At 46.3% G+C, this 287418-nt stretch overlaps 1 protein-coding gene across 1 annotated transcript; it reads left to right on the forward strand.

The window, feature by feature from the left end:
* Nucleotides 1–17162: 17162 nt before the first annotated feature.
* Nucleotides 17163–185926, forward strand: CRNKL1 (crooked neck pre-mRNA splicing factor 1). The gene is made up of 14 exons (XM_086927520.1): nucleotides 17163–17309; nucleotides 57949–58101; nucleotides 59538–59629; nucleotides 59805–59963; nucleotides 80120–80286; nucleotides 110342–110520; nucleotides 117505–117675; nucleotides 119034–119225; nucleotides 127441–127500; nucleotides 145121–145201; nucleotides 160248–160487; nucleotides 161552–161653; nucleotides 161834–162082; nucleotides 185646–185926. Exons 1-14 carry the CDS (start codon nucleotides 17262–17264, stop codon nucleotides 185814–185816), a joined length of 2064 nt encoding a protein of 687 aa, XP_086783646.1. The 5' UTR covers nucleotides 17163–17261; the 3' UTR covers nucleotides 185817–185926.
* The last annotated feature ends 101492 nt before the right edge of the window (nucleotides 185927–287418 follow it).

The following is a 287418-nucleotide window of genomic DNA, read 5'->3' on the forward strand; positions in this document are numbered from 1 at the left end:
ATAAAATGCTTGGGCTGATCAGCTAATACCATTCAATGATATGCTGAATATAAACTGAATTTCAAAAAGCACTTTCTTCCCCCAAACACAGCTCTCAGATTTGAGCATGGGATGTCTATCCACACTAATAACACAATTAAGACGGCGCAGATAAATACAAGACAAAGGTCTTCTTAAGCACCTCGATTACTGGCAACAAAGTGATTAATCTGTTGTTATGATGATATCATCCTTACACTTCATCTCCAAAACTTCAGAGTGTTTCTTTCATGTACTTAAGAGACAACCCCTCAATTTGTGTTTTGCCAGATTCATGTTATCCTTAAGTTTTATCTGATGTTGGAAACCCTCAAGGTCCCCTTTAACGTCAGCAAACACTTAAATTTGTTTCTTCAAAGGTTTATCCTCTCAGCAGAAGGCCTCGAATCCACCACACTTACACAAATCACTTTTAGTACTGACCGGTATCAATTTGCCTGGCCTCAAAACCATGTCTGACATCCCTTGATGAAACCACCCTAAAATATCCTGCCCCTTATCAGCAATATAAACCTTTTTTTGAAACATTTTTTTATTGCAATTGGTACAAAGTCAATGTACAAAAAGACTGTATAGTTGATAGTTAAGAGAACAGAGCTGTATCTGTGTCCACTGGAAAATCAAAGCATCAACGTTAATGATTGTATAATTACCTGAAATAAAAATGGTAAAATAAAGCAACTGAAACAGTAAAATAGTATACATAAGTAAGCAGCAGTAGAAAGTGACTAGTGCAGTACTTTAGTAGAGGCGGAGACTCTCTCATCTTCTATCCCTAAAGGGGAGGACGGGGAAAGACAGAACATAAAAGGGCGGCAAAGAGAACTATGAGGGATGGAAGGGCGAAGGAACGGTCGTAGCAACCCCCAACACGCTCTCACCACCACACCTAAACACACACAGACATAAACACTCCTCCATGTCCGGCTTCCAAACTAATTCTCAAACCCTCTACAGGGGATGTCTCCAGTTCTGGACCTTAAGAGGTAGCAGGTGAGCCATCCGCGGGCAGATCCACCTCTGACAAACTGTCTAATATGATCTCGATCAGTATGATTGTCAATGCGTAACGCTCGGAGCCACCGCTCCTCTGCCTTGCCCCATTCATGCATGTCCACTAATCATTTCCTAATTGTTGGAGCAGTGGGTTACATCCGATGGATGGCCACCCTTTGTTTAGCCATTACCAGTCCCAGAGGTGGGAAACAATGGTCCATCTTGGCCCAGCGCTTAGGCGTTGGAAGTACCCAGAGTAGGCTGTGACAGACAGAAGCTTCTACAAGCACTCACATGACCTCCTATTGAAATCATAGATCTCTTCCCACAGCCCTTTTAATTTGCTACAGTCCCATGTCCATGTGGAGAAGTGTGGCTCACCGATTAGAGCGGCAGACCCTGAGGCAGAGGTCTGGCCTGGGACCAGGGTTCAATTTCCGACGCAGCAGGGTCTTGGGCTCAATGTCCACGGACTCGATAATTCTCGCCTAGGTGCCTACTCTAATCATGGGTCCCACTCTGCAACTCTGGGCAATAGCTTGCTTAATCTCCACAATGGCCCGAAAGCGCTAGGATGCCTGGCCTCACCTTGGAGGTGCCCAGTAAGGGGCATCTCACGGGGAAAGCCAGGAAGGGTTTCACAACGGTATACAGGGGTAAGATACCTTCTAGGTGATAGTGCGCTTTACAAGTATACACACATTTACATTTACATTCACATGTCATATGGAGAATGGACGCCGGAGCAGACTTGCACCTTGGGAGGTTTCCAATGAAGCTCTGTTGGTTCTTTGCAAATGTTGCAGGGTCATATAGGCTTGGGGCAAATAATAAAACTGTAAGCTTGAACCTCACGTTACTAGCTACCTTCTTCACCTGGGTAATTGCTTTTTTCCCGGCACACTCAGAAAGTGGCACGGGCAGATCATCATCCCATCTGTTCTAGACCCCATCTGTATCAATTTGTCAATCTCCCTTAAAAGTCTTGCAAATACGAGAAATTAAACCCTGAGTTGACCCCGGGTCTAATATTACCTGCATCGTCTGCGATTCCAAAAGAAAGTCTGTCCAGATCTCACGAATCGTATGGGACACCTAGCAAAATAAACTTGCCTTGAAATTGAATTTTCCCAAAATTCTATGCTTTTTTCAAAAAACCCTTGAGTGAGTGATTTACCCATGTGTGCCTTAATGGTTTGCGTTTATTATGAAAATTAGGATACCTGTTTATGTCTTAACATTCTTGAAATACGTTGTTAGATCTTATTAATCGAATGCGATGTTGTTTTTGTACCAGGCTGAAGACCACTAAAGCCTTAATATTATTGCAGTTATACTCACATCAAATTTTTAAATAATTGTAGTTCAAAGGCTCCATGTTTAACATTGCATATTTCTATTGTATCACGCTAGCAAAGTCTAGTATCATGCTGAAGTTGGCCCAAAGGGGTGAGTATTGCAGAAAGGAGTAGAGTGAGCTCTAGATAGTGTTAAAATTATCTTTCTCCCAGGGAGTTCCTGCATTCCTTTTCGTGAAAGGTTCTTGGTACCTTCTGATTGGTAGCTATATGCAAGTTTCTATTTTAGCATGTGTTTCTGCTTCTATTGACCGAAATTGTATAAAAATTAACAGAAAATATATGAATTTTAACATGGCATGCTTCAACTGATCAATGCCAAAAATCTGGTCTGTTTAAACTGCAAATGCCTTGGTTTTTTTTTTTTAATGCTTACTGGCTATTTTGCATTAAACGCATGTTAGACATTTATGTTCTATCCCTGGTGATGTACTTTCTTTTACACCCTATAACACAGCTTTCCAAACTTTTCATGGTGGTGACACACTTTTTGTACATGCATCATTTTTGTGGCATGGTAAGGCAGTGTAGCAAGTGAGCATAGCAAACCACCTAAGGGGGGTTCGGGGGCGTTCTTTTGAAAAATAAAGTGGGCAAATGGTGCATTTTCAAGCAAATTTGAGAAAACAGGAAGGTTAAAAAAGCAATTGTGAATCTGTTCTAACAAAGACAGTGACTGGCAAAACTGGGAGTAAGGTTAGGTTTGTGCCTTAAACAAGAATATAATCATGCACACATTGACACATGCCCTAGTGAACATCTTTCCAAACTTTTCATGTTGGTGACACACCTTTTTATGAAAAAAATGTCAGGGACAAGGTAACGCGAGCGCGTGCAGTGCGCGAGCTCAAACCCCACTTGCCCACTACTTGAAAAAGTAGTGGGCAAATGGTGCATTTCCTAGCAAATTTGAGAAAGCAGGAAGGTTAATAAAGCAATTGTTAATCTGGTCTAACAAAGCCAGTGACTGGCAAAACCGAGTGTAAGCAAGGTTAGGTTTGTGCATGAAACAAGAATATAATCTCTCACACAGACACACACACCCCCCCACCCCCACACACACCCACCCCCACACCCCCCCACACACACACACAACCCCGCACACACACACAACCCACACACACACACACACACACCACACACCCCACACACATACAACCTCCCCACACACCCCACACAACCCCCCCCACACACCCCAAGTTTAAAAAGAGGGGTTAAGTTTCAATTATCACAATATTTTGTGTGTTTAATACAGTGGGTGTCCTGCATCACACGATTCATACACAGGCTATCATGTATCATTAACTGGTGGCATTAACCTTTTTTTGGCACTTAACTGTTTGATTTTGAACTAAACTCTGGAAATGTATTCACTGCCACGTCAAGAGAAGTCCAACTGGGAAGATGGCCCTAAGAATGGGATGTGGCAGAAGGCACATTGGAGGCGTCGAGGTCAGCTGTGACTGCCCACAACACTTCTACTTTCTTAGAAATTTGTACCAAATGATACCGTTCTGACTGTATAGACATAATTGCGTAACAAACAAACAAACAATAGAGGATTTTTCTTTTACATTGCCAATGAAAAAATGCTAAAACGAGGTTAGACAAACCTCATTATTCAAAGGCTCTCTATACATAGATATGTTTAAATCCGTTTGTATTAATCAACAAAGGTCAATATAGAAAGGAAGAATGTAATAAACACCTCAAAAACATCATCTACATAAAAGAATCATGGGCCTAAATAATGAAATGACGTTTCAGTTCAGAAATCACCTAACGCCAACATGCACGTAATTCTACCCCAAACGACTGCACGATCATTAAAATCTATCACTACCTGGGATACACGCTAATTAGTCATCTCAGTGCAGAGGCAGGAAGTAAACAACGCACCCACTGTAGGATCCGGATCTCGCTGCAACACCACCACATCCACTGAGTCTCGGGATACCGGGATCGAGCTCCTGACCACGAGGTTTTGCTCCGCCTTCCGCCTTGCACGTCTCGTGCATGTCGCGATCACTGAGTGAGGGGGCTCGAGTCGCATTCCCCTAATATCAGCCGGCCAGCAGACGTCATCGCGTCGCATCGCAAACACACCTACATGTGGGTCGCAACACAGTAACATGTTGCGCCACACAGTTTGGAAAGCTGTGCAGTAGCTCATGCCCTACTTATCCGGTGGATATCAAATGTGGGTATTGATGGCCAAGCACTAAAATGGCTTTCCTCCTTCCTGGACAATAGAACCTTTCAGGTGTTAGATCAATCCTGCTACTCTGACAGTCTTCCTTTAAGCTGTGGGGTGCCTTTGAGGTCTTCCCTGAATCCCACCTTTTTTTTTTGTTTTTAACATAAAAGTTTATTGAAAAGAAAACAGAGTCATTAAATCAGTCACATGTAGAATGGTACAATAGAATCAAGGTACAAAATGAATATACTGGTACATCAGCGCGCAATTCTAGATAAGGGTCCAGCTCTGTCCATGACTAATTCTACCGTCGGAGAGTCACATAATTCGCCACGGTATTTATTCCAATGTCCCCACTTCTTATCCCACTATGCAGGGCAACCTCTGAGTTTGTACACTCTTTTTTCGGCGAGCTTACAGCGGTCCATCTCTGCCATCCAACCCACCACCAGTGGCTTTTCAACACAGCCCCATTTCATAGCTATTCAGCGTTTAGTAAGCAGGAAACCCAGCGCCGCCCATTGTAATTCAAGTTCGTTCAAGTCCGTGGCTCCCCATATATTAAGGACACATTCCCTCGGAGACAGCGGGACTGGCTTCCCCAGGGAGCTTCGCATCTTTCGAACAGTCCCCCCCCCCAGAATTGTTGTATTACCGGAGAGTCCCACAGGACATGATAGAAGGTACAAGACAGGCCGCAGCCTCTCAAACGCAGGTCGTCAGGACGACTGCCGATTCTAGCCAATAATGCAGCAGACATGTAGGCCCTATGTAGCACCTTTAATTGAATCAATCAGATCCTATGATTGATTGCAGACTCTCTAGGGGACATTAGGGCCGCCCGCCAGTCCTCGTCTTCCAGAGGACCTAAATCTGCCTGCCATTTGTTTTGCAGGGACTAAAAAGTATCAGGGAGATTGTTACACAGTTTACAGTAGGTGTAGCAGATGGCCTTGGAGGGGAGAGGTTCCGAAAGCAGTCTGTCCTCTAAGGGGGCTGTCTCAGGTATGGGGGAGAGGTTGGGGATAGCAGTGAGGACAGCATGTCTGATTTGGATGTAACGGAACAATTCTGTTCGTGCGTGGGAGTACTTAGATCTGAGTTCCTCAAATGTCAGTAGCTTGCCTTTGTGTATTAGGTCTCCCACCGTTGAGATTCCTATCGTGTCCCACCGGTCGAATCCCAAGTGGAAGCAAAGGGAGCCGAGCTGTTGCGACGACCACAGAAGCGTCGGTTTGGTAATTTTGTCTGACCAGCCCAGACATCTGTTGGCCCTATGCCAGATTGCGACTGTTTGCGCCATGGGTCCCACGTATCTGTTTCTGACTGGTTTGCTGTAGAGGGCCCCTAGGTAACCCTCCCGCCCCATCTGGCATCTGTCTAGGTGGAAGGCCGAATTCAAGGGGGACCCATGGATACAGAGGTTGGTGGCCACCAGCTGTGATGACCAATAGTAAAGACGCAGGTTAGGCAAGGCAATGCCCCCATCATACCAACTCTGGGTGAGCTTTTGGAGGGCGATGCGGGCCGCCCCGCCATCCCACAGCAAAAGTCGTAAATCACTTTCCACAGCGTTAAAGTAGGAGTAAGGAATCAGGAAAGGACAGTTCTGCGGGGCATACAAGAAGCGCGGGAGCACCAACATTTTAAATAAGGGCGCCCTGCCAGGGAGAGAGAGAGAGTGGTAGGGAGCGCCAGTGGGCTACGTCACTGTGCAGTCGACGCAGGGGACCCATTAAGTTCCGTTCATGGAATAGTGTGGAGTCTGGGGTAACAAAGATACCGAAGTATTTAAAGCCATCCTGGGCTATCGTTATGGTGAAGCCTCGGGGTAGTCGGGGTGGGGGGCAATGTAGCATACAGAGTGTCGATTTAGACCAGTTGATGGAATAGCTCGAGGATTTCCCGAAGTTGGTGACGACATGGAATAGGCTGTTAATCGAGGATCGAGGGGAGGTGACATATACCAGTATGTCATCGGCATAGAGGGAGATTTTGTCAGTTGTCTCGGCATTCCACTTGAGGCCTCGGATGGAAACATCTGTACGGATCCAGTGGGGCAGGGGTTCCAGGATGAGGGCAAAGAGTAGCGGCGACAGAGGGCAGCCTTGCCGGGTCCCCCTGTGGAGTCTAAACCGGCGAGACGTGTGATTGTTTACCCGCACTTGGCCCAAAAGGTCTGTATAGAGGAGCCGACCCCATTGGATGAATTTGGGTCCAAAGCCAAATCTGAGCAGGACCTCAAAAAGGTAGGACCACTCAATCGAGTCGAACGCCATTGTGGCGTCGAGGGACAGAATGGCGGCGTCTTGTTGTAGAATAGGCTGTCTACTTAGAACGTTATTAACTCTCCTCAGATTTAGGGCTGTATTTCGTCCCGGAAGGAAGCCCGACTGGTTGTCATGAATGAGGGAGGGAAGCACAACAAGGAGTCGGTTGGCTAGAAGCTTGGCGAGGATCTTGGCCTCCGCGCTAATCAAAGAGATCGGTCTATAGGAACTGCAGTCGTTAGGTGGTTTATTCGGTTTGAGGATAACCGCTATGGAGGCCAATCGTTGATCAAGTAGGAGGATAACGTTGTCCAAGCTGTCCTCAAACATATTCTTAAGATGTGGGACGATGCTGGGGGACATGCTCTTCAGGAATTCAATGGGGACTCCATTGGGGCCCATCGCTTTGCCAGAATTGACAGCAAAGAGCGCCGTCATGAGCTCATCCGCTGTGATGTCGGCGTCCAGCGTCTCCTGGTCAGCCTCCGAGAGGGTAGGTAGACGCATTTCCTCGAGGAGTTGCCTGGACTCCTCCGAGGTGTAGTGCGCCCCAGCTGTATAGATGTGCGCCAGGTGGTCGGCGAAAGCGTCCGCTATTTCCTGCGGATCCACGGTTGTTGACCCGTCCGGTCTCACAATAGACGACACCCATCTAGCTCCCTGTTCTCGCCATTCCAGCCATGCGAGCATCTTCCCTGCGCGGTCACCAAATTCATAGACGCAATGGTGTGTGTGGAGCAATCGGGCCTGTGTCTGTTCCCGCGCTAGAGCTTTATAGTCAAGTTGTTGGGCTCGGAGACGGCGGGCCATATCGTCCGAGGGGGCAGTGTTGTGGGACATTTCCAGGCGTGACAAGTTAGATTCGGCCTGAAGGATCTGGTCGGTATGCTTCCGTAGGTAACCCATTTTGAGCGCCAGTGCCTTACCTTTGATGACCGCCAGGTATGCCTCCCAAATCGTGACTGCAGAACACACAGAACCGAAGTTTTCTGTGAAATAGAAGTCGCTATGTTCTATCAGGCAGACCTTAATGTCTAGGATCTGCAGGAGCCAAGGATTGATAATTATGGGGCCTCGGGTGTACTGGTGGTGGTAAGTTAAGTCCACAGTAAGAGAAGAGTGATCAGAAATGCCCCGGGGAAGGCCCTTTGGACGCATGAAATTTCCAACGTCCGTTGTGGGGTAGAAGAAATAGTCAATTCGGGACATGCTGCTGTGTGCGTTAGAATAGTGTGTGAAATAGGGTGTGTGGGGGTAATGGGTTCTCCAGACATCCTCAAGTCCCATGGCTTGTACAAACTCCGACAGATCAGAGCTCTGTCTGTGTGAGGGGCGTCTGGGATGTTGGTCGAGACCGTCATTCATCGTTGTGTTAAAGTCACCCCCAGTGAGAATTGTACCGGTAGGAAGGCCTGTCAGTCGGGTGCCTAAGTCTCTGAGTTAATCAAGACCCAGAGTCGTTGGGAGATACACAGATATGATGTTCAAGGGACGCCCCTCCCAGGAGGCCTCAACGAGTGCGAAACGGCCCAGGGGGTCAGCCCATGTCTTAGTGTAGGCGAGTGCTAGGTTCTTTTTAACCAGGATCCCTGTGCCCCGTGACCCAGAGGTGAACCCCGCGTGTACCAACAGTTTGTAGCCGCCTCTCTGGAGTGCCTGACAAGTGTTGCCCACCAAGTTGGTCTCCTGTAGCAATACTATGTCGGGGGAGTGGGGACGTAAGTATTGGAGGACTATGCCGCATTTGATTTTATGCCCTAATCACATTCCACAACATAATCGTGACGGTTCTAGGAAGGGGCTGCGCCATAATGGTGGATGCCGTGAGATCTATAGAGGAGTGGCAAGAGGAGAGCCGACCTGCGGGACTAAATGGCCGTGACAAGAAGGCGCGTGGAATCAGGTGGACTTAGGACCTCCTGAGGAGTCAATAACACCAGACGGGCACAATATGCCATGGTCGGACCCTGCGAAAGATGTGGAGTGTGACGAGAAAGGACCCTGCTGTAAACAAAGAATGTAATAACCAACAATAACAATACAAAACACCCTGTAACCCCCCTCCCTCTCCGCCCAACCCCCCACCCAGCCCCCCTGTCCGTGGACTTGAAACTATCCACTCCCCAACTAGGCAGAGTGCCTGTCACCCTCCCAAACATAGACGGGGTGTGTGACGAGCGATGAGTGCCCTCGCCTAAAGTCTACAAGGTGATGGTGCCTAGTGCAACTTAAGTCAATAATCACAGCAATAGCATTACATATTACAAAAACAAAGAAAGGACTGGATGGACACAGAGTCGGGATCCTGAAGGGAAATGCATGGAACACAGGAGTAAGTACAAACCAGTCAATACATGATCGGTCAACCGTAAAGGAGCCCTACGTTATGTGGCAGGTCTAGGAGCAAAAGCCTGACCGACCAGTGAAGGGGATCCAGACCTTTGAGGGCTTCATTGGCCGCCGTGAGCCGTATAAGTGAATAAATCCTGGCTCTCCAGAAGTGTGTCCGGGCCGGAGTGGTCGGCCGACCGTCGGCGGCGATTCTGAGTGGTACGGGACTGACGCCACCCCTCGAGCCAGTCCCAAACCTCAGCAGGGGACTCAAAGAACCAAGTCTTGCCTTCCGATTCAACGCACAGCTTGGCGGGAAACAGCATAGCGTATTTTATGGATTTGGAGCGAAGTGCCCTTTTGACTTCAAGAAAACTGCGTTGGCGAGCCTGAACTTTCACCGTGAAGTCGGGGAAAATCGTGATCTGAGCATTGTCCAGACGCAGGGGTGGTCCCGTTCGTGCCGTCTGAAGGATGACACTGCGGTCTTGGAAGTTAAAAACCCAAGCAATGATGGGGCGGGGGGGAGCACCCGGCTTCGGCCTACTCACCGGGACCCTATGTGCCCGCTTATTGGAGAAGTAAATAGATAGCTGCATTGGCCGGAGATGTTGTAGCACCAATTTCTCCACAAAGAGATCAGCAGCCGGCTCTTCCATTCGCTCCGGGAACCCCTAAAATGCAGAGGTTGTTGCGCCTTGAGCGCCCTTCATAGTCATCAAGAAGTTCCCCCATTTGCAACTGTTGCTTTTGGAGTTGGGCCACCTGCTGTTGGAGGGTGGAGGTGTCGTCTATAAGCGCCGTGGTTTTTAACTTCTATGTCCTTCACTTTGGTGTCCTTTTTGCGGAGGTCCGCCCGTGTAACTCAATGTTCACAGAGTCTATGCGGGTCTCCAGCGACGAGCAGACCCCAGCGATTGCCTCCATCACGTCCTCTAGAGTGGGGGACCGTGCTGCAGGAGGAGGAGTCGCGGTTTTAGGCGCAGTCTCGGGGCTAGCATCTTTATTCTCCCCTTTAGAGCCCCACGAGAGCTTGTTGATCTGTCTCTGAGTGGAGGACTTACTCCCTTCATTAGAGGCCATCGTGGAATCTATGGCATACAGTATGTCCCAGTGATGCAGGGTCAAAGCGCGTGCAGTCAAGAGGGGGCCTCCACCACTCTCGTATGGGTAAGTAGGCACCACACCTATCAGGATGGCACCAGTGAAGAGTCGTGGCACCAGGTGTGGGCAGGGAAAAATTAACCAATGGGACAGTTGGGCACAGGGGGGTGCGAGCGCTCTACTCACGATAATGCAGGTCACAGATCACGCACTGTGGCTCCCAGCACAGGAGGGAGCTCCTCTTGTCCGTCCAGTGAGGGGGATGCCCTGGGACCAGTCCACGCCGCGGAGGTCCGAGATCTGTGGAAAAGGGCGCCTGTTCACTGCGCCGGGTCGCGAAGAATCAGGGCGAGCCTCCCGTGGGCTCCAGGGCCAGGCCCAAGACAGTGTCCAGCCGGCGCCCAGCTACAACCTCCAGCCGGCACCCCCAATGCAGGAAATGCAGGGCCCCCCTCAGCGTGGGACTCCCCAGCCCCAGCAGGCTCCAGAAGCCAGGGCGAGCACAGGTGTCCCACGTCAGTCTGTGGATACGGGGTGGCGAGTAATGTCTCCCGCGTCACAGAGCCGAGCTCCAGTCTGCTCCGGTCCCCCACAGGCAATGGAGCCCCACAGAGCCAGGGTGCAGTTCGTGGCTCCAGCGGCAGGCCACCTGGGCAAGGGGCAGTCCACCCTGGCTGCACAATAGGCTGTGACTGAGGCAGGCAGGTCAGAGCGAATCTAGAGCAGCGTGGAAGCGGTCCCCGGCAGTAGGCCCAAAGCCGGGGACTCGCGTAGGCAGCGTCCCGGGCACCAGGGAGGGCTCAATTCCGGCTGCAGTGTTCGTCCCCCGTGTGGCCCAGCAGGACGCGACCACCAGGAAACGAGAGGCGCTCGCCCTCCAAAGCTCTGTCGATGCCGGACCTTCTGAACAGCGGCACCCAGGGCCCCGGAGTCAGGCCAGACATCGGCCGGTGGTCCCGGCCACCATTTTGTGGCCGAATGTTAGCAGAGCCGCAGGAGCCAGCCACGGCAAACGGGGGTCCGGGGGCAAACAGGGAACAGATGGGGTCGTCCAGGCAGTCAGCGGTGCCTTACCCCCCAAGCACAGGGGTAAGAAAAAAGCACTGGCGCAGGATCAGTGCTAGGAATAGCGGCGAGGGCCGAGGCGCCGCCTTAGAGTGCGGCCATTCCTCTCAGCTGCAGACCACGTCCCGAATCCCACCCTTTTTAATCTTTATATGTATCCCCTGGCTGAAATGTTGCACTCCTATGGGTTGTCGTTGGTTTCTTATGCAGATGACGCTCAGCTGGTGATATCAATCTCCACAGACCCCAGCTCAAGCCACCTCAGTCTGGTCTTTTGTATTCAGAAAGTGGCCAGATGGATGTCTAACTGTAAATTGAAGTTCAATGAAGACAAGATTGAGGTCATGTTACGGGGCAACAGTTTTAGCAATTGGTTCCTGACCTTTGTGCTGGACTGCCTAGAAAGGCTTCCCAGCCCCAAATGTGCGATAAAGAGTCTTGGAATGTGGCTGGAATCCCACCTTACAATGGATCACCAAGTCAAAAAACGTACTGCTAATTGCTTTGGTGTCTTAAGACTGTTGGGAAAGGTTCTCAATCTTCTCCCTTTTTTAGCCAGAAGATTGATCGTCCAGGCACTCATAATCTCATGCTTGAATTATGGTAATATATTATACCTTGGTTTGCCTCAATATGTGGTCAAAAGGATGCAGGTCATCCAGAATCCATCTTTATCCCTTCCCTATGTATATAGAGATAACTCTAATCACTAGTATATGCAGTAGACCTTTGTACTCTCTACCATTCCTATGTGACTCTTAGAGTATATCCATTTGTATCCCTTCCCTATGTATATAGATATAACTCTAATCACTAGTCCGAAATCGCTTGCCTCCATTTCTCTCCAAGCCCACAGGCCACGGCTACGGCCGTGAGGCCACGCCCCCTCCGGGACCTCTACTTAAGGCGCGCTGCTGTGCCGAGCCCGCATTAGAAGTTTACCAACTCCTGAGGCGGATGCCGGGAGTACGCTCGTCTTTTTTAAAAAAATTGAAACACTGAAACTCACTGTTTTTAATCTGTGTGCACTTCGCCCTGAGCACTTACCCGCCCTCATTGGCATCAGGAATCCCCGCGCAGCTGATGTAAACGCTGCCGCGGGTCCGAAATCTCTTGCCGCCATTTCTCTCCAAGCCCACAGGCCATGCCCACGGCCGTGAGGCCACGCCCCCTCCGGGACCTCTACTTAAGGCGCGTTGCTGTGCCGAGCCCGCATTAGAGGTTTACCAACTCCTGAGGCAGAAGCCGGGAGTACGCTCGTCTTTTTTTAAAAAAATTGAAACACTGAAACTCACTGTTTTTAATCTGTGTGCACTTCGCCCTGAGCACTTACCCGCCCTCATTGGCATCAGGAATCCCCGCGCAGCCGATGTAAAAGCTGCCGCGGGTCCGAAATCGCTCAGATACTCCCCCTAGAAACCCTCTCGAACAACTCATTGACCTTCACCCACTTCCCCACCCTCAACTCCAACTCACTAGCTGAACTTGCGACCCGGGTAAAACCAGGCTCTCCGAATGACTGCTGCCCTCTCTCGGTCCTACGGAACGTTTGTCTCAAATTGCCCGACTGCATCCTACCCCAGCTGAATGGATCCCTCAGCACCGGTATTGTCCCCAGCACCTTCAAAGAGGCCATCTTAGTACCTCTCCTGAAGAAACCTGGTGCGGACCCAGCAGAACTCTCCAACTACAGTCCCATATCGCTCTTGACATATTTTTCCAAGCTAATGGAGGCCCACGTCACCCGGTGTCTCTCCAACTTCATAGAGACCTCCTGCCACCTGGAGCCTAACCAGGCCGGCTTTAGGCCAGCCCATTCCACCGAGGCCGTCATCCTAGCAGTCCTGGATACGCTGAGGAGGAACGCTGACACAGGGATCCCCCAGGCCCTCATACTCCTGGATCTGTCGGCCGCTTTCAACACGGTTGACTACAACATCCTCCTTCACCGTGTTGAGCGGGCAGGCATCCAGGGTCCTGCCCTCAAATGGACCCAGCCCTTTCTGACCGACAGAACACAAGCCGTCCGCCTGGGCCCCTACACAGCGCCAAAAACCCCCACGTCCTGTGGAGTTCCTCAGGGTTCATCCCTGTCACCCCTATTATTTAACCTCTACCTTTGGCCCCTGATCCACTCGCTTCAAAACTGGGACATCACAGTGTACAACTACGCTGATGATCTGCAGATCATCTTTCCACTCAACTCCTCGGACGCTGTGGACAATTTCCATTCCGCCATGATACACATCCAGGAGTGGATGAACTACAATCAATTAAAATTAAAGCCTGGGAAAACTGAGCTCCTCCTCCCCGGCTCCAGCCCCTCCCACTGGGGTCCGCAGTTCTGGCCTAACAAACTAGCCCCCCCCCCCCGGTACCTGCGAAATCAGTAAAAAGTCTTGGTGTGACCATCAATGCCGAACTTTCCCTCAGATCTCAAGTGAGCGCCGTGATCTCCTCATGCACGTTCCAACTTCGCAAAATCCGCAAAGTCAGTCATCTACTACCACCCGCCGCTCTGGTCCAGGCTATCATTTCCCTGGTATTATCCCGCCTGGACTTCTCCAACTCCCTGTATTACGGACTCCCAAAATCACTACTGCATCGCCTCCAGGTCGTGCAGAACCAAGCAGCCCGTCTCATCTATAAAACTCCCAAATGGCAGTCGGCCCAAATTTTGGAACCCTCTCCCCCTAACCATCAAATCCAGTGGCTGCCTCCTTCATTTCAGAAAACTGCTCAAAACTTTCCTTTTTCCCCCACCCAGCAAAACTCCGCTGCCTCCGACCTCAGCCCCACCTCTGTCTTACAGCGCCAGGAAACCCATGGTGTCAGCGCGCTTTACAAATCCCACTTAACATAACATATATGCAGCAGTAGACCTTCGTACTCTCTACCATTCCTATGTGACTCTTAGAGTATATCCATTCATATCCCTGCCCTATGTATATAGAGATAGCTCTAATCACTAATATATGCAGTAGACCTTTGTACTCTCTACCATTCCTATGTGACTTAGAGTATATCCATTTGTATCTCTTCCTTGAGTGACATTACCATTTGTACATTTGCAAATGTTCTTTCTGTTTGTATCTCTTCCTTGTGTGACTTTACATCTTGTACATTTGCAATTTGTTCTGTTTGTATCTTTTATGTAACGCATGTAATCCTAAGTCCTTATGTTTTGCAACGGGTTCTTATGTAAATCGCTCTGACACCTTCGGGTAATGTTCGCGCTATATAAAATCGCACTAAATAAAAAAATAAAAATGTTAAATGCCGCTGCGCAGCTTCTTTTAGTATTCCCAAGGCACCAGTCTGCAAAAAGGCTCTGAAAGACAGACACCAGCTCCCGGTCGAACAGCGAGGGCAAATCAAAGACATGTATTTTGCACAGAGCACTTCATAAGAACGACCCCCTTTTGTTAAGACCTTTAGCCACCTCATATATTCCTGGGATGACTCTTTGATCCTCTTCTGCACATTTGGCTAAGGTTCCTAAGATCTGCAGATCTCGTTGGGGAGGCCGTTTAATGTCCCATTTGGCACCCAAAATTTTGAATACTCTTCTATTTGAATTACGTCACTGGCCAACAAAATTTCTTTTCATTAGGCCCTGAAAACTTGGCTGCATAGTAATTAATTTACTCTTCTGCAGTGATCTGGTTAAACCATGAGGAATGTTCTAGGGCTGGAAGGCCTTTGCGCTTTATAAGAATCTCAGAATAGAATATCTGTGTTCTGTCAAAGCAATTTCCTGCGTTCTAATGCCCACTGTTATTTTCAGCATACTGTCAATTGTACTTATTCTACGCAGGGTCGCTAATGGGACCTACTGTCTTTCGTTGGCCTTTATTAAATAATGAAGGTGGCCCTCACTCAGAAGGCTGAGTGGGATAGACTTTTCCCAAGGCAGGTTAATGAGATGGGGCCCACCCTCGTCTGGACTCAGACGGGCGCGCATGGGCCTGTTTGCACAGGCATGTCCTGCACTGCGGGACTGAAGAGAACATTATAAGCGCTGGTGCTGCTACCCCTCCCTGCAGTCTGCAGCTTCAACACCCAAGGACTTCTGGAGGATGGAGTCCCCTGGACCAGGACTCGAGCGTCCAATTTGTTTCCAAAGCACTATTTGGTAATCGCCATTATTAATGTTTGAAATATTTCTTTTTAAATTAGTGATTCCTTTCGGGTTACAAATTGACCATCCTCTTGAATATTAATGTGAAGGATTGCATCTTGCGACCTGTTAGGAATGACTGCTATCATAGAGATGGTGGCCTTCAGAGGTCAGCAGACAACCATGTCTGTGACTGCCTTTAAATAAAGCAGTCTTTCTTTTTTAAATACAACTTGTTTTCTTTAAAGGAAAACACGATGCATTTTAAAAAAACAAGTTTAAGTTTCGTTTTTAAGAGTAGGCAGTAGTCCTGTCCACTGCCTACTCTTAAATAAAGTTGTTGTCAACATTCACAACGGAGAAGGGACCCCTTCCCAGTTGCAAATGGCTTACCACCTTCTTTAAGAACTTGGTAAAAGGTTATTGTTTTGCAAACAGATTTTGGTCGCAATACATATCAATCTGATTCAGTATTTGAAAGGGTCGACCTAAACTCACCCTTCCAAATACAGAAATGCAAACCCAAATTGTCATTCTACAGAATCGCAGATTGGAGTTTGTAGATACAAAAACATTTTATGGTTGTACAGAATAAGGACATTTGCGACCTCAAAATTGCTTCGGAGCTCAGGCCTTCAGTGCCGCCCTCAGTATCTGTTTTCTATGATGGTGAGAGCTGTCTTAAGTCATTTCGTGCCCTTTAGTCAATGTTAAATTGTAGCCTTACGTCTATGTTTTCGAAATGCGCCGGGTTTTAGTTTTCAAACTCTGGTCACCATAAGCAATGTGTGCTTTTTAAGACCAAAAAAATATTTTTCTTTAAGCATTTAAAAATATATATATATATATATATTAGCGAAAGCTCAGAATCTTTCTCAACAATATAATTTTACAAAAATAGACTAGCAGCATTAGCAACGCTAAAAAAAAAGGGCAACCAATGCCATTCTCATTGGCTGTGCCATTGCTTGTCATAACTGCCGCGGGGGTGCACAAATCTCCAAAGAGTTGTCAAACACAGCGGTTACTGAGAACTGTACACGCGAGAGGTGAGCAACAGAACTGTTCTACGGTAACCATACCATTCATTGCAACGCACCACCATATAACAAGTATTGCTTCTTCAATGCCCGTTACTCGGTACCAACCACCCCTTATGCTCCGGTACCTGCCTGGTTCTGCTTCTCTATGTATTCAATCTTCACGACTCACGCCGTTCTACTTCAATTGGCAACAGGTGGGACGACGCTGTGTCTGGTAACCACAGCAACGACCCTTACGTATGACGTTGAAGCTAAAAGGCGTCAGTTGAAAAATAAGACTGGCAGTAAGCAGAATGGGGCTACGAAATGTTGGCCACGAACTGTTTATCCTATGGCCAATGGGGAATAGTTTTATACTGCACTATTACAGATATAATTAACATTGTTTTATAGAAGCAGATTAATCGGTGTTTTTAATTATTTAGCAATTTTAACGACGGCGCATGAGTTTGCGTGCAAACAGATGTAGTTATTGAAATCATTCTTTCGCAGTGCATTTTGAAAACATGTTTCTTTTTCTAGCGAGGCAACAGCGATATGTTGTTACTTGAGCTTCTGTGGAAGCCTTCAAAAATACCAGTCTTCTCTTTTCAGGCAGAAGTCTGTTTTCTCTTTCAGTTGCCTCGGTTTTGCTGCTAGTCCGTCTTTTGTTTTAGTGCGGTCACCGGCCTCCGTTCCATCCCCACTGTTTTCTGTTCCCGTTCCTCAGACAGTGAGAGGACTTTCGTGACAGGGAAGATGGCGTCCACCGCGGCAGGGAAACAGCGCATACCCAAAGTAGCAAAGGTAAGGGTGACGGTCCGAGAATAAAGTAAAAAAATTAAATGCGATAAAGGGACTTCAGGCTCCACAACCAAGGCGACAGAGGGATGTGTCTTACCGAAAGATACTCAGTGAAGCCTAACAGATGTTTATTTGAGAGTAAGACTAATCGAAAAGTTCAGTTGTGTGTTCTGCGTACTAGTGTGTACAGTTGATACAATATGTGTTTACATCTATTGCTTGAAGGACCTACCTGACGTCATCCGAAACGCGACGATCTTTTAGACTTAGTACTTCTTCAGATGGAATGTGGATTAGATGCTCTGGTGTTCTTGCTAGGCGTTGATCTTTGTAGTCATATTATTTTTTACCCAACTGCACTAAATTACAAGGATTTGAATACATGACCTGCAGATTACACCTTGGGCTATAACTTTACCAATCTGTTTCTTTTTCTTGCCTTTTTTTTCCTTTCAATTTGTTTAGGTCTTGCCTACGCAGTGTGCATGCACTTCATAGGAGGACCTTTAGCCGTCGTTCAGCTCTTTTTGACAGCAGACTACGCGTGCACGCAGCACTCGGGGGCTCGTCTCTCTCGCGAGTACATCGCACACACTTTAAGCAGCACTGCCGGTGCCGCTGCTTTCCCCTGTAATCCAGACTTGTTTGTCTTGTGATCCGTCTGTCTTGGTACGGCGTCTATGATGCACAACAGCAGCATGATTTAATGTCACGCTGCCCACATTGTGTCGTGTATGCCTTCCTTTCGATTCCGGTTTTGAACACACCATTGGAGACAGAGGCCGGATTCTCGGCAGGTTGGAACAGGAGATGCCACAAATATACCGGAGATAGAATTGGAAAATACGACTTAAGTGGAGGAGCGGATTGGCCGCGTTTATTGTTAGATCAAGTTGATCCAGAAAATTGAGAGTCCTGTTCCTCCTTTTATCCCTTGCGGTCGGACATAAGTCCTGCGACTTACACAGTGGAACTACCAGCGCAGACTCGAGCGACAGAAGCATCTGGAGGACTACCCTAACCGGGTTGGAATTATCACCGGTCTAGTGGAATTACAACATTCACCTAGAATAGAAGGCAGCCCTGAAGAGTCAAAGCTACCTATACTTTGACAAAACACGTGTCGGCTGGCGCGGTGTAGCTCGAGCATTAAAAAGAGAAAATCTCAAAGAGAAGATGTGGACAATAATTTCATTGTTTTGACCTAACATACTATTGTATTACCAATTGTTTGATTGTAATGTGTGTGCATAGGAATTAGTCTCAAATAGCCAAGATGGCGGATTGACACCGCCAGGAGTGGAAGCGCTGAAATCGGGTCCAGGTCTATAGCAGTAACCGCGTTTTGAGCGCTATGACCCGACACCGCATGCAGCACATACAGCGCTGATCGTGAATTGCTGGGGTTTTTTTTTTTTTTACAAATTAAAAAATTACAGCGTAGAGCACGGAGGAATCTTACCTTGAGGATATCGGTAATACCGTGAGCAGTGGGTGATGTGGAAGCTACGGCAAGTTCGGAGCCGTTTTCAAAACCTATTTGATGCCAAAAAGAGTGCTAAGAGAAACGAGTTACCGCAGCAGCAACAACAAGTAACAGCAAGGTCTTGGCGGGGCTGGGTAAGCCTGTTAACGTGGATTAGGCTGGGATCGACTTCAGCCTCAGCAGCGATCCGTTGGCCAGGTCTGCGTTCCTCCACAGCACCGGCAGCAGCCCAACCAGAGAGAGCGAGCGTCAGCAGGATGGCGCCAAAACCTCCCACACGGACAACGCGCAATACCACAGCGAGCGGGAGAGCAGGAGCCGCGGCAGTTTCTTTGTCAGTGACTGCTATCAACGAGATCCTTGCAAGCAAGAAAAACATCGTGGACACGGCGCAGAGCTTGGCTCAGAGCACTGGGCAGGAGATACAGAACGGAGCAAATGGAGGAACAGATACAGGCACAGCAGCGGCAGCAGCGGATAGCAATGGTGAAAAGGCACAAGGTAATGCAGCTGATAAGGGTCAGAAGGGAGGCAATGCTGCAAATGGGGAGGAAAGAGAGCAGAACAACTTAAAAGATTCCGTGAAGCATTTTCAAAAGGCCGCTACTACAGCTACTGCTGATATCACAGCTCCTGCAGCACAGGGTAATATTGGGGTACGGACCTCAGACATTGAGCTAGTGGGAAATAGAGTGATAATGGTGGTGATGGAGAATACTGCTGATTTAAATCCCAACGCTAGTACTACCACTACCTCTATCGACAATACTAGCAATACTTCTACCCTTCGCAGCGACCCTGAAGCATTCCAGTCTTCAACCTGTGCTGACATTCAAGTTAAAACTCCCACAGTTACTACTAATGTTACCAGTCTCTCCCTCGATAAAAGCTGTGCTGTGGAGGCTACTGAGACGGAAGGAATTGAAAATGATGCTAATGTTGACATAAGTGAAACAGATGAGGAATATGTGGATGTCAACGAACAGGGGAGTAACACACCCTTATGTTTGACTAAAGACAAAAACAAAACAGTACCCAAAAAGCCCAAGGGGAAAAGTAAGAATAAGTTGGCTAAAATGGCGGGGAAATCAAAGTCAAACGCCTTGAAGGCTATCGTTGAAAATAGCCCTATCAGACAGTGGGTGCAGGCTAAGGGTGGAGTGAAAACCATGGCTCTACGTCTATCTGGCAATAGCCCCAATGATGTAGTCATTGTATCCACCGATAAAACAAAGGGGGATGCTCCACCCAGTCCTATTCAGTCTATTCTTACAGAGAAATCAAAGGGCAGTGGAGCTAGCACTGGAGCTGGCACTGGAGCTAGTATCATGGATCAGTTACAGCCTCGGTCTCCTGCATCCACCCTGAAATCTACTGAAGATAATACTGCCTCAACTTCTGCTTCTGCTTCTGGGTTAATTGATTGCAATAATATCAGCAATAGCGATAGCCTAATTGGTGACATGTGTGATACGCCGAAGGCTACTACTCCTGAGGTTGCTAGGACCCTACTAGGTGAACCTATTCTAGCTGTGTGCATGGGTGGCAATACTTTACCCTCATCTTCCGGGGCTACTGAATGGATACCGCAGGGCGAAGTGACTGCTTCTTTTCAGACAATTTTACACCTCTTAAACGAACAGAAACAAGAGGCTAAAGTTCATTACCAGCAAATGAGAGAGGATAACAGCAGAACTCAAATTTCTCTACAAGAGATGGCATGTAAATTAGGAGCTGTGTCACAGGACATAGAAGAACTGCAGCAGAGAGTGGCCGCTACGGAAGAGAGATCGCAAAACTCTGAAGCAGAGTTGAATAGGCATGATTCACAAATAACCCAGATGCAGGCCAAACTGGAGGATTTGGAAAATAGGAATAGAAGGCAGAATCTTCGTGTCTTTGGTATTGCGGAAGGAGCAGAGGGGGCAGATCCGAGGGCATACATTACCCATTTGTTTCAGAAGGCTTTCCCTGATCTCTCTGACTGGGACTGGGATTCACAGATCCAACGTGCGCATCGCTTACCCCTGTTCCAGAGAGATAAGAGCGGGAAATTTCCAAGACCCATTTTGATTTACATTGGCAACTTTCTGCTTCGACAGGCCATCTCTTTGAAAGCACAGCCTAATACCCCAGTCACTATTGAGTCAGTCACCTTTTTTGTGAGATCGGATTTAAGTAAACTATCACTAGAGAAAAGATGGAAGTTAAAACAGTTCATAGATCCGATTAAAGAACTCGGATTTCAAGCTTATCTGCAAGAGCCTGCAAAGCTTAAAGTGATAAAAAATGGTCGCTCATATCTTTTCTTTGATGCAGATGAGGTTGAAAAAGCAATTACCTCCTGGAAAACTGGGAAATGATTGATTGATTGAACTCAAGACTAATGTGAAGTAAATACTGGTGCAAATTTTCTTTTTTCTCTAGATTCTCATTATACATACAAAAGTTTTGCAGGGCACGAATTTAATGCTTATATGACATTGAAATAACTAAAAGAGAGGCATTGAGAATATGTGTTGGATTGTATTGCACGGATTAACTATAAATACCTGGACCCGATTAGCGTTTTTTTTCCACCCACCTACTGCCAAGTTGTAACGGGGTGCCCGAGGCGCCCCCTGGGGTCGGAGTAACCTGTACACCCCCCTTTCTGTTTTCACAGCCCCGACAGGAATCACCGTGCTGGCGCTCCGTGGAGGAAACGTACAGCGGAGAAGAAGAGGACAGCGCCGGCGGCCCCTTTAACTGGCCTCCAGCTACTGAGGGGGAGTGGCCAGACTCCGCTAGAAAAGAGGCAGGTGAGGCAGACCAGGTGTGTCTGTACACCGGCGGAGCAGTGTGTAGGAGGAGAGACGCGGAGCGAAGTGGAGACGAGGAGGACGTTGAATGGTGGGAGGACGACTCTCCCGATCTACGTCTACAACATCGGATCCAGTCCCGGGAGCTGACGGAGGAGGTGGTGTCCTACGAGGGATTTCCGCGGATGCAGGAGGATCCCCCGGACTACCGCCAGGTCGACATCGCGGAGTTGGAGCAAAGGTCGTTGGTAGTCCGCCCCGCCGAGGAGGAGAGGAGTGAGGACGAGCCACGAGTAGACAACCCCAGGACCCGGGACGACGGAGCGGAGCCCCGCAGCAGCGAGAGTTGTCAAGCAGCCGCTGGAGGAGATCCAGAGCCCGGACCGGAGCCAGGAGGCCATCGACACCGCGTTCCGCCCAGCCACTCCCCCGGAGGGGCGTGGCTCCGCGAGGTACGTGACCGCATAGCGGGTTGGATCGGGAGGAGGGCGAGGCGCTAGAGCGCTTCCCATTTAGAAACAGGGAAGGGGACGGAAAGGAGCGCGGATGTATTGCAGTTGCCCAAAAACCCCTATTCTAGAGTAAACAAGCCAAATACTCAGATACGTTGGGTGCACAGAGTATACCTCCCCTCACTTTCCCCCCCCCCTGGTGTATGGGATTTACACACGGAAGGCCGTGACAGTAACGCGCTTTTCCATTTTTATTTGCATGGGACCGCCTTGAGAGAACGGCACGACGGAGCCGGACGCTGCGGATCGAAGGCGGACTTTAAAGACCAGGAGGACCGAGGGTGTCATCTCCAAGAGCCGGGCTGAGAGGAGTCGCTCACCAAGGAAGCCACCGGGGAGACTCAGAAGCACCGACCAGTTGTTATCAACAATAAAACCATTTTCTTTGATCACTAAGACCCGTCTCCTGCCTCTTCCTGCAGTCCCGCTTACAGTGGTGGAGAATGCGGGCAGAGTGACCATCTGCGACGCCAAGATGGACGAGGTAGTACAGTCTCTGGTAAAGGGGCAGGAGAGGCTAGAGTGGGCCATACAACAGCACATTATTACCTCAGCAGCTGACAGGGAGACCATGAAAAACGCTGTGGCCGCTAGAGTAATGGAGAATCCCGTTGTAGCGGGACCGGTCACCGCGTCCGCCACAAACCCCCATATCAGTGGGGTGTCACTTCAAAAATATCAGCCAGGCGAGGATCCGGACGCATTTTTGCTCAATTTTGAGAGGGCGGCCCGTGCTTGCGGGTGGCCGGTGCCCAAGTGGCCCTTCTTCTTGGCCCCGCTCCTCGTAGGAGAGGCCCAGGCGGCCTATCAGGTGGCCAACCCCACAGGAGATACTACCTATGAGGAGGTGAAAAAAATAATCCTAGACCACCTGGGACTAGACCCGGAGGCTTACCGCCTCCGGTTTCGTAAGGAGAGGGGAAACCCCGGCGAATCCCCTAAAACCTTGTTCGTGCGGCTCAAGATGGCCGCTGATAAGTGGCTGACCCCGACCATAAGCACCAGGGAAGAGATCATGGACAGGATATACTTAGAGCAATTCCTGGAAGCCCTGCCCTACGCCACCCAAAGGTGGCTACGACAACACCACCACCTCACTACGGAGAAAGCGGTGGAAATGGCGACGACCTTCTCTAGAGTCCAGCCTCGGGTCCCTCAAGGCTGGGAGACCGAGAAACACAAAGCCCCGATGAAAAACGAAAAGAAACCGGTGAAACCTCTGGAAGTCACCCGGACCAGAACATGGAGAACAGAGGGGCCTGTACCATCCGGGCCTCAATGCTTTGAATGTGGCGCCTGGGGACACATCGCCCGGTTGTGCCCCCGGAGGAAACCGCAGGAGGAACCTATGGAGGTCGGGTATCTTCCCAAGGCGGTGATGTTCTCCAGCGAAATGGGTCAAGCATTTAGGGTAAGTGTTGGGGTAAACGGCACCTCTCTCCAGGCCCTGTTAGACTCAGGCTGTCGTCAGTCCGTGGTACACGCTCGTCTGGTTTTGCCCTCCCAGCTACTGGTACAATCCCGGGTAAACATTCGATGCGTACACGGAGATGTAAAGTCTTATCCTGTGGCCATGCTGCCAATAGCACCTGGGGGGAGGAGTCCACATACGATAAGGGTGGGGGTATTGGCCACTCTCCCTGAGGACCTCATCATAGGGACGGATAATCCAGAGTTCCTAAATATGTTCAAGCATAGCCTGAAGACGAGAGGCCCCACCCCCGAATCGGAAACAAAGGATAGGAGTGTCCCTGCCTTAGTGAATGACGAGCCCTGGGTACTCGACCGTAGTTTTCGTTTCTCTCAGCGAAATGACTCCACACTCTCCCACGCGTGGGAAGCGGCCGAGAAATACAAGAACCACCTTCCCTTGCTATACCCAAGGTTTCTGGAAAAAAACGATTTACTGTATAGGCAGGCCCAAAAGGATGAGCCCGACCAACTGTTAGTACCCCACTCCTTCCGGGAACAGGTGTTGTTCTACTCACATGCACATTTAGTAGCCGGACATATGGGGGCTGAGAAAACCACGCAAAACCTGCTACGCCACTTTTACTGGCCAGGGATATATAAAGACACAGTGAAATATTGTCAGGAGTGTGAGGTATGTCAAAAAAAGAACATGACCCGGCCCCCGGCGGTTCCCCTACAACCCCTCCCTATCATCGGGACCCCTTTTGAGCGTATTGGCATGGACCTCATAGGACCTCTCCCCAAAACAAAGAAAGGGTATCAGTATGTATTGGTTATAGTGGACTATGCCACTAGATTCCCTGAGGCCTATCCATTGACTGTCACCACCACCAAGCACATAGCCGACCGGATGGTCGAAATGTTTTCAAGAGTAGGATTCCCTAAAGAGATCCTCACCGACCAGGGAACTCCTTTCGTATCGAGGCTCATGAAGGAGGTGTGCCAGCTTCTAAGCATCCACCAGATCCGAACGGCGGTATACCACCCCCAAACCGACGGCCTCGTCGAGCGATACAACAGGACCCTGAAAGCAACCCTAAGAAAAATGTTAGAAATCAACGGAGCAGAGTGGGATCAGGTATTGCCCCTTGCTTTGTACGTTCTAAGGGGCCAGAAACAGAGCAGTTTGGGGTTTTCATCTTTCGAGTTATTATATGGTCGCCAACCCCGATCTCTCCTAGAGATGACGAAAGAAGCGTGGGAGAAGGAAACCCCCGACGAAACCCTGAAAACCTTAGAATACGCCCGTAACCTCCGGTCCAAAATCGGAAAGTTGCGCGAGCTAGCGTATGCCAACCTGGAGAAAAACCAACAGAGACAGAAAACATTCTACGATAAAGGGAAACGATGGAGAAGGATGTCAGCAGGTGATTGGGCTCTGGTACTACTGCCCTCCTCCTCACAGAAGTTTAAGGCCGAATGGGGAGGCCCTTTCAAAATCATAAGCACAATCGGTAACACCAGCTATAAGCTACAACTCACCCCGAGGAAGACTCAAGTTTTCCATGTCAACCTATTAAAGAAGTGGCTCGGACCCCCTCCCACAGGGATACACGTGACGGAACCCCTCCCCCCTCTGTCCTCCAGTACAATAGACCAACTTGTCATTAATGAAGACCTACTGGACACAGATAGAACAGAGCTGATGAGTACCTTAAAGAAGAACGCAGGGGTCTTCTCAGACATTCCAGGAAGAACTACGTTAGCCACGCATCGGATATGTAAAGAGCCGGGAAAAATCGTGAAGATCAGGCCATACAGAGTCCCTGAGGCCAGGCGACAAGGAATCAAACAAGAAATCCAGGAGATGTTGAAGTTGGGCGTAATCCGACCCTCAAGGAGTAACTGGTCTAGCCCAATAGTGTTGATTCCAAAACCCGACGGAACCAGACGCTTCTGCATGGATTTCCGCGCCCTTAACGAAGTATCGCTTTTTGACGCGTATCCCATCCCCCGCATAGATGAGTTGATCGAGAAGTTGGGGGAAGCCAAATACATTAGTACCATCGATTTGACCAAGGGATATTGGCAGGTGCCCCTCCATGAGGATGACAGACACAAAACCGCCTTCTCGACCGAGGACGGTCACTATGAATTTACCGTCCTCCCCTTCGGACTTCACGGGGCCCCTGCCACCTTCCAGAGACTGATGAACACGGTGTTGAAGGACTTGTCAATGTTCACTTCGGCGTACCTCGACGACATCGTCATCTTCAGTCCCGACTGGAAAACCCACTTAGAACATCTCCAGAAGGTACTACGGACTCTACAAGAAGCAGGGTTAAAAATCAACGCAAAGAAGTCACGCCTGGCCTATCAAAAAGTGAAATATTTGGGTTATGTCTTAGGGCACGGGATGATAGAACCCCAAATCGAGAAAGTACGAGCCATAGCCGAGACATCATTTCCCTCATCTAGAAAAGATATGAGGGCGTTCTTGGGATTGATTGGTTATTATCGCAGGTTCATTCCCATGTTCTCACAGATATCGGCCCCCCTTTCTGACACCCTGAGAATCCGGACTCCGGAAAACACGCTTCGCAACCCCACGAGAGAGATGGTAGAGGCATTCACCGCCCTGAAAAAGAGTATCACTTCCACCCCAGTACTGACGTCCCCTGATTTTTCAAAGCATTTCTTTTTACACACCGATGCTTCAGACTATGGGATAGGGGCAGTACTCTCCCAGAAATCCGAGGAAGGGACGGATCATCCTATATTGTATGTTAGCCGTAAACTGTTTCCCCGAGAACTAAAATATGCCACAGTAGAGAAGGAATGTTTAGCGATAAGGTGGGCAGTGGGTAAATTGTCCTATTACCTGGAGGGTAGGCCGTTTACCCTATATACTGACCATGCTCCCCTACAATGGATGGCCCGTAACAAAGGGAATAACGCCAGAGTAATGCGCTGGTTCCTGTCCCTACAACCTTTCTCCTTCAAGGTGGTACATACCCGTGGAACTGACAATATCGGGGCTGACTTTCTTTCACGCTATCCCCTTCCCGAACGGAAGTGTTCAGGGGGGGAGGTATGTAACGGGGTGCCCGAGGCGCCCCCTGGGGTCGGAGTAACCTGTACACCCCCCTTTCTGTTTTCACAGCCCCGACAGGAATCACCGTGCTGGCGCTCCGTGGAGGAAACGTACAGCGGAGAAGAAGAGGACAGCGCCGGCGGCCCCTTTAACTGGCCTCCAGCTACTGAGGGGGAGTGGCCAGACTCCGCTAGAAAAGAGGCAGGTGAGGCAGACCAGGTGTGTCTGTACACCGGCGGAGCAGTGTGTAGGAGGAGAGACGCGGAGCGAAGTGGAGACGAGGAGGACGTTGAATGGTGGGAGGACGACTCTCCCGATCTACGTCTACAACATCGGATCCAGTCCCGGGAGCTGACGGAGGAGGTGGTGTCCTACGAGGGATTTCCGCGGATGCAGGAGGATCCCCCGGACTACCGCCAGGTCGACATCGCGGAGTTGGAGCAAAGGTCGTTGGTAGTCCGCCCCGCCGAGGAGGAGAGGAGTGAGGACGAGCCACGAGTAGACAACCCCAGGACCCGGGACGACGGAGCGGAGCCCCGCAGCAGCGAGAGTTGTCAAGCAGCCGCTGGAGGAGATCCAGAGCCCGGACCGGAGCCAGGAGGCCATCGACACCGCGTTCCGCCCAGCCACTCCCCCGGAGGGGCGTGGCTCCGCGAGGTACGTGACCGCATAGCGGGTTGGATCGGGAGGAGGGCGAGGCGCTAGAGCGCTTCCCATTTAGAAACAGGGAAGGGGACGGAAAGGAGCGCGGATGTATTGCAGTTGCCCAAAAACCCCTATTCTAGAGTAAACAAGCCAAATACTCAGATACGTTGGGTGCACAGAGTATACCTCCCCTCACTTTCCCCCCCCCCTGGTGTATGGGATTTACACACGGAAGGCCGTGACAGTAACGCGCTTTTCCATTTTTATTTGCATGGGACCGCCTTGAGAGAACGGCACGACGGAGCCGGACGCTGCGGATCGAAGGCGGACTTTAAAGACCAGGAGGACCGAGGGTGTCATCTCCAAGAGCCGGGCTGAGAGGAGTCGCTCACCAAGGAAGCCACCGGGGAGACTCAGAAGCACCGACCAGTTGTTATCAACAATAAAACCATTTTCTTTGATCACTAAGACCCGTCTCCTGCCTCTTCCTGCAGTCCCGCTTACACAAGTGAACGGCAGTCAACAGGAAGGGGGGATCTACAGGTAAACACGGGGTGGGGGGAGGTAATATTAGAGTGTGGGGTGGGTTAAGGGAAGTTATGGCTGGGGGTAAAAACTGCATCAAAGGACACAAAAACGACAAGGAAAAAATTAAGATGTTTTATAAGACACTGATTGTGATTATTTTTTTTGGTTACATAGGTTACATAGGGAAGGAAATATATAATTTAGAATGCATTTAATAAAGTGCTTAACCTGGAATGTTTCAGGATTAAACAATAAAATTAAGCGCCGGCTTGTCTATGAGGAACTTAGGATGTATAGTCCACAAATAGTAGTCCTAACTGAGACACATATTGCCTATAAAGACAAAAAACTTATTAAACAATTAGGATTTGATCCAATAGTTTGCACGGAACTTAATGCTTCTATTAGGGGAGTAGCGATTTTAAAACATAAAGGGCTGAAATGTGAAATAATTAAGACATTAACCGATAAAGCGGGGAGATGGGCGATAGCGCAGATAAAGTTAGAAAATTTCAAACTGACAATATGTGGAGTTTATGCTTCTAATCAAGATGAACCTTTAATCTTTGACCAAATTAACATGGAATTATTGGGATGGAGGGGTGAGATAATCGTGCTAGGAGATTTTAATTGTATAATGAATTATAAACTGGATATTACAAGAAAAAAGGCTTTTCAAAGGATGAGGAAAACTAGGGCTGCAATTTTGGATCTGGCAGCAATTCATCTTTTAAAAGATGTATGGAGATCTTTAAATCCTGATATAGGTGGATATACTTTTTATTCTGCTGCTCATAAGGTGTGCTCACGCATCGATATGATATGGACATCAGGCTGGATTCTTGATAAATGTAAATGTTCAATGGATATATATCCAAGGGTGACATCTGATCATAATCCGATCTCTATAACATTTACACTTACAACGGAGGAAAATACTACTCGCTCCTTCTCTTTTCCACGCTACTTATTCTCTGACACCATGTTTATAAATCAGCTTAGGGAGCATATAAAGGAATTCATTGACATCAACAGACAATCAAGTTTACCATGGATAGTCTGGGATACATGTAAAGCTAGTGTACGGGGATTTACCCAACAATACATATGGCGACAAAATAAAGAACTTCGAACTATTAATCAGCAAAGGTTAAATGAAATAAGGGATACCGAACTCCAGATATCTGAGGCCATATGTAATAATGCTTCAAACTTAGAAGATCTGAACCTCAAATTAATCGAGCTTAAAACAGCAATTAAAAACCTTTTGAGGGAGAAAAGTATTAATAAACTTAGAAAGTATCATATGGAACAGTATGAAAATGGAGATAAAAGTGGGAAATTGCTGGCTTACAAAGTTGCGGAAGATCGCTCCATTAATATGGTTAAAGAAATTAAAGGGGACAATAATCAATTATTTTGTGATCCAAAATCAATTTTACAACAGTTTGCCTCTTTCTACCAAACTCTTTATACTCCGGAAGATGTTATTTTAGATGATTGTATTAAGAATTATATTGATGTTAATAAAGTCAAGAACTTAGATTTAGATCAATCGGCTCAATTAGAGGCAGAGATCACGCCTTTAGAAGTGAGGGGTGCAATTAAATCTCTTGCAATGGGTAAAGCGGTCGGGGAAGATCTTATTCCCCTGGAACTGTACAAATATTGCACTGAAGAACTACTACCACTATTTGTTGATGTGATTAGTGCTATTGGTAACGGGCAACAAGCACCCAGATCATGGAATTTGACCCAAATTATTTTCTTTTTGAAAAAAGATAAAGCACCACAAGAGAGGGGATCTTATAGGCCTATCTCCCTTATTAACAGTGATGCCAAAATCTTCGCTAAAATACTGGCTACTAGATTAGCTCCATATATGTCCCAACTTGTCTCTCCCCAACAACATGGATTCATTCCTAAACGTGACACCACAGCACATATTAACATGGCTATATCAGCCTTTGATGCAGCACGGATTAAACACACTCCACTCGGTATGATTTTATTAGACGCTGAGAAAGCATTTGACCGGGTGGGGTGGGGTTTTCTGTGGGCCGCATTACAAGCATTTGGGATTAAAGGAAAACACTTACGTTGGATTCAATCTTTATATGATAATCCTATGGGTAAGGTTTCATATATGGGAAAATGCTCTTCTTTGTTTCCCATTAAAAGAGGGACAAGGCAAGGGTGTCCCTTATCACCATTACTCTTTGCTCTTGCAATAGAGCCCTTTTTAATTGCTCTACAACATCAAACTTTAATCTGCCCTCTTTCTAATGGATTAGAGAAATTAGATATCACTGTATATGCTGACGACATTGCTGTTTTTACCCCAGACGTCGCTAGGACTATGAAAGGTATATTAAAAGAAGCTAGCACTTATGGCTCGGTTTCTGGCTACAAACTCAATACCACCAAAACCCAAGTTGTCATGAACTATCAAGCTACAACCCCTGTCCCTGGAATTAGCAATATAGCCACCTACTTAGGTGTCAAAATTTGTGCGGATATTGATTCCATAATAGGATTGAATTATGAGCCCTTATTAAAAGAAACTGTCATGCAACTTAAGAAGTGGCATAAACTTCCTATCAATATCATTGGTCGAATAAATTTAATAAAAATGAAAATCTTGCCTAAATTCCTGTATCTGTTTCGCACAATCCCTCTGCGGGTCAATAATTCCTTCTTTTCCAGGTTAGAAGGTATAATTGGCAGCTTTGTATGGGGGTACAAAAAGGCCCGACGTGCTTTATCACTACTTAAACTTCCTTTTAGTCAAGGAGGATTGTTATTTCCGGACTTCAAATTTTACTATTGGTCAGCATTTATGACTCGGATCCGCAGCTTGGCTGTTCTGGATAAATGCATATATTTTCATAAGTTTTTACTAGGACTAGATGTCAATATGTTTGTGTATAGGATGAACGACCCCAATTATTTTAAAAGGGTAAAATTTAAGACCATAAGGGATACTGTGAGTATTTGGCGATCTATTATGGCTAAATGCAATACCTCTCTTTTTCATAGTCAAACACCTTTATGGGGCAACCCCGGCTTTCCTATTATTTTTCATGATACAGCTTGTCAAGTGTTTTTAAACTCTGGTATTAGACTCCTGGGGGATTTATATGACAATCTTGGTTTTATGGCTTTTGATAAAATGAAACTATGCTTCAATCTACCAGAAATAGCTAGGTTTAAGTACTATCAGATCAGAGATTACCTGGTGAAAAAAATAGAACTTACTACAATCTCAGAATCTGAGATATGGGATTGCATATATAGGGATGATGATAAATCTATCATAAGTCTGGGCTATAAGCTCTTTTCTGATCTCAAGACCAGTGATGTTACCATTTTAACAGAGAAATGGAATAGGAAACTGGCCATAAATATTCCTACAGATTTGATTGTTAAATCCTTTAAAAGCCTAAACACAACAGTTCAATCTTCTAGCTTAAAACTGCAGATGTTTAAAACAATATGTCAATTATATTACACGCCTGACAGGATACTTAAATGGGCAATGAATAATACTTATGCAGATAAAACGAAATGTCCGAAATGTGATTTGAGGGGGGCTGACATTGTTCACATGTTTTTTACTTGCCCTCACCTCAAGGAATATTGGGAAGGAATAACTAAGGTTATTACTGAGAGGCTGGAGCAACCTTTTTTATTCTCAAATACTGATGTTTGTGTAGGCATCAGTGGGGGGGAAAGGTTTAAAGATCTGCTGAATGTTCTAATTACTTGTGGAAGGTTAATTGTTGCCAGAGTTTGGATTGAAAAGAACCCACCAACAGTTCTAGAATGGTGGAGCTTAGTAAAGGAGATTTATAGTATGGAAGCCGCTATTGCAGATTCAAGAGGAGTGCAGGCCAGGCGGAAAATTGACAGAATATGGGGCCTATTCATGTCCTAGTAGGTGTATTTCAAAACCCAAGTTTTTCGATCCTTAATTTTATGCTTTGCACTGTTTAAGTAATGCTATTTTTATATTTATCCAAATGTAATTATGGAATATTGTCATCTTCTTATTTCTGCTCCTGTTTTCTTACGTGAAAAAATGAATTGTTTATTGCTTATGTGATCCTTTGATGCAAATAAAAAACATTTAAAAAAAAAAAAAAAAAAGGAATTAGTCTTAAATACAGGTATTGTGCGAACAATATCCATAAAGGGGTTGGGAGCGTCACCCCTTTCCTGTGGCACCACTACCTTAAATCTTCGAGCCTAACAGGCATTTTTCAGAAATATAGCAGAGCGCAACACGTCCCTGGGAATAAGAACCCTGCCCTTTGGATGTATAGGATTTGAATACATGACCTGCAGATTACACCTTGGGCTATAACTTGACCAATCTGTTTCTTTTTCTTGCCTTTTTTTTCCTTTCAATTTTTTTAGGTCTTGCCTACGAAGTGTGCATGTACTTCATAGGAGGACCTTCAGCCGTCGTTCAGCTCTTTTTTGAAGCACATACTCGCGCTTGTGGCGGCATACAGTTGCGGGAGTGCACAGCGGCGTGCCACAAGCACGAGTATGTGCTTCCAAAAACAGCAGACTGCGCGTGCACGCACCACTCAGGGGCTCGTCTCTCTCGCGCGCACATCACACACACTTTAAGCAGCACTGCCGGTGCCGCTGCTTTCCCCTGTAATCCAGACTTGTTTGTCTTGTGATATGTCTGTCTCGGTACGGCATCTATGATGCACAACGCAGCATGATTTAATGTCACGCTGCCCACATTGCGTTGTGTATGCCTTCCTTTCGATATCCGAAACCTCACTGCTGTAATCTCCCTCAGCTGCAACTTTTCGTTCATTTTGTTAACACTCTCTTTTTCTCCCCCCCCCCCGGGATTCCTGAGGGATCGCTAAAGTACGATTTACAGTCTCTGCACACCTAGGGCGGCACCTTCCACTCGCTCTCTGCTGCTCTGGGATTTCCAACTTATTGCTTCTGTTTTATTTCACAAAAATTGTGCCATGTCCCTGTAGATATATGTCCGTACACAAAACGTGGCTTGGATTCAGGGACAGTGTGGGCTATTCTGAAAGGTTTACGTTGAATTAGAAAACAGCGTTAGCTTTTGCAAGCTGCGGTTCATGTCACAAATATTAAACATTATTCTATTTGCCTAATAGTCCGCAAATATTAAAATAACTTCTAAAAGCATTTGCAAAAAAAATTGCTGTTTATTACAGACATTTCCTGAAAAACATGGCATGCATCCGATTAATGTTTTCGTATGGACCCACTCCCTGCAGCCTTAGTGCTCCCATGAACCCCTGCCACCTGTTTGGCCTCAGTGCTTCCCTAACCTGTGGCCTACGGGCTCCCCGGACCCACTCCCTACAGCAGAGCTTTCCAAACTCTGCGTCGCGACACACTACTGTGTCGCCTGCCATGTGTGGGTGTGTCGCGCGATGTCGATGAGATGCACAAAAATTCACATAAGAGGGACAGCATTACGCGAGCGTGTGGCGTGGCCTTGTTCCCTTTGCAGCGCGCGTCCAATGGGCAGGCAGTCCTCAGAGCCGCCTCTGCTCCGCATTCCATGCGCTCTGTACTGCGCAGTTTTGATAGGAAAGGAAGCCCGGGTGCTCCTGAAAACATGAGGTAAAACATTGTCGCGCTTAAATTATTTAATTTTACTCTGCATCACGAGGGATTCAGGGCTCAGATAAGGAGCCGCCGGCTGGGACCAGGAAAGTCCGCGAAACACTAGAGGAGCCCGCCCCGCCGAGAGCTGCTCCAGCCCAGTGCCAGGTAGAGAGCGCCTGCCGTGAGGCCAGAGTTCGCCGCCCACCTGCCTTGTCGAGGACCCGCGGCTCCCTCTGGAACCTGCTGCATGCTTTCTGTAGTCTCCGTTATTCCCCCCCCCCTTTCTTAGAAGAGGAACAGAGTTAGCCTTTTTACCGAAGTGCCACAACCTGTCACACCATGCTGCTGATCTGTTTCTTCCTTGTGCTCGAGGGGTTATTAATGGCCTGTAAAGTTCCATCTCAGGGGAACAGTTGCTCTCTGCCACCTGCCCCTTCCCATACCCACCTCAGCTCCAGACCTCCGCATTATGTCTGGAGCCCACGCGCCATCTTAGTCAATGCGCGCGTATTGGAATGTTATTAAATACTTGATGTGAATTCAAAACCACTCGGTTTTCACACGTTAGTACTGTGGGTCGCCAGGAGAAGCAGACATCTTAAATTGTGTCATTCTTTCTGATCTATACAGGGCCTACTCAACGTTCTTCCCTTCTGTCATCAATATCACGAGTGACACTCCGCCCAGAAAAAACGCACTACACTGTGTCCACATCACCGCAAACTGCACCTCCTGGATAGCTAGGCCAGTTTGAGCAGATCTGATACCATGCACTTGTTTCCATGCCAATGTGTACTCTGAAAGGGGTTTTATGTTTAAAGAGCGAGCACACCTGGTCCAACCTTCACCTACTGCTGATTTTTAAAACCGTTTTATGTTGTCACTTATAAGCCTACGACAGCTTAACAAGTCTCTACTGTGAATTATGACAGCCAGCCATTGGCATTAAATGCCCCTCCACAATCGGCGAGTCTACCGAACAACTCTTGCGTGCGTGGCTGGTTCTGTGACGGGGTTGGCCCTTCCTACTTGTTAGAATTAAAGTGCTACAAATAGCAGTTTCTTCGTTCAAATGTTCATTCTGTTTTCAGTCCCTCCACTACTAACACAAATACTTTCGTGTGTCTAGCATAAAAGCTGATAGGTGCATAAGCACAGTTGCATTTCGTGTTTCTAGCATAAAAGCTGATAGGTGCATAAGCACAGTTGCAGAATTAAACAAGCATTTTGAAAGCTAGTAGGTGTTGCCTTGGCAAGTTGAGACTTATTTTTAGGGAGGGAGACAGAGAGAGGGAGGAAGACAGAGGGAAAGAGGCAAAGGAAGACAGAGGGAGGGAGTCAGGGGAGACAGAGGGAAGGAGAGGGAGACAGACAGAGGAGAGAGGGATAGAGAGGGACGGAGACATGGAGAGGGGGAGACATGGAGAGAGGGAGACATGGAGAGAGGGAGACATGGAGAGAGGGAGACAGAGAGAGAGGGAGACAAGGAGAGAGGGAGACATAGAGAGAGAGGGAGAGGGAGACAGAGAGAGAGAGGGAGACAGAGAGGGAGACGGAGAGAGAGACAGAGAGGGAGACAAAGAGAGAGGGTGACAGAGAGAGAGGTTGACAGAGAGAGGGTAACAGAGAGAGGGTGACAGAGGGCGAAAGACAGGGAGACAGAGGGAGGGAGGCAGAAGGAGGGAGACAGAGAGAGGGAGGGAGACAGAGAGAGGGAGGGAGACAGAGAGAGAGAGGGAGACAGAGAGAGAGGGAGACAGAGAGAGAGGGAGACAGAGAGAGAGGGAGACAGAGAGAGGGAGACAGAGAGATGGAGACAGAGAGAGAGGGTGACAGAGAGAGAGGTTGACAGAGAGAGGGTAACAGAGAGAGGGTGACAGAGGGCGAAAGACAGGGAGACAGAGGGAGGGAGGCAGAAGGAGGGAGACGGAGAGAGGGAGGGAGACAGAGAGAGGGAGGGAGACAGAGAGAGAGAGGGAGACAGAGAGAGAGAGGGAGACAGAGAGAGAGGGAGACAGAGAGAGGGAGACAGAGAGATGGAGACAGAGGGAGAGAGGCAGAGGAAGACAGAGGTAGGGAGTCAGGGGAGACAGAGGGAAGGAGAGGGTAGACAGACAGAGGAGAGAGACAGAGAGAGGGATACAGAGAGAGAGGGAGACAAAGAAAGGGAGACAAAGAAAGGGAGAAAGAGAGAGGGAGACAGAGAGAGGGTGACAGAGGGCGACAGACAGGGTAGACAGAGGGAGGGAGGCAGAAGGAGGAAGACGGAGGGAGAGAGACAGAGGTGGGATGTCCCAAAGGTTTTATGGACTGCTGTTGAGTGTCTCTCAGTTACATTGATTTGTTCCCTCTGAAAGTAGGAGTGGGGGTGTGGGTGGGTGTGTGTGGGGGGGGTGTTGTGTGTGGGTGTGGGTGTGGGGTGTGTGTGTGGGGTGTGTGTGTGGGGTTGTGTGTGGGGTGTGTGTGTGTGTGGGGTTGTGTTTGGGGTGTGTGGGGTTGTGTGTGGGGTTGTGTGTGAGTGTGTGTGTGTAGGGTTGTGTGTGTGGGTGGGGTTGTGTGTGTGGGTGGGGTTGTGTGTGTGGGTGGGGTTGTGTGTGGGTGGGGTTGTGTGTGGGGTGGGGTTGTGTGGGGGGTGTGTGTGTGGGTTGGGTTGTGTGTGTGTGTGTGTGGGGTTGTGTGGGTGGCAGTATGCAAGTGACATCATGGTGCATGACATCGCATGAAGTAACATCACAGCTTGTGACATCACAACAGGCCTTGTTCCTTGTCGAGGTGGGCAGTCTCAAAGGTTTTATGGACTGCTGTTGAGTGTCTCTCAGTTATATTGATTTGTTCCCCTGAAAGTGTGAGTGTGTGTGGGAGTGTGTTTGTGGGGGTGTGTGTGTGGGGGGGGGGTGTGGGTTGTCTGTGTGGGTTGTGTGTGTCTGGGGCTGTGTGTGTGGTGGGCTGTGTGTGTGGGTGGGTGTGGGGGCGGTGGGGGTTTGGGGTTGTGTGTGGGTGGGGTTGTGTGTGTGTGTGTGTGGGGTGTGTGTGGGGGGGTGGGGTTGTGTGTGGGTGGGGTTGTGTGGGTGTGTGTGAGGCTGTGTGTGTGTGTGGGGGTGTGTGTGTGGGTGGGGTGGGGGGGTGGCATTGTGTGTGGGTGGGGATGTGCCGTAAATCACTGGGGCATGTGTCTATGTGTGCATGATTATATTCTTGTTTCATGCACAAACCTAACCTTGCTTACACTCAGTTTTGCCAGTCACTGGCTTTGTTAGACCAGATTAACAATTGCTTTATTAACCTTCCTGCTTTCTCAAATTTGCTTGGAAATGCACCATTTGCCCACTACTTTTTCAAAAACAAATTTGCAACCCCCTTAGGTGGTGCAGGCTCGCTCGCTAGGCTCGCTCGCGTTACCGTGTCCCTGAAATTTTTTTCACAAAAAGGTGTCACCAACATGAAAAGTTTGGAAAGCTGTGCCCTACAGCATCAGCGCTTGTTTTAATCTGTAAATGGGTCACTCGTCAGAAGCTGATTTTGGCTTGCGGGGACTTATTTCCATATCTTACTTTAACAGATTTGCTTTTTTGTTTATGGCGTGCCTTAAGAACTAAAATAGACGTATTAATTGAAAACAATAACAATATCAATGTGCTTAAGCTCAGCCTATCCCATACAGTTCAGCCTGGGAATAAAATTGATTATCTTTTATAGCATTTTTGTGTATTTTAAATTATTTCAAATTGCAAATGCTTTGCTCCTGCGCTCATTTAAAAATAGGCTGGGACTGGAACAGGCTGTTGTGAATATGTGCCAAAGTAAAAAAAATAACCATGTGTCTGTGCCAAACACACGCAAATGCCTGCACAAATTAAGCACTGGTAATCGGCCACAGACAACTCTTCAGCATCTCTGAATGCAAACATATCACCACCCTCAATCTCTCTTCACACATGTTTATGCCCACAACATACCTCTCAATAACTAACTCTTCCACTCTCTCCCACTAACTGACTGACTCTCCCACTCTCTCTCACAGACTAACTCTCTCACTGACTTACTCTCTCACTGACTTACTCTGCCACTCTAGTAAACTCACTCACTCTCACTAAAAGACTCTTTCACTCTATCACTAACTGACTGTCCCACTCTCTCACTAACTGACTGAGTCACTCTCACTGACTAATTAACTCTCTCTCAATAACTAACTCTCTCAATAACTAACTCTCTCTCAAACAACTGTCTCTCACTGACTCTCTCACTTACTCTCTCTCTTACTCTCTCACTGACTCCCTCCCACTGACTGACTATTCTTAAAAGACTGACTGACTCTCACTAAAATACTGACTCACTTTCACTAACTTACTATACCACTAACTCACTCTCTTACACTCATTAACTAACTCACTCTCGCACTCTCATTTACACTCTCTCACCGACTAACTCTCACTGACTTACTCTCTCACTAACTGACTAACTCTCACTGACTGACCGTCTCACTATCAATAACTAACTCTCTTAATCTCACTGAATAACTCTAACTCTCTTACTGACTCTCACTCTCTAATGCTCACTCTCTCACTAAATAACTGACTCTCACTCTCTCACTAACTGACTCTCTCACTCTAACTAACTGACTAACTCCCATTCTCTCACTAACTGACCCTCTCTCACTGACTTACTCGCGAAAATCACTCTCACTAACTACCTAAATAACTGACTGAATAACCTTCACCTTCCTGTAATTTATGCCAACCCCATAAGAAAAAAAACATTGGCATAGCCAATAAGTCTCGCCTTTAGGACCTTATAAGTTTTTATAAACAGAAAGAATCCACACCTGGGTGTTTCTAGAGTAGTCCCCACAGTGATGGAGAGCACTCAGTGTTCTTTTAATACCCCTCACACACCAAAAGGACCCTTGGTGTCGTGCTTCATCATCGGGGTCTTCGCACCCCTCTACGGGGTGCGGCGTGCTACTAACCGACGGAATACGTGGGAGCACTTAATTGATGACTATGTGTGGTGTGCGACGGGGTTATGTTATTCAGTGAGTGGTGGGTTTGGAGTGAGGTTAGTGAAAAAAGTTGAAAAAAGGGCCTGCCGCGTGAAGTCTAATACATTTTAATATGCTTCCGTGATGGCACTGTTAAAAGCTTTGTGTCAAGGTGTATGTGTATAGTAAAGTACAACACCTCATTGGTTCGTCAACATGTTTCGATGCAAAGCATCTTCTTCAGGACAAGGGTGCACAATCCCCACCTTACTCACAACTGCATGTCAAAGGACATCAATATTTTAAACTTTAAACATAAAGCTTTTCCCAGTTAGCAAAAATTGGGTCAAGTAGATGGCCGTGTAGGCCATTCAGATTTCATATTCAGTTGGAGAACTTCTAATTCCTGACACAGTTCTTGCGCCAGGGCATTATTGGCCTCATCAAAATGGAGGTTCAGGTCTCCTAACAGTAGGAACCTCTCATATTTGAGGGCTGGCAGGGTGAGTTTCTCAATTAAACTAGAGGTGAACTGCTTCCCTGGTCCACGTGGTCTGTAAACCAGGAGTCCCTTTAAAATCTGTTTGTGATTGTCAGAGGCTGAGATGAAGAAGGACTCAGCTTCGCTGTTAGAGGTATTGGCAGATTCTAGCGTACATTGAATCTCGTGTTTGCTGATTATAGCTATCCCTCCGCCCCTCCCTGTGGGTCTATCCAGTCTGTAGATAGCGTATCCCTGAGGGAGGGCCTCTAGGATGTCTGGTGCCGAAGTGTCATGGAGCCATGTCTCCGTAAGAAAAAGGACATCTACCTGCCCCTCTACCAAGTGGTCGTGTATTTGCATCTTGTGTTTTGCTAGTGACCTGCAATTGATTAGGGAGAGGGTAAGTGTCTGACCCCTGTTTTTGGATTTCAGCTGTCGGCTGGCCGAATATGAGCAGTGTTTGCATTTATGGTCGCGACTGTCTGGTTCTATACTATGCTTACACTTATCATTCATCAACGGGCGTAGCGCGCACAGTTGTTGGGAGTTGCACTGCCTTTTCTGTGGTAAGCCGGCAGGGGTTCTGGCCCTGGCCGGACGCGGACGGGCGCAGACAGGCTTGCCTTTGGCGCGCACGTCCACTGCGCGTCCTAGGCACTAGTGCTTTTATGTACTTCCCTCTTTCCAGTGAGGAGGGGGCGTGTCGCGCTCTGCCGGTCCGCCCTCCACACAAGCAGCAGCAGCTGTGGTGGACCGGGGTCGGAGCGAGCGGAGTTTGCAGGCAGCCTAATCAGGTAAGTAGACTTTCCCAAGGGAAAAGCAAATGTAATTTTAAAAGGTTAAAAACATTAAAAATGACACCTTAATACCCACGCATACATTCAGAGTCGGGCAACGCAACTTACTTAGCCCCGCGCATCCCATTCAATGCCTCTTATTTACTCCCCGCCTTCCAGTGAGGAGGGGGCGTGTCGCTCTCTGCCGGTCCGCCCTCCACACAAGCAGCAGCAGCTGTAGTGGACCGGGGTCAGAGCGAGCAGAGAGCAGAGTTTGCAGGCAGCCTAATCAGGTAAGTAGACTTTCCCAAGGGAAAAGCAAATGTAATTTTAAAAGGTTAAAAACATTAAAAATGACACCTTAATACCCACGCATACATTCAGAGTCGGGCAACGCAACTTACTTAGCCCCGCGCATCCCATTCAATGCCTCTTATTTACTCCCCGCCTTCCAGTGAGGAGGGGGCGTGTCGCTCTCTGCCGGTCCGCCCTCCACTCAAGCAGCAGCAGCTGTAGTGGACCGGGGTCAGAGCGAGCAGAGAGCAGAGTTTGCAGGCAGCCTAATCAGGTAAGTAGACTTTCCCAAGTGCAAAGCGAATGTAATTTTAAAAGGTTAAAAACATTAAAAATGACACCTTAGTGCCCACGCATACATTCAGAGTCAGGCAACGCGACTTACTTAAACAATTCTTTAAGTGTTTGTTGTTTTTATCCTTGATCATTTTGTGCATATAACAAAACTCTAAATATTTTTGTTCGTTACCCTCTGTTTTTCACTAAACTATTGAGTTTAACTTAACTAAATTCTCTGACATTAAATGTCACCCAGGAAGACTGTCCAACCAAATTGTCATCTGATTACCAAATGTATGTTGACTAGTCTTTAGGGGTGTTCGGGTGAAAACCTACCAGAAATACAGCTGCCAGAGGATGTGTAGTTGTGCAGCCCTGACTGGCGAGGGTGTTCCAGTACAACCCTGTTCACCGAGTGAGAGGAAAGCCTTGGTTGTAACTAAAGCAGATCTCGCTGATTGAATATGGGCTTCTTGATCAAAGAGGCAGCATGGACCCTGCGGTCCCTTGTGACTTTCTAAACTCAGCAAGAAACGTAATACTTGCCGGAGATTAGTTGAACCCTAGGGCATGGGGATCGAAAACAAACACGGTAAAATAAGAAGGGCATAACAAGAAAGAGGCATGTTGTGTGTTCACCTGCAGAGAAAATAATTGGATTACTTGACTAGTGAGACTAGGATAATGATATACTGCTCCTTTCCCCAGAAATCCTAACCTACTTCTGGAGATGGCGCAGGTAATGTACTAAGGTTATGGGAGGAGCAACAAAACCACCAGGTTAGGTTTTTATATTCACTAAACTAAAGTAATGAACAAGATATGAATATCTATATACTGGACCAAAGGCCAGTTATAGAAGCAGTCTTAAAAAGATGGCATTATCTAACAAGAGATTCACCATTGTTGATGCTCACTCAGTGTTTCTGCAGAAACAAATGACATAGGTGTATTTTCCCGTCAAAAGCCTAATCTGACCTTGGAGCTAGAATTGCGCAGCGGCAGTGGTAGCTAGGCACCAGAATGCCAGAATTAAGATTGTTTGGAGCCCAACTACAGATGAAGTTCCCCGCCCTGCTAAAGATCATGTGGAGAAACAAAATGTACAATTGTAGTCAGCCCGAGGACGTAGATGACCTTTTAGCCTTGATGAGAGAGAAATGAGAGAGGACAGAGCGGCTGAAGTTGGGCTAAAAGGGGAATAGGATGGGGTGAAGGGATGTTTGGGAATAAGGAATAAGGAAGGCATATAACACAGAAGTTGTTTGAGACACAGAGTGATATACAGGGATATATTGGGATATTTAGAGGCACATAGGGTGTAAGCCGAATAGAAAAGAAGGAAGAGAAAAATGGAGGAAAGAGAGAAAAAGCAGAAAAAAAGGGAGGAAAAAAAAGGGAAAAAAGTAGAGTTTTTTTTGTTTTATTTTTCTCTTATAATCAGAATCTGAGTTATATGCAGTTAAATGTTATCCTCTAAATGAGCTACGATAAACAACCCGTTGATGAGGTTAGTTGAAGTTTGCATTCAGCCAGATGTATTCCTCCTGGGGATCCAAAGGCGGTTTCATCGTCAGGTATGTTAGGGGGGGTTCCTCGGGGAGGGGGGGGGTGAAAAAAAGATAAAAAGTCCTCATATGTGGAAAAAGTTCTTATGTACAGGGTTCTGGATGGGCGGGAAGATAGAGTTGGGTTATGAGTAGGTTAATAAATATTAAAACCCTTTCTTGGAATGTGAATGGAATGGGGGAAAGAAGGAAGCAGTTCCGGGTTTGTGAGTTTTTAAGAAACTCAGATGCACATCTCATGTTACTTCAGGAAACGCATCTTTAGGCAAACGCCTGTAGTGCACTTTTTGAAAAATTGAGGTGGGTGCAGGAAATTGTATGTTCTAGACAGATGGGAGCAACTAGGGGGGGTCGCAATAATCGTTAGGGCGAACAGGGGGATAAGCTTTGAAAAAATGTGAAACCGATCAGACAGGAAGATGGTTGGTGGCGGCCCTATCCATCTACAACATCCCCTATACCTACGCAGTGTACTACGGCCCTAATGATGATAATCCTGGTCCTCTCTCTAAGTTAGCGGTAGGCTTACTTAGGACCACGGGTCCAGTGATCCTGGGGGGTGATTTTAACCTGGTTTTCGATTATATGTTAGATAGGACTTCGAGGGCCAAGTATCACGCCCCCACCAAATCACTTTCTGCTTTAGGTTGTATGATGAAAGACTTTAATTTGTTAGATGTGTGGAGGACTAAGTATGGCTCTACTAGGGGATTTACATTCTACAGTAAAAAGTACAAACACTATTCGAGGATAGATCATTTTTTTAGTGGACCATCATTTGCTTTCAGACATTAGTTCCCTCTTGTACACACCTGTTGGGATATCCGATCATGCTGTTGTTGAACTGGCTTTCGTATTAAGCTCAAGTCCCTTAAACATTAGATGGACATTGTTACTAGATGACCAGGTTAAAACAGAAGTGAGAGAAAAGATCAATGAATTCTTTACAATTAATATCGGCTCCTCTACCCTTCAGATTGTGTGGGAATCTTACAAGGCGTTTTTAAGAGGTGTGCTGAGCTCTCTAATGGCCCATAAAAGGAAGACTATAAAAAACAAAAGGCGGGATGATTTGGAGGCCATAACTAGAAAAGACTCAGAGTTACAAGGAGCTATTGTTTCAAACAGAGAGAGGATCCCGGTGTTGGAGAAGGAGCTATTCGATCTACAGCTCCAACTTAAAATCAGCGATGAAAAAATCATTAAGGAAAAAGGGGAGACCAGCAAATTAAAGAATTTTGAATACGGAGAATAATGCGGGGCTTCTAGCCTGGAAATCCGGAGAAGAAAGATATAGGAACAACATTAAAGTCCTAATTCAGAGGGACACAGGGGTTTTAATTTTGGAGGATGGAGGGATTAGAGAGAGATCTGCCCCAAATTTCTGATATAGATAAGAGGTATTTGGAGAGTGAGATAACGGAGGGGGAAGTAATAAACCAACTGAAGAAAATGAAGCGGGGTAAAGCTGCTGGTTTGGATGGGTTACCAATTGAGGTTTATATAGATTATTCAGAGCAATTGGTACAGGTCCTTACTACACTTTTTAACTGTCTACTGATTAATGGTTATAGTATTCCCCCTACATGGGCTGAAGCCACAATCACTCTCATTGCAAAGCCCAATAAAGACCCCAAGAAAATTGATCACGTAGGCCCATCTCCCTCCTGAATTCAGATCTGAAGCTATACTCTGGGATTTTAGCCACTAGACTCGCTAAAATAATAAAATCTATAATTCATTCAGACCAAAGGGGGTGTATCCCGGGAAGGCAACTAAATGAGTTAACTTTTCAGGTGATTGGAGCCATAGATTATGCTGAGGATAAAGGCCTTCCGTTAGCTTTGGTCGCAATAGATGCGGCCAAAGCTTTTGATCAGGTAAACTGGAAATATTTATGGGCTACTATGGTTGGGTTCGGGTTCCCTCCAGTTTTTATAGAGGGCATCAAATCATTATATCAAAACCCTTGAGCAAAAGTCTTGGTTACTGGGGCCTTGTCTGACTGGTTCAATATATCTCGCGGAACACGGCAGGGCTGCCCCTTGTCCCCCCTTTTGTTTGACATTTATATGGAACCTTTTGTTTGTTGTATTAGGGAGGACAATGTAATTCAGCCCTTTAGAATAGCAAACCTGGAGCTTAAAGCTGCTTTATATGCAGATGACCTTCTATATACTTCTAATCACGTGGAGGCTATACTTAGACTATTTTTTTTAGCTGAGGAATTTGGAAGGCTGTCTGGTTATCAAATCAATAGGGAGAAGACAGAGATAATGGTGTGGAACAATAGTACTCCTATTCAGGGTGCAAAACATAAAATGAGATACTTGGGAATCTATTTAACTCAAGAATTAAAGAACGTCCCAAAAATTAGTTGGCAGATAGTAGTGAAAGATATCATTAAAACTCTAACAAGATGGGGTAGTCTGCCATTAAACATATACGGACGAGTTAACCTCCTTAAAATGTCCATACTCCCTAAGTTGACTCTTTTATATAACCCCATCCCTTTATCTTTTCCTCTGAAAGAAATCGCGAACCTTCAGGGCAAGAATGGTTCTTTTATCTGGGCTTGTAAATCTCCCAGGATAGCCTGGAAAAAACTAAGGAGAGGTTTAAAGATCGGGGGTCAGGCCCTACCAGACCTACTCTTATATTGCCATACCTTTAATTTTAAAAACTTTATGCTATTGGCTAACATTTTAGACTCATCTTCACAGGGCCGTTTATTTCAGGCTTTATTATATGATTTACCACATGGCCAAGAGTTTTTTTAATTTAAATTTTGCGACCAGAAATTTTATAAGAAAGTCCGTCTTAAGATTTTGCAGATTGCACTTAGGAACTGGTGGTATATTCGGAAGGCTCTGGGAATTCCATACTACCATACCTATACCCCAGTTTGGGATTCTCCGGGCACACCAGAGTGTCTTCAGGATCAGTTATCAATGTGGGTAAAAAATCCTAGGCCATCTGTAAAGTGAGCGACCAGAAAGTCTAGGACCGGTGGGAAGAAAAGAATTATCGAGAGGAATGGTGTGTATATTAAAAATTATATGTTTAATTGTTACATAAATAAAAATCATATAGAGACTCAAACAAATAAGTCAAACTATATGATACAATAAAATACTGACATTTAAAAATGTTGAACACAATTCAAAGGCAATACATAAAAACCATATACATCATATTAACATCATAATGAATTACAAAAATCACAGATATAGGAATTACTGCAAAATTAATTATAAAGACTCGACGCGCGTTTCGTCAGAGTGAAATCCGCCTTCCTCAGGAGTCATAGGTAAAACTATTTGCAGCGTTGTCTTTCAAATCGTTAGTTTAAATGAATTGATGTTAACTTCTTTAAAAAGATACACAGGGCCACTTGATAAAGGCTAATACCTATTATTTTCACAGCGCGGGGTCTAGGTCCCTCAGTATCTGGTTATTTCACTTTATATAGGTGTCCATTGACATATGTTTATAACTGGGAGCATTCAACTGATGCTTCCTTGTTCATAGTTTATTTCAAATCTTAGATCCAAGTAACGGGTCGAAATGCCGGGAAAGCTTTAAAAACTTCAAAATAGAGAGCAGTTGCTGACAGCAAGATGGTGCTGTTCCGTAGGTTTAAAAACTGAATAACGGGTTATAAGTAGTTGCCTGACATAGTGTAGTACTTGTTCCGGGTGTCAGATAATGTCTTAAAAATAGAGAAATCCCGTTTGCTGCAGGATGGTGCAGTTCCAGAATAGCGATAGAGTCTCACCGGCCAAGGATCAGTTATACCTGCCTCTAAAAACAGCAGGAGTGCAGAAATAAGGGGATCTATGGGTTGATTCCGGTCTTATGGATTGGAACTCTCTAGTGTCGCTCACAAATGGGTCCTTGACGAGATTTAAATGTTACCAACTATCCGCATGGTGGTCAAGGCAGGCGTTACAGCGGGAAAAAGATACTGGGATTCTCGACTCTATCTGCAGGGGGAGGTTGGAATCGTGAAGTGTCGTACTGGTATAAGCTACTTACGGAGGCAAAAGGAATGTTGGATTGCGAGTTGGTAAGCCTCTGGGGTAACGTGCTAGCCGATTGTCCCGAAGAAATTAGTAAGATCTGGACAGACTCTTTCTCCTTGTCTCAGAGATTAATAAAACCGGCTAATTTAAGGAGAAATCACCTGTTTACGGCCTATCGGGTGTATTGGACCCTGGCCAAACTGTATAAGGTTACACAGGAGAACTACTGTTGCCCCGCTGTAAATTCCTAGCAGCGAATGACATGCATATATTTCTAGAGTGCCCTGAGATCCAGGAGTTTTGGAAGGCGATTGTTGACTTTCTGGGAAAGGTTTTATCAACTACTATTCTCTGCTCTCCTAGGCTAGTGTTTTTTGGTCTACCATGTGGGTATAAAATTAACAATTTTTCTTCACAGTTCATATTTTATGTGGTAGTTATATCTAGGAAGGAGATTTGTAAAGAATGGAAGTCTGCGGCCCCTCCCAGATTCGCAGATTGTTTAAAAAACATCATGGAAGTTTGTAAGATGGACATGGCGGGTCGAGCAGAAAGCTCAGCGAATGTATGGTCGGAACTGGTGGCCTGGTTAAAGAAGTAACGGTCCGATGATCATGCCAGAGGTTTGTGTCGGTCCTGTCCTCCCCTAGCCTGAGGTATTCTATCAAAGGACAGAGGAGTTGGATAAGGAAACAGCCTACCTCTGGGAGATTTCTGGTTGCTGCACATTGACTCCGGGGCAGTACCAAGAATGTCATTGTGAAAGGCATTAGAGGGTCCCATCTAGACCATACAATATCTGGTGGCATATATGAGGACAATAAGAAAAACCTAATCTGTCAGTAGACTCTGTGGTCAAGGGTCTCAAAACTTCCTCATCGACCTAGACCTCACACAAATTTGCAACAGCCCCACCCATGACAAAGGCTCCATCCCGGATCTTATCATCTCCAAAGCTGAGACTATCCAACTCGACTCAATCCAACCCTGTGATTGGTCTGACCACTTCATTATCACTTTCTTCATTAACGAAAAAACGAAACTCATTCCAACTCAATTCACCAGACCTAAGGTCTGGAAGAGAGACCTGAAGAAACTCCGCCCCAACTCACTACCCTCCCTCGACCACAATCTTCTCTTACCCCCCTTTGGCGTCGTTGACGTACAGGCTCTCACAGACCACTACCTCAAGTCGATGTCCTCAATTATCAACACAGCTGCCCCCCTTCAATTAAAGAATGTTTCCTCAAAAATCTCTAAACCATGGTATGACTGGATCCTTAATGATGATAGACGAGCAATGAGACTGGCAGAACGTAACTGGAGATCTGTCCCGTCAGCTTTACACCTCAAAACGCTTAAGAAAAGGAGATACGCTTACTTCAGAAAAATCAAACGCTCGAAAACTGCTTTCTTTAGCCTCCAGCTTGATCAAGCAAAAAACCGACCAAAAAACTGTTCGAGTTAATAAAAACTCAATCCAGAAATGTCCCTCAAACTCTCTCAAACACCTCTAATGCACTGCTGTCCTTTGAAGAATTCTCTTCCTTCTTTAACTTAAAGTCAGGAATGACCTCCTCACTGATCTAAATCTCTACCCCAACCCTGACAGTAAAAAGCCCATTGAGTTAAAAAACAATGCTTCGTGGTCATCTTTTGAAATATACTCGGAAGGAAAAATTGCCAAGATTCTTAGCACACTGAAGCCATCCAATCACCTCACTGACCCTCTACCCGCTAACGCCGTAAAGGACTTTATCCCATTACTTCTCCACCCTATGGACCAAAATCATTAATAGCTCACTCCAACAAGAATACATCCCGGATTCCCTCAAAGTGGGTCAGGTTTCGCCCATTTTAAAGAAACCCACAGCGGACCCTTCCGAACTTAACAACTATCGCCCTATCACCAATATCCCTACCCTTGCCAAACTACTAGAAAAATGCGTGCACCTTCAACTGACTAAACACATCGAGCACTTTCACCTCCTCAACCCATATCAATCAGGTTTCCGAGCAGGCCACAGTACTGAATCTGCTATTACCCACATCATTGATGATGCACTTCAAATACTTGATCAGAATGGTTCTTGCCTCCTCCTATTACTTGATCCCTCCTCAGCCTTCGATATGGTCAAACATGAGAATTTACTTGATCTGCTGAATCTCAGAATGGGTATCTCCGGGACAGTTCTCAATTGGTTTACGTCCTTTGTCCACAACAGGACCCATTATTTATATTGTTCTCTGTATGTATATTGACCACCTTGCATCGTCGCCATCTATATTACTACTCCCTATTTTGGAACCATTTACACTTTTCTTTTCTCAAATGCTTTGTTTAATTATTATTCTTTTGCACGCTTACTTCTCACTATGATTGTAAAGCGCTCTGAAATCTGTAAGGATCTTGTTCGCGCTTTATAAAACGTTCAAAATAAAATAAATCTTGGTGTATAATGCTAGTTCAACAATGTTGCGGTTCTTGCACCGTATTGCCTGTTCTATTTGCAATTCCATCAGAAAACTCCTTTAATTTTTTTCAACACGCACTCAAATTTGCAAACTGTTTTAATTTTCAAATATTCACCGCTGTCAAAATTAACAGCAGAATCTCGCTGGCACAAACCGAAATTATTTTCAATTATTTGTCCTTGTTATAAACTTTCCTAAGTATTCAAATCAAATAGCAGGCTGGTACCTGAAGAAAGAGAGAGTAAACCTTAACTATTGCACTTAGAAAATGAGCAAAGAACAGTTTTGTTCCCCAATTGATGAGTTGAAGACTTTTCCAAAATGTCTCCAAAGATATATAGTGATATGGAGTATTCTTCCAAGAATTGTCACCAGTTGAGTTAAAATTGGTCCTGCGGCCTTCCCAGTAAAGTCTTAAACCGAAGCATTGCCACTGAATAGAATGCGGTTTAAAAAAAAATGTGTGGTTCAAAGCTGGTGGTCAAGAATCCCAGATCTTGTGGGACCACAAGTCTCACGTGATCTCTTCTTACTCCGTTTCAGGAGACTAGATGCTGCTGTTCTGATAAAAAAAACAAAATAGAGCTAAGGAACCTAACCAGTAATCTTGGTGGGACTGAATACCTAAACAGTATGACCATGCACATGGAGATAAAAATGCGCATTTTCTGTAACACATGACACAAGGGGGTGCATAACATACCAGATAGTGTTAATTCACGTATCTTGTGTGGGAATATTATTTGCATGTGTGTACAGAGGCCCATATTTCAAATGCCATAATGTTGCCAATGGCAGCTCCACACTCGCAATGTGTTGCTGAGTTCTGAAAAAATATGCATAGGATGTAGTCCGATTGTCACATCAAGTACAGCCTTAATGGGGTGTGGGTGTTCAACCATGTTAAACCCTTACAACAAAACTCATCATGTCAGGGGTGGTGCCCTGAACCTAAACGGATGGGGCAGGCCTCCAATATGGATAATTACCAATCAGTTTTTGATTCGTTCTAATTGGCCATGTTGCAGGCTGCATGCTTAGTTACTGTCTTTTTATGCCTGCTGCCATAGAAGCATTGGAAACTGCTAAATAAAACTAGCATTGGCAATGCAATAGGTCTCGCATTTGCGAGAGTTTGAGCTATTGGCATTGTGAATAACAATGCCTTTTATTTATATGTTTTATGTGGTGAAGGATAAAGAAAGATAGATGCGTTCTTGCAGGATGTGGTTTGTTGACCTGGTAGCTGTGACTGGAACTACCAGGAAAAAGGTTACCTCGCCGTTGGTTAGCAGTGGGCGACGGCTTAAATACAGGTTTGTAAATCTTGTTGGTACTGATTTTTCAACGGATGCAGCAGGTGTTAAGACAGATCTTGCTTTATTGTGCTCGAGGGTTGAAAGCTACTTGAAATTAGATGTTAGCGCTTAATTCATTAGACCTGACCTGTTTTGCACCATTGCGTTGAGTTGTCAAATTGATTACCTTATTCCTTTTTGCCTCAAAAATTTGGGGCACAGGTTAGTGATAGTTTAAGAATCAAGATTTATAAACCTATACTAGTAGTTGCTGAAGTGTAATATGACCTATTGGTAACAGTTTTTTTAGCTTCTATAATGAGAGGCCCCTAGTTTTACACACCTGATTACACTGGCAAATATCTAGAAGTTCCACGTTTATATAAAAATATAGGAATGCCGACTGTGAGGAAAGCAGTCACAAATTCTGGACATGCCAAAACGCCGTCGATGGGGAGGAGCTTTTCTCTGTCCGTGACAATGACCCTACATTGTTTAATTGTAATCTTGCGATATAATTTTATGTAAAAAGTGGATTGTCAAAAATAATTTGTGACATGTTTTGCTAATAGGTGACTGAGTATCTCCGGTGCATTTGTGATATACTGGAAATGTGGTTTTAAATAGTGGACTGATAGGGCTGCTAAATTACATTGTATTTTAATGATGGTATCCTAAAATACATTACATAGTGTATGAAATATGTCCATGGGCATTTGATGGAAATATGTGTTAACTACACTTTGGGTAATATGTAGGATTGACGTACCAACCGGGGTCCCTCATCAGTTAAAAGTACAAAAGGAAGTAGTTTTCGCAAGGCATGTTTCTTAAAGTGTGTGGTTTTATAAACTGAAACGGATGATCAATGATGAACGTTGAAACGACTTAAGTGACATTGCATGCTAACTTCTGTTTTCAGCAACTGATATAAATAAGTAACGCTTGCATAATGTGTTTATTTACTTTTTATTTTGAGTGAGAGTTTTATAAAGCGCGAACATGACCTAAAGGTATCGGCGCTGTGCAGAGCAAATGCGATTATCGTTGCATACATAAGCACATAAGCAAAAGAGAACATCTTATTGGATAAGAAAAGATAAGAAAGGATAACTTTGTCCGATCATGTATTACGGGAGTACGTTATATTGACAATACTTGACGCTGTATTCTCCTCGGATCAAAGGTTGATGTGACGACATTGCTGATTGTGGGGTTTGATTTAGTGTAGTGTGGTGTTGTGCGGTTACAGTGATAACTCGCGGTCAGATTCGATTGGGGAGTTAAATAAAATCCAGGCATAACAGGTTTACATTAGTGTCTGAATATAATGCAGATGTGGAGTGTTCTCGCTTTAATTTATTTAAAAGTGTAGGTAAATTGTAGAAATCTCCATCGTCCAGAGGGGCCTATGTGATCGCGGCTAGCTCTCTGTCTGACAGGGTAAGTGGGCCGTCGTTTGCTGTTCTAGATGAATATTATTGATTCAAGCTTGGAAAGCTGCAGTGATTCTATGTTGTCGGCAGATGGCGCTCAACTTCCAATATTTAGTTTTGAAAATTAAATATTAAACATGCCATTCTCAGGGCTGGCGCTCTATAGCTCGGCTAGAAAAGAGTGCGAAAATCAACCAAAGGGCCCCACAATGTTTTCTGTATTCTGCTGTCCAAAATGTACTGCACTTCAGCATGGCCCCACAAGTTTGCAAGATTCTCAGTGTGCGTTAAATTAATGTCTTATTTAGATATTTAGGTGCGAACATTACTTCGCCTAGAAACACTTTTACGTTCATGAAAGCTGCTATGGAGAATTCTAAATGAGTTGCACCCTTGAGGAACAGAAACCGTGCAGATTGGGGACAGACCTGGTCCAACTACAAGGAGCCCGTCAAACAAGAACCCCCTGGTTGCACGTCACCATTAGAACCTTGATTAAGATCACTACAATCCAGAGGACGACCCACAAACATTGTAATCGAAAGACTGACTCACAGCCATTTATGTCATTTGGAAGGGTACAAGCCCCTTGTCCCTATGCAACCACACTGCCCAAGCTGACACATGTTAGGCGAAGGGCTTTAGTACTTAATCCCCCTCTGCAAACCACTACGTTGAGACAACACAATTCACACGAACAGTCAGACTAGTTATGATGAAAGGTCACAAAAACCAACGATAACTCTCACCCTCAAAGGCCTCTCTGTGCCAATATGGCCTGACATAAAAAACCCCAGTGGAGGACCTCATTTGGATGAATCCCAACAGCAGACCAATTTCTTCACAAAATGCCAAGTAATTGGCGAACACAGCACTACAAAGATTCTCAGTAACGTAATGTCGAAGATGATGGTTTAAGGATTCTGGAGTTTAAGGTTCTTCATAAGAGTACAACTACCTACATTTCAGACTCCACGTATCTACTACTGCTCCGATGAGTGAAAGGGGGCTATTTTAGGTCTCTTGTAAGGACCGAGTAAAGAAAGCCACCCTTCTCTCTCCCACTCTTGAAGAGCAGGAGAACGGGTCTCCTAAAATGAACAAGTTCTTCCGTATGTAGTTAAACTGAGTCCTAAGCTAGAGACATGACTGTTGAATTTTCCCAGATTTCTTCTAGATTCCTTATTGGATACCTATATTGCTACAGAAACATGCCTATCCACAGTTCTGTGACTAACCTCAAAAGTAGACATTGCTTAATATAATAACCCTCTCAGCTTAGACATCGTATGGACGTCTAGTTTAAGTGAGTGTGGCTGCTGGGCTTACTATGCAAAATAGGAATAGAAGAAACAGTATAGTGAGTAACATGTACTCAATACTACGTCCACAGACTTTTAATCTATATTGACTGCAAGAATAGAGGGCCATGCAGGATCCAAAACCTCCTAGGGTTTGTCCAAAGATGTTGGTAGACATAAATTAATTAAATTGTACTTCTGCTTTTGGAGGTGACATCCAAATGTTGCTGTTTACAGAAGATATGTTGATTGGTTGATGTGGCTGTCTTTTACTAAAGTTACAAAAGTTGTGACATTAACAATATCTTTGTCCTGACAGCTTGAGCCTGAGCAAGACCACACAAAGATTATCTTTGTAACATAGAGGATGCGACCCATCATGCATTTAATTCCCTGAGAGCCCCTTCAATCCTTATCATTACCTTAGTTAAAAGAATCCTTGCGGTACAAGCATATGTAGTTTGCTCCTGAGACCCTCATGAACATCCTAGTAAGCAGGCTTCAAAGGGTTTCTTTAGCAAACAAAAATGGGTCGGAATAAAAAACCGGTTGTAAAAAACTTTCTGATCTAGTGAAAAAATCTGAACCTTCAGTAGACATGAGGGATGGGTGCTCTGAACACCCTTATCCACATGGACAACTTATAACATCTGTTAGAAGAGCGATATTTCACTTTGATAGCCCTGTCACTTGTTTAACTTCACTGGATGCCATTAGGTTGACCTTGTGAGTCTATATACATTTTAAGGGTGAAATAATTGAACTGGTGAGTGAGTTTAAGTGGAGTAACACAACACACCGACTACCTCCTATTTTGTAATTAAAAGCCCTTTGTACTAGTTCCCTAAAGATGCCAGTTACTGCAACATAGGCTATACACGACTAGGTCGGCATGCCTGATTAGGTCAAATGTTAAAGAAAAGATATAAAGCAGATATAGCATTGACAAATCCTACTTTCAAAGCCCTTTAGAGAAATCCCTGCAGTTTGCTTCTATGCAGAGTCTTCCTAGAGGATTGCCTTGACCACTAGTATAATAGCAATGTTATACTCTGAAAATTCCCAGACGACCATAGGCCTTGACAACCTTGGTAACTTTGTGCGTCTATTCTATATCGATCTGCATGTACAAAGAAATACATCTCTTATAGACTGTTGCTATAAAATAAGAACATTAACAGTTTTAAAGTGGTATTTGATTTATAAATTGGGAAAATCTACTTGCCCTCAAGAACAGCTCAGCTGCTCTGCTAAATCCTCACTTTATATTTTGTTTTAACTTTACTATACAACAGAGAATCTGTGTGATTCAAAATGAGCAACTGATGGAGATTCTTGTGAGTGTAACAGTTAAGGTATTTAATCAAGCCTGTTCTCTAATTACACGACTGTTGCCAAAAATCTTTGTGTACACTTTGGAAAAGAACGCTCTGACCGCTGTTATCTTGTGTGGCATGAAAATGAATACTCAGAATCAATTTTTACTCTGTTTTGGAATGGCAGTCCGAAATCTGTAGTTATTTTGTAATGTGTCTATGCTCCTCTTGAATGACTAGAAAGGGCAGATGGTGCGTTAAATGCCTATTTTTAGGTCTTGGCCTGACGTAAGCAGCGCATGCGCTGCACTCGTCATACGAGGCTTCTTGGAATCGATACGTTTCCAGAAGCCTCGTCCCAGCGTACCCTTTTTTTGATTTGTGCGCATCGTTTTGCGTCACAAATTATGCCAAAGGCAGTGCAGTGATTGCACGGAAGGCAAGTCATTCCCTAATTGTTGCCACCCTGTCTCCTTTTATCCACGCCCTGCGAGATTGCATCTCTAACCAGCGGTGTGACACAGTAGGTTTATTGTAAGCTTGCTGCACTTTTTTTTTTAAGACATGGCATGCGTTAGTTATCGCGAGCAGCTTCAACTATCCATTTCGCTTGCTGTAAGCTTTACTTCACGGCGCTTTGTTTTCCGGCGGTTTTCCTTTTGGATTGTATGTTTCAAGCTAATAAGTGTTAGCTTTCACAGCGCTTTGTTCTCACGCAGTTTCATTTTAATGCCCGACGGGTTTCTTTCAATGCGCACACACAAGCGTATCTTTTCCGGCGGTTTCATTTTAATGCAGGTTTCCTTCAATGTGTGCACACAAGTGGATCTTTTCCGGCGGTTTTAATTTTAATGCCCGACGGGTTTCCTTCAATGCGCACATACAAGCGGATCTTTATTAAATTGTTTAGGTGCTGCGCTACAATCACTAGCATGTGCGTGTTTAGGATTTTTGTGATTCACAATACCCAGAAGTAGTTACAGATATGCATGCAAATTAGTTTGCATCAACACTACTTTTCCTATACATAAGCTGCTGGAGTAAGCGTAGTGGAACTACGCATGCACACTCCTCTACACAGGGAAATATTTTCCTAGTGTAGAATCTGCTACTCTACTGAGCTGCCAAAAACTAATGTGGCTTGGTGTTTTTTCTAACACAATTTATACAGTCGGTGACTTTTTTCTGTTACAAAGCCTGCAGTTCTCAAAATAACAGGCTTTGCATCTGCCAGAGGGCAGTAACGATTTACAAAGGAGACCTTGAAGTTAAACATTACCTTCCGACTTGCAAAATGTCCTTTGCAACCCAACAGGTTTCCTTCAATGCGCACACACAAGCGTATCTTTTCCGGCGGTTTCATTTTAACGCGGGTTTCCTTCAATGTGTGCACACAAGCGGATCTTTTCCGGCGGTTTTAATTTTAATGCTCGACGGGTTTCCTTCAATGCGCACACACAAGCGGATCTTTATTAAATTGTTTAGGTGCTGCTCAACGATCACTAGTATGTGCGTGTTTAGGATTTTTGTGATTCACAATACCCAGAAGTAGTTACAGATACACACGCAAATTAGTTTGCATTAACACTGCTTTTCCTATAAATAAGCTGCTGGTGTAATCGTAGTGGACCTACGCATGCACACTCCTCTACACAGGGAAATATTTTCCTAGTGTAGAATCTCGGTGATGTTTTGCTGTTACAAAGCCTGCGGTTCTCAAAATAACTCGCTCTCTTCTACTCTGCTACTCTCTATCTACTTTCTACTACTCACTCTCTACTACTCACTCTCTACTACTCACTCTCTACTACTCACTCACTCTCTACTATTCACTCTCAGGGCTCGACAAATTCACGTATTTGCGAGGGAGAATGGATGAGGATGAGCTGTTTTTAGGTCCTACTCGCCCTTTCTGGCAAGTAGGAAGACAAACTAAGTTTTGCCCTCTGTCTTTTAAAGGCATCTTTATTGCACATTCCCTTTGTTTGCAATAAAAATGCCTTTAAATCTTGTTATCTTGTCTCTTTTGCTCCGTTTTCAAAGGCATTTTTATTGCACACAAAGGGAATGAGCAATAAAGATGCCTTTAAATCTTGTTAACTAGTCACTTTTGCTCCGTTTTCAGAGACGGTGGTCAAGTAGGTTGCAGTTGGGTCGAGGGGATTTTCCAAGGTACTAGACTTGCAGGACTAGTACAATTTTTTGGATTTTTCGAGCCCTGCACTCTCTACTATTCACTCTGTACTACTATACTCTCTACTCTACTACTCACTCTCTACTACTCTCTACTAAATCTCTTCTCACTCTCTTCTATTCACTCTCTTCTACTCACTCTCTTCTACTCACTCTCTTCTACTACTCACTCTGTACTACTCACTCTACTGATCACTATCTACTACTCACCCACTCTCTACTACTCACACTAATACTCACTCTCTACTACTCTACTCTACTTCTCACTCTTGACTACTCACTCTACTACTCTCTACTGCTCACTCTCTACTCTACTACTACTCACTCTCTACTACTCACTTTCTACTCACTCTCTTCTACTCACACTCTACTATTCCCTCTCTGCTACTATACTCTCTACTACTCACTCTACTACTCACTCTCTACTAAAACTACTCACTCTCTACATCTCACTCTACTCACTCTCTACTACTCACTCTCTTCTACTCACTACTACTCACTGTGCTACTCACTCTATTACTCACTCTCTACTACTCACTTACTCTCTACTACTCACACTACTATTCACTCTCTACTACTCTACTACTCACTCTCTACTACTCACTCTCTACTACTCACTCTACTATTCACTCTCTACTACTTTTCTACTCACTGTCTACTACTCTATTACTCACTCTAGCTACTACTCACTCTCTACTACTCACTCTCTACTACTCTCTTCCACTCTCTACTACTCACTCTACTACTTACTCTACTCATTCTACTACTCACTCTCTGCTACTACTCTACTTCTCACTCTCTACTACTTTCTACTCTCTCCCTACTGCTCTCTCTACTCTCTCCCTACTGCTCTCTCTACTCTGCTACTCACTCTACTACTCTCTCTCTATTACTTTCTCTACTCACTCTCTACTACTTACTCTCTACTACTTTCTACTCTTCTACTCACTCTCTACTCCCTCTCTACTACTCGCTGTACTACTCACTCTCAACGACTCACTCTCTACTGCACTCTACTACTCACTCTACTACCCACTATCTACTATTCACTCTCTAGTACTCTATACTACTACTCTCTACTCTCTACTACTCACTCTCTACTCTCTACTATACTACTTTCTACTATTCACTCTACTACTCACTACTACTCACTCTCTACTTTTCTCTACTCACTCTCTACTACTCACTTTGTAGTACTCTCTACTACCCACTCTACTACCCACTCTACTACCCACTCTACTACCCACTCTACTACCCACTCTACTACCCACTCTACTACTCACTCTTTACTACTCACTCTTTACTACTCTCTACTACTCACTCTCTACTACTCACTCTACTACTACTCTTTACCTGTCTCTACGCGCACACATATGCACATACATATATATACATCTGCATATCTATATAAATACAAATATAAGTGCATGCATACATATACATATACATGCATGTTATGTACATGAAAGTTTCAAAAACACTAATAAAAGCAAAGTTAAAGAGCCACCTAATTACCAACAGAATTGCTTTAACTTACTAATGTTGATACCTTTTGATGGCTGCTGGAGTAGAATAAATGAGAAAGTGTCAGCCTAATCAGAAGCCTCCGCTCCTGATATAGAATTGCTTTAACTTAAACGAGGGCGAGACCTATTGCATCTTCAATGCTTATTGGGACTGTAGGTAATGGGGCTGAGTCTTCTTTGTGAGCAGAAACGCTCCACATCCGGGATGATAAAGGTCTAACACTTGTTTTCGTGTTTGGAATTTTGTCCTTTGTTTATCAGTATGATTTTCAAACTTAAATTAAAAAATGAATTTGTACAACAGCTTCACCTTCCCCTGCACTCCTACGCGCCAGACACACTTTTTCTGTGAATCACTTTCTTTGCAAGGCTCAAATATCTGGGAAACACCGCAGAAAGGAAAGTTGATATCTTGCAGTGGTCAGTATAGTATTAGTGATAAGAAAGGGTCCAATCAAACTATAATTTATGTGCCATATGTATTCATTAATGTCAGTGTTTATCTGTTTTCATTGTGAGTGAGAGTATTTGTGTAAGCAGTTGAAATGTTAACTAAAATGTAATAATACTTATTGTATAAATCTTTCCCTTTTAGGTTAAAAACAAAGCGCCGGCAGAGGTGCAGATCACAGCAGAACAACTTCTCAGAGAAGCGAAAGAGAGGGAGCTTGAACTTCTTCCTCCACCCCCCAAGCAAAAGATCACAGATGAAGAGGAATTGAATGACTATAAATTAAGGAAACGAAAGGTAAGTGCTTGGTGAATGTGGCATTGTCAAATGTTTGTGTATAATTTAAAATGGAGATTGGAAAATAATCCTAGTCGCAGTGGGCTGTTGAATATTATTTGAAAAATATTTTCGCAGCCTTTACTTTGCTGATGACTTGGTTCATTTATTGGCCTATTTTGCTTTACCGGACTGCATAGAGAGTTAGGTTCCCAGAAGGAGTACTCAAAGTACCATAGTATAGTTTTGCATTTATGATCTATGGAAGATAACTTATGTCTGGCCTAGTGCACCAGTGATGGTCTCCAAACATTAAAATAACTTTTTATTGAGTGCATGTTGTGAAGGAAGCCTTCGCTCTGCACGCCTTCCTTGAGATGACCTATGAATCACCCTCAAGATGGCAGTGATGACATTAAATCGCAGAGCAGGAGGTTATTTAAATCTGCCACATTTCCAACAGATTTTTCTTTTTATCATGAGAAGAGATTGCTTTGTTAACAGAAAATGAATTAATATTTCATAGTTGAGCAGTATTGTTTGACCATACCCAACCATGCGAGGAATTTCTAGTAAAATATGTTACTTCCACACAACAGTCTGTTTCAGTTTTGAAGTGAAGTTCTTTTGTTACATTTTAAGAGTAAGGGTACTTAAATAGTGACTTTCATTTGAACTTCCAGGGTAATGTAACAACTAGAGGATTTTTTTTTATATAGTTGAGACAACTGACTGTTATCTTCTCGTATGTAGTCACAGGCGTTGAAGCAATAGTTTTAGTATGATAATCAATGACAATTTAAATATCCACAAGTAGGTGGGCCTCACTGAAAATTAGTTCATTCTTATCCAAAAGGTCCATAACACTGCTGTGAAACTCGTCGCAAACCTAAGGAAAAGAGACCATAGGCACCCCATTCACAGTGGATTCCATTGGCTACCACTTTGAGTACAGATTTAAATTAAGATTTCACCCAACCCACCGGTGTTCCTCCCTCCTTCTGCAGGAAGATTTCTCCATACTTGTCCAAAAGATCTTTCAAATCGAGAGACTTCAGTTGAAAAAAAACTGACATTAGTTTAGAGGGAGCCATTTGTTTGTCAAAGCAGCTCTTGGACAATCTCCTCTTCTGCTTAAGAATGCACCCTACATCACGGTCTGCTGGAAGGTCCTTCAAATCTTCATTGAAGGTTTGTTGGAGAGAGAGGTTGGCTACCCAAAGTGCAATTGCCAGTTTAAGGGTTAGTTTTCTCACAACGTGGGCTCTTATCTGTATACTTTCCAGTAAGATATGTGAATAGAGTATTTTTAAGCAAAGATCAAAGCTGTACCGCCTTTGTACATCAACTTTAAAAACATAAGTACTTCTTTTAGTCTAATGTTGTGAGCCTAGGTAAAATTATAACACATTAGGCTTATTTTTTGTGTGTGATTCTTTTGTTCTTTTTGATTTCAGACTTTTGAGGATAATATAAGAAAGAACCGTACTGTCATCAGCAACTGGATAAAGTATGCACAATGGGAGGAAAGCCTCAAGGAAGTTCAAAGGTAAGTGTTATGTATTTGGAGTTGTATTTACTTAAATACTATGTTGATTTTTACAACTCCTTCGTTAGATTTGTTTAGAAAGTAATGTTTCCTTTATGTACATTATGAGATGAAGTGTCTAAACTGAACTTTTTTTTTTTGCTTTCCATTTTCCTTTTAAAATGTTGTCTTGCAGGGCACGGTCTATATACGAGCGGGCTCTCGATGTGGATTACAGAAATATCACCCTTTGGCTCAAGTACGCCGAAATGGAGATGAAGAACCGCCAGATAAATCATGCTCGCAACATCTGGGATCGGGCCATCACCACCCTCCCTAGGGTCAATCAATTCTGGTAAGTCATGTGTCTGTAATGATGCAGCTAGCGCCTAACAGCATGTGCAGCTGATAAAAACATTCTTTATATTCACAGTACCGTTGCACTATTTTGTGCCCTCCTTTTGCACTTGCCATTCATTGAGATTTTTAATTTATTTAAAGCTTTAGATAAAAAGTTTGCAAATCTAAATTCTTCCCTTTCCAAAAGACAACAAATTATCATAACCTAGTAAGAGAGTGTGCAGGCATTTCTACTACACAAGCTGTTAATTCAGCGACAAAAAATGACTTTTGATATTTCTATCCCTTCCCCCACCCTCCAATAGTATTTTGTTGCACATGCATTGTGACTTGTTGATTAATATTACAAGTAGCCTGAAGTAAAGTTTTTTGGGAGAAGGACACTAAACAATCTGTGATGGATTTTCCTTTTGAAGTGTTTAGAACAATATATTTTACCTGAAACATTGGTAATGGAATACATGGTCCAACTTGCCTCTCAAGCTGTATCTCAATTTCTTAATAATATATTAAACAAGTCAGTGTAGCTTTGTACAATCAGTGGTGTAATGACCAACTTGAACAAATTAATCTATATATGAAGGAAAGTGTCTAGTTGAATTTGTCTCACAAAGTTCTCTTGATTCTTTCTTGTAAGGGATAGATTGTAGCCTTATAGAACAACTGATCCTTTGGAATAGAGGGAGAGTCCTTTTATAATCCCTTAAAGGCATAATTCCTTTCTCTCCAATGTGTCTATGGTGGCTAAAAAGCAGCTGTCAGTGGAGACAGGATCTCTTTGGGTAAAAATACTGTTTTCCCATGCAGTAAAAGTGCAGTCGATTGTACACAAAAAAGTTTATTTTGTGAAGCACAGTAAAAGATTGAGTTACGACCTTTCGGAGCAGAGTTCGGCTGTCCTTGAATCCTCTTCTTGCAAGAGCACATGAGAAATGGAAGTGGATTCTGCAGCAGCAGTAGGAGTTTGAACGGACTTGGAGCGAGGGAAATCAATCTGATGTTTTCTCTCCTTCTCTGTAGTCAATAATTCCTTTTGTTTGGTTATTAAATCTTTCCACTTATTACGTTTCTTTTAAAGGGGAAGAATGTGTTGTATATGATATATGATGAAAGTGCAGTTCATTTAATTTAAGTGTAATAGTGTATGATGTTACTGTGTGTAAATCAACAGATATTTTTCTCTTATTCTTCCTACATTATAAAGGTTCTGTGCTCATGTTCAAGCTTGCCATAGAACGTTAGATCTCCAGGTTCTTTTGTCCATTGAGACAGAATGATTGGAACGCTGGCCCCAACATTCTCATGAATTTGTTAACTCGTACATGGCAGCCTCAATTGTGCAAGGGTCTTACAATGATGGCCGTTAATGGTTTTTGCCCCTTTTCAGTATTTGGTCTTCTGTGACTTATTTGTGCAAGCATTGCAACAGGTTGATGAGATGTACATTTGGCACACATCTTAGTGCATCTCTTTGTGAACAGATGATGCTCAAAGGTATGTGCTAATAACACTCTTGGCCTGTCTCAATCAGCATTTTTTTCTTTCTGTGGGCAGATGCTGATATGTTTTTTTTTTCAGAAGATTCACTCACTTTATGTTTTGGTTGCGCACACAACTTGACTCACATTATTAAGCTTTGCATACATCTATATATTTCTCTTTTTAAAAAGACACCCTTTATTGGGGGTTTAAATTTAGTTTTTGCATTAGCACGTAACTAGCAACAGTATCACAAGGAGAAGTAGTATGAATGAATAAATTACAGATATATATCCATGGAGGAGGATATTACATAAAGCAATTCCCAGCAATGGAGACATGCACCTTTTCGGCATGTTGGGTACAAATATGAAAGGGTCGTCTCATATAAAACATCAGGCAGTGCTGGAGTCAGACAAACTGTCATCCCCAGTTGCGGAGGCCTGCTGAGAGCTTGAGTTGCATAGAAATATTGCAGTGAATTGTACAGCTTTTGTAAAGCAGTGACATTTATACGAAAGTAAGTATTGTAATGGGGTCGTTGTTAGGAATGCGGGGAGATCCGGTCACGGACTGAATAGTCAGGAGTTTTTAATTGCTTGAGAATGAATGAATGAATAGATACACTTCTGTGGTGCATACTGCAAATTGAGTGTAGTACATGAGAAGACCCTTTGCATTGCTTCAGTTAAACCTTAAATTGGTATTTCCATTGCTTTTGCTGAAACATGAATAAGTATTTCCTTTGCTCTATCTAAAGAATGAGCAGGTATTTCTGTTGCTATAGTGAAAGCATGAGCACATATTACCGTTGCTCTAGCTAAAGCATGAGCACATATTACCGTTGCTCTAGCTAAAGCATGAGCACATATTACCTTTGCTCTAGCTAAAGCATGAGCATCCATTCCCATTGCTCTATGTAAACACGAGCAGTTATTTCCTTTGCTTTAACTAAGCATGAGCTCTAACCAAAGCATGTGCAGGTGCTTTCACTGCTTTAGCTTAAGAATGCCTTAGCTTTGTTCTAGCTAGAAGAATAGTTTCAGTTCTTAAGTTCAACCATGGGTTATTTCCCATTCTTGAGAAGAGCTACCATTATTGTGTGAGTTGTTTATAATGCGTTTGCTTGTTCAGAGAAAATCTTTTTCTTTTCCAGGACAGACAGAGAATTTTTCATTGCTTTTGTGAAGAATTGGCTCTTGAAAAACATTGACCACCTTTCCAAATCTTAGTCTTAGCATGGCCAGACTTTGGGCATTATCCCAAAAGTTACTCCTCTCAGTGTATGTCTTGTGTCTGAAATTATCCAATTCAGAAGCGGAAACTCTTAAGGGAGTTTTCTTTGAGTCATCATGTCACATTTAATGGACTCTGCCCTGTGTCCTTTATGTATCTCTTTACCATTTTGCACCTTGGAAGTGTCAGATATGGGAAGGCTAATTACAGTGGCAAGTAATCTCAATTCAATATCTGAACTCCCTAAAAGTGAACCAATATGAGCCGTCGACCCCCACTTTCCCTGCCTTAAACCTGGGATCCAGGCCAATGCAATTTCTAAAATTTGAACCTCAAAACAATTCATGAAAATATGAGAAACCAGTATAGATCAAACAAATATACTATGACATATCTGATTTAATTCTCAAACACAAAATATGCACACATTGAAATGTTATTGAGAAGATAGCTTTTCAAAATTTGGTTTAATTTCTAAAAGGCGCAGTGAAATGCAGTCTCTAGCATATCACTTTCTTTTTTACTGTTAATAAATGCTCTCTTTTTGTTGGTGCATACCAGTGTGTCAGTTGAGACCACTAGTTGTGCACTCAACATTCTGTTTGCTGGACTTGTGCAGCTCCACAAATCAAGCTAAGGATACCATGTTTAAGGCCTCTAATTTCAAATGTCTTCATTTTTTTATTGAAACATTTTAAAACGTATAATTTCACATTTTGCTTTTTCAAGTATATGCACTTTCTTATAATATTTTATTTTCTAAACAGTTGTGAGCCCATTGAATAGGTGTCACAGGCTCCAGATTAAGAACTGCTGATCTAGGTAAAGCAGGGTAGAGATTGTAACGAATGTGACCATTGTGTATGAAAACACTACAGATTTCTTTTTCTTATGATATCTACGTTGGATTTTGATAGCAGTAACACGTCCTCTTAAGGTCTCTTCGAGACCTTTAGTAAGTGGCTTTTAAAAGTTCCACCAGAGACTTTTGCAGGCCTACAGCTTGCGTTCACAAGCTTGTGCACGTGCACAGCTGCCATCTGTATCTTTATTGCTGTAATCAGGCTCCTCTGCTTGCACTACCCCCCTCCTTTTTCTCCCTCCCTCCTGGTCAGCTTCATTTGTGTCTTCTAGCTGTGAATCATGCTCCTCTGCTCGCACTCCCCCTCCCTTCTCCCCCTCCTCTTAATCAGTTTAATTTGTGTCTTCTATCACTGGTAATGCTCCTGCTTCCACCAGGCACACACACCACCAGCCGTCAGTGCTCGCTTTCACCAGGCACACATACCACCAGCCGTCAGTGCTCGCTTTCACCAGGCACACACACCACCAGCCGTCAGTGCTCGCTTCCATCAGGCACACACCACCAGCCGTCAGTGCAAGCTTCTACCCGGCACACACACCACCAGCCATCAGTGCACGCTTCCACCAGGCACACACACCACCAGCCGTCAGTTCATGCTTCCACCAGGCACACACACCACCAGCCGTCCGTGCACGCTTCCACCAGGCACACATACCCGAGCCGGCAGTGCACACTTTCACCAGGCACACACACTACCAGCCATCACACTACCATCCGTCGGTGCACACTTCCACCAGGCACACACCACCAGCCGTCGGTGCACACTTCCACCAGGCACACACCACCAGCCGTCCGTGCACGCTTTCACCAGGCACACGAACCGCCAGCCGTCAGAGCACGCTTTCACCAGGCACACGAACCGCCAGCCGTCAGAGCACGCTTTCACCAGGCACACGAACCGCCAGCCGTCAGAGCACGCTTTCACCAGGCACACGAACCGCCAGCCGTCAGAGCACGCTTTCACCAGGCACACGAACCGCCAGCCGTCAGAGCACGCTTTCACCAGGCACACACACCACCAGCCGTCAGTGCACGCTTCCACCAGGCACACACACCACCAACCGTCAGTGCACGCTTCCACCAGGCACACACACCACCAGCCGTCAGTGCACTCTTCCACCAGGCACACACACCACAAGCCACCAATGCACGCTTCCACCAGGCATACACACCATCAGCGCACGCTTCCACCAGCCACACACACCACCAGCCGTCAGTACACGCTTCCACCAGGCACACACACCACCAGCCGCCAGTGCACGCTTCCACCAGGCGCACACACCACCAGCCATCAGTGCACGCTTCCACCAGGCACACGCACACTACCAGCATTCAGTGCACGCTTCCACCGGGCACACACACCCCCAGCCGTCAGTGCACGCTTCCACCAGCCACACACACCACCAGCCGTCAGTGCACGCTTCCACCAGGCACACACACCACTAGCCGTCAGTGCACGCTTCCACCAGGCACACACACCACCAGCCGTCAGTACACGCTTCCACCAGGCACACACACCACCAGCCGCCAGTGCACGCTTCCACCAGGCGCACACACCACCAGCCATCAGTGCACGCTTCCACCAGGCACACGCACACTACCAGCATTCAGTGCACGCTTCCACCGGGCACACACACCCCCAGCCGTCAGTGCACGCTTCCACCAGCCACACACACCACCAGCCGTCAGTGCACGCTTCCACCAGCCACACACACCACCAGCCGTCAGTGCACGCTTTCACCAGGCACACACACCATCAGCCGTCAGTGCAGCAGGCAGGCTCTCCTCAGAGTTTCTTGGTAAATATGTGTTTGAGCCTGGGAGGGAGTGGGTCGAGTTTCCTTAAACCATGCTGAGTATGCAGGTGCAGTGCATGAACTCCTGTTTGAGTGAGTCATGCTGCCTGGGGCTCACTCACTCCACACTTGTAAATTGCGCCTGCACCAGGCTTTTTCTCATTTGCAAAGTTTGGTGCACAGCTAGGCAGCCCCCACACCCCCGGGAATGACTGCTTCCTACAACCAGAATGGAAACAACATTCAGAGCAATAAAAACAAGTTCATTTGATGCAAAGAACTGTTAACAAAAAAACCATGTCCAGCCATTGTAGATCTGGCAACTTAAACAAAACAGTAGCAAAAAACAAACAAGAATTGGCATAGCTAATAGGTCTAGCTTTTTGGTCCGTATAAGTTTTTAGTTGTGCAGCAGAATATCCTTGGTGCAACAACACCAACTGTTGCATGGCTAAATACTTATAAGGTCCCAAATGCGAGACCTATTGGCTATGCCAATGCTTGTTATTTTTGTGCAAGATCACCCTAGCAAATAGCTTATTTGTAAAAAGTGCTTCTTCATGGAGAAAAGTGATCACTTTTATTTTGAATCATAAATTACGTAAACTTGCCTTCAAAGGATGTGTGGACTCGTAGTCCATATAGTTTTGGGAACCGGACAATGTTATGTTGTTCCTGAAACCAGAATTTTTTTCCTACTCTTATTGGTGTGGTAGAATCAAAGTAAGCCATGCAGTCAAATGGCGATGCCCTATGGATAAAAGGACTTGAGCTCGAGATACACGTCTACCTGGCGACATGTTAGTTTGAAATTAGTTTTATTTCATTTTACTGACCAAGTTAGTGATGTGCTATTGACAGGTTTCCATAAAAAAATAAAGATGCAAAAAATTTGACTGCAAAAATAAAGGCGATGCAAATATATGTCCATTAAAAATATTGACATCTTAAACATTCTCATGTACAGCCAATCTTATTAGCAGCGTGTTCTAGATTACACGATTAATGCCAGCCAAATCATACCCAGAGACAAATTCCTAATGGTGGGATATGTTGCACTTTAATATTGTTCACCATAGTTCTTTTTGCAGGGTACATTTTCTTTTCAAAACTTTATTTTTGTGATATATATATATATATATATATATATATATATATATATATATATATATATATATATATATATTTAAAAAAATCTTTTTATTTAACAAACACAAAATAAATAATAAGCATCAGGCGACCATCAATAAATTTACAATAATCACTTAGACATTACAATGGATACTTGAGATTTTCTTTAGGATCATGGAGATTCCAACGCCACAACATCGGTTTGCACAGTCAGAGGGACAAAAATATCACCTCTATAGCTATTCCATGCGCCCCAGATTTTCCCCCATTTTCCAGGGCGACCACTAGCCACATACCGATCTCTCCCTGAACATACTCCAATCAAGATCTTCCATCCATTTACCAAGTTGAGGCACCTGAGTAGCACCCCATAACTGCGCGATGTTACGCTTGGCAATCATACATACAAGTGTCACCCATTGTTTCCCATGTGTTGTGAGGTCCGAGGGCTCCCAAACATTCAAAATACAGCGTTGAGCCTCTATCTGCATCTCCACCCCCAAAACCTCTTGGAACTTTTCATGTATCTTCGCCCAATAGAGCTGTATCTCTGAGCAGTGCCACAATATATTCATAAATGTTCCAGTCTCTCCACATCCTCTCCTGCACCTCTCATCTTCAGCTAAACTCATTCGCACCAATCGAGGCCCAGTCATATAGGACCATTGTAACATCTTCAATTGCACTAGCCTTAATCTCATCTGGACGGCGACTGTTTTAGGGGATGACACCGCCTCCCTCCAATCTTCATCATCTATGACTAATCCGTCTGCACTCCATTGCTCTCTAAGTGTCGCTAGTGGATCCTCCATATGATTTATCAATTTTCTGCAGATCAGTGAGATGGTTTTAGTGGGGAGGTGTCCATCCAGCACTCGATCTTCTAGCGGGGAAGCCTCAGGAGGCGTAGTGCCCCGGGGAATATTTGTCAGTAAAGTATGTCTTATCTGTAGATACCTATATCTCTCGCTCTCGCTTAGCTGATAGCTGTTTTGCAAGGCCTCAAACGAGAGGATCCCATCTTTCCCCCACACATCTTTGACTCTCGAAATCCCAATGAGGTCCCATCGGCCAAAGCCCTTTGTTTTCCACAAGTTACCTAAGTCCTCAGAGCTCCACAGAGGAGTGGCCTGCGTGATCCTCCCATCCCATTTGACATGTCGGTTGACCACATGCCACACCCGAACCGCATGTGCAGCTGGTCCAATGAGGGAGATCCTACCCAATTTGGTGTAGAGGGCTCTCATATAATCATGTCCGGGCATTTGGCCCCGGTCCATTACATACCCGGGGTCTAGGGGTGACCCATAAAGCGCATGATTATTCGTCGCCAGTTGGGAGGCCCAGTAGTATTTACGGTGATCAGGCAAACCAATTCCCCCATCATACCAAGGCAGTGTGAGTTTGGAAAAAGCAATACGTGGTCTTCCTTCCCAGTGGAGTCGTCTTTGAAGAGACTCTATATCCTTGAAATAGGAGGGAGGCACCGGATCCATAGCATTCTGAAGCGCGTATAAAAACCGGGGTAGCGCTATCATTTTGAACAGAGTAGCGCTTCCCAACAGGGAGAGCGGCAACTCCTTCCATCTCTCCACATCCCGGCGGAGCCGAACCAACGGGGGCCTCAGATTATTATTGTACCGTAACTTCAGGTCCATGGTCATAAAGATTCCTAGATATCTAAAGCCTGTCTGTTCTATCCAGAGGGGACAGTAGCTCGGGATGTCTGGTGGATCCCAACTGATCACGAAGAGGACCGACTTCTTCCAATTAATGGCAAAACCCGAGTATTTCCCAAATATGGCCAGGACGTCTAGGAAATTAATCAGTGAGACCCGGGGAGTGGTAAGATAAAGCAGGATATTATCTGCCTATAGCGATATTTTGTCCTCCCAGTCTGGTGTCCATCTTAGTCCTCTAATCGTTCTGTCCTATCGCACCCATGCCGCGAGCGGCTCAAGTGCCAGTGCAAACAGTAACGGGGAGAGCGGACATCCCTGTCTCGTTCCACGTCCCAGAGGGAAATCCGCGGACCTGTGGTTATTCACCACAACTCTAGCAAGGGGGCATGAGTACAAGAGGCGTACCCACCCAATAAACTCTGGACCAATGCCCATTTTACTCAAGACTGCGAACAAATAGGGCCATTCGACTCTGTCAAAAGCCATGGTGGCATCTAATGACAAGAGAACCGCTGGCTCGTGTACATGTGATGCGCTGGCCAGAATCCCTTGCAGTCTCCGTATATTTAGTGCTGTGTTACGGCGGGGCATGAATCCAGACTGGTCCGGATGGATCAATGCCGTAATGACCTTCACTAGTCTGGTAGCTAACAATTTTGCCAGTATCTTGGGCTCTGCGTTTAGCAGTGAGATTGTTCGGTAGGAGGAACACTCCATCGGATGCCTACCTTCTTTATGAATGACTACTATATTAGCTATACGCTGATCATAGGGGAGCTGTCCTTCCCCTTTGCTCTCCAGAAACATATCTCGCAGAAAAGGTGCCAATTTGTTGGCATTCGGTTTATATAGCGCTACGGGGATTCCGTTTGGGCCGGTGGCCTTCCTGGAATTTACTCCCCTAATTGCCTGTGCCACCTCATCATTCGTGAGCGGAGAGTCTAGAAATACCCATTCTTCCTCCGACAGAGTCGGCATACGAATATCCCGCAGCATGTCTGCGTTCTCAGTCTCTGTGTGTGTATTGGCCGCCATGTAAACTATGCTCTAGTATGACGAGAACTCCTCCACTATCTGTTGCGGATCCGTAATTTTACCCAAGTCATTTGAGTGCAACTCCGGCACCAATCTCATCGCCCTTTCCCCTCTCTCTAGCCACGCAATCAACTTCCCAGCCTTATCACCATGTTCATAGATCCTACTTTGAGTGTCTGCATGCTGCGCCCTAGCCAGGTTTTTATACTCATCACAGAGGAGTTTCAATCTGTGTCCCACCTCCGGAGTGCTGGTCTTCGACCCCTCCCTCTCCAGCGTCACCAAATCAGCCTCCACTCTATCTACCTCTTCGCAACCTTTTTGCTTCTTTCCTGAGATCAGGGACAGTGCCTCTCCCCGGAACACTGCTTTGTATGCCTCAGGAAGGGTGCTCTCTGACTCAACTGTGCCCACAATATTGTGGAAGTAGCTATCTGTGGCTCTCTTGACCTCTTTCTTGATGGAGGGATCCTTTAACTGCCATGCATTTATAGGGACAACTCTACTAACATCCCTGCATCCCACCTCTGTGCGAAACCAGACCGGCTAGTGATCGGAGATTCCTCTGCCCAGGTGTCTCACATCTCTAACTCCGGCTATCTGCGACGTAGGCACCAAGACAGTCTATTCTCGAGAGGGAACCATGAGCCGCCGAGAAGTGTGTAATGTTTGTCTAACTGGTTTCTCAGTCTCCATTCATCGGTCAAACCAGTAGTCTCCACAAAATCAGACAACCATCGGCAAGAGGACGGCAAAACTCGGAGAGGGAATCTATCCAACTCACCATTCATCACAGCATTAAAATCACCTCCCACAATCAATATTCCAAGAGGCAAGGATAGGAAAATTCTACACAGATCGCGAAAGGTTTCAGTCCGGAGGGGTGGCGGAACATATATGGACAATAGGGTCACCGTCCTTCCTTCCCAAAACCCTCAGATCCCAATATATCTGCCACGGCTGTCCGTCCAGGTGGCTTGAATTGTCAGCGGGAAGGAGTTTCGTACCAATATCCCCACTCCCCTGGATCCTGAGGTGAATCCGGCATGTGATTCCAGTTTATATCCTCCCCTGTGCAACTCCATACAACAATTCCCAACAAGGTGCGTCTCTTGTAACAGAACTACATCGGATCAACTGATTGTCTATCCCTCGCTTTATCTTATCTCCCAGCCCATTCACATTCCAACTAAGCATGTTAATCCCCAATCCCTGCCTAACAGAAGACATTAAGGTGGTACATCTCGTCTGTCACCTGATGGATAAAAGAAACAATAAAAACAAACTTCATTACAAAAACAATAAAAAACATTTTTTTAAAACACACTCAATACAAAAGAACCCCCAGCTCCCCTCCCTCACCCCTGCATGTAGCTTACGCTTATCCCCAACTAGCAGTGTGCCTATCGCCCCAATCTAATCTGCAAGTAACTAAAGGTAGAAAAGCAGAGGAGGACCTTCTAACAGGTCCGCCATCCCCTCCCCTACTCATAATAGTCACCCCTGCACTTTTCAAATCAAAAAACCTAGCTAGGCTCTACTAAGCAGGGAATACAAGTATATGCCCCCCTTCGCCCCAACAGCAATGTACAACTATGGGTTACCCCTTACGTTCCTGCATTTACGCAGTCATTGTTCATCGGCCTCCACCATCTCCCGTGACCCGGAGTCCGACATTTGGACATTATCTAACCAATCCGCTGCCACTTCAGGGTTGTCAAAGAACCAGGTCTTTCCATTAAGCTCTACACGAAGACGGGCTGGAAACATCATGGCCTACTTAATACCCAGGTCTCTCAGTTTTTTTTTTTGGTTTTTTTTTAAAGACCTTTATTGTACTTCACCATTATACACAGCTTGTGGCCTACAACCCCTTGGGCCGGCCGCACCGTATTCACAGTTACTCTGTAATATCAATATTAACACAGCCCATGTGCCAACATCCCAGGGGTACGGCGGCCTTCCATAATCATGCGAGTACCTAATTCACAGACGGATCATAAATCTACTTAGGTCCATTTTTTTATTATTATTAAATAAACTTGTTAGTATCGCATCAAACATGGAAGACGACATAAACAATCATGTATGTAGTATTTTGAAAATACGTAGTGCAAATACCGTTAAGTCCCCATCGGTAAACCTTCTGCAGTTAATGGCTAAATTCCGGAATGAACTGAAAACCCACCGTACCGCACTTAATCGTGGGAATGGGACTCTTAGTCTAATCCGAGTCAATCTGGGGCGGTTCACAAATATCCCCCCTGAACTTGTTCCATGCCCCCCAGATCTGCCCCCATTTCCTGGGGCACACCCGATGAACAAACACCGCTTTCTCGGCAACCATCGCTACATCCATGTCCCTACACCAGTCCCTCAGCGTAGGTGAAGCTTCAGCACCCCACAGTCTAACTATGTTTCGCTTTGCGACCATCATCCCCAGCATGGCCCAGTCCTGCTGTCGAAGGGTTAAATCCGTTGCGTCCCATACGTTTAACAGGCAACGCCGGGGTTCAAGCAGCAGGGAAACAGTCATGGTTTGGGAGATGGTACGCATCACAGCGGCCGAGGAAAATAGCCACTCGACCACAGTCCCAAATAGTGTGATAGAACGTTCCCTTCTCCCCGCATCCACGAAGACAATACTCGTGAGAGGTCTTCCCTATCTTATGCACGACTGTTCTGGTGTAATACGTGCGGTGCAGTATTTTCAGCTGTACCAATTTAAGTCTGGAGGGGATCGCTGTTTCCCGCGGCAAGGAGATAGCCTCTTGCCATTCTGAATCATCAAAGTCGCCCACATCCCTCGACGAGCTCAACCGTAACTTAGCTAACCTGTCCGGTTTGTGTTCTGTCAGTAATCTAGCTCAAGAGGAGTGGATTCCTGTAGGACTGTCTCTGCCGGGACGGCTGTCTGCAGTGCATGGCGGATTTGTATGTACCTATAATGTTCAGACTGTGCCATCTCATATTTGGTTTGTAGAAACGCGAAGTCCACTACCTTGCACTTCTTCCAAAGGTCTCCCACAACCGATATTCCTATGTTGTGCCACGCCTGGAACCCTTTACTGTTGCGAAGGAAACCTAGTCTGTATGAGTCCCACAGTGGTGTCATTTGCGTGATTGTGTTAGCGCATTGGAGGTGTCTGTGTGCCTTGTACCAGAGTTGAATCGTGTGTCTTGTCGGTCCCACCAGGTCGGTCGGCACACTACGGCTATAGAGGTTTCGCAACAAACCTCTGGGTTCCAAGCATTGTCTATCAGCTAAATAAGCGGGTTCAGTTTGCGGGGAATGCAGCCAGCAGTTAATTTGTTTGAGATGGGCCGCCCAGTAGTATAGTTCTATGTTAGGGAGTGCTATGCCTCCATCATACCAGTCTTTTACCAGTTTGCATTGCGCAATCCATGCCGACTTACCGTCCCACAGCAAAGCCGAGACCGCAGATGAGATCGCCGTGAAGTAGGAGGGGAGGACCGGGAACGGCGTATTTTCGAGAATATACAGGAAGCGGGGAAGCGTCATCATTTTGAACAGTGCAGCTTTGCTAAGGAGTGTAAGAGGAAGGGAACGCCATACTTTTACACCCCGTTTGAAACGGTCCAGTGGGGGTTTCAAATTTAGGGCGTAGAACTCGTCCGGGTCTGACGAAGCATAAATACCCAGATATTTAAACGCCGCGTCGGTATAACTCAAGGGGCAGCTCGCCGGGAGCAACGGTGGGTGGCCTGCAAGAACGAATAGGACCGATTTAGTTCAGTTAATCCTATGTCCCAACACTTTCCCAAATTTTTCGCAGACATTAAGGAGCTCAAGATTTGACTTTTTGGGAGAGGTGAGATAGAGAAGGATATCGTCCGCGTAGAGAGATATGCGATCTTTCCACGTCGGTGACCACGGGATACCCTTAATGGATGGTTCCCATCTGATCCAAATTGCTAACGGTTCAAGGACCAGAGTAAACAGTAGGGGGGAGAGCGGGCAACCCTGCCTGGTCCTTCGACCGAGCGGGAAGTCCCTAGAGATTTGGCCATTCGCTAATACCTGGGCCAGGGGCCCGGTATAAAGTAAACGAATCCAAGCGCAGAACTTGGGGCCAAAGCCCATATGTTGAAGCACAGCAAATAAATAGGGCCATTCCACGGTGTCAAATGCCATAGTGGCGTCGAGGGAAAGGAGAACAGCTGGTTCTTCTATACTGTCCCGGCGGGCCAAAACAGCCTGCAAACGTCGTAGGTTATGCGATGTATTGCGAGATGGCATAAAGCCAGATTGATCTGGGTGCACCAAGGTAGTTCGGTGCGGGGCCAGTCGCTGCGCTAGTAATTTGGCGAGGATTTTTGGTTCCGCATTTATTAAAGAGATAGGGCTGTAAGAGGCGCAAGCCTCCGCCGCCCTACCGGGTTTATGGATCGGAATGATTGTGGCGAGGCGCTGATCTCTAGGGAGTTCTCCTGCTTCCAGACTATCGGTAAACATTTTGATGAGATGGGGGGGCCGTGATTTGAACCGTGTTATTGTACAGCTCCACTGGGAACCCGTTGGGGCCCAGTGCCTTACCAGACGCCAATGCGTTGGTTGCCTCTTGTATTTCTTCCACTGTGATATCCGCCTCAAGTTGGAGCGCTGCTTCTGGGGAGAGGCCGGGAATGGTCAAATCTTTGATATAATCATATGCCTCCTCGATCGAGTACTGCGCCTGGGGTGTGTACAGTGTTTCGAAGTGGTCTGCAAGTGGGTCGACTATGGCCTCGGGATCCGAGGTCGTATGACCAGAAGGTGACGTCAGCTGTGCAATGACTCTACCCGCTCTCTCCTTCTTGTCCAGCTATGCCAGCATCTTTCCGGCCTTGTCCCCCAGCTCGTAAACCCTATGACGGGTGGCCTGAATTGTATTCTGCACCATTTCTTTCTGGTATGTCATCCACTCGGTGCGCCGTAGCCGGACAGCCTGGACAGCCCCGAGGGACGGTTGAGTCTCCTGTTCCCGAATTGCAGTGTTAAGTGCCTCCTCTAAAGCGCTAAGTTCCTGTCGCTGTGTTCGCTTGTGGTCAGCAACAGAGGCTATGGCCTGTCCGCGTAGGACTGCTTTGTAAGCCTCCCACAGGGTACTGTGTGAATCTACAGATCCAGAATTCTCCGGAAATATTGTTCAGTAGCATTATTTAGACCCTTCATTAGAGAGGGGACCTGCAGGTAGCCCGCGTGGATTGGGAAAATTCGGCTTCTATGAGGGCGGTGGTTCGTATATGTGTGTCGCAGTGGAGAATGATCAGATATTCCCCTGGGGCAGATGTCTATCTCCTCAATACCCTGCAGCCCATCCCCAGACACCAAGATGTAATCTATCCGGGAGAGACAGTCGTGGGCAGCTGAGTAGTAAGTGTATTACCTATCGTAAGGGTGTTTGTGTCTCCAGCAGTCCGTGAGTCCCAAGGTGTCAAGTAGTCCGAGGAGTCATCCGGCTACCCGCACTGTTGCCGTATGTGGGTGTCTAGCGAGTTCTTGATCTGCAACGTCATTGAAGTCGCCCCCTTTCACCAATGTTGCGGTTGGCACAGTCAAGAGAAAAGCCGAAAGGGCAGTGTGCGCTGTAGCATGTAGGCCTGGCGGAATGTATACGGACACAAAATTAAAAAGCTGGCCCTACCACTGCACCGTTGCCACTGTAAAGCGTCCCTGAGTATCTACACGTGTCTGCTGAACCACCAACTGAAAGTTCTTCCTTATTAGTATCCCTGTCCCCCTCGAACCCGATGAGAAGTCTGCATGTGCAATGAACTTATATCCCCATCTATCCATTGCCTTTGAGGCCGAGCCTACCAGATGAGTTTCTTGCAGTAAAATTATGGCCGGGCTACAACGGTTTAGGTATTGCAGCACTAGGTCACGCTTCACCCTGTCCCCCAATCCCCGAACATTCCAAGTTCGGACTGTTAAAGCCGACTGGCGGGTTATACGAGTCTCAGGTGCATCTGCTACTTGTGCAGCCATCTATCAGTGTATGTAACATCGCGGGGGATAAATCCTGTAATGCATCTATTTTCGGGAAACATGTCGTCTTCATTATAATACAAGAAGAAAAAGAAACAAAGAAATACAACCCAACCAACCTTCCTCCCTGTGTCCCACCCATCCTCCCTGCCTCCCTGCTAGACGAACTTTCAACTGCCCGCCACCCCAACTCAGCAGAGCGCTCTATCCCTCCCAACACCCCAATACTTGCTTGTCGGAGGAAGAGTTCAGCCAGGTACCAGCCCCTTAATGCCCCTAGTCTTGACCCAGGTCAGAGTCTCAAACAGCAGAGCCCCATATTTGCACCGGATCACTGTTGTAGTAAAGGAGCAGCGATAAGGAAACATAGCTCATTCCTCTTCATGATGCGAAGAGTGGTGCAGATCAGGGTCCCCAGAGCTAGAGCCCCCGGCTGCACCTTCAGCGTCCCGGTGTCGGTGTGGTTTTGGTCTACGCTCCGGTCTGTCCACAGTGCGCCACCCTTCCAACCAGTCATATGCAGCCTCAGGGGTATCGAAAAACCAAGTCTTGTCGTCTGCCACCACACGAAGTCTTGCGGGAAAGAGCATTGAATAGGGCAACTCCTGCTCCCTAAGTAATTTCTTGACTTCCAAAAAACTTCGCCTTTTCCTGGAAACAGTTGCCGTGTAATCCGAAAAGAACGAGACCATAGAGTTCAAGACTCGGATGGGAGAGACATTTCTTGCTGCTTGTAAGATGGCGTCTCGGTCCCTAAAGTTGAATAACCTAGCGAGTACCGGTCTCGGGGGAGCACCCGGTCTGGGTTTGCCACCGGGCACCCTGTGTGCACGCTCCACCGAGAAAAAGTTTGAGAGTCCCTTAGGTTGCAGTTTGGTGGTAATTAGCTCCTCAACGTATAGGTCCATAGCTCTTGTGCCTTCTGATTCCGGAATACCAATGATCCGAACATTATTTCGCCTTGCCCGCCCTTTCTGCTCGTCAAGCTTCTCCGCCAGTGCCTTATTCTCCTTTTCCATCTGGGCGACCGAGATCTCCAGTTCAGAAGTGTCCGCCGCGAGAGACTTTGCTACTATTTCCACTTCTTTGACCCTATCCGCCATTTTGTGGAGATCGGCGCGCAGCAAAGATACATCTGTGGATATAGTGCCCACTGTCGCCTGTATGTTAGCAAGGGCCCTCATCACGTCTTCGAGAGTGACCTTTTTTGTCCCTTCGCCGTCTGCAGGCTTAGTTTGAGAGTGGCCGGGAGATGATCCTTTCTCATAAGCAAATTTATCCAGCTTCGCCTGCGTTGCGGTATGCCGCGGTCCCCTGCCAGCCATGGCGACTTATGTCCGTTGCATACAGTACTATGAAACAATAGGGCAGTGGGGGCCCGAAGAAGCCGCAGTAACGTTTTATGGCGTTCCACACCCCAAATTCAGGTCCTGTAACCCTCCGGAGTCTTGAGGAACGTTGGGCCGAGCCCACGATGCAGACCGTTTATCTGTGTATGCGCCGGGTCATACTGGAGTCTGTGTTGGGGAACGAAGGTGGAGGGGGTCGCCTCTGGGGCGTAGGCCGCGTTTCTCACGGCGGCAGCCGAAGAAAGGGGGTCCCGCACTCACCACAGCCACCAGTTCCAACTCTGTCACAGCCAGCAGCTGAAACCGCAGAGCCCAGATCAGCAGCAATCGATGCTAAGCCACCAGGCGAGCACGCATCAGCGCTGAGGGATCTTCCATCCGCTCGTTCCGCCGGATCGAGAGCGCCGTCTTCAAACTTCCGGTTCCTAGCCGCCGGCCGGTTCCAAACTTTAGCAGCCGGACTCCGCTTTCCAGGTAGGCCGCAGTTCGTCAGCAAGTCTCTCGGGTTGATTCAAACCTCCGATTTACACGAAAGTCACATCAGGCGATACTGTTGGTCCTCCGATCCAAGAGGCCGTCGTCGGAGCAGCATATTTGTCAGGATAAGTGTGCGGATTTATTGAACAGGGCGGCTGGGTCCCCGGAGCTAACAGGCTAAGCGGCCATCTTGATCGGCCGGTAGCCACGCCCCCTCTCAGTTTCTTTTTGATCTCCAAGAATCCCTGTCGCTGCTTTTGTACCGTTTGGGTGAAGTCTGGGAAGAACAGCAGGGTCGCGTTCTCAAATACCAATGGGGCCGCCGCCCGATCCGTCTGGAGGATCACATCTCTATTGCGGAAATTAAGGACTCTAGCTATCATCGGGCGGGGGTTCACCCTCGGGCGATGTCTACCACCCGGGACCCTATGGGCACGTTCAACTGAAGAATTTGCTGAGGCCTATAGGTTTGAGATGATTGAGAATGAGGTTTTCCACTAATAGATCCGGCGTTGGACCCTCTGATTTCTCCGGTACTCCCAGTATGCAAATGTTGTTACTCCTTGCCCGTCCTTCATATTCATCGAGCTTGTGGTCAGTAAGATCCCTGGAAGTCCTGAGATCGCGCACTTCCTGCTGCAACAGGTTAACGTCATCAATGAGGCTAGTTGTTTTGACCTCCAGCGACTTGACTTTCTCACTTGCTTTTGTGAGATCCGCCCGTATTAACCCCATTTCAATTGTCACGGTATCAAGTTTACTTTTGAAAGCCTCCATCTTCTGGCCCAAGGAAGTTTGAACTCTAGTGATTGCAGCCATAAGATCTGCCAACGTTGGCTCTTCGCTTGCAGGAGTATCTTCGGAACCCCCCGCGGGGCCCCTTTTCGAGTCAATCGGGGACCCCTTGGGTACTGTATAGCGATCCAGTTTGTTAGTTTGAACTTGTCTAGTCCCCCTCAAGGACTTAGGCAGGAGTTTGTCCGGGTCTGCTCTCTCCGCCATCACGCCCCTCGATGAATAGTATGTCGTCTCACGCCCACCGTCCAGATTACGGTGTCTTCGCCGACCCCAGTCGTCAGTGGCGGGATGCCTCCAATTGCACCACTCTCTCCCCTGCCTGACCCTGCCCAGGAAGTCAATGCAGGCCTACTCTCAGATATTATCTGGTCAGGAGAGATGCAGTCTCGGTCCGCGGTCAGACACCCCCGCCAAATCCTCCCCGGCAGCCAATTGTTGTGTGGGGCGCAACCGTTAGACCACAGTCACAATCCGCTCTCCAGGGATGATCGAGGCTAGGCACAATCCCAATATCAAGCAGTCATTAGGCAGTTCCCAGAACATCCAGGACCGTCGGGGACTCACAGCCAGTATCACGCAGGCAGATCTAATGATCAGCGAGGTGTCCGTTCCTTACCGCCGTGGGCCCGTCAGGAATCCCGCGCCGCCAGGCATGCCCGGCAACACTTGACAGTCGCAGCACCACCCCACCCCTCCCGGGTGGTGCAATACCCAGTCCGGAGGGCCGATCTCGCTGGCAGCGGTGCCTCAGTGCCCCACTCTTTTGCTGGGCAGAGTCCAATGCATCGGGTTCTCACGCAATTTGCGGGGCCATAACAGCACTTCCCACCATTCAGGCCAATTCTTTTAGGACCGCGATGCTGCCACGCCTCTTCTCCTACTCTTGGCTAATGTTGGCGCGCTACCGGGCTACTCAGGGGTCCCGATGCGGTCACGGCCTGTCCGCCCGTTCCTCCGCCCGTTCATTTCCGACAGGCAACAGAGTGTGGCTGATAACAGAGCTTTTTATGACCCTATAGAGCTCACCAGTCCACGTTCTCCGAATGCTGGGGCCAAGGGAAAGCCCATATTCACACTCAGGCTCCTCTCAATTTATTTCCCCCAGTCTTTCAGCCAGGCCGACCTCGCTCGTTCCCGGCAGCCGATGTTGTCGAACTCTGTGGCGGGTAGACTACCCCTCGAGGCCCCGGCTTCACAGTCCGGCAGGCCGCAACCGCCCGGACAATATTTCTGGGTCACCGGATGTCGGGGGAAGCCCAAATCTTCGCCCGCAGGCACCGCTACTGTTCCCCCACCCGGGAGTAGGGTCGGGGCTAAGGATATACCACAAGATGATGAGTCAGGAGAGGAAGGTCGGCGGAGCCGGTCTTTAAGCGGCCATCTTGGTCGCTGACGCGGCTCCTCGTCTGTGATCTATATTTTTAATATTTGAATACTATCCTATTAAACAACAAAGATCCCTAATGGTGGGATATGTTGCACTTTAATATTGTTCACCATAGTTCTTTTTGCAGGGTACATTTTAATTTCAAAACTTTCTTTTTGTGATCTATATTTTTAATATTTGAATACTTTCCTATTTTTTAATCTATGCTCCACATACTGTCATGTGATGGGGCCTCTAAACCCTCAGTGTATTTTTTACACAACAAAGATCCTTAAATGGGGTTCTATGGAGAGGTAGGCACCACCATACGCTTTTACAGAAAATATTATGGTCCTCCAGTACGGGGAGCAGTTTTCAGCAGTTCATTAAAAAGTGTACTACATTTGCAAGTGTTTCACAATTTAGCACTGACTAGCCATTTATCATCTGCTCCTAGAACGGTTTGGCTTATGCAGTACCATTTGAGTTTTGTGTCAAGAACGTGGGGAATTGTTTGAGGAAGGCTCCGTGGACTATGCAGTAGTTTTTGTTGTTGTTCCTTTTAGCCAGTGAGAAACAAACGTTCCTTTAGTCTTCTTAGGACTTCTCCAAACAGGCCCTAGTGGAATTACTGATGGCTGAAAAGGCTGAGTTACCAAATCCATTATATATGTAAAAGAAATGTGAAAATGTTCCTAATTGTTTTACAATTGAAGAAATGCATAGAAAGACAAAGACGCAGATATTTTGTGTGTCAAAGTCCACCTGCTCACTTTATCACTTGTGTGGTATAATCTAGTGCTACCACTGAAAAGGTAAATCGTATTTATTTTCAGGCCGTTGTAGGCAGGATGGTAGCAAAGAATTGGCTAGTGTTCATGTTCTCTCATCCCACATTTTCAGTCCACCTTTTACATTTTTGGATGGCTTTTATTTTTTTTAAAGGTACAAATATACATACATGGAGGAGATGCTGGGCAATGTCGCAGGAACACGGCAGGTGTTTGAGCGCTGGATGGAGTGGCATCCTGAAGAACAGGCCTGGCATTCTTATATCAATTTTGAGCTGAGGTACAAAGAGGTGGATCGAGCACGCTCCATTTATGAGAGATATATCCTTTTGAGAAGTAATGGTTGTGTTTGCTCACTGGTGCATTTCTGAAGTTTGTACTAACTGAAGGAGGCCTCTATCTCAGATTCACGCAAGTTATATCCTTCTGTTTAAAGCAGATAAAAAATTGTAAAGTCAATTGTTCATATGAAGCGGAGGTTTAGTAAGATCTTTTACTATGTTCTTTTGATGTGAAATTTTCACTTTTGTATGCTTATAATACCCACATTCTATTACTACATTATGTTCCTGCCTATGTTATAGCCAGGAGACAACATGGCGGACTGGGACGTTTTAAACACTGGAACAGGATAGGGATTCTGGCACCTTCCATCACTACTTCTGAATTGCTATAATTTTTAGTTATTGTCTCTGAATTGGGAAACTGTGTTGACCGGTATTTTATTGTCATAAATCCACTCTTGCTTGCATAGCTGTGTGCTTGCTTTTCAGAGTTAGTTTCTCACTCCATAAATATCTTAAATTAAAAAAAAACGTTTCCACTGGTAAAATATAAGTTATTGAACCTTTTATTGTTGACCCTTAAATAGGCCTCTCATTTCGTTGTCGAGGAGTTAGTAATTATTTCTACATTCATGAAGCACACTGGCATATCTTTATCTGCAGTTCGGTCAGTAGACGTATGCCAGTGTGAAATTCTTTATGGCATCCTGCACATGTTAAACCGTAATTAACATGGTTGGTCTCTAGAGCATTTTATAGGTTGTGTGTTGGAACATGCCCTTGGGTTTGGCATGGTGCCTTACCCCACCCTGAGTTGTGTTAGTAGACCGGGTCCACCACTTTTGGAAGACCCTCAAAACAGTATCCAACTAGGAAACCAGACACTGGCAATATATGGAAACCCCCCTGTTTTCAATCCTGAGTACACCAGGCACTGGCAGAAAGTGAGAAATACGTTGTCATAAAACCAAGTGTTTTGTTTTAGTGACACCTCCATCAGTTATTCTGTGGTTGTGTGAAATCTATAGAGTTTCTTAACATATTTTATATTTGGGCAATATCATTTTGTGTTATTCTAGGACCGCATCGTGGAACTCATGCATTGTGGAACACATTGTGAAGCCCCTTCCCCTGTAAATGCTTTCATCGTGGGCTCCCTGCACTCCATATGTTTTTATACTTAATAAATACTGATTGTCACTCTTTTGCTCATTGTCACTCTTTCGCTCAGTGTTAGAATTTCATGTAACCATGTGTCACACAACACACATTTACACCTACCAATCGGAACACTTCCTCATCAGACAATGCACGTGCATGCACTCCTCTTACGTAACCATATATACGTGCTGAATCAACCTTTTCTGCCTTTATTGCAATGCATTTCTCATCTAATACCAGTCTGTGGTGCACATTGAAGCTCAGGTTAAAGAAGGGCTTACTGAGGGGCATATTGAAACGTCTAATCAGTGCTAATGGATGGTGAGCTATGTCCTCAGTGTTACTGCAGTTCTATGTAGGTGGCAGGAATGTGGTCTCTTAATGCACTCCTTAAGTTTACAGGTCAAAAGAATGTAGCGTGAACCAGGTACACGATTCTCCACTATGTTCCCTATACAGAAGGATGGGGGCGGCAGGGGGAACAAAAACAAGGCAGATAAATGCTGGCCTAGAGTATACAGGGGAAGGAGGGAACACAATCGAGACCATGCCTTGCAGGTCTTACATATACAGTGGCAGGATAGGGAAGTAGGAAACAAAACCTGAATTCCCACAACCGTGACCTCTTCCAATTCGAAAAAGAGTTGCAGCCATATTGAAATTCCAAACATTCACTTTGCCCTCAGTGAAAATATGAATCCATATCTTAACATAATGTGATAAAATAGTAGTTATAATTAGTCTGTGAATATCAGTATCCTAAAATACATTGTCGGCCAGTTCTCTACATTGAAGTGTGCTGAAGCACTCAGACTATTTTTTTCTGTACCAATACTATGGCTACGTTTTTTTCCTTCTAAGGTACATCCATTTTCAAATAGCATTGTTATTATGGTTGTGAAAAGCACCATTAAAAAATGACAGCCAGTAAAGTAACTAGCTAGAAAAAACTATTTTACTGATCCCATTGCTTACAATAAATACATTTGATAACACTCTAGGCTCGAGGCCAAACCTTTTAATCACAATTGTTAAAAGTTGTGTGAAATGATTTTTATAAAGTTAACTGCATTATTAGTAAAACAACAGGTAGCAATTCATTTTAAAGAAACAAATCGCTGGAAAAGCACAGCACAGAAGTATGTCTAGCAAAAATAACTGGGAGCAAAAAGCAGGGGCCAAGCAGGAGAACCTGCCATCCTCATTTCAGCCGCTTTTGATTAGAAATTCCCTTCACACTCTCTACCTATGGGGAGATCCATTGTAAGTTCCAAGTCAACAAATTAAAGACTGAATTTACTGAAGGCAGTATCTTACAGAGTGGACTGAGAACTGATAGGCATTGTCCACAAGTTACACGGACGGTAGGAATTCTTATTGAAGGTTTGACAACAGGACCAACCTTCTTCCGCCTTCCTGGAGAGTTTGAATATGCCCTCTGCCAGGGTACATTTGGGCAGTCCAGTATTAGCTGCCTGTGCATGCCTATAATTTAGTGTGCATGCTATAATAATAAGAAACTTATGAGAACAGAAACGTCACCATGGGAGCATTAGTAAAATGGACACGCCCTGACGAATGCCAAAGACTGTGTAATTAAACAACAGGGGGTGGTGATGGACAGAGTTTCTGAATTAAGCAGAATACTCTCACCCAGTCAAGAGATCAGGGCTTAATCCAACACCGTTTTTTAGCTCACTGCACCATCCCAGCTACAGAACCTGGCTATATACAAATTAGTCTGTCCCTGGCCCAGTGCATCATGGGAACAGGGCAAACCAAACTACCAAGCCAATTCTTTCACTGGGAAGGAAACAAGCTACCGGGGACCGGTTTCTGGCATTTCAGCCGTCTTCGGCCCGGCTTGCTTGAATCCTGATGGTGCAATGAGCAAGGGACTCACGTCTGAGTATACCCTTCCACGCTTATGGTGGACAAAATAATTAAACAACAGGGGGTGGTGATGGACAGAGTTTCTGAATTAAGCAGAATACTCTCACCCAGTCAAGAGATCAGGGCTTAATCCAACACCGTTTTTTAGCTCACTGCACCATCCCAGCTACAGAACCTGGCTATATGCAAATTGCCTGTCCCTGGCCCAGTGCATCATGGGAACAGGGCAAACCAAACTACCAAGCCAATTCTTTCACTGGGAAGGAAACAAGCTACCGGGGACCGGTTTCTGGCATTTCAGCCGTCTTCGGCCCGGCTTGCTTGAATCCTGATGGTGCAATGAGCAAGGGACTCACGTCTGAGTATACCCTTCCACGCTTATAGTGGACAAAATAATTAAACAACAGGGGGTGGTGATGGACAGAGTTTCTGAATTAAGCAGAATACTCTCCCAGTTCACTTTCTCTTTGTGACGCACCGATTGCTACCTCATGTACTCTGATTGCTCACTAATGTAAATGCTACCTCGTATATCACTATTATATTTTTCTTGTATTTTATACACTTGTGTAACCTGCATCCAGTTCACTTTCTCTTGGGACATGCCGATTGCTACCTCATATATTTTGATTGCTCACTAATGTCACTAATGTCATTTTTGATTCTGACTGCTACCTCATATACTCAGTCCGCTCACCATTGTCACTATCGTTACATGTAATTTGTTGTTTGCACTTGTTTTTTGCTCCTGTTATCATTATTGTACACCCTCCTACGCCTACCTCTACCCAACATGGATCTCATCGGCAAACACACATATAAAATCATCTACCCACCATTACCCAACAAAAAAGCCACTAAGCGCTTTAAACATAACTTCCTTAGGACCCACCCTGAAACCCCCTTTGTCGACACCTATTTCTCACCGGTGAATGGATCCATGAATATTGACATCATCTTCCACACCACACGAAGAGTGTGAAAAGTGTTCTGCACCTTACTCACTGTCTCCTCTACCAGGAAATCCGCTCATGGCTCAACACTCTCCATCACACCATCTCAACTCTTCCCAGGCAGAACCACCATCACGATCTACAATAACAGGATTGTCCTAATTCAATCCACAGACAGGAACCTGGAACTACTAGACAACATATTCCCCACCTTCAAACAGCACCTCTCCAATCCACGGACCCCCACTCACAGCACCCCTAGTCCTCTCATCCCGAACCGCACAGCCTCTAATCACAACCTAGCTAACATAGCTCAGCCCCAAAACGACACGCACCTCTCCGCTACCCCCAGCACCTTAATCACCCACCCACCTTCTGTAGCTACCCCATACTCCTTAATCACAGACATAGATCTCTCCCCCTCTACCCCCTGCACCTTAATCACCCACCGACCTATTGTAGCTGCCCCACACCTCTCAATCACAGACATAGACCTCTCCCCCATATACACCAGCCTCACCCCATCACAGCTGAGGAACATCTCACAGCTCTCCCCTCCCCAATCCGCAGTAATCAGTCACCCTCCTGATCATACTTCCCATTTCATACCACCCGTTCATATCCCCCAAATTCCTCCATGCACTAGCGAAGATCACCCCCCGTTGCTCACTCCCGTTATCCCCACCCTCCTCACCCCCCACCACTCAACCTCTGTGAACGTCGCAGATGTTGCTGTAATTGATCACCCATCCGATCTCACTTCCCCACACCCCTCATGCATTGGCGATTATCATCCCCCTTCACACATCCCCAATACCCCCACCCTCCTTTCTCCCCACCCCACTCCTCACACAAGTCGCGCTGAACCCACCTCCACCACCTTGAGCATACCTCCCGCGCCCCGCGACATGACCAACCCTCACCCTCTCTCCCCCCCCACTCTCACTCCCCACTACCCCACCCCATCGGCCAGACTCACGGAACACACCACCTCCCTCAACCTAACCCCTTATCCTTTATCCCCTCCCATTCTTAGCCCTCACCCCCCTATTGTCACTCCTTCCTTCTCCAGTCTACATTCATCCCTCAACTCACCCACACCGCCTTCCACAAGCGCCATCACTCACGCTATCAACCGCCCCCTGTCCTCATCCCCGCCCCCTGTTCACAAACTCTCTCATCCTTCGAACGCTACCCCACCTACTCGGACCGCAGAGCCCTGCTCCATCGCGCGCACATCCCGTCCCATTCGACCCAGTTCCCACCCCATTACCCGACACAAATACTCACCCACTACTCTCACTTCCAATTCCATCCCCAATCCAACACTGGACATGATCATCTCCACCCTCCTACAAGTCAAGGAAGAGCTCCACACCATCAAAGAACTTCTTCTCACACACCCCAGGCACCCACTACCCTACACTTCCCCGCCCAACAAGGACTCCATTCACCCCTCAAACCGTTCCACCCTGCTCTCCCCGCGCTGGCCCTCTATCCCGGATCGCAAGGCCACCGGCCGTCCCCGTCGCACCCTAAACACCCTCTCGGGCCGAGACTTACACAATCTACTCTGCTCCTATGGCCCAGGTCCCACAAAACGCTCACCCACTACACACCTCCCCATACCCACGATTCTCACAAATCCCCTCAGGCCACCCACACTGAGCGACAGAAGTTCTGTCCCCTGTAATCTCAAAAATATCCCCCTCTCCTTAGAACATTCTCCCACCCTCCTCACCCCTAGACTAAAGTGTATCCTGCTCAACTGCAGATCGGCCCGGAGACACTCCTCTGGCATCGCGGAGCTCATTTTATCAAGGGGTATTGATCTAGCCATTCTGACTGAAACGTGGTTAACTGAAACATCCACACCTGTATTGGACATACTAGTCCCCCCCAACTATCTCATTATTAGACTCGACAGGAATGGCAAGACGGGCGGGGGAATCGCATGCATCTACAGGAGCAACCTAGTTGTCACTGAAGGCCCCTCCCCCTCCCTCTCCTCCTGCGAACTCATCTGCCTTGATATTACTAGTGAGGGCAAACCTGTGTGCTCCCTTCATGTTATTTACCACCCACCCGGTGACAACTTCATCTTCTCCCAACAACTAATGGACACGATATCCACCAACGCCGGTCGACAGCTCAATCAAATTTACCTGGGAGACTTCAACCTCCACTGGAATGACCAGAAAGACACTGTGGTGAAGAGCCTTAAGACTTTCCTCGACGCGCTTGACCTCACCCAAATCTGCAACGGTCCGACACATGAAAAAGGCTCTATCATTGACCTTATCATCGCCAAAGAAGTCTCTACCCAACTAGTTGCAATAGAACCATGTGACTGGTCAGACCACCACATCATCACCTTCTTCATCAACGAAAAGGTCAAACTTAACCCGGCGCAACCTGCCAAAACCAAGATTTGGAAGAGGGCCCTGAAGAACCTTAATCCAAAGTCCTTGCCTGCCCACACAGGCAGTCTCCTTCTTCTCCCGACGGACGTCTCTGATGTGCATTCATTGACCAACCTCTACCTAGACTCCAATGCCTACAATAATCAATGAAGCCGCACCCTTGCAATTGAAGAGAGTCTCCACCAAGAACTCGAACCCATGGTACGATGGCAGACTCAATGAAGACAGACGTGTGATGCGCTTAGCTGAGCGCGCGTGGAGATCGGACCCCTCAGCACTGAACCTTAGAACGCTTAAGAGTAAGAGAAACGCCTACTTCAGAAAAATCAAACGCTCGAAATCAATATTCTTTAGCCAACAGCTGGATCAAGCTAAAAACCGACCAAAAAAACTGTTCGAGTTAGTCAAAACCCAAACCAAAACGCAACCTTCATAACCCAACAACTCAACAAAGGCTATCCCAAGTTGCGAAGACTTCTCTGCTTTCTTCAAGCAAAAGAACGACACTATAAGAAGCAATCTCATCAAGGATGTAAGTCGATTCGCCGGCTCCATATGCATAACTAACACTCATGCTAAAAACAACGCTTCATGGACGTCCTTCGACACCTATTCCGAAGAATCAATTCACAAGCTGCTGGTCACCTTGAAACCCGCCAATCATCACACAGACCCCCTACCTGCCAATGCTGTTAAAGTCCTCACCCCCCTTTTCCTCCCACTCTGTACTAAAATCATCAACTGTTCCCTGCAACAAGGGATCATCCCAGACTCCCTCAAGATTGGGCAAGTCACGCCTATACTCAAGAAACCCACAGCTGACCCGGCCGACCTAAACAACTATCGTCCTATCACCAATATCACCACTCTAGCAAAACTGTTAGAAAAATGCGTACAACTCCAACTGACAAAACACATTGAGCAGTTTGACCTCCTCAACTCGCACCAATCCGGATTCAGAGCAAAGCATAGCACGGAAACGGCCATGACACACATAATAGATGATGCCCTCCAAATCCTTGATCACAATGAGTCTTGCCTCCTCATCCTTCTTGACCTCTCTTCAGCATTTGATACGGTCAAACACGAGAATCTACTGGAGCTCCTAAATACCAGAATGGGCATATCCGGGACGGTTCTCAAATGGTTAACGTCCTTTCTGCACAACCATTCTCAGAGGTTCAAAATCAACAACGCACTGTCCTCGCCTGTGCCAGTAACACTGGGCGTCCCGCAAGGTTCCTCCTTTCCCCCACATTGTTCAACCTCGTCATGGAACCACTCACCACCTTGCTTCAATCTTCTAAGGTACATTTCCATATGTACGCCGATGACACTCAGCTCTACCTCAAGCTTCAATCCCCTGAAGACATCAAACTGTTGAATGCCACACTAAGAAACACCCAAGCTTGGCTGGCCGACAATCACCTCAAACTAAATGCTCTGAAAACTGAGTTCCTCCTGATCTCTCCTCCTGCGAAAAAGGCCATCACCCAAACCTGGCTCAATCATCTAACCGCACTCAATGTCCAACCCACCATCGTGGACTCAGCGAAATCCCTTGGCATCACACTGGACTGCAATCTCGACATGCAGCAGCATATTAGCATAGCAACTAAAGGAGCCAACTTCCAAATCAACACGCTGAGAAAACTCAAACCCTTCCTACCACCCAAGGACTTCCAAACTGTGGTACAAGCCTTAGTCATTCCTCGCATAGACTACGGAATTGTGGCTCTCAGCGGGCTCCCCCTGACAACAACGGCTCCCCAAAGAGCCTCCCTGAACGCGGCCGCGAGACTCATCACTGGCTCAAGAAAACACTCGCATATATCCCCTGACTTAAAAGCCCTGAACTGGCTGCCTATTGAAGCCAGAATTCAGTTGAAAATTGCCTGTATGACACACTCGGCCGTACACCACAAGGCACCCAAATACCTCTCTCAAAAGCTGACCATATCAGGAGGCTCAAGATCCAACAGAAGCACAAACACTCTCCTCCTGAAACCACGGAGATTCCGGAAGGAAAAAACATACAAACGCTCCTTCTCTGGAATGGCACCTAGGATCTGGAATGCACTCCCGCCAGAAACCAGGCTTATCCCGTCCACTATACTCTTCAAGAAAGAGGTGAAGGCCATCCTTATGGCTAAATACACCTGAACACTATTGATACTGGAACAATGACAGTATTTGGCTCCCGCATTATCGGCTGTCTGAATACTTATCTATGTCAGCCCATTTTTTGTCTGCTTCTGGATCTAATTCATTGCACGGATGCTATACTATTGATTTCCAACTTGTTTATTGGGTTGTACACTAGGACTTGAGTGCCTTAATAACCTGCAACGCACCCACTACTGACTACTACTTTGCTTTCAACATTGTGTTTACTCACCCTCTGGGGTGCTATAATCTTATCCGTTTAGACATTGTACTGCTTCCATACTATTGTTTCTTGATTGTTATTACTCTGTATACGCTTGTATGATTGATACCCTATTTTTTTGCAACTCACTGTCTACGGAATCTCATATTGATTTAAGAGTCTTGTTTATCCTACCTACTGTTTCTGTAAAGCGCTCTGATATCTGCAAAGATCTTGTTCGCGCTATATAAAACTTTAAAAATAAAATAAATAAACTCTCACCCAGTCAAGAGATCAGGGCTTAATCCAACACCGTTTTTAGCTCACTGCACCATCCCAGCTACAGAACCTGGCTATATGCAAATTAGTCTGTCCCTGACCCAGTGCATCATGGGAACAGGGCAAACCAAACTACCAAGCCAATTCTTTCACTGGGAAGGAAACAAGCTTCCGGGGACCGGTTTCTGGCATTTCAGCCGTCTTCGGCCCGGCTTGCTTGAATCCTGATGGTGCAATGAGCATGGGACTCACGTCTGAGTATACCCTTCCACGCTTATGGTGGACAAAATAATTAAACAACAGGGGGTGGTGATGGACAGAGTTTCTGAATTAAGCAGAATACTCTCACCCAGTCAAGAGATCAGGGCTTAATCCAACACCGTTTTTTAGCTCACTGCACCATCCCAGCTACAGAACCTGGCTATATGCAAATTAGTCTGTCCCTGGACCAGTGCATCATGGGAACAGGGCAAACCAAACTACCAAGCCAATTCTTTCACTGGGAAGGAAACAAGCTACCGGGGACCGGTTTCTGGCATTTCAGCCGTCTTCGACCCGGCTTGCCGGAATGCCAGAAACCAGTCCTCGGAAGCTTGTTTCCGGTCCGGGGAAGACATGGCTTGGCAGTTCGGGCTGGACTGTTCCCATGAGGCACAGGGTCAGACTGATTTGCAAATAGCCATGTCTGAACTGGGGTGGCAGAGTGGGCTAAAGAACGGTGATGGATTAAACCCAGATCTTTTGACTGGGTGTGAGTGTTTGATTGATTCAGATGCTCCGTCCATCACCACCCCCTTTTGTACCGCTTTAGGCCGCCATAAGTGTGGCAGGGCATGCTCAGACGTGAGTCCCTTGCTCACTTTGCCACTAGATTCAAGCAAGCCGGGCTGAAGACGGCTGGAATGCCAGAAACCGGTCCTCGAAAGCTTGTTTCCGGTCCAGGGAAGACATGGCTTGGCAGTTCGGGCTGGACTGTTCCCATGAGGCACAGGGTCAGACTGATTTGCAAATAGCCATGTCTGAACTGGGGTGGCAGAGTGGGCTAAAGAACGGTGATGGATTAAACCCAGATCTTTTGACTGGGTGTGAGTGTTTGATTGATTCAGATGCTCCGTCCATCACCACCCCCTTTTGTACCTCTAAAGACTGTGTAAGGCCATCAGTGTAGTGCAGAACTTTGTTGGCACTCTGAGGGTCATAGGACCATTGTATCTTTGTCGCCCCTTCTATAGTTTATTTTAATAATTTCCCATCCACCCTGCTAATAAAGGTATACCTTGGGAGTGGATGAGGAATTTTTATTTACATGTAACTTTCCCCGACACGCTAATATACAAAGAGTTCCCAGGAACACGGTTGAGCCCTCCCTGACTTATAGGGGTCAAGGTGCACCCGATGATGAGTCATGCCACTATTAGAGTGGGTGAGGATTGTATATATATATAAAAGGATTATTTTGCCTTTTTTCCTCTTCTCACTGAGGTGGTGTACAGTTGTGGTACTCACCCCCCTTTTTTTGTTATTTGGCGGAGGAATACTCTGATTGCTGTGTGATTCCAAGGTCCAGGTTCTTTTCTCAAACCTGGATCTGGTAACTGTAATAAATAAGGGAAAACACAATCCTGGCCAAGTGAAGCTAACAAAAAGCTAATAGATGATTTCTTTTTTAAATATAATAAATCACATTGTTGTGACACCATAGCACCAGATTCTCTCAATACTCGCTTGCCTTGGAAAGTGAGCCAAGATGTGACTGTACCACAGTGGCGGCTGGTGACATTTGAAAGCAGTGGGGCGTAAAAGTTGGGCATGACTAATAACATGCTGACATAACAAAACACTGTAATGTTCTGACTAACAGTCACTATTTTTAATCTAAATGGGATGACTACCTTTCACTGAGAAACTGTCCTAGCTAAAGTAACTATGGGTTTAGAAGGTAGTTTAATCAAGAAGGGATGCTGAGAACTGAACCAGGAAGGCAATCATTGAAAGGTGCCTGTTCAAATCTCAACCAATCATAGGCAACACTCTTGGGTACAGAACCTAACTATGGCAGGGAGACAGCAGTGCGTGGGGTATTACAGAATGACAAAGCAGGTATTAGCCACTGCTATGCAGGTACATTGCCGTTAATAATACTGGAAATGTTTAATTAATTGGATTCTGTCCTGCAAGATCCCAGACAGAGTGACAGACACTACTTATTCAGGACAACATGACATGTATCGCAGTGAAAATCAACTGCACAAGCACAAAACTTAGCTGTAGGCGAAGCACCGATTCTTCGAGAAGCTGGAGGAAAGCAACTCGGAGCCCAAATCCATCTGAAAACTTGAATAACGCTTGCCACATTTCCAGTTTTTTTAAAATATGGAGCCAATCCGTGCAACTTCCTCACTCGGATTACACATCATGTTTCAGCGTAGGAGCAGCAGTCATGTTAAAATAGACTTCCTCGTAGCAATACCACAATGACTTTCCTATGGTACTATGATATTTCCCACATAATCATTTAAGCTTTTAAACCCCGGCCGATCACAAAACATTTCAAAGCCTCGCAGGAACGAGTAAACATCTAAAAAATAAATCAGATAAAATGGACAGGGCTCAGAGCGTGAAATTCGTTTTCTTTTCATTCCAAACTCAGGCCCTCAAACCGAGAAATAGGCGATTACCCACAACGGCAGCAATGCGGTCTCTCAGTAGATTGCTGTACTGACAAGTCAGTTCAGTTAATAAAGTAATCATGAAAATGATTCCTAACAAGTTACACAAAGAGCTGTTCCTTTTAAAACACTGAAAAGTATGTAATATGGAATTTGAAATACCTCCTAATTTAGCAGCACCCACTGCGTGCTCTTGCTCTGTTAGTGTTTCCTCCTGGGCTGTGCTAATCGCAAATACTTGGTGAATTTATTTAACACTCCCTACTTTGAAAGCAGGGTTCTACAGCTTTTTTAATCCATTATTTTTTTTTTTATAGCGCGACTCGACCCGAAGGTATCAGAGCCTTTACGTTACAAGTTGCTTTACTAACGGGCACATTCATATTTGTTAGGTAGGGGGAGATTAAGTGATTTGCCCAGGATCACAGGATGTTGAGCGTCCATGCCGAGACATGACCCGGTTCCCTAGCTTCGAGTTCAACTGCTCTAACCGATCATAGGCCACATCCTCGCTTTAAGTTGTCATAAACAAGTCCATGGTGACACAAGATGCGTTCAGAGAACCCTAACAATGCTCAGACCATGAACCCTCCAGCAGCTCGCACTTTTAATTACTTTTAGCTGCAAAATATTGTCCCTTTAGAAACCAGGCATTGTTTAACAAGCAGAGCCAACAGCTATCGCCTTTCAGTGGCGTTGCCCAGCGCAGCGTGCGTTATGTTGCTTTATCAGTGCTTTCTGTCAGGGCTACTATGAATCAGCAAGAAGGAAAATAATAAATCCCCGTTTGCCAGCCAGTACAAAAAGTATTAGGAACACAAAAACACAGCGTGATGTAAATAAGTTAGTTAAGTAAACTTAACTTACCGTCCAGGCGTCCAGCAGACTCCAGAGACTTTGTCCCAATTCCCGCCTTCCTCGCTTTCAAGTCCTGCAGGCAGCACCAGCACGTCATCAGGAAGGCGGCGCAGCAGGCAGCCTCCCTCTCCACTGCCGCGTTTTTCATTGGTGCGGCCGGCTGCCCCAGGCTACGTAATTTTCTCTTTGTATGCTGCTGCTGCAGCATACAGAGAGAACAGGGAGAGTTACTCGAGGGCAGGGGGGAGTGGCTTGGGGGAGTGGCTTTCCCACTGTTGGTAATACTGTCTGTTTGGGCGGCCTCAGGCTGCCCAAACAGTCAGTATTAACAATGGGCAAGCCACTCCCCCAAGCCACTCTCACTGCCCCCGAGAAACTCTAAACCAGGAAGAACTGCTTTCTCGCTGTGGGAGATGGCAAAAACAATGGTAGTTATATAATATGATAACTACCATTGTTCTGCCTTCTCGCACGGCGAGAAAGCAGGGGGGGCGGCGCCCAAACGCACCCATAAGAGAACCGCCACTGCTGTACCACTATTTAAATGGAGATTCTTCATTGCAGTCATTCTGGTTCTAACGGCCTTTGCCCACATCCTTTCGCTGCTTTGGCTCTCTTCCCAACACAATCTGGATAATTTAACCACCTCATCATTCTCCAGCAGTGTGCTGAAGTATCTTAGAGCCCGTGTGGCGGCCGCCATGTTCCAAGATACCAGGCTGAACTCTCTCCTTACAGCCTGGGCCATGGTACCTTGTGGGAGTGATGGAAGTCTTTTAAGCACTACCCCTTCCAGTCTGTCCCATTCATAGGTTGGATCAAGAGAAAATATCTCTCCTCCATACAGGCCTATTGGTGGAATCTTCCCTTCATAGGCCTTTAAATATTGAGATATGGGATAGGCCCCCAAATCTGCCATTGTATCCAGATAAACAGCTTGCCTGCAAAAGGGCCTTCTGCCTAGTGAAATCCCAAAGCGCTCCCCAATTCAGATTTTTCCTAAAAGTTAAACCCAGGTATTTATACTGATCCACTTGTTCCACCACCTAAGAATCAAGATACCAGGAAAAACTCTGCTCTTTGTCCCCAAAAATCATAATTATCGTCTTTTCCAGATTATTGCGAAGCTTGTTCTGCTTACTGTAAGAGGCCGATGCGTTGAGTTTCCTCTGCGGACCAATTGGAGTATAGTCCAATAATACCAAATCCTCTGCATAGAGCAGACAAGCAATATGCTGGTCCACAATTTTAGGCGAGAAAGGCTTAGAATGGGAAATAACTGTTGGGAGGTCGGCCAAAAATAGACTAAAAAGTATGGGTGCTAAAACGCACCCCTGACAGAGGCCATTGTTGATAGAGATTCTTTGGGACAACCGTCCTGACTTATCTAACTCCACCTGAGCCCAATTGCCAGAGTGCAGGGATTGAAGAGCCCCAAGAAGGTATAGTGGTAATTTCCAAGCAGCAAGTTTTCCCCATAAAATATCCCTGTCAATAGAATGAAAGGCTGTCCGGAAATCTACAAAACAACTGCACAACCTATGATTTTCCTCCAGAGCCTTTTGAGTAATAGCCCACAAAGCAAAGCAGTGGTCTATGGTTAAATGACCCTTCCGAAAACCCCCTTGTTCTAAAGGATTCTCTTCGTTTCAGTGGCCCATTCTTCAAGTTTGGCTAAAATAATCTTGGAGAACATCTTTAATGAAATATCCAAGAGGCTTATAAGCCTGTAATGCATTGGGTCTGTACCGCTCCCTTTTTTAAAAATCAGTTTCACAATAGACCCCTTCCAAGTAAAGGGGTAAAGGCCAGACCCTAAAACCCAACTAAACAAGGTAGAGCAAATTGTAGCCCACCAGACACTATTTGTTTTAATTATTACCGCCAGGGCATTGTCAGGACCAGCGGCACAAGAGTTTTATTCTCTCAATAACTGCCTTAACTTCCTTCACTGAGAACCAGTTGGCTGGGAGGGTTTGCCCGTAGATATGCTAAGGGCCATCTAAACCTAAAGGTCCCCTGTATAACTCCGTCAGATGTGTGGTCCAATGTGCTTCCGGTATCATGCAGGTCAGAAGCCCCCTACTTTGGCCATTAAACTATTTGACCTTTGTCCAGAATTTTTGCTGATCATTTAATAGTATAATCTCCTGCATCTCCTCCCACTTCCTATAATAAAATGCTACCTTTTTCGACTGCATAAGGGATTTATATTGGCGTTTAAGTTTGACCAACTCTTGGGCGGCTAATGGAATGAAACGACACCTAGCACTCTTTGCTTTCTGTCTCACCAGTCGTTTCATCTTTTGGCAATCCTGATCGAACCCCCTTTGGGCTGGATTTTGTCTGTCCACCCTTTCCACTTATTTTCACTAAAATGCAGCCCAAAACTCGTTGCACAATATTATTATACCACACAATTACATCATCAGCATGAATAGGGAGGATAGGAACCGTCTCCTCTAACTGAAAGGTTTCTAATTGTTGAAGATGCATAGTGTCTAAACGTGTTGTGAGCCTACGCGGATAGGACATCTCTAAGGGAAACACTCTCTCAGGGGATACTGGCTCACACAAATCAAGAACTGCTGTAGTTGCCCAGTGGTCACTGCCCTCATATTTTGCCACCTCGAAGCTCTTAAAGAGGCCAAAATTCCAAAGGGACGTGAATATATAATCAATGGAACCCAGAGAATGGCCCTGCTGAGATGTTGCTATTGCTGGTGAATCCTTTTTAAAGCGTCCATTTAAGTAAATCAGACCATGACTTGCCAGCCTTTTACTCAGCACTTTGGCCTCTTTTTTGATGGTACCTACAGGAAACTGTCTAAAGGGAATCCAACACTTCCTCCAAGTGTTGGTCTAGCTGTACAGGGAATAAACGAGCATTTACATCCCCCGCCATTATTATCACTGCTTCTGGGTATTTAGCCACCAAATGCTGGAAAGGGGATTCAAATAATTCCCACCAGTGATTCATTTGGCGATGGTCTGCTTTATTAATATAAACCTTTATAAGCAAAAAATAACTGAGGACATTTTTACTTACAACCATTTCCACAACAGATAACTGCAGACCACTTGAAACGTTTATGACCTCCAATGGCCTCTTAATCACCTTGGTCAATATTAATGTTAGTAGACCTGCAGATGCTCTCTCCGTACCCCGGGAATGACCTTTACTATTCAGGGCCATAAAACCTTCAACTGACTGGTCCTCTCTTAGCCAAGACTCCTGAAGGAATACCATATGAAAGGGTTTCAAACTTTCTTCCAATTCGCTGCTGTTCCTCAAGCGTTCAAACCCATGGATATTCCAACTTAAGATTCTTAGATTTTGAGAGGACTCCTCATTCTAGAATAAGGTGGGCCTAATATTCCAATCTCCTTCCTCTGGTAGGTGTCGCAGTGGGGAAAACCTATTACTTTGAGCCCATACTAATTGTCTAGATTGTGAGAATGGCCTATCGTTTACTATAACCACTCTCAAATCGGTGTGTGGATGGCTACTTTGTTGTGTAGCTTCGGGCCATTGGGACGGGATGTATGATAAGGATCATTTCCGTTGAGTTGCAGATAACCCACTGTGCATGTTTAAAATGGTGGGGGGAAATGGACCTGGCTGAGGTACTAATAATTGAGGGCTCTTTTTTACGCGACATAGGGCCTGTAGACCTACTTTTGCTAGGTCTTCGTCCTCCTTAAGTACTAGGTCAGCAATACAAGGAGATATAAAAGAAACTCTGGAAACGTCTCTACCTTGATTGCCCAATTGAAACCCCACAGATTCTAAGTCCAACGAGGTTGTCCCTGATAGGGAGGGGATTTGTTGGAATAACTGAAGGATTTTGGAGCGATTCAGGGGTCGAAGTTTCTTTGCTTTTTTTCCTCGACGAATAATATCGAGCAGAAGTTCTGTACTTCCTAATTGCGACCTGATATAGGATTCCTGAGCTGAGGGGTGTTCCAAGGGCAATTTAATTAAGGGCTGAGGCTCAACCACCATCTTATTACAAGCTACCATTTTTCCTTATTAAGCATGGTAGGGCGGACTATCGGGGAAATAGAAGACAAATCAGGACTGATTTTAGGATGGGGTTTCACACTAAGTTTTACGCTTTTATGTGCCTTTTTTGTACCTTTTTTTGCATGGAAGCACTTTTACAGTACTACCACCTTGAGATCTGGGATGTTGGACTTGGGCTTGGGAACAAATACCACTACTATATTCCCCTTTCTTATGCCTGAGTTTCTTTTTGCATACACGCGGGGCACAAGACTCAGGTAATCCATTCCAAGACCCAACCCCCATTGTACGGTACGACCTTACGGTAAATTTTGAGGGCATAAAACCGTGCTGCTTTTTCTCACAAGCATAGGGTATTTTGAAACCTAAACCGATCTCTCCGTATCTAACTGGCATTCACCTTCCTCTGATGTGACACTACGCAACCCCAGCGACTCTGTAGCCAATACTACAGGAGGTAATTGAGTATTCATGGAGCCACCCAGATTGTCTTTGAAAGATTTTAAGGGTTTCAGTTCATGTCGAATATCATTCAAAGAATTTAATTGGTCGACTTGGTTTGTCCTTATTGATACCAGAGTTTCTAGAATCCCATGCAAAGTGGTCTGCATAAGTAACATTACGTCCAACAAAGATAATGAGGAGGAGGGCTGGAGTGATATAGACCTCCCCTGCGGTCCAAGCGTAAAGTTTGGCTCCCCAACCATGGAGGCATTATGTAATGACGTTGGGCTTCCTTGATCCTGTTGGTCTTCTTGCGAAGGTGACTGAGATGAGCTGGAGTCATCGGGACTAAATGATGGTAGCGAAAAGTGTAAGCGAGGAGAAGAGGACAATCTTGGACTCCCTCTTGCGGACGCAGTTCCATTCTTGGATGGATCCACTGAAGGATTTGCTGGTTGCACTTCATCCGGAACTAAGAGTGAAGCATCTATTACTGAAGCCGGAGGACAGAGGTGCCTGTGGGGGGTCTTTGCCACCTCCTCTGAGGAGCGTTGGGCTTCATTATGGTAATGCTTAAACACAAAGATCCTTATTGAGGTTGCTAGGGGTGAGCGTGGAGCCTCGCTTGACGACATACTTTGGTCACTTTGGTCATGCTGGACGGACCCCTTCTTCCCTCCTATCTTCCTCTTTTTAGTAGCTCTACCCTGCCTTTTGCCTTTTGAAGCAGCAATGGACATGAGGACATACTCTTTCCTAAAAAGGATAAACAACAAGAAAGAAAAAGACCAGCTCATGGGGGCGCGCACAGGATACGCAGTCACTACTGCCACAGTCTCTACTTTTACTGCTTGCAATATGCCACTAGCCGTCTGCCTTTTCAAAGCTCACCTGTGCTCCCCCATCAATGCTGTTCCTGGTGCGGCCAAGGAGAACGTATCCCCGGCATCCCTTGGTGTATAATAAGATCTCCCTGCCCTTACAGTTAGAAGGTCTTTTGAACTCTCTTACCGTAATTTAAAGAAGAATATCTGATAGAGACATATTAGTGATAGATTCCTTACCTTAGAATATCCCCAAGCGTCAGACTGGATCCAGAAAGTTTTGCTTAGCAGTACCCCTGCACGTCAGTAGGTGGCGTCCTGCGGCTCCGCGTCCGTCACTGGCGTCTTCAGCACTGAGATGACGTCACAGAGAGTACTTAGACACCACCCATGGGCGCTGACGTCAGTTCTTTATTTTTCTGCGCCAGTAAGCGCAGATCCGGATTGAGCATGTACATTAGTCACTTTTTGACTTATTTTGAGACTTTTGTCTCCCCACTTTTTTCTCCTGGTGCACGTAGGGATGCCCGACTTTAAATCTTGTGGGGCCTGTCGCCGTAATATGTCGGTGGTGGACCCCCACGATGTTTGCCTCTACTGCCTGGAGACCGATCACGACTCCCAGGACTGTCAAGCCATGGCCCCCAAGGCCTTGCGGGAGCGGCGCCGGAAATTGCTGGAGGTCCAGCATTCGTCACATCGCTGCTCCAGGTCTAGGGGCCGTTCCCAGGACCGCTTGCGGGACCAAAGCCGTAGCTCCTCGGACTCCAAGTCTTCACCTTCGGATTCCGGTAAGCGATGCCATAAAAAGAAGTTGAAGAAGTGTGTTCGCTCTCCGACGTCCCCCTGTCGCTCCTCGGAGGCAGATGAGGGGGACAGGGGCTTTGCCCCTGCGGCTCCTATGGAGCCTGGGAGTCCCACGGCCTACCCGCAACTCCCGAACAGATGCAAGAGTTCCTTGCTGCCATGGACCGCCTTTATAGGCCTCAGGCTCCCGCCGGCGCGCCTTCGGGTCCCCTGTCCAGATCCTGTTGGCCTGGTGGATCCGCCACCGGCTCCAGCCCCGGTGCCACAGGATCCTATGCCGTTAGCTCCAGTCCCAGCGCCACGAGGTGCAGTGTTGCCGGCTCCAGCCCCGGCGCCGCCCTCTGCTCCACCCTTGGTGCTGCACTGGGTGCCATTTAGCCCACCCTTGCCCCGGTTCCAGGACCATTTTGTTCCGGCCTGGGATCCGAATTGGGAGGCGGCGCCGTTACCGACGCCATTCGTCCCTTCTCCGGCTCTGCCGCCGTGACCAGCCCCCTCTACGCCAGAGGCGGACGAAGACTGGGAAGGGACCGAGGACCCACTTGCCCGGCAATGTGACTCCGAACAAGATTGGGTGGACGACTTGGAGGATGCAGGCGACCTCGATGTATCCTCTGACACTATGGTACTCCGTCAGGCTGCTGAGGCCCTCAACCTTGACCTCCCCACGGTGGCCCTCAAGACCAATCTCCTCACCGAGGTGCTCCAGACAGAGTCTACTTTGTCGGAGCCATTTCTTCCCTTCAATGACGCCCTTACAGAGGTCCTCTTGGGCACTTGGTCGAGGCCAGCCATGGAGGCCCCGGTGGATAAAAACGTTGCCAGACGCCACCGACCGGTGACCCCGCTTTCTTGACCACTCACCCTACACCTGAGAGCCTGGTCATTCAGGCCTTGATGTCGCAGAGTGCCTTTCCCAGGGCCCCGCCGGATAAGGACTCTAAAAGACTGGACCAGTTTGGGAAGCTGTTGTTTTCTTCGGCCAGCTTGGGGCTGCGGTCGGTGAACACCGCCTGCTTGTTGGGCTACTACTCCCACGCGGTGTGGGATGCCGTTGCTCAGGTGTTGCCTCAGTATCCTGAGGAGGTGCAGGCTGTCCTTTCTCAGGCGATTGCTGAGGGTAAGGATGCGGCTAAGTTTGCCATTCGGTGTGGGTTGGACACCGCCGACTCATTGGGCAGGGCGATTTCTATGACTGTGGTGTTGCGGCGCCACGCCTGTTTGCGTTCGACTGGGCTCTCGCTGATGTTCAGAGCTCACTCATGGACATGTCTTTTGATGGCACCCGCCTGTTTGGCGACAAGGCTGACAGCGCACTGGAGCGCTTTAAGGACTCGTGGGCCACGGCCAAGTCCTGGGGTCTTTCTACTAAGAACCTGGCCACTCCTGGTTTTCGTTCCTTTCATGGCCAAGGTAGAGGAACCCAGGCACGCCCCTCTACCAGGCCTGTGCCAAACCAGCTTTAGCGCAGCCATGGTCGAGGTTTCCGCAGGGGCGGGTCGGGGAACCAGCGTGCGGGTCCACCCACCTCCACCCCCGCTGCTTCCACCTCCAAACCTTCCTTATCTGAGCTTCAGGGAGCACCCCACGCCGGTGGGTGGCAGGATCCGCCACCACCTCCCCCACTGGCGTGAGATTACATCAGACAAGTGGGTGCTGCAGATAATCAGCTATGGTTACTCCTTTCCCTTTCAGCCATGCCACCTCGTTGCCACCACATGTCGGGGTATCATTTGGTTCTCCTCCGACAGGAAGTCACTGCCCACCTGGCCAAGGGGCCATCAAGTGCGTTCCTGGGCCAGAAGTAGGGAGTGGTTGTTATTCCCACTACTTTCTGGTCCCCAAGAAGGACAAGGGGGGCTTGCGCCCCTTCTTGGACCTCAGGAACGTCAATTGCTCCTCCAGAAGGAGAAGTTCAAGATATTGACCTTAGCTCAGGTCTTGGCTGCCCTCGACCCTGGAGACTGCGGTTCACAGTAGGCCAGGAGCATTTTCTGTTTACTGTGCTTCCCTTCGGCCTTACTAGCGCCCCTCGGGTGTTCACAAAAGTGATGGCAGTGGTCGCAGCTCATCTGCGCAGGTCGGGGGTATCTGTCTTCCCCTACCTTGACAACTGGTTGTTGAAGGCGGGCTCACCCCAGACAGTCGTCATTCACCTTCAGACTACTGCCGACCATTTGCTGGGGTTCTCTATCAACGTGTCGAAGTGGCACCTGAGTCCCTCTCAAAAGCTCCCCTTCATTGGAGCGGTTCTGGATTCGACGCAGTTTCGGGTTTATCCTCTCGAGTAGTGAATCTGTGATTTTCAGGCTATGATTCCGATCTTTCAACCTCTGTCCCGGGTTTCAGTCAGGATGACCCTCCGGCTCCTGGGCCTGATGGCCTCCTGCATCCAGTTAGTGCAACATGCCAGATGGCATATGCAGGCTCTGCAGTGGGACCTGAAGTTCCAGTGGGCGCAGCATCAGGGTAACCTGTCCGATCATGTCCAGGTCTCGGAGGGCACTGTACGACACTTGCAGTGGTGACTCACGAATCGTGATTGGGTCAATGGCAGATCTCTCTCCCTTCCCCAACCGGAGCACACAATAGTGACGGATGCATCCCTCCTGGGTTGGGGAGGCCCCTTGGGAAAGGCGGAGATCAGAGGCCTCTGGTCTCCGGTGGAGTCCCGGCTCCATACCAATCTTCTGGAGCTGCGGGTGATCAAACTTGCACTGAAGGTATTCCTTCCCTCTGTCCGTGCAAGTGTAGTGCAGGTGTTCACAGACAACACCACCGCCATGTGGTATTGCAACCTCTGGACATGGCTGGAACATCAAGGCATTACCTTGGTGGTTCAACACCTGGCAGATTCTCTGAACGCCAGGGCGGACGAACTCAGCCACCGGTGCATGATGGATCACGAATGGCATCTGAACTCGGACGTGGTGCAGGGTCTCTTTCTACAGCGGGGAGAGCCCTGGTTAGATCTGTTCGCCACCAAAGAGAACCCGCATTGTCATCAGTTCTGCACGTTGGAATTTCCAAGCCGGCACTCGCTCAGAGATGCTTTTCATCTCGAGTGGAGCTGCAGTCTGTTGTATGCTATTCCGCCTATACCACTTCTGGCCAGAGGCGCGACCGGGCCCAAGTCATTCTTGTGGCTCCGGACTGGGCTTGAAGAGTATGGTATCCGAGCTACTTAGTATGAGCATCAATCCCCCGATCCGTCTGCCTCTTCGGGAGGATCTTCTGTCGCAGCAGCAAGGGACGTTCTTTCACCCGAACTTGTTCAGCCTCCACCTCCATGCGTGGAGATTGAGTGGTGACAGTTGACGGCTTTCGACCATCCTCCCGAAGTCTGTATTGTCATTCTGGCAGCCAGGCGTCCCTCCACTAAAACGGTATACGCCTGCCGATGGAACAAATTTGTGGCATGGTGCACAGCAAAGGCTGTGGATCCCCTTTCTGCCCCTCTTTCTGAGGTTCTTCTGTTTCTTCTTTCTTTGGCCCAGCAGGGCTCTGCTCTGGGCACTATCAATAGTTATCTTTCTGCCATCTCTGCCTTTCTGAGGCTTCCTTATCAGCCTTCTCTTTTTAAGTCCCTGGTTTCTAACCGTTTCTTCAAAGGCTTTACACAAGCTTTCCCTCCCGTGCCTTTCATAATGCCTCAGTGGAACTTGAATCTTGTCTTGACTTACCTGATGTGCACTCCCTTTGAGCCGCTTCACAACTGTCCTTTACGTCTTCTTACCTTAAAGACTGCTTTCCTGGTTGCTATCACCTCTGCCGGAAGAGTGATTGAGCTCCAGGCTCTTTCTTCTAAACCTCCTTTCCTTTCTGTTCATCCAGACAAGGTGGTTTTAAGTACCCAACCTTCTTTCTTGCCAAAGGTTGTCACGCCCTTCCACATCGGGCAGACCATCACTTTGCCCACCTTCTTTCCGCCTCCGCATCCTCCCAGAAGCTTCACTGTCTGGACCCAAAACGTCCGCTCGCTTTCTCTCTGCAGCATACACAGTTCCGGGTGGATGATCAACTCTTTGTTCGCTATGAGGTCGCCAAAATAGGTCGGGCTGTGCACAAACGGACCATTTCCCGATAGGTCGTTCTGTACATCAAAGCATGTTACTCCTTGGCCAAGAAGGAGCCTCCTGTGGGGCTGCATGTCCATTCGACTAGGGCAATTGCAGCCACTACTGCCTTGGAACGCGGCGTTCCCTTGCAGTTCATTTGTCAGGCAGCTAAGTGGGCCTCGCTGCACACGTTTACAAAGCACTACTGCCTTGACAGTCTCCGGAGAGATGGCTTCTTTGGCCGTTCTGTGGTCCGTGACTTTCTGGTGTAATCTTGTTCGCAGACCGACCTCCAGGCTTGGTATTGCTGGGGTATCTATTCTAAGGTAAGGAATCTATCACTAACGTGTCTCTTTCAGATGCACAAGTTACTACTTGTGTAATGATATATCTATAAGAGACATTAGTTATTGATAGATTCCTTACCGCCCCACCCATCCTCCCCGTTCTGCGGACTGATTACTAGGATTAAGGACATCCCTTTCAGGGCCCTAGTTTTATGCACCAATGGTCAGTATCTTGCATGGCTCTGCGTTCCTGGTGTGGAAAGTCGTGTTCAGAACTGACGTCAACGCGCATGTGTGGCGCCTAAGTACTCTCTGTGACGTGCTCTCGTCGCTGACGATGCCAGTGATGGACGTGGATCCGCAGAACGCCACCTACTGACGCGCAGAGGTACTGCTAAGCAAAACTTTCCTGATCCAGACTGACGCCTGGGGATATTCTAAGGTAAGGAATCTATCACTAAATAATGTCTCTTACAGATATATTGTTACACAAGTAGTAACTTGTGCGTTAATGGGTCAGAAAAAATGTATGGTTATAAAGCTGTTGAAGATAGTTTACTGATATTCAAAGTGTTCTTTACCAAGGTGCTGTTTACCCATAATTTATTTATCACAATTACAGTTATATAGGTGTTTTTTCATAGATGTTTTGAACTCTTGTCCCAAAAATATCGCAGCACAGCCATTATCGAAAGTGTCATTTTTAAGATGTACTAACAATAAAAGATATATTTTCATTTTTTATTTAAAAACTTATTATTTACTTTTCTGCTACTACTTCAGTACTGTTTTGGGCATGAAGGAACACTTGCTCGTCTGATGAGTGGTCATAATGAGCATGAGTAAATTAAGTTCCCATGAGGCACAGGGTCAAGGCTGATTTGCATATCTCAGGGTCTAAACTGGGGTGGAATGGTGAGCAAAAGAACAATGAATTTAACCCATATCTATTGACTGGGGGTGAATGTTTGATTTGCTCTGCATTCCGTTCATCATCTGTGTGTCTTTTTCTTTATAAATGTTAGTGTAAGCAAAAATGAGTCCGCTTGAACACAAATAAGGATGCTAAAGATCCAATATCAAAACCTGTATTGACTATATGCCTTCACCCTGTTTGCCTTACTTGAGGTTTCTGTACTATTATTTTATAAAATGGCAGCAGGCACTTCTACCATAAACAAATCTATAGTTATTTTTTTAATAGAATCTTAATTTTTAAACTAGGTTGTAAAGAACTGTTTCGGCCCCTCGCTGTGACTTTGTAAGTGATCAGATCCAAGATTGATAGCTTTTGCCGTGGCCATCTTGAAAGAGTACTGAGGTTGGGTAGAAGGTTTTTAGTCTGTGCTGAGATTAATGTGAATAAGAAATTTTCTAGCTATCGCGACAGAGAATTTTCGATTCTATTAAGGACATGGCGGCGATTCTCTGTCGCGATAGCTAGAATTTTTTTTATTGTATATCAGTCCACGGAGGTTCAGATTATGCTAGTTTAAAGTTGACCCACAACATTAGTAGCAACATCTACAATTGGTTTGTGATAAAACGTTTTGAATGTAGAATCAGAAGACCAATCCGCCGCAGTCATAATATCCTCTAAACGGGAACCTGATAGCCAGAGCTTTGGAAGCCATAGCTCCCCTCACTGAATGGGCGCCAAAGGCTGAAGTATCAATACCTGCCAGCTGCAACAACCAGGAAGCCCACCTGGCCAGTGTAGCGGCAGAGACTGGGCGGAAAGATTTCTGTAAAGAAATCAACAACTGTCCTGCAACATCAGTCCTAAACTCCCGAGTACAATCCTCATAACATTTCAAACATTGAACAACACATAGTTTACTGTGATGAGGGAATGCAGGATAAGAAATACACTTAGAATTAGATTTAGTGCATTTGGAAATAGTGAACGACACCCCTGAAGGAGTGAAAACTCTACCTGCTATGTCCAGGGCACGAACATTAGAAACACGTCTACATGAGATCAAACATAACAAAAGTGTCAACTTGGCTAATAATTGCTTATGCGAAAGACCTTCATTCCCCGTCCAATTCTTAATAAAACGCAACGCAACACAACATCCACATCCCGCAACCGAGAATATCGGGCTGTGGGAGGGTTAACCACGTACCACGTACTTGCCATTTCTGATAAGAAATTAACGATCATATGGATACCGGATCTCAAGGGATCCCCTTGTCGTGCAGTACACCAACTAACCCATCTACGCCAAGCAGACTAATATCGCTTATGTGTAGATGGCGCCCAGGACTGGGACAAAAAGTACAAAGTGTCCCCCGAAACTCCCGGCATTTGCTAGTGTCTCCGGAAAGTCTCCACGCCATGAGAGGCAGCAGACCCTGAAGGATCAGTGGATGAGGTTGACCCAGAGGATCGGTCAGAATCTCAGGAAACTACTGCAGTTGCACCAGAGAGGCACATGACAGGGCCAGCGCTACTGGGAACCACGCCTGTGCTCTCCAAAAGGGGGATACCAGAACCACCTCCGCACTCTGTCTGCGGATCTGCGCCAGCGTTCTCTGATTCATAGCAAACGGGGGAAATGCATAAAGCATACCCGTCGTCCATAATTGAAGAAAGGCGTCCGAGTTGCTCGCTAGAGGGTCCGGCCGCCAACTGTAAAACTGGGGCAGTTGTGCATTGAACCTGGAGGCAAAAAGATCCACTGTACAAGGGCCCCATTTGGCATTGAGTTGATGGAAAACCATGGGGGTGGAGGTGCCAATCGCTGGAATCCCGCAGGAAGCGAGAGTTCCAGTCCGCCACCACGATGGTGCAGCCCGGGATGTACTCCGCTGTCACTGAAATGTGATGCTGAAGGCAAAAATGCCAGAAATCCTTGGCTATTTCCACTAGTGCCACCTAGACGATTGATATACCGTACTGCTGAGACATTGTCCATTCGAAGCAGTATGCAACAACTCGCTTTGTGTGGTGACAAAGTCCGAATTGCAAAATAACCCGCCAAGAGTTCCAGACAATTTATGTGGAGTTTCAGCTCCTCCTGGAACCTACGGCCCTCGGTCTATACATACCCACATCAGGCTCCCCAGCCCAATCTGCTGGCATCCGATTTGATTACTATCTCCGGGACTGATGCAAAAATTGCCTTGCCATTCCACGCATCCATGTGCTCTAACCACCATGAGATCTCCATCCTCGCCTCCTGTGTTATCAGTAACTGGGCCCTTTGCGGAGATGTAAGATCTTCAACCTCTGAAGTGCCCAGTAATGCCTGGATGGATGAAGCTAGCAGACCCACCAATCTGGCTAAGGTCCTAGATGATCTAGTCTGCGCAGACAAAACTTTCCTCAACTCCTTTTTGATGGCTATACGTTTCTTGAGAGGCAACAACAGCTAAGCCATTACCGAGTCCACTTGGAACCCCAGGAGCTCCATTGACTGGGATGGCGTCATGACAGACTTGTCCGCATTGATGACGAACCCCAACTCCTGAAGGAGTTGTGTCATCAGGGCCAGATGACGAAGAACTGTAGCAACACTTTGGGCCATGTATGTATGTATGTTGTGTGTTCTTATATAGCGCTCAACTTACCCTAGGGCATCTTGGCGCTTGCCTTGGGAACCCGTCCTGGCTTTTCCCTGTGAGATAACCCGTACTGGGCATCCCCAAGGTGAAAGCCAGGCATCCCGCCGCGGGGGGCCGTTGTGGAGATTAAGCAAGCTAATGCCCAGAGTTGCAGAGTGAGAACCCATGGTTAGAGTGGGCACTGAAGCGAGAATTATCAAGTCCGTGGACAATTGGGCTCAAGACCCTGCCGCGTCGGGAATTGAACCCTGGTCCCGGGTCTGACCTCTGCTTCAGGGTATGCCTCCTCTAACCAGTGAGCCACACTTCTCCACTTCTCCACGCCATTATCAGGATAACTGCACTACTGGCCTGAGGAGCTTGGTGAAACACCAAGGGGCGGACGAAAGTCTGAAGGGCAGTGGGGCATACTCGTACCAAACGCCTCCCCACTGAAATTGCAGAAACCGCCTGTGGAGTGGAAATATAGGAACCGCCAAATAGGCGTCTTTTAAATCGAGACGCACCATCCAATCGCCTTCTAGAACTAAATCTCTGAGTAAGTGTATGCCCTCCTTCTTGTGTGGCGCTACACTACCCAAGAATTGAAGTCTTTTAGATTCAATACCAGACTGTAACCCTGATCTTTTTTGGGCACGAGAAACACAGTACTGGAAAACCAGTGGGCGTGCGGCGTAGTCCGCACAATAGCCCCTTTCCGCATCAGGGATGCAACTTCGTCGTCTATGAAAGACCTCTCAACATGGGTAAAATGGAGTGGGTGAGGAACATGAGCCTGTCTGGGAGTGCTGTTAAACTCTATCTGAAAACCTTGCACTGTCTGTAATATCCAAGGGTCGTTTGTCAGGGTTCTCCACCTGTGGGCAAAATCAGCAATCCAACCCCCCACTTTGACCACTCTCCTTTGAAGTAAATTTACCTGAGTAAGAGGTGTCTCTGTCATTGTTGTGAACTCTGTATCCTCCTTTCTGGCCTCTGCCTCTACCCCCACGATTTCTGGTGGGGTAAAAGTTGGAACGATGGAAGCCCCCACGTCCACTGAACCTCTTGAGGCCTGATTGAAACCGCGGCCGGGCGCTCGGCCGACCGGGCGCCCGGCCCCTGGAGCGACCGGCCCTGGTAAAAAGGCCAGCATTAAAGACTTTTTTGATATTACTCTGGACCTTATCGAGAGCTGAAAAGGTGGAGACGTACTTCCCTTCAAAGAGCAAGCCATTTGCCATGATCCCCGCTTCCTTAGGGGCCTTATCTGCCAGCTGTGGGTCGATTCGCATGAGGAAAGAACGCTGCCGTTCCGTAGACACAGCACAATTGGCATTACCCAGAAAGCAGAGCACCCTCTGCGCCCATTCAAGATCTCCGTCGTATCCAGTGGCGTTTTGGACACTTTGGCCTGCACCCCCAAAATCCAAGTCCAAAATCTTCGTGACTGGTCCACACACGTCAAGAAGCTAGTAATGACAGCCCCTCCATGCCCTGTCCAATCCTTTCTTGTGGTCCTTGGAAAATTTCTTAAGGAACGCAGCCATGTTGGGGTCCATCTCCGGGGTTTCAGTCACCTTGCCCAACAGGGCTGTTCTGGGGCATTTCTCTGGTATTGTAAAGATGCACTGGATGACGGACGAGAACTCCCATAGCCCCCATGGTCATTAAGGACATTCGCTGCCATCTTGGCAAGCACTTCAGAAGACTGGTGATGTGAGGGTCCGCCATGGTGAGACTTAAACTTACGCTTGCCATAATTCTGCAAATGTTGCATAAAGGATTTTAATGCATTAATCAATGCTTTATTCACTGAACCCTGGACTTGGGAATCAAGGGTTTCCACCAGTTGTTCCTCCAGGTGATGCTCATAGGGCACCTCATCATATTGTACATCATCTGCATATTCTGCCCACTGGTCTGCCTCCTCAGCGTAGTACGCCATCTGTGTAATCCAGGAGGGTGGAGTAACTTCAGGGGGGTAAAGCCCAGGGGTGACACTGGCAGGCTTAACACCAACAGAACAACAAAAGTCTCACAAACTATGTGCCCCAGTGTATGCCAATTAATGTGGAGGGAGCCACCCCTATTTCCCCTAAGGCAGAGCCTTAATAACGCTTTTGCGCCCCGTCGGGCGTTCCAAGGGACTGAGGGTAGAGGCAGGAGCGGTCCACGAGGCGCGAAAAACCCAATCGGCAATGAAAGCCCGATACGGGAGTTAGCGCATGCGAGGACCGTGTAGCAAGTGAAAGCGGACTGCCCCCTCAAGCGCGCAGTGCGCGTCTGTCCCGCTCCCGCTCCACTGGGAAAAGCCGCCCTCAGGCGCCGAGCGAAAATGACGACTACCAAGGAACAAGCGGGACGCGCCCGCGTTCAGGCCCCCCAAAGCGCTGAGGCGTCCACAAACAACTGGTAAACAATCAAAGTTTTAACATTGAGAGCCTGGTACAATCGCGCGCCGAACGCGCTAAACCACAAAATTGCTGAGCGAGCGATAACAATCAAAGTGCCGGAGCACCACTCAGTAGATAACAGTTGCGCGTAGCCCAAGCAGAAACAATCACACAATATAAGAAAATAAATAACACTTAACTCACTGCTGCAGCAGCAAAGAAAGAGGAAGTGATATGTTATTCACAGACTATACACAGTATTGGACTGATGGTGATTGGTGCATACCATAGAGGGGGTTGTACTTCGGGGGTATGCTGTTTAAACATGTTTTCATTGGCTGCTGTGTTTTGCAGTAAAGGAAAGAGAAGCATAATCTGAGCCTCCGTTGACTGACATAGAATCAATTCTGTAATTTGCAGCAAACTAATCGTCTGGAAATGTTTGGTCAGACTTGTGAATGGATGCAGCAGCCACTCCCAGCACAACTTGGTGTTGCAAATAGGAGTCTTGTTTGTGCAAGAGTGGATGCACTGTGGTGGTGCTGCCTAAATCACTGCATCTTCCTGCAATTGCAAACATGATTGTCCTGTTGATATTTCAGAGGACTGCCTATAGTGGGCAATGTTAGTGTTTGTTTCCCAGTGGTGGCTATAGTTGTCAGCTGTCTTGTTTTAAGAGCACAAGAGCAATCATTTGTGTATCTCTGCAACTTGGCTATCATTTTGATGAGGTGACAGGTTAACAAAGTCCCCAACATAGACTGAAAGATAAAAAATAAAATAAGCCATTACTAATTATGTTGGGGCCCTATTTGCAATGAAGCTGCAGTGACATTCAGAACCTCAGTGTGCAATCTACCTGTTAGAAAGGTATAATTTTATCACCGGTTGATTTTATACTGAGGGAGTTGGCCCAGTCCTGCAGCATTGTACATCTAATCTCTTGTGTTTTGTAATGTATTAGTCTTTGGATTCTTTACCTTTAAACTGAATTTAAAACTCTCAATTGCATAATTAGTGTTTTCTTGCTGCCCGTGGACAGGAGTTTCCTTTGATGTCTACAATCTTGCTGTTTTTTCCCTTAATTTCGCTGTACTTGTTCTTGTACACCCTGATGTTAAAAACTGGATCAAATATGCCCGGTTTGAAGAGAAGCATACTTACATTGCCCACGCGAGGAAGGTGTATGAGAGAGCAGTTGAGTTCTATGGCGAGGAACACATGGATGAACATCTCTATGTGGCCTTTGCAAAGTTCGAGGAGAATCAGAAGGAGGTAAGAGAATACAACATTATTCTATTCTACTGTACACTGTTAAAAAAAAAAGATACAACTTAGAGTAATACCCTGTTCATTCCTTTAAGTTTTTCCATTTCATGATGTCAACAAAAGAACTTAAAAACAGCAGCACAAGGCTCCTCATCGCTTAAGACATTTTTTCAACACCTGTGAAACATGACATCTATTTTTTTGTTTGTTGCTGAGGCTTGACGGCACCTGTCTGATGTCTGACATCAAGTGACGTGAAGACTAAAATAGGTATTTAACTGTGAAAAGTAGAGGATACGCCAACCTTTCCCATAGTGAACACTAGCTCTCTTATTTAATAAAAGGACTGTAGTTTCTAATATTTCATGGCTTCTGCACTGTTTCTCTTTGTCCAAAGCACACAGCCCCTCCACCCTTTTGCAAGAATATCATATTTGGCAAATAGTCACACTGATGACAGGGGTAAATGATAGTCCTGTAGGTTAATTCACTGTCTTTTATCAAGAATGGAAATCTAAATTCCCTGAGTTGGAATCCTTTCTTATTAAGCCCTATTGGGATCTCTGTAGGGTGTGGGCAACTTTTGCTGCCACATTCTTCTGGTTCTTTGGTGGTACTAAACCTGAAAGGCCAATTTGTGACATGGGAAAACCAGATTTATTTTTTTGTTGCTTAGAAGTGTGTTTCAGCATATTACCTGTGAGAGCAACACCCCAACATGACAGCAAATGATAGTGGGGAACATTGATTTATACCACAGTTCATTTGTAAACTCACAGCTAGTGTAGAGCAACGTCTTCATCTACTTTAATTATGAAAAACGACCTAATATAATCAAACTTTCACATGTAAATATATGTCTATGAGTTCAGGAATTACATTTATAATTTAGAAACATTGGAGTTTGTAAAGTTTGACATAACTGGCACCGCTAAGGTGAAAAAAAAAATTGATTCCCTAAAAAGACCTATTGACATGTCAATCTATGTTGTTACCAAGAAAAATGAAGAACCATTGCAATGCAGGAAAAAACTTTTCTCTACCACATGAGGGAAAAATGCTCTCTGTCAGCATTTACAATTCTTGGCCTGCGGGGGAGGGAGGGCAGAAGGGGGTGGGGAGTTTTATCCCTCCACAAGAGTTTCTTTTGCTGGAGCCAAGCCTCTGGTAGATGAAGAACCCCCAGATGTTGAGAGAGATTTGCTAGCAAACACCTCCAACCCCTGACATACCCACTGTTCTCACCTCCTATGAGTGGGAGCAAAAGCTGGCTTTACTGGTGGTGGTGCCCGGTGCACTGGTCTTTGTTGGCGCCGTCCGATGCTTCAATCTTTTTTGGCACCCCACAATGACCTCCATCTCCAGGATTCCCTCACTACCACCCACGAATAGTGCCACTCATGTGTCCATAGCCCTGCTCTCACAGGTATTCAATTTTTTTTATACCACTACTCATATCAGTGTAGGGTGTCTGAGCAGTTTACATCACACATATTATACAGAGACAATGAATCATGCTTGTGTAAATCAGTGCATAGGAAAAGTTACAATGAGAACTACAAGCTGTAGGAGTCGCATGTTGTCCATACTGGTAGGCAGTATATTTTAAGAGTGATTCGTCTGGAGAAGCACAATCTCAGGATTTGAAACGTAACAATGGTTTGGGTTTGCTTTACTAGTAAGAATTTATTCCACCCACACAAATCCTTTTTAGCAACGTTAGGGTAATGAACGACTGCGGTAGAAAACATAACGTTCTGACCTATTCCTTTTCATCTGCATCCAGCTTCTTGATCACAGTTCCTAGCTCGTGCTATATTAGAATTGTAACGTATGAACTGGAAGTAACAAAAGGACCTCTCTGACCAAAGCACTAACCTTCTGAACTACCTTCATAAATTACATTTCTGTGAGCTTCATGGTACACATGTTTTGCATCGGGCATGTTAACCATTTGAGCTACTTTATGATAAAGCAAAACTACCACTAGACAAACTCCTGATCTCTCACCGACAGGAATATTAATCCCTAGAGTTATCTTGACATTTTTATATTTGCCTGAAGATTTTAGGACACACAAGGAACTTTGCAGCAGGTGCTTCCAAAGCCATATAATATTTCAAAACACAACACTCCCCCAGCTTGGCGCCCAGTGTGGTGCCACTGGTCAAATCACCCTAAGCTTGCCCGGGTGGGAGCTGCCAAAGTCAAGCTTGCAGGCATTTCAAGAGTCGTAGGAAAGGAGCTGAGCTATTCATAAGGCCTTCACCTCCCCCAATGAGTGAGAACCAACGCTGATGAGCAGAGTTTCCAACATACCCCAGCAAATAATCCCTCTCCTTGTGAGAGCTGCAAAGTAGGAGCAGAACATTCAGCATGGCCTGAAGCTTTCCCCAATCACAAAAACAAGAGCCACAACATTCATATTTAGAAACCATGTTCAGCTATTTTGAGGGCTGCTGACAGGTGTATATCATGGGCACTCAATTATGAAAATGCATGTTATCAATTATACTAAATACTGATTTTATCCAGTTTTTGATTGTTCCTATTTTTGCTTATACCAAGGCAAGCACTGAAAATCGTGCTTTGGATGTTGTAAATTAAACGTATTAGCCAAGTTTTATGTTGCAGTCCAGCCTTTATGGCTTCTAACCGCCTTTTAATGTTGCCACCTATAAGAAGACTTGTCTTCCAGATTTTTAGTAATTTAGACTTTCCATAATTTAGTTGAGAGGATAGTATATTAATGACTGGCTTCATTAAATTTACGAGAACCGTGCAGAGAGAATTATTGTGCTGCACTGAAAAGACATAGGAGTCTATATAATAGTGTATTAGTCAACCCTGCCCTAACGATCACTTTAGTTTATGCACTGGGGACTAGGGCGAGGTTGTTTTTAAGTTTACAATCGACATTTTAATAATTAGTTTATTGTACTGTGATTGTATTGATATAGTTTACGTAACCTTCAATTACATAAAATCCAATATTTAATCCAGTGAGCATTCAGACCTGGTACACACAGGTGTGAGCACTCATAGCACATATATACACAAATACATGTGAATAATAAATCTACATTCATGTGTCATTTCATCTACGTTGTACAGTCTGCAACCCCCTGTCCATCATCCATTTCTATTTTGGTCTTTCAGGCAAAGTAGTGAATTTTATAGGTTTTTTTTGTAAGTTGCATTTGAATACATACAGACACATTGAAAAACCGACTTACCAATGATACTCACCAAGACCTTGATGCGGGTACTTCTGTGCCTCTATCCATGCTACGTTACTACTGCATAACTATGGTAAAGACTGCTAAATGCTATACCAAAATCAAAGCAAAAAAAAGCCATTGCATTTGTAAATACTGCTTAAACATGCTGGTAACTGGGAATGTCCCTGTATTTGCGTACGCTCTAGCAAACATCACCGAGACCTGTTATTCCATGCTAATTTACTTTGATAGGTAGATACTCAAGCGCATCTGTCAACATCAAAAATAGTACATACCCATGCTTAAATTGTGTTAGTTTTAATAACGCAAATAAAGGTGACATTTCTCAATGTCCAGTGAAAGAAACTAGCATGTTATATGATGTTACCAGCATTCAATGTATAGATTTTCAGCATTTGTATAGTCCTGTTAACTGTCAAAGCATTAATACACTTTCCATACTGTTTTGGATGTTCATCGATCAGTGACCGGGTAATCTTGTGACATTGTGATTATTTAGTTAAAATGTTCTCTCCAATTGATTGTTTCTAAATGTTGTATTAGTTAATTGAGTTATTCTGATCCTGAAAGGGGCCCATTTAGAAGACTGTGTACACATGTGTTAGTTGAAAGACTTGGCTGTCTATTCCTTTGCACAGGGGTGCATGGCTGTACACAGTTCAGCCAGAGGATGCTGTTCTATTGAGCTGCATCTTTATCAAATTGTATAGCATCAGTGCTATGGGTTGTGCCTGAGGGTGTGGTATGCTTAAGCTGTCAGGTTCTGAATGTTTTTGAGATGTATTGTAATGTGACAATAGAGATTAGCTGTTGAAGTGGCATAGCTTTGCCAAATATATGGGCTTGATGCTATGTTGTGAGAGTCTGGGTGTCTGTCTGACATGTTCGGGAAGTACAGAGTGACTTGTTAGTATTTCCTGTGAGGACTACATTTTGGGTATTGTTGGAAACATTGCAATAGCTGATTTTAGGCACATCTTTGTGTGTTAAATGCATGTCAGAAATTCTGTTTAACATTTTAACTTGGACCCGTGGTATCCAAGTAACGTGTGCAAATAATACAAGCATTGTATTACACAGGTATACAGATCCAAAGTTAATAGTATTAACAAAGAAAATGAATTGACTTGAGCAAAGATTGTACTGTATGTGCATTGCATAATTCAGATACATGGATCAGAGCTCAATTAGATTAACACCTCATTGAATAAAAAAATATTATGCATTAACACCCCCTTCTCCTGAGGAGATGGTAGATGATACAATGCTCTGGAAATGGTGCCCCAATGATTGTCTCAGTCACAGCTGTACTGTGCCTCTAAACATCGTTCACAAAGAAGCGAAACAGCGACATTTGGAGGGAGCTGCAATGGCCGGGTGTAGACCTGGTGTCACTCCCTGCCACTCCATGGGGAGTATGTATTTTAAGTTCAAAAAGGGATAAAAGTGCAGAGTGAGTGGCAGAGGATTATAGAAAACCTATAGGAAGAGAGGGCAGGCAACATATATATATATTGTAATATTCTATATGATTTGATATGAAGCATGGGCTCAGCAGCAGAGAACTCCTCGAGTAGGGCCAAGCTGCTTTTGACATGAGTACAAGAGCAGAGTAATGGAAAGCTTACTTAGAGACGACAAAGATACACAGCAGTCATCTTGCCAGGCCCACTAATAGAGGATATGATTTCCAGCAGTGTCAAGAGTACTAAAGTAGAACATGATGCACAATTCATCCCTTTGTGGAACTTGTTCAGCAGTAGAGAGAGAGTCAAAATGCAAGGTCCACCCAGAATTGACACCAGTTCTCCCCTTCCATTGCTGCTATTGTACAGGTTTACACATTAAAATGGGTTATTAAAAGGATAGCTCTAAAATAGTGTGGAGTGGCTGGGTGGATTGGTCTAGTTAGTTCTAGATCTGCTTAGGATTAAAGATCAAATTTAAGCTATGCACTGTAAAAACAGGAATACTTACCCGAGGCAGCACTAAGTAAAGCTGACCTTGTTGTTGTACTTTTCTAGAATAACTATGGGCCTCAAATCCAAGTATGCTTAATGCTCTCAGTTGAAAAATCATTGAGCAACCATGAAACGCTCCCATGAAATTGGGCCGGTTGACAGATTTGAGATTTAATACTGTTGATTAAGAGCTAATATCACATTAAGTCTACATATCTAGAAAGCAACAAGACTGAGGCATCCTCCACTGCATAGAAGTCAACTTCTGAAACATTTTAGACATGACCATTATCACCCTCAGCACACAACATTTATAAGGCAAGGGACAGTTGTGACAACGCAATGGCTTCATTTACAAAGATAAGAAGGTTTACTGAGTTAAGCTGTGGTTGCTGAGATCCCAGTTGGGAAGATGGTAAACTTAACCTTTCATTCTTGGTTGGTTAATAGTAATTATGTTATATGAAGCAGAACAACTTCTTAAGCAACCTCTATATTTAAAAAAGCTGTTATTATTTATAGTGAATTGCATAAAGGATGGTCAAAGCAGCAAAACAGAACACTTGCTGAAATAAATTATAATCGGCCAGGGGTGTGCACACAGTTAACATGATGAGCGTGTTAGCAACCATAGGTTGGGCACAGTTCTTTCTCAGTCGAAGAGCATGGTTGAGTTTAGAAAATAGAAGCCTGATATTCAAAAGAAGGAAATCAGTTGCAAAGCAAGATTAATCGAGATGCTGTGGCATGATTCGGTGCTTTAGGCTCTTGCAGCTGGCTTCGACCCGACGGATGCTAGATCAAACCCAAGTGGGGTCCGCTTAGCCTTCCCTGCTACTAAATAGCAAACCATTTATTTGGTAGATAACAATTTTTAAACACATTAAACATTGGTTTATAATCATTTTCGGCATATATTAACTTATTCATTAAGGTTATTCTAGCCCCGATGGGGATAATAGACAGGGTGATTGCTTCCGAATGTAACATTATTTCATAAGAATCCCCTCACAATCCGTGGTGTTCTATGCAGCACTTGCTTTCCATTTCCCTCAATTTCTTTTGTTAATAGAATGATATTCACTCTTTCTCACAATACAAAGCCTCATTATGAATCATAACTTTATAGTATTACGGTTGCATTATAGTAGCATAATTGTTTAATGATTTCATATGTATTTAGTTTGGGACATATAGAATTATCACATTTTACCTCAACAAACTTTAGAAGTACAATGAGCAGATCTTTAGCTCACCACTAAAGGTGCCTTCAATAGTTGCCTTTCCAACGTACTTTTGCACTGTTGTTAATTACCTCAACTCATGAGGGTTGCTAGTAAAGCAGTGCATCCTGAATCACAAATCTCAGCACGTAATTACCCTATACTTGGTCTACTAGCTGGTGCTTGTGAAATCTTTCTGTGACTTGCCACCCATTTAGTCTTTTTAAATCGGTGTTCCCTGTGCAAGGCATCACTCTTTAGGTACAAAGGAGTCTCATTTGTCCTTTAAAATGTGAGACCACATTCTACATCCATGTATTAGTGTTTTCATCCGCAGAGGTTTGTTTTTAGTAGGAACGATTGTCTTTGCTGTATCAATGCAGATCACAACCTCTAATAGAAATATGCACCTTTATTACAGGTTTTGTTGTGTAGATGAGTTTACATGCAGCACTTCACTGAAATAACATCAAAGTGGTCTATCCAGTGTTGTCTCATGACTGGCGGCTTTGTTGTTAGCAAAGTGTTATCTGTTCATTTTGTTTGTTTTTTCTTCAAATTCAGTCTGAAAGAGTGAGGGTGATCTACAAATATGCCTTGGATCGAATTCCAAAATCACAGGCACAAGAACTGTTTAAGAACTACACCATATTTGAGAAGAAGTTTGGTGACAGAAGAGGAATTGAAGACATAATTGTAAATAAAAGGCGTTTCCAGTATGAAGAGGAGGTGAAGGTGAGTAGGCAGAAAGAGTGCAAAGGAATGCACCTTCTTGATGGGCTACTTTGTGTTCTTAGGTGACCTTTCCTAGGCTAATTCATAAAATGTCTCTTAAGCATACAAAAAGCAATAGCTTATGTTATGACCCAGCTCACTTGTTGCACTCTCTGGCCTTTCTTGGAAACCCATTCTCCTTTTGGACCCTGAAACTTAAAAATGTGCTCATTCTTCTAGACATTATCTTGGGTGATGCACTAAAAGGGCCTAGTCAGAAGGAAAAAATATACAGGAAACGCCTGTACTTTTGAAGGAATAGTTTGTGTAATATGACTGTCAGTTAATGACGAAAGAAAAGAGAAGTAGGATCTTTATTATTGCCCCTCCCCCCATTCTTAATATGTCCTAATCTGACCCCATACTTCTTGTGTCCCTTATTGATAACATGGCAGCATCAGTTCAGAGATAAACCACAGAACAAAACCCCTTTGTCTCAAGCTAAATCAGGGTATAGTGTAGAAAACAAGAACAAAGATTCTTTGGGTCTCATTTAATATAGGTACTAACGCACATTGAATGAGAGCACACAAGGCCTTTCCAAATGGAAAAAAGTATATTCTAGTTGTAACCCTTTGGTTAGTGTCATACATTGCCAAAGTGCAAGCGGTGCAGTGTTTATAACTGATAGTGATGTGAACAAAAAACTATGATAGACATATGTACAAGACCAGGATGTCCCCCATTTACACAAAGTCAGAAGTTCAATTCTATCAAATTAACTCTGTTAAATACAATACCTAGGATGATTTTGTCATTTTGACCCAAATTATAAATTCACTGGGTCTCTTCAGGACAGCAAACGCTGTCTGACTCTACACTTCAGTGCTTTAGGCTATTGTTGTACATGCCAAGTTGAGCAGCTCCAAAGGCCACATAAATGGCGCCTAACAAAAAAAAGCCTTCCAAAAAGTGTCTAGGTCTCCAAATGCCAGATTGACCTACCTGCTAATTGCTGACAGAGATAACAGCCACATCTGTTATCACTCGGAGCAATTAGCAGGCAAATCGATCTGGTATTTGGAGACCTGGACGCTTTTGGTAGCAAATAGTTTATTTCAATGAGTGCATTAATACTGATACTGAAATGAGACCCACCGAATATTTGTTTTAGCATCGGTTCATGGTCATGACCACCCCTACCTCTTTCCCAGTGACTGTCTGGTAAACAAAGTTTAGATTTTTGATTGTGCACTCTATTTTCTTAAATGTTCTTCTTGATTTTCAGACCTGGATTTAGTTGTTTCAGGTTTATGTTTTTCTATAATTTGGTGATGTATTTTTAATGCCTGTCTTCTTCCCATGTTGATTTTTGTAAGGCTAATCCTCACAATTATGATGCCTGGTTTGATTACCTACGTTTAGTTGAAAGTGATACAGAACCCGACACTGTACGTGAAATATATGAGCGAGCCATTGCCAATGTGCCACCCATTCAAGAGAAGAGACACTGGAAACGATACATCTATCTGTGGATCAATTATGCCCTGTATGAAGAGTTGGAAGCAAAGGTATTACTCTCTTTAGCATTTGCCTTTATGTATTGTTTCTTACAATTAAAAAACGCTGCTAACATACATAGTAGTACGCAAACCATGATTTGAAATCAAAAAGATTGATTTCTGAAATGAGAAATAAAGCTTCTTATCCATGAAGAAAAAAAGGGTTAATGCGAAGTTTGCAAAATCACGCTATGTTGTCAGGACACCGTTTCCAGTCCTTTGTTTTTCTGTTACAGATGAGTGTCTTCACGTGTTTATGCTGAACTGGTTAAATGGAGACAGCCCCTACCCAAAAAAATATGAAACTCACAATAGAAAGCCTAGAACTTAAATAAAATATTGTGTCCTGACGACATGTAGTGAGTTTGGCCATAGCTTCTGAAAGCAACACCAAAGAGCATCTGCATGATTCTAGGCATCAAGAGGAGAATTTTTGAATGTTAACAGTATTTCCTAAATATTCTGCGAACTTAGTCGGCTGTGGGAATTTAAGTCTATGTTGGGGCTACACAAATGTACTGTGTTTATAGTCTACGAAGGAGGAAATTAAGATGTACTCTGTAGTGTTGAGCCCACAGAGTTCATGTCGAAGTTAAGGTTCAACTTAGCATGTGCAGTAACCCAACATTCAATAGCAGGGAAAAGGCAAAGTCAAGGGGAATTGGTCATACAAGTAACCTCTTGTGCTGCTCAATAGGTGAGAAGTGGTACATCGAGGTTGTATGTACTTAAATAGTTTTCTACTTACATGCTGGTGGTTTAAACATGATTTGTGTTAGAGGCCTGAAATATCTCGGTGGGATTTACACTTTTTTTCTGTATTTGTAGAAATTGTGGGAGGGAGCAGAGTCTGTGCAATATTTTATGCATGGTCACAAGTTATTAATTTTGTCCGTGATGGGGTGGAATAGAATGGGCGCACTTGAAGCTTGATACTACCTCCGCTATGGGGTTCTTGGTTTTTGGAAGGTTTTGTACATTTTGTAGCTTTTGGTTCTAGAATGAGTGCCTCATTGCTTCATATTAGAATATTATGTACTTACTTTATACTTAAAACTTTGGTGAGCGAAATATGTTCTATTTAATGCTCACCATGTTAAAATGGCAAGTAAAACAAACCGCACAACCTCAGCAGCATCCTTGCCTGAAACCTTCTGCTGCACTTTCTTAATGGATATACTTCAATCTCATATATATATATATATATATCTAGTAACCCACTTACTTGACTTGTACAATCTCTGCAGAAGGCTTTTAGTTCTATCACAAATTCCTCCAAAGTAATCCTTGTTTATTTTTTAATGAAGGGTGCCGATAGACTCGTCATTTAGCAGTGGCTGTCAATGCAGACTAATGAATAGTGGTACCTATCTCCAATGTTCTAAGTGTTTAGAATAATTGACATCAGATATACGTGTGCTGCAAATAAAGGAGCCTAAAAAAATCATTAGATGAAACAAATATGAATGAAATTGTTGAAAATGTATGTGATGTGCTTTTCTTCAGCCTGGCTTTCATCCATTATCTTCCTGTTGTAGAGTGATTTGATTGAGCATTGTAGAGGCTGTTAATATGTAGAAAGTGTTTAAAAAGGATATGTTTTTGAATTTGTTTTTAATCTTGTTTGGGTCTTTCTGTTTATCAACCGACCTATGTCAGGGTTTAAATATGGATTTGAAAATACATTGTTTACGATTATTTATCTCTTGAGAAGCAGTGACATCCCCCTGAATGAAAGTCCACTATAATATGAACTTTGTGTAGCACTAATGCTTCCAAACTGAATAGATTACATTTTAAAAAATCTGCTTTTGAAGATGAATTCACCCACCTTCATATATCAATTTTTCGAACCCAGAAGATGATTGATGGGAAAAGTGTGCATATTTATGTTATGTAAAATCAAAGTCGGTGGAAATGTGTTTTTTGCTGCAACCATTTAACTAAGATATAATTTGCATGTAGGTATTTATCATAATGGATCTGTACGTTTTCCATGTAAGGCCCTAATAAATCTTTTTGAAAGATATTATTGCATGATTTAAAAAAAAAATAAAAAAGGTAAATTAACAGCGTTCGTACAACATCCAAATCTAAAGTGTTCAGTTACATATTTGCTGTCAATGTACTATTTGTATGAATTAGTTTATATGGGTTTTTTTTGGAACCGCAAAAGGAACATACTAAATTAAGCTGCTATGAAAATGGTTATGATGTTTACCGTCTTCTGAAGGATACTTTTAACTGCAGATTCCTCCCCTTTAGAATATCCCCTGGCACCAGACTGGTTTCAGAGATGTAAACAACATATCTCCGCTTGGCGGCATCATCTGGTTTTGCGCCTATTTTGTTCAACCCCAGAAGTGACTACAGAGCCTCTGCGCGCTGACATCAGTTCCGCGTCTTTGTCCCAGGTCCCACATTTTTCCTTGTCAATTGATGAATTTTCTGTCAAAATTCTTTTTCTAAAACTATGGGGTTTAAGCCTTGCATGGACTGTTGCAAACAAATGTCTGTGACAGAGCCCTACGAAGTCTGCCTCTTTTGCTTACGTTTTGTGTACAACTCCAAGTCCTATGAACAGTGGACCCTTATGAACGTGATGGTGATCTGGGAAAAACGAAGGCAAGGTGAATGTTGCTGAACACTGAAAGAAGCCTCAGACGTCCCTCTCCAAGTTGAGGACGCAGCCCCATTCCTGTTTTCGATGACATCCCCACGACCGGTCGTTTTGGAGGTCCAAATCTTCTAGTAAGTCAAAATCAAAGTGTAACGCAAGAAGATCAAGTGAGAACCGTCACAGTCCTGCCAGTCTCAACCTGATAAGCCTCAAGTACGTATGGGTGCCACATCGTCTCGCTCTTTCTCCTCCCACTGAAGAGCCGAAGTAACTGATTTCAATACACCCGAGTTTTGGTTATGTTGCAACAGATTGAGGCTTTATGAGAGTCCATGTTACAAGTTTTCGACACCCTTCTAGCTTCCTCTATTATGCCTTCAATCCCCATGGATCTGCAGAGGCTTTCAGTCGACATACTGCTGTGTTTGCCTTTCAGAAACCACCTCAGGTTCCGCTCCAAATCCAACTTACATTCCGGCATGAAAATCCATGCCAGTCTGTGCTGCATCGATGCTAATGGTGGTAAAGAATGAATGCTGTTCCTTTCGTCCTCTCTGAGTCCGAGCAGATACTCGTGCTGCCTCCACCGGAGTTGCTTCTTGCCACCATGTTGATGCACCTGGCAACAGTTGTTTTTGACTCAGACAGAATTATGCCTTTATCTCAGAGCTGTATCAAAGTGGTCCAACAAATTTTTATCTAGACTGATATCAGCCAGCCAGCCAGCCTTTGGAATGGTGATGAGTGGGAGTATTTTCCACAGCTGGCTGATGATGACAATTTCTATCTGGATTTGATGGACAACAGTTGATTGGATACTTCTCTGGACACTGAGTTGTGTTCTACCACTGGAAAAAAACAGAAAAGAGTGACTTCTTCACTGTAGTTATGAGACTTGTGGCAGAGGTTTTGGTACAAAACTAATGTGAGAGATTTTGCAACGGGGACAAACTATCGGAACCAGTTTTCCCATTTAATGAGTCCCTGTCTTACACCCTTATGGAAACCTGATCTGAGCCCTGCTCCTGTTTTCTGGTGAACAGGCAGGTTGCCAGACACCACAGTCCAGCATCAGGTGACCCTGATTTTTTTTGACGCAGCACCCTAAACCTGAGAGTTTGGTGGTTCAGGCTTCCATTAGTAGGGTGAAACGTAATTATTTTCCCATGACTCCTCCTGACAAAGAATCAAAATGTAAGACATTTGGAGAGTGCTTTCAGCTGTGTGATATACCTATGCTTTATGCAGCATGTTGGACGAGATCTTGCTAACTCTGCAGAAAAAAATTCAGGCCAATTTAGCCTCAAACAGTCCAGAATGATCATATTACATCATCCGCTCTGGACTGGACACTACTGACTGCATCTGCAAAGCAGTTGGCACTAGTGTGGTGTTTCGGTGGCACACTTGGATGAGTGCCATGGACATCTCTGGGGATGCATAAGCCTATTTAATGGACTTCCATTTGATGGGTCTCACCAGTTTGGTGAGAAGACTGATTCTGCATTGGAATGCTTTTAAAGAAAATATAGCAACAGTGCATTGCCTGAGCCTGTCCTTATCCAAATCAGTTTAGCCCTTTTCAAGGCTATGACAACACCCAGTCCATCAAGTGCAGTAAACTTCCCAGTCCCCGCCACTCTGCCATCTTCCTACAAGCCACTTTAGTTGCCCTTAGCTGCACACAACCACTGGGAGGTACTAATCAGATTTTTCCTCCAGGCATGGAAAAGTATATCATCTTACAGATAGGTCCTTCAGATCATCTAACATGGATGTGCCGCCCAGCCATTCCTTTCGAGCCCACCGCACCTCCCACCTACGTCAGAAAATCTCTCAGAGGAGAACTTATCCATCTTGTTCAAAAAGTGCAGGCTCTTTTGGCCTAAGGTTGAGGGTCCCTTGGCCAGGAAATAGGGACTGGATGTTAGTCCTGTTGTTTCTTCATGCTGAAGAAGGACACATTCCTTAGTCCTGTTTTAAATCTGTGCCCACTGAATTCCTTTTTTGTGGATGGAAAAATTCCAGATGGTCACGCTGTCCTAGGATGTGTCTGCCCTGGATCTAGGCAACTTGATCTTTGGTTTGGACATGCAGAACACTTATTTTCATGCTTCCGTCTTGCAGTCCCACAGATGCCACTTGCAGTTCAAGGTGGGCCAAGAGGATTTTCATTTTGCCATGCTCATATTCAGGCTCACCAATCTCCTTCAGGTGTTCACAAAAGTTGTGGCAGCACATCTTCAGAGGTTTCAGATCTCATTTTTACCCCACCTCGACAAATGGTTGTTGAAGGAGGGCTTGACACAGTCAGTCATGAACCACCCCCATATGATGGGAACTTCCTGACATAGTTTGAGTTAACAATCAATGTGCCAAAGTGACCCGACTCCTTTGCAGAGATTCCCTGTCATTCATGCAATCCTGGATCTGATGTAGTTTTGGGCCTTCTCTCCACCACCACAAGTCCAGAGCATATGATCCCGATGCCTCACCCTATGTCCTAGGTCTCGGTGAAAGTGCCTCTGAGGCTTCTGGGCCTGTGACCTCCTGCATTCGATACATCAACTATGATAGGTGGCATATGCAGACTTTGCAGTAGAACCTGATGTCTCATTGGACTCGGCACCAGGGGTATTCCATCAAGTTTTTGGTGGAGACTGCGAAATACCTGCAGTGAGTGGTAGTTCAACAATAGTTGGACTGGTAGCAGGCACCTCTCCCTGCCTTGCCCAGGGCTGACGATGGTGACAAATACATAAGTGCTGGGATGGGGAGGTTGTCTGGAAAAGGTAGAGATCAGAAGACTCTGGTCTCTGCCAGAGAGCAGGCACCACATCAACCTGTTGTAGTTGTGCGCCATTTGCCTGGCCTGAAGGACTTCCTGCCGTCCATCAAAGGGAGGCTGCTTCAGGTGGTCATGGAATACACCACTGCCACATGGTACTGCAACAAGCGTGGCGGGGTGAGGTCCTGTGCCAGGAAGCACTTTGTGTTTCAAACTGGCTGGAGTGCCAGGGCATTTCCGTGATGGTGAAGCCCCTGTTGAGATCTTTAAATGTCACGGCAGGAGAAGCTCAGCCAGCAGCCACTGGCAGATCACAAATTGCAGTTACACTCTGAGGTGGCATAGGGCATCTTCCAGCAATGGAGAGAACTGTGGCTATATATTTTTTACCACCTTTAAGAGTATACAATATCAAAATTTTGCGCACTGGAGTTTCCGACAAGGCTCACTCTCTGAGAACTTATAGATGCGTGGAGTGGAGCACAGGGCACCTGTATACCTTTCCACTGCTACATCTCCTGTAGAGAGTTCAGAAAAAGATCAGGATCGACCAGGCACAGGTTATCCTACCTCTGGCCATGAACATACATCCTCCAATCAGGCTATAATTTTGGGAGAATCTCCTGTCATATTAGCAGAGCAGGTCCATTCACCCGCACCTGCACAATCTGCACTTGTTTCTATGGCACCCATCAACAAAGTCGTTCTATGACTGGTACAGGGATACGTTTGTAGCTGGTGTGACACCCGCAATACTCAGTAATTACAGGCTGAACCCAGATGTCCTGTTATTTGTTTTATCCATGGTCCAGCAAGGACCTGGCTTCAGCACCGTTAAAGGTCATTTGTTGGCCCTTTCAGTCGCTTTAGATGTACTATCCATCTTCTTTGTTTAAATCAGTTGTTGTGATGCACTTTCAAAAAGGTTTGGCTCATTTTCTTCCTCGGAAAACCTTTTGCAGTGCCGCAGTGGGATCTGAACTTGGTCCTCACTTTCCTCATGAGCAATCGATTCAAACCCATGAACAACTGTCCACTACGTCTCCTGAATCTAAAGACTGCATTTGGTTGCGTTGACTGTGGTTTGCAGTGTGTGCAAACTCCAAGTTCCGTCTTTGTAGCCACCTTATACTACCTTTCCCTCAGACAAAGTGGTAGTACGGACCAAAGCTGCCTGTTTGCCTGAAGTTGCTACTGGTTTTCACGTTGGACAATCCATCCTCATACAACAGTATTTGCCCCATCTCACCCCTCGAAATAGAAGGAGAAACTCCATTGGCTGGACTGTAAAAGAGCTTTAGATTTTTACATCATTTGCACCAAAGACCATCAGGTGGACTATCACCTTTTAGTGGGGTTCTCTGGGACAGAGAAAGGCAATTAAGTTCAGAAAAGAACTTAGTCAGCAAGGATCGTCCTCTGCATCAAGATCTGCTATACAATGGCCAAGAAGCAGCATCTATGGAGTTTAGGGCCCATCCACTAGGCCCAAGAATGTTAAAAAACTGCACTGGCACGTGGAGTACCTGTACTTGAGATCTCGCGAGCTGCGACATGGGTGTCAATACACATGTTCACGAAGCAGTCAGTCTTGCAGGACATTTTGTTCTGAACCATCCCACAGATATATACCCTACAGGATTTTGTGTTTTGAAAAAATAAATCGCAAAATTGGGACCTCTGTAAATTTTAAAGCAATCCCGCAATTTTTACAAACCCCCTTCCCTTCAAAATCATTAAACTATCCTTTTATTGACCCTGTGCTGGGTCAATAAAAGGCAGGTGGCAGTAGTAGTTTGCGTGGTATGTGACAACACTACAAGCTTCCTGGAGGCAGAGCTGACGTTAAAAAAGCTCAAAATAAAACGCTGCTTCCAACCCCTCTGCATTTTGAATCTTTCTCATCACTCCTCTGTCACAATTCTAGAACCTGCCCGCCACCCATGCAGTTTACTATTCCCCACCATCCCCTTGCACCTACTGCAGCCCCCTGCCCCCCCGGCATGACATTAACAGCTCCCTTCAGCAGAATGTACTTCATGCTGGGAAGAGACATATCCAGATATTACCAGAGAGAGCGCAATTTCTAAATTGAAATCTGCACTCTCTTGCATCAGACATACCTCTTTCCAGCGTGGGCTCTTTGCACTCTGCTGGTTTGTTGGTTGTGCCACAATATTTTTGTGACTGGAACATTGGGCACCTATCGCAAATATTGCTTTTTTGGCCCAATATTATTGTTTTGTGGCCACTAACTTCAGTATACCTATCCGTGATATCCCTACCATCTTGGGAGATACAGCTTTTATATATCTATTTTGAAGATGAAGCATTTGCAGTTACTAGTATTGATCGCACCAGGAAGTTACTTACCTTCAGTAATGCTCTTTCTGAAGGGATACTCAAGCTGCAAATTCCTCACTAAGCTCCCCCTCTTTGTTCTCTGGAATGGTCTCCTTTCCAATATAAAAAGGTCCCAATCTAAAAATCTGCACACTGGTATTGCTGAATATTGTTGCCTTCCAAGTCTGAGGATGTGGACAGAGTCCAGAAAGAAACTGATATCAGAACACAGGGGTGCCGCTTATATGCGACTCCATGGTAAATTCCAGAGCAGAATGAAGTTGGCATGGAGATGCACAATGTCACCTTCTGGCATGAGGGAGCAATGCTGTTTGTCTTCCTTATCTAGTACGGCACATGTGGATATTCTAAAGGCGAGCAATCTGCAGTAAGATATTGTATCCACCGGCATTGCATAAGATAACTTTTTCAATTGTGCTGTACATAATTTCACAATTCTGTTTGTTCTGTAGGATCCAGAGAGGACACGACAAGTGTACCAAGCGTGTCTAGAACTCATCCCGCATAAAAAGGTAATGTTTTCCAGTCTCAGTTGATGTTTATGGCAATGTTGTCTTTTGTTAAAACTTGTACCTATATTCATGTTGCCTGTCCAGTATAGAGAGCACATCCTCTAGTCTCTTAGTCATGGGCACCACAATAGTAAAACCTGCTTAAACACACATTCACTCCCATAAGTCACTGCCAATATTGTTGAATGCCCCAAAAACTATTCTCTAAGAGTTGCTTTAACAGCTTTTAAGAGGGGGTTAGGATGAGGGGATGCTGTAATTATAGCACCAGTGTGTAATCTGTGGGTCAGAGGTAAGCACACTAGCACACTGACCTACTTTCTGGTGGAGGCAGAGCGGATTGGAAACGGGAAGAAAAGTCTGGGACTGGTGGTAAAACAAGCCACAGTGGATGTGTGACTCGTAAACAGGGCACAAGTCGCAAAAAAAAAGTGGGGGGGACACGATCACCGGAGGTGACGTCACGAAAGGTGCCGATCTCCTCGTCCCAGAGAGGCCAAAGAGTGAAGTCCAGCTGTTTGGCACCTGTAAAATAAGTGGGGGGACGCCGTCCACTGCGTGGTACCCAGACTCGAGCCCTGCTCGTAAACCTCAAGGCATGCTCCAAGGGAATGGGCAGGCAATGTTCGGGCATGAAGGTGGTGTAACTGTTAAAAACACTATTCTATGGCTGTGCCCATGCTCGACACCAGAAGCCCCTCACCCAACCTTAGTGTACCGGCAGCCTACCTCAAACTGGGGTGATGTTATGCCAATTTTAGAGCACGCAGTTCCGTTGCCAACTCCCTATGGTGCTGTTTGGTATTATGGAAGTTATATAAGCACAGCAGGATAGTATGTCTCATAAAAAAAAAAATCTACATCGCATGCACACCTTACTTCAAGTTCCATTAACTCTTAAATAGAAACCTTTGAACTGGTAAACATGATTTGAGTCTTGACATTGACTCAACATCCTATGATTCAGGGAAAATAACTTAATCTCTCCGTGCCTAAAAATGAATATGTCCATCTTTAATGCAGCAGGTGCTCATGTAAAGCGCTCTGATACCTCCCAGGTCAAGTTCATGCTGTATAAAACTGCAAATAAATAACAAAATAGGCCACACTAGCTTGTAATTTCGCTGCTTTGCAGGAAATGAAGCCCAGGTGGGAGGAGAACAAGGAGCTTGTAAAAGTGTGGAGTGCTCAAACACAAAGGGAAAAGAAGATCCTAAAACGGGAGCAGGGGATGGACACAAGTTCTGCATGCTCTGCTGGAGGGTTAAACACAAGAATATGCATGCCATGGACAAATGGGGTCAAAAGATATGCTAACAATGATGGAGAGAGCAAACAGTAAGCCTATGGGCAGGCTGGAGCCCACAGATTGAACACAACAAGACTGCGTATGCACTGTCTAGCCGAGACCTAATTATAGAGGATGAAAATAATGGACCTGTCAGAAAAAAGCTAATGGGCCTTTCTGAATCTGAGTGAAACTACTCGGAGCTCAAAAAATAACTTTTTGGGCCTGATTCACAATGGGCCTCTGCCCTCGGGGCGGAGGCCTAGCAGTTGGGGGGGGGGGGGGGGGGGGGACATGGCAATGGAGCGGAGTGTCCGCAATGACCCATAGTCATTAAGATGGCATATACTAAATAAATGTATCTGCAACAATGTCCAAAATGGTATCATTTGAATTCAAAAAAGTATTTTATCAGTCCTACAATGCTTAGAAAATGTATTGTGTAAATAAATTAATTACAAGAGGTATGGCCGGTGGTAATCGGAAATAAATTATTATGGGCCATATGTATCAAGCAAAATTGCATTGGCAAACGCCTGTTTGCGGATGCAATTTTGCCAAATGGTATGTATTAAGGCAAAATAAGGAATCTCAAAATTTGCAATTCCTTATTTTGCGATTGCATTTAAAGAATCGCAAATTTTGCGATTCCTTAAATGCAATGTAAGAAGCACCAAAAAAGTGGAATTTGGCCTTAAGGAATCGCAAATTACCACCAACTTCAAGTTGGTGGTAATTTGCGATTTCTTTGAAAAATGCACCTTTTTGCATTTTTCAAAGTGCAATGTGAAGCACATACATGTCCTTAGGGCATGTATGTGCACCACATGTGCACCCATGCTTATTTCAGGGGTGCAGCAGGGTGTTCTTTTGACACCCCTTCACCCTTGAAATTGCATTCTCACTTTGCGATTCGCAAATTGCTATTCGCAAATTGAGACTGTCTTCCCAGTCATTCCTATGGGCCTCTAGGCCCACAGGAATTCGCAAAATTGATTGCAAATCCTACATACATAGCATTTTGCGATTCTCAAATAGCGATTTGGAAAAAATCACTATTTGAGAATCGCAAAATGACTTCTTGTTACATATGGCCCTACATTTTTTTCATCTGGTATCAACAAATAGCAGCAGCAATATAATTGAAGCATAAGTGCCCAAAGTGCAAGGTGAACAAACAGTTCTCGTAAAGCTCTTGTGAACGGCGCAAAGTGACGAGCAAACAAAAGGTTAAAAATGACAAGAAGGGAGGGAATATGGGGGGCCTGGAACAGGTTCAGAGGTTGTATTTGTAAGCCACCACGTGCCACTGGGGAGGATGAGGACTTAGACTGATTGCTTGTAGAAACCTCGCTAAAATGGAGTTATGATGTGCTATATTGTGTCTCTAATTATGTTTCTTCCCCGCAAAGCCCTGGATTGACTATGACCAGTATGTACCCGCTGACTTACATATGTATGATATACCATAACGGAAAGAATTTTTAAGAAGCTGTCCGAACTGTTTTGCTAAGGTGAAAATAAAAATATTTTTTTAAAAAATGACAAGAAGTAGTGAGTAAACATTGTGCATTGATGAAAGCATGAATCAATAGTACGTGAGTATTCGATTGCAACGCACGTATTTAATAAGCATCTTTTTCAGCCAGGACTTGTCAACAGCATTTCAATCTTCTGTGGTTCAAGTCATCATCGTAACAAAACAATAAGTGAGCATGAAAAAGAAGATTGCTGCCTAGAAAAAAAAGGTGAAAATCGGGGTTTAATCAAAAATAATTTCTATGCAACCTAATTGAATTAGGAAAATAGGCCATATCAATAATGCCTGTGAAGAATTCCAGGGTAATCTGTAAGAACAGTTTGGCGAAAATAAACAAAAAGAACATTTTTGCTGGGTGGGTGTGAAAGAGCACACAGGTGACACACCTAAGTTAGATATGCAGGGAAAGTAACATATGAATCTTGAGAATGCCTGCTCTTGTAAAATCAAGACCAGGAGATCAGCACTTGGTTTGTGAAACGCGAGAGTACAAAAAACAAGTGCAGCCTAAAAAATACTTGCAGATAGTGGTGGAGGAGGTTTTCTTTTGCCCGCATGAGGGGGAAGCACAAGAAACAGCGCTATTAAGTCGCTGTGAAATGTAGAAAGCTTAGCCAGGAGAAAATGAGGAACTAGTTATTTAAGAGAGTTAGCAGAGTATGTTGACAAACACGAAGAGGGAATGGGCATACCTGTAAGAGGTGAATCCTATGCCAGGGAAGCAGTGCCACAGTATGAAGCACAGTTAAATCGAATTCCCTGGGTGTGCGCTGAAGCAGCATATAAACGGGGCTGATGTGACGGCATTCAGTGTGGGGAGCATCAAACAACGAATGTGCACGCTTCAGGCCAAGAAATACTGAGAGGAGTATTGAAAGGACGTATATCTGCTGTGTATAACCTGCTTAAGAAGGGGGCTGACGTGATGGTGTTCTGTGGCTGGCGTGTAAAGCATGTGTACTAAATAAAGAAATGTTCAATTGCACCAGAAAACAATGTAATGTTGAACTGGCCATCAATCCTTATAGTGATTAAGAATTCTCCAATTCTAAAACAGCTGGTAAGCTAGATGGACATAATTCTTTGCACAGTATTATGACTTACGTTCCTCGTTCAAAGAGTGTGCTGGCGGACACTCTATCCCATCATTAATCTGAGTCATCATTTACTTATGATCAGTCTGTAATTCCTTCTCATTGCGTCAAGATGGCACAAAAACAGATGGATATGGAGGAGCTATAAGATATTTTACCTAAAGTTCCCTATAAATAGATTTGATTAACTATATTTCAGCCCAGCCAACAGGCTATTTTGTTTGACCAAAGGACTTCCGGTTGGATGTTATGAAATATAGTTATGATTCAGCTGTTTCTGATCATAGAGTAATTTCTGGATCAGGTTTTGCAGTCTTTCTAGTGGCTATCTGTTTCGATGTACTGAAGTATGTTCTTGCTTGTCCGAATTTGTATCTAGGATAAATTCTTGCACCCCAAGCTTTTCAAATATTTGCTGCCCTTACCACTGGCTTAGACTTTTTACAGATTTCTTAACAGATCTTCCACCATCGAAAGGGATACTGAGGCAGATGGTTACGAGATACCGTCTCAGAAATGGTTCATTTTTGTCCTGTCTAAATTGCCAACAACTAAAGAAATGGCCCAGTAATTTTTGACTAATATTTTTCATCGTTAGGGGATACCTTGTACTATAATTCTGATTGAGGCACCCAATATCCTTCACATTATTAGAACGTTCGGAGCAATATCTGTGAGGTACTGCAGTGCTGCTCAAAACAGATGAGCTTTCATTAACCATATGCCACAGTTTCTTAAAACAATGGAACTTGTAGTGCGGTCATAGCTTCACCTTTCATATGTATGCAAGGTTTTCATCCAAAAGTTTTGTTCCATCTTCTCTTATTGAACCTTTGGTCCCACCAGCTATTGTTTATTTAAATCAGTTCCAGAAGCATATGCAACTTGTTTTTTAAAGTATGTATTCTAATAATGTTGAGTATGAAATACTATGCTGATCAATCAAAAAATCAAATCTTGCTTCCTTTTTACATGGAAAAAAGTTTGTCTGTCTTCTAGTTTTCTTCCTGTCCATACATTACTAGTAAAACATAAACCACAATTGTTGATCCATTTTTAATAAACCATCAGATCAGTCCTGTGTTTTTTGGTTGTTGTTTCCTGGAACGTGCAAGATTAATTTTGTCTTAAATGTGTTTCAATTGAAGCCAATTCTTCCAGATGCTTATGATTGGCTTCATTTAGAACCTCATCTAGTTGTGGTACAAGGATACCTTGAATATCCGGTTCAAGAAATTTGTTACGTACAAATGGTTTGATGTTCATTTCAATTTCTGATACATTAGATGGATTATCCTCCAACTGAGCACTCCAGGGAAGATGGTTAAGGTCATGATCCTTAACTAGTTCACGGTTTCTTTCACTGCCACTCTGATAAACTCAGAGGTTCAGGAAGGGTACACAGTGTTACATCTAATCTCCACCTGGCTTTTCAGGCTTCCATACGCTTGTTACCTGGACGGGTTTCCCATAAATCGCACAAAGCAGTTAGGGTGGCATCAGGGCTTCAGAAGTTAGTGGCAGGAGGGATATCAACCCTGGGTTTCTTCTTTTATTCAGCAAGCACCACATGTTTCTAGAAAAAGTAATCATCAAACTTAAAAGCAGGCCTTCCCAAGATGGTGGTCTGTTTATAGGAGGGTTTCTGAGATTCAAGAATTCACAATGTCATAGGGCCTTTTTCTGTGATGTCTATTCCTGTTTGAAGTGTACATATAAAAGAAGCAGTTACAAGTGGAAGAGACGAGCAACATATTTGTTGTCTATTTTTTTTTGTTGATTTTTTTTGTCATGATCTTTGAATCTGGTTTTTCCCTTGTTGCTTCTAGCAGTTTGGATTGTTTCTGCAATCTACTCCTAGATTTGTCTGGTTCTTTTCTCTTTCCAGATAAGGTGAAGTTTGGTGACTTGCTGATTAACACAGTGTTATATTCTTCTTCAATCAAAAGCCACAAGATTGCTAACAAATATTTTTTACCCTTGGTTGTTTTTATCCTCTTAAATAGAACCATCCTAAGGAGCATTTTGACATCTTTCATGTCTGTTATTCTTTGTAGGGTGTGTGTGGTTACCAGAAGGAGCACCCTTTCTTAAGGTAATCATAAAGGGTACTCAGCAGACCTTCTGTGGCCCAGTCTTTGACAGAACCAATTGAAGAATCACAAACCAGCAATCAACAGTATCGGCTGGACACTATTGACTGTCTTGCTCTGATCTGTAGAAGCACATACAGTTAGGATTGCCTAGACCTATGAATCTTTATCTCTACTTTGCTTACAGTGCTACAGGCTTTGTAGGTCTCTTGACCTACAATGCGCGCAAGCGCATTGAGGGAACGAGAATTCAAGTGGCCAAAATCATCGTCAAACCACGGGCTTTCAGCCGCGGTTTTCTTTAAGTTCACGTGATTCACGTGATTAAACATGCACGCGCATCGGCAGCATTTCTCCTGCACAAGGCTTGCAAAAGGCTCTCCTCCCTCCCCACATCAAAGGCATCAATCACCCTCCCACAGGCTTCCCCAGCGCTGCCCCACCCCCTACTTCACAGCCAGACCATCTGTTCCCTGCCAGACTTCTCACACCTCCGTCACAGCATGCCTGTGTACTTCAAAGGCTTATCACTTCACACGGCCGGCCGCAGGCCGTGCAACCAGAGCACTTCAGTTGGTGCGCAGCCCCCCTCCCAGCACTGCCTTGTTACTCTCGGCAGCCGTGAGTCCCTAAACACTTTTTATATTTAATTAGCAGCAGCAGCATTTCTCCTGCGCCAGGCCACATCAAAGGCTCTGTGCCACTTTCACCCACACAGCACCACTTACAGACACGCAACGCCACTCACACCCACGCAAGCCCACACTCACCCACGCAACACCACACTCACCCACGCAACACCACACTCACCCACGCAACGCCACTCACCCAAGCAACACCACTCACCCAAGCAACACCACTCACACACACAACCCCACTCATCCACGCAACCCCACTCATCCACGCAACCCCACTCATCCACGCAACCCCACTCATCCACGCAACCCCACTCACCCACGCAACACCACTCACCCACGCAACGCCACTCACCCACGCAACAACAATCACCCACGCAACGCCACTCACCCACGCAACGCCACTCACCCACGCAACGCCACTCACTCAAAGCAACGCCACTCACTCAAAGCAACGCCACTCACACACGCAACGCCACTCACACACGCAACGCCACTCACACACGCAACGCCACTCACACACGCAACGCCACTCACACACGCAACGCCACTCACACACGCAACGCCACTCACACATGCAACGCCACTCACACATGCAACGCCACTCACACATGCAACGCCACTCACACATGCAACGCCACTCACACATGCAACACAACTCACCCACGCAACCCCACTCGTCCACGCAACCCCACTCGTCCACGCAACCCCACTCATCCACGCAACCCCACTCATCCACGCAACCCCACTCATCCACGCAACCCCACTCATCCACGCAACCCCACTCATCCACGCAACCCCACTCATCCACGCAACCCCACTCATCCACGCAACCCCACTCATCCACGCAACCCCACTCATCCACGCAACCCCACTCATCCACGCAACGCCACTCATCCACGCAACGCCACTCATCCACGCAACGCCACTCACCCACGCAACGCCACTCACCCACGCAACGCCACTCACCCACGCAACGCCACTCACACACGCAACGCCACTCACACACGCAACGCCACTCACACACGCAACGCCACTCACACACGCAACGCCACTCACACACGCAACGCCACTCACACACGCAACGCCACTCACACACGCAACGCCACTCACACACGCAACGCCACTCACACACGCAACGCCACTCACACACGCAACGCCACTCACACATGCAACGCCACTCACACATGCAACGCCACTCACACATGCAACGCCACTCACACATGCAACGCCACTCACACATGCAACGCCACTCACACATGCAACGCCACTCACACATGCAACGCCACTCACACCCACGCAAGCCCACTATCACCCACGCAATGCCACACTCACCCAGCAACGCCACTCACACATGCAACACCACTCACACCCACGCAAGCCCACTATTACCCACGCAATGCCACACTCACCCACGCAATGCCACACTCACCCACGCAATGCCACACTCACCCACGCAATGCCACTCACCCACGCAACGCCACACACCCACGCAACGCCACTCACCCACGCAACGCCACTCACCCACGCAACGCCACTCACCCACGCAACGCCACTCACCCACGCAACGCCACTCACCCACGCAACGCCACTCACCCACGCAACGCCACTCACCCACGCAACGCCACTCACCCACGCAACGCCACTCACCCACGCAACGCCACTCACCCACGCAACGCCACTCACCCACGCAACGCCACTCACCCACGCAACTCCACTCACCCACGCAACGCCACTCACCCACGCAACGCCACTCACCCACGCAACGCCACTCACCCACGCAACGCCACTCACCCACGCAACGCCACTCACCCACGCAACGCCACTCACCCACGCAACGCCACTCACACCCACGCAAGCCCCACTTTTACCCACACAGCACCACTCGCACCCATGCAATGCCACTCACCCACGCAACACCACACTCACACACGCAACCCACTCACACACCCAACGCAACTCACTCAAAGCCACTCACACCCACGCAGTGCCACTTTCACCCACACTGTGCAGTGCACAATAGGTCTCGCAGTAGGAAAGTTGGAGCTATTTGTTTTATAAATGACAAAGCCCTTTATGTTTTTAAAATGAAAACAAAAACAAAAGGCATTGTTATTTGCAATTGTAATAGCTCCAACTTTCCTACTGCGAGACCTATTGGCAACGCCAGTGCTTGTTTTGTCTCTGGTTCCTTTTTCCAAAAAAGTCAGTAATTTTCCTTTTGTTGGGCAGTCTTTTCTCTCGTTTTATATTCTGCCCGTTCTTTTTTGGTTCAATCTGTTTTATGTTCCCTATTTCCATTTTCCAATCCACTCTTACTTTATTTTTGTTTCTTGCAAAGTCACTTTCATGTGGTCCCTGCTATTCCTGCTACTTTTACTTCATTTACTTTTCCTTTGTTTAACCTTAAAGTCAAATGTTTCTAAATGCATTTGTTTTATGTGCATAAATGCAAAGACTGAATAATAAAAAAGAATTCAGAGTCTAATATAATTAATGTAATTTCTGGATCAGGTTTTGCAGTCTTTCTAGTGGCTATCTGTTTCGATGTACTGAAGTATGTTCTTGCTTGTCCGAATTTGTATCTAGGATAAATTCTTGCACCCCAAGCTTTTCAAATATTTGCTGCCCTTACCACTGGCTTAGACTTTTTACAGATTTCTTAACAGATCTTCCACCATCGAAAGGGATACTGAGGCAGATGGTTACGAGATACCGTCTCAGAAATGGTTCATTTTTGTCCTGTCTAAATTGCCAACAACTAAAGAAATGGCCCAGTAATTTTTGACTAATATTTTTCATCGTTAGGGGATACCTTGTACTATAATTCTGATTGAGGCACCCAATATCCTTCACATTATTAGAACGTTCGGAGCAATATCTGTGAGGTACTGCAGTGCTGCTCAAAACAGATGAGCTTTCATTAACCATATGCCACAGTTTCTTAAAACAATGGAACTTGTAGTGCGGTCATAGCTTCACCTTTCATATGTATGCAAGGTTTTCATCCAAAAGTTTTGTTCCATCTTCTCTTATTGAACCTTTGGTCCCACCAGCTATTGTTTATTTAAATCAGTTCCAGAAGCATATGCAACTTGTTTTTTAAAGTATGTATTCTAATAATGTTGAGTATGAAATACTATGCTGATCAATCAAAAAATCAAATCTTGCTTCCTTTTTACATGGAAAAAAGTTTGTCTGTCTTCTAGTTTTCTTCCTGTCCATACATTACTAGTAAAACATAAACCACAATTGTTGATCCATTTTTAATAAACCATCAGATCAGTCCTGTGTTTTTTGGTTGTTGTTTCCTGGAACGTGCAAGATTAATTTTGTCTTAAATGTGTTTCAATTGAAGCCAATTCTTCCAGATGCTTATGATTGGCTTCATTTAGAACCTCATCTAGTTGTGGTACAAGGATACCTTGAATATCCGGTTCAAGAAATTTGTTACGTACAAATGGTTTGATGTTCATTTCAATTTCTGATACATTAGATGGATTATCCTCCAACTGAGCACTCCAGGGAAGATGGTTAAGGTCATGATCCTTAACTAGTTCACGGTTTCTTTCACTGCCACTCTGATAAACTCAGAGGTTCAGGAAGGGTACACAGTGTTACATCTAATCTCCACCTGGCTTTTCAGGCTTCCATACGCTTGTTACCTGGACGGGTTTCCCATAAATCGCACAAAGCAGTTAGGGTGGCATCAGGGCTTCAGAAGTTAGTGGCAGGAGGGATATCAACCCTGGGTTTCTTCTTTTATTCAGCAAGCACCACATGTTTCTAGAAAAAGTAATCATCAAACTTAAAAGCAGGCCTTCCCAAGATGGTGGTCTGTTTATAGGAGGGTTTCTGAGATTCAAGAATTCACAATGTCATAGGGCCTTTTTCTGTGATGTCTATTCCTGTTTGAAGTGTACATATAAAAGAAGCAGTTACAAGTGGAAGAGACGAGCAACATATTTGTTGTCTATTTTTTTTTGTTGATTTTTTTTGTCATGATCTTTGAATCTGGTTTTTCCCTTGTTGCTTCTAGCAGTTTGGATTGTTTCTGCAATCTACTCCTAGATTTGTCTGGTTCTTTTCTCTTTCCAGATAAGGTGAAGTTTGGTGACTTGCTGATTAACACAGTGTTATATTCTTCTTCAATCAAAAGCCACAAGATTGCTAACAAATATTTTTTACCCTTGGTTGTTTTTATCCTCTTAAATAGAACCATCCTAAGGAGCATTTTGACATCTTTCATGTCTGTTATTCTTTGTAGGGTGTGTGTGGTTACCAGAAGGAGCACCCTTTCTTAAGGTAATCATAAAGGGTACTCAGCAGACCTTCTGTGGCCCAGTCTTTGACAGAACCAATTGAAGAATCACAAACCAGCAATCAACAGTATCGGCTGGACACTATTGACTGTCTTGCTCTGATCTGTAGAAGCACATACAGTTAGGATTGCCTAGACCTATGAATCTTTATCTCTACTTTGCTTACAGTGCTACAGGCTTTGTAGGTCTCTTGACCTACAATGCGCGCAAGCGCATTGAGGGAACGAGAATTCAAGTGGCCAAAATCATCGTCAAACCACGGGCTTTCAGCCGCGGTTTTCTTTAAGTTCACGTGATTCACGTGATTAAACATGCACGCGCATCGGCAGCATTTCTCCTGCACAAGGCTTGCAAAAGGCTCTCCTCCCTCCCCACATCAAAGGCATCAATCACCCTCCCACAGGCTTCCCCAGCGCTGCCCCACCCCCTACTTCACAGCCAGACCATCTGTTCCCTGCCAGACTTCTCACACCTCCGTCACAGCATGCCTGTGTACTTCAAAGGCTTAACACTTCACACGGCCGGCCGCAGGCCGTGCAACCAGAGCACTTCAGTTGGTGCGCAGCCCCCCTCCCAGCACTGCCTTGTTACTCTCGGCAGCCGTGAGTCCCTAAACACTTTTTATATTTAATTAGCAGCAGCAGCATTTCTCCTGCGCCAGGCCACATCAAAGGCTCTGTGCCACTTTCACCCACACAGCACCACTTACAGACACGCAACGCCACTCACACCCACGCAAGCCCACACTCACCCACGCAACACCACACTCACCCACGCAACACCACACTCACCCACGCAACGCCACTCACCCAAGCAACACCACTCACCCAAGCAACACCACTCACACACACAACCCCACTCATCCACGCAACCCCACTCATCCACGCAACCCCACTCATCCACGCAACCCCACTCATCCACGCAACCCCACTCACCCACGCAACACCACTCACCCACGCAACGCCACTCACCCACGCAACAACAATCACCCACGCAACGCCACTCACCCACGCAACGCCACTCACCCACGCAACGCCACTCACTCAAAGCAACGCCACTCACTCAAAGCAACGCCACTCACACACGCAACGCCACTCACACACGCAACGCCACTCACACACGCAACGCCACTCACACACGCAACGCCACTCACACACGCAACGCCACTCACACACGCAACGCCACTCACACACGCAACGCCACTCACACATGCAACGCCACTCACACATGCAACGCCACTCACACATGCAACGCCACTCACCCACGCAACCCCACTCGTCCACGCAACCCCACTCGTCCACGCAACCCCACTCGTCCACGCAACCCCACTCGTCCACGCAACCCCACTCATCCACGCAACCCCACTCATCCACGCAACCCCACTCATCCACGCAACCCCACTCATCCACGCAACCCCACTCATCCACGCAACCCCACTCATCCACGCAACCCCACTCATCCACGCAACCCCACTCATCCACGCAACCCCACTCATCCACGCAACGCCACTCATCCACGCAACGCCACTCATCCACGCAACGCCACTCACCCACGCAACGCCACTCACCCACGCAACGCCACTCACACACGCAACGCCACTCACACACGCAACGCCACTCACACACGCAACGCCACTCACACACGCAACGCCACTCACCCACGCAACGCCACTCACCCACGCAACGCCACTCACCCACGCAACGCCACTCACCCACGCAACGCCACTCACCCACGCAACGCCACTCACCCACGCAACGCCACTCACCCACGCAACGCCACTCACCCACGCAACGCCACTCACCCACGCAACGCCACTCACCCACGCAACGCCACTCACCCACGCAACGCCACTCACCCACGCAACGCCACTCACCCACGCAACGCCACTCACCCACGCAACGCCACTCACCCACGCAACGCCACTCACCCACGCAACGCCACTCACCCACGCAACGCCACTCACCCACAGCAACGCCACTCACTCAAAGCAACGCCACTCACACACGCAACGCCACTCACACACGCAACGCCACTCACACACGCAACGCCACTCACACACGCAACGCCACTCACACACGCAACGCCACTCACACACGCAACGCCACTCACACACGCAACGCCACTCACACACGCAACGCCACTCACACACGCAACGCCACTCACACACGCAACGCCACTCACACACGCAACGCCACTCACACACGCAACGCCACTCACACACGCAACGCCACTCACACACGCAACGCCACTCACACACGCAACGCCACTCACACACGCAACGCCACTCACACACGCAACGCCACTCACACATGCAACGCCACTCACACATGCAACGCCACTCACACATGCAACGCCACTCACACCCACGCAAGCCCACTATCACCCACGCAATGCCACACTCACCCAGCAACGCCACTCACACATGCAACGCCACTCACACCCACGCAATGCCACACTCACCCACGCAATGCCACACTCACCCACGCAATGCCACACTCACCCACGCAATGCCACACTCACCCACGCAATGCCACTCACCCACGCAACGCCACTCACCCACGCAACGCCACTCACCCACGCAACGCCACTCACCCACGCAACGCCACTCACCCACGCAACGCCACTCACCCACGCAACGCCACTCACCCACGCAACGCCACTCACCCACGCAACGCCACTCACCCACGCAACGCCACTCACCCACGCAACGCCACTCACCCACGCAACGCCACTCACCCACGCAACGCCACTCACCCACGCAACGCCACTCACCCACGCAATGCCACTCACCCACGCAATGCCACTCACCCACGCAATGCCACTCACCCACGCAACGCCACTCACCCACGCAACGCCACTCACACCCACGCAAGCCCCACTTTTACCCACACAGCACCACTCGCACCCATGCAATGCCACTCACCCACGCAACACCACACTCACACACGCAACCCACTCACACACCCAACGCAACTCACTCAAAGCCACTCACACCCACGCAGTGCCACTTTCACCCACACTGTGCAGTGCACAATAGGTCTCGCAGTAGGAAAGTTGGAGCTATTTGTTTTATAAATGACAAAGCCCTTTATGTTTTTAAAATGAAAACAAAAACAAAAGGCATTGTTATTTGCAATTGTAATAGCTCCAACTTTCCTACTGCGAGACCTATTGGCAACGCCAGTGCTTGTTTTGTCTCTGGTTCCTTTTTCCAAAAAAGTCAGTAATTTTCCTTTTGTTGGGCAGTCTTTTCTCTCGTTTTATATTCTGCCCGTTCTTTTTTGGTTCAATCTGTTTTATGTTCCCTATTTCCATTTTCCAATCCACTCTTACTTTATTTTTGTTTCTTGCAAAGTCACTTTCATGTGGTCCCTGCTATTCCTGCTACTTTTACTTCATTTACTTTTCCTTTGTTTAACCTTAAAGTCAAATGTTTCTAAATGCATTTGTTTTATGTGCATAAATGCAAAGACTGAATAATAAAAAAGAATTCAGAGTCTAATATAATTAATTAGATAGCACCTTACTTGGCTCCATAGCTCAAGCCGTAACAGCATGACACCATAGTATTATTTCTGCTGGCTTGATAACTGTACAGTATAATCCTTTATCCCCTCCCTTTTTTGTAAATCACTAGCAGATCAGTTACAGAGTAACAATATGGAAACATTCTGTAGTGATACTTGCCCACCTATCTGGAATAGACTGTTGTCTCCCTTCTGATGTTCAAAACGTAGTTCAAGTGTTAGTTCCCCACTAACAACTTAATAATCGTGATCGGAGTTTGTAGGATATGGAATATTTTATCACCACCTCAACTGACTACAACCACCTTGTGGAATTACGGGTACTTTACAGTGACTAGAAAATCATGCGAAAATTAAACAATAATCAAAATGAAAACAATATATTACACTGTGTATACATTATATTATGTGACATGTGCGGATTTGAGACAGCTTATTGTTGATTACTAAACCATTTGTCTGTGTAGTGTTTAAATTGTTAAATAATTTGTGTGTCCCCTTTTAAGTGTGGAGGGAATTTTCCCTTTAAATGGCTTGTCTACACACTCAAACTCTATGACCCTGTTGAAGGCTTCGACCGAAACACGTAGGTCTCTTTGTTGCACAGTCTGTGGCTATGAAAATTTAATAATAGGATACTTACAATCCACTGGTGCCTGGCTGTGCTGCTTTCTTCTATGCCCTCGGATCGATGTAAACCCAAAGTGCTCTATTTGTGGTCGAGCAGCCTTAGGCCTAACACAGAGGAGTGTAAGACATTTGTTATACACACAGTGATTAATACATGGCAAACGACTCAAAAAGGAGATCCACACCAACTTTAGAAAAACAAGCTTCTTTTACAATTTATTTTAAGAACCAGATGTACGTTAACAGGCAAGTATGTTTCTCAATAAAAATACTTTTCACTTTAAAAAGGGGACACTTAGTTCAATTTTTCAGTTCTGCAATGTTAATCTATGGGAGGAAATCAAGAATGTAGTTTTGAAGTTATGTTTTAAAGGTAAGTACATGACTTACAAATCCAGTCTTCAAGGTCTGTGGTCAACATCAGGTACAGTTCAAATTAGTACCAAGACTACACCACCAGCGGCGGCCAGATGCAGAAGTCAAATTCAGGTCAGGCACCCAATGTAATCCAAAGGAGACTGGGGATGATCGAAGTTGCCCTGCTCACAGGTAAGTAAAGCGGTGCCAGGGGTCAATGCTCATGTAAATTCTGATGCTGTTAAATTCTGATGAAGGGACACTGTTGGGCAAGCTCCACAAGGCCCAGGAGCTTCAAGGCAGGGATGTCCTTTGTCGTTGGTAAAATCTTACTAGAGCATGTCGGGGGGGATTGTTTGGATTGAGGCTGCAGGTGTCGATGTAGAGTTCGGCGGGGGTCAGCCCACGGTGAACTCTTACTCAAATCACTGGGGAACCTTCACAGGACCAATGGTCCACTTCGACTCGGGCAGTGTGCGTCTGGTGCCGAGGTGGGTCCGGGGGCGGTTTTACGGTTCCTCAGGGCAGAGATCTTCGGTTTTAAAGTTGGTTTCTTCTTGGACAGGTCCACTGTCCACGGAAGTTCTTAATCTTTATTGAGGCAGGCAGTCCTCCCAGGGTTTTGGAGGTCGCTGGTACTGTAGGATGAGTCAACAGGTTGTAGCAAGGGCAAAAAGTAGCAGACAGGCTGGTAGGGCTGGCGCCAAGTAAGTCACTGGTCCTTCTTTCTTACTGGTGCAGCTCTTCGGTGTCCGTGCTTTGTAGGTCGTCAGGCATCTAACTTTAGGGTCTGGGGATGCCACCTAAATATTAGGTTTAGGGGCGTTACAGGGAAGTCACGTGTAGGGACCAATGGGTGTAAACCCTCGTTTATGCCACTGTCCTGTGAAAGGGGGGCATAGTCGAAGCCCTGATTGGATACGTCCCACCATCTTCAAGATGATGGGCACTGACAAAAGTGCTTCACTTTGCCTCCAGCACCTGAGCGGTGGAGCTGCCAAAGGGGGGAGGCACATCACCTATTCTCACTTAGTTTTCGCGTCGGTTCTCCTGCTAAAGGTGGAAGTTTGAACCGGGAGCTGCCATCTGCTGCTAGCAGCAGAGGCTGGGGTCGCATTGCAAAGGCGGCAAGCCCTTTGAGGCTTCCCTCTCGCACACTGTGCCTGCCTGGGGGAGGAGGTTTGACACCTCCACCAGGATGGGCTTTGCTTCTGGCCTAAGCAAGGGCTGTCACCCAACGGGTCCAGAAACATGTCTGATGGTAACAGGCTGCCTAAACCCAGTCCGAGACCACTCCAGGGTTCGTAGGTTTTCAGTGGGCACCTCTGAGGTGCTCTCTGGGTACATGTTTTAATAAAGCCAACACTAGCATCAGTGTGGGTTTATTATGGGGAGTTGTTTGGTACCAAACACTTCTGGCTTCAGTGAAGCTATCATGGTGCCAGGGAGCTCGAGTTGTTGAGTTTCTAGCCCAGGTACTCTCTATGACATCCCTGGCACTTACAATATTAAGAATAGACTTAAATATTGTAGGAGTGTATCTGCTCCTGCAGATATGCCCACACCTGAGATATAGTCCACCCTGCCTTAGGTTTTGTAAGGCCTGCCAGAGGTGTGACTTGCCTATACCTTAGACTCTGCTCCTTGAAATTACTCATGCCATGTCGACTTTGTTGATTTTCTCTGCACCAAGGCATGCATGCTGCAGAGGCAGTTTGCATGGCCTTGGTGAGGGTTGCTTAGGGGAACTTTTCAATGCCAATGCCCTAGGTTCCAAGGCAACCATTTACTTGGGACTTACTGGGAGGTCTGAAGTGGTGCCAATTGAGATACAGGTTTAGGGAAGGAGGTATGGAACCGGTGACCTTGTTGGCAGGGACCCTGTGCACTTTCAGTTGAAACCACATCTTTTTCCAGGAAAAAAGTGAGGGGCTAACCATGTCAAAAGAGGCACTTTCTCACATCTGGATAGTTAGCATTTTTTGTTTCTTGGAGTAAATATTTGTCATAATACTTGTTAATATATCAACAGTTTGTCAGGTGGTCTGCCAAATGTGATTTTTCTTGGCAAAAAGTTTGAAAAAATTTAAATAATTGACTTTTTATCCTTCCGTTTTCACTTTTTGTTTTCCAGTTCACCTTTGCAAAAATGTGGTTACTGTACGGTCAGTTTGAAATACGACAGAAAACTCTTACTCTAGCTCGAAGAGCTTTGGTAAGTATGTCTGTGTATTACATTTCATAGAAAACCAAAATAATTTGTAAGTAGAAATGTTTAGAACAGAGTATGATGTTTTGGGAATACATTTTATATTATTCTGTCCTCACTCAGGAACTACTTACCAGGTCCCTACTGTTATTTTCCAAACATAAGGATTTCGAAAGGGAAGTTGAGACTTGGCAGTTGCATGATGATTTTGCAACCTAATGGCTCCTGATTTAATGCTGGTCATACTTGCTTCTTAAGGTTTTAAGAATGTGTCCTATTTCTATTTTTGAAACAAAACAAAACTAAACTGCACCTCATGTGTACACTCTTAAGTTTCACATTTCTCAATAGAAAAGCTGTTGGAAAGACTTTCATTAGTCTGTTTGATGTAGAGGGTTAAACATTTGACACAGCTCTGCCCCTGATGCTGTGATTTGTCTACACCCGACTAACACTTTTATGCCCTCATTGCAGACTGCAAAGGTCATGTTCATTGCAAATCTAATAAGTCAAGTTAGCAGATACATACTGGTTTTGCTAGAATGGTTTAATGCAACTCTTTCTTTTTGGATGCAAAGGAAATATCAATTAAATTCTCTTTGTTTGGTGGTGCGCTTAGTTTTTAAACTGCAGGTGTGAGTTCCTAGCACCCAAGCTAAAAGCAAGTCACTTCAGGAAGATGAATTTGAATTTGAATTTAAAATATTTGTATAGCGCATCATTCACCAGGCGGTTTCTTGGCGCTGTGGAAGCAACTTTAGCAGTAGGGACGAGAACTGGCAAAAAGAAAAACAAGCATTTACAATGCAATGGTTTTGCCTTTGTTAAAGTTAGAGCTATTGGCATTGCTCTTGACATTATTTTTATTTATGTTTTTGTAACGTAAATAAATGGCATTGTCGTTTACAATGCCAATAGCTTAATCTCTCGCAAATGCCACACACAAACACCCAGAGAGAGCCCCCCCACACACACACAGAGCCCCCCCCCACACACACAGAGCCCCCCCCCACACACACACCCACACAGAGCCCCCCACACACACAGCCACACAGAGCCCCCCACACACACCCACACAGAACACGCAGGGCTTAAGTGGTGAAAACAGCACGACTAAAAATACAAAAGTAGGGGCTGGACAGCAAGAGCATTAAAAAAGTACGGGAAAAATTGCACATCAGGTCGGAACATTCAAGACTAGCCAGTGGGCGGGATTATTGTAGGGGCCTGGTGGCTCAATTAATTCCAATCTATAGAATGCGCATGCAAAGACATAAGGCAGCCGAGGCGCCCTCTCCCTGTGCCATAGCAACGCCGACAAGAAAGCGGCGGGCGTGCAACTCACCTTGCAGCTGCTTGAAGCGCCCCTCCAGCTGATTGTAGTTGTAGGGCACCTGGGCGGTGTAGGCTGGGGACATGCTGGTCGCCCGCCGACTCCATATGCCCACCTCCTCCTCTTGATCCTCCACCCCGTCTTCCCATCACCCAAATACCCCCATCCTCCCCTCAAACACACGTGGACTTCACTGGCCCATTTACCAGTTTTTTGACAGTTCTGCGTGAAGGGCCGACATTTTCCTGTGGCATTTACACAGGCTGCACTACAGAGACCGGGGCCTTGAAAAGCCGGTCTGTCCTGTAAAGATTAGCATGTTGCCACACAACATAGTGCCTCTGGACACCCGGAGTGTGGAAACGGCAGACCAGCAACCCGGCTGCACAGAGGGTTCAGCCTCCGACTCACCTAGTCTGGGAGGGTGGCTTCGAGGATCGACAGACACGTGCACCGCTTGGGAAGCAATCAGTAGTTTGGGGGCGTATATATTCTCAGCGCTGTGCAAAACGAAGCACTGCATTCATATATTTATCCCTGGTGTGGCGTTTAGTACTGACAGGCAGCCGAGCCGGTTTCGCTGCTTGTCCAAGTCCTCGGTGTAACTCTGCAGGCTCTCCCTGTCCACGAGAAAGGGAGATCGCGGCATTTTATGTTTTTTGTAACTCCATTAGGCTGTTTAGCACCTGTCAATGTTTTTCAGTGACAGAGAAAAGGCCGCACCTCTTTCCTTGAAGTAGGTCTCTTCCATTCGAGATCGGCGGGAGGGGGGTGGAGGGGGCTACTAACTAACCACAGAAAAAGTTTACACTGAGAACACGCAGGGCCTCTGCAATCTGCTGTTCGTGTAATGGTCTCAGTTTGTATCATTTCTGTTCCTATTGTAAAGCGCTCTGACGCCTTCGGGTAAAGTCCGCGCTATATAAAACTGCATAAATAAAATAAATAAATAAATAAAAACACCCGGCGGGCAGCAGGAGAGAAGAGGCTATAGAGAGCCCACCCTCTGACGTCACGCCGACACACCCACCCCACAGCAAAACACCCCCGAGGAGGGGAGGAGGCAGAGTGACGGGCGGAGCGCAGAGCAGAAGACACACGTGCACCAAACATCCATCACACGGGCAGCAGACATCCATCACACGGGCAGCGGACACCCATCACACGTGCACCAAACATCCATCACACGGGCAGCAGACATCCATCACACGGGCAGCAGACACCCATCACACGGGCAGCAGACACCCATCACACGGGCAGCGGACCCCCATCACAGCGGACACCGCAACCCATCACACGGGCAGCGGACACCCATCACACGGGCAGCGCACACGGCGGTGCTGCCGCCCCCTCCACCCCCGAAGAGATGCAGGCGGTGCTGGGCTGCCTCCTGGCCGCGGCCCTCGTGGGCACAGGTGAGGTCTCCTGTCTTTCTTATCTGCCCTGTACTGCGGGGGGGGGGGGGGGCCTCTATAGGGTCTTGTGAGGTGAGGACACGTGAGGTTCATCCATGGGGTGTGTTTCTGTCCTGCCGCAGCATCGGATCTTTATCTGTTTATTTATGTGTGCATTGCTCGAAGCGGGTGGGATCCGAGGGACACGACGCCCCCTACAGCTGTCACTTAAGAGGGGCAGCGTCTGCAGTGAGTCCCAGGGCGGGGCCGACGGCTGGACGAGCCCCCCTGCCCGGGTGCAGCTGCTAGATGTGTATCTGTACATATATGTGTGCATAGGTGGATGCGGGTGGGATCCGAGGGCCACGACGCCCCCATATAGCTTTAATTCAGGAGGGCTGTGTCTGCTGGAGGGTCAGGCAGGAGGGGGGTCACCTTGCTGTGAATCCCAGGGCGGGGCCGACGGCTGGACGAGCCCTCCTGCCCGGGTGCAGCTGCCATCAGATATCCAATCTCTACACGTGTAAAGGGGCCAGACCCCGGCAGGGGCGTTCATCCGCGGGGTCACTGGAGGCTTCCAAACGCGCACCTTTCCTCTGAGTGAGTTTTAGTGCAGGGAGCCCCGGCCGAGCGGCGAGACGTGTGATCCTGAGCACCGGGCGTTGAACCACTTTAAAGGTGAGTCTTTGGTGTGTCACAGAAGGAAGAGATTAGGAAACCCCAAAACGCAGCAAGCACCGACCGGTGCAAGAGTGGTGCACTTGACTGATGCTGCCGATCTTTCGCCTCCGGGCGGGTGCAGCTTTCACGTATGCTGAGCATCGAGTGACACTTGCCGTGCGGCCTCTCTCCTGTGCCTGGCAGCCTGGACGGAGTTAAGTGACACCCAAACGCAGCAAGCACCGACCGGTGCAAGAGTGGTGCACTGTTGACTGATGCTGCCGATCTTTCGCCTCCGGGCGGGTGCAGCTTTCACGTAGCCTTCTTCGAGGCTGACTGGGGTGATAGTTGGAGCGGCCCGCCTGCAACGGGGCCGCTCTGGGCACATCAACCTGCCCACGGCACTCCCCTACGCATAGGAGCGACCCGGAGCCCGCCCGCACTCACCGGTTGTCTGAGGCGGCGGCGGCTCCTCTCCGCTGGGCTCTTCTGGGTGACGGTGGCAGGGCTCTCTCCTCGGGAGAGCCTCGCCGGAGGACGGTTCCTTCTTCTTCCCGGCAGGAGCGGGGGTGGCCTCCCGTCCGCTTCCTGGTTTCTCCTCACTCCAGCAGCCAATCACCGCGCAAGTCGCCCGGCAAGCCTCCCGCAGCCTGAACCAATGGTAGCGCGGCTCCCGGGTGACGTCAGTGGTGGTTCCCTCGGCTTCTCCGCGGCCCCGGGGCTGCGGCGGTGATTTTCACGGGCAAAACGGCTGTGCACAAAAAGCGCTCAGGGGAAGCACAGCGCTTCGGACTGACTGACTGCCTGCCTCTATACCGGCCATCGCACAGGAGCAGGAAGGCGGGTGCCCTCAATCCCGGACCAGATTCGGGGGCGTTCCCGGCTTTCAGCTGACGTCGCGTGACGTCGGCAAAAGCCAAAGAATCTCGGGAACGCCCCCGTGTCTGGTCCGGCATTGACGGACAGGCCCCTCGTCCAATGGCAAGGCTCCGTTTACGGAGCCAGCCAATCAATGACGAGGGCCGACCCAAAGCCACACACACAACTCAAGAGGTTTTTTGGCACATGCGCAAAGCGCATGGCCAGTCAAAACCTAAAAAAGGGGGGTCAGTTTACATTGCAGAAAGCCTGAGTGAATAGAAAGGTCTTGAGATCTTTTCTAAAAGTGGAATATTGTGTGGCCAGACGTAAGTGGTCGGGGAGGGAATTCCAGAAGGATGGTGCTAGGAATGAAAAATTTGTTCCACCCCATTTCTTACGTCTGTACCGGGGAACCTGAAGAAGAGCTTGAGTAGATGAGCGAAGCTCACGAGCAGGGGTATATTCTTTTAACAATGAAGAGATGAAAGCAGGGGCAGTGCCCTGGCGGGCCTGAAAGACCATGCAGCCTGTTTTAAAAAGGGATCGCTCCCTAACAGGTAGCCAGTGTAGTGCCTTCAATAGAGGGGTAGAGTGGTGGGAACGAGAGAGGCCATGCACCAATCTGGCCGCCTGGTTTTGAACCAGCTGGAGCTTCCGCAGACTATACGCTGGGATGCCGTTGTAGAGGGCGTTGGCATAGTCCAGCCGGGAAACAACCAGAGCGGACATGATTAGCTTAAGTGCAGGAGGAGAGAAAAAACGAGAGACAGAGCGAATAGTTCGAAGAACAAGAAAGCAGGAAGAAACAACAGAACTGATTTGTGAGTGAAGGTTGAGATGATGGTTGAGTTTGATGCCCAGAGTCTTAACTGAGGGAGAGGGTGTGGGAGAGGATCCAAGAGAAGAAGGCCAAAAGGAAGAATTCCAGGGACTGGAGGAACCACCCGTAAGGACCAATTCTGTTTTGTCAGGGTTCAACTTCAGATGGTTGTGGTTCATCCAGTCCCTGATAAAAATCATAATAGACTGAAAATTGGAAATAGAGTGAGAGGAAGAGGACAGATTGAAGATGAGCTGGAGGTCGTCTGCATAATTGTAGACAGTGACCTCCAGTTGCTGAAGTGCGAAAATCAGAGGATAGATATAAAGATTGAACAAAAGAGGGGAAAGAGAAGAACCCTGGGGGACACCACATGTGACTTTGAGTTGGGTAGCTGAGAAATCCCCTAACCGGACCGCCTGGGTGCGGTCCCTCAGGAAGGACGATAGCCAGACCAGGGCTGAGCCCCCGACCCCCGCCGCTCCGACACGGGAAAGTAAGATGGAATGATCCACCGTATCGAAAGCGGCGGAAAGATCGAGGAGCACCAGAGCCTGGCGGCAGTTTTGGTCCATGCCCTCCCTGAGGTTATTAAGGACCGACACCACGACAGACTCGGTGGAGTGCCTAGGCCGAAAGCCTGCCTGGCGGGACGCTAGGCCCCCATTGGCTTCCACATGGGCACTGAGGACCGATGTTACGTGTCGCTCCAGCACCTTGCCCAAGTAGGGCAGGAGAGAGATGGGACGATAGTTGACTGGAGCAGAGGGGTCCGCGCCAGGCTTTTTAAGAATGGGCACTATGGTGGCGGTTTTAAGTGCTGGAATTACCACCCCCTGGGCCAATGAGTTGTTAAGAAGGGAGATTGGCGGTTTAGGGCAAACAGAGTAAATCTGTTGCAAAATATGGGCTGGACAGATATCCGCCGGGGAGCCAGACTTTACTTTGGGAAGTATTTTTATAAACATTTCTTCAGTAAGCGGGGGGATAGAGGAAAGACAACAGTGAACAGAAGGGGGAGAAGGCTCGGAGAAGGTGGGGGAGGGAAGTGGGATATTAGCTTTGATATTACTAATTTTTTCTAAAAAATAAACATTCAAAGAATCACAGAGGGATTGAGTGGGGGGGGCTTAAGGGTGGCCCTGTCAGAATAGGCCAAGTCCTGAACGATGGAGAAGATCTCCCTAGATTTGTTCTCTGCCATAAGAATTTTTGTTGAGAAATATTCAGATTTAGCCTTTAGTATGGCCCTTTTGTAATCGCTCAGCACCGTCAAATAATGAGTTTTTAATAGAGGGCAATAGTCTTTTCTCCATTGCCTCTCGGCCCGCCGGAGAGTCAACTTCTTGGTCTTCAAGTCATCACCAAACCACTGATTCGACTCCTTGGATCTTCGGGTTGATATCCGTCGTAATGGGGCTACCGTGACGCAGCCTTCGGCAAGCCAGGTGTCGATAGCAGCGGCTTGAGAGATAGAGGATAAGCCCTCTAAGTTAGGTGCGGAGTTTAAAAGGGAGGATGACAATGCAGGAAGGTCTACCCCAAGCAGTTTACACCTATCCGAGGGAGGGTCTTAGAGGCAATAAATGTCACATACTCAAAGATTAAATCCAAGACCAATTTAGAAAAGTACCTCCTATTTTTATATAGATTTTGATGCCAAGAACTTCATCGGCAAGAATGTACTTTTTTAAAAATTGAATTCCACAGGAAAGTAAAATGTTCACTTAAATGCGTCTTTATGTGTAATGCTTTCCAATGGGAGAAAAAGACTTACGGTATACAGGTACTTGTAGTAGGTTTCCGGGGGTCCACTTCAGGTCTTCAGGTGGTAGGAGAGTGAGGTCCAAAGTACTACCAGTAGTTAGGGTTTACCTGCCCTGGGGCCTCCGGGTACAGAGGTGCTGGCCAGGTTGGTAGCCTTACGCGCTACCTCGAAGAGGGTTGTGGTACCTTTAAAACAGACTGCAAAGGGGGGCTTAAGGACAGGTCTGGGAGCTCCCAGGGGGGAGGGGTTGGTTCTCCCTTCCCAATGGTACTATTCCCCAGTGGATCCCTGCTTGGGTAACGCTGCAGGAGAGTGATTCCCAAACAGAGATCCACCCATTAGACCCCCTGTGATGATTTTTAAGGGATACTTCTCTCGTCCACCCAGCCCCAAAAGTATTTTTCGGGGGGGGATAGAAGGCAGTTACATCCACTCTGCCCTCACCCACACATATAACCCCCAGCAGCCTTTCTGCCCCCCTCCCCCCCCCCTGTCCCCCGCAATGTGCTAGTGCTCCTCGGCTCAAAAGTCTTTCTGCTAACACACCCCCTCCTATGGGTGCGGGTGGCCCACACAGGCATCAGGCCTAGCCTCCACCCACCCATATAACCCCCACCAGTCATTTTGCCCCCTGGCGGGGGGCAGTAAGCCCACTATACCACCAGCGATTATATCTGGAGTGGGGAGCTCCCCTCCTGGCAACGGGCTAATGCTCCCCTTACCACCAGGTCCAAATGTATTTCTCCCCCCGGGAGGGGGGGGGGCACAGACAGCCCACTATACACCAGTAATTATTTATTTGTGAAGAAGTGGATGGGGGGCGGCCAGCCCTAACCTCACCCCTCCGATGACCTGCATCAGTCTTTCTGCAGAAAGACAAATTGTGGAGGTGGCCCACCCATCTTCCCACATATTGGACTTAGCCTCCTCCTCCCATTTGACCATAACCAGTCTTTATGCCCCCTGGAAACTAAATAATCCCCTTCTTTTTGGCAAGAAGGGCAATTTTGATTTTGGATATTTTTAATTTTTTTTTATTATACATATGGGTAGCAGAGTTGGAATAGGTCCCAATATCGTTCTACCTCTATGCTGAATGGCTGCACTTGTGAGCTTGGTCAGCTGTCACTTTGGGAAACCTGCCAGACCCAGACATTTCAGAGAACTTGACATAGGGGGGAGTCTAGGGTGGTATGCCTTCTGTGGATCCCACAAAGTTGTCTTACCCACAATGCCCTGCGAAAATCAAACTTTGCCTAAAACTACGCATTTTCCTTTTAATTTCTGTGACGTAAACGTCCGGAATCAGCAGGAATCCAAAAGATTTCTACCCCCCAGCGTTCCACTACTTGTCCCAATAAAAATGCTACCCCACTTGTGTGACTTGGTCTAGTGCCCCCGACAGGCACAAATCAAACCAGGGTTGATTAGTCGCTCCGCGAGACTCCTATTGACCTTGATTTGATGCTTGCCTGTCACATGCACCAGGGCCCTGCCCCATTGTTGGATCATGTGAGAAATGCCACCGTGGACTACCCTGGGTGTCTAGTTTTCCTAATTACTAGGTTTGGTAGGTGTCCTTTGGTAGCCATTGATCCCTGGCCAAAAAAACACTGCTACCCTCATTGCCAAATCATATCATTTTTATGACCGGAAATGTTGACGACTCCATGTTTTATTTTGGGGTCTTTCCTGTTGCGAACACTATGTCTGCCCTCACAAGTGAAGGACCATTGCGGACTCCCCCTAACTACTACCGCACCCCTAAGAGCTTCTCTAAACGCTGCAGCGAGACTAATCACTGGGTCAAAAAAGCACTCTCACATTTCCCCTGACTTGAAATCCCTGATCTGGCTGCCTTTTAAAGCCAGAATACATCTGAAAATCGCCTGCTTGACACACAGGGCGGTACACCTGAACTCACCCGGCTACCTCACTCAGAAGCTGACAATCTCTGGCAGCGCCAGAAACACTAGAGGCACAAAATATCTTCTGCTGAAACCTCGAAGATTCCGGAAGGAAAAAACCTATAAACGCTCCTTCTCAGGAATGGCACCCAGGATCTGGAACTCACTCCCTCCCGAAACCAGGCTCATCTCTTCCACAACACTCTTTAAGAAAGAAGTAAAAGCTATCCTCATGGCTAAATACACCTGAACTATTATTTCGGACTCTTTAAAGACTCTGCACCGATCTGAACTACTTGTTTGACCCCATTGCTTATTTGTATTATTGATTTACATGATTGGCTTTGCCCCCACCTATTGTACTGTTAGCTTCATTGACTTACCTGTTTGACTATGCTCCCTCATGTACCCCTTCTTTGTAAAGCGCTCTGATATCTGCAAAGATCTTGTCCGCGCTATATAAAACTTTCAAAATAAAAATCAGAAGACTTGGGGGAATGCTGAGTGAAAGGAAAATTGTGGCTCTCTGCAGACTCCAGAACTTTCCATCACAGAAATGTGAGAAAAATTAGTTTTTTGTCAAAGTTTGCAAGGGATTCTGGGTAAATCAACCTGGTGAGAGCCATGCAAGTCACCTCATCCTGGATTCCCCTATGTGTCTAGTTTTAAGAAATGTATTGGTTTGCTATATTTCCCTAGGTGCCGGCTGAGCTAGAGCCCAAAATCCACCGCTACCTAGTTTGCAAAAAACAGATCAGTTGTGACTGAAAAAATGTGGTGTATCCATATTGCATTTATGGCAGTTTTCTGTTGCAGGCACTAAGCCTACCCACACAAGTGAGGTACCATTTTTATCAGAAGACTTAGGAGAATGATCAATGGAGGAAGTTTGTGTCTCCCTGCAGATTCCAGAAACTTTCATCACAGAAATGTGAGGAAAATATGTTTTAGTTAGTCAAAATTTGAGGTTTGCATGGAATTCTGGGTAAAACAACCTGGTGAGAACCATGCATGTCATGCCATCCTGGATTGCCCTAGGTGTCTAGTTGTACAACATTTACAGGTTTGCTAAGGTTCCCTAGGTGCTGGCTGACCTAGGCCCAAACACCACCGCTAACCACTTTGCAGTAAATAGGTTTGTTTTGAGTGGAAATATGTGATGTATCCATGCTGTGTTTTGAGTCGTTTGCTGTCACGGGCCTACCCACACAAGTGAGGATCATTTTGATCAGAAGAGACATAGAGTAGTAAGATATTTATTACCATTTGGATTTCACTTAATTTGTGCCTTCCAAATGTAAGCCAGTGTGTAAGAAAAAAGACATTTTGAAAAATACCCTCTAAACAACATGGTCATACAGGTACTCACAAAATCAGAGATGTAAAAATACCACTATTCCTAAACTATAGCTTGTGCCCATTAAATACATAGGGTACCTTGATATCTATTTTTCAATGTACATATTTCAACATATGAATTGGTCTAAACTGTGGGGTAGTGCAGAAATTACTTCCATCCGACGAGAAGAAGCCCGAGGGCTACGGAAAAAAACTAATCTCAATGGATTGGGATCTAATAATGGAAGCATTTAAGGCACACAAACCTGCACCTGTCCCAGAGCACAGGAAAAATAGACATGTTCAATACATCAGTCCCCTGCACAAACCAGTAACCCTGAGCATAATTCTGTTGAACAACTTTACCATGCACATTTGTACTACCCCCGCTGGCGTTAGTGGTGATACACGAGTCGCAGCCTATTGACCACAATGTGCGATTGAGAAGGGCCAGTAGAGTTGGGAAGTTGGATTGGAGGGGGGGAGACAAATAACACTGTTTAATTTCCTTTCTTTGTTAATACTGTTACTACAACTGAATAGGTAAACAGATTTCCGTTTACAGCTACAACAGAGTTGTCTATGACTATTACATGATGTCATAAGTCATGTTTAGTGTAATGAATTAAGATCCCCACTTGATTCATCAAGGTAACTGCATTACATATTACTATAAAACATTTATTGTATGTACCTATGTCTCTATAAGGTGCAGAACATAAAACCATTTTACGATACAGCTCAGTTGTTGGCTCTGGCCACCTAGGGTTCTTGTACAACCTACAAACCCTATTTATCCCGACAACCAAAAGGGTCTAGTCGACGTAATGGTACATTGCTTTTGTAAATCCACTATTGTGGCAAAGTTACAGATGGAAATATTGCCACAAATGACTGTTTTTTTCCTACACATTTTCAATATTTCAGCTAGGTTTTTTGGGAAACATTGAGGGGTCTACACATATGACCCATGCTGAATACAGAATGTTGTCTACTTTTCAGAAATCGATTGCTTTTCTGGATCACCCATGGGGTTCACACTGGTTTGCACTTCAAACTGGTAGTAGGTTGAAAGCACAAAATATAGGAAAAATGGGCTACCTATTTGTAAAATGCCAAAACCGTGGTAAAAAATGTGTTTTTTTCATCCAACTCTGCATGTTTCTGTAAACTTGGAAGATAGTGACTTTAGCACATCAAACCGTTTGTTGATTCCAATTTTATGGAAAAAAACAGACAATTTTATTCAGAGCACTTTTTTCCTTTTTTCCCTAAAAACTCAAAATGTATCTATAGTTTGGCTATTTCCATATCCCCCTCCAGGGGAATCCACAATCCCGGGTTACCTTTGGGAACCCCAGGATGTGTGATAAAAAGGCCACAAATTTGGCATGGATACCATACAAGAAACAAGCATTTACAATGCAATAGGTCTCGCATTATTTAAGTTTGAGCTATTGGCAATGCTAAATAATGCAAGACCAATAGGTCAGAGACACACAGAGAGAGAGACACACACACACACAGAGACACACACTGACAGAGAGAGACACACAGACAGAGAGAGACACACAGACAGAGAGAGACACACAGACAGACAGACAGAGACACACAGACAGCCAGACAGAGACACACAGCCAGACAGAGACACACAGCCAGACGGAGACACACAGATAGAGAGAGACACACACACAGACAGACAGACATGTGTATGCTGGGTGTGGTGGCTCAGTGGACTAATGCTCCACTGCAGGGGCTTGTGTTCAATCTCTTGATCACAAGTGTTTTTTGTCTCTAGCCTCGCCCCCCTTGACCCCGCCCCCAACGTTGCCACCCTTGGCACAAACCACCCTGTAAATGTCCCCCCCTCCACCACCCCGAAAGAAAGTTTGTGAGTAACCATGCGCCTAACTGGATACTGATAGAGACACACAGACAGATATACAAAGACAGACACACACAGACAGAGACATAGAGACACACAGACAGAAACACAGACAAAAATACACAGACCGAGACAGACACACACAGACACAGACACACACAGAGACACACAGGCAGAGACACACAGGCAGAGACACACAGGCAGAGACACACAGGCAGAGACACAGACCGAAACACAGAGTGAGAGACAGACACCAAGGGCACAGTTACACACCTTTTAAAGAGCGATTCCAGGGAACTTGCAAAAATAGATGTTGAGTCCCAGATGCGCTCCTCGTCATCCCATGTACTGCATAATTCACCGCACAAATAAGTCACCGCCAAGGGCCACCCAGTAAGATCTTACACATGATCCTACTAAATTCTGTTTACTTAATTTTTTTCAAAACTAGTTACGTATTATACCACATTTGGCTAATATTAAAAAGTGCCGGCTGTCGGCACGGCATGTTTCCTGAACTGAGTGGCCCCGCTGTGAAATGTTGAAAGTGGGTGCTGTGGGATGGTGAAGATGCTTGGAAGGCTGGGGTCTGTGTCCTGTTGCTAGCCTGCCAGGACCACTGTGGGAGGGAGGATGGAGATCTGACAGCATCCAAGGGATCTCTGGCTCTGACTATGGCCTAATTTTAATAAACAACTACTACTGCCCGAGTGGCTGCAGGCCTGACTGTATGAAGACTCTGCCCTCCAACAGAAACAGACTTATCTGAGCATCGCGGGAGGCTGTATACAGTTTTTGAAGCGGCAAACTGTGCATGCTTTTCGTTAACAAACAGAACACCGCTGATGTAAGAGCCATGATATTTCTAAAAGAAAAAAAAATCACAGAAGAATAACCTTGTATATTCGATCTTTGGCGGATAGGTGATTAACAAATCCCCATTGAGGATTTGTGGTGAGAGTTAATACATTCTTTTTATGAGCATGGAGAATACAGATGTTCTTTTTAAAATTTAAACTAGATTGAAGTCTACAAACTTTCAAAAGCTCTCGGTGCAAGGCAAGCTGATAGCTAAGATTCCAGGGTGTAATGAGCTTTCACACATTGACCAGTAAATGTTCTTTCAAACAAAAGCAATACAAAAAAGCAAGTGGACAGCAGAGAGCTGGATCGCAGGAAGACCCTCCAAGTTACAAATGCAACCAAGCCTGTCAGAGAGAACGATGAATTTGAAAAGCAGAGGACTGCCGCTATTGCAGAAGTACAGGCAAACACACACAGGTGCTTTCACATACACAGGCAAACATACACAGGCATGCACACACGCCCAGGCATGCACACACAGTCCCAGGTACACACGCACACACACTCAGATGCGTACACATATATAGGCACACACACATAGGGACGCACACATCCCCAGACTCAGATGCTTTCACATACACAGGCAAACACACACACACAAAGATGCTTTCAAATACACAGGCAAACTGACACAGATGTGCACACACGCCCAGGCACGCACACAACCCCTTAGTGCACAATTTGCACCACCGCTGGGATTCAAACCTATTTTGCAGCACATCGGGATGTACGGCCCATGGGATACAGAAACAGTGTCCATCAGGAAACAAGACAGACTAGCCTCCCATGCCATTAGTTCACAGAGATAGAGCAGGCAGGCACATATCTGAGCAGTTAGGCAGGCCTCCTAGGAGTCCCGATATAGAACAGGCAAACACACCTCCCAGCGGGTCGCATAGGTAGAACAGAGAGGCACTCGTTTCAACAAATCACGGAGATACAGCAAGCAGGTAATCCTCACAGCAGTACATGTAAGTAGAGCAAGCAGCTTCACGCCCATCATTTTACAGATCTAGAACAGACCGGCACGCTCCTAGAAGGTTGCAGAAACATGGCGGATATGCGCACACCCCCAGAAGTTCACAGTGGCAGAGCAGGCAGAGACACACCCCAGCATTTCACAGCAGCAGAGCAGACAGGCACACACTCCCAGCAGCGCACATAAGTAGTGCTTGCAGGCACGCATCTTTAGCAGTGCACAGAGGTACAGCATGCAGGCGTACACCCCCAGCAGTGCACAGAAGGAGACAATGCAGGCGCACACTCCCAGCAGTGCACAGAAGTTGAGAATGTACGCAGGCTCACCCCCCGAAATGCACAAAGACCCCCCCCCCCCCCCCCCCCCCCCCAGAAGTGCACGCTGGCCCCCCCAGCAGAGCGGAGACAAGGCACGTATGCAGGTGCACACCCCCATCGGCACACAGAAGTAGAGAATGCATGCAGGCACTCCCCTCCTCCCCCCAGAAGTGCGCGCAGGCACCCCCCAGCAGAGCGCAGACGAGGCACGTATGCATGCAGGCAGCATTCACCGCCGGCGGGTGCACTGGGCTCTCTCCGGAGCCGCCTTGGGACAGGAGTGCTTCGGGCACCAGCTCTCCCTCCGAGTAGGAGCCCCCGGCCGTGCCGTTGCCTAGCAGCGCCCTCTGGCCGCCATTGGCTCCCGCCGGGGCAGAGGGCAAGGAGGGGGTCCGCTTTGCCAGGGTGGAGGAGGATACGGAGGAGCCGGGCAGGGGAGGACCCTGAGCACAAAACACAGGACAAGAATAAGTGGCGCACGTCACGCCTGTGTGGGCACAATCATAGCTCCTCCCACGGCCTATTGGTGTCGATTACGCGCTTGGTGCGCGTAATAGGCACCAATAGGTCATGGGAGGAGCTATGCGCGTGCTTCGGGCCAATTGCGTGCAGTCTTTTAAAATAAGACGCACGCAAAGGCCAATGGGGTAACACAATACAATAAAACAAACGCACAAGCGTTTCACAGTCCAAAGTGACTGCTGAAACCCCGTTTTTCGTTTACAAAATGCCTCACGCAGTGCAAAGCTAGGCCCGAGACCTAAAAAAAGTTTATGTAGGCCTATGCGCAAACTACCACAAATAGCCTAAATGGGCTCTGCAGCGAAAGAGTTAAAAAATAAAGACATTTATCAGTTTCTTCATAATGAACTTGTATCCTCTTCATTACATATTCATAACCACTTGTTTTAATTTTACTTACCTAGGGCACATCAATTGGAAAATGCCCAAAAAACAAGTTATTTAAAGGTTACATTGAATTGGAACTGCAACTGCGAGAGTTTGATCGGTGTCGAAAACTATATGAAAAATTCCTGGAATTTACACCTGAAAATTGCACATCTTGGATTAAATTTGCAGAATTGGAGACCATACTTGGTGATACTGAGAGAGCAAGGGGCATATATGAATTGGCAATCAGTCAGCCACGATTAGACATGCCAGAGGTAAGCAGCTTATTTTGACTTGAACATAAAATGAAAATTGGTGTTTCATTCCTATGTAAAACTGCCCATTTACACAGATTGCAAATTCCATATTTATGTATATATTTAGCAATCTCTTTGATTGATACATGTATTCGTGTTGGAAAGGTAACTACATCCTAGGAGAGTTAAACCAATCACTTTTCGGAGGTAAATAAATGTAAGTGAGTGATCAAGGTTCTTACAAAGGATCTGTTAGTTACTATGGGTACGAAGTAAAATTAGCACGCGAGTGCCTGTTTAACCAGATAACTGCCACTCTTGCGTTACAGAATGGGAAACGTTTGAAAATGTACTAAAGACAAAATATTCAACAGAATGTTTCATTAAAAATCTCATTGACTCTCATGCCTAATACTGTAGTGAGTGCCTTCAGTGCATACTTTGAAAGGGACATTCAGTTGAAAAATGTAAAGTCTTCTTTGCTTGGGAGACACCCCTTGCATCACCTTTTCGGAGCCTTTTTTTAGGCTCGCTGAGGGAGATATCTTTAAGCACCCTATTGCTGTCTGTTGTTACATTTTAGCCATAGATATGGTGAAGATTCTCAATGTATACAAGAGGATTCCCTCTGAATTTGATCCATTTATTTAGTGGAAGCCCTCCATCACCCACTAGTAAGAGTTTCTGTTATATGTTGGGCCCTTGTCCATTCTTGAGAGACCTCTAGCACAACGAAGCAGTCTGTTTAGGTTGTGCTTACTTACTTTTTTCCTCAATAGCTTAATAACCAGTATGGGTTTGTGGAAGGATGTGCATGCTGAGCACATGGCGTTTGACTGCTTTATAATGGTGACCTGTCTCTCGAAAGAATACCTTATCCTGTTTCTAGAGAGTTATGATTGCTTTACACATTGTGCCGACTCATTTTTTCTTTCTATATTGGTTACAAGGTTTTGTTAATTGAGTATTTATCAATACTAATAATAAAAATTACAATGAAAAGTGTAATACCATAATGTTTGTCATTAAATCTTTTAATCTTTTAAGAAACGTATTGTAATTGAACTAATTCATTTTCGTAGGTGCTGTGGAAATCCTATATTGATTTTGAAATTGAACAAGAGGAGTATGAGAAAACTAGAAATCTTTACCGCCGACTACTTCAGCGCACTCAGCATGTTAAGGTATTTTGTAATGAGTTACATTATTTACAGTTTCCTAAAATATTTCTTCACAACTTGATTTGTTTATTCTTGACCTTAATGTTTCAACATATAACTCCATCAGACAGTTTACGTGGTTTGTGTGCGTGCGCGCTCTAGCATAACTTTCATGAATTTTAATCCATGCTGCTCATTTCTCAGGTATGGATCAGTTATGCTCAGTTTGAACTTTCATCAGAAATGGAAGAAAATGTGTCCAAATGCAGGCAGATTTATGAAGAGGCCAACAAAGCTATGAGAAATTGTGAAGAAAAGGAAGAACGACTTATGCTTCTGGAGTCCTGGCAATCCTTTGAGGAAGAGTATGGAACAGGATCCAATGTAGAGAGAGTGGAGAAACTCATGCCAGAGAAAGTTAAGAAGAGGCGAAAGCTCCAGGCTGAAGATGGGGTAAGTTTGAGCAAAATGAGAAGGCAGCTTTTTCCCAACTTCGTTATTGTTATTGTAAATGCAATACATGTACTCCTGATCTCTTGTATGGCTTGAAGAGAGTCCTTTATCTCTCCTTTAAATTGCTTCCTGTAGAATTACCTTTCTGTTACCTTTTAAAACTAATGCTGGGAAAGCATGTGTACTTTTATCTGACCTATTCCTCCCATTTTCAGCATTTTCTTTTCTTTGGTGGATTACTGAATGGTCCCTTCTGCGTCATATCCGCGTATTAGGAAGATAATCAGTCTGCCGGTTTTAAGTTAATCTGTCCCCCTTCACTTTCTCTGTCAGGGAAACTAAAGACGCGTGACCTCATCTAGTTGACAACTGTAAATTCTGCTGGGTATATAAGCCCTGGCTCTTCCTGTGTGTCTAGTTTCAAGCATTTTAACTTTCAAGTTAGACTGGTTGCTTTCAGAAGGCCTAGCAGAAATAGACCATGGACATAGCATATGTTCTTTAAAAGGCACATAACAAAATATTGAAGTGGGAAACTTGCTCCACCTTAGCTCAGCAAATGTGGATTCATGCGAGTGTGAAACAGTGCAAGTAGGATTAACAGAAAAAGTTAATAATACCTTCATGGTAATATCATCAAAAAAGCTTTTAAAATTGAGCACCTTTAAAGTAGACAGGGTTAGTAGGCACAGAAGGAGGCTTTTCCGGCAACCCAACGTGTAATCCATCGCCCTGAAGGGCAATGTATATACTCTGCCTCCCCTTTTTTTCTGAAATCGCTTGCCTGGTCAAGATGCTTCATTTGCTTTATGTGCTCACGTGCTATGTAGTTGGACAGCATTTCTTGAATTTGAGCAGAGGCATTAGTACAGTGGAGTCTTGGCAAAGAGTATAGGAATATACTCACTGTTCTTATTTAGGAAGTGTTCAGCCATCTCTAGAAGAGGTCCAAGATGTCTGTTTCAGGAGTGCTCAGCCTCCGGAAGATAGTCCTGTCACATTCTCAAAATTTTATTGGATCTGAAGGGTTTGTAGATTGAAACCTACCAAGGGTTAAGGCATATGAATTTTGTTTTGGCTTAGATGCAAAAAACTAGCTGTTCTCATTAACGCAGAAGGACTGCAATGTTCCTTTTTTTTATATATATTTTTATTAGGTATTTACCCCACATTCTCCCCCCCCCCCGCCTCCCGCCTCGGGGGCATGACACTTTACAAGCAGCAAAACACCATTATTGTTGTACATATACAAATTCAGTATTTATATTGATAAGAATCATCAATTAAGACAGTAAGAAGAAAAAACAAACAAATAATGGAGAAAAAATGACAGAGATGAGAAAATCAATAAGGCAGAGAGGGGGAGAATTTCAGAAAAACAATTACGTGAGGTTATCCTAAAGCGGAGATTACAAGTATGAGAAAAATAAATATATAAATAAATAAATTTAAAAAAAGTGAAAAACCCCCATCTAGAACATCTACTAATAAAAAGAGCCCCTAAAACAAAAGGAAAGCTTAACCATGCCCTATTGCCCTCATTCTATCCTTTCTTCCAGATTTCCATAGGTTCCCATATTTGTAAACCTAGCTTCCTCCCTCTTTTACCTTTCCTTGCATATATCTCCCTCTCCAAGTTGTATATAGATAGTAGCCTTGCCAGCCATTGATGAAAAGTGGGTGATGCCGGGTCTTTCCAAGCTGATGTCACACAAAGTCTCAACACCGCCATAGCTACAAAAAAAAATGTATTGGCTACACACTGCCCATCCACTCCCAAGACCAGCCTTGCTGGTGTCAGCTCCGGGATAATACCCATAGCGTTCTCCAAAAACATTTAGATTTCTTTATGTAATGGTAGCAATGTTGGACAGGTAGCAAACGTGCACGATCCCGGCTTCCGAGCTATTACAGCACGGGCATGTAATTCCGGAGGTGCCTCCACATTGCGCAATTTTTGCTGGCGAATTGTAGGGTGAGAAGATGGTTTTGTAGTGTTGCGCCTGCATGGCTGCACAGCATAGCGTATTCCTGCCTAATTCCAATGATAGCTGAAAATGTTCCTGCCCTACCCCCAATCTCTCTACCCATTTGTTTCCTGGTTTCCCTAAATCATCCTCTCTACTTTCTATCAGTTCAAAGTAAATTCTTTTAATCGTGCTACCCCCCTGTTTCTCCACATACTCCATCACCACATTTTCACTGAACCCAGGTGGGCCCCCCTTTTTCGTAGTAAAAAAGCTCCTCACTTGTAGGTATTTATAAAAACTTCTTGTATACACCCCGTAGTGCTGTTGTATTTCCGCAAATTGGTACATCCCGTGTTCCCCCATCAAATCCTTAATGCTCACAATGCCCTTCTGACCCCACTCTCTAAATACTGAGTCTGCAAATATCTCTGGCGGTAGCGGTTTATCTAATAGTCATTTGTATGCATTGTATCTTTCTCGTCCATACTTCTTTTTAAATGCAGCCCATATCTTCTATGCTGCAATCCGGGTTTTAAATTTCGTCCTTTTGTAGTAGCTAAACTCAGTGTACTTTAAAAGCAGTTTTTTTATATTTTCCACCCCCATCAGCACTGCATATACCGAATTGCCCACACCTACTTGCTCTGGTGCTCCCCCAATTAATTCCACCATATATTGAAAAACTGCCGCCCAGTGATACATTTTAAAGTCTGGAACTGCCCACCCGCCTTTCTCTTTAAGGAGTGCCATATATCTCTGGGTCCGCCTCGTTTTCCCATGCGCCCATAGGAACCTGTTTACCATCTGCTCCAAAGTGATATACCATTTTTGATCGAATGTTAGAGGGATTGCCCGAAAGACGTATAGCAATTTTGGCAACAGCATTAATTTTATTATATTTGCTCGCCCTACTAATGTAAAATGTAGGTTATGCCATCTGTCTAGATCCCTTGTTTTCCTTTTAAAATTATTGGTTCAATGTTTCTTTCCACCACGCTATCTAGATTCGCTGTTATTTCTATCCCCAAATATATACCTGATTCTACCACTCGACTATCTGAGCACTGCACCTTGTTGTTTATAATAATCTGTGTTTTTGCTTTATTCAAAGAGTAGCCGGCTATTCTGCCAAAGGACTGCAATTTTCCTATGTTTCAGATACTATTTAGATGAATCTTAGTTTGTGTAAAAATATTTTTTCCATAGTAAACATTTTAATTAACTCGTCTCCTGCAGAAGTTAACACAAGTGATTGATAATTGTTGTACTGACAAAATTACAGCAAATCATTCTGATGGATAGTTCTAATCGCAGACTTCTCACCTTAGAACATCCCTTGGTGGCAAAATTGGTCCGGAGATTTTTCAAGCAAATGCGCCTGTGCACCAATTGGTGGTGTCATGTGGCTCCGCACTAACTGCTCACTTCCCTGGAAGAGACTAAGCTGAATATACACACCACACCTGTGTTCTGACATCAGTTTCTTTCGTTCCATTACTTCTGACGTAGATACAGAGCCCCGCTCCCACATTTGTCAGTCTTCAGAGGATTCTAAACATCTTTTCAACAGTGTGCTAGGGCATGATGTCCCCACTGAAAAATCACACAATTCAGCTGTGCTGGAACTGCAGGGAGCAGGTGCTAGTCATGGAGCCGCGCAAAGTGTGCCTTTGGTGTCTGGCCTCGGCCATAACTCAGTCTTGTTACAAATGCACCCTAATACACCTGAAGGTAATATACAATCAAAATAGGATGACAATGGTAGTCGAGATGCTAGCACATACACAGATTCAGGAAAGTGTAACACTCATAAGTAGGTATGGCATGCTCGATGAAAACAAGGACACTATGTCATCCCAATAGTGTCCTATTTAGGGAGGAAGCCCAACACATAAATTAAAAAGAATGTTCAGAGCACCACCACAGAAAAACAGTATCAAAGTCCGTAGAGCTACGGACCTTAATACTGTTTTTCTGCGGTGGTGCTCTGATCATTCTTTGTAACACCTGAAGGTAATTTGAGACTGGAATGCGAAGCTGTGCACTTCTGAACATAAGAAGTAGCAATCTTCACATAGATCCTGCTCAAACTTGATGTCACAGGCTTGGATCCAGTCCAGGACTAGACTAGCAACTGCTCCACTTTACGCTTGAAATCTTTGAGTAAATCCAAGCAGAAGTATAAAAAACACAAAGTGGGGCTGGAGCCCATCCCACCACCCTGATTGTAGGAAACTGGCTCTTTATATGATATATAAAAAGTAGATTTATCCTGTAAAGAGCCCAGGGGATCCCTTATGAGTGGACAGGGGCTTGCTATGGCAATCCCAAAGTGCTTTGTTAGGGGATAGTGTGATTGAGCTGCCTTTGGCTTCACACAGAGGAGAGCAGGGCATCTGAAAATACACAGTGGTTAATAAATGAGATGCACAACTCAAGAAGGAGATCCACACCAATTTATAAAAATTGCAAGTATCTTTATATATGTTTAGGCATCAGAAGAAAATTGTGTAGGTAGGTATGTTTTTAAATATGAATCCTTTGAAGTTCAAAAAGTCTACACAGTGCAATTTCTAAGTTCTGTAGTGTTATCCTATTGGAGGAAAATCATATGCGGTTTACCAGTTCTTGTCGGTCACTTACGGGACCAGTGTCTTGGGCCAAAGGTAAGTACAGGACAAGGTCCAAGGCAGCGCCAACAGGTCACCTACAGCAGCACTAGGGCGTCAAGATGCAGTGGTGCTAACAGCGTCTTGTGTGCATTGCAAACCAATGGGAATCGGTCTGGTCATGAAGTGGCTGCAGGAGGGGACTGAGAGGCCAGTCCAGTGAAACCATTGAGTGGCTTTAGTTTTTGTGATGTTGGGGGACATTGGGACATCTTTGGCCCTCTTTCCTCTGGACAAGGCATCCGGCTGCAGAGGTTCTTTGGGGTGTTGGGTTTCTTCATACGGCAAAACACTTGTGGTTGAGAGGGCTTCCAACAGAGGCCGCAGGCGACATTGGGAAGTTCACGAGGAGTCACTCCACATTGGCTCCATAACTTGAGGGCTTGGGGACCACACTGACACCATTGGCCCACTTCAATACAGGCTGGGGGGCTCGGGTGCAGTGGTGCTTGGCGGTGTCGGGTTTTGGCAGAGCTGGAGTCCTCTTGGTCTTTCTTTTGCTGTCTGCAGGATGCAGGGTTAAGTTTAGCTGTCCCTTAGGAGGTCTTGGGTCCTGGGCAAAGGCTGGCTGGTCTCCTGGGTTTTGGGAACTCCGCAGGTGCAGGATAAGTCGACTTTTGGTACAATAGGCGAAGTCAGCAAGCAGGTCGGCAGGGTTGGTGCCAAGTTAATTGCTAGGTCTTCTTTTATTTCTGTGTGACTCTTCTTGTCCATCCTCTTTCTTCAGGTCATCAGGATCTCTTCTTTTGGTGCCAGGGGCTCCTCTAAATACTGAATTTAGAGGTGTTAGGTGATTGTAGGGTAGTAGCCAATGGGCTAATGACCCTTGTGGTCACTATGCCCCCTATATGACCACTTCCTGTTGGATGTGGGCATAACCCTGTCCCAGAATAACCTAAGTATGCCATCAGAAAGATGGCTGCTGAAAAATAAAATTGTCCACCTCAGTTTAGCTCACTTTAGGGGGGTACTAACCTGGGGGTGGCATGCCTACCTGAATAGTTAATTTTCCCTCCTGTTCAGGTGCCAAGTGGACTCTGGACTAAGGGGGTCAGCTTTCTCTCCTGTGAAGAGAGCCAGATTTGCATTTCAAAGGCGGCAGCTCATTGAAGGTTGCCGGCCTAAGAAGGCTAATCAAAAGGTCATCCTGTGGGAAGGGGTGGGACACCCTCTTCCTGGACAGGCTTTTATGCTGTGTCTCCTGAGCGCAAAAGGCTTTCACTCTAGAATGTCAGAACAGTGTCTCAGGTGGCAGGTTGGCAGAAACCAGTCAGCGAGCACACCAGAGGCTTGTAGGTTTTCAGGGGGCACCTCTGTGCATGTATTGGAATCAATGTGGGCTTATCAATATAAGATGTTTGATGCCAAACAGCCCTATTTTCAGTAAAGCCATCATCTAGCTGGGGAGTTTGTTTTTACCAGTGTTCAGGACATGTTCTAGAATGGCTTCCCTGTCCACTTGCACTGGAAGTAATGAAACTGACCAACACAGGGGCATATCTGCTCATGCAGGTATGCCCTCGCATGTAATACCAAACACCCTGCCTTAGGGCTATAAGGCTTGCTGTAGGGCTGACTTACAAGTACTGCATGCAGTGCTAAAGGGCCTGACACACAGGCGTGTTTGTCAGGTCGTGTTTTCAGTTTGGTGTGCACCAAAACACTCAGCCTGTGATAGCAGCCCTGCATGAGTGTGGCGAGGGGTCCTTTAGGGTGGCACAATTCGTGCTGCAGCCCTTGGGGGAACCCTCTTTAGTACCTCTTGTCCTAGGTACCTGGGGTACCATTAACTAGGGTCAACATATAATAGGGTGTTATGGAGGGTACTAAAGGTATTGCCAATTCAGGGAACAATTGTACGGTTTTGGAAAAGAGCTCTGGCACGGGGGACCTGATTAGCAGGAATCCAGGGTGCTTCCGATCGAAATCACATCATGTACCAGGCAAAAAGTGGGGGTGACTATGTCAAAAAGGAGTACTTTCCTACACTAATTCTGAAGAAGAGGTGCTAGGGTGTCCATATTTGAACTTCACTCCCTCTGACACCAGCCACAGAACCAATTACCCCAGCTGGTCTCAACACACCCACAGTTTCCCCGGTCATCATTGACCTCCACAGTAAGTTGAGGCCTCCACAGAAGCCATGCTGCAATTCTTTAGTGCCCTTTCCAGCTCCCTTTGGAACTCCTGAGTGCCCCACAGAAGCACAGGGGACTCCCCTGGTTGCTGTGCCCTTGCCGCAGACATTGTCTGACCACATAATCCTGAAGCTGGCCCAGAGATCCACATCAGTCCCCATCACCCCTATTCAGCCCACTGGTGCAGATTGAGGAGATGGTGCCAGATGCCATGCCATAAGTGAGATTGCGCCTGAAACAAGTGTGTGTATATATCCTATGCCTAAACTACACCATCCACCATCTGGGCAAACCCCCTCCCCCAAAAACTCAAAAAGAAACCCCCCAAAAATATCAACATCCTTGAGTCAGATAGGTGTTATGCTCTGACTACAAACAATATTGCCTCGTCAACGGAGGTCAGGCCGAAGTCCCCCTCCCCGCAGTGCTCCACGGAAGCACAGGGGACTCCCCTGGTTGCTAAGCCCTTGCCGCAGACATGGTCTGACCGCATGAAGCCCATATCGGACTTATCCTGACGCTGGCCCAGAGATCCACGTCAGACCCCATCACCCCTATTCAGCCCACTGGCGCAGATTGAGGAGATAGTGCCAGATGCCGTGCCAACCTCAGCCTCAGATTGACCGATGTCATACTAAGAAATTACTAATGCGGGATGCAGCCTTATTCTAATTCGGTGCCTTTACTATGGCGCTACGTTCAACAGATGCTCCATTTTATTTTTGTTCTGACTCTAATCCATTGCACCCTACAGCACTGATGATGATGGTGATGGGAATGGCTTGCATTCCCCTCATTATACTGATCATGCCATTGCCCAGTGGGCTTGACAGCACTCCTGAAAACGAACTTGATTCAACACCTCGGCTATGATCAGAAAAATGTGCATTTGCTTTGTAGTTCAGAAGGCAGCTGAGGTACTAGAGTTAGAGCTGCCCTCCATTGAATCTAAGACAAATGTTTTAACACAGATTCTGCAGTCGGGCCAATGACATAAGAACCCTTGCCTCCATTCATTGTCACCCTCCTGGATCAATCAATCAATCCATACTTGTAGAGTGCAGCCTATCACCTTTGAGGGTATCCAGGTGCTCAGTTGCTGGGTTTAGTTGAAAAGCCAGGTCTTGAGTCTCTTCCTGAAGCCTGTCAGCGAGGGTGAGAGAAGGAGTGGCCTGTGCTGTGGCTACTGCGGATGTGAGGTGTCTGTGTGAGGGAGACAGTGGAGGTTTGTGGATGGTTGGTGAAAGTTCCTCCGACACTCATTCATGTATGGTGGTCCTTGATCATGGAGGGCTTTGTAGGTGTGTGTCAGTAGTTTGAATTGACATCTTTTCTGGACTGGGAGCCAGTGGAGGTTCGTCAGTTGATGGGTGATGTAGTCCGTTTGGGCAGGGTGAGGATTAATCTGGCAGCTGCGTTCTATATCATCTGGAGCCTTCTCATGAATTTGGTAGTGGTTCTTGTGTACAATGCATTGCCGTAGTCCAGAAGGCTGGTGCTTAGAGTTTGTGTGACTGTTTTTCTCGTGCTTATGTTGAGCTGTTTGAAGATTCTTCAGAGTATGCGCAGAGTGTGGAAGCAGACAGGTGACTGTGTAATCTGTCTTTTCATGGTGAGTTTGCCATCCAGGATGATGCTGAGGTTGTGGGTGGGGTTTTTAGCTGTGGGTCCGAGTGCCGTGGGCCACCAGGTGTTGTTCCAGAGGAAGGCATGGTTAACAAAGATCAGCCCTTAGGTCTTGTCTTTGTTTAGCTTTAGACAGTTGTCCTTCATCCAAAGTGCGACATTCTTCATGCACTTGTGGAAGTTGGTCTTGGTGGTAGTTGGGTCTGCTGAGAGCGAGAGAATGAGCTGGGTGTCATCAACGTAGGATTTGATGTTGATATCGTAGGTTCGGATGATGTCGGTTAAAGGTGTCCTGTATGTGTTAAAGAGGTTGAGGCTGACGGTAGAACCTTGACGGATGCAGCAGATGGTACTCGCTGGTTCCAAGATGAATGGAGGTAGGCAGATTCTCAGCGTATGTCCCCTGAGAAATGACCATCTGAGTGCATCTCCCTTGATCCCCATCTTGTGCAGTCTCTTGAGTGTGCGGTTTGATACAGTATCGAAGGCTGCGGAGAAGTCAAAAAGGATCAAGGCCGCCGATTCTCCTCTTTAGAGTAAGGTGCAAATGTCCGTGGTGGTCTCAGTGCTGTGGTTGGCGCAGAAACCATATTGAGAGGTGCCTAGTGGGTTGCTTTTTTCCAGGTGTTCGGTGAGCTGTTGGTTGATGACCTTTCCATGACTTTGGTGGGAAACCGGAGCAGTGAGATGGGGCGGTAATTCTGGTGTTCACTGGGGTCTGCAGAGGGTTTCTTGAAGAGAGGTCTGACTTCTGCATGTTTCCATGCTTTGGAAAAGGTGGCTGTGTCGATGGATGCTTTGAGGATGATAGTGAGTTGGTAGCTCATCTTGTTGCTTCGTAGGTTGAAGAGGCGGTGGGTGCAGGGGTTGGTGGATGCTCTAGAGTGGATGGAGTTCATGATAGCTGTTGTGTTCGGTGTGGTAATCTGTTCCCATTCGGTGAGCTGTTGGTCGGGGGGAGGTTTCCGTTGGAGTGAGGAGGCTGAGGAGTTCGGTGGGTTAGGGCTCGAAGTTCCTGTAGATGGTCGATATCTAGGTGTGGAAGTGATTCACTGGTACGTTGCAGAAGTCCTGTGAGGGAGGGATCATGTTTTCGTTGCTTGTTGGGCCGGAGAACTCTGACGATGGTGAAGAGTTCCTTGGTGTGGTTGACGCTAGCCTCGATGCGGTTTGCAAGGGCGTCCTTTTTCGCGTCTTGGAGTCGTTGGTGGTGCTTGTTGAGGGCTGGCATGAAGGTGGCTTTATCTGTATTGTCTGTGCTGGTGCACCATCTTCTCTCCAGTTGTTTGCAGCTGCATTTCATTGTGCTGAGTTCCGGTGTGTGTACCAGCTGGCTTGTTAGGTGGATCTGTGGGTTCTGGCTGCTTTGATGTGGGCAACTCAGTTGCCGGCATTGGTGATCCAGTTGTTGAAGTTCTTAACTGCTTTCTCCAGGTTGATTGCGGCGTCGGCTTGATGGTGTTGAGGGCTTCAACCATTGGGTCTGTGTCAATTTGCTCCAGCTGTGGAAGGAGGTGCTGGGAGGATTGGAATGGTGCAGGGTGATCCTGTGATGTTGAGTGGATGAAGCAGAGGTCGGTCCAGTGGAGTTCTGTTGCATGGCTGTATTTGACTCTGTTGCTGGATATGAAGATAGCTTCCAGTGTGTGGGGTCTGTAATCAGCTGGGTGAGACCGATGTTGTCCATTCGTTCCAGGAGGTTAACAGAGTTCATGTCTGTGGGTTAGTCCAGGTAGAGGTTGAGGTCTCTGAGGAAGATGCAGGGCTTGGATTTGATGGTGAGTGGGGTGATGAAGTCTCTGTCCGCGTTGCAGAGGGCTGGGGTCTTGTCCTGGGAGGCTGTAGGCGAGAGTGCCTTTGATGGTTGTTTTATTGTCGGTGTGGAGTTGGAAATTAAGGTGTTCCATGATCGGTGTAGTTTGCAACATTTGAATCTTTGTGAATGATGGTGATGCCATCTCCATGTTTGTTGTTGCAGTCCCAGTGTATCATCATGTAGCAGTTGGGCATTGCAGTGGCGATGCGGGGGGTGGAGGAGGTAATGGGCCAGGTCTCTGAGATGAAGGTTACATCAGGGGATATGGTGTCCCAGACTTCGGTAGCATGTTTGCAGAGTGATCTGACATTGATTGGGAGGCATCAGAATGGTCTCGGTCGCTGGAATGACGGGGATATCTGTGAGGGCAGATGGTCATACTTTGCTGGTTAAGAGGCAGTGGTGGCAGGTGAACTGTCCTGCTGTGGATCGAGGAGATGCGAACCAGCAGTTGTGTCAGCATCTGCGGTGGAATATCTGCGGGTGCCTCGAGGGCCAGGATTCCTGGAGCAGACGCATGCTGTGGCCTCCATTAAGTAGGCCCTGGGAGGGGGAATGGGCATTGGGGATGCGGGAAGGAGGTAGCTGGAAAACTGTGAAGAACGACCAAGGAATAGCAAGAACCCAAAAAGAGTTAGGAGAAACTAAAATAAACTAAAGCTGGCTGCCTAGGACAAACCAGCACAGGGCAGGAGCGGCAGTAGCAGCACTACAGAGGAAGGAGGCTCTGACCGTAGCGAGAGGGTAGCTGGTGAGGACCTGCTCAATGTGGTCGCACTGCAGCCTCCCTAATGTAGGTCCCGCGAGAGGCAGGCAGCAGGGAGTGGGTGGCTGGAAACCAACGCAGAATAGCAAGAACCCAAAAAGAGTGAAGAGGAATTAAATTAAAATAAACAAACACTGACTGACTGGGCAGGCTGCCTAAGACTGACCAGCACAGGGCAAGGCCAACAGTTAGTCTGCATGTGACCAGAAGTAGGCCTGCGCCCGGTGATCCAGATTTTCTCACCAAGCACAGTACTCTGCAAAGTATTCTTGTGCAGACTTTGATCCATAAGGTGAATTCTAATTCGTCCCGACCAATCCCACGGATCGAGAATTCAAAAGGATTGATGCTTTTGTTAAGCAAATGTTTTCGCTTGCCAGCCTGGTGCTGCATTCCATAAAGGTGGTCTGTTTGGTCGCTATCCTCTTGCCCTAACGTACATGGCTAGCAGGATCTTGCTGGTAGTCCTGGAGGACCTTACAGCATCTTTGGCTCAGGCAATCCTTGACGGAAAGAACAATGTGAAATAAACTCATCTCAGTCATCTGCACAAGCTTTTATACCATGGATGCATTGGCAGGTGTCAAGGGTCCCACACCCTCCCAGGAGTGACATTATGCTCCACCACCAGGGACCACCAATCAAAAGGCTATTTGGCTTTTGCTTCAGAGTACTGACGCGGCCAGGTTGGGGTAAGGGATGAGAAAATAGTTGCAGGGAAAGAGATCTACAACAACAAAATGAAAAGATGAAATGTAAACTAGCTTAAGGAACCCTTCCTTTTTGACTATAGGCTGGGTCTGTTGACAACCTGCCACTTTCAGATAAATGAAGCATAAAGCATCTGGATACCTGAATTAATCTTGGGAAAACAAGAATGTAAATTGCCAAAAGATTAATGAACATTCATAAACCAAAATGTTATTTCATATCCTTCATTTGTTCTGTTCTTTTAAAATATATTCACACCATGATTAGGTTCCCAAAGACTCTTACATAAGTCCCTTGAATTAAGAGATAAGAGTTTCCGAAAATCAATAATAGTTTCTTCTGGAAAATAAAGGTCCCAAGAAATTAACAATGGTTCTGTGTGTTTTGAGTTTTGTTTCCATTAATTAAACTCATAAAGTCTCCATGACGTTTCTACTCTGTATTGAAAATAAAAAAGTGTTTTACTGCACCTTGTTTAATTTATAATCTAGCCTCCTTATATCAGTGTTCTGTTTAAGAACTCACTTTTCGTTTTGTAACAATACCAGCCTTGAAATTAAAAGCAAATATATTGTATCGAAAATGGGTACCCTCACGAGATTCAATATTGTGGAAACAAAGTAGAAGTTTCTTTTCTTGGAATGTCTGAGAAAGTGGAAGTGGATGGCTCCTATCACACCATAGCTGCTCTGATCCGTAAATCTTTAAAGGCTCTACAGAGAAACACACAATCCGCACCTCAGGTCACTGTGCCAGTTGCTGAATACTGATCACCCGAAGATGTAAAATTCCCCAAGTTTGTCCTTTGGTCACTGTGTGAGCTACAGTCTTTCAAGAATTTTGTAAGGCCTTCGAAGTTAAAATCACAATTACTTTTACTGGGATGGGATTAATCAGTTTGAGCACACATATAAATTATTGTTTCTTTGAAGGCCCTGTCTGACTGAGAGATGATTTTAGTGATTCTTTACAGGAGGGTAGTAGGAACTAGTGTTGCGCTCTGCAGATGCCTGGATGAGGTCAACTAGATTTTCTGGTGTTGTGCAGGCATTTCTGATGGAAAGGCCCTTTCATGGGTCTCGTCTTTTCAGGGAAAAGACTGACTCTGCACTGGAATGGGGTAAGGATAGTAGAGTCCCAGCATGTTCCTTGAGGTTTTTGACTCCCATAAAGCAATTTACCTAACAGTTCCACAAATTTAGGGGCTACTCAAGGTTGCTAGCCTTTAAGCAGTGACAATCTTCCCAGTGTTTGATGCAGTTGACAGCCAGTCATTTCAAGGCTGCGGACGTAGAACTGGTGGACATCCCACAGGCCAGCAGAAGCTTTAGCTCTGCCAACTCCTCTTCTACTGCTACAACTTGCAAGAAGCTGCTTAGCGGCTTACACCTGATTGGTGGTGGGCAGGATTCAGTTCTTTGTCCCAGATTGACAATCTATCATGTCCGACAGACTGGTCTAGCAGATTTTTCATAAAGGCTATGCCCTACCTTTCATTTCCTCCCCACCCTACATTCCTCCTGCAACAGAACACATTTTGCCTCTGTCGAGCCTGCTGCAGGAAGTACACCTCTTATTCTCAAGGCCACAAAAGGATCTGAGCCTCAGGCCTTTCCTTGACCGTCAATTCCTGTACATCTTCCTGCGGAAGGATAAATTCTTAATGCTCACACTGATTCAGATCATACTTGCTCTGGACTCTGGAGATTAGATGTGTCCTTGGATGTGCAGGACATGTATTTTCATACCCTTGTTCTGCAGTCTCACAGGTGTTGTCTGTGATTCAGAGTGGGCCAGAATCGAGTTGAATTTGCTGTGCTCCCCTACCACCTCACTTCTGCTCCTTGTTTGCTCTCAAAAGTGTTGGCAGGGGTTGATGTGCAACTTCAGAGGTTTGGAGTGCCTATAAGCCTGTACCTCAGCAGCTGGTTGCTGAAGGTGGGCTCGGGCAGTCAGCCGTACGCCACCTCGGGACAACAACAAAACTTCAAATATTGTTGGGGTGCACCATAAACGACCTGAAGTTCCACCTGATCCCCTCACAGAGGTTTCTATTCATTTTGAATTGTCTGGAGACAGTGACGTTCAAGGCTTTTCCTGGTGGAGGTGGTTGAATGCCAGCAATATCAAAAGCTTTGCACATTGGATGTTCTACAAGAACACAAGTTAGGAGATGCATTTTGGTTTGAATGGTACAAGGGACTCCTGTACACCTCCCCCCCACTACCTGTCCTCCTCAGAGTTTTGAAGAAGATCAAGAACGAATGGGGCCAAGGTGCCCTCCGATCAAGTTACCACTTTGAGAGGGCCTCCTATCTCAGCAACAGGGCTGGATCCTCCACCCGATCCTCCTCAACATACACCTCCATGCGTGGATATTGAACGGCAGCAATTACTTTAATTCTCACTGCCAAACACCCTTCCATGAAATCTATCTACGCTCGGTGCTGGGGCAAATTCGTAACCTGGTGTGGTACCTATAACATTGACCCCCTCCTGTTTGGTGTTTCAGACAGGGATCACGCATTCCAAAGAGGACATGTTCCAGAGACTCAGAAATTGGGTAACCAAGTATCCAAGGATCTGGGCAAAGATTTCCCTCCAAAGGGGTTGGATGGAAGGGCAATCCCACCAGATATAGCGAAAATCACCCAGCAGACCAAAGCAACGCCAGCATTAAAAAAATAATCAACGACTGAACATATAAATAGCTAGGTAGAGCAGCTAGTTAGATTTTTTGATATCTTTATTTTCCCCTATTGCTCTACCTCCATCCTTTCAGGGGTTTCCCTATTACCTAGTGGTTGTCACAGCCACACCAGCACCTATCTGAAGTATCTGGGAAGAGGGTGTGGAGCTTTTGAGGATATAGGTACCAGTCATACATTAGTTTGTAATGGGCATCTCGCAGATGCATGGATCTATTGAATGTCCCAATATCTTTATAAAGCAAACCCATTGTTTCTCCGTCAGGGGCGTCTCTAGGATGGTGTCCCAAAATACCATGTATGTTGGAGGCGGCAGGGACCCAGATGTAAGCAAAAGTGATAGAGATATGATATGCACCCCCTCGGCGTGACCCCAGATTGCACAAAGCGCTCTATGGGTAGTAAGTCTCGAGCCGCAGCGAGTCGCATCTGGGGTTGGAGCAGCAATGGAGGTAGTGGTATTTTTCTGTCACTGGGAGTTTAAAAGCTGCTACAAAGCCCTCAAATGTATGTAGTGCACCTCAGACAAAGATATGTGACACCATCAGGCGGCTTCCCTCCTTCGATTTATGAAATGGACCCTCTATATGGGCTGGGTGAAGCCCAAGCTTAAAAGGATGGGGGTGTAAGGGATGGGAATGTTGTTAAGGATAAAGCTTTGTAACCTCATCCCAAGTGTGAAGCTTGGTAGGCGAATGGGTGCTAAGGTAGGCAATTTTTGGTCTATCCTGCTTTGGCTGCCAAATGAGATACCCACCACCCTCTGGTCCATGTGGAGCCAGTGTCGGTCCGAGGCCCTGAGGGACCACTCTGAAATGACTCGTAGTTGGGCAGCCCTGTAGTAGAGGATAAAATCCGGCAGGGCAAACCGACCTGCAATTCAGGGTGTGGATAGTACTCGGTACGACCATGCCAAACTAACTTTATCATCATCGGCCCGCAAACAATACCCTGTCTATTCTGCCTATCTAGTTAACTTATGCAGAGCCCCACTTCTTGAAGTCCGCCCTGAGTTGTCGTAACAAGGGGGGAAATTGGCTTTGTATAAGTCTAGTGGGTTTGGTGTGATTTTGATACACAGGTAGGGGATTTCCTTATGGGCACATTTAAATGGCTTTGAAGCTGCTATTGCAGTCTTCTCCCCCGAGGGACCGTTAAGGTAAGAAGGATTTTGAAAGGTTAACTTTGAAGCCTGCCACCTTCTCAAATGTGGTAAGCTCGGACTGGATCACGAACAATGAAGTACGGATTTCCGAGACGGGTAGAAGGACATCGCCCGCAAATAGGGATTGTTTAGAGTTGAGTGCATCTGCATGTCGTCATTAGAACGTTAGCTATGTTGCTGGGATAGAATGTTAGCTTTTGATTATAGGAGCTGATCTTTGAGCTGTGAAGCTGTGCTGGAGGTATCTGCCTTGATTCTCAAATAAAGCTATTTGATCATCAAATCGACTGGAAATTGGATCTTTACATTGGCGACAAGGTGGTCTGCGCAGGGGGCAGAGACATTGATACCTTCACCCCTGGATTTATGGACTTATTGGAGATTTATCTACCTGTTGAGATTTAGTTGGAACCTACAACTGCTGAAATCGTGTCCTACCTCCTTTGGATATACTGTGAGTAAAATTTGTTGGAAGAAAGAATATTTACTACACTTTCCAAGATTTTATTTGAAATTGGAAAATCTGGATTCTCCAATAAGGAATGGAAACGTTTATTTTCCTTAATATTCACTAAAACTTCTGAAGATTTTTTTAAATATTAAACCTTGATGTTTTACTATAGAACCTGGATGTTTTAATACTGAAACTTTAAGGATTTACATGCTTGCCTGAGAAATATCAAGGGTGTTAAAGACTGCATTCTTTGAACTGCTTCCTAACTGGTATATGGTGATTGCGTACATATTGGATTTTCTTCGAAGCAAGCCCTACCTCCTTTGAAAAGAGGACAGAGTGTTTCTTTTGGCGGCCATATTGGATTTTCTTCGAAGCAAGCTCTACCTCCCTTGAAAAGATAGCTTGTTTTCTTATGGGTCCATATCTGCCCCAGTAGCCAAAATGTAAGTCAAAAATATTTTTTTCCAATCTTTCCAAGGGATCGCCGGATCACCTGGAGTAGGAAGGAAACCTGGAGAAGCAGACATGGATTGATCACCCATAATAATAATAATAAAAAAGGATTAGAATATATATAATACAATGTACCTGGAAGGAACGTGTTGGTTAAGAAAACAACAAATCAAAACAATAAGTTAATATAAGAAGATAAAACAATAGTTTAATATAACCAACCCGATTATTTGATGTCTTCTATTTATAGTTCCAAAGACTTCTAAACTGTTGTAGTCTTTTCCAGTTCATACTTTCAAACTATAGAAAACTGTTCTCCTCTTTTCTTCAAATTCAAATATTCCTCAAGATAGATGCAGTTTTCTAAAGTTGCGATCGTATTTTGATAAAAAGTATTGTAAAGTAATGTTTTTCTAATGAAAATCCGCCCAATCCCCTAAAATGGCCGCCGAAAGAAACACTCGGTCCTCTTTTCAAGGGTAATAGGGCTTACTTCGAAGAAAATCCAATATGGACGCCAAAAGAAACACTTGGGCCTCTTTTCAAGGAAGGTAGAGCTTGCTTCGAAGAAAATCCAATATGGGCGCCGAAAGAAACACTCGGTCCTCTTAGCATGTTGTTGGGGGATTAGGCACTTTAAGTACTTTGTATGGGGTCTTCCTTTTCATGTGCGAACTGATCATAAACAGTTTGTTCATTTTTTCAAAGGAGGCAGAGGATTAGAAGAAAATGTTACCCCTAGTATTTCATGGTGGTTCTTGTCCATACTTGATTTCAATTTTGTTGTTGAATATGTTAAGGGTCTCAGGAATGTAGTAGCAGACTATTTATCTAGAATGCCAGTTGAGGGTGTGGAAAATAATATGGACGACATGATTGATGCAGTACATGATGTTAAAGGAGTTGAATATGCTTTTAGCAAAGAGGAATGGAGGAATGGACAAAGGCAATGTCAAATGATGAACTTTTACGGGGCGTGGCTTGACCATCAACAGGAATGGATTCGTGAGCACGAAGCTCCGTGCCCACCTCCAGATTTATCCTGCACACCTTTGCACTGCTGTCCCCCCTGGCGTGGCGAGTAGCGACCTGCAGCTGCAGAACGCTGCACTTCCGTGGAGTTCGCTAGTCCGGCGCAGGCCATCTTTTGCGGCCTACACAACCGGGCTCATCCCCGGCCTCAAGTGCGGAGCTATCCGGGCTGGAGTGCGTGCAGGCCGGCCACAACCCACGGCGGGAGCCGGTGTACCAGCGGACTACATGAAATTAAGATACCGGCGATGCGGGAGGTCTTGGGGTGATCAGAGATTCCAGCGGTGCCCTGCTGTGGCCTCGGTGGGCAGAAGGGGCACTGCATCCCTGTGACGCTCGGGCCTTGAGGTGAGGCTGACGGTGTGGCCTGCTGGGCCCCGGCGGTCGTGGACACCTCCAGCAGCCCGTCCAGTTATATGCCCTGAGCGAGCGGAGTAGTGGAGAGGACCAGCTGCGCCGCAGGGGGCCCCCGCTGCTGCCTTTGTGGGGCAGCACTGAGCACATACAAAAGCTGGAGCATTTGGCCTAAGCCCTGACTGGGCAATCGCGAGGTCTACCTGGCGAAGCTGATTAACTGCCCGGTTGGAAGCGGCCCTGCCTGCTGAACCGGGGTGCCGGCGGGCACCGGGTGCGAGAATCACACATTTCACCCCACTGCCCAAGTGCTGCCCCCTGTGACTCCAGTTGAAGAGTTGGGCGATTTGTTGGCAGCCCTCGACGTACTGCGTACTAGCGGCGGGGGACCCGGGGGTGCTGGCGGAGCTCCGCCTCTTTGGCCGGGGGCAATATCAACAGGAGGAGAGCTCTGGAACTCTACGACTAGGCAGACATTGGTGCTGTGTGTGCTGGGACCCCGACGAGATAGAGCGGGCCCTCCTGCGCAGCTGGAGGATTGGCTGTAGCTCGCGATCAGATCCGAATTGTGGCACAGATGAGGGACTGAGACTGTCACTGCCACCGACACAGCTTGGTCGCCTCTGATTCCGCTTCTGGGGGCTCTGCGGGTCCTCTGGAGCCTGGAGTGGTCCAGGGGCGGTACATTGAATGAGCGCCGGCACGATGGGGAAACTGCGCCCGAAACCGGGCTCGATGCCCACTGACCCTGCGGCGGACCTACCCGGAGACCGAGACCTGGGCCTGTCTGGAGACCCCACAACGGGACTACAGCAGCGCCAGAGGAGCAGATCATGAAGGCCATAGCCAACACGAGGGAGGCCTTACACCATGACATCGCTTAGGTGTCCACGGGATTGGGACTCTTGCGGGCAGACCACGGGAAGTTGGTAGACCGTGTCACTCAAGCCGAAGCTACGCTGCATTCGCTGGCACCAGCTCAAAAGGCGACAGATGCCACCCTGGGAGACCTGCTGATGAGAATACAGCTCCTGGAAAAAAGGGGCGAGGACGCGGAAGGCCGCAATCGGCGTAACAACAATATACGTGTGGTAGGTTTGCCAGAATAAGTTGAAGGGATTGATATGGTGAACTACCTGGAAACCTGGCTGCGTGAGGTGGTTGCTCCTGAGGGGCTGACTCAATTTTATATGCTAGAACGGGCTCACCGGGTCCCGGCCCATCCCCCAGCGCCTGGGCGACCTCCTTGACCAGTTGTAGCGCGCCTTCTACACTACAAGGATAGAGACCTGATCCTGCAGCGAGCGAAAGCGAAGGGGCCCTACCAAGTGGACAATGCACGCTCTTCCATCTACCCCGAATATTCTTGTGAGGTTCAGCGCCACCGCTCCTCCTTTTTAGCTGTAAAGAAGGCTCTTCGAGAGGAGGGTATCCGATACTCTCTCTTGTGTCCAGCCCTCCTACGGATAATGTTAGATGGCAAATCCTCCTTCTATAATATTCCTGAGGAAGTGTGGAACTGGTTGGAGTCTTACAAGTATACTCACATGGCCAATGAAGAGCTGCAGAACCCTGCAACAAAACCTAGGCGGAGCCGACTGAACAGGAGACAACCGGCGCGGATGCCCTCTGAGTCACAGACTGAACTGGAACACAAGGAGGCCCTCAGGGCGGTTTCCACTATCTCCAGGGTGGTGACCTCTACTTCTGCAGTGGATTCTGGGTCCCGAAGGGGATCGGGTGATGCGACATCGGAGGGTTCAGGGGCAGTGACCAAGCACTACCTCATGTCACACCGAGGACTGCGGATGGCCTTTTGGACGAGTGACCCCTGTACCCCTCCCATTGTGGTATAGTATGAGAATGTGATTACAGATCTGGAGCGGGGGGAGGAAGGTGTGGTTTATGAGGTTGGGGGAACCTCCGACTTCTCTGGGCTCCCAATACGTGGTTATGGCGGCTGGTGCTTTCAAATCGGTGACATGCCTCTACAGGAGGCTATCGACAGAAGCTTTGTTACCTCTGGAGGGTTTGCGAAGTAAATTGGAAGCAGATATCGGAAAACCCATTCCTGAGACGACATGGCTTCAGTTGATTCGACGTGCCTGGAAGGGTACCCGGAACGTTAGATTTCAATTAGTTCAGTTTTTTACGTTACATCGGGCTTACTTAACTCCGGTTAAGATCTCCCAATATTTCAACGGCGCCACATCACAGTGCCCAAGATGTAGAGTTGATGGTGCTGATTTCTCCCACATGTTTTGGTCGTGTGCAAGCTTAGCAAACTACTGGACAGCAGTGGTAGCCTGTTTGAATGCTGTAACAGGCCGTCAGATAGAGGCGGACATGGGAACCTGCCTATTGTTATGGTTCCGACATACCCCCCGGACGAAGGTTACTAGTAAATTTTACGACCTGGGTTTGATACTGGCCAAGAGAGAACTCACCATGCACTGGAAATCGAACGTAGGCCCTAGCTATCTGAGGTGGAAGGCGAATCTACTGCGCTGGGCACAAACTGAGGGAACGCTCCGACTACAGCAGGCTAGGCGATTAGATAATGATAAATCCCTAGCAGTAGCTAGAGCTTGGGAGGCATTGGTGACAGCGCTCCAGACCCCTGCGGAAGATTCAAGTGAGAGAGAGGAGGATGCGGATTAGGGTTACATAGACAACCGAAGCCACACCTAGAGCAGGACAGAGAGGCGGAGGTTTTCACAATGGGCTTATCTTGAGGAAAAGTCCCCTTTGCATCACCTATTATGGAGAATTTACGATTTAAAGAGGGTACCCATTTATGCTGAGTTTCTTATGTATTAGTCACAGGCGCACTGACAAGGGGTGGGGGGTACGGGAGGAGGGGGGGGCTTAGGTTTGTTCTTGCGGGTTCAGAGTATCATTTAATGCTATGTGATATGTCGGCCAACCGACCTGATGTGTTATTGTATATGATGCTCTTCTTGTTTGCAAATAACAATAAAATCTATTTACAAAAAAAAAAGATGAACTTTTGCAAGTGATTACTTGTGTTTCTCATGGGTGGCATCAACACATTATTGAAGATGTAAGATTCAGAAGTTTCTACCATTTTGAGGCTGAACTGAGAGTAAGTGAAGGAAAACTGTTGAGGAGATATCAATTTGTACCACCAGAAAGTCTGAGAGGGAAAATTATAAATATTGCTCACGAGGGACACTTAGGCAGGAATATGACTAAGAGTAGGGTCCGACAATCATATTGGTGGCCTGGAATGGATAGAGATATTGAGGATGCAGTAAGAGAATGTTACGCTTGTGCTCAAACGGATAAAACTAAAGTTGTAAGGCAGCCTTCATTGGTGTCTACAACATTTCCCAAACGGCCATGGGAAAGAGTGGCAATTGATTTTCTTGGGCCAATTGTCAAGCTTGGTACTTGTAGCAAGTTTTTGATGGTCATTGTTGACTACCATTCCAAATGGTTTGTGGTGGAAAGCACAGAATTTATAAATACTCAAAGAGTTGTTGATTTTATGGAAAGGGTGTTTATGAATGAAGTGATACCCAAGATACTCGTGTCAGATAATGGTGTGCAATTGGTGTCTAAAGAAATGCAGGAATTTCTTTCTAAATTTGAGATCATACATGAGAGGGTTGCTCTATTTAGATCACAAGCTAACCAATTGATTATGGATAATATTCAGTTGTCCCTGTCTAATGGATTGTCTTGGCGTGAAGAATTAAAAAAATTGGTGTGGTCTTACAGGATTACGCCGCATTCAATAACAGGGGTTTCTCCATTTATATCTTTAAAGGGACGTGAACCTGGTGTCAAAGAGGTTCCTGTTTGGTATAAAAAGTGAACGATTTTGTGTGGGTGGACAGAACTGCTGTGGAAGATAAAGTAGTTAAAATGCAAGCTGAATCTTCTAGATATTATAATGATAGGAAGAGTGTGAAAGATATTAAATTTGAGATTGGTGATTGGGTGACCATAAAACGTGGTGGTGTAACTACAAAGGGTGACAGCAAATTTTCTGCACCGATTCAAGTGAAGTCTATAAAAAGAAATGTGGTTATCCTATCCGATGGATCAGCTTGGAGTACGGGAAACATATGCAAATGCCGTGCTCCGGTTCATGTTTCTGAAGATTGATGTCTTTTGAATATAAAAAATGGAAATGTTTTATATTCCTTAAATATGATGTATATGGAAAAAAAATTATAATTTATTTAGTGGATGTTAACCCCTTAAGTGCTGCCTCGGTGCATTGGCCGACGGCAGCACTACCTCCCCAGTGCTGCGCACGACCATTGGACGTCCATTCAGCACTAGTTCCAATGGACAGCGCAGCACTGGGGAGGAATGTTTAATAGCATCTATGAGGTTAAGTAGGGAGATGTGTAGAGTTGAGTGCATCTACATGTCATCATTAGAATGTTAGCTATGTTGCTAGGATAGAATGTTAGCTTTTGATTGTAGGAGTTGATCTTTGAGCTGTGAAGCTATGCTGGAGGTATCTGCCTTGATTCTCAAATAAAGCTATTTGATCTTCATCAAATTGACTGGAAATTGGATCTTTACAGATATCTTATGATTATCTGGTCCGAATTTAATTCCGTCGATCTCCGGGTTGGCCCTAATACGCGCCACAGGGGGCTTTATGCATAGAGCAAAAAGCATGGGTGATAAGGGGCGGCCGTGGAAGTCTTTTTTTAGTATGAGTCCACCGCATAGACCCTCCGCCTTTGGTAGGTACTGCTTTGGTATCTATTCTAATGTGAGGAATCTGCAGGTGGCACTATACATCAGAAGTTACTTCCCTTTGATAATGCTTTTTCTGGGGGATACTCTATCCTACCACAGAGTACTATTTCCTCTACAACCTACCCTTTCTGTGGAGTGGATTTTTTTTAATCTCTAAAAGGATCCCAAGTTAGTGATCTGCACATTGTGACCAAAAAAAATACGTTCCGCGTCTGAGGGCACAGAAAGGGAAACTGATGTCAGCTTGCAGGGGTTGAGTTTATATGCTGCTCCACTTTCCCAATTCCTGGGCGAAGTGGAGTTGGTGCAGAGCCACACAGCACCATCTGTTGGTGCGTTGGAGCATTGCTGGGAAATTCTCCATATCCAAAGGAGGATTTTCTAAAGTGAGAACCCTTCAGTTAGAGTATCCCCCGCAGGAGCGTTCCCAAAGGTAAGTAACTTGTTCAACTATTTCTTCTTCCAAAATGTACGATGCATTGTCTGCCTAATAACAGAAAAATGCATTTCACACTTTTAATTCAGTGTCACAGACTCTTTAGGTCTTGTAGTATGCAGTCACAAAATCCATCAGGTGATGTGGTATTTACTTACATCTCTAATTTAGGCAAGGGTCCAGGTTAAACACTGTAAGCTTTAGGAAAAATTATTTTGCCTACGTACAATTTGCCCTATGGAGCAACCTTTTTGGTAACATTCTGTAGTCTAAATTGCATGCATGTGTTAAAGGTATACATATGCTGACAAAACAGTTTCTATACTTGCACTAATTATAACAAATGTAAGAATATTAAAGAAAGATTTAACAAGTGATACTAATGTGTGGGTTTTACTGTACATTCCATTTTTCTTCCTTTTCATGGGTTATAACCACTCGAACTTCCGTCTGTTTTACTATGAGAATGTGTTCCTGTGTAGTAAAGACTGCCTTTTTTTTAAATACTATTTACAGTCGGATGCTGGTTGGGAGGAGTACTATGATTACATCTTTCCCGAAGATGCTGCCAATCAACCGAATCTCAAGTTGCTTGCCATGGCAAAATTGTGGAAGAAACAACAACAACATGACTCCGAAGCTTCAGAGGAAGAGCCAGATGCAGAAACAGAGGATGTGGAGTCCTGATTATCAATCTGTGCAACTTTATTTGTACATTACCAATGATGGACTAAATTTGGCTGATCATCTTTTGCGTTTGTAAATAGAGATGTTTTTTATAAATGTGACTAAGGTGATTCATGGACTTTGTCTCTCTTCTTTTCCATTTAAGAATCACCATACTTGTGTTTGAGCTGTATAGCACGTTGGTCAAATTAGCAGTTCCAAACATATTCTGTGAAAAGTGAGGATTGGTTTCCTTCCTGTTAGCAAAGATAATTTATTCAGAAACTCAAAATATATCAATATTTCACTCTAATCAGTTATAAATGTTTCAGCCCTTCTTATCAAGTTTTTCAAAAGCATGTCCTCATCACTTGATCTAAAGAAAGCATAGGTATTTATGTATTATTTGTGTAAAATAATTTGTGAATAATGCTGTATAGTTTAATATAGTAACACTTACTGCAAATAATGAAGCAGGATATCTCGACCCTCACTGTTCCAAATTTGCAGGTGGGCGAGCCAGAAAATCGAGAGCTGAGCCAAGCCATTGGTTTTAATTTGGCTTTGAGACAACAAATGAGTTGGTTGAAGGACCACTTTCAGGTTAAAAATGTAAAGGAAGCACTATCAAAATACAAACCATACAAAGCGTCAAGCAGTCCAGTTAATGATAGAGGGACTTTTGTTTATTACATTGCAAAATGTTTTTGAACAGGTAACATATCTTTTGTTTTATGTATAAATAGCTTCACCGGCATTTTTTGCTTTTACAAACGTTACCTTCCCAATTGTTTTTCTAAGACAGAATACTAATTGTTTTTCTAAGACAGAATACTAAAACTTATTGAACGATTTTTGACTTTGTAGCCTAAGAATGCTCAAATCATCACCTTAATTTATAAAGGTAAAGAATAAAGGGAGATGTGCATTATGTTTTTGCAAACATCTGTGGGTCATTCTATCTTTAGTCCACTTACAAACTAGGAACGGGTACACATGAATGTGTTTCACAGAATAGTCTTGCATACTTGTTGTTTAATTTTGATGGGAAGATGATCAATGCAGGTCACTTAACCATAACATGTAATTGTTTTCTGCGGTTCCAAAATTAACAGCAAGACCTTGTAGTTGTTCGGTTTTTGAGAACAGTATTTTTTTTATTTGCTAGCTCATATCAAGGGATTGTTCGGCATTAAGAACGATTTCTTTTCTGCCAATAGATATAAAGAAAGTACATGGATTGGCATGTCTGATATTTTGAAAACTTCTCCATGTATTAATTATGTCTCCTAAGTTTGTTATGCACTACTAAGGTTCTCAAACGTTCCTGTAAAAGTTTTGCATGAAACATGCAGTACGTCTAAAGGCTGTAATTATATTTCAGCTTCTTACATGGGGCTAAAAGATTCTCAAAGCCTTATGTTTATTTAAATAGACCTAAGGTATGCAAATCAATAGTTTAGGAATGGAAATTCATGTTTTGTAATTCCAAAATGTGAATTACACTCGCAGAGTAATTTACTCACCAGTATGAGGCCCACATATCAGCATGGACGATTTCTCAGGGTTCTCCTTTCCTGCATTACCACTTTTCCGATGCTGGGTATAACGGAGAGACCAGCCTCGGGGAGTTTTGGTACATATTGAAACCATTCCACTGATTACTTTCATGTGGGGTCACTCTCCAGATCTTTAGGCGCTTCCTTCATTTGTAGTTCTCTTAGTCGTTTGGGTTTTGCTCAGTCTTAAAAAAAAAGAAATTCAAACACTGCCTTTCTTGTAGTCTCCAGCAAGTACGTGTATCGCTTTGTCGTCATAAACATGAAGAGCCTCTGGAGCCGAGACATATAATCCCTTGATGGTTGGGACCTAGAGACCTACGAGCCACACCTTGCGAGATTCTGGTGTGCGAGAGCATACTCCTCTGATGCCTCACCTTTTTCTTAAATCCACTCTTTCTCTCTCACTTTTAAGTTTGTATGAGCTGAGCAATACTTATGGTTCAGTAAATCATGTCTCCTCTTTGAGCTTTTCCTCTGATTCTAACATAAAGCATAAAGTAGTCCAATTGTGCACGCTCCTTTTATGTAGGTACTAGCTTACCCGTCGCGCGTTGCTGCAATCTCAGAAGAAAGGAAATTTAAGGAAACTTGTTATGATAACATTTAATTTACATTGTGTCATTTTTATTGAAACTTATTCATTTTAATATGGAAAACAAGTGTTGTTTTAATTCTGTTTATTTATTCGAGTGCTTGTGGATACACGGTATTTTTTGTTTTTCCGTCTGGTGCGTACACGAATAAATCATAAGGTTTTCCGACGCGTGAGCCGGCCACATAAAGTTGTCCATGTTAGAAGCACGGATTCTCCAAATCTAGTCCACACACTTGCAGCGATTGTCCTTGTGCTTTGTTGATGGTCATTGCAAAAGCTTGTCGCACCGGAAACTGTAAACGTTCATTATTTAAAAGATTATGAGGGTCCTGGGGGCCGATATTTAATAATTATTTTTTTTAGGCCAGAAACCTTCGCGGGAGTGTACTCAACAACTATTAACAATGTTTTTTTTTTTGCTAGAAACCTTTGCGGGAGTGTACTCAACAACTTCCCAAAGATTCATGCCGATCGGATGAATGGTGTAGTAATGCATAAAGGACAAACGGACATACTTTCGTTTTTATATATGTAGATTGAAGTGTGTTTATTCACAATTGTCCAAGACAAATAAAATGCACACCATATTTAAACACTCAACCATACCTCATTGTATGGTAGATCTTTTCCCCCCTTCCATGCTTCATTCATAGTGAGCCTCTCTGACCTACCGCATTGGCCATCTTTTGCAGGTTTTTTTTATTCGGTTTTGTCTGACTTTGTGGTGGTTTCGGGTTTTCTAGTGTATTAGAGCAGGGCATTCATGTTTTCTAGAGGTATTGAATGTAGAAGCTGAGAAGATTAGCAGCTTGTGCTGGGTGGGAGATACTGCCGAATTATCGCTGCCTGATTCTACTTGCACCCCCTTCCCCCATATCCCTCGAATGGCTAGCAGCTCCAACTTCCAAGAGGAGATTTGGATAAATGTCATTGCCAGCCTTTGTTTGTGTGTGCAGTTTTCCATCTGATGTACAGATAAGGAAATAAGACACTTACAGGGTCACAAGTGAATTCAGTGCAGGAAATTCACTGTGGCGCCTGCCCAGCATATGAACCCGCGCGCTAAATTATTGTTCTTTCCCTGACAGTTGTGAAAGCAGCTGTTGTTCTTTAACACAATTTTCTTACATAGACTTGGATTGTACTAATTATCATGCTCCTCCACTGTCCGACATTACATCCATAGAGAGCCCAGGGCTCTCTTCTATGTACGAAACTTGTGTTGAAAATCCCCCTTGGTTGAGTAAGCTGCATAAGAAGTGTTGCTTTGAAATCATTTTCCTCTTTTAAAATCCTTTGACTATGTAAAGCTATTTTTTATAGGAAATGTTTACACTGTGAAAGGTATAGTCATCACAACAGCAGTTATTATACTGGAAGTGGGGAGGTTAGTGAAATGGAACAAACAGAACAATATAAACCAGACAGCTTCATTTTATTGGCAAATGATCAATGGAATTAATTTGGAGAAAAAAATATTGATACAAAAAATACAAGGGGCAGAATAATGGGACAGACAATTTGAATAGTCAGTAGCTTAACAACATATTTTGCATAGATAAAACACATAAGGCAAAGAGCTTTAGAGCAACAGTGGCACAGTAGAAGATCTAATAGATCGGAATCTTGCCATCAAAAATCTTGTCCGCCTGTACCTATAATTTGTCTTGTTGTCTTGCTCTGGACACTCTACAATGTTTGTCTGGTGTGAGACAAGAGAGTTCTAGAGTGAAGAGCGAGAGCTGACAGTTGGGAGAAGGTCATTTTTTGGAGAGGCAGTTTATCTATTAGCTGTTGACCCTTAATAATTTGTGCTTATAAAATATACTGATGTGCTTATCTTGTGCTTCATTCCTTGTTCTTTCATCGATCGCTAAAACCTAGCTATCAATATCATCTTATTTCTAATGTAATGGTAGTATGTTGTAGTCAGTAAGAAATGTACTTTCATCTCACCATCTTAGGCACTGATTACTGGCAATCAATAATCGGAGTCCAGGTCTTCCTCTTCACAGTCCTGCTGCAAATGCAAACAAGAATCATTTTTCACATTGTCTCAGCTTCCTCATATCTCCAAGAGTAATAGCAGACCAGTACCACATTCCTTTAGACCATGGCATCGACTCACCCTGCATGCCTTTAGGGAAGCTTTCCCCCCAAATCGGCCGCAAAACATTTTACAGGTCACCAACCTATTGGAGTCCTTCAACGCCGCTCTTATTAAAGCCCTGGATGCAACAGGCCCCTATACCAACTGCTCTCCAAACACTAACCCTCCGGCTCCGGGTTCTCCTCCTAGCTAAGACAAGAAAACTCAAGGTGTAAAACTAGAGAGACGTAAGCATAGAAGCAAATTCCCTCAAGATAAAGATATCTTTATAAACAAGCCCTGTCCTGCTATCATCGTAATATCAAACTTGCAAGGCGTGACTCCATCATTAATCAAATTGAACAGGCTGGTAACTCCCGGGAAAGTTAATTTTAACATTGTCCATTATTTTATCCCCCTGTGCCCAGGCCGGCCCTTTATCCCAGGAATTCTTTGACTCACTGGCCAATTTTCTCCAGGAGAAAACCTCTCTCATTTACGCAAAACTCGATCTCCCCTCCTTCCCTGGAGCTGAGACCATTAGCCCCAAGCGGGACCAGTCTAAGGAGCCGTCCTACTCCGTGGACAGCTTTACCCCTACACCCTGGAGGCAATCTGTAGATCCCTGATGACAGCTAAATCCGATTCCCCTCAGGGCATCTGTTTGCCCCAAAAAATGGCTCTATTGGCCAACTATCTCGCCCCAATGGTCCTATAGATCTTTAACTGTTCGGTGAAAATTGGCTTCATTCCATCTGAGTGGAAGACGGCTTGTGCCCGTCCTATCCTAAAGAAACCCTCCCTTGACCAACATTCTCCCTCCAACTACCGACCCATATCCTTGCTACCTCTTCTAGGTAAACTGCTGGAAAATCCAATTACCAAACAACTAGTTACCTACTTTGAAACCAATCACATCTTAGCGTTCTCCCAATCTGGCTTTTGACCTGGCCATAGCATGGAAATGGCGCTCCTGGCCATGACCGATTCCCTGCGCAGGGGGCTGGACGCAGGTAACTCAGTAATGCTTGTGCTGTTAGATCTCTCAGCAGCCTCTGACACAGTCTCTCATAAAAGGGTGTTGGATAGGCTGCAAGAGATCGGCATTCAGGGACTTGCTTTAAAATGGCTCCAGCATTTCTTGGGCCCATATTTTTCCCGATAGACTATCCTGGACAAAAGTGTTCCGCAGGCTTCCTGCCGGAGTTCCACTCAGTTTAATATATATGGCTCTCCTTGCCAGGATTGCTGAGTGTTTCGGCTTTGAAATAATCTCATAAGCGGACGACACCCAGCTGATATTTACTTTCGGCCAGGACTTGATAGTGGCCAAAAACCCTGGGTATGTTAGCCATCTCTGAGTGCATAAACAGGAATTATCTCCAATTGAATACAGACAAGACAGAGATTATGCTGTTTGGGAAAGCAGCCTCCATTTGGACAAACGAAGGAACAGAAGATCGGTAGTGGTGTTTCCAAAAATGGAAAACACTGCACATACACAAATTATTGTAGAATGAACAACAGTACTGGATTAATAGTAAAATCTTTAGTTTTTGAAGACAGAGTGCTACATAGACCACTGTCCCCCACTACCAAGAGAGACTACTGACAATCAAAGATTGGCATTTATGTAGCTGCAAAAGAGGGGTCAAAGAGAGCACATTCCTAAAGCACACGTATACAAAAAAGACTAATAAGTCTCATTATAGTTCGACAACACTTAAGCTGTACATATCCTGTAGTATTAACATTCGGACAAGACAAAAAAGCAGGAAAGTTCATATTTTCATTCTCTTTATTTGAAGATCCATAAAAGTAGAGTTGACAAGAAACAGCCGACACGTGTTTCGTCAGTACTTTTGATCAGTACTATGACTTTTTCAAGGCTATACAGATGAGACTTTCATGGTGCATCCAACCTCGTAAATATACGATGGCAAATGATGTAAGAATCAAAGATCATAGCAATATGGAACTAGCGAATGAATGGGGGGGATCCAAAGTGAATAAGATCCAATGAGATCACTTGAATGAGTTGTCTGTAGTTACCAGATCAAAATGCCATGTACTACAGGATATGTACAGCTTAAGTGTTGTTGAACTATAATGAGACTTATTAGACTTTTTGTATACGTGTGCTTTAGGAATGTGCTCTCTTTGACCCCTCTTTTGCAGCTCCATTTGGACAAACGATTGTGTCCTCACCAACTGGGCATCACTCCAGTGCCTAAACAAGCAGTAGAAAACCTGGCCATGAAATTTGACCAAGCTCTCACAATGAAAGAGCACATCTTGGCCACATCTGGAGTATGCTATTATAAAATGCGCCTTCTACGCAGAATATTCCCCTTCCTTCCAACCTCTGCCTCTAAGACTCTGGTAGAAGCAATACTTAATGTCATAGATGATCTTCACAAATCACTGGACTCTGACCAATGCTGCCTTCTCATCCTCCTAGACTTATCTGCTGCATTCGATACAGTCAATTACAAACTGGTTATCAAGACTCTTCAAGAAATGGCAGGTCTTGAAAAGACAATCCTCCACTGGTTCTCTTCCTTTCTCCACAACCGCTCACAAAGAATAAAAATTAAAAACTTCGAGTCTGACCTCCACCCCGTCAACAGGGGTGTTCCACAAGGATCGGTGGTCTCCCCTCAGCTTTTCAACATCTACATCGAACCCCTTACCACTCTATTCAGGAAATCCAACATCCCCTTCCACCTATATGTGGACGACACACAACTCTATCTGGAAACCTCCTCCATTGCCGACATCCAGAGACTCAACGCCACGCTCAGGGAGGTACAAGACTGGCTCTCAAACAGTCACCTAAAACCTAATCAAGAGAAATCGGATATACTCCTCATCTCCAACAAAGACGAAAACCCACAAATCGCGGAATGGCTCAAAGCCATCGATGCCCTCAATAGTAACCTCATCCTGGCGGATTCAGTAAAATCTCTAGGTTTCACCTTAGACCCGAAACTGAACATGAAAAACATCGCAAGATCCGCAAAAAGTGCCTTCCTTAATCTGAAATTACTGTATAAAATAAAAAAAGACCTTCAACAAGCCACCCAAGCACTAGTGCTCTCTAGAATCGATTACGAGATTGCAGCCCTGACTTGGACATCAAAATCTCACCTCGCCCCCTGAAAACAACCTTGAATGCAGCAGCTAGAATGGTCACTGGTACTAAGAAATTTGATCACATCTCCCCTGCACTCAAATAACTCAAATGGTTCCCAATTGAATTGAGAGCCAGCTTCAGAACAGCCTGCCTCACCCACAAAGCCCTGCACACAGGCAAACCGAAATACCTGGCTTCCAAACTCAAAAAGGCCGGCTTGTCCAGAAACCTCAGCAGCTACAACACTCTGCTACTCATCCCGCTGAAATCTCGTAAGCAGAAAACCCCGACAAAATCGTTTGCCGGAAATGCCCCCAAAATCTGGAACTCCACCACCCGCCCCCTGCATCAGAACGATCCCCTCATTTCCCAAATTCAAAAATCTGCTCAAAATCCTCTTCCTTGACCGCTCTCGAACGAACCGATAGAAGCCAAGGACGCCCTCCAGCCTGCACTCTTTCTAACTTTAAATTTTGACCAGTGACACTAGCTCGGACCATGAAAATCTTTCTGGACATTCATCCTGTGTGAACAAAGCAACTTTGGGGGGACACGCCTTGTTTGAACTTCATCCTCCATGCCTGTCCGCGTAACTGCGCCTTTGTCTGTCCTTTACTTGGTTTGATCCACATGTTTGACCATACTCTGTACTGCCTATTTGCACATAATTTAATTGTTGTAAAGCGCTCTGATACCCTCGGGTCCAGCTAGCGCTATATAAAACTCCTAAAATAAATAAAATTGGTAATAAGTAATTTGGACTAAGGCAACGCCCTTTTTGCAGAGGTCAACGAGACCCTAGTGGCCAAATTCCAGGTAGTCCAAAATACTGCTGCCAGGCTTGTTATTGACCGCCCGTCAGGCACATCCTCAGCACAGTTGCTGAGAGAACTGCACTGGCTTCCAATGAAGAAAATGTCTTGTTTTAAGATCTATTGCTTTACCGATAATGCACTAAATGGAAAAAAATCCCCTATATTTGCAACAAAAAATTAAAACTTACGCCCCAGGATGCTGCCTAAGATCCTGTGACAAAGCGTTATTATTTGTACCTCGCATTTGTCTGACGCGTAGTAGAGGAAAGGCTTTTTCTTATCTTGCTCCCCACTACTGGAACCAGCTGCCGCTTCATGTTTGTACATGTCCGAACTACTGCAAATGCGGGAAACTTCTCAAATTCCACCTATTCTAACTATCCCTTCTGTCCTGATCCCTACTTCTGCACAGCGCCGAGAAGCCCCCTGGGTGAGTTTATGCGCTATATTACAAGGGCGCCATTTCTATGCGCTCTGACGTGCCTGCTTCAGCAAGACGAAAATTAAGTTCTGTAGTAGGGGATCTCTGTGTATAGTCATAATCTAGTGAATAGTCCCGCCCATGTGCGTGGACCCCGGCAATCAAAAATAATCTCTTAAGGTGTCAAAATAATGCAGAAACTGCAAAGACACTTAAGAGAGAATTTAAAGACAAATAATGCAGCCTATATCCACAGGCTACACTGTCCAGTACTTCAACTAGAATTTCCACCAAAAAAACACCACACACAACACAGCCTGCAGTTTCTACCATAGAGAAACTTGCCTCCCCCAGTCAAAGACTCTGGAATGATAGAGAGGAAGGTAGGGACAGACAAGCCCCATAGGCTGCCATTATGTGGCTTAAATAGGATACTGTGCCTTTAAGAGAACTTTCCAGAACTTCTCCCAGTATCCCAGAATGCATAGCAGGTCCCTCTTACTTCAGTTCTTTTTTCCGGCTCCTGCTTACAGGACCCTGGCATTGAGCTCTCCCTTTTACAAGGGTTTATTGAATTCGTTTTTGCACTTTTAACTTTTAAAAAAGTGTTGCTGTTACTGCTTGGTGTTCTCTTCTCACTTTTGTGCTGTTTTTAGGCGTTTTGGGGCTCCGAAATGCCTGGCCTTTTTGTCAAGTGCCCAGCATGTGAGAGGAAGAAGGCCAAAAGCGACCCCCATGATGTCTGCATCGTGTGCCTTCCAGACGATCATGGCCCTGAGGAGTGTGTTATCTGCCAGCAACTTTCTGCTAGGACACTCAGGGACAGATTGAAGATCAGGCTGGCTGGCCTGGAGGATAGGCGCCAACGTGCTGCAGGTGGGTCTGGGCAGCCTGGGAGGGATCCCTCTGCCTCTGCTGAGGCCCCTGGGGGGCTCCCCAGGGGCAGGAAGTCCAGCCAACGGTCCCATTCTCCGTCGGCGTCGATGGCATCGACGACGGCGTCGAGAGGGATGACGACGGCGTGCTCCCCTTCTCCCCGGGGCTCCGGGTCGAGACGGCGCGACGGCTCGACGGCGAAGGAGAAGCCGACGTCGAGGCCGCCGTCGACGTCATCGTCTTCGTCGACGTCGGGGTCATACCGACGCCGAAGGCACAGTGACGTACATCGACGCTCGCCGTCGAGGCGGCGCCGACGCTCGCCGTCGGGGCGACACCGTCGGTCGTCGTCGAGGCGACACCGTCGATCTCCATCGCGGCGACGCCGCCGATCGACGTCGAGGGGCTCCTCGACGTCGGGAACATCAAGGCGACGGCGGCGCTCGTCGTCGAGGGCGGACCGCCCGACGTCGAGAGGACGCCGAAGGTCGACGTCGAGGAGTCGGCGTTCGACGCCGAGGAGGAGGCGGTCGACGCCGAGGAGACGGCGCTCGACGCCGGAGTCCAGGAGACGTCATTCGACGCCGGAGAAGCGTCGTTCTGCGTCCAGCAGACAGCGGTCAGCGTCGGGGAGCAGGTCACCCGCTCCAAAAAGGCGGAAAAGGGACTCTAGTCCCAGGAGTCACGCTGCTTCCAGCGGTGGTCGCAAGAGGAAGAGGTCGCCTGCGGATGGGGATGGATCTCCGCGCCCCTCGCCTGGAGGGACACCGGGCTCAGTGTACTCGGAAGTGTACACTCCGTCCCGGCCCAGGACTCCGACTCCTCCCCCCGTGCCTAAGGAGGACCCTCCGCCCAAACCACCACTGCCTTCAGAGGACACTCCTCCACCTCCGGTCCCTCCGCATGGGCCCGCGCCGCAGCCGAAGGTTCCTCCTCCGAGGTCCACTTCCCTGCCGTCACTGCCTGCTCCTCCCAAGGGGACTCCGAAACCGAAACCCCGGGAGGAACCGAAGACGCCTCGTGATGAGCCAAGGAAGACCCCTCCGCGCAAACCGAAGGAGCGCCCACGGGCTGGCAGGTCTCGCTCTCGCTCTAGGCGGAAGGACAGATCGAGGCACAGATCATCCACGAGATCGAGGCACCGCCATAGGAGGCGCGAGTCTCGCTCTCACACGAGGTCCTCTGGGACCAGGGATTATTCACCTACCCTATCGGGGTCTCCGGACACCAGAGTGTCCCCGATAGATGACCTGGTGGCCTTTCAGGACGTACTGTTGCGGGGCGCAGCGAAGCTCGGCATCTCCCTGACGGTGCCTACACCGAAGACATCGGTCATCTTCGAGACGCTGCATCAGCGGCATCTGTCTCGTCCTCTCCTGCCCCTGGTGCCGGGCCTGGAAGAACCTGCTATGGCTCTGTTTCTCACCCCGGCTGTGACGAGGGCGGCCCCTTCGAGATTACTTAAGAAGTACCGAGCTCCCGAATCGGATCCGGCCTTCTTGAGGGCCGAGCCTCCACCTGACTCAGTCATCGTCACGGCGGCCCGCAAGCAGCATGCCACCACCCCGACCTCCACGGTTCCCCCGGACAAGGAATCGAGATGGATGGACTCGGCAGGAAGGAAAGTTTGTGGTACTTCCGCGACCTCCATGAAAGCGGCGAGTGCCACGGCTTTGTTGGGTCGCTACGACCGCGCCCTCTGGGACTCCCTTGAGCGCTTTGCGGAGCATTTGCCCCGGGAGCAGCGTGAAGACTTCACGGAAGTCCTGAGTGAGGGGATGCTGGTGGCCAACCAGATAATCAGCGCGGCTGCGGACTCTTCCCTGTTGGCGGCTCACGGATTTTGCCACGGGATCAACCAGCGGCGTCACGCATGGCTCCGGCTTACGTCCCTGAAACCGGACGCACAGCAGAGGGTGGCCAATCTGCCGTTTTCCGGTGAGACCCTCTTCGGGAAACATGCCGATGATGAAATGGCCCGCATGAAGGCGGAGGCCGAAACGCTGACGGCTGTGGGCCTGGAAAAGCCCAAGGAGAACAAGAAGCAGTACCGTCCCTTCCAACGGCGGTTCGGCGGACAGGGCCGAGGTCGAGGACAGGCCTCAGGACACTCCCAGCAGCAGCAGCAGCAGTTCCGGAAGCCGTTCCAGAAGCGGCAGAGGGGCAGGGGAGGCCAGCAATCGGCTCCGGCGCCCAAGGGCCAGGCGGGGCCTAGGCCCTAGGAACTTACTTCCCCCGGATCCGTTACCCACTCCGGTAGGGGGAAGCATCCAACTTTTTCTGGCAGAGTGGAGAAAAATTACTCAGGACAAGTGGGTGCTGAATATTGTTTGCAATGGATACAGTCTTCGGTTCACCAGCCCTCCTCCAGCTATTCCCCCGGTCAGCTCGCAGTTTCAGCTGCGCGAGCTTCAGGCGGAAGCGGATATCCTGTTGAGGAAACGGGCGGTAGAAGACGTACCTCGGTCTCAGAGAGGAAGAGGTCTGTACTCCCGGTTCTTCCTGGTTCGCAAGAAGGACAAGAACGAGTTCAGGCCCATTCTGGATTTGCGACAGGCAAACAAATGGATTCGCAGAGAAAAGTTCCGCATGCTGTCGTTGCATCAGATTTACCCTCAGTTGCAACAGGGGGACTGGCTTTGCGCTATAGACCTACAGGATGCTTACTTCCATGTGCCCATTGCACACAAACACAGGAAGTTCCTGCGGTTCCAAGTCGGCACCAATCACTATCAATACACAGTACTCCCATTCGGACTGAAGTCTGCGCCGAGAACGTTCTCGAAGTGCATGGCGGTGGTAGCAGCACACCTGAGGAAGAACAAGGTGTTCGTCTACCCGTACCTGGACGATTGGTTGATCAAGGCATCCTCCTTCTCGGAAGCGCGAGCACACTTCCGGAAGACGTGCGTTCTCTTGAACAAGTTGGGGCTGCACATCAACATGGCCAAGTCTGTCCCGACTCCGGTCCAATGCATACAGTACTTGGGAGCCTCCATCAATACGCTGTCAGCAAGCGTGTCTCCTTCGGAAGAGCGACGATTATCACTCCTTCGAAAGGCTCAGGCTCTTATGACGACTCCATCTACAACAGTGAGGACGGTGTCTTCTCTACTGGGATCGATGGCCTCTTGTATCTTCCTGACGCCACACGCACGGCTGCACATGAGACCGTTGCAGGAGTGCTTGGAGGACCAGTGGGATCAGAGGAAAGGATCTTGGGACGACAGGATTCGGCTGTCGCTGCATGCTCTTCAGTCTCTGAAGTGGTGGTGTTCGGCGGAGAATCTCCTAAAAGGGGTTCCCTTTCACAAGGACATACCCAAGCAGACTGTCGTGACGGATGCGTCTCTTCTGGGATGGGGAGCGCACTCCGGGACTCTACAGATTCAAGGCACGTGGTCACCGATGGAGGCCACGTATCACATCAATTTCCTGGAACTCAGGGCTGTTCACTTGGCGCTGAAGGCCTTTCTTCCGTCCTTCCAGACCAACTCTCTGCTTGTACAGACGGACAATACCACCACGATGTATTACCTCAACAAGCAGGGGGGCTCGAGATCGCGCACCCTGTCTCAGGAGGCGCAGACGATCTGGCACTGGCTTCTGGCCAGAGGACTGTCGATAACGGCCACCCATCTGCCAGGTGTGCAGAATGTTCAGGCAGACGCACTGAGCAGGCTGCTTCAGGAAAACCACGAATGGGTCATAAACGACGAAGTACTAGGAGAAGTCTTCGCAAGGTGGGGAACTCCAGACGTAGATTTGTTCGCCACCGCCGAAAACAGCAAGTGCAGAGACTTCGCCTCCAGGTACTTCCAACAAGGGACGCTGGGGAATGCGTTGTGGATCAACTGGACGAACAGCTTTCTGTACGCCTTTCCTCCCATTCCCCTGATTCCGGCGGTGCTCATCAAGCTGGCCCGATCCAGGACTCGGATGATACTCATCGCCCCGGAGTGGCCCAGGCAGTGGTGGTTCACGGACCTACTTCACCGGTCTCTCCTTCCTCACATTCGGTTGCCGTGCAGGCCGGACCTTCTCACGAAGTTCGGGGGTCGGATGTTACACCCCAACCTCTCGTCTTTGAGTTTGGCGGCATGGCTCCTGAGATAGTGCAATATGGCCATCTGAATCTGCCCAATGATTGCATGGACATACTGAAGGAGTCTAAGAGACCTTCCACTCGGACTTCATATGCTTACAAGTGGAAGAGGTTTTGTATATGGTGCCATTCTAAGGACCATGATCCTACTACCTGCAAGGAAGATGTCATCCTTCCTTATCTTTTACATTTGGCGCAGTCTGGCCTTAATGTCCATTCCATTAAGGTACATCTTGCTGCATTGACTGCCTACAGGAAATGCCCTTCACAGACTTCCTTTTTCCAGATCCCTGTGATCAAAGACTTTCTGGAAGGTTTGAAGAAAGTATTCCCTCCTGTCAGGCTCCCTTCGCCTTCGTGGGAATTGAATGTGGTGCTGTCCAGATTGATGAAGGAGCCTTTTGAGCCTATTCATAAGGCTTCGTTGCAGCACCTGTCCTGGAAGGCGGCGTTCCTCGTGGCCATTACATCGGCCCGCAGGGTGAGTGAAATTCAGGCGTTGTGTTGTAATGAACCTTATACTGTGTTTCATGCTGCTAAGGTTGTTATGCGTACTCACCCTAAATTTCTTCCCAAGGTTATTTCTGATTTTCATATCAACCAGACTATAACTTTGCCTACGTTGTTTCAGAACCCTTCATCCCCAGCGGAGAGGTCTCTCCATTCCCTGGATGTGAGGAGGGTCTTGAAATTTTATCTGGATAAAACCAAAGATATTCGTAGGTCTGACCAGTTGTTTGTCAATTATGGATCGGTCAGGACGGGTCTTGCGACCTCTAAGCAGTCCATCTCTAGGTGGATTGTGTCCTGCATACAATTGTGTTATCAGAAAGCTAATAAGACCTTAGGGGGTAAGCCTAAGGCTCATTCCACCAGGGGCAAAGCTGCCACGACGGCTCTGCTCCGTAATGTGCCGTTTGCTGAAATATGCAAGGCAGCCACTTGGAAGTCGGTTCATACCTTTGCTAAGCATTACTGCCTGGACACTGACGCCAGGGCAGACGCTCAGGTTGGACAGGCATCGCTGCGGAATTTGTTCGCACAGTAGTGGCGTTATGTATTATTCTCCACCGCCGCTTTGGTGTGGGGATGGGCTTGCCATTCTATTCACTAGATTATGACTATACACAGAGATCCCCTACTACAGAAGGAGTAGTTTCTGTCCTGTAACTCCAGTTCTGTAGTAGGGGTATCTCTGTTATAGTCATAAGCGCCCGCCCTCCTCCCCGGTGGAGATTGTTTCATCATACAAGAATGCGACAGGTCTGGCGTGCTTCGCCTTCAAAAAGAACTGAAGTAAGAGGGACCTGCTATGCATTCTGGGATACTGGGAGAAGTTCTGGAAAGTTCTCTTAAAGGCACAGTATCCTATTTAAGCCACATAATGGCAGCCTATGGGGCTTGTCTGTCCCTACCTTCCTCTCTATCATTCCAGAGTCTTTGACTGGGGGAGGCAAGTTTCTCTATGGTAGAAACTGCAGGCTGTGTTGTGTGTGGTGTTTTTTTGGTGGAAATTCTAGTTGAAGTACTGGACAGTGTAGCCTGTGGATATAGGCTGCATTATTTGTCTTTAAATTCTCTCTTAAGTGTCTTTGCAGTTTCTGCATTATTTTGACACCTTAAGAGATTATTTTTGATTGCCGGGGTCCACGCACATGGGCGGGACTATTCACTAGATTATGACTATAACAGAGATACCCCTACTACAGAACTGGAGTTACAGGACAGAAACTACTCCTTAATAGTGTATCCAACCTTTTAATGAAAGGTAGAGTGCAGGGACACATGTAAGAGGGCCAATTCTGATGGGAGGTAATAATAGGAAACTGGGAGGTACTAAGGAGGGACTAATAATCCTATTAACAAATCAAAGCCCATCATTTACAAAGGACAGTCACAAAAGCCAATACAAAATAGGGGCGGAGAGTGGTTGCAGCTTCAAATCTATGCCTCAATACAGCATGTCTCGAAGAGATCGCACTGCATAGGCGAGACCTAAAAAGGAAATTTTTTATTCCAAGCAGTGTGAATTCTTTACAGTGGACAGAAGTGTTCCTCGGCCTGTGAAACTTATTGCTACAATAAAGTTCAGCTTGAAAGCCTTTCCAGAACACTATAGACCAAAGGCAAACACTACAAAGCATTCCTTTTTCTCCAAATGTGTGCACATTTCTACTTGTACTCTCTGCTATCTGTGAGTGCTTGTGCTATCTATGTGTATGTGTGTGCGTCTGTCCCTGTTGGTCAGTTGGTTGTGTCTGTGCGTGTTTCACAATTAAATACATAAGTGTAACTTATAAAGTTTGCGTTCGATTTACTGCTTTAGCTCTTTCAAACCATTTTCCAATTATCTTTTTTGGGTATTTTCGATTGCTGAAATGTTGTTGTGTCTCTTGACTATGTTTTTCAAACTCCGTATCAGATGAGCAATTTCTTCTGATTCTTAAAAATTCCCCATTGAGGATGCTCCACTTAAGATTCTTCTGATGGAAACTCTCATCATGTAAGATTGCATTTGTGGCAGTTTCTTCTCTACGAAATGTTGTTTGAACTATGTTGTTTAATACATAGATTTCTGTGTCCAAGACATTAACTCCTTCCGTGCTCATGATGAGCTCAGCTCGTCATGAGTCACAGTGGAGCTAAGCTCGTCATAACGGCCGCAGACCGCCTGCGTGTGGTTAATTCCCCGCCTGTGAGGGAGAATTAATCAGTTGGCGGGGTGGTGACGAGCTCAGCTCGTCATGAGCACAGCTCCACTTTGAGTCATGACGAGCTGGGTTCGTCACGAGCACAGCAGCGCCTCCGACCCCCCTCACCGTGGGGGAATTACCCCCTGCAGCGAAGGGGTTAACTGATGATGAGCTAATTTCATATGTAAATTTTACATTTGCTGTATTTTTGTTGAGTATTTCAAAATATTCCGCCAATTCCTCCTCTGTGCTATTCCATATTAGGACTAGCTCAATGAAGCAGGACCACATTATGGTTTACTCCATGAATTTGTCATTTTCAGGTTTCCAATCCTGTTTCTGTTCATACCAACCCATGGTGAGGTTTGTATAATTTGGAGAAAAGGAGAATCAGTGATGAGCATTGGCAGAGGTGGCTGGACCCTTTGGCAGACCAGCTGGAAGAACTGAACTGGAGAGAGGACCTGGGTGATCCTAGTGGTCTGGACACTTCTCCAGACCTTGGCATGCTTTCTCCCTCTACCGTGGCTATGGAGGAGGGAGCATCTTACACTGTGGGTGTGCGAAGGGTAGCTGAGGCCTTGGGCCTGGAGCTCCCTTCAGTGGCAGTCATGACTAACCTCCTGACAGAGGTTTTTCAGCCTGCGGCAACTTCTTCAGATGCCATTCTGCTATTCCACAAAGCCCTCACTGATGTCCTTCTGGGCACCTGGTCCAAGCCCAGCACATGGACTCCTGTGGAAAAGATGATTGCCCGCAACCACTACCCGGCTTCAGGCGACCCAGTTTTCCTCACCCAACACCTTTCCCCTGAGAGATTGGTGGTCCAAGCCTCTTCTTCCAAGGGTGCATTTCTTCTGCACCCCAGATAGGGAATCCAAGAAGCTGGATCACCTCGGGAAGCGCATGTTCTCTTCCTCCAGCTTGGCCCTGCGGTCTGTGAATACCGCATGCCTCTTGGAACGATAGTCACATACAATCTGAGATACAGTCGCTCAAGTGCTGCCTCAGTTCTCTCCCAAGCTGTAGCAGATGGGAGAGATGCAGCAAATTCCTGATTCGCTGTGGACTGGATACCACCGACTCACTAGGCAGAACTATTGCCACATTGCTAGCCCTTAGGTGCTGTGCCTGGTTGAGGACGTCTGACTTTTTGGGGATGTCCAGTCAACCTTGCTGGACATCCCCTTCAATGCCCATTGCCTGTTCGGCAACAAAGCAGACTCTGCGCTGGAGGACTTTAAGGATTCTCAAGCTACGGCCAGATCCTTGAGCCTTGCAGCGTCTTCCCGTCCACCTCAGTCTGCTTTTCACCACTTTTGTGGCTACGGAAGGGGCACCCAGCGATGTTCGACCCAGTCTAGACACTGGTTTACGCAAGCTGGCCAGCCTCTGTGTGGCTGTGGACGTGGGTCTCACGACCTTGTGGGTCTGGGAGCAAGTGGGTGGGCCAGACCACCCTTTCCCCCCGAAGCCACCTCCAAGCCTTCATAGTCCAACCTTTCAGTGCCACCAATGGCCAGTAGGAAGCAGGATTCGCCATCACCTCCACCACTGGCAAACCATCATGTCAGGCAGGTGGGTTTTGCAAATAGTCTGAAGAGGCTACTCCCTCCACTTCGAGACTACACCTCCCTGCATGCCACCGTCGTTTGATCGCATGTCGGAGGATCATTTGGAGCTTCTCTGCCAGGAAGTCTCACCTCTCTTGGCCAAGGGAGCTATCGAGAGGGTTCCTGTGCCAGAAGTAGGTTGTGGTTGCTACTCTTGCTACTTTCTGGTGCCCAAGAAGGATAGAGGCCTGCGCCCTATTCTAGACCTCAGGGCCCTCAATTGCTTCCTCTGGAAGGAGAAGTTCAACATGTTAACCTTTGCTCAGGTTCTGTCTGTCCTCGACCCTGGACACTGGATGGTAGCGCTGGACTTGCTGGACACCTATTTCCACATCCCCGTCCTCCCAGACCACAGATGCTACCTATGGTTCACGGTAGGCCACGAGCATTTTCAGTGCACCGTACTCCCCTTCGGCCTTACCAGTGCCCCTCGGGTGTTCACAAATGTGATGGTGGTGTTTGCAGCTCATCTGTGCAGATCAGGAGTTCCAGTCTTCCCCTATCTCAATGACTGGCTGTTGAAGGCAGGCTCGCCCAAGGCTGTCGTCACTCACCTCCAGACTACAGTGGACCTCATGCATTCACTGGGGTTCACTACCATGGTGCCGAAGTCATACCTGACTCCCTCTCAGACGCTCCTTTTCATGTGGCGGTTCTGGACACAGTGCAGTTTCGGGCCTATCCTCCGGAGCAGCAAGTCTGGGATATTCGGGTTATGATACTGATGTTTCAGCCTCTTTCCCGGATTTCGATGAAAATGACCCTGCGGCTGCTGGGCCTCATGGCATCCTGCTGGTGGATCATGCCAGATAGAATATGCAGACTCTGCAGTGGGACCTGAAATTCCAGTGAGCGCAGCATCAGGGGAATCTTTCCGACTATGTCCAGATCTCAGAGGGAACTGCGCTACAACTACAGTGGTGGTTAACTAACAAAACTTGGGTCAGAGGCAGATCCCTCTCTCTTCCCCAACCTGGGATGGGACGGCCATCTTGGAGAAGCAGAGATCTCAGACTTCTGGTCTCCGGCGGAGTCCGGGCTCCATATCAACCAGTTGGAGCTCTGGGCGATCCGCCTGGCACTGAAAGCATTTCTTCCCTCTCTCACAGAGAAGGAATTGCCGTTGCCATGTGGTACTGCAAAAACAGGGCGGGTGGGGTCGTGAACCCTATGTTTGGAGGCCCTTCACCTCTGGACATGGCTAGAACATCAAACATCACCCTGGTGGTTCAACATCTGGCGGGTTCTCTGATTGCCAGGGCAAACAAGCTCAGCCGACTGTGCCTGGTAGATCACAATTGTCATCTTCACTCAGAGGTGGTGCAAGGTCTCTTTCAGAGGTGTGGAGAGCCTTGGTTAGATCTGTTCGCCAATGAAGAGAACGCAAAATGTCAGCAATTCTGCACGTTGTAGTTTCCAAGACGGCGCTCGCTCAGTGACTCTTTTTGACGCGAGTGGAACTGCGGCCTCCTGTACGCCTTTCTGCCTGTACCTCTTCTGCCCAGTGTGCTGAAATGTTGTAAATGAATCTCGGACCGTAGTATAAATTTCCCGATTCATGCCCTTATATAGGTATACTATATAATTTCCTTATATAGGCATAGAAATCATTACCATATTTGAGTTTAACCATACAGCCCAAATACGGCATGGATACTTCCACCAAGCTCCAAGAATTAACAAGGTTTTCTTGGAAAACCCCGCCTTTAGCAGCCCGGGACTTCCCCTGCTTGAATATTAAGTTCTCCTAGAACTCCCAGCGTTTTCCAATAAATGAGCCTTTGAGTGACGTTATTAAGTCCAAACATGCATCATAAACCTCTGCACCTTCAAAGTATAAATATCCATTGATTTGCCTAAACAAACACACTGTGGTTTGGAGCAGATCGACTATCTACTTGCCCGACGCCCTGCAGCAGCAAGTGCCGAAGGAAGCCGACCCTCCAGCAGACGCACCGCAAGTCTCTATCATTTCTCTTGCCGAGAAATCCAGCTCCAGTGTTTCCAGGCTACCCTTGCGGGTATATGAGAAATCGAGTCCCGAGACCGAGATACAAGACCTCCTTCATTCCAGAACCAAAGGTACGGAGCTGATTGGACCTCTTGGAGAATTATTGGAATCCGATTCCTGGCAGAGAACTCCTAAAACTTAAGCTACTCCTCTTCTACTTCCCCCCTCGTACTAGACGTAGGTTAGATACATCGGGTAGGCGTATTTAGAAGCACCAGTTGAGTACCTTTTAGTCTTCCTTTTATCACTGTATGTATTTCATGTATTTTATACATTTTATGCACTTTATGGCTTAGAAACCATATCATGCTTTTTACAGTACTACTTTATAATACTGTCCGTATTATTATATGCATTGTACTTCATAGTAAGCTTTACTATTGTAGCAGTTCTTTTTCAATGCTTGAGAAAGAAGACTGTTCAATAAATACCTTTTTATTGAAAACGCCCGTCTCTCTATTCCTCTTGCACCTCGGGTGAAACTAAGCATGCACGATTGACTGAGTGAAATAGTTATCTATTGTTTCCGCGACACTAGAGATTTGATTCTTATTCTTGGGAAACAAAGTTATCATGTTTTATGCGGTTGTCAGAAACTAATCCCTTCTTGTTTATTCGAGAAAGTTTCTAGTGACTTCTGAGCTAGCTGCCACTCACAATTAAGTCGAATATACCCGGTAGAGACCTAGTAGACCTCAGTCCTACGTCTAAGCTACAGGATATATTATTCCAATGCGCAGAGCCAATTGGGAATATAGGAACTACGCTACATGGCGCCCAACGTTTGGTAAGGCGATAATTTAACGCTAGATACAAGAGTAACTCAGTCGTGCTTTTCACACAGACCCCTCTTTCTCGTAAAAACTCCAATAGACGTCTGGAGTGGGTAAAAGGGCATAATATCCGCCAAAACTTAGTAGGACGAGAATCCTATGTATAAGTTTTCGGTTTATTCATCGTTGAAGGATACAGTGTTCCAAAAATATTGTGCACCTAATCTTTGTCTCCTTGAAACCTGCTCTGCAGAACTCAAAATAAATAGAAATGAGTGACGACGAAAGGGAGAGAGCTAGAATAGAAGCTCGGAGTGTTAGACAACACAACCTTCCTATAAACAGACCCGGATGCTAGGGCATTCCGGCAAATGTAAGAAAAACCATAACTATAAAACTTATAGAACATGGGGTATCATCGAGAGGTGGTAAAGTCATATTTGTGATAGAGGCACATGAATATCAGCAGAGTATTCTACTCTTGGATTACTTTTCCACAAGCAAATCTGGTAACAAAAGAGTTCCACTACTACAAAGCAGAGGAACCTCCAGAGGAATATGTTCCTTTTGAGGACATTGAAATTCCACTAACTTACCAGGAGCATCAGCTTTGGTTTAATGGCGCCCTAAAACATAAAAATCACATTACCAGGCTAGGTCCACTAGGTAGACCAGGAGCTACATGGCCGGTACTAGCCAGCTATACACCACATCCTGACATTGAAGAAATGTCAGATAGAGAACTTTTAGTTCAACTAAAACAGTTAACAAAAGCATATAGATAATTGGTTCAATTGACAATTGACATTCCAACCTGCTACCAGAGGTTAAAAGAAACAGATATAGCAGACCAACCATATGAACTTGCAAGAATTATTGAAAAATCCTATGAAGAACTAGGTAGAGATAGTTTGGGTGGAAAACCAGTAAAACCTGAATTAACAGAAAATCCTGAAAAGGTGTTTATTAAAAATAATCTCACGACTCCAAAGAAGAAGTGGGAGAGTAATAAACAGTCACTTCCTAGAGAAAAATATTCTCAGCCTAGAGGGAGATCTCCCCAACGGGGAGGCAGGTCTCCCCACAGGGAGCCCTCTGAAAAAAGATATAATCTTAGAAATAGGGATAATTTGAAAAAACCTGATAGATATCAGGATAATGATACACGTCCCTCTCGATCCTTTAAGACTTCCTCGCAGAAATCGGAGAGAAGAGGACGATCAGAACACAAAGATGAACGTGTCAAGTCCAAAGACAAAGAACCCGTTCACCAAAATAAAAAGGCACAATTTTCGAAAAAGAAGATAGCAAGCATAAAGGTCAGACATGCCGAGGATCTTGAGGACACAACTCTAGAACGGGGAGTGGGATCAGACAATGCTAGACAGCGTAGCAGAAGTAACCATAGTTTGCAAGATCCTGAAGGATCATCTGGAGACAGTGGACTGGAATGAATGCATTCAGGTTGAAACTGCAGACACCAGGGTTAGTATACCCCATAAGTTATATGACGTAACACTCCGGATGGAGGGGGACATAACTAGAAAAATAATAGCACTCTTTTGGGAGAAGCTCTCTAAGGGCTATGACATTCTTCTAGCTGAACAAGACTGGCCACCTGAATTTATCAGGGAGTGCCCACATGGCGAAGAAATAATTATTGAAAAACACGTGCATACATGAATTATGAATTCATCCCTGATTCAGGGCACACCTTGGGTTCTTCACACAAGACTCCTTTTAGGATTAAATCAATGGTGTCATTTATTCATTTTTCAAATGTTCATATGGATATTTCACGTCATATCACATGGAAGATTTCAACAGTATTATAGCATTGTAAGATCCATGACATTCTTTAAACGCTCCGATGCATTTCGGGCTCCTCAGCCCTTTTTCCAGGACCTCTACAAGTCAAAATGAGATATAGCCAATAACTATTGTATACAAGTAAACACATCAATAAACAAAACAATCAAAAATAGTGAGGTGAACGCATGTTAACGTTACGAGTGAAATGGTGAGAAAAAAAACCAGGAGTGAATGAAGTGTGACCAGTGAGCGGGTATGGCGATGTGAAGGTAAGTGAGGTCGCTACACTTACGCGTGCAGATATCCGGAAGTTCAACTGTTGTAAGAAAAAAGATGAAACGCAACTAGTTAATTTAGCGTTCATCCCGAGGTGAAGTCTCACAGATGCGAGATCAAACGGTGACATAGCGGTATAAAGACCGACTTACTTTATAAGTAGAATGGGTACAGGATCTCGTTTCGACATCTGGGCTTCAAACTGGTATAAGACCGTGTCACGAAGTGTGGATTTCAAATGCGGTATCGCGGGTATAAGTCATGTGATGGGGTGGGAGGTGAACTAACGCGGTGGGGTCACGTGGGTTGTAGAAATTAAAAACGGACTAAAAATAAACGGCGGCCATCTTAGGACCAGAAAAAAGTGCGAGTGAACAATAAAGTTGTATTACAATCAAAGACATAAAATATCTGTTCAGTTGAATGATGTATATACAAAACAGGCAACATCAAAAGGATATAACATCAGGAAGCCACCAAGATTAGTGGTTTAAATGAAGCAGCTAAATTCAGTCCTATCTTTAAGCCCAAAAGACTTCATAGCTTGAAGGCGGTAAATCCACGATATTTCACGTTGCAGCAGGCTTTTAATTATTGTCTTTGCCCTCTCTTTTTTCGATGATTTCAAGTACCAAGTATTTCAATTGAGCAATATTGTGTGGTTGTTCCATGAAGTGTGCAGCAATGTTCGATTTTTCATTCCTGGTCCGAATATTCGATTTATGTTCATTCAGTCGAATTTTCTTTTTTATTTCGGTTTTTCCTATGTAGATCTTTGCACATGGATACTTTAATAAGTATATCAAATTAGATGAATCACATGTAGCATTGACATTAAGCTTAATGTTATGCCCCTTCATAGGGTGGGTGATAGAATTGCCTCTGATGACGTTATTACAGCTATTGCAGTTCATGCAAGGGCGGGTGCCTCTGGATTCCCCCCGTTTAGATGGTTCTTTGGACAGTAACTCCTTTATGTTGTTATTGCGTGTGTATGCAAAAATGGGTGGAGATTTAAACAAGTTATTGAATTCAGGTTCTGACGTGAGAATAGGCCAATGTTTCAAAATTATTTTTTTGTATGTAGCACTCAGTGTAGAAAATTTCGATACAAGTACCATCCTGGTATCTTTGGGGTTAGTTGTTCTTGTAAGTGCTTTTTCTCTCGATCATTGCTACTCGGTTTTCAGCTAGTTCTATAATGTCCTGGGGATAGCCCCTTTCTAAGAACCTAGTACCCATTTCTTTAATGCGTTTTACACTCAACTCAGCATTGGATGTTATGCGTTTGGCGCGTAACATCTGGGAGTACGGTAGGTGACGTTTCAAAGAGCCCTGATGGAAGCTAGAAAAATGCAATGTATTATTGCGGTCCGTTTCTTTGCCGAATAGGTCTGTTTCAAAGCCTGTAGTAGTTTTAGAAATAAGTACGTCCAAAAATGTGATAGAATCCAACTCACTTGGGAAATAAGTGAGGAGTCAATCATCTTTAGTGTTCAATTCTGTCAGCATTTGTTGTAAATGTTCTTTTGTGTCCTTCCATATGAAAAATAAATCATCAATATATCTGACGAATAGTTTCAAATTATTGGACCAATCAGGGTTTCCATAAATGTAGGTTTCTTCGAATTCATTCATGTAGATATTTGCATATGTGGGTGCTGCGCAATTACCCATGGACATCCCGGATAGTTGCATATACCATACTTTCTCATATTCAAAATAGCTGTGGTATAAAGTAAACATAAGTTCCATAAGGAATTGTTGCATTGAAGTGTCAATCTCTCTGTTTAGAATAGCCTTCTCAATTGCGTCAATACCCCCCCCCCCCCCCCATGGGGAATAGACGTATATAAAGATTTTACGTCTGCTGTACAGAGAATCAAGTTTTCTCCTTCTTGTAGGGAGACTTCAGAAAGCTTAACAAGAAATTCTGTGGTGTCTTTTACGTAACTTCTCATTAGTTTCACTAATGGCTGAAGGTACCTGTCAATGAATTTCCCCACTGGTTCATGTAGGAACCCCTGGTGGATACGATCGGTCTGAATGGGTGGTCTTCAATGTTTTTATGAATTTTAGGAGTCCTATGTATCGATGGGCTTTTTGGATGTTCTAACAATAAGCATTTCTGAGTCTTTTCATCAATGATTCCTGATTCATGGGCTTTCATGAGTATTTCATTCAGAGTGGTTTTGAATTGAATAGTAGGATTGGTATCTAATTTCATGTCTGTTTCCAAATTAGAGATATGTTCGTACATTTTTCTTTGGTACATTTGGGTGTTTAAAATCACCAACGCTCCGCCTTTGTCGGCTTTAAGACACTTGATGTCTTTATTGTTCGCAATTTTTTTAAGAGTACCTTGGTCTTTTCGAGTAATGTTTTTGGTGATTTTTTTGTTGTAATTGATTTTCATGAGGCCTTGTTTAACTAAAGTTTCAAACATGTCTATACATTTGTAGCTACAGGGCCACAGAGAATTCACCTCGGGATGAACGCTAAATTAACTAGATGCGTTTCATCTTTTTTCTTACAGCAGTTGAACTTCCTGATATCTGCACGCCTAAGTGTAGCGACCTCACTTACCTTCACATCGCCATACCCGCTCACTGGTCACACTTCGTTCACTCCTGGTTTTCATTCTCACCATTTCACTCGTAACGTTAACATGCGTTCACCTCACTATTGTTGATTGTTTTGTTTATTGATGTGTTTACTTGTATACAATAGTTATTGGCTATATTTCATTTTGACTTGTAGAGCTCCTGGAAAAAGGGCTGAGGAGCCCGAAATGCATCGGAGCGTTTAAAGAATGTCATGGATCTTACAATGCTATAATACTGTTGAAATCTTCCATATGATATGACGTTTAATATCCATATGAACATTTGAAAAATGAATAAATGACACCATTGATTTATTCCTAAAAGGAGTCTTGTGTGAAGAACCCAAGGTGTGCCATGAATCAGGGATGCATTCATAATTCATATATGCACGTGTTTTTCCTTAGTTGGATAACGTGGTTGGACGGACACGTTACCTGCAGGAGCACCCAACCTTTGTTAACATCCCATTGGAACTTTAGTTTCGAATCTACATTGAAAACCTACAGCTGTGCACCTTGCCCATTACTTACATTCTAGAAGAAATATTTATGCCAGCCTTCTCTAATCACATTCCAATTCATAAAAATATAAATATGCCAGAAAATGGGCAGTAGCCCAAGCTCCAGCATTATATAAAAATCACGCAGGATGGGATGAGGATTCTCCTCACCATAAAATCCAGTTAAAAAACCAGCTAACTGCACAAAGGCAGTACCCAGTTTAGCAAAAAGCTAAAAAAACAGGTCAGGGAGATTTTAAATCAACTTGAATACCAAAGGGTGATTGAAACATGCACCTCGTCTATGAACAATCCTTTGTTTCCTGTATCCAAACCAGACGATTCATATCGTCTAGTATTGGATTACAGTCACTTAAACTCTTGCTGCAAAACATTTGCAGTACAGAATTCACACAGTGCAGCACTGATGAATAACATTGTGCGCAAAAAATATAAAACCACATTAGATATTTCAAATGCATTTTTCTGTCAAAATATTGCACCAGAAAGCAGGCATTTGACCCCTTTCTCAATGTTGGGGACACCGACAATTTTGTAGTTTCCCCCCAAGGATTCAAGAATAGCCCAGGGTTATTTTCAGCAAGAGTAACTTACTCCAAACGTACGATGATGAGGCATTATCTTATGTCGATGACATCTATCTTACAGATGACGACTTGGACAAACACTTGAAAAGAGTGAACTCCATAATACTTGGGTACGCTTCTGAGGGGTATAAATGAAATTTTAAAAAATCAAGAATTGCCCACCTCAATGTCATATTCTTAGGATATGAGTTGTCAAGTGAAGGCAAAAGCCTAGCAGCGCACTTTCTAGAGAAATGTGCGCTGCTCCAACCTCCAAAGACACTGAAAAACTTACAATCAATTCTAGGTTTCCTGAATTTTCGGAGAACTTACGTTCTAAACTACGCAGAGAGGGTTAAACCTCTCTACGAATTAATAAAACCGGATTTTAAACCAACACATTGGACTCAAACATGCACAGAAATTTTGCGTTCAGTCCAAACAGACATGTTAGCAAAAACTAAACTAGACACACGCGAAAACGTGCGCAACCTTGTAATCCGAATCATCCCAGGAAGATGCGGATTAACGTACCTAATCTTTAATGAAGGAGAAACGGTACCAATAGCTTACAAATCACACTTGTACACACAAGCAGAAATGAAGTTCACTTCTACAGAGAAAATTCTGACAGCGGTTCAAACTGCTGTAGCAAAAGAAAGAGCTCTCGCGCAGGGTAAAAGCATAATGATCGTTACACCTGTACCTGCCTTAGAGGCAGTAACAAGAGCAAGCATTCCTAATTCTAAAGCTTTACATCCGAGATGGATACAATGGGTTAAATCTCTTGCCGCAACAGACGTTCAATATTTTTTTGACCCTAGTCTAAAGACACAAGAATTTCTCCAATATGAACAAGAATGTCCTCTGCCGACCGAAATTCTTCCTCTTGAACATTATGGCTGTATAATATATACAGATGGATCAGCACAACCCGCAATTGGGGGTAAACAAGCCTATAGTGCTGCGTGCGCGATTGTTAAAGGTCGCTGGCGCGAAGACAAATTTAGACCTATGGTCACAAAAACTCAATCACTCGGAGACTGTACAGCTCAGCGAGCTGAACTACAGGATTTCAAGATGGCGCTTGAAAATACCGATCGTGAATTCCCCACACTTATAGTGTGCGATTCGTATTACTGCGTTCAATCTTACAATGAGTATCTGCAGAACTGGGTTCAAAGTGGATTCAAAGACGCTAAAGGTGGCTCAATCAAGGATAAGTTGCTTTGGGAACAAGTAGTTCTTTTACAGAAAGAACTACAAAAGACTCACGTGATACATAAACTGAGTCATCAACGTGATGGCGTTCACGTGCAGGGAATTCATTGGCTGATGAAGCCGCAAAGTCAGCTGTGCAAGCGGCTTCCATAGCTGCAATTAAGCACTCAAAAAGAACGATAGATGGTGAAACGCTATTAGCAGTAAAAGCCTCAATGGATGGCAATAATGCAGCGTTTCCTATAAACTATCCACTCAGAAATACATACATAATTGATGCAAACTCCGTTCCTTTTCCTTGAATCCTTGGAGTGGGGTACAGAGAATTTTCTTGATACAAGAAGCACACATGGGAGAGGGTCTAAGACATCAAAAGATCATAGATTCCATACTGGAATTAGACAAAGTGTACTGGTGGCCAGGAATGAGCTTAGAGAGCTACAAATTTGCAATTAATTGCCCAGACTGCAACAGAGATCGCAGTAATGAACCGCCCCAGACACCTGACTACAGAGTAGCCGGCCAGATACAGACACCTCTGTTAGACAGCATTAGGCTATCTACACACAGGCTTCTCTACAGACAAATGCGGTCCCACAACTACTAGGATGGGACTTATTCGGTTATGGCCCCAGCGCTCGGCTGACGCCAGAACTGTTATAAAGGATTTGTGAGTCTTTAGCGGCACATACGCAATCGGCACGCTACATTCTGATCAGGGTCCTGCGTTTAGCTCTCAAGCTTACAAGGAGGCCATGGTTAGTTTGGGTGTTGCATTGCGGTATTCTAGTCCCTTCCATCCTGAGGGTAATGCGGTAGTGGAAAGAAAAAACCGTGACATAAAGCAATCCATAACAGCAAAGGTATTAGGTTCGGGTGATGGGTGGGTCAAGCATCTAATAAGTGTCCAACGTAGTCTTAACAATCTGCCAAGAAATTCTCTGAGGGGAATCACTCCTTATGAGCTACTATTTGGTACGAGAATGATGATCAAGGATCTCGATTGTCAGACTTCAGTTGTTGTGAATGTATTTAGGACCCTAATAAAATATTCCTGATTCATGCCTTCATGCGGTTATGATAAATCATGTCCTAATGAAGACATACGAATCTTGCCCATATTCAGCCATAGCCCACGCAGCCCAAATACGGCAAGGCTACTACCTGAGATTCCTAGAGAGCACAACGAGTTCTTTCGACACACCAAGCCTTCAGCAACCTGGGAATTCCCCATAACTTTGTTTTGATTTGTCATTGAACTCCTGCGAGCACTAAAGGAACAGTCAGTTCTTAGTGACGTCTTTTATTGACGTCTTATATCCAACCTTACGTCAAACACGGCACCTTCCAGGTATAAATATACCAACACTTGCCTTAAGCAACACACGGTGGTGTGGAGCAGAGCGGCTATCTACTTATCCGAAGCCCAGCTGATGCGAGAGCAGAAGGAAGCCGCCCCTCCCCTTTGACACACTGGAGAAGCTGCCTTTTCTCACGCCGAGAAATCCAGCTCTGGTGTTTCCAGTCACCTTTGCGGGTTACTGGGAGATCGAGTCCTGAGAAACGAGATAAAAGACCTCCTTCATTCTGTAACCAAGGTACGGAGCTGATTCAAACCTTAGAGAGAATTCTTGATTCAGATTCTTGGCAAAGAACCCAACTTAACTTAAAACTGCAACTTACTTACTCCTTCCCACGTATTAGGCTTAGGTCAGGTACACCGGGGTAGGCGTATCTTAGAAGCACCAGTTGAGTTCGTTAGTCAATGTTTTTATGTATGTAAATATTTTATCCATTTTAAAGTATCATATGGCTAAGAAACCATATCAATGCTTTTACAGTATTATTTTATAATACTCCTTTTACTGTACGCACTTTACTTCATGATAAGTATTGCAATTGTGGCAATTCATTTCTCTTGCATGAGAAAGAAGACTGCTCAATAAAATAACACCTTTTATTGAAAACGCCCGTCTTTCTATTTCTCTGCACCCTGGTGAAATTAAGCATGCACGATTGACTGAGTGAAATAGCTGTCTATTGTTTTCACACGACTCTGGAGATACACTCCTTATTCTGGGGGAGCAAAGTTGTCATGTTATATGGTTGTCAGAAGCTAATCCCTTCTTGTCTAAATCAGGGAAGTTAACCCCTCCCTATTCATTCGAGAAAGTTTCTAGTGACCTCTGAGCTAGCTGGCAAACACTAATTAAGTCTAACATAGTCAGTAGAGACCTAGATGACCTCAGTACTACGTCTAGACTGCTGTTTATGTTATTCCAATGCGCAGAGCCTATTGGGAATATAGGAACTACACTACATGGCGCCCAACGTTTGGTAAGGCGATAATCTAACGCAAGATACTAGAGTAACTCAGTCGTGCTTTTCACACAGACCCCTTTCTCCCGTAAAAACTCCAATAGACGTCTGGAGTGGGTGAAAGGTTAATATCCGCCGAAACTTAGTAGGATGAGAATCCTATGTATTAGTTTACGGTATAGTCAACGTTGAAGGATACAGTGTTCCAAAATATTGTGCACCTAATCTTCGTTTCCTTGAAACTTGATCTGCAACAAAAAACCTTTCTGTCAGTAAAAATGTCAGACAGTGAGGATGAAAGGGAAAGAGTTAGACTAGCAGCTCAACTCCTAGCGGAGGACACAGTCATCCAAAATACAGAACCGGATGCAATACTCATCCCGGTCAATATAAGAAAAACCATAACTATAAAACTTATAGAAAATGGGGTATCACCAAGAGGTGGTACAGTTGTATTTGTGGTAGGGGCACATGAGTATCGGCAGACAGAGGTATTCTATTCCTGGATAACTTTGCCAGCAGCACATACTGTGACACATGAGTTCCACTATTATAAAGTAGCGGAATCTCCAGCGGAATACTCTCCTTTCGAGGAAATTGAAATTCCACTAACATACCAAGAGCACCTGCTCTTATTTAATGGCGCCCTAAAACATCAAAATCACATTACCAGGCTCGGTCCACTAGGTAGACCAGGAGCCACGTGACTGGTTCTAGCCAGCTACACACCACACCCAGACATTGAAGAAATGTTAGACGGAGAACTTTTAGTTCAGTTAAAACAACTAATTAAAATACATAGACAATTGGTCCAATATGTCATGGGGGCTTCAACAGTCCAAACTGCAATTAAAATTCTTCAAAACACCCCTCATCAGAGGAATACATATAAAATTGCACCACAGAATATTCAATCATGTCTTGGAAAAACACCTGCAAAACGGGAACAAATTCCCTTTTGGTTAGCTAAAAAAATCACTCAGATAGAGGCAGTTTTTCCTGATACTACCCCTCACGAAAAACACAGAATTCTGACTATCTGTCTCCCAATGGGGATCGCACCACATGTGGAAGACTGTGACACTTGGGGCACAGTCTTTGCTTCTATCTACACAAAAACACATGGTGTTCCATCAATGGCGGTTATACCAGATGCACTAAGACAGATTCAAAACGAATACGGTCCAGAACCTGCTTTAACTCTGGGTATGAAATTACTGAATGACTTCAAGCAGGTCTCGGCTATATTATTAGCCAACATAAAAGGAGAAGCAGCATGTGTGGCAATCCGCCAAAAATTGAAGGAAACAGATATAACAGACCAACCTTTTGAGCTTGCTAAAATAATTGAAAAATGCTATGAAGAATTAGGCAGAGATAGTTTGGGTGGTAAACCAGTAAAACCCCAACTAATTGAAAAGCCCAACTAATTGAAAATCCTGAAAAAACCTTTATTAAAAACAATCTCAATTCTCAAAAGAAGAAATGGGAGGGTAATAAACAAACTACTCCCAGAGAAAACCAATTTCAGTCCAGAGGAAGGTCTCCCCAACGGAGAAATATATCTCCAGGAGGAGGGGACAAGTCTCCCCAAAGGGAGCCCTCTGAAAAAAGATATAACCTTAGAGATAGGGAAAAATTAAGAAAACCTGACAGATATCAAGATATTGATACACGACCCTCTCGATCTTTTCAGACTTCCTCACAGAAATCGGAAAGAAGAGGACGGTCAGAACATAAGGAAGAGCACGTCAAGTCCAAAGGCAAAGAACCTGCTCATCAAAGTAAAAAATCACAATTTCCCAGAAAGAAGGTAGCAAGTATTACAATTAAACATGCTGAGAATCCTGAGGACACAACTGAAAAACGGAGAGTGGGCCCAGACAATGTTAGACAGCGCAGGAGAAGTGACCATAGCTCGCAAGATCCTGATGAATCTTCTGGAGACAGTGGACACGAATGAATACATTCAGGTGGAAACTGCAGACACGCGAGTTAGCGTGCCCCATAAACTAAATGAAATAACACTACGTATAGAGGGAGATAAAACTAGGAAAATAAAAGGCCTCTTTTGGGAGAATCTTTCTAAAGGCTATGACATCCTGTTAGCTGAAAAAGACTGGCCACCAGAGTTTGTCAGTGAGTGCCCTCAAGGCGAAGAAATGATTATGCCTGCCTTCTCAAATCATGTCCCGATTCATAAAAAATACACATTTGCAAGAAAATGGGCAGTGGCCCAAGCTCCTGCTTTATATAAAAATCATGTAAGATGGGATGAGGACTCTCCTCACCACAAAATCCAGTTAAAAAATCAACCTACTGCACAAAGGCAATACCCAGTTACACAAGAAGCTAAAAAGCAAGTCAGGGAGATCTTAGATCAACTTGGATATCAAGGGGTGATTGAAACATGCACCTCACAAATGAACAATCCTTTGTTTCCTGTCTCCAAGCCAGACGATTCATATCGTCTAGTTTTGGCCTACAGACATTTAAACTCCTGCTGTAAAACTTTTGCAGTCCAAAACTCTCACGCAGCACTAATGAATAACATCGTGCGCAAAAAATATAAAACGACATTAGATATCTCTAATGGATTCTTCTGTCAAAACATTGCACCTGGAAGCAGGTATTTGACCGCTTTCTCAATAATGGGGTCGCAAAAACAATTTTGCCGACTCCCACAGGGATTCAAGAATAGCCCAGGATTATTCTCAGCAAGGGTAACCGAATTACTACAAATGTATGATGATGAGGCATTATCCTATGTCGATGACATCTATCTTACAGACGATGACCTGGAGACTCACTTGAAAAGAGTGAACACCATAATACTTGGGTTCACATCGGAAGGTTACAAATTCAACTTTAAAAAGTCAAAAATAGCCGATGTAACTGTCCTATTTTTAGGATATGAATTGTCAAGTGAAGGCAAAAGCCTAGCAGACAATTTCTTAGAGAAATGTGCAGTACTCCAAGCCCCTAAAACCCTGAAGAATTTACAATCAATACTAGGTTTCCTGAATTTCGGAAGAACATACATTCTAAATTATGCAGAGAGGGTTAAACCTCTCTACGAATTAATAAAACCTGATTTCAAAACAAATAATTGGACTCAAAAACACACAGAAATTTTGAGATCATTACAGACAGACATGTTAACCAAAACAAAACTGCAAACACACGCAAACGAACGCAATCTGGTAATCCGAGTCATCCCAGGAAGATGCGGATTCACATACCTGACCTCTAATGAGGGAGAAACGGTACCTATAGCTTACAAATCACATTTGTACACACAGGCTGAAATGAAATTCAGTTTGACACAAAAAATTCTGACAGCGGTTCAAACTGCTGGAGCAAGAGAAAGAGCCCTAGCACAAGGCAAGAGGATAACTGTTTGTACAGCAGAATCAGCCACTGAGGCATTGAGAAGCCCACGCAATCTAAATGCTGTGGCATTAGATCCGAAATGGATACAATGGGAAAATTCTCTTGCTGCAGAAGACGTGAAACACTATTTTGATCCGAATATGAAAAAGCTAGAAAATCTGGAATATGAATGTCCTCTGCCGACCGAAATCCTGCCTCTAGAACAATACACCTGTGTAATCTACACAGACAGATTTGCACAACATTTTGTTGTGGAAAAGCAAATTTACAACAACGCGTGCGCGATTGTTAAAGGTCGTTGGCGCTTAGGTAAATTTAGACCAATGGTCACTAAAACAGAATCATTCAGAAACTGTACAGCTCAGCGAGCTGAAATAAGATCCCTAAAGATGGCGCTTGAAAATGCCGATCGCGAATTCCCCACACTAATAGTGTGCGATTCACATTACTGCGTCCAATCTTACAATAAGAACCTGCAGACTTGGATTAAAAACGGTTACAAAGATGACATAGGTGCCACAATAAAGCATAAAAAACTTTGGGAACAAGTAGTTCTTTTGCAAAAAGAACTACAAAAGACTCACGTGATACATATACTGAGTCATCGACGTGATGGCGTTCACGTTGCAGGGAATTCATTGGCTGATAGAGCCACAGCGGCGGCTGGTCAACCGGCTTCCGTAGCCACTAAAAAGCGTTCAGAAAAACAAATAGATGGAAAAACCATGCTGGCAGTAAAAGCCTCATTAAAAGGCGACTATGCGGCATTACCTCTCAACTATCCACTCAATAATACATACATAATTGATGCGAACTCCGTTCCGTTTGCTCGAATCCCTGGAGTGGGGGATAGAGTAATTCCAAACACGAACCGGAGAATCTTCTTGATACAAGAAGCACACATGGGATTGGGTCTGAGGCACCAAGAGATCCTGAAATCTCTGATAGAATTACAATCACAATACTGATGGCCGGGGATGAGCGTAGAAATTTGCAATTTTGCAATAAATTGTGAGGACTGCAACAGAGATCGCAGTTGTGAACCGGACCAGGCACCAGCCCAGACACCGCTATTAGACAGCATCAGGCTATCTATGCGCAGACGTCCCACCGGACAAATGTGGTCCCATAATTATTAAGACTAGATTCACTAAAGATGTGGCCCCAGCACTCGGCTGACACCAGAACTGTCATAAAAGATTTGCGAGTCTTTATCGGCACATACGCAATTGGCATGCTACATTCTGACTAGGGTCCTGCGTTTAGCTCTCGAGCTTACAAAGAGGCCATGAGCAGCATGGGCATTGCATTACGGTACTCTTCTCCCTTCCATCCTGAGGGAAATGCGGTTGTGGAAAGACAAAACCGTGACATAAAGTATTCTATAACGGCGAGGGTATTAGGTTCGGGTGATGGGTGGGTCAAACATCTAACAAGTGTCCAACGTAGTCTTAACAATCTGCCAAGAAATTCTCTAAAAGGTTTCACTCCATACGAACTATTGTTCGGCACTAGAATGAGAATCCAGGACTTAGACTGTCATACTTCAGTGGTAGAAGGAAAAACCTTTGATATCAAAGATCGTTTGGCTGTTTTACAGGACTTGAATGAAACAAGAAAAAGTCTAAGTAACATAAAGTCTAAGCCAACAACCACTGAAGAACCACCTGTCCCAGCAAGACCTGTCTGGATTCCAAAGATTGGGGATCTGGTCAGAGAAAAGATCGCGGTGAAGAAGGAATTTGGGCCTTCTTACAGAAATGCAGTACCTGTCTTAGCTGTCAGCGGAACAAGATCAGTAGTACTACCGCCACTTGCTGGTAAAAAGGAAAACAGAGTTGTTTCCATCGACCTGGTGAAACCACAATCATGTGGCCAATAATAAGTAGTAGGCCCAGTGGACTCCCAAGCAATAGCAGAAGACCAAATCTTGCTACAATCCAAGAGGTTCAAACTGAAAGACTAATCACTTTCGATAAACCATCAGTGAATAAAAAAGAACTATGCAACAAAGCGATGGAACTTGTGCCTCTTGAAATTCAAATTGCAGCAGTTCAAGAAACACCAGTCTACAACGATGTAGCCTCGGACGATACAAATGTAACAAAAGAGAATGCAAAGATCAATGGAAATCCGAAAGCAATCCCACCAATTGACAGAACTACATCTGGCTACTTTATCAACTTTGATGACTTTTCCGATGATCCGAGTGAACATGGAGACAAGCCAGCAACAAAAACTTTCAAAATGAAAATTAAAGAACTTTTTCATCAACTCAAAGAAACATATCTGATTTCCCCTTGGATTGAACTATAGATTGTGTTAGGTGTACTTATCCTTCTACTGTGGCTAATCCTAGTTTTAATTTAGGGTAGATTTATTACAGTACAATGGACACAGCAAGTCAGAACATCAACTTGGTCCTGAAAAGACAAAGATCCTCTCACATAGAGAAAAGAGAACTATCATCAGTGAACATCACAGCAAAGCCTATACCTGGTGGTATAGCATGAGACAGAACTGACTATGAAATCTATGGCCCGGTAGAGCTCCTGAAGTATCCACACCAGTTCAAGATTTCATTAAGTGACTTTGTGACACCAAGTTCTTTCTCTGATGATTGGGACTTTGAAAATATTAATAATATGATGTCAGATTTAGAAATGTCAGCAAAATTTACAGAACATGATTATTTACAGGGCTTATCGAATTTTATAACCACTATGGTCATCATTATCTGCATAAGTCGGAGAATCCTAGAAATGTTTTTACTTATAATCAGTGGGAACATTGTCCAACTCCGCCAATAGGCAGTTCGAAAACGTTTTTTGAAAAATTCCCATACTTTTCAGGGTTTAATCACACTGATCCAGAAATGTTTTATTTCAAGATGTTAAATAAGACAGGAATGAAAAACATGCTGACAAATACTAAATTGATTTATTCTGAAAAATATTATGACAAAATGTCAACATTTGGTTTTGAGTTTTGGAAAAACAACATTGAAACAAAAACCATCTGGAGAACAAAAGAATGGCAGGCACAAGTTCTAGAAGCATTATTCAGAGCCTGTATGATCCCAGAACAAATAATGTTCCTGAATGACACAATTCAGCAAACAACCTGTCTTGGCTTAGCTAAGATAAAAGATTTAAATAACCCGTCTATACCAAAACCTATGCCTGATAGAAACACCACTACAGATGAGGGGTTAGACGTGTCCTATATTTTAAAACAAAACAGAACAAATCCTGATTGGAAAAAATGGTTGATCTGGCCATAGACACAAATAACTGTCAAAATAGATTCCTGAACAAAATACAGGGGTTCAAACAGAACAGGCCAGACCCTAGATATTCCCAGAGACAACATCCAGGGATAGTAACAACCACAGAAGGGGAGATAGACGTACAATATGTTTTCAAATTGAATAGAACTAGTCCTAATTGGAAAAATTGGTTAATCTGGACCATAGACACCAATAACTGTCAAGATAGATTCTTGAACAAAACACAGGGTTTAATTCTTAACAGGCCAGATCCGAGATACTCCCAGAGACAACATCCAGGGATAGTAACAACATATAATGTAGGGAAACTATGCCTTGAATGGCTGAAAACTTCTACACTTCCAGAAATTAAACAACACTTGACTTTACTTAAAGAAAGCAATGATTTGCGAGATTTTTTATTGGGACCTCACAAACTACGGCAAAAACATTTCACATACACCGGTATATATGCTGCGTACAACAAAGCTTGGAAATTAACACAATTAGAAACTGCAGAAAGAATCCGAGAAATTGATCGGATTAACTTGGAAAAAGCTCTCTCTGTAGTGGACAATGGGTTAACTACTCTGTCCTCCAGAATATATTCACTGGAGAGCATTGTATCTTCTGCTATAGACATAATGGAACAGGACTTGCTAATGTTACAACACTGCCAGTCTCAATTACGTTCTATTATGCAGCTAGGCTGGACACTGCAAAATTTGCGTTCAGGCTACGTGCCATGGAGGCTTATCAACACAATGTCATTGTTTATTGGGTTTAACCTTACAGATAAACAAATCTCTTTGGTACAAAGAGGAGCAGACTATACGGTGCTGAGCATTTAAAAACTGGAAAGAGGAGGAGGAGCTTAGCGCGCATCCAAGATGGTTGCGTGAGCTGTGAGCTCCCGAAACCCTCACCGCCTCCATCGTCTATCCTGGCACTAATCCTGTTTCTGACAACGGGTTCTAGTAGCTGAGACTCTCCTGATCTGGAAGGGCTTTTTCAGACTTTGAATCGGATGCCGGACGCCCGAATTACTCCTTCCTGAAGCCTGAAGGCCTACACCGTGGCTCATCCCGGGACTTGGGCATCCGGAGCACCCCGAAAGTAGTTGAACAACAACAGCGTGTGAAGGGGACGAATACCCGGGGTCTACTTTCGGTTTCGCTTTTCCTGGCTAAGAAGGTTGGGAGGCGGCTGCCTAGTGATCAAGCTGGCCTGTGAGCGCACTCGCTTGACTGCTCTTCACCGGCGCCCTGCACTTCAGTCTCTCGTTGTTTTTCCTTGTGGGGAGCCATTTACACCAAGTCCCAAAAGCCCCTGAGGGGCGGGCAGCCCACCATGGCGGCAAGCCTGATAGTGACAAGCGGTCCCTCAAGAACGCGACTCGCAGTGGCACAACTCAGACCACCATTATAGACAGATTTGCGCGCAACAAGGGCTCGCCTAGCGGGACTGGCAAAACCCCAGAGGACCTTGGTGGTGGCCCCCCTGAGTCGGAGGAGCCAACTCTTCGAGACGTGATGGGCGCCATTGCGAGTATACAATCTTCGATGGGCCAACAATATGAAACCTTGGCGGCCAAGATCGACACGGTGGCGGTGGATGTAGGCTTGATTAGGGCGGACTTGGCCAAGACTAATGAGAGAGTCAAGTCGTTGGATGTCAAAACAGCCAATCTCACCACCGATGTCTCCGATCTCCAGACTGAGATCCGAACTCTTCGGACCTCGAGTGACCAGTTTGCCCGCCGGCTTGAGGATTTCGAAAGTCGCGCTAGGCGCAATAACGTTCACATAGTTGGAGTTCCGGAGTCCTCAGCCGATCAATCGACGGACTTACTCGTTGAAGATCTGATTCTCAACCACCTTGCCCCCAAAGGGCCTGTGTAACCTTTTTGCGGTGGAGCGTGCCCATAGAATCCCGGGCGGCAGACGCAAGCAGGGGGCTACACCGCGACCCATCATTGTGCGGATCTTCAACTATAGGGACAGAGACGCCCTTTTGCAGGCCTCGAGGACTAGCGGCCCCACCAAGTTTGAGAATACGTCCATCAACTTCTACCCTGATTTTACCCCATCGGTGCAGAAGCAGAGACTGGGATTTTCTGGGGTGAAGCGGAAACTAAGAGACCTGGGCATGAAGTATGCTATGCTTTTCCCCGCCCGATTGCGCATCGAACATAATGAGCGGGTGCTGTTCTTTGATATGCCAGAGGTGGTCAGTGACTGGTTGGACACACTATCAATGCCACGGGACAATATGGAACAATCCAGAGGTGCTGAAGGTAGCCAACGGGACCAGGAGGAGTAGGGACACTGGCGTCTGCTACCATCGTACAGTGCTGCGGTGGACTGTTATCCTTTTTTGGGTCAATGACACTCTTAAGGACAAAACCTGGGGCGGCGGGGAGTTCGGGACTTTTCCTCCTCCGGGGGTGTTTCCTTTTCTACTAGTAGATTAGTTTTCTGGGGTAGGGCGACAGGCACACTGCAGAATGGGGTGATTTTTTGGTTTTATCGCAGGGGTGCAGGGTGGGGGGTTGTTCTGGGTATTTTGGGGAAGGGGGGTTCTTCTTTTTACTGTTTGCATTGTTTTCGAGGCTACGTATTGCTGAATGGCTTATTTTGTGTTTCCTTCGTGGGGTTTGGGGGACCCTGCTAATTTTTTTGGGATGGGGGGTAGGGGGCTGAGAGTCTTGAGTTGGAATGTCAATGGCTTGGGGGACAAAATAAAATGGGGGATTGTACTCCAATATGTAAAGCGCCACTCCCCCGACATTGTATTACTGCAAGAAACCCACTTGGTGGGGAACACGTTCCATGCAATGAACCAGAGGGGCTACCGGTTGGTGGCACACTCGGGATTCACTCCGGGCTCTAGAGGGGCTGGGGTTATGATCCGTGGTTCCCTTCCCTTGGAGATCGATGAAACGATATTGGACGATAGGGGAAGGTATGCAGCGATTGTTGGCAGGTGGGAGGGGAAAACGGTCGCCATCCTCTCGATATATGACCCCCCGGGTTTGCAGGCCACCACATTTGTTGACCTGGGGAAACTGGTGTTGAGGCTTCCTGAGCGGATTCTGGTGGTTGGAGTGGACTTCAACTCGGTGGTTAACGGCCTGGAGGATCGACATCCCCCCAGGGCTCTTACACCATCGCAGTCCTGCCTGAGTGGTTTCTTGGAAACGTTTGGTATGGTGGATTGTTGGCGGATGCTTCACCCAGGGCAGGCTCAATATACTTTCCACTCCGGGGCCCATGGGAGCTTAGCTAGACTTGACTATATTCTTGTGCCCGCAGCCCAAGCTACAACGGTGCGAGAGGCCCGACATTTGCCTAGAGGCATCTCGGATCACTCCCCGCTATGGATCCATATAGATCTCCATTTAGACGCAGGGGGCCGGGTCGCCCCAATTAATCCCTGGCATCTCCGTGTTCCGGAAACCAGGGCTGGGGTGATCAAAGCCATTGATCACTATTTCGTTGAAAATGTGGGATCGGTGTCTTCGTCTGTGTCCCTATGGGAGGCCTTTAAAACTGTGATACGGGGTCAGACGCTGTCGCTAGTCGCCAGCTCTAAGAAGCGCCACAATGGAGAGGTGGAGCAGCTGGAGTCTGATATAGTGGCTTTGGAGAGGGATCTTGAGTGTGGGGTCACGCCTGAAAAGGTGCATGTTTTGCAACTGAAGCAGTCTGATTATAAAGCCTTGGTTACGAATGCTGCGAAAGCCATGAGTCGAGAGCAACAGGGCCGTTTGTATGATGTGGGCGACAAGGCGGGGAAGTTGATAGCTTGGCTGGACAAGAGGGAGAGACTGAATCGAGTGGTACCGGTGGTTGAGCGAGTGGATGGTGTACGCGTGACGGATCCGTTGGAGATCGTGGAGGAGTTTGCCTGCCACTTCCGAACGGTGTATGCGCCAGTCTCGGACCGGCCAGAGGAAGACTCCCATCTTTTGCTTAGGGATATCGCTTTGCCTTGCTTGTCCGAATCTGACAGAGAGCTAATGGAGGCGGACTTCTCCACTGATGAAGTAGCGCTCGCTATTCGCTCCATCCGCTTTGGAAAAGCAACGGGCCCGAACGGCATACCCATCGAGCTGTACAAGTTGTGTCCGAACAAAATGGCGTTGTATCTTCGCTCGATGTTCTTGGAGTCCAGGGAGAGGGGCTCGCTTCCCCGTGACCAGCGTTTAGCATCTATCGTGGTGATCCCTAAAGAGGGTAAATCCCGTGAATTCTGTACATCCTATAGACCTATCTCACTTCTTAATGTGGAGCCTAAAATTTTGGCAAAAATGTTAGCTAACCGTCTGATTAAAGTGATTGGTGATTTGGTGCATCCGGACCAGTCTGGCTTTATTCCGGCCCGCCATACCGTGTTGAATTTACCCCGTCTTCTTCTTGGCATGCTGGCGAGGGCGGAGACGTTGCGTGAGCTGGCCATTTTGGTTTCTTTGGATGCCACTATGGCATTTGACACAGTGGAATGGCCATACCTATGGGCAGCGCTGGCGAAGTTCGGCTTCGGACCGGTATTCATCGGATGGGTCCGGTTACTCTATGAGGAGCCCCTAGCCCAGGTAGTTGTTAACGGTCGAGTATCGGCTCCCTTTGTTCTGGGGAGGGGTACGCAACAGGGGTGCCCCCTGTCTCCGCTGCTTTTTGCCTTGGCTCTGGAGCCCTTGGCCGCTTGGTTGCGATGGGAGCCGTCCCTCGGAGGTATCAGGTGGACTCCCGGTTTTGAAGATCGCATCTCACTTTATGCGGACGACATTCTTCTTTATCTCACCTCCCCTCGGAAATCTCTGGGGTATTATTCGACGTCCTTAATTCCTTTGGGAGGAACTCCGGACTAGTCATCAATTGGGGGAAGTCATGCGTTTACTCGCTCACAGATGATGCTCCACTCGTACCGCGCAATTGTCCGATACAAATTTCATCCACCGGGTTCAAGTATTTAGGTATCTATGTCTCGCGTGATTCAACTGTCAGGTATCAGCGCAACTTACTCCCCCCGCTTATTCGCCTAAAAGCGGACGTGAAAGCCTGAAGCAGATTGCCGCTGTCCCTGGTGGGCAGAGCAGCCTTATTCAAAATGATGTCCCTCCCCAGATTTTTATATGCGCTCCAAAACACACTGGATCTAGTGCCTTCCAGCTACTTCCACGAGATCGAGTGCCTACAAAGGAAACTGCTGTGGGCCGGACGTCCCCGGATTGCCTTGGCTAAGCTTACGCTGCCTTGGTATGATGGCGGTATAGCGTTACCGGATATAAGACGATATTACTGGGCCTCACAACTGAGCTCAGTTAATCATGCGATGTATGGTCCAGCTTCCAACCCGGCTTTTGCTATGGACAAATGGTTGCTGCCTGGCGGGGACTATAACAGGGCGCTTTATTCCAAACGGTCTGATGTTGCGTTGACGGGGCCCACCAGCATTGCAGTGCGGGCCTGGTATAACGCTAATGCTGCTATGGGCTGGTCGGACACTCTTACTCGAGCGACTCCACTCTACGCAGCCGAGAGGTTAGGCAGTTTGTGGACCACCAAGGGATTCGAAAAATGGGACCTCATTGGGATTAGTAGGGTGGGGGACCTTTGGCGGAAAGACAAGATAAAGTCTTTTGAAGAGCTGCAACTTGAATTCAAACTCAGCAATCGAGAATACTTTCAGTATCTACAGGTCCGACACGCCCTTTCCTCTGTTTTTCCGGCCGGCACACTCGTTCCAGAATCCTCACCCGTGGAGGACAGAGTACTCGACGGACATGTCCCGGACAGTACCATCTCACTTATATACAAAAAGCTGATAAATAACCGAGCGGACCTTCTTCTACAGCTCCGTACGGCCTGGACCAGTGATGGACTGGAACTTGATGATGAGGACTGGCAGGCGGCGATCTCCTCCCCAAGGGAGGTAGCGATCTCGGCCCATCTGAGATTGGTGCAGTTGAAAATCCTACACTGAGTGTACATGACGGGTCCTCGCTTGTTGCGTATGCGGTATGCTTCGGATGATTTGTGTAAGCGCAGGTGTGGAATGGTGGGTACATTCCTTCATATTCTGTGGGAGTGTCCGGCGGTAGTGTCTTTTTGGAATCGTGTGCATGGTGTTATGGCTGAGGTGACGGGTGTTTCGCTTTTGCCTGAGGCCCGAAGGTGCCTATTGAATGTGTGGGAGCCCAATGATTGTAATGTAGCACAGACACAGTGGGCCACCTTGGGTTATATGATCGCTAAGCGTGACATTGCGCAATTGTGGGGATCGTCGAGGGCACCCAGTCTGTCGGCCTGGTCTAGAAACATGGACTGGTGCATGTTTCGTGAAAAAACAGTCTACATTGCTCGGGGCAGGCCCAAGAAGTGGGGGAGGGTGTAGAATCAGTGGAACCAGTATCGTGGTGAAATTTGTACTCCCCCTTTTGTGCCTCCACCGGAGGTGTTGCACTCCCCTTAGCGTGATGTTCCTTCCAGTTTGGATTTTTGTCTATGTATTGCTGGCTTGCTCTCTTTCCCCCTTTCCCCCTCCCGTCTGCTCTTCTTATAGCTTTTCAATTTCTCTTGCTACTACGTAACAGTTGTAGATGTGGTACTCCCTCCCCAGAAGGATTACTTATGTATCGGCCTTGCGTTTAGCCTCCACAGTTATTTTCTCTTAATTTTTGGTTGGTTGGTTTTCAAAAAACACAAAACAAAGACCTTATTCCTCCTGCGATTTAATGTATGACATGACATGTTTGTTTAATTGCCGCCGGGCCCTAAGGTTGGCGGCTGAAGGGCTGTGTATTCATTCATCCTGTTATGATCATCGGAAATGTTGCCAGCCGACCCGATGTGGCTGTATGATTGCTATTGTATATCCATGCTTATCTATAAAGGTTTTTAAAAAAAAAACAAAAAAAAAACTGGAAAGATTACCATTGACAGTTTCTTAGAAACCTGTAATCGAATGGATAATTCATGGCACCATCATGATTTCAGTGACGATTTTCCAGTTTCAGTATTGTCTACAGCATATACCAGAAGGCCTGTATGAAATGTTGGGTAAAGAATACATTAAGTCAACATGGACTTTACCATATACACACAAATGTTGAAATAAGGGGAAAGAAGTATTCCTTAGTGGGAATAATTGTAAAAATTCACTAAGTGGTACAATTCTGTGCCAGGCTATTAATCTACACAGAGCCTGCGACGGTTCTGCGAATAACCTTTCATGCCACCTGCACGGTACTCCCTCCACACGGATAGAACCCGTTTTTAGGCAGCTATCCAATGGCAGTTACGTTATGTTGAATGATCACCGCTGCGGTGGCATGGTGCCAGGAAAAGTTTATCTGGTTAGTGTGTCGTCCATGGTCACTTGTTGTATGCAAGTATTGTATCCAACTCGCAAGCCAGACAGTGAGACGGCAATATGGCCTTCACTGAATATCTCTGCTATACGAATTGATACTTTAAGCAGACTAAAGTCTATCCTGTTACAAAAATCTGTGCCACTGACATCATCAAAAGAAACGTATGATCTGCAAGTTGCAAGGACATCTGCAGAGATACATGCATTATTATCAACAAACTGCCCTGTACATTTTGTAGAAATGTTAAGTCAAATCTTAAGCATGTCTGATACCAGTGGCATCGCACATGTATTTAAGACGATTTTTTCGGGACTGTTAGCACCATTTGAAGCAGTCCTAGGCATTTCTCCAAATTTCTTGCACTCTGTGTTCGGCAGCCTGCCTCTCATCTTGGGACTCGTAGCAGGAATACTATTTTTATTTCTTCTGCTCCGATATGGCAAGTCCAGTAACCGGCGATACCCAGAACCTCATGGAACAAACGGTCCGTGCCCAGAGGTATCGTGAGAGAATAACACAGATTCTCGGCTTGGCTCGTCTAAGAGATCTGAATACGACATGGCTTCTCTCGTTCAGACCAATCTGGCAAGATTGCATCTTACCTGTTCTACGATGCCTGCTTTGAGGAGGGGAATGCGTGTTAGACATTTGTCTTACACTTCCATCAGTCCTGCCATCGGATGTTGACGCCTTGCTAGGTCCGGTAACGACTCATGCATTGTGTTGTCCCCAACGGCTACCAATCCTGATGACTGCATTCATTGAGGTCTCACCAGTAAGTCTAACTGAGGGTGAGATACGAGGATCAACAGGCACACAGGTACTATCTGATATGAACACTGCTAATACGGCACCTGGCGCTGACGGCAATGCTTCCCATCTGTGCACTCTTGATCTGCTTGGTCAAGTGGTTCCACTTTCACCTACTATGGTAGACTATTTCTTTGCCAGCCTTGATGATCTAATATTTTCTCCTGACACCGAGAATAACTTTTGATTCATGCACACAGCGTTCCCTGAACTCTGAAATTCGGCCTTCAATTTTTGAAAACAAAAGACTTCTAACTTTGGATCTCTATTATTCTCAACCAATTGAATTTCTCTCTCCAAAAACACTTGAATTTTTTTTTTGGCACAGACTAATCTGCTTAAAGTAGAACTATTCTTAGAGAATAAGAAATTCTTTTTCCTTTTTGAAACACTGCTAGAAAAAATATTTGGCCTTGTCCTCATATAACAATTGATATGTTATGAAATGGTCTCGACCTTTCTTTCTGTATTTAAGAGGCATTTTAATAAATGTAAATACATGATTCATTCAGTTTGCATATTTAGATACCATACTATATGCTTGAAATGGCATCACTTCCTTAAAAATGCGTACTGTAGAAATGCTCAATATTTCCCATGTACAACCATTTCAAGTGCATTTTTTTGTATTTTGGGGTGGGATTGTAAACACTAGCTTTAGATATGTTCAGTCCTTATTAGGTTAGCTTTATTGAACTTAAAATCGTGGAGTGGGTGTTGTCAATGAATCTCGGACCCTAGTATAAATTTCCCGATTCATGCTCTTATATAGGTATACTCTATCATTTCCTTATATAGGCATAGAAATCATTACCATATTTGGGTTTACCCATACAGCCCAAATACAGCATGGATACTTCCACTAAGCTCCAAGAATTAACAAAGTTTTCTTGGAAAAACCTGCCCGGGACTTCCCCTGCTTGAATATTAAGTTCTCCTAGAACTCCCGGCGTTTTCCAAGAAATGAGCCTTTGAGTGACGTTATTAAGTCCAAACATGCGTCAAACTCAGCACCTTCAAAGTATAAATATGCCTTGATTTGCCTAAACAAACACACGGTGGTTTGGAGCAGATCGACTATCTACTTGTCCAATGCCCTGCAGCAGCAAGTGCCGAAGGAAGCCGACCCTCCAGCAGACGCACTGCTAGACTCTGTCATTTCTCTTGCCGAGAAATCCAGATCCAGTGTTTCCAGGCTACCCTTGCAGGTATCTGGGAAATCGAGTCCCGAGAACGAGATACAAGACCTCCTTCATTCCAGAACCAAAGGTACGGAGCTGATTAGATCTCTTAGAGAATTATTGGAATCAGATTCCTGGCAGAGAACTCCTAAAACTTAAGCTACTCCTCTTCTACTTCCCCCCTCGTACTAGACATAGGTTAGATACATCGGGGTAGGCGTATTTAGAAGCACCAGTCGAGTACCTTTTAGTCTTCTTTTATCACTGTATGTATTTCATGTATTTTATACATTTTCTGCACTTTATGGCTTAGAAACCATATCATGCTTTTACAGTACTACTTAATAATACTGTCCGTATTATATGCATTGTACTTCATAGTAAGCTTTACTATTGTAGCAGTTCATTTTCAATGCTTGAGAAAGAAGACTGTTCAATAAATACCTTTTTATTGAAAACGCCCGTCTCTCTATTCCTCTTGCACCTCCGTTGAAACTAAGCATGCACGATTAACTGAGTGAAATAGTTATCTAATGTTTCCGCGACTCTAGAGATTTGATTTCTTATTCTAGGGAAACAAAGTTGTCATGTTTTATGCGGTTGTCAGAAACTAATCCCTTCTTGTTTATTCGAGAAAGTTTCTAGTGACCTCTGAGCTAGCTGGCACTTACAATTAAGTCTAATATACCCGGTAGAGACCTAGTAGACCTCAGTCTTACGTCTAAGCTACAGGATATATTATTCCAAAGCGCAGAGCCTATTGGGAATATAGGAACTACACTACAGAAGAAGATCAAGCGCAACCCGGCACAAGTTATTCTCGTGGCTCCGTACTGGGCAAGAAGAGTCTGGTACCAGAGCTCCTGAGCATGGCCATCGATCCTCCACTCAGACTGCCTCTTTGGGAGGATCTTCTGTTGCAGCAGCATGGGAGGGTGCTTCACCCAAACCTGTCCAGCCTCTACCTCCTTGTGTGGAGATTGAGCGGTGACAGTTGACAGCTTTTGACCTTCTACCTGAAGTCTGTAATGTCTGTAATGTCATCTTGGCAGCCATGCGTCCCTCCACTATAATGGTATACGCCTGCAGATGGAACAATTTGTGGCATGGTGCACAGCAAAGGCTGTGAATCCCCACTCTGCCCCTCTTTCAGGGGACCTCCGGTATATACTTTCTTTGGCCCTGCAGGGCTCTTCTCTAGGTTATCTTGGGGCTATCTCTGCCTTCCTTCCGTTTTATCAACTTTGATGACTTTTCCGATGATCCGAGTGAACATGGAGACAAGCCAGCAACAAAAACTTTCAAAATGAAAATTAAAGAACTTTTTCATCAACTCAAAGAAACATATCTGATTTCCCCTTGGATTGAACTATAGATTGTGTTAGGTGTACTTATCCTTCTACTGTGGCTAATCCTAGTTTTAATTTAGGGTAGATTTATTACAGTACAATGGACACAGCAAGTCGGAACATCAACTTGGTCCTGAAAAGACAAAGATCCTCTCACATAGAGAAAAGAGAACTATCATCAGTGAACATCACAGCAAAGCCTATACCTGGTGGTATAGCATGAGACAGAACTGACTATGAAATCTATGGCCCGGTAGAGCTCCTGAAGTATCCACACCAGTTCAAGATTTCATTAAGTGACTTTGTGACACCAAGTTCTTTCTCTGATGATTGGGACTTTGAAAATATTAATAATATGATGTCAGATTTAGAAATGTCAGCAAAATTTACAGAACATGATTATTTACAGGGCTTATCGAATTTTATAACCACTATGGTCATCATTATCTGCATAAGTCGGAGAATCCTAGAAATGTTTTTACTTATAATCAGTGGGAACATTGTCCAACTCCGCCAATAGGCAGTTCGAAAACGTTTTTTGAAAAATTCCCATACTTTTCAGGGTTTAATCACACTGATCCAGAAATGTTTTATTTCAAGATGTTAAATAAGACAGGAATGAAAAACATGCTGACAAATACTAAATTGATTTATTCTGAAAAATATTATGACAAAATGTCAACATTTGGTTTTGAGTTTTGGAAAAACAACATTGAAACAAAAACCATCTGGAGAACAAAAGAATGGCAGGCACAAGTTCTAGAAGCATTATTCAGAGCCTGTATGATCCCAGAACAAATAATGTTCCTGAATGACACAATTCAGCAAACAACCTGTCTTGGCTTAGCTAAGATAAAAGATTTAAATAACCCGTCTATACCAAAACCTATGCCTGATAGAAACACCACTACAGATGAGGGGTTAGACGTGTCCTATATTTTAAAACAAAACAGAACAAATCCTGATTGGAAAAAATGGTTGATCTGGCCATAGACACAAATAACTGTCAAAATAGATTCCTGAACAAAATACAGGGGTTCAAACAGAACAGGCCAGACCCTAGATATTCCCAGAGACAACATCCAGGGATAGTAACAACCACAGAAGGGGAGATAGACGTACAATATGTTTTCAAATTGAATAGAACTAGTCCTAATTGGAAAAATTGGTTAATCTGGACCATAGACACCAATAACTGTCAAGATAGATTCTTGAACAAAACACAGGGTTTAATTCTTAACAGGCCAGATCCGAGATACTCCCAGAGACAACATCCAGGGATAGTAACAACATATAATGTAGGGAAACTATGCCTTGAATGGCTGAAAACTTCTACACTTCCAGAAATTAAACAACACTTGACTTTACTTAAAGAAAGCAATGATTTGCGAGATTTTTTATTGGGACCTCACAAACTACGGCAAAAACATTTCACATACACCGGTATATATGCTGCGTACAACAAAGCTTGGAAATTAACACAATTAGAAACTGCAGAAAGAATCCGAGAAATTGATCGGATTAACTTGGAAAAAGCTCTCTCTGTAGTGGACAATGGGTTAACTACTCTGTCCTCCAGAATATATTCACTGGAGAGCATTGTATCTTCTGCTATAGACATAATGGAACAGGACTTGCTAATGTTACAACACTGCCAGTCTCAATTACGTTCTATTATGCAGCTAGGCTGGACACTGCAAAATTTGCGTTCAGGCTACGTGCCATGGAGGCTTATCAACACAATGTCATTGTTTATTGGGTTTAACCTTACAGATAAACAAATCTCTTTGGTACAAAGAGGAGCAGACTATACGGTGCAGAGCATTTAAAACCTGGAAAGAGGAGGAGGAGCTTAGCGCGCATCCAAGATGGTTGCGTGAGCTGTGAGCTCCCGAAACCCTCACCGCCTCCATCGTCTATCCTGGCACTAATCCTGTTTCTGACAACGGGTTCTAGTAGCTGAGACTCTCCTGATCTGGAAGGGCTTTTTCAGACTTTGAATCGGATGCCGGACGCCCGAATTACTCCTTCCTGAAGCCTGAAGGCCTACACCGTGGCTCATCCCGGGACTTGGGCATCCGGAGCACCCCGAAAGTAGTTGAACAACAACAGCGTGTGAAGGGGACGAATACCCGGGGTCTACTTTCGGTTTCGCTTTTCCTGGCTAAGAAGGTTGGGAGGCGGCTGCCTAGTGATCAAGCTGGCCTGTGAGCGCACTCGCTTGACTGCTCTTCACCGGCGCCCTGCACTTCAGTCTCTCGTTGTTTTTCCTTGTGGGGAGCCATTTACACCAAGTCCCAAAAGCCCCTGAGGGGCGGGCAGCCCACCATGGCGGCAAGCCTGATAGTGACAAGCGGTCCCTCAAGAACGCGACTCGCAGTGGCACAACTCAGACCACCATTATAGACAGATTTGCGCGCAACAAGGGCTCGCCTAGCGGGACTGGCAAAACCCCAGAGGACCTTGGTGGTGGCCCCCCTGAGTCGGAGGAGCCAACTCTTCGAGACGTGATGGGCGCCATTGCGAGTATACAATCTTCGATGGGCCAACAATATGAAACCTTGGCGGCCAAGATCGACACGGTGGCGGTGGATGTAGGCTTGATTAGGGCGGACTTGGCCAAGACTAATGAGAGAGTCAAGTCGTTGGATGTCAAAACAGCCAATCTCACCACCGATGTCTCCGATCTCCAGACTGAGATCCGAACTCTTCGGACCTCGAGTGACCAGTTTGCCCGCCGGCTTGAGGATTTCGAAAGTCGCGCTAGGCGCAATAACGTTCACATAGTTGGAGTTCCGGAGTCCTCAGCCGATCAATCAACGGACTTACTCGTTGAAGATCTGATTCTCAACCACCTTGCCCCCAAAGGGCCTGTGTAACCTTTTTGCTGTGGAGCGTGCCCATAGAATCCCGGGCGGCAGACGCAAGCAGGGGGCTACACCGCGACCCATCATTGTGCGGATCTTCAACTATAGGGACAGAGACGCCCTTTTGCAGGCCTCGAGGACTAGCGGCCCCACCAAGTTTGAGAATACGTCCATCAACTTCTACCCTGATTTTACCCCATCGGTGCAGAAGCAGAGACTGGGATTTTCTGGGGTGAAGCGGAAACTAAGAGACCTGGGCATGAAGTATGCTATGCTTTTCCCCGCCCGATTGCGCATCGAACATAATGAGCGGGTGCTGTTCTTTGATATGCCAGAGGTGGTCAGTGACTGGTTGGACACACTATCAATGCCACGGGACAATGTGGAACAATCCAGAGGTGCTGAAGGTAGCCAACGGGACCAGGAGGAGTAGGGACACTGGCGTCTGCTACCATCGTACAGTGCTGCGGTGGACTGTTATCCTTTTTTGGGTCAATGACACTCTTAAGGACAAAACCTGGGGCGGCGGGGAGTTCGGAACTTTTCCTCCTCCGGGGGTGTTTCCTTTTCTACTAGTAGATTAGTTTTCTGGGGTAGGGCGACAGGCACACTGCAGAATGGGGTGGTTTTTTGGTTTTATCGCAGGGGTGCAGGGTGGGGGGTTGTTCTGGGTATTTTGGGGAAGGGGGGTTCTTCTTTTTACTGTTTGCATTGTTTTCGAGGCTACGTATTGCTGAATGGCTTATTTTGTGTTTCCTTCGTGGGGTTTGGGGGACCCTGCTAATTTTTTTGGGATGGGGGGTAGGGGGCTGAGAGTCTTGAGTTGGAATGTCAATGGCTTGGGGGACAAAATAAAATGGGGGATTGTACTCCAATATGTAAAGCGCCACTCCCCCGACATTGTATTACTGCAAGAAACCCACTTGGTGGGGAACACGTTCCATGCAATGAACCAGAGGGGCTACCGGTTGGTGGCACACTCGGGATTCACTCCGGGCTCTAGAGGGGCTGGGGTTATGATCCGTGGTTCCCTTCCCTTGGAGATCGATGAAACGATATTGGACGATAGGGGAAGGTATGCAGCGATTGTTGGCAGGTGGGAGGGGAAAACGGTCGCCATCCTCTCGATATATGTCCCCCCGGGTTTGCAGGCCACCACATTTGTTGACCTGGGGAAACTGGTGTTGAGGCTTCCTGAGCGGATTCTGGTGGTTGGAGTGGACTTCAACTCGGTGGTTAACGGCCTGGAGGATCGACATCCCCCCAGGGCTCTTACACCATCGCAGTCCTGCCTGAGTGGTTTCTTGGAAACGTTTGGTATGGTGGATTGTTGGCGGATGCTTCACCCAGGGCAGGCTCAATATACTTTCCACTCCGGGGCCCATGGGAGCTTAGCTAGACTTGACTATATTCTTGTGCCCGCAGCCCAAGCTACAACGGTGCGAGAGGCCCGACATTTGCCTAGAGGCATCTCGGATCACTCCCCGCTATGGATCCATATAGATCTCCATTTAGACGCAGGGGGCCGGGTCGCCCCAATTAATCCCTGGCATCTCCGTGTTCCGGAAACCAGGGCTGGGGTGATCAAAGCCATTGATCACTATTTCGTTGAAAATGTGGGATCGGTGTCTTCGTCTGTGTCCCTATGGGAGGCCTTTAAAACTGTGATACGGGGTCAGACGCTGTCGCTAGTCGCCAGCTCTAAGAAGCGCCACAATGGAGAGGTGGAGCAGCTGGAGTCTGATATAGTGGCTTTGGAGAGGGATCTTGAGTGTGGGGTCACGCCTGAAAAGGTGCATGTTTTGCAACTGAAGCAGTCTGATTATAAAGCCTTGGTTACGAATGCTGCGAAAGCCATGAGTCGAGAGCAACAGGGCCGTTTGTATGATGTGGGCGACAAGGCGGGGAAGTTGATAGCTTGGCTGGACAAGAGGGAGAGACTGAATCGAGTGGTACCGGTGGTTGAGCGAGTGGATGGTGTACGCGTGACGGATCCGTTGGAGATCGTGGAGGAGTTTGCCTGCCACTTCCGAACGGTGTATGCGCCAGTCTCGGACCGGCCAGAGGAAGACTCCCATCTTTTGCTTAGGGATATCGCTTTGCCTTGCTTGTCCGAATCTGACAGAGAGCTAATGGAGGCGGACTTCTCCACTGATGAAGTAGCGCTCGCTATTCGCTCCATCCGCTTTGGAAAAGCAACGGGCCCGAACGGCATACCCATCGAGCTGTACAAGTTGTGTCCGAACAAAATGGCGTTGTATCTTCGCTCGATGTTCTTGGAGTCCAGGGAGAGGGGCTCGCTTCCCCGTGACCAGCGTTTAGCATCTATCGTGGTGATCCCTAAAGAGGGTAAATCCCGTGAATTCTGTACATCCTATAGACCTATCTCACTTCTTAATGTGGAGCCTAAAATTTTGGCAAAAATGTTAGCTAACCGTCTGATTAAAGTGATTGGTGATTTGGTGCATCCGGACCAGTCTGGCTTTATTCCGGCCCGCAATACCGTGTTGAATTTACCCCGTCTTCTTCTTGGCATGCTGGCGAGGGCGGAGACGTTGCGTGAGCTGGCCATTTTGGTTTCTTTGGATGCCACTATGGCATTTGACACAGTGGAATGGCCATACCTATGGGCAGCGCTGGCGAAGTTCGGCTTCGGACCGGTATTCATCGGATGGGTCCGGTTACTCTATGAGGAGCCCCTAGCCCAGGTAGTTGTTAACGGTCGAGTATCGGCTCCCTTTGTTCTGGGGAGGGGTACGCAACAGGGGTGCCCCCTGTCTCCGCTGCTTTTTGCCTTGGCTCTGGAGCCCTTGGCCGCTTGGTTGCGATGGGAGCCGTCCCTCGGAGGTATCAGGTGGACTCCCGGTTTTGAAGATCGCATCTCACTTTATGCGGACGACATTCTTCTTTATCTCACCTCCCCTCGGAAATCTCTGGGGTATTATTCGACGTCCTTAATTCCTTTGGGAGGAACTCCGGACTAGTCATCAATTGGGGGAAGTCATGCGTTTACTCGCTCACAGATGATGCTCCACTCGTACCGCGCAATTGTCAGATACAAATTTCATCCACCGGGTTCAAGTATTTAGGTATCTATGTCTCGCGTGATTCAACTGTCAGGTATCAGCGCAACTTACTCCCCCCGCTTATTCGCCTAAAAGCGGACGTGAAAGCCTGAAGCAGACTGCCGCTGTCCCTGGTGGGCAGAGCAGCCTTATTCAAAATGATGTCCCTCCCCAGATTTTTATATGCGCTCCAAAACACACTGGATCTAGTGCCTTCCAGCTACTTCCACGAGATCGAGTGCCTACAAAGGAAACTGCTGTGGGCCGGACGTCCCCGGATTGCCTTGGCTAAGCTTACGCTGCCTTGGTATGATGGCGGTATAGCGTTACCGGATAGAAGACGATATTACTGGGCCTCACAACTGAGCTCAGTTAATCATGCGATGTATGGTCCAGCTTCCAACCCGGCTTTTGCTATGGACAAATGGTTGCTGCCTGGCGGGGACTATAACAGGGCGCTTTATTCCAAACGGTCTGATGTTGCGTTGACGGGGCCCACCAGAGTTGCGGTGCGGGCCTGGTATAACGCTAATGCTGCTATGGGCTGGTCGGACACTCTTACTCGAGCGACTCCACTCTACGCAGCCGAGAGGTTAGGCAGTTTGTGGACCACCAAGGGATTCGAAAAATGGGACCTCATTGGGATTAGTAGGGTGGGGGACCTTTGGCGGAAAGACAAGATAAAGTCTTTTGAAGAGCTGCAACTTGAATTCAAACTCAGCAATCGAGAATACTTTCAGTATCTACAGGTCCGACACGCCCTTTCCTCTGTTTTTCCGGCCGGCACACTCGTTCCAGAATCCTCACCCGTGGAGGACAGAGTACTCGACGGACATGTCCCGGACAGTACGATCTCACTTATATACAAAAAGCTGATAAATAACCGAGCGGACCTTCTTCTACAGCTCCGTACGGCCTGGACCAGTGATGGACTGGAACTTGATGATGAGGACTGGCAGGCGGCGATCTCCTCCCCAAGGGAGGTAGCGATCTCGGCCCATCTGAGATTGGTGCAGTTGAAAATCCTACACTAAGTGTACATGACGGGTCCTCGCTTGTTGCGTATGCGGTATGCTTCGGATGATTTGTGTAAGCGCAGGTGTGGAATGGTGGGTACATTCCTTCATATTCTGTGGGAGTGTCCGGCGGTAGTGTCTTTTTGGAATCGTGTGCATGGTGTTATGGCTGAGGTGACGGGTGTTTCGCTTTTGCCTGAGGCCCGAAGGTGCCTATTGAATGTGTGGGAGCCCAATGATTGTAATGTAGCACAGACACAGTGGGCCACCTTGGGTTATATGATCGCTAAGCGTGACATTGCGCAATTGTGGGGATCGTCGAGGGCACCCAGTCTGTCGGCCTGGTCTAGAAACATGGACTGGTGCATGTTTCGTGAAAAAACAGTCTACATTGCTCGGGGCAGGCCCAAGAAGTGGGGGAGGGTGTAGAATCAGTGGAACCAGTATCGTGGTGAAATTTGTACTCCCCCTTTTGTGCCTCCACCGGAGGTGTTGCACTCCCCTTAGCGTGATGTTCCTTCCAGTTTGGATTTTTGTCTATGTATTGCTGGCTTGCTCTCTTTCCCCCTTTCCCCCTCCCGTCTGCTCTTCTTATAGCTTTTCAATTTCTCTTGCTACTACGTAACAGTTGTAGATGTGGTACTCCCTCCCCAGAAGGATTACTTATGTATCGGCCTTGCGTTTAGCCTCCACAGTTATTTTCTCTTAATTTTTGGTTGGTTGGTTTTCAAAAAACACAAAACAAAGACCTTATTCCTCCTGCGATTTAATGTATGACATGACATGTTTGTTTAATTGCCGCCGGGCCCTAAGGTTGGCGGCTGAAGGGCTGTGTATTCATTCATCCTGTTATGATCATCGGAAATGTTGCCAGCCGACCCGATGTGGCTGTATGATTGCTATTGTATATCCATGCTTATCTATAAAGGTTTTTAAAAAAAAAACAAAAAAAAAACTGGAAAGATTACCATTGACAGTTTCTTAGAAACCTGTAATCGAATGGATAATTCATGGCACCATCATGATTTCAGTGACGATTTTCCAGTTTCAGTATTGTCTACAGCATATACCAGAAGGCCTGTATGAAATGTTGGGTAAAGAATACATTAAGTCAACATGGACTTTACCATATACACACAAATGTTGAAATAAGGGGAAAGAAGTATTCCTTAGTGGGAATAATTGTAAAAATTCACTAAGTGGTACAATTCTGTGCCAGGCTATTAATCTACACGGAGCCTGCGACGGTTCTGCGAATAACCTTTCATGCCACCTGCACGGTACTCCCTCCACACGGATAGAACCCGTTTTTAGGCAGCTATCCAATGGCAGTTACGTTATGTTGAATGATCACCGCTGCGGTGGCATGGTGCCAGGAAAAGTTTATCTGGTTAGTGTGTCGTCCATGGTCACTTGTTGTATGCAAGTATTGTATCCAACTCGCAAGCCAGACAGTGAGACGGCAATATGGCCTTCACTGAATATCTCTGCTATACGAATTGATACTTTAAGCAGACTAAAGTCTATTCTGTTACAAAAATCTGTGCCACTGACATCATCAAAAGAAACGTATGATCTGCAAGTTGCAAGGACATCTGCAGAGATACATGCATTATTATCAACAAACTGCCCTGTACATTTTGTAGAAATGTTAAGTCAAATCTTAAGCATGTCTGATACCAGTGGCATCGCACATGTATTTAAGACGATTTTTTCGGGACTGTTAGCACCATTTGAAGCAGTCCTAGGCATTTCTCCAAATTTCTTGCACTCTGTGTTCGGCAGCCTGCCTCTCATCTTGGGACTCGTAGCAGGAATACTATTTTTATTTCTTCTGCTCCGATATGGCAAGTCCAGTAACCGGCGATACCCAGAACCTCATGGAACAAACGGTCCGTGCCCAGAGGTATCGTGAGAGAATAACACAGATTCTCGGCTTGGCTCGTCTAAGAGATCTGAATACGACATGGCTTCTCTCGTTCAGACCAATCTGGCAAGATTGCATCTTACCTGTTCTACGATGCCTGCTTTGAGGAGGGGAATGCGTGTTAGACATTTGTCTTACACTTCCATCAGTCCTGCCATCGGATGTTGACGCCTTGCTAGGTCCGGTAACGACTCATGCATTGTGTTGTCCCCAACGGCTACCAATCCTGATGACTGCATTCATTGAGGTCTCACCAGTAAGTCTAACTGAGGGTGAGATACGAGGATCAACAGGCACACAGGTACTATCTGATATGAACACTGCTAATACGGCACCTGGCGCTGACGGCAATGCTTCCCATCTGTGCACTCTTGATCTGCTTGGTCAAGTGGTTCCACTTTCACCTACTATGGTAGACTATTTCTTTGCCAGCCTTGATGATCTAATATTTTCTCCTGACACCGAGAATAACTTTTGATTCATGCACACAGCGTTCCCTGAACTCTGAAATTCGGCCTTCAATTTTTGAAAACAAAAGACTTCTAACTTTGGATCTCTATTATTCTCAACCAATTGAATTTCTCTCTCCAAAAACACTTGAATTTTTTTTTTGGCACAGACTAATCTGCTTAAAGTAGAACTATTCTTAGAGAATAAGAAATTCTTTTTCCTTTTTGAAACACTGCTAGAAAAAATATTTGGCCTTGTCCTCATATAACAATTGATATGTTATGAAATGGTCTCGACCTTTCTTTCTGTATTTAAGAGGCATTTTAATAAATGTAAATACATGATTCATTCAGTTTGCATATTTAGATACCATACTATATGCTTGAAATGGCATCACTTCCTTAAAAATGCGTACTGTAGAAATGCTCAATATTTCCCATGTACAACCATTTCAAGTGCATTTTTTTGTATTTTGGGGTGGGATTGTAAACACTAGCTTTAGATATGTTCAGTCCTTATTAGGTTAGCTTTATTGAACTTAAAATCGTGGAGTGGGTGTTGTCAATGAATCTCGGACCCTAGTATAAATTTCCCGATTCATGCTCTTATATAGGTATACTCTATCATTTCCTTATATAGGCATAGAAATCATTACCATATTTGGGTTTACCCATACAGCCCAAATACAGCATGGATACTTCCACTAAGCTCCAAGAATTAACAACGTTTTCTTGGAAAAACCTGCCCGGGACTTCCCCTGCTTGAATATTAAGTTCTCCTAGAACTCCCGGCGTTTTCCAAGAAATGAGCCTTTGAGTGACGTTATTAAGTCCAAACATGCGTCAAACTCAGCACCTTCAAAGTATAAATATGCCTTGATTTGCCTAAACAAACACACGGTGGTTTGGAGCAGATCGACTATCTACTTGTCCAATGCCCTGCAGCAGCAAGTGCCGAAGGAAGCCGACCCTCCAGCAGACGCACTGCTAGACTCTGTCATTTCTCTTGCCGAGAAATCCAGATCCAGTGTTTCCAGGCTACCCTTGCAGGTATCTGGGAAATCGAGTCCCGAGAACGAGATACAAGACCTCCTTCATTCCAGAACCAAAGGTACGGAGCTGATTAGATCTCTAGGAGAATTATTGGAATCAGATTCCTGGCAGAGAACTCCTAAAACTTAAGCTACTCCTCTTCTACTTCCCCCCTCGTACTAGACATAGGTTAGATACATCGGGGTAGGCGTATTTAGAAGCACCAGTCGAGTACCTTTTAGTCTTCTTTTATCACTGTATGTATTTCATGTATTTTATACATTTTCTGCACTTTATGGCTTAGAAACCATATCATGCTTTTACAGTACTACTTAATAATACTGTCCGTATTATATGCATTGTACTTCATAGTAAGCTTTACTATTGTAGCAGTTCATTTTCAATGCTTGAGAAAGAAGACTGTTCAATAAATACCTTTTTATTGAAAACGCCCGTCTCTCTATTCCTCTTGCACCTCCGTTGAAACTAAGCATGCACGATTAACTGAGTGAAATAGTTATCTAATGTTTCCGCGACTCTAGAGATTTGATTTCTTATTCTAGGGAAACAAAGTTGTCATGTTTTATGCGGTTGTCAGAAACTAATCCCTTCTTGTTTATTCGAGAAAGTTTCTAGTGACCTCTGAGCTAGCTGGCACTTACAATTACGTCTAATATACCCGGTAGAGACCTAGTAGACCTCAGTCTTACGTCTAAGCTACAGGATATATTATTCCAAAGCGCAGAGCCTATTGGGAATATAGGAACTACACTACAGAAGAAGATCAAGCGCAACCCGGCACAAGTTATTCTCGTGGCTCCGTACTGGGCAAGAAGAGTCTGGTACCAGAGCTCCTGAGCATGGCCATCGATCCTCCACTCAGACTGCCTCTTTGGGAGGATCTTCTGTTGCAGCAGCATGGGAGGGTTCTTCACCCAAACCTGTCCAGCCTCTACCTCCTTGTGTGGAGATTGAGCGGTGACAGTTGACAGCTTTTGACCTTCTACCTGAAGTCTGTAATGTCATCTTGGCAGCCATGCGTCCCTCCACTATAATGGTATACGCCTGCAGATGGAACAATTTGTGGCATGGTGCACAGCAAAGGCTGTGAATCCCCACTCTGCCCCTCTTTCAGGGGACCTCCGGTATATACTTTCTTTGGCCCTGCAGGGCTCTTCTCTGGGTACTCTTAAAGGTTATCTTGGGGCTATCTCTGCCTTCCTTCCGTTGCCGGATCAGCCTTCTTGTTCAAGTCCCCTATTCTAAATAGATTTTTTAAGGGCATTACTCATCTCTTTCCTCCCATCTCCTTTCATAATGCCTCAGTGGGACTTGAATCTTGTTCCTAATTATCTCATGTGTGCTCCCTTCGAGCCCCTTTATAACTGTCATCTCAGGCTCCTCACGTTGAAATCTGGCTTTCTTGTGGCAATCACTTCTACTCGCAGGGTGAGTGAGCTTCAAGCTCTTTCTTCCAAGACCCCTTTCTTCTCTGTGCATCCGGACAAAGTGGCCTTAGTTCCTTCCAAAAGGGTTACACCTTTTCACATTGGACAAACCATTACTTTCCCCACCTTTTTCCCTCCTCCACACCCTTCAAATGAGGAAGAGAGACTCCACCGTCTGGATCCCAAACGTGCGCTGTCCTTCGATCTTGACCACACAGAAGATTTCCGGGTGGATGATCAACTCTTAGTTGGCTATGTAGGTGCCAAGAAAGGTCGGGCTGTTCAAAAGCATACCATCTCTCTTTTTTTTTTTTAAACTTTGTTTATTATTTCCAAAAGAAATACAAAAATAAAGGTATTCATACATGTTAAGAATTTACTGATGAGTTATAGGGTGTCATTCTAGTCACACATACAGAATACAGAATATTACGAGCAAACTCAAATGTCATTTTTGGTGCAGAACAGAGGAACCCAGTGGGATATTGCACCAATAGTAGCCCTCCAAGGCAGCTCCTCCCTGCAGTGCCCCTAACAGGACTCATACATCACTGGATCTCCCGATCAACCTGTAAACATGGACAAAAGGATCTGAGGCATCTCATTCTGCGTTATACAATCAGTAGTCAAGGCCCGGGACCCCCTCCCATTCCTCACCCAATCCCCTCCGGAACCGCCACTTGATTAGGGGTGGGTTGACTTCCCTCAATGGCGTCAGCGATATATGAGCGGTATGGGCCCCAAATGTCAACGGGTCTGGAGGTAGAGGGAACCATGGTGGAGTATTCCTCACTATTAGCATTGCAGTGCGCCATGCTCCGGAGCCAGGAGCTGTGCAGTGGGGGGCGCCGGTCACACCAACGTAGTGCCACTTCACGTTTAGCTAGCAAAAAGCACAGCGCAGCCAGTCTGCGCACTGTTTTTGGAAAGTCTGCCACATATCCCAAAAGGGCAATCTCAGGAATGGGAACCAGTTTCAGATATAACATGTCACTAAGGGCCATATGTAGGTGGCCAAATACCGGTCGGTAACATCGAAAAAGGGTCTTTTCGGTGTTACCGACATTTATTTAGCCATGTGAGATGTACGTAATACCGAATCGATTCGATAATAACGAATCGGTAAAAAATCATATTTACCGATTAGAAAATACCGAAACAAAGAATACCGAATCGGAATTAACGAATCGGTAAAACGCCCAAAAATGCTATGTAGCAAACCTCGTTAATACCGAATATGACCAAAATCGGTAATAACGATTCGGTATTTACCACGTTTCAAGAGTATGTGGTAATCAGGTGCAGTGCATATAAACAGGCCCAAAATGCATCTGTGTGAACACAATGGCAGGCCTCTACCTCATAGCAAGGTGGCTACGCTTGAGAGCAGCAGGAATGAGGATCTGGAGACGTGAAGAGCGGGTGTACAGATTACGCATCACATTGTTCCAATTGACAGAACCTGAAATACATGAAAGATACAGATTGCACCCAGACACCATCCTGGACCTAATACGGGACCTAAGACCCTATCTGGAGCATCAGACACCAAGGGCCCACGCAATCCCCACCCATGTCCAGGTACTCTGCTGCCTGCACCTCCTTGCATCAGGAAGTTTCCAGGGTGTGATAGCTGCAGTGGGTGGAGTGTCACAGAGCTGTCTATCCCGTTTCTTTAACACCTTCCTGGACGCCATGATGGACAGAATGGAACATTACATATCCTTCCCCAGTACACAGGCGGAGCTGCAGAGAACCAAGCTGGAGTTCTACCAACTTGCCCATTTCCCCCACGTCATTGGCTGCATCGATGGGACCCATATTCCCATCTGCCCACCTGCAGCAAGTGAATACATATACAGAAACTGCAAATCCACCCACTCTACCAATGTGCAGGTGATCTGCAATGCCAAATACATTATAACTGACATCGTGGCCAAATTCCCCGGGAGTAGCCACGACGCCTACATCTTCAGGAACAGTGGCATACATACACGTCTGCTTGCTGGTGAATTTGGCGACGGATACATACTAGGTAAGTAAATGTGACACACCCTGATGTACATCCTGGCTCAAGCTGTTGGTCACACAAATCAATGCCACTTACTACTGTTCATAGGTGACAGCGCATATGCCCTCCGGCCGTATCTACTCACACCATATCTCAACCCAACCACCAGAAGGGAGAGGAGATACAATGTGGCACATAGGAGCACACGCAACGTGGTGGAGCGCACATTTGGATTGCTCAAAAGCAGATTCCGTTGCCTCCACAAAACAGGAGGTGCACGTCTGTACAGCCCCATCAAATGTTGCAAGATAATTGCTACGTGTGCAATGCTACACAATCTGACCACTAAAAAAGGAACAGCAGTGTAACTAACTGAGTCAGAGGACGAGGACGAGGACAACCCTCAGCCAGAGCCCTGCGCAGCTGGTGTTGCTATTGAACATGATGGGAGACAGAGACGGGCAGAGATTACGTCAAACTATTTCTGAGTGAGTAACGACACTGAGCCATTAACAGTTACATGTAGAGGTGTTTATTGGGCACACCTCCAGTATTGCGAGCATTGTCCAATTGGACATGGGTTACATCACCCATCACATGAATGTACACAGCCATTGTCCTTTACTTCCTGCGTCCACGTGCTGCACGTGCACGTTCCCCATCGACACTGTCTGGTGTGTTGGACTGTTCCTGTGCTGGCACGTTTTATCCACTACGCCTCCTGCACTCGGTGGGTGAGGGTGTAATGCTACCACGGCTGGTAGCCTCCTCACTATCCCCCCCCCCTTCCATATTGGACGCCTTGGCATTCTGCATGAGCTCTAGCACTGAGGTCATGGACACCATCCCCCTGGCCACATCCCTGCCGCAATGCGCCATCTCCTCCTGCATGGCGATGGACCTGCGACACATCAGTGATATGGTATTGGCCAGTCGGTTCACCGACTTGGTATAGGCCTGGAGTCTCTGTCTCTCCCGGCGCCTGCCAACACGGTCCTGCTCAAGCTGGCTGCAGAGGTTGTCCACCGAGGTAGCTACTCTGTCCATCCCTGCACACAAGTTCTCCCCCATGGCACTGATGCCCTTCTCCATCTTGTGCATATGCCTGTTAATGTTTGCCACCTCCCTGTGCAGTGACTTCATCTCCCTCCATTGCAGGCGCTGGACCTTCAGCATGTTGCCTTCCAGTCCAGCAAACACACTGTCACCCTGCTCGGATGCTTCTGGACTGTCCGGCCTTGCCCTGCGGCGTCTTGATGAGATGTGGGCGCCCTCGGATGCAGAACCAGCCCGCTCCCTGTTGGATCATTCTCCTATGGAACTTTCTTCGCCCAATCTGCGCTCCTCCTCCGACTCCTCCATCTGCTGGAGGGTGACCACGGCATGCCTCCTGCCTGACTGTGGTGGTGGTGTTGGTGAACGTCGCAGTGGTGACTGAGTGAGAGGGGATTGCGGTCCTCCCTGGCGCTGTGGTGATGACTGTGGTGGAGGATTGGCTTCCTGTGATGGCGCAGAGCTGGTGGTCCCTGCAGAGATGCTGTCATCATCCTGTTGCCTCCCCTCTGACCTGGCTGACCTGCCTCTGCTGCCCTCTGCTGCACTGCGAGATGACTCGCCTGTAATGACACAAATTTAAATATACTCAATGCTCTTTCTGCAATGGCATTACATTAAACTACATGCCTACAGTGCACAGTGGTTGTCCTGACCTATCCAATTTATTTACCATGCTATTGTGTATGCTGGCCTGACTGTCCTGATCATGAGTTCACACTGACTACATCACCCATAATGCATTGCAGGTAACCAGTAAGACATGGTGTGGAGTGGGAGCCCTTTTACCACTATGGGGATTGGGATTGGGGAGGGGGTAGCGCAGCATGCTGGGCATGCTTCTTACCTTGTTTTCTTCCTGCTCTGGCGGAGCTATCTGCGTTTCCCACGCCACTCACACTCTCAGGCTGGATGGTGGACTCCACCATCTGTTCCAGTGGTGTTGGTGCTGGGGCTCGGTTTTTACCTCCTCCTGTTTTGCCAGCCTGCCTCTGTCTCTCTGCCATCCTCAGTTTTGCTGTCTTCCTGAGGTCGTACCACCTCTTTCTGATGTCCTCTATGGTGCGCAGGGTCACACCGATGGCATTGATCTTGTCCCGAATGCCACTCCAGATTTGCCTCTTCTGTGACTCTGGCACTTGGTGGGACTGGGCTCCAAAAAGCTTGTGGTGCTCTTGGCTGACATCCTGGATCAGGACCTCAAGCTCCTTGTCACTGAACTTGAGTTTTCGCTTTCTGTCACCTCCCTCCTTCTCCCTGTCCTGGCTTGCCATTTCAATGCTTGTTCTGTTGTTTTTCTGCCTTGCTTGTGGCTGTGTGGCTGTGTTGCTGCTGGCTCCTCAGCTCTCCTGCCTGCCTACCTGACTCACAGTGAGCTCCTGGTCCTGTGCACCTGGCTGGGTGTGGCCACTTCCTGTTTGGGAGGTAATTGGGTGTGTCAGGATTGGCTGATTCACCAAATTACAATTTTTTGAATTACCGATTCGGTATTTCCGAATTCGGTAATGGATTCTGTAACACCGATTCGGTATTAGGCTTTCGGTATTTTTGATTTTTTACCGATTAGTTCAGATTCGGTATTTAATACCGAATTGTAACGAATCGGTAAAGTTTAACGAATTTTTATCTACATCGCGTATACCGAATTCTTAATAACGATTCGTTAAAATTCGGTATTAAGTATTCGGTATTCGCAATTTACCTACATATGGCCCTAGGTGTCTTGTGTACCCGGGACCAATAGTCGTGTATTTCAGGACAGGACCATGAAAGGTGGGCAAAGTCTGCTGATGATCCGCCGCACTTGGGGCAAGCACGGGACCTTGACGGATCTATCCTATGTAGTCGCGCCGGGGTGAAATACATTCTACGTAAGAATTTAAAATGCAGAAGTTTATGCTTACTGTTGAGAGAGATGTCTTTTTTCGCTTTGCAACACCACTTCCACTGATCATCTGAAATGGTGTATCCCAAATCCGTTTCCCAAGCAGCCCTCACTACCTGGTCTGGTGAAGGGAGAAGGTCGCCGCACAAATGATATAGCTTAGATACCAAATGAGTGCCTGATGGGTGTTGAACAAGAAAGGTGAGGGGAGTCATCTCCTCTGGAGGGAGGGTGAACGAAGAGAACGTCGCTCGCAACAGAGAGAGTAATCTGGTCAGTACAAATGAGTCCATGAACGTTCTCTCCGCAAAGCGTTGATCTTCTGTGAGTGAGAAAGCCTGCCCCTCGGGGAACAGATCTCCAATGGTAGCAATTTGGAACTTGGACAGCGTGCAGCGTACCACAGATCCCCCAGTTATCGGGAGCCAGGAGGGATTGGGCAGCGGTAGGGACAGGGAGTACAACTGTGGGAGGCCGATAAGACGGCCAAGCCTACCCCATGCCCAGCAAGTCGACGAAACAGTTTGTATGTCTTGCGGGTCTCTAAAAAAGCCCGATGGTAAAGTGGTGGATAGCGATCCCGGCAAAACCAAGTCTGCCTTCGGTTTCAAATAAGGAATCCGGGCATCGGGATGGAACCATGGGTGCGCGTATGAGCACTGCGCTACCAGAAAGTAAAGGTAGAAATCAGGTACTCCCAGTCCACCTCGCTCATACGGCAGCGTCAGCACGCGCCAAGACACCCGTGGGGTTTTGTCGCCCCACACCAGTCTCAACAATAAAGAGCGTAGCTGTGTGAAAAATACTTTTGTGAGGGGTATCGGTATATTATTGAACAAGTACAAAAATCGTGGCAAAACAATCACTTTGATGATTGCGACGCGTCCGGCCATGGATAATGGGAGTCGGTTCCATCGTTCAATCTGTCCCTCTAGGGCAGTCAGCGCAGTTCCGTAATTTAATCTAATGATGGAGTCTGTTTCTAAATGTACATGGATGCCCAAATATTTCACAGATTCACGGTTCCACGCCAGAGGAAAGGGGTTGGGCCATTTAACTGTACTGGGTGTGAGTGGGAAGATAAAAGACTTATGCCAATTTATCCGGAGGCCCGAATATTTGCCAAATCTGGTTATTTCCAAGATCAAGGGTTCTAGGTTGATCTGGGGCTGTCGGACATAGAGGATGGTGTCATCCGCATAAAGTGAGATCAGGAGCGGGCCCGTACGGAACTGGAGGCCCCGGTGTAAATGCCTCTCTTGAAAGTGTCGGACCAATGGGTCCATCGCTAATATATACAATAGTGGTGATAGAGGGCACCCCTGTCGTGTGCCGCGCGATAGTCTGAACTGGGAAGTTATCGTGCCATTCAGGCGCAGCCGGGCCACCGGGAGAGTATACAATAGCTCAACCATATTCACCAAGCATTCCGTAATTCCCATGCGGCGCACCACAGACATAAGGAAAGGCCACTCTAAGGAATCAAACGCCTTTTCGCCATCTAACATTATCGCCGCTACCGGGGTGGCTGGGTCGACACGGTGCAGAACTGAGAAAAGGGTGCAAAGGTTTAGGGAGGTGGAGCGATGCGGCACAAAGCCCGATTGGGCGGGAGATATTATGGACTCCATTAGGAGCGAAAGGCGGATGGCAATGACTTTCGCTAGTATCTTGTAATCAAGGTTCAGTAAAGAAAGGGGGCGATAAGATTCACATAGAGTAGCATCTTTACCCGGCTTGGGCAAAAGCACAATGACTGCCTCTCTAAGAGTGGGGGGCAGACAGCCCGTTGCCAGGGCCTCGGCATACACTTACACCAATCGGGGAACCAACATATGAATGAATGAATGAATGCATGAATGAATGAATGAAATTATTTGTAAAGCGCACGATGGCCAAAACGGCTTCCTGGCGCTGAGAGCTCTAAGGAACAGAACAGACAGGGCCAGGAGTTTAGCGGGGGTAGGCCAGGGCGAACAGAAATGTTTTGAGCGCTTTACGGAAGTGTGAAAAGATAGGAATAGAACGCATAGAAAGAGGAAGGAAGTTCCAAAACCGGGGTGCAAGAACAGAAAATCTAGTTCCACCAGTGCGAGTTTTACGGAAACGGGGAACTGTGAGAAGGGCAGAGGAAGATGAGCGGAGAGTGCGGGCAGGGGTGTGGAAAGAAATCAGAGAGTTGATGAACGCCGGTGCAGAGCGATCAAGAGCCCGATAGGCAAGGCAACCTAGTTTGAACAAGGATCTCTGCAGGATGGGTAACCAGTGAAGGGATTTGAGGACAGGAGTGATGTGATGAGTTTTGGGCAAGTGAAAAATGAGACGGGCAGCCTGATTTTGGATTGCTTGAAGGCGGCGGGTTTCGTAGGCAGGAATACCCACGAACAAGCTGTTACCATAATCAAGGCGGGAAGTGATAAGGGCAGAAATGATGATTTTAAGAGAGTCAAGAGAAAAGAAACGAGACATTTTTCGGATCAGCCGGAGGGAGAGGAAGCAGGAGGACACTACAGCGCTGACCTGGCCATGCATGGACAGGTCCTGGCTGACCTTAATGCCCAAAGTTTTGACAGAGGGAACCGGGGTGGGAGGGGGGCCAAGAATAGGGGGCCAAAAAGCAGAGGACCAGGGGCTGGATGAGCCGCCAGTCAGGACAAGCTCAGTCTTATCTGGACTGAGCTTGAGGTGATTGGCGCTCATCCACCCAGAAATAAAGACCATGGTGGAGCGAAAAAAAGATAGGGAGTGAGAAGGAGAAGAAAGATCAAAGACGAGCTGGAGGTCGTCTGCGTAGTTATACACAGAGACCCCCAGCTCAAGAAGAGAAGAAATGAGTGGGTGAATGTAAAGATTGAAAAGAAGAGGAGAGAGGGAGGAACCTTGGGGAACCCCACAGGACACCGGGAGGGGAGGAGCAGAGAAGCCGGGGAGGTGGACAGCTTGTGAACGTCCTGTTAGAAAGGACGTGATCCAGGAGAGGGCAGGGCCTCGTATGCCCGCTGCGCTGACACGGTCCAAAAGAATGTTATGGTCGACCGTGTCAAACGCAGCGGACAGGTCGAGGAGAACCAAAGCTTGGGGGGAGTTGGTGTCAGCCATGGCTTTCAGTTCGTCAAGAACGGCGAGCACCACAGATTCGGTCGAATGACCCGAACGAAAACCTGCTTGGTGAGAAGCAAGAAGTTGGTTCTGTTCGACATAAGTAGAAAGGCAGGAAGTGACGTAGGATTCCAGAATTTTGGCAAGATAGGGAAGAAGAGAAATGGGCCTGAAGTTAGAAGGGAGAGAGGAATCAAGACCAGGTTTTTTAAGAATGGGGGAAACAATGGCAGATTTAAATGAAGAGGGGACCAGTCCAGTAGAAAGAGAAGCATTAAGGAGGGAAAGAGGGGTAGCAGGGCAAGAGGAGAAGAGAGTTTTAAGAATGCGAGCAGGGGCACAATTGGTGGGAGAGCCAGACTTGATTTTTGTGAGCAGGGCTAAGAAGGAATCCAGGGAAAGGGGCGGGAATGAGGAAAAGGAAGAATTAGACACGAAGGGGGCAGAATGAAGAGGAGTAAAAGGAGTGAGAGAAATGTTGGATTTAATTTTAATGATCTTCTCGATGAAGAAGTCATTTAAAGAAGAGCAGAGGGCCTGGGAAGGAATAAAGTTGGGACAAGCACGATCAGAGGAGGCCAAGTTGTTGACCAAGGAGAAGATCTCTTTAGATTTATTAGCCGAGAGGATTACTTGTTCGGAGAAGTACTTGGTCTTTGTCACCAGAATGGCTTTCTTGTACTCTTCAAGAAGAGATTTGTATTTGGCCTTGAGGTCGGGGCAGTAGCTACGGCGCCAAAGGCGCTCAGAGCGTCTAAGTTCCAATTTGAGGGTCTTGAGCTCAGAGTTAAACCAACGGTGAGCCTCATGTGGACGAATGGACTTAACTAGCTTGAGAGGGGCTACTAGATCGCAAGCGGAAGATAACCAGTTGCCAACTGCAGCGGCCTGAGAATCAAGGGAGATGCCATTAAGATCGGGAGGGGAAGAAGCAAGGGAATGAGAGAGGGAGAGCAAGTCAGCGCGATTCCAGCTACGTGTAAAAACATTCTTAGGACGAGGGGGTTTGTGAGGGGAACCAATGTTGATAGAGAAGAAGATGAGAGAATGGTCGGACCAGGTACAAGGGAGGATGCTAGGGGGGGAAACTATGTCCTGGGATGACCAGACTTGGTCCAAAATATGTCCAAGATTGTGTGTAGGGATCGATACATGGGACTTAAGATTGAGACATAAGAGAGTAGCCGTGAAGTCCTTGGACGCTAAGTCCTCCCTGGGGTCACCAGGCCAGTAATTAAAGTCCCCTAGCAGGAGAACAGAAGAGTTGTTAACTACGAGCGTAGCGAGGAGTTCCTGCAGGGAGGCCACAAACAGAGGCATGCTCAGGGGGGGGCGATAGACAAGGACGACAGTAAGAGGCGCGGAAAGATTAGTGGAGCGAGCGACCAGAAAGTCCACCCCAGCTATAGACGGTTGGGAGAGAAGCTGGAATTGAAGAGTGGATCGAGCGATCATGGCAACACCCCCCACGGTCTTGCCGTCGGGGCGATCAGCCCGGAGGGCATAATAAGAATCGGGGAGGATGGCTAGAATGTCAGGGAGAGAAGCCTCAGAGAACCAAGTTTCCGTTAAGAACAGGATATCAGGGGAGTCTGTGGTTAGAAGGTTGAACAATTCTAGTTGATGCTTGCCTGCCGAGCGAGTGTTAAGGAGGTAGGCAGAGGCAGTGTGAGGTGGTGAGGATGTAATGGGGGGAGGTCTGGTGTCCAAAATGGGCAAGGGAAGCGTGAAGCGCGGAGAAGTGACACAGTGTAAGTGGGGGACATAGATACGAGAGACGAGGTGCTGCGTGAGGGAGTGGGAAAGGGGCACATCAGCAGTGCAGGAGAGGAGTTGTGCAGGTGTATAAGCCAATGGAGAGGCAGGGGGTGTGGCCCCTGGTCCCGGCCAGTCGCGGACGGGCGCAGACGGGCTTAACTTAGGCGCAACTTCGGCGCGCCTTCGTCGCCCCCGCTGCGCTCGTCCGCTGCGCGGCCGGGATAGAAGTGCCATAAGTAGGCGACCGGTAATAGTAGGGGCGTGGCAGGGGGTGGAGGGACAGAGGAGCTGCCCCGCCAACCAGAGAGTAGCCCAAGGTAGTAGCCACGCCCGTCCCCGCCCTCGTGACCTGCCCGTCAGAGGGGGAGGGAACGCTCAGCGTGGGGCGCTCTGGCGGCGGCAGGCAAGGGGATCCGAGGATGACAAGGGGTGCGCGATGTCCACAGCGCAGCCCCTGAACCAGTGAGGCAGGTAAGTAAGAAGTGTCCAAGCACTATAAAAACAAAGTTGCGCCGTGCCTCGGCGGCGTTGTTGCTCCCGGCGAAGCCTCGGGAGGTCTGGGCAGTTTCAAAGAGCTGAGGCGGGACTCGCCCGTCAGAATGAAATTGCCAGGGGGGGAGGGACAGAGGAGCTGCCCCGCCAACCAGAGAGCAGCCCAAGGTAGTAGCCACGCCCGTCCCCGCCCTCGTGACCTGCCCGTCAGAGGGGGAGGGAACGCTCAGGCGGCGGCAGGCAAGGGGATCCGAGGATGACAAGGGGTGCGCGATGTCCACAGCGCAGCCCCTGAACCAGTATCTTTATATTCTTTGTAAAAATCGGCCGAACAACCATCCAACCCAGGGGCCGAAGACCCCCTCATGGAGTCTATAGCCTCCACGATGTTGTCTGGTGTGATAGGATCAGCCAAAAAGTCTATCATCCATTTGTCCAAAAACATCATTGCAATCTCATTCAGGTAGTTTCCCCGGTCAGTGGTGTCGTCCGTCAGTGTGGATGTATATAGAGAAGTGTAGTAAGACAAAAAGGCATCACAGATCTCTGGCGTGGTGAGTAGCGTGTCCCCTGTCGGACCTCTGAGTTCTGTGATGTAGGAAGTAAGTGTGCTAACAACTTGCCTGGACGATCGCCCTCACCATGTTGCCTAGCCGTGTTTGCTCTAGCAAGAAATCTAAGCTCCCTCTCGGCCTCCTCCCGAAACTTCACCATCAACTGCAAACGCCTAAGTTCCCTCTCCACTGTATGTTGTCGAAGTTGTTCCGCATCTATCGCTGCTATGTCGCGCTCTACTTGGGACAGGGCCGCTCGAACCTCGCGGAGTGCTCCAGTATGTTTAGCGATGCACACTCCCCTGATGGTGGCCTTAAATCCCTCCCAGAGGACCGCCCAGGTGTCTACCGTACCAGTGTTTAGTTCAAAGTATTCTTCAATGGCCCCCCTAATGTCTTCTGTGAAAACAGGATCTGATAAAGCTTTACCCGGGAAGCGCCACTGTCTTTCATTTCCCCCTGCCCGGGGCACCCGCAGCTTCAGTACTATAGGAGAGTGGTCCGACAGGGTACGCGGGAGCGTAAGCAGGTCTACCACCCACCCAGCCACCTCCGGGGAAACCAGGCAATAGTCAATCCTTGTCCATGTGTCATGAAAGCCGGAGTAATGTGAATAAGACGGTGTGGCGGTGTGCAACTGCGCCTCAATGTCTATGAGGGAGAAGTGTGAGCAGATGTCACGCAGGACCATGCGCGAATGGGGCTTGGTGTCTGAGGTAGTTGAGGTGCTGTCTCTGGACGGGTTAAGTAGCAGATTGAAATCGCCACCAATTAGTAATAAATCAGGTTCCAAGTTGAGCAAGTGTATCTGTAAGTCAGTGAAAAAAGTAGGAGTGTCAATGTTAGGGCCATATACTCCGGCGAGTGTGATCTTGTGACTCATGAGGGTCCCCGTGATGATTACATATCTGCCCTCTTTATCGATGATAGTGTGAGTTAGCACAAAGGGTACCCGGTTATGTATACAGATAGCCACTCCTCTGGAGTATCTGGTATAGTGAGAGAAGAAGCGGTGCGTACCCCAGCTACTGGCGACCTGTGAGGTGGCATCTGGCGACAAGTGAGTTTCTTGCAGGAATACTATGTCTATCTTGTGCCTGGCGATGTAATTAAACACTTGCTTACATTTCCTGGCGTTGTTCAGCCCCCTGACATTCCAGGACATCATTGAAAGTTCCGAGGTGCCCAACTGCAACCCTAATCTGGCCATGAGTACAGTGTGCAAGTAAATGGCCTACGGCATGAGCAGCTCAGCATCAAAACTGAAATGGCAATGACTTTGTGACACCTTCTAAAATAATAAAACCAAACCAACCCCCTTTCCCACCCTCCACCCAATCTCTTACAAACCCCGAAGAGGAAAACCCAGCCCAACTCAGCGGCATCATGGAACTATATGATTAATAAAAGAGCAATGTGTACTGTTTCCACAGCAACAGTTAAAGTAACAAATATCCCAAGTAAATAGGCGTTCGCCATGGGGGGTGGCAACGCCTCGCCATTCGGGCCAACCAATCTAATATCTGAGTAGTAGTCGATCTATCCGTCCCTTAGACAGTTAACCAATTGTCTATGCTGTGTGAGGAGAGTCATGTTCAAGAATCCAATTATCAGCCCTGGCCTGAACCCAACAACAGATCCACGCTGTGTTGAGAGTCTCCCTGAGCCAGCGACGGCGCCCTGGAGTCGCCCGCAGCTTGGTTGCCCGACGGATTTGTAGGAGTGACAAAATTCCTGTACCTTCGTCGGGGTGTCAAAGATGCGGGCCCTGCCGGCCACCTCCACCTTAAGTCGCGCAGGATAAAGCATTCCATATTGAAGTCCCAAGTTGCGCGGTGTAGCCTTAACTCCAGTGTATTTCCGGCGTGCCTCTTGGACCATAAGGGTGAAGTCTGGATAGAATGATAGGGAGTTGCCTTGCCAGCGTATCTCCCCTTTTTCCCAAGCCGCACGGAGGGCAGCATCACGGTCCCTGAAGTTCATAATTCTGGCTATGATAGGGCGTGGCGGCAGTCCCGGTTTTGGCCGTAGACCCAGAGATCGGTGGGCCCGCTCCACCACAAATCCTGTAGTGAACTGATCCCTGCCAAACAGATCTACGAGGAGCTTTTCCACAAAGACGTCCATCCGGCCAGTTTGGGTCGATTCCGCCACACCCAAAATTCAAATGTTGTTACGTCTCCCGCATGCTTCTAAGTCCTCGTTTTTAATGGCCACATCCTTTAGGATTTTTTCAACTCGCTCAAGGCGTTTCAGTGATTTCGCGCCAGCGTCATCAAGATCCGAGATGCGGGATTCGGCGACATCCAGTCGGCGATCATGCGCTTGCACTTTAGAGCCCATGTCAGCGAGTTTTTGTTCCAGTGCGTCGAATCTGGTATCGAGTGACTTAAATCCAGCTCTCATTTTGGACATCATGGCTGCCACCAGTGTAGTGGTGCTGTCTTGAGGAGGGGGGGGGCATCGCGTCCGTTGTGGGGCCAGTCGCAGTGTCCGCATTTTGCATGGAGGCCTTATCGAAGCTGAGTTTTCGCTGGTTAGGGTCCCTTTTTCCCATGTTACCCGGTGCCCCGTCAGGTGTGAGTGATAGCCAGCAGGACAGGGTTAGGTTGGTCACAGGGTACGTGAGCAGGCAACCAATGAGGGGTGCACAGTGCACAGGCGCCCCAATATCCCGTGAGTGCCACGATGTAGACGGATCTCGCACAAGTCAGGACGTCTGAGGTAATGGAGTGGCGCCTTTGTTATCCGGGCCTCGTCATCGGCGGTGGTAGCTCTCGCGCAGGGGATGACCCCCCTGTTCCACTTCAATACGTAGCCTCAAGGCGCCAGTACTTCCCGGGCTAGGCCGGTGGGACTCTCCAACAATATGGCGGACCAGGGCCGCAGGTATCGAGCGACTTAGCTCGCCTTAGTCAGCTTCAGGGGGAGACGCCAAGGGAAGGCGGGGCCACCCGGCCTCGCAGCAGCCCAGGACGCCCACCACCGCCACCCGTCCTCCCGCGGCACCCGGGCCGGATAACTCACCCCCGGAATCCCGCCCGGGGCAGCCGCCACTCGAGCCCCCGGCTCCGGCCACGACCTAGGCCCTGGGGCCGCGGTGCGTCCCGGAGCCACTGAGGCAGCGCGGCAAAGCCCCCCGGCCAGACCGCAAGGAGCGAGACCCAGCCCCCGGCACCCCGAGCCAACGCGAGGCAATAGGCGCAGCGCCCCAGGGCCAGGACTCACCTGCAAGCCAGGCGCAGCGAGAGCGGATGCCGGTGGGGTGGCGCTCCTGCTCTTCTGCCAAACAGACCCTTCCGGGGCACTCCCGAACCCAAAACCGGTGTCGGATGGCGGCGAAACGCCGCAGTAGCAGGATGGAGGAGTAGTGCAGGGTCAATTCAGTCCAGGGACCTCAGGATGGTGAAGATTGGCCGCCCAGACGGCGGAGCTTCAGTCACAAGCGGCCATCTTGGTAGCCTCCGTGGCCACGCCAAAGCATACCATCTCTAGATGGGTTATCCTTAGTGTCAAAATCTGTTACGCTTTGGCAAAAAAGGAACCTCTCAGGGGGCGGCGAGCTCACTCCAGTAGAGCTACTGTGGCCACCACTGCACTGGCACATGGAGTTCCACTACTCGACATCTGTCAGGCGGCCACGTGGGCATCCTTGCACACGTTTCCCAGACTTTACTGCCTGGACAGGCCAGGCCAGAGGGCAGCTATTTTGCCCGTTCGGTCCTCCAGGACTTCCTGGTGTGAACTCTGTTTGCAGACCCTCCTCCTGGTTTGGTATTGCTGGGGTATCTATTCTAAGGTAAGGTATTATAACTGTTTCTTTCAGATGAACAAGTTACTTACCTTTGGTAATGATGTATCTGTAAGAGACATAGGTTAGTTATAGATTCCTTACCACCCCACCCACCCTCCCCGCTCTGCGAACTGACTTCTAAGGATAGGGACTTCTTTACAGGATCCTAGTTGTGGTGCACCAGTGGTCCATGTCTTGCATGACTCTGCGCTTCTGGCGTGGAAATTCGAAATTCGTGTCAGATCTGACATCAGCGAGCAGGGGCGGCGTCTAAGTAGGCACCGCAACATCATACTGGCGACCACAACAATGGAGGCGGAGTCGACCGACGCCACCTACCAACATGCAGGGATACTGCTAAGGAAAAATGCAAAAACAACAGTTGATGGACAGAATGCAGAACAATGTCATACATTCACCCCAGTACAGAGATCTGGGCCTAAATCCATCGTTTTTTTGCACTCCACACCACCCCAGTTCAGACATGGCCATATGCAAATCAGCCTTGACCCTGTGCCTCATAGGAACAGTCCAGACCGAACTGCCAAGCCATGTCTTCCCTGGACCGGAATCAAGCATCCTAGGACCGGTTTCTGGCTATCAGCCGTCATCAGCCAGGATAGCTTGACTCCAATGGTGTGGAGAGCACAGGACTTGCGTCTGAGCATACCCGTCCCACTCGGGGTGACAAATGCAAAAACAACAGTTGATGGACAGAATGTAGAACAATGTCATACATTCACCCGAGTACAGAGATCTGGGCCTCAATCCATCGTTGTTTTGCACTCCACACCACCCCAGTTCAGACATGGCTATACGCAAATCAGCCTTGACCCTGTGCCTCATGGGCACAGTCCAGCCCGAACTGCCAAGCCATGGCTTCCCTGGACCGGAATCAAGCATCCTAGGACCGGTTTCTGGCTATCAGCTGTTATCAGCCAGGATAGCTTGGATCCACTGTGACGCCTGGGGGTAATTCGAAGGTAAGGAATCTATAACTAACCTATGTCTCTTACAGATACATGGTTACAGAATGTAAGTAACTTGTTCTTTAACTGCGGTCAAGGAATTAATAAAACATTTGAGGACTATGTTCTGTTACTACAGATACAAACTAAGGGGCCAATTACGATTTCAGTCGTAAACTCTTCCGTCCTAATCGGTTTCGGAATTGTTTCCGACCGAATCATGTTCTGCGTGTCCGACCGACCGATTACGATGCTTCCCAACATCATTCGGTTGGACCTGCATTGTCTTCAATGTGAGCCACAGGCTCCCATTGAATAAAAGGGGTGGTTGGGGGAAAACCTTTTACCCTGTGGCGGGCACCTAATGGTGCCTGCCACACTGTGTAAGATTGCAAAGAGGGGTCTTTTGGGTACCCCCAAAGGCCCTATTTGGAAGGCTCAGGGCCTCCAAAGTCAGATTCCAACAGCCGTCTGTGTTGGAACCAACAATTCGGAAAGGCTGCCCGAATCTGACATCATAATTGCTTGGTCGGGAACACGGTCCATTGACCAGTACGACTCTGTTCCTCCGAATGCCATACGGATCCGACTCAGAAAGTCCGAACGCTTTCCGAACATCGCAATTGCTTGCTTGGAAAACTTTACGAATCGGTCGGAAAGACAGGCTCAGAATCGGATTCGGCAGCCTTAATCCAATTTGGAGCCTTTCTGAATGACATCGTAATCGACCCCTAAATGGAGGCACTACAATACCATTAGCCTTAAGTTGCATCTAAGAAGACTCTTCACCACTAAAAAATGCCCTCTTTTGTTTCTGCTACAGCAACTTCGACATAGTACTGTGTGGTATGTTTTTCGTACATGGCCAAGAACATTTTAGACATCATTTGGCCTTACAGGAATGGTGTTTACAAAAGGATATTGAAAAATGAAGAGTGCTTCATAGTTGTTGGACATTTTGTACCAGATATAACAATATCAGAAACTGTTTTAATATATAGTTGCTTTCATTAAGGTAGTTACCTGTCAGCAAGCCAATATTAACAAACCTGTAGTGAGTGGAATGCACGGTATAACATATTTGTAATGATCTACTAGGTACATTTGTTTTTTTCATTTTATAATCCATTGATTGTTTTACCCCCCCCCGTTTGATGATGATGATGATGCTTCATACAGACTACTGTTGAAAGTGAAGAAGTATGAAGCTGAAAACAGTAAAAAACGGGAAAAGATTTGACTATGTTGATTTCAAGTTTTGGAGATAAAATATTGTGTGTTGCTTTGGTTGCTTAGTGTTCAAAATTAAATTCTAATCCATTTTTCTCTGTTTATATTTTTTCACATTGGTTGACGATTGGGATATATTACGCGTGCCAAATCAAGAATCTAGTGATGGATTCATCGAATCACTACTCATATACTCATCCCATCTCCCAGGCACTACATTTCCACTCACAAAGCCACTACCTAGGCAGTCATCCAATTACTCAGGTAGTGCACTTACATTCATCCAGCCTCTACTCAGGCACAAATCCATATATTTTTTTTTTAAATAATTTTTATTGCAGGTATTCGGAACAACAGTTTTACCACAGGGTTTACACCTCTTAGCTCTCCCCTTCTACCTTTTGCAGTAACTTCTGCACACAGCCTTATTGCCCACAACCCGGAGGTCGGGCGGCGGTAAACATAACAATTCTCGGTGTCTGGCAAGGTGTAGCAGGTGGAACCCTCACTCTCGGATATGCGTTCGTCTGCTTTTCTTCTAGACCCATCTATAACATCTCCCCATATCTACGAACTGTCCCCAACTTCCCCCCCCCTCCTCCCCCCTCCCAAATGTCCACCACCTACTCAGAAGTATTCGCCACTATCCCTTCTATGGGTTCAATCAGGAGCGAATATCCAGTGTCTACCTAGGTTTGCGATGTCCCCGGTGTGTCACGGGGGCCGTTCCCAGCTTCGTCCAGTTCAGCCTCATCCTCCTGTAGTGTGCTATCTCTTAGGGTTCGGACCAATGCCTCCCAAGCTGCCGCCGTGTCCAGTGCTCTATCATTTGGTTTGCGGCGAGCCATCTGGTACCGATGTGTACTGTCACAAGCGGCCCACTTCAAGAATTCGTGTATCCACCTCCTGTGTGTGGGGCCTACTCTCGCCTTCCAGTGTCGTGTGATTTCTCTTTTGGCAATGATCAGGCCCATGTCTATGAATTTACTTGTGGTTTTGTTTTTAGGCGTGTGCGGGAACCAGTGTAGTAAGCAAACTGCTATATCATATTGGAATGTCCTATCTGTCACTTCCGTTAAAGTACCACCTTTCGCCTGCCAGTATTCCCGGCGGCTAGGGCAGGACCATAACATATGTTCCAGCTCCGCTCCTTCCAAGGCGCATCTCGGGCATGCCGCGGTGTCTGTTCCAAAATATTTCTTAATTTTTCCCGGGGTCAAGTAAGCCCTATGCAGCACGTAAAAATGAATCTGTTGAAAGCGCGCGTTTCTTTTGCTGTTTCTAGCTCGTCTCACTAATCTGGCCCAAGTCGTCTCGGGGATCTCCCTATCAAGGTCTACTTCCCATTTAGTCTTCAGCACCGATAGCGGCGGCAGATTTTCCCGTAGCATTCTAGAGTATAAGCATGTTACTGCTTTATATGTTCCGGCTGCCATCATGGTGTATTGGCAGGCCATGGTCGTCTTTGGTTCTGCAAGTCCTTCCTTCCAGTGTGTTTGGATGGCCCTGGTCACCGCGGCATGCAGTAAGTATCCCCCCCTAGGCAGCTCATACTTCTCTTGTAGTTCCTGAAACGGGACAAGTGCCCCGTCCTCATAGAGGTCGCCTACCATTTGTATACCCGCTTCTTCCCAACTCTGCAGTTGCGACCAGTCTCCGCCATGGGGGAGTACTGTCAGCATTACCTAGGGTATCTCTGGAGCATATGGGCGTTGCTCCCCCGCGCGTCGCCGGGATCGGTTCCAGCAAAGTCGGAACGTCCGTTCCTCGGGTGTCAGATCCCTAAGAGCAATTCTCTGCTGTAAAGCTATATAGGCCAAGACATGGCGCGGGGTGCCCTCGCCTCTCTCGTTCTCTGGACCTCGATATACCCTCGCTACCTCTTGCGTAAAAATCTGCAGTTGAGCGGCCATATAGTAAAGTTCAAAATCGGGGGCCGCCAAACCGCCCTCATCCTTCGGGCGGGTGAGCGTCGCTAATGCTACTCTACACCTGCCCGTCCCCCATATGTAGGAGGTCACCTGAGATTTCAGTTGGGAAAACAGGGCTCTAGGTATCCAGACAGGAAGGGTGTGAAAATAATATAGGAGGCGCGGCAGGGCGATCATCTTCAATAATGAGATGCGCCCAGTGACTGTCAGCGGAAGCGTAGCCCAAAAGGCCATGCAGCCCTTCAGCACTCGTATGCAGCGGCCTATATTACCCTCCAGCATGTCCGCCGCCGTGTGGTATATATATACACCTAAATACTTCAGACAAACGGGCTCCCATCTAAGCTCGGGCCGGTGGTCGGGCTGTGCTGTGTCCTGTCTCAGGGGAAACAAGCAGGTTTTAGACCAGTTAACTTTCAGCCCTGATAATTCTCCGAATCGCTCTAGCAGTCGTTCCGCTCCCTTCAGTGCCTTCGACCCATTTTCCAGGAATAATAATAGGTCATCCGCATATAAGGAGATGTATTGTTGACCCCCTCTGCTATCTAAGCCCCGAAAATGCTTACCCGTCCGGGCCTCAGCCGCGAGGGGTTCGATCGCCAGGGCGAACAGGAGGGGGGACAGGGAACAACCCTGACGGGTACCCCGTTCTACCGGATATTGGTGTGAAACTAGGGGTCCTATCCTCACTCTAGCCACCGCCTCCGTTTCCAGTACTCGCGTCCACTAGATATATCCTTCCCCCAGTCCAAAGTGCTTCATGGCCCTGTATAAATATTACACAAGTTGTACTCCCAATTGTCATTAGAAGCATCCCCTGGCGCTCCACTCATTCATCTTCTGGTTGGCCAGAATTCCATAAATATCATGATGCAATGTTCGCAAAAATTCATTTTATTGCATCATTATTCTTTGCATTAGTTTCTTTTCAAGGGCTTATATTGTATGCTTTATCATATAAACCAAAGTTCAATTAGTCCAATGCATTTCGGGCTGTAATGCCCTTCATCGGGGACCGAAAAGAAGGCGAAGGTGCCCGGCTGGCGCTCCTCACAGCCCCGCGCTTGCGGTCATCTGGTCAGTGTTTGGTGCGTATATGCTACACAGGACTATATCCCTGCCCCGCAGCCTGCCCTCCACTGCCACATATCTGCCCTCAGGGTCTATTAAGTGTCTGGTCACCTGGAACGGGGTGCCCGCCCTTATCCATATTAAAGCCCCCCTAGCAAACGCTGAGTAAGTGGTGTTAAATATCTGGCCCCTCCACCTCTTTTGTAGCGCTATCCCCTCTAATTTCGTAAGATGTGTCTCTTGCAGCAGCGCAATATGCACCCCCCTGCGGACCAGATAGGCATGTACTTTGTGTCTTCTTGCCATGGAGTGTAGCCCCCGCAAATTCCAGGTTATGCATCGCACTGCATTTGCACTAGCCATTGTCCCATAGTTCGCAACACAGTCTCTTTCGCAGTTCTGCGGTGTCATGAGTGGTGGTGTCTCCCCAACTAACCTTCAAATCGCCTGGCATTTCAATTCCCCCATGTTTCGAAATTATCCATTGCCAAAAAAATTTACCAACCCCAACAATACCCTCTGCCACCCCCCCAGAATAGGCCCCAATATCAGGCTATAAGTACCCATCCAAACTCAGACAATCCCCTCAACTATTTGTCTAATTCACGGTCGTAACCGTGAGTGCCTTAAGGGCAATCGGGTTGTGGCCTAGGCCTGAAGGTAGGGACCCCCGCCCGCCCTCCCCGCCCCCACTCGCTAGCAGCGGTCCGACATCCCAGGCGGTGACCCCCCGCCACAGTACCTTACAGTTCGTAAGTCCTTTCCTCTGCAGGAATGTTCTCCATGCGTTAGCTGCATATTAAATATTCAGGATCTCTTCCGACGTTTGTGGTGTCACCAGCGGTCCTTTGGTGCTGCGTGTTTCTGAGTATCCGACTCTGATCCTGTGTCTTTGTTCTCCGAGTTCGAACCCCTCTGTGACGTGGAGGCCCCTGATCTCGACAACGATTCCACAGCATGTAGTGATGCCTGCCGTTCCACTTCCGTCTGGGACACTGATGGTTTCTTCGATCCCTGCTGACGCCATCGTAGCCTCTGCGATTTCCGCGTCTGTGACTTCGTTCGCTCCCTCTCCTCCTGAACTCTGGCACCGTCCGTACCCGCCTTATACGTCTTCCACCAATCCCAGGCATCCGCTGATGTGGGGAAGAAGTGTGTTTTGTCATCCAGTACAACTCTTAGTTTAGCCGGGAAGAGCAGGGAGTAGCGAATGCCCTCATTTCGCAATTCGCGCTTTATGGATAAAAAGGAGGCTCGCAGTTTCTGTGTCTCAAATGTGTAGTCCGGGAAAAGGGTCACTTTACTGTTCGCTACTTGAAACGGCCCCGCCTCGCGGGCCCTCTGGAGCAGAAGGTCCCTGTCCTTATAATGCAGCAGCTTGGCCACGACTGGCCTCGGGGGTAGGCCCGGTTTGGGGGGCCTAGCCGGGACACGATGAGCTCGTTCCAGGGTAAAGAATGGCGATAGGCCTTCTGGCGCCACTGTGGTTTTAAGCCAATTGTCCAGATACTCTATCATATCTCCCCCTTCTGTTTTTTCTGGCAGACCCACTATCCGAACATTACTGCGCCGGCTCCTATTTTGGGCATCCTCGGCTCTCCTCTCCAGAGTTTGTATCCTGCCCAGGGCGTCCGTGAGCCTTTCCTCCATGTTTTTGTGGGCTGGGGCTAACACAACCACAGTGTCCTCGGCCTCTTTGACTCTATCCTTGAGTTTGTTGTGGTCAGCCCTCAGGAGTCCCAGCCCCGAGACCACCTGCGCAATATCGTGTTGCAAAGCGTCTCTCGTTGCCGCAATAGCCTCAAGTATACGGTCCTGAAGCTGCTGCAGGTCCGAGGGCCCCGCAGGGCCACCCTCCGATGACTCCGGGGTCGCAGCTCCCTCGGTCTTTCCTTTATTTTTCACCATGGTGTAAGTTCGATACCCGCACCTGTGTCCTTAAACTTCAGCGGTTTCCTTCAGGTCACGATATCTTGTGCCTCGTCCGTTCCAGATTTCCAGCTCCGCGGCCGGTCAGACACCAGGGGAGTCGAATTCAGTCTCGTCCCCAGACGGGGCTTCACATCTCCCCCTGCGCCTTCAATCCGCCTCTTCCACGTTCTTGCGGCCGCTGCAGTCGCAGGGCGCCCTCTCCAGCCTCCGCACTCGTCGTATAGCTGCACCTAATTTGAGTGTTCCACCCTTGTGCCTCCACGGGTCAGCGAACCCGTTCGTTAGCTTTAGGGAGAGGATCTTAAGGTGTAGGCCTTGCTCTCTCCGTGGTGGGAGCTTGTTCCCTGGCGGGGTCTGCTCAACAGGGAGGCCTACTCCCTAGCCGCAGTCTGCGCTGACTAAGGGCCGCCCAGCGGACCAGAGGTCGCTCCGTGGTCGTTCATGGCCCAGGATGACGTCTCAGGCTTCTGCGCTCACCCAGAGTTCACGTTTTGCTTCCGAGAAGGTAGGCAAGCCCCCAATATTTTCACCTGGGCTCGCCGAACTACTCAATGCCCCCAAGTGTGGACGAGGGTCAGCCAGCCCCCGCTGGAGGCCAAAGCGGTAAATCCCTCCTTCTAAGTCCCAGTGCAAGGCCCCCTCGAGAGCATCCGTCTCTCAAACCCCGCTCATCGCTCCTCTCGGTGCGGCCAGGGCGCGGGACCTCCTCCGGTCCGCCTCCTCGGCTCTCCCGTCCGTGCAACAGCTCTAGCTTCACTGCCAGGCCCATCAAACCCCCGCGGGGCTGCCGCGGGTCTTCCGCGGGTCTTCCGGCGTCTCTCAGGTCTTTCTATCGGCCTAGGGTAGAGCCGCGCCAAATCGTTATGAGGCACCTTCTCCCCCAACAGGGGCAAGCATCAGCCCTCCGGAGGCGGTCGCTCCTAGCCTCCGTCCCCGCTGCCTCCCTCAGCACCGGCCAGGTCCCTCACTCCTACGCTCACTGGGGGGAGCCGCTGGTAGGTCCGGTCCACAGTCTTCCCCCCCGAACCCAGGGCAGGCCGGGCGCTCCTCCACTCTCTGGGCACCTTTATTTTCGTGGCCCCCGCCTCACAGCCGCACGGAACAGACGGCGCACCAGTTGTTTCTCAGCTGCCAAGGGATCAGCAGGGCGGTCGTCACCGCTGCGCCTCAGCTCTCCGCCCCGCTCCTCATCGCCATCTTGTCGCGGGGGTCACTGCCCGGTCCAAGTCACTAGTTGGATGGTCTCCCAGTCAGGGGCCCTCGGACTCACCGCTACGTCGTCTGTCCGCTCGTTCCGTCGCTCGTCCGCTTCCCTCCGTCTGCGCAGCTCCCGGAGAGGCGCTTCACTCTCAGACGCCCTTCCTAGTCTCTCCCGGCAGCCGAGACATCCGCCATTTTGCTCTCCTCCGTGCTCAGGGACGCAACTGTCTGTCACTCCGCCGGTAGGCTAGCGCACCACTCCGCCGGCAGAATCGAGGGTGCAGTACAGGTTCACACTGCCTCCGGACTGCGAACGGGGGCCCCCGCGGGCGCCATCGCACCGTTTATCAGGATGAATGCGGGGATCAGGCGTGGAGCTCCGAGCTCACGCCGCCATTCCCTTCGGCTCCGAAGCCAGGCCCCCCACAAATCCATCATTTAGGCGGTAACCATGGAGTCATGCCTTCTCTCAGGCAGTACTAATGCAGTTATGGAATTACCTAGGCACTAGACTTGCACACTTTCATTCATTCATTCGTTCATTCAGGCACTGCACTTACACTAATCCATTCACCCAGGCACTACACTTTCAATCATCCAGTCACCCAAGCAGTACCAATGGAGTCATCCATCCATTCACTCAAGCATTAACCATGCAGTCATGCAATCACCCAAGCACTGCATTTTCAATCATTTATTCACCAAGGCACTGCACTTACACTCATGTATTCACTCAGGCACTACGCTTGCACTCATCCGTTCACCCAGGCACTGCACTTGTACTCATCCAATTATCCAGGCACTGCACTTGCACTCATGAAATCTTCCAGGCAGTACAGTTGCAATTATACAATCTCAGGGACTACCCATGCAGTCATGGAATCGCTCAGGCACTGCAGGTGTACTCATTCATTCACCCAGGAACTGCACTTGCACTAATATAATCATCCAGGCAGTGCACTTGGACTGATATAATCACTCAGGCAGTGCACTTGGACTGATATAATCACCCAGGCATTACCGATGCATCATGCAATCACCCAGGCTCTACACTTGCACTCAGCCGGGGATCCAGGTACTGCACTTATCAATCCACCCAGGCACTGCACTTGCACTCATACATTCACACAGGCACTACCCATGCACTCAACCATTCACCCGAGTAGTACAGTTGTAGTCATCCATTCACTCAGGTACTACCCATGCAGTCATGCAATTATCCAGGCACTTTACATGCACTCATCCAATCATACATGCACTACCCAAACCATCACCCTGGCACTGCACTTGCACTCATTCATTCCCCCAGGCACTGCACTTGCACGCATCTATTCACTCTGGCACTACACTTGCACTCATCTGTTCAGCCAGGCACTACACTTGCACTCATCTGTTCGCCCAGGCACTGCACTTGCACTCAACCAATTATGCAGGCACTGCACTTTCACTCATGCAAGTAGCCAGGCAGTACACGTGCACTCATACAATTACTCAGTCATTACCTGTGCAGTCAGGCAATATCCCAGGTACTACCCATGCACTCATCCAACCATTAACCATACATTCATCCAGTCACCTAGGCACTACTCATGCACTCACTGAATCACCCAGGCACTACATATGCACTCATTAAATCACCCAGAAACTACCCATGTATTATCAGAAATGCTGACTCAGGCGCTAGCAATAAAATGGAACCACTAAAAGAAAACATTTTAAAACTTGAAAAAAAGATGCGGGCAGAGCAAAGCAAATGATGGGAGTCCCGCTCATTACAGCGATATCTGGATGTTGATCGGATACCTCGTGGTCTGCGGATACCCTTGGCTCCAAGTTACGAATCTCCCAACCCAGCAATGATGCGAACATGGGCTCAATGCAATCTCGAGTCCTCAAAGAAACTAGTAGTTACCATACTGGTGAAATATGCTGAAATTGATAGGGCGACCCTGCTGGAAGAAATAGCAAAAGTCTATGAAGAATTAGAAACTCTGGGGCAAGCTTACGAACAAACCAAATTCCGAAAAGAAATGATAAATAGACTCAAACAGGAGGAACATAGAATCAAAAAAGAGAAAAGCATATACATTCCACTGTGACAAGACTGTTTATGATCTTGGCCAAATATTCACCTTCGCCAAAAAATATGAGGCAGTGAGAGCTACAAAAACCAACAAAACTGTAGGACTGAGGTTGGGAGCAGCTAAGGGTGGGAACCAACCTCAAGTACCTCCCAATCTGACCTCAGCTCAGCCCCAGACAGTGAAACGGACCATGACACAAGAAAGAACCAACCTGGACAGCAACATACATTTGATGAGCTGGGTTTTTTATGTTACGACTCTCCTCCCAAGACACCAAAAAAACAACTATGGACAAACAAGAACCGCAAACGCGGACAAAGAAGGAAGGCCAACAGAAACCGGCCAAAATCAAAGAAAACAGGGAGGATGGAGGAGGATCAAATAAATGTGGCGAGTGACACAGATCGAACAAACATAAACCTGGCTGACATGGCATTGAATGACAATGACAAAAGAATACTTAGTCTGGGCCTCTCACATTGCCCGGCGAGAGATTTTAACTATCCTAATACCAGATTGGATATCTTTAAAGGAGTTAGGAAGCTGAAGTTAAAGAAATTTCATACATTGAATAATAAAGCGGACAGCCCTATCACAAGTAAAGAGGCTGGAAGAATGGAAATAATCACTGACATTCCGCCAAACCAATCTGAGGCATCATTCAGTCAAGAAATGCAAGAGCTGTGGCTGAGTAACAAATTAACTATTGAGGACTCAAACATTGAACCCCAGACAATGGAATCTACCAGTATACCAACTAGAGCAAGTTAGCGGATAAAAACACCATTCAAAGCTAAATCGACTTTCAACCCCATCATGATTCGTGATTCCATAGATATCTTTCATGAAAGTGTGATTGATGAAGTGAAACAACTACATTTTACGACGAAAAACAAAAGATGGAAATATAACAAACTAAATCAAGATTATGACTCACTCATAAAACATTTAAAGGAAAACAACAGCATCATTATTCGTAACTCGGACAAAGGTGGAAATATTGTCCTGATGGCTGAAGAGGACTATACAAATGAGGCATACAAACAGCTAAGGGATAATTTCTGTTATTCCAAAAGTAATATTACTGAGGTCAAATCAATGTATTCAACCTACCATTCGAAATTACTGACATGGAAAAATAAGGAAATAATAACTTCTCAAGAATATGCATTTTTTTTAAATGATCATCCTGTGGTACCCACAATCTATGTTATCCCTAAGATCCACAAAGATCAACAAAAACCACCAGACAGGCCAATTATATCAGCCAGAAATAGCCTACTTGAGCACACATCTCAATATGTTGACTTTTTTCTTCAACATGCGGTCAAAACCCTGACTTCATATATGCATGACACAGGGGACTTTTTAAGAAAACTTGAAGATTTCCCATGGAAGCCAGAATACCTGTTCATAGCACTGGATGTGTTTTCACTATATACCAGCATTCAACATCCAGATGGACTGAGGGCATTAAGATTTTACTTGGAGAAAAGAGATCAAATTATGACTACACAAAGGGACATAATAATGAACATGGTGGATTTTTGTTTAAAAAATAATATATTTGTGTTCAATAATCTAATGTATCGACAAACCAGAGGTGTAGCCATGGGGGCCAGCTTCTTCCCCAGCTATGCATGTTTGCACATGGGCTGGTGGGAGGAGTTGGTCCTCAATACCCAACACAGACAGATGATGACAAAAAACGTCAAAAGTGGTTGCGATTTGTCGACAACTTGTTTGTGGTTTGGGAGGGTGATGTAAATGATGTCAAGGATTTTGTCACAGCTCTGAACATTAATGGTTTAAATTTACAATGTACCGCGAACAGAAGTGAGCTTTTTAGACACCATGATCTATGTGGCTGATAACAAAATTGAATCGAAGCTATTCTGCAAAGAAACCGCGGGAAACTTGACGTTACATGCAAGTAGTTCCCATGCCAGATATTTGATAAATAGCATCCCCTATGGGAAGATGCTTCATCTGAGGTGGATCAATAGTAACGATAAGGAACTAAGGGAAGCGTAGGCAAAAAGCAAAGTTAGGTTCCTTGAGAGGGGTTACTCAAGAAGGGTAATAGACAGCGCTATTTTAAAATCCATGCGCCACAATAGATATCAATTGCTATTATCCAAAAATGAAGTCTCAGGAACCCCTACCTCACAACAAGAAAATAGAAAGGCAAACACAGAAACAGCAGATGAATTTAGATTCATTGTACAGTACCGCCAACAACACAGACGGCTCCAATCAATCATCACAAAGAATTGGCCTATGGTACTGAGTGACCCGGTCATTGGTGGGAGGCTGTCTACTCGACCCTCCATTACATTCAGTAGGGGTCCCTCAATGCGGGATGAAGTGGTGAAAACCAGCTCGGAGGTCATAGATCATACCAATTGATTACAGACACACGGGTTTTTAAAGATGTAAAACCTCCAAGGCATGCCAACAAGGGGAAAATCGGACAATGTACACAACACCATTCAGTGCTAGAAGTATTAAAATATCCAAACTTCTGACATGTAAAACCGAATCATCTGTTTACATTTTAATTTGCCCGTGCAACCTACAATATGTAGGTAGCACCAAGTTACAGGTGCACAAACTAATTTCACAGCACCTCAGGGCGAAAAATAACCAAGATAATACCTACCCGGTGGCACGCCATTTTAAAAGTGTTCATGGAGCAAGGAGTCAGGACCTCAAATACTTTGTGATTGATTCAGTCCCACCTAGTAGAAGAGGTGGAGACCGGGAACAACGTCTGCGAAAATTAGAGACCAGATACATTTTGGAGCTAAATTCTAAACATCCTACGTGGCTGAATATTACAGAAGATCTATATACTTGCTTGTAAAATTTTGAACGATAATTCTTAACACTCGACTCTTTTTATCTTAATTTAATTGGACATCAAATTGTCATTTATCTGGAAATTTTAAATGCAAGGGTTTTTAGCTTGTGGTTTTTATATGTATTATATATGCTCTATTGACGTTTTTCCGTGTATATTGATATTGCAATCAAAGTATTTTACTGTGATTTTTATGATTTTATCCATATACATTGAGTACTGTCAAAAAGATCTTATTAACAATACATTGATGCCAATTTGCACAAGCTATGTATGAAACCTAAATAGATAAGTAGCACTTGGACTTTATCTATTGCAAAATTTGCACGTGAATTAAATGATAGCACATATAAGAACAGTGACTTGACCCGCATTCACCGGATAGACTGCAGGTGGTACAGAACACCGCGGCAAGACTTATCCTGAATGCCCCCCCCCCCCGCACCCCTTCCCGTCCCCTCCTCTCCCACCTTCACTGGCTCCCAGTGCAACAGCGGGTAAATTTTAAACTCTGCTGCATCATGCATAAATGTATCTATGGGTCCGGTCCCAAATATCTGAAAGATATCTTCCTTCCTTATTCTCCTGGACGCACTCTACGCTCCAGCAACACTATGCTGCTGTATGTACCCAAAGTAAACAGAGCGAGACAGGGTGGCCGTGCTCCCTCCCTTAAAGGCCCACTGCTGTGGAATTCCCTCCCTCCCCAGCTAAGACAAACTTCTAACCTTCTCCATTTTAGGAAGAAATTGAAAACTTACCTATTCACACAGGAATAATTTAGCCCTCCCTCTGCCCTTCCTTATCTTTAGTTCTGTCTAACTCACTCAGAAGCCACGCGCGGAGATACCCCTTTGGGGCTGATTCACGCGCGCTACAAGACTATAAATAAATAAATAAATAAATAAATAGACAAAAGGCTCTATGGGTATTTACACTGATATAAAGAAGTTTGACTTACACAATTGGGCTAAATTAAATGCCTCATTTGGGTCAGAATTTGTCATTTGCTAGTAAACGATTTTCCATTGACAGCACACACATCACCGGACTTGTACTGGGGCTCCAGTATTTAGACAGAAATAAAGCCACAAAAGCTCGCCTGCAAGAAAAACTAAAAGAAAGATGAAACCAAGAATTAATGTGTCAACCTGTATATCAATTTTACACTCCGGGAATTGGGTGATAAAGCACTTTAAATACACTAAGCACTTTTGTTCAAAATATGTGCGGATCTGGCGGTCCTCGGTGGCAAGAATCTACGGCTGGGGTGACAAGAATGGGACGATACTGCACAGGCTGGCCACGTACCCCAGGGTGAACTGTATCATTCTGAAAGTGGTTGACACAACTGGAGTGGTGCACCGTGCTCCTATGGCAATGGCAAATTCTTTTGCCCTGTACTATCGGGAATTGTACACGGCACGGGCCCCCGGCTGACGGTCGCTGCTCTTCTTGACCGGGCCGGAGTGCACCTTCCCACGTTGGAACAGGTGGCCCAGAAGGACCTAGAGTGCCCCATCTCCCTGAAAGAGATTGAGGAAGCAATTAACCTGGTCTCCCCGGGTAAGACCCCGGGGCCGAACAGCTTGACGCAGGAATATTATGCGGCCTACCGAGGCACTCTGATCCCCCACCTCGCAAACTTGTTTAAAGAAGCCGAGGACCAGGGATTGTTTCCGACAAAACGGACATCGCCACCATTGTGGTTATCCCAAAATCCCAGCCTCCCTCCCGATTGTGTGCTGAGTATCGCCCCATATCCCTCCTTAACACCAAAATCAAACTCTATGCCACCATTCTGGCCCAGCGGCTGAAACCCTATTTGGCCTCATTGGTGCACTCGGATCAATTCAGATTCATGCCGCAGCGGGGGACCCGCCATTGCCTCCGAAGATTGCTGTCGGCCCTGGCACACCGGCTCCTGATAACCCCTTACCTGGCACGCCTATCCATAGACTGAAAAAGCCTTTGATTCCGTGGACTGGAAGTATCTACAGGGCGTATTGGCCGAGATGAGGTTTGGGCCCCACTTTAGTTCTCTGGTCCGAGTCCTCTATGCCCGCCCGAGAGCGCGAGTCCTGGTCAACAGGGTGCTGTTGGAGGCCTTCCCCCATCGCCAGGGGCACTAGGCAGGGATGTCCCCTTTCACCTTTGTTGTTCGCCCTGGCGATGGAACCCTTGGCGTCCCTGGTGCGGGCTGAGGATCGCCTCCTTGGTTGGGAATAGCCGCATACGGACACAGACAAGATTGGGTTGTACGCGGATGATGTGCTGGTCTTCCTGTCTGACCCTGCCTCCTCCGGCCCACAGTGCCTCAGAATCTTGCATGATTTCGAGCGGGCCTCAGGGCTGCGGCTTAACCCCGTAAAGTCTGTGCTAGTCCTCCTGCATCTATCTAGAGAGTGCTTCGAGTGGCAGTCCACAATACCGCTCAGGAGGCTGTCTTTTAAGTATCTGGGTATCTCGATCACCCTTCCTCCCGAACTGGGCTGGTCCCTCAACGTGGCCCCCTTGGTTAAGAAGGCTAGAGAGGACCTCCTTAAATGAAGGGTGCTGCCCCTGAACCCCCTGGGGAGGGTAGCTCTATTTAAAATGATGATCCCCCCCAGGTTCCTCTGAGTCCTCCAGAACACCCCCTTCTGGTATTCCAAGGTCTGGTTTAAGGAACTGGACAGTCTAATCACTAAGTTTCTCTGGAGTGGTGGAAGGGCCCGGTGGCTTTGCCTGTCTCTCGGATTCCCTCCTATGATGGCGGCATGGGAATGACACACCTATATCTGTATTTTCTGGAGGTGTGCCTATTAGTGATACACGATTGGTTTAATGGGGGCTGGTCGGACCCTGCCTATAGGCTTGAACTGAGCGAACTGGGGATAACGGGTGTCCAGGCCATGCTATATGGGGAACCCATTCCGAACCGGCTTCCTGAGATGACGCGCTCAGTGTTGTTGGAAGGGCGGGCCTCGCTTCGACACACGGGGTGGTCAGGGAAGCTGACCCAGTGCACCCCCCTTTGGCAAGGGGCCTGGCTTCGTGAAATCAGCGGGTTGAGGGGCTTTAAACCTTGGGACCTTATTGGTATCTCCCAATTAGGAGATGTGTGGGCAAGAGTCCAGATGTTGTCCTTTCAGGAGCTCCAAACCCGTTACTCCCTACACTCCTCTCAACGCTATAAATATCTGCAGTTGAGACCCGCCCTCCTCACACACATCACGGACGACATGAGGCTCCCTGAATACAGCCCCACTGAGGCTCAGACACTGATGGGCGACTTGGGTAGGGGGGTCTCCCGAATTTATTGTGCTCTGGTCAATAACACCCCCACATCACTGGACAAGTTGAGGGACCAATGGGTGGTATGGGTAGGCCCCCTAGATGATGTGGACTGGCGCAATGCCCTTATGGCCCCTAGAATAGTTACTGTCTCCGCCAAACTCAAGTTGATTCAGCTATACTATTTACACGCTACGTATCTCTCCCCCCTGCGCCTGCAGGAACAGGGTTTGCGCCCAGATGCGTCATGCGCATGATGCAAGTACATCCCGGCCGATTTCCTCCACATGGTTTGGTCATGCCCCCGCTTGGGGCAGTTCTGGGTTTCCATTGAGGGAGAGTTAATGTAGGTACTAGGTTGGGATGTTCCTCATGACCCTCGTCACTCCTTGCTGGGCATCACTGACAGGCTGAATGGGTCCAGGTCTGATAAGTTGATAAGCCATGATGGTGGTCAAGTGGGACATTGAGGCAGCCTGGATAAGCCCTGATCCTCCTACCCTGGAGAAGTGGCGAAGAGGGGTGGACTGGTGTGCAACCCAAGAGAAAGCCATGTATACAGCGAAGGGGCGTGCCAAGACATATCGTAGAGTGTGTGGGAAGTGGCTGGGGCGGTGGATGGTCCCGATTGACCGGATTCCAGCTTTTCCTAGGGGTTTTGTTTTTCCTTTTTAAAGGGAACGTGGTTGGGGAGTACAGCAACGATGTGAATGAACTTATATCTGTGATTTCCGTGTATTGGCTGATTTGTTTTTGTTTTTAAACTCAATAAAATTTGCTTATCAAAAAAAATATGTGCGGATATACGCGAGAACAGGATTAGGCAGTAATATACCAAGGGATACAATGTGATCAATAAAGTTAAAGGATTGTATTTTAAGCAAGGCTAAAAGGGTATTAACCGAAGTCAAAATAGAGTTTTGTTACTATAAAATTGTGAATGATTACAGCTTTGCTTTTACCAAATGTTATCAATGTTTCCTTTGTGTACATACATGCTGATACCAGTGCATTATCGAACTTGTAATAGTAACTTTTCTATGTCTATAGCGCAATTTGCACAGGTGAATGTTGTCATGCTTGCACGAATCACTTTAAATACACCAATGATAACCCTGAACTTTTTCATGTGATCAAGGCTTCTGTGACAGCTGAAACATGTTATGCCGTCTTGCACTGAATAAAGGATTATAATTGCACTATATAGTGGTCCGAATCAGTTGTTTGAAAGACTCAAGTGATATACGGTGATGTATTGATATATATATATATATATATATATATATATATATATATATATATATATTGCGTTGAGTTCGAAAACAGCACAGCACAGCGCAGCAGTAACACACCGTGCAGCAGGAACGAAAGTTGAGTAAAGCCACAGACTCCGTGCTCTTGTTACCAGTGAATTTTATTCGTGATAGAATAACAGCCCACCAGTCGTCATGACGCGTTTCACCTCAGCCGAGGCTTGATCACATGTCATGTTTAGGAAGGAGGAAGTATATATATATAATCTGATAGAGACTACAAGCCGCAGATTCCTTAACGTAGAATTACCCCGGAAAACTTTTCTGCCACAGCATCCCTGCGCGCAGGGTGGACGGCACCACGTGACTCCGTCCTGACGTCGTCCATGCTGGTGACGTCAGCGAGGATACATAAGTCCCACCCCGGCGCGCCTACGTCAGTTTTCTTCTGAGAACTTTCCGCGCCACAACGCAGAGCCATCACAACAAAACTGTGAGAATACTGGAACAGTGTGCGAAGACCCAGCTAGAAGGGAAAGAAACGAAAGGTGAGGAACAGCATATCCAGAATAGTGACAAGCACTGAGGCACCAAATAACGGAATGAAAGAATAGAGCGCAGCCACTGTAAGCAAGACTGCAACCAACCGAACAGCTGCCCTGGAAATAGAAAGCATGTGAAAAAGGGCACAGCAGACGAAAAAACCTGCAACTACCGCCCAGAGCCAAGAAAGGGTCCAAGGTCAGAATGGAAGCACAATGGCAATTCATACCCCAACAACTCCAGCAATGGGGGGGGGGGGGGGGGGGGACTCCTAAAAAGAACCGAGGTCGAGACCCAGCCAGGGGACCTCAACCCCATGGACTGTTAGAGTCAGAAGTGCAAGCAACACAAGAAAGCAGGTCACAATGAACCCTACATTGGAGACCAAATACAATTTTATTTGTAAAGATGGTTTTCTCCTAAATCGATCACAGAAAGAAACGTTAAAACAATGTCTTACTAAATAGTTAGACAAACTTTATTTAAATGTCTTTAAGTGTATTTATCAGTATGTGAAAGACATTTGCTGTTCACAGATTCTCCACAGTAAATGTGACAATGTTGTGCTGACTAAAAAAAGTCTTACAAATAAAACTAGTTATTAATGTACTTTCTGATAAACCCATACCAAATCAAAAAATGAGAGGTATATAATATCCAATTATAGAAAGAAAATACGAACATCTTAGAAGCTCACTTAAAAGAAAATGGATACTACAATTAAGAAATTTAATTTTTAAAAACCTTAGAAATTCACTGAAAGAAATGAAAGGTTTACAGGGACATTATAGTTAGGCTGACATTTCACTCATACAACACCAGAGAAATTCAGCAGTTATTGTTAGCTGAGCTAACTATAACTCGTGACCCCGCAATGCACTGCTTATTAACTCACATATTACATCACGTATTACATCACTCATGACATGGTCAGTAACATCGCTGATGACATCTCAAATGACTTCACTGATGACATCATCCACAGAATCTGACACATCCACTCACATCGCACTATAACCTTTCATACACCCACTCCAACCTCCACACTACCATTCTCATAACCATTGACAAACCCATACCAGTACTTACACACCCATGCAGTGATTCATAGGTCTACATACACATCCTCTGTCACCCATACAGCCACTCGCATACCAACTCCCTAATACAGCCACTCACACACCTACTCACTCACCTAGATTCAGACAGCCATTTACTCACCCATACAGTTATACACACACACTCATTCATACAGATAACACCTACTCACTCACTTATACAGCCCTTCACACACTAACCCATACAGCCACATCATAATCTCGCACTCACACATACAGTCACTCATATACTCCAACACCCCTATACTGCCTTCCACTTATCCATATACCACTGACACATCCATTCACTCACTGACACAGCCATACACACTCAGTCACGTATACAGCTCTTCTCTTGCACACTCACTAACCCATACACCCACCCACTCACTCATCCATGGAGGCAGTCACACACCCTCTTACCCACCCACCCACACACTCATGCATCCATACAGGTACTCAACCAATCAATCACCCATATACTCACCAACTCATACACCCACTTAGAAACCATCTGATAGACTGAGAGACATTCAGACACCGCGTCAGTGTCCCATACATTCACTGAGACACCTAATCACTCACTTATACAGTCACGCACCTACTGAAATTTTAATACAGGCACTCATACACCCACTGATTCATCAATACACCTCGGTATATATATTTAACACTCAAATATTTTAAAAACACAGTCACTGGATGATGTCATCAGTGATGTCATTTTGGATGTCATAAATGGTGTCACTGACGATGCCGTCAGTGATGTATTATGTGAGGTAGTAAGCAGTGCATTGCAGGGGCATGAGTTGTAATTAGCTCAGCGTTCTCTCCACCTGGCGGAAGCCGTGGTGGAGAGAAAGTGGAGCTGGAATATTGATGTGAGCCCACCCCTGCATGCACTCGCACCTGCCTGTGAGTGCGTCAAATTGTTTGGTGCTGTGGAGCGTAGATTGAAAAAAAGCGCACCGGTCAAGTGATTTACGGAGTATTGATCAACAGACACGAAACGCTGTGGACTGCTGGATTCCAGAGTGTGGAGTAGCGTGGCGAGTCTGGGTGAGAAGCCGGCTGGCGGTTCTTACCATTTCCGTATACTTGAGCAAGGCAAGAGGAAATATGAGCATTGAAACGCATCTGTTTACTTGTTGCTCTGTTGCTTTGATAAACGTATGGTGACAAGTCCCCGCGAGTGCGATTCTTTCCTGGCTGAAGCCGTGGTGGAGAGAAAGTGGAGCTGGAATATTGATGCGGGTGCACCCCTGCATGTACTCGCACCTGCCTGTGAGTACGTCGAATTGTTTGGTGCTGTGGAGCGTAGATTGAAAAAAAGCGCACCGGTCAAGTGATTTACGGAGTATTGATCAATGGACACAAAACGCTGTGGACTGCTGGATTCCAGAGTGTGAAGTAGCGTGGCGAGTCTGGGTAAGACGCCAGCTGGCGGTTCTTATCATTTCCGTATACTTGAGCAAGGCAAGGGGACATATGAGCATTGAAACGCGTTTGTTTACTTGTTGCTCTGTTGCTGTAATAAACGTATGGTGACAAGTCCCCGCAAGTGCGATTTTTTCCTGGTGGAAGCCGTGGTGGAGAGAAAGTGGAGCTGGAATATTGATGCGGGCGCATCCCCGCATGTACTCGCACCTGCCTGTGAGTACGTCGAATTGTTTGGTGCTGTGGAGCATAGATTAAAAAAAGCGCACCGGTCAAGTGATTTACGGAATATTGATCAACGGACACGAAATGCTGTGGACTGTTGTATTGCAGAGTGTGAAGTAGCGTGGCGAGTCTGGGTAAGACGCCGGCTGGCGGTTCTTACCATTTCCGTATACTTGAGCAAGGCAAGGGGACATATGAGCATTGAAACGCGTCTGTTTACTTGTTGCTCTGTTGCTGTAATAAACGTATGGTGACAAGTCCCCGCGAGTGCGATTCTTTCCTGGCGGTAGTCATGGTGGAGAGAAAGTGGAGCTGGAATATATATATATATATATATATATATATATATATATATATATATATATATATAAACAATACCCTTGCAGGCATAGAGTGACGCATAAATTATGCAAAAAAGAAGGAGAGAACTCTGGGTAGTCCCCAAGTTTAGGTGGAAGGCAGCTCCTGTATAGAGCACCCTCAACACCAGCGACACTCTAAATTTGCTCACCTCAAATGTCTGCTTATCTATCAAAGTTTTTAAGCAGTGGATTAGCACATTGCTATCCACGCCGAGATAGAAATGGACAAAGTCTTTTGCCATTTGTACAGCAAAGTCTTTAAGCATAGGATTAGCACAGTGCTATCCACGCCGAGCTGTAAAATGACAAAAGCCATTTATCACTCCATGCACAATATTACAGCTTTGGATTGGTAAAATATCATCCAAGCTAACCTGAAATGACTAAAAGCAACCCCTGACACGTGTTTCGCTGTCATTACAGCTCTTCAGAGAGGTTTAGCTTTGTCCAGACACAAGGGAGCACCCAGTATAAGTGAAAACAATACCCTTGCAGGCATAGAGTGACGCATAAATTATGCAAAAAAGAAGGAGAGAACTCTGGGTAGTTCCCAAGTTTAGGTGGAAGGCAGCTCCTGTATAGAGAACCCTCAACACCAGCGACACAATCTAAATTTGCTCACCTCAAATGTCTTTATATATATATATATATACTTATATATATATATATTTCTGTATTAAATTGGTGCAACTTGTAGAACACAGGGATTGTGCATGCGGCTTCAAAAGAACAAGCGTTCCGATTCAGAAGTGATCCAGGGGGCCATGTTGGAATAAAAATGTTTTAGCTGTACGGTTCATGAATTGCACGTTTTAAGTTAGCATTTGCGTCACCATTTTAAATTCAGCCGCCATTTTGAGTTATGATTGAAACTAACTTTGGTCTCTATGCCACAGCTGAAAGCAGATGCAGTAGTTTTTTTGTTTCTCCAAGGTTGAGCTTTGCTGTATTTATGATTACACTGTTCTTATCAGTGCATACCTTTCCCACTAGATAGGCCTGTTACCACCCTTAGAGCGGCAGGCACAGGCAGAACGACCTTGGCGCTGAGATAGCATGTACCCGGTCCCAGAGTCGAAACTCATCCTACTGTACTTCTTTGTTTTAGCTGCACCCACCAGAAGATTTCCAAGGGGGGGTGTGCGGGACATTCTTGGTAAGGAAAGCCTACATATTGTATCACTATGTTTGCTGAAGTCAGTCCCTCTGCAGCAATCCAAGGAGGCTGGTCAGACCGGACTCCGCTTGAGTGTATCTGAATAAAATATACTTGGTTTGTATTCTATACTGTCTGACCGACACTTCGTTTGTATCGAAGGCTGAGAGGTGGTCGCAAGTGACCCGGGTGACCGTAATTGTGTCACTTCCTTCTGTTGGCACCCGAACAGGGATTCCATTGGGTGACCCATCCTCGCTGGCGGAAGGGTGAGGAGGTTGGGCCATTGTCAGGTCTTACGGGCGGACCAGGGATCCCTGCACGAGTGTGTCCTGAACTCGCAGTTGCCCCATCTGTCTGACCTGGCGGTGCCTTGCCCAGCGATCATCCCGACTGGGGTCCTGGACGGCAAAACCCTTTTATCTGACCGTTTGGTCCGAAGAGTTGGCAGTGGAGAATAAATTAGTTTGACCTGTGTGCACTAATTGAGTACGCTTTGGTTCTTTGTGGATATGGTACTATTTTGCTTAGTCTTGGGTATGGTCTGAGGACCAATTTGGAATTGTCTTTGGTACGGTCTGAGGACCGCTTTGGATACATAATGTTTCTGAGCACTTCGCTAGGCAACATAGCAAATTTGGCTCACTTTTGAAAATGCCATGTTTTAGTTGTTTCTTGGTTTCTTGTTGTTGTTCTGCTGATGCTAGACTGGAAGAAAGTCAGCCAGCGTCTCCAGAAGGCAATGCAAATTTTGAAATGTATATAAAACATGTCCTTGGCCGCATTATGTTTAGTACGTTATGGCACAAATATACGAGGTACAATGCAGACTTACAGTGGCCTTTGACGGGCACCTTTGATTAACAAAAAATTGGATTTTTAAAGAAAAAGTTGTTTGCAAGAAGTAGGTAGTCTATGTTGATTCCCTCAGAACATGACAAAACGAGGCTAAGGTGAATGAATGCAGAGAAAGAAGCCCGGAAGGGGAGAATGCAGACAGTGACTCAGAAAGCTGTAGTGCATGATAGAGAGAAGCAGGAGATAGAAATTGAATGTGAAGATAGGAGGTTTCGACTGAATATTGATAAATCTTATGTAGCCCGAGAGGAAAATGATGCTTTTGTCAAAGAATTGCTAGATGCTCGGCCCCCACCTCTGTATGCCCTGCAGAGGGTATATCCCGTTCTCCCCCCACAGACCTAGCTACCCGGTTCTTCTGCCTCTGCTGTCTCTGCTTCAGCTACTTTTGCTCAGTCTGCCTTGGCCACGGCACCTCCTGTCCTTTCTTTGTCTTCGCCGTCTGTGGCAACTACAACTGTCAGCATTCCTGCAACATCTATTGCTTCGGCATCCCTTTCACCAGCTCTTACACCCACGACCCAGCCAGCGGCGACGTTAATTCCCACTACCTCTGTTATCACTCCCACTCTTTTCCTCCATTCCCCGACATTGCAGAGTATTGGGACATCAGTACACGGCCCTGAAGATAGAGACTGGACGAAATTCAAGGAACGATTAGGGCAAACTTTGATACGATCTGACATGGGGAGGCTGAAAAACAGGTAGTAGCTAATCAGGCTGCGCTGTGGACCCGGAATCCCATTTATGGTGTGGAGGATGTGTGGAATGTGATGAAAGATTATGAGCCTTTTGTGCAACAGCATGCCCTTAAACACATGTTGGCTACTTTGATTGGGCTTTGGGAGCAGTGTTTCAATGATCCAGCACCAAAGATCATCTATAATATTAAGGATCATACGTCGCTGATATGGCACCTGGTCAATTTTTGGTATGTTGCGACATTGGTTGCTTATCAGAGTAGGCTGCTTGAGAAGAGCCCCAAGATGGTAACTGATGAGGTCGGTACACCCCATATATCACCCTGAAAAACCAGAGCTGCGAGATCAGCATGATGTTGTTACTAGACCAGGAATAGCGGCCAGTTACCAAGAACAGTGGGTATATACTCCATGGAAAAGAGTGAGGTTTTGTCCCTTAAGACTCAGTTACCGTACCCTAGGAAAAATCCTACTGCATATTTATAAGGAATTGACTGAGTGAGCTTCTTAGACAGTGATGACGCGTGCAGCTATTGAAATGTTCTTTGGTTTATTGGTTCCTGTTGATATTAGGAGACGGGTACACACACAGGACCACGTTGTGGAATTTGGTGGTACCTAGGATCAAATTAAAGCATGGGACCAGGGCAGGAAGCCTGGTAAGAAGCTTAAGGCAGAGATACTTGCTTTGCCTGTCCTAATTATCACTTATATGCATTCCCTTATTCCACCCCGAAAGATTGATTGGGACAAGCTATCGACTTGTCGCCAGAAGAAAGGGAAGTGTGTCTGATTTTTTCACCTGGTTTGAAAGTATTATAGTGGACAGGACTTGTCGATTGAAGGTGGTGTGCGTTTGTTTGTTAGTAGATTTGTTTCCAACTTGCTCCCCGAGATCGCAACTTGATTACATGCTTCTGAGAGCACCTGGTCCACCTCTTCTCTTTGATTGTCTTGAATATGGCGCATCATTATGAGCACAGGGAAAATGAGGAGAAGGTGGAAAAAAAGCATAAAGATTTGAAGACAAAGGTGTTGTTGCAACAGGCTTCTCGTGGGAATGGTAGAGGACGTGATGGTATGGCCTGGCAGCTCCCCCGTACTAGCAGGAATGCTACGCCGGTAGGACAGAATAAGTGTGCTTACTGTGAGGAGGGGCACTTGCGGAGGGAGTGCTCTGTGCTTTTGCAAAAGGTGGCAGTCTCCAGAGGACAAGTTTCTTGTGGTCGTGGAGTTGGGGGCCAGGACAGGGCTCAGACCGTGGAAACATCGCAGGGTTGTACTGATCAGAATTACTTTGATGACCCTCTGGGCAAACAGTACTATCATGATGACTATGATACGGATGATGTGACGGGCATGTCTTACAGTTAGGACAGCCGGAGACAGGGTGAGGGACCAGCCTTGATACCTGTAGACCAGCGAGGTCTGTATGTTAGTGCGGATGTGCATGGTTCATACATGGATACAGGTGCAACAAACAGCTCTATTTCTCGTTCCTGTGGTGGCTCTGTCTGGCCTTAGTAATGTTTTGGTAGGGTTTTCTGGAGTCACATTTCCAAACCTCTTGCGTTGACTATTGGTCCTTTCACTGTGGATTCACTGTTCTTATTGATGTCTAATTGTGGATAAAATTTAATGGGTCTGGATGTATTGAAGAACTTGCATGCAACAATTTATTGCCCCCGGGAGGGTGTCTACATGACAATGGATCCAAAGGTTGTGTGCTCTACGCAGTGTCTGACTAAAGATGCGCCTCTCCCTGCTGAATTTAAAGATGTGCCACCCACACTGTGGGCAACGGGCGACACAGATGTGGGTTTGTTGCAGAGATCGCCTGTTTCGATTCGTGGAAAGGAAGGTGCTATTTTACCCCTCATTCCTCAGTGTAAGATACCGCAGGCAGGTGAGCGAGCTTTGATCCAAATAGTCCAAGACTTGATTGAGAAAGGAGGGGTTAAGGAGACGGCTGCTAATGTTTGTAACAGCCCTATTCTTCTGATCCTCAAACGGACACCTCAGGGTCCCTCTGAGTATCATGAAGATGTTTACCGTTTTGTGATTGATTTGCGTGGTTAACAAAATAGTGATTCCTCAGTTTCCAGTGTCATTACAACTCTCCGGACGATGATTCCTTCTTCTGCTAAATTCTTTTCTGTCAGTGACTTGAAAAACACATTCTTCACCATTCATCCTGATAGCAGATATCTGTTCGGTTTCACCCCAGCTGGTATAAGTTTTAGATTCTGTCGCGCTCCTGAAGGCTATACAGAAAGTCTGAGTATTTATAGTTAGGCATTGAAAACACATCTGGATTCCTTGTCACTCCCCACAGGTAATGTATTAATTCAATATGTTGACGACCTGCTCATCGCCTCAGACACAGAACAAGGTTGCAGAGACAGTACAGTTAAACTGTTGCTTCATCTAGCTGACCATGGTCATAAGGTATCCCTTTCGAAATTTCAGTATTGTCGACAGGTCACCTATTGTCAAAGGAGGGTAGGAGATTGACCCCTGAGCGTATCAGTATCATTGTTAAAATGTCCGTCCCGCAACCTCAGAAAGATGTGCGTGCTTTCATAGGTATCACTTTCTATTGCAGGCAGTGGATACCTGGCTACTGGCTGATTATTAAGCCCCTGCTTGCCCGAACATTAAAAGATGTGCATGAGCTCCTGCCTTGGACGCCAGTGTCAGCAGTCTTTTGAGCAATTAAAAACTGCGCTTTGCTCGGGTCCAGTGCTTGGTACCCCTAATTATACTAAATGCTTTGTGTTGTATGACCATGAGCTGGGTTGTTGTGTACTTTCTGTTTTAACACAAACATTTGGAGATTAGCAATGTCGCTGTACTTGACCCTGTCGCTCGAGCCCTTCCGAGCTGTCAAAGAGCGGTTGCTGCTGTGGCCGTCTCAATACGACAATCGGCAGGACTCGTACTTGATACTGACTTCACAGTTACCCTATCCCATGCTGTGGGTACACTTTTGAAAAAGACAAGGACACAGCACCTCACCAGGGCACTTCTGACAGGTTACGAGCTAACGCTCTTTCAAAGGCACATTATGATTAAAAGCTGTGCCTCTCTGAATCCAGCCACGTTACTACACCTCCTTTCTGAGAATGAGGAGATTGACATACATGATTGTATCTTCAGGACAGAAGGGACGGATAGACCTGACTGATGTTCTCTTATCTGACCCCCTAGGGGAACTATATGTTGATGGCTCTTGCTTTAAGTTACCAGATGGCACTACAACAGCTGCATACTCAATTACAAAACTGCACACAGTAGTTGAGACATCACAAGTTCCCTATCAGTCGGCCCATGCTGCAGAGCTAGTCGCCCTTATTCGAGCCTGTGAGTCGAGAGAGGGACTGGTTGTTAATATTTATACTGACGCAAGTATGCCTTCGGGGTTGCCCTTATCTTTGGGCGGCTTTGGGCAGAGAGAGGGTTCCTTACTTACCACGGGGCACGCATTCAGCATGGTCCTCTAATACATAGGCTTCTGTTCGCTTTGACACTCCCTAAAAGAGTGGCCATAGTAAAGTGCAGCGCACATAAGAAAATTACTGACGATGTGGGTAAGGGGA

This window comes from Lissotriton vulgaris, chromosome 6 (assembly GCF_964263255.1).
Source record: "Lissotriton vulgaris chromosome 6, aLisVul1.2, whole genome shotgun sequence".
Lineage (NCBI taxonomy): Eukaryota > Metazoa > Chordata > Amphibia > Caudata > Salamandridae > Lissotriton > Lissotriton vulgaris.

Coding starts and splice junctions, on each gene's coding strand:
- CRNKL1 (XM_086927520.1), top strand. CDS start 17,262: ATGGCGTCCACCGCGGCAGGGAAACAGCGCATACCCAAAGTAGCAAAG. Junction 17,310..57,948: donor GCATACCCAAAGTAGCAAAG/GTAAGGGTGACG, acceptor TTTCCCTTTTAG/GTTAAAAACAAAGCGCCGGC. Junction 162,083..185,645: donor AGCTCCAGGCTGAAGATGGG/GTAAGTTTGAGC, acceptor TACTATTTACAG/TCGGATGCTGGTTGGGAGGA.